The 288,358-nt window shown below is 46.8% G+C and overlaps 3 protein-coding genes and 1 pseudogene across 8 annotated transcripts in view; 3 read left to right on the forward strand and 1 right to left on the reverse strand.

Annotated features, from left to right (window-relative positions):
* The first annotated feature begins 1,675 nt into the window (after positions 1 to 1,675).
* Positions 1,676 to 11,246, forward strand: Dmap1 (DNA methyltransferase 1 associated protein 1). 2 transcript variants are annotated; one of them, XM_052718185.1, is made up of 11 exons: positions 1,676 to 1,777; positions 1,981 to 2,130; positions 2,594 to 2,685; positions 2,932 to 3,127; positions 9,156 to 9,314; positions 9,395 to 9,562; positions 9,795 to 9,980; positions 10,084 to 10,155; positions 10,422 to 10,494; positions 10,608 to 10,903; positions 11,133 to 11,246. In XM_052718185.1, exons 2-11 carry the CDS (start codon positions 2,026 to 2,028, stop codon positions 11,190 to 11,192), a joined length of 1,407 nt encoding a protein of 468 aa, XP_052574145.1. In that variant the 5' UTR covers positions 1,676 to 1,777; positions 1,981 to 2,025; the 3' UTR covers positions 11,193 to 11,246. The 2 variants fall into 2 exon arrangements, with proteins under 2 accessions (XP_052574145.1, XP_052574146.1); XM_052718186.1 differs by having other exon boundaries at positions 1,687 to 1,777; positions 2,021 to 2,130.
* A 390-nt stretch (positions 11,247 to 11,636) lies between these two features.
* On the reverse strand, positions 11,637 to 146,280 carry Eri3 (ERI1 exoribonuclease family member 3). Of its 4 annotated transcripts, none has more exons than XM_052718188.1 (9): positions 145,920 to 146,279; positions 143,536 to 143,611; positions 131,679 to 131,950; positions 113,505 to 113,621; positions 107,312 to 107,371; positions 103,007 to 103,098; positions 77,986 to 78,058; positions 38,888 to 38,987; positions 11,637 to 12,168 (listed from the first exon to the last, which is right to left on the reverse strand). In XM_052718188.1, exons 1-9 carry the CDS (start codon positions 146,052 to 146,054, stop codon positions 12,086 to 12,088), a joined length of 1,008 nt encoding a protein of 335 aa, XP_052574148.1. In that variant the 5' UTR covers positions 146,055 to 146,279; the 3' UTR covers positions 11,637 to 12,085. The 4 variants fall into 4 exon arrangements, with proteins under 4 accessions (XP_052574148.1, XP_052574147.1, XP_052574149.1 ...); XM_052718187.1 differs by having other exon boundaries at positions 131,679 to 131,956; XM_052718189.1 differs by lacking the exon at positions 38,888 to 38,987 and having other exon boundaries at positions 131,679 to 131,956; positions 145,920 to 146,280.
* Positions 146,281 to 188,141: 41,861 nt separating this feature from the next.
* Positions 188,142 to 188,622, forward strand: LOC128096964 (ubiquitin-40S ribosomal protein S27a-like; annotated as a pseudogene).
* A 25,401-nt stretch (positions 188,623 to 214,023) lies between these two features.
* The window catches only part of Rnf220 (ring finger protein 220), a 228,919-nt gene continuing 154,584 nt past the window's right edge, over positions 214,024 to 288,358 (forward strand). For both annotated transcript variants that reach the window (XM_052716267.1, XM_052716268.1), the window contains exon 1: positions 214,024 to 214,759. In XM_052716267.1, coding sequence (XP_052572227.1) covers positions 214,135 to 214,759 — 625 coding nt within the window. In that variant the 5' untranslated portion in view covers positions 214,024 to 214,134. The remainder of the gene's footprint in view (positions 214,760 to 288,358) is intronic.

Raw genomic sequence — 288,358 nt, forward strand, 5'->3', positions numbered from 1 at the left:
CATTATTGTCTGGCTTTGGTTTTAAGATATGTAAGGAGAATGTTCTGGGTGACTTTCTAGCTCTCCTCAGATTTTTACACCAGTTAACAGAACATGAAAGTCCTATGTTCTTCCAAGGCATTCTTCTCTTTTCTAACGTCTGATATTGACATTGTGTGTGCTACTTTTCTAGGTTGAAATGAGGGCACTTTCTGATTTATTTTATTATTTGAAATGTATGTACGTGTGTGCAGTGTCCTCAGGGACCAGAAGAGGGCATCAGATCCCACAGAACTGAAGTTACGGCTGTGTTGAGCAGGTTTAAGTAGATGCTAGGAACCAAACTCCAGTCCTCTGCAATAGCACTAAGTGCTCTTAACTAACGAGCCAGCCCCATTTGTCTATCGGTCATCTATCTATCTATCTATCTATCTATCTATCTGTCTGTCTGTCTGTCTGTCTGTCCGTCCATCCATCTATCCATCCATCATTTCTCCCTCCCCACTTTCTGTTGATCTTTCTGTCTTCTGTCTGTCTTTCTGTTTCATTTCTTGAGATGGAATTAAATTTTGTAGACCAGGCTCACCTGGAACTCACTGGGTAGTCCAGGCTGGCCTCAACTTTATGGTGATCCTCCTGACTTCTGATGAAGTCACAATCATGCATCATTATATCCAGTTGTGAACTGGGAAAATTTTCAATATCTCCCCACTTCCCCAAGTCAGGGTTTCTCTGTGTAACCTTGGCTGTCCTGGAACTTGCTCTGTAGACCAGGCTGGCCTCGAACTCACAGAGATACGCCTGCCTCTGCCTCCTGAATGCTGGGATTAAGGGTGTGTGCCACCACCACCCATTTTTAAATTTCAACATCTTATGGGCTCTAAAAGTTAATTTATACCAGGCAGTGGTGGCTTATGCCTTTAATCCCAGCACTCGAGAGACAAGAGGCAGGCAGATTTCTGTAAGTTCGAGGCCAGCCTGTTCTACAGAGCGAGTTCCAGGACAGCCAGGGCTACACAGAGAAATCCTGTCTTAAAAAAAAAAAAAAAACCAAAAAGAGTAAATAGGCTGATAATTGTTATGGAAGTTGAAGAATTACTTAAGACTCCCTTGTCAAAATAAAACAAGGGGCTCGGGTTACTCCTAAATATCAACAGACTAGGCACATGTATGTGTGGGCTGTGGGGAAAGAAGCGGGACAGGGAGCGGGAGAGCCAGAGAGAAAAGAGACAGAGATGTACTATCACTCTCTTTGCACCTGGAGAAGCAAGTTTAACTCTGCCCTGAAAGCTTAGCACAACGGCAATGCTTGGTATACAGAGGCACTTAATGAGCAGAAGCAATTACCATTATTAATCCAGTTAATTAAAAAAATTAATGTCCCAGACACTGTGCTAATGTTTTACATGGGTTATTGGTATTTCATTTAAGCAGGTACTGTTACAATTTCATTTCGTAAATGAAGAAATATTTTTTTGAAATAGGTTTTGAGAAATTGACTTTCCAATGTCACAGAGCTTTTCTCTTCAGCTCAGGATACAACGCAGCGAGATAGAAAGCAAATGTTTCAGAAGCAAGCAGCGCACCACCACGCGCGGACTCTTGCGAGCACAGCACGCGAACGACTCAGTGTGCCAAGTCGCTTTCACACTGGGTTGCCAGCCGGCTCCTTTTTGTCCACGCACAGACCGGAAGTGTTTCTGACGGTCGCGTTTCTACAACGCACAGCCGGAAGTTTCTATCCGTGAGTTTGCAGAGCTTGATAAATTGAGGAGTGGGTTGCCGCTGGAGTTCCCAGGTGTGTGTGGGAGCCGGGGGATGGCGAGGTAGGGAGGACGGTGCGACCGTAAGGGACACCCGCGCGGGGAGGCGGAGAACACAGGCAGAACCCAGACCTGGTTTGGACCGTTCTCCTCGCGGCCTGCCTCTTTACCCTGCCCCCGTTTGGAGCTGGAGTGACAGGGGCCCCGCCCCCCTGACGGTAGCAAGGTCTCTCCGCAGGTATTGACCCTTGATCTCGGGGTGCTTCCCCATCTCTCAGGCGTGATGGCTACGGGCGCGGATGTACGGGACATTCTAGAACTTGGTGGTCCAGAGGGAGATGCAGCTTCTGGGACCATCAGCAAGAAGGATATTATCAACCCGGACAAGGTAGCTGGGGCACTTGAGAGCATTGAGTCGGGGTGAAGGTGTTGGCGAAGGAATGGGAAGGGGTGACACCAGGAGAGATGGTGGAAGTGATAATTCCACCATCATAAAATGCGTAATAAAAGAAGTGCTACTGTGAAAAGTATGCCATTGTTAATGTGATGCAGGAGATAGGACACTGGGAGGTGGTGGACTCTCTGGGACCAAGAGAGTGTGACACTTGTAAGTTGTTGGGAAGAGAGACAAAGACATTGTGACAGTCTTCAGGGAGGGAAGGATTTTCTTCCCTGACAGGTGAAATGAGGTGGGAGAGGGATGCCTTGCTAGCACAGGGTATGCTATTTGCGTGAGTAGGTTACTATGACTTTAGCTCAGCATTTGTTTGTTCAGAGATTGTGCTGGGTCAAAAATTTTCAGGTAAGGGTAGGTCTAGGCTATCGTTTCTTCCCTGTGGTTTTATTTCCAGAAAAAGTCCAAGAAATCCTCGGAGACACTGACCTTCAAGAGGCCTGAGGGCATGCATCGGGAGGTCTATGCTTTGCTTTACTCAGACAAGAAGCAAGTATTGGAATTCCAAGTCCCCTGTGCATTACCCTAGCTCACATGGCATATCCTTACTTCCCTGTTTTCTCTTCCACTTCTTTCCCCAGCTCTTATCCCCAAACAGGGCTCCTCCTGCAGGGCAGCCCAGTGTCTTGCTCCAGGACATGACTTCCTTATTTAGGGGTGGACGGAACTTCTTGGGCTTAGTAGTTCTTCATTCGCCTGATTCTAACCTTTCACCTCCCTAACCTTCACTGCCAGGGATGCACCCCCACTACTGCCCAGCGACACTGGTCAGGGGTATCGCACCGTGAAGGCTAAATTGGGGTCCAAGAAGGTTCGGCCTTGGAAGTGGATGCCATTTACCAACCCAGCTCGAAAGGATGGTGCTATGTTTTTCCACTGGCGACGAGCAGCAGAGGAGGGCAAAGACTACCCTTTTGCCAGGTTCAATAAGGTGAGCTGCTGACAGACACAAGCCAAGCCCATCTGAGCCACTTGAATGAATTTTCTAGTCTCCCAGGGTTGACTCTAGAATGTGCTCAGTCCCAGCCATGGTTACCCACTCAGTCCTAGGTCAGGTGCTGTGGACTGACTCTTCTGCCCACTGAATTCTTTCCTTCCCTGGATCTACTGTGGGTTTTAGTGGCTTCCCCTGGCTCTTCACGTTGCTGCTCCTCAGAGCTGTGTCCAGGTGCTTTTCTCCTCCGTATGTTTCTATTGTTCTCATTTAATGCCGCTGCTTCAGTTACTCTTCAGAGGCTCCTGACCCCAGCCCACAGGTTCTGATTTGCTAGCATCCCTTTCTGAGTGTCCCACAGGTAGCTCCCATCAGCGGTACCCTGGAACAGAACAGAATGAAATCCTTCCTCTATTCCTACTCAGTGAGAGGCACCATTTTTACATTGTCTGTATTACAGACTTGGGACTCACCCTTGACTTAGCCTTTTCTCTTCGCTGTAAACAGGAGAAAGGAGGAGAGAAGAGGATGGCACACGTGTAAAGAAATAAATGAATTCTTTCAGCTGAGTGCCTCCAATATGCTAGAATTAGAATTTGAATGAACATGAAATGATATCAACGGTGCACTTATGGGTGTAGGAGAGGCCTACTTTTTATTTATTTATTTTTGTGTGTACATGCACATGCCAGTCTGTGGAAACTTTTTCTCTGTTTTAACCACATGGGCAAACTTACAGGGGTCAAACTCAGGTTGTCTGGCCCTCCTGAGCCACCTTGCCAGCCCCGAGGCCCAGTGACGTCTCATTGAGTTCTGCTAATTCTGTTGTGATTACCGGTCACAGCTCTGCCTGTGCTCTTCATCTTTGTGCTAGCACCCTAAACCAAGATCAGTTATTTGTTTGGTCTAGATTATTGAGCCCTATAGAAAGCGAGGCCTTTTCCAGTCTCACCCAGCCACTGAGAGGAAGGGCTAGAGTAGTCTAGGCTTGGATAGCCCATGGCTAAGGCACTGTACAGTGTGGCTCAGAACAGTCTAGAATTGGAGCTTAAAACAAGGGGCTCGCCGGGCGGTGGTGGCGCACGCCTTTAATCCCAGCACTCGGGAGGCAGAGCCAGGCGGATCTCTGTGAGTTCGAGGCCAGCCTGGGCTACCAAGTGAGTTCCAGGAAAAGGCGCAAAGCTACACAGAGAAACCCTGTCTCGAAAAACCAAAAAAAAACAACAACAAAAAAAAAAAAACAAGGGGCTCAAACTCAATCCTCTCAGCCCAGTGTCTCTCTGTACCTGAGTACCCTCTCCTGGGTGGCTTACAGGCTTTCTCACACTGAGCACAACCAAATGTGACTCTATTACCCCCACCCCAAACCAGAGTTTCCTCCATCCCACCATCATTCTTAGGACCTTAGGCTCAGGCTAGAGAAGCTGGAGATACAAGTTGGTAAAGCTCAGTGAAAAGGTAAGGTATTTGAGGAAGGGGTAGATGAGATAGCCTGATGTTAAGGTAAAAGAACACTCCGTGTTTACTGCCTCTAGCATGTTGAAGCCTAGACCTTGAGAATAAAAATAAGTTAGACAAAAGTGTCTGTCCTTAAAAAACTTCATGTTGTTGAGAGGGAAAGGAAGATGGGGACAATTACAGTCTGGTAGGGGATGAGCTATTGGGAAGGCTGGAAGGTTATGGGAGTTTTCTCGATGATGTCACTAGGTGGTGCAGTGATTCTTTTTTTTCTTCCCTTCATACACATGGAACATGGTGAGGAAAAAAAAATACAAAGGAATGTAAGGGCCCAGAGGTTCCTGCCTCTAGACCTATGGCCGAGTTTGATCCCTGGAACCCAAATGGTGGAAGGAGAGAACAGACCCCCAAATGTTGCCCTCTGACCTCCAAATATACCCATCCCCACACACTTGAAAACAAAAATGTAATGTAAAAATGAAAAAGAAGCAGGGTGGTGGTGGTGCATGCCTTTAATCCCAGCACTTGGGTGGCAGAGGCAGGTGGATCTCTGTGAGTTCGAGCCCAGCCTGGTCTACAGAGTGAGATCCAGGACAGCCAGGGCTGTTACATAGAGAAATCCTGTCTCAAAAAAAAAAAAAAAAACCAAAAAAAAAAACCAAAAAAAAAACCCAATAAATAAAAAAAAAAACAAAAAGGTAAAAAGAATTTTAAGGGTTCATGTATATTGGATGCTATGTGCATTCGCACACTGATAAAAGGTCCATGTAGGGTGATGTGGTGGAGCTGTGGCTCAATTGGTCAACAGCAACCATGTGGTGGCCCTTCGTAACCAGGCTTAAGAACCTGGGCTTTGCCCTCATGCCTTTGGGCCACCCACAGATTTGAAAGTAGAGTCATGTCAGGGCTGGCTGAGTTTTGGAAAGGTCTGGGTGACTACAACAAGGTAGAGAATGAGTTCACGCTCTTCCTCTCCAGCTGCTCCTTTTGAGGGGCCGTACTCTCAGTGACTCGCCCTCTGCTCTTGCTCAGGCCATTAGTCCAGGAGTCCAGTTCTTTCTTTCTTGCTACTTCAGCCTCTAGGTCTGTGCCTTCTCTGCCACTCTAGTGTGGGCTTATGGCTTCTTGTCTCTGTCTCTGCTGAGGTGGCTCTTCAGTCTCCTACTCATCTTCCACCCCAGAGTCTTCTCTGTTGCCAGATGGTCTCAGATACAAGAAACAGGACCTTTTAAAAATGATTGTATGTGTATCAGTGTTCTGCCTGCATGTGTCTGTACACCACATGGGTGCAGTGCCCATGTACGCCAGAAGAGGGAGTCAGATTCACTGGAACTGGAATTGTAAATAGTTGTAGCTGCCCTGTGGGTGCTGGGGATGGAACCCAAGTCTAGAAAGTGAGGACTTTGAATCTCTTTTAAAACTAGCTAGGCCTGGCGGTGGTGGCGCATGCCTTTAATCCCAGTGGAGGCAGAGCCAGGTGGATCTCTGTGAGTTTGAGGCCAGCCTGGTGTACAGAGCGAGATCCAGGACAGGCACCAAAACTACACAGAGAAATCCTGTCTCAAAAAACCCAAAAAACTAGCTATATTGGATCTTGTCACACCCCAGGTGGACTCTAGGCTCCCAGAAGGGTGTACTCCCTGTGCAGCTGGTTCTGCTGCTGTATCAGACTCCCTTTAGGCTCCTCTCAGCTCACTCTGCTTCCCAGCCTGGTTCCAGAAGGCAGGCCCACACATTAGGGTGTTTTATTTGTTTGTTTTTAATCTCATGTTGTACCTGTGTTGTCCCCTCTGTTCTCCCTCACTAGTTCACTTCTCCTTAACCTTAAGATTTAGCCTGGTGTGGTGGTACACACTTGTAATCCCAGCACTTAGGAGGCAGAGGCAGGAGGATCAGGAGTTCAATGTCATCCTCAGGAACATACTGAATTCAGGGCTAGCCTGGGCTACAAACAAACAAAATCCCGCACAGGGCTGGAGAGATGACTTAGTGATTAAGAGTATTTCCAGGGGACTCAAGTTTGGTTCCCAGGACCTGGAGTGGGCAGCTCATGGGCCACTTCAAACTGCAGCTTCTTCTGAACATCTAATGCCTTGTTCTGGTTTCCACCGGCACCCCACCCCCCTCCACAGACACATTAAAAACAATAGCAAAATCAATAAATAAAAAGACTATGCCTGGCCAGGCAGTGGTGTTGCACACTTTTAATCCCAGCACTCAGGAGGCAGAGGCAGATGGATCTCTGTGAGTTCGAGGCCAGCCTGGTCTACAGAGTGAGTTCCAGGACAGCTAGGTACATAGAGAAACCCTGTCTCGAAAACAAAACAAACACAAAGCAAAGGACTAGGCTTGATTTACCTTTGCTCTGACCAGCTCTGTGCCCAGCTGTACCCAGTGTCACTTGTTTATTTTTATCATCAAACTTACCACAGAGTATCAAAATTGTTTTTCTGTGTCCCCCCCCCCCCTCAGTTGGATTGCTGGTTTTGAGAGGTGACCCCGGTGAGCACTGTGTCCCCAGCACAGGCTTAGCAGGCTCATGATAAGTATTTGTTGAATGAGTTGATTTGTCTTTTGGAACTGATTTGAGATTGGCCAGAAGTTCAGGGCATTATAAAACCAAATGAAATGATCTCCTTGTAGTAGCACATGCCTTTAATCCCAGCACTCCAGAGGCAGAGCAGGCAGATCTCTGAGTTTGAGGCCAGCCTGGTCTACACAGTGAGACCCTGTCACACATACACACACAAATTAAATTACTAAGTGGGATATATAGCCAAGCCTGGGAAACCAGATAAATCCTTCAGAGATGATGCCTGAGAGGTCAAAAGGATGAGAACGTTCTGTTGGTAGAAGGAATACAGAATTCAGAATAAAGGGAAAGAGCCTGATGTGTTCCAGACTTTCAGGCTGGAGATTTGGGTCCTCAAGGGCTAGTGGCTGCAGGTCAGGGCACCTATTCTTTAATGTGCATTGGCTCTTCACTGGTTCTGTGGTGTGCTGAGCCCTAACAGTGAGAAATGAACTGGCTAAGCCTTGCTCTTGAATTTGTGAATTATCTAGAAGGCACTTTATCTTAGAGGTTAATGGAGACATGACATGTGATCGAGAGCAGTACTCTTCCCAGGAACTGGCAAAATGTTCTATTTGTAGCCTAGCAGAGACTGAGAGATACTAGGATTCTAAGGCAACACAAGTTCATATTTATATTACGTTTATGGGCACATGGTTGACATATAAAAGTGCTTCCCTGTTTCCACTCTCACTGGAGACCAGCTGTGACAAGCCCCGCTGCTCAGCCCTGTAACCAGCATGGTGCAGGTCACATCTTGTTTGCAGACGGAGAATTGACTGGACAAGGACTGAGGGAAGCCCAGATCGGGGAGGGTGGTTTTGTTTCTCTAATGCAGGCCAGTGATGGTGCTGTGCTAATCTAAGTGAGCGGACCAAGTGTGGCCATGGAGATGAAGCCACAGATTAAGAAGTAGGAATTAAAAGATACTTTCCAATGCCAGGTGAGATGGTGCATGCCTGTAATCCAGTACCGGGGAGACTGAGACAGGAGGACTGCTGTGAGTTAGAGCCAGTCTGGCCTCCAAAGAGAGTAGTGGCCAGCCAAGGCCACTTCCCAAGCCTGTGTCATCAACAACAAAACAGAAACACAGACCATCACCAAACAACACACCCAGGGTTCTGGTGCTGGGTGTTGGTGACAGTGGTTGAGGTCTGGATCGGAGATGTTTGAAGAAGAGAGATGAGTGCAGTACTGAGTATGTGAAGGTTGGACATGTGTTGTGACCTCTGGTAGGAAGTGTCCAAGAGCAGCAGGAAAGAGCCTGCTGTATTTTTTTTTTTTTTTTTTTTAAAGATTTAGCTATTTATTATAAGCGCCAGAGATGGTTGTGAGCACCATGTGGTTGCTGGGAGTTGAACTCAGGACCTCTGGAAGAGCAGTAAGTGCTCTTAACCACTGAGCCATCTCTCCAGCCCTATTTTTGAATTCTTAAGAAGCTTCCTGTTACAGCCCAACACTGACTCCTTCCTTGTCTCTGACCTACACACGCAGCTTATTGTGATGCTGATAACTCTGAGGGAGACCTGGGGTAGGGGGAGGAATGTGGGCCAGGAGAGGAAGGGGCATTGGCAGGAGGATTCCCTGGAGATGCCCAACTTTGAAGTGCTGAGATCGGCAAATCCCACTGTGACCACTGGGTGGCAGTAGTGCTTTAGACAAGTGGCGCATGGCCTGGGGGCACCGGGCCTTCCTCTGTCTGATGGGTTCTTGACTCCACAATTGACCCCTGGGTGCCATAGAAGTGCTTACAGGTCAGGTAGGAGCGTGTGGCCCGGTCCCAAAGATGGTAAGTTGTCCTGAAGTGAGCCAAGGCAGGCCACTGCCTTAGAGGCTTACAGGGAGGGGCCTCTGGCCAGTCAGACGAGGCCTTCCCTTCTACAGGCTGCCCCTACACAGGGGTTGGTAACAAACAAGAAGGGGTGTGGCCACATGGCCAGCCTGCTTGGCCATATGACAAAGGAATGCGCCCCCCCCATGTCTTTGTGCCAGTAGACGGTGCAGGTGCCCGTGTACTCAGAGCAGGAGTACCAACTCTACCTTCATGATGATGCGTGGACTAAGGCAGAGACTGACCACCTCTTTGACCTCAGCCGCCGATTTGATCTGCGCTTTGTAGTTATTCATGATCGGTATGACCACCAGCAGTTCAAGGTGAGTTGGAGTGCCCAACCTTCCTGTCGTCCCTTCCGGATGCTTCTCAGTGTTCATCCCCATGTGTCTTTGATTCTCAGAAGCGTTCTGTAGAGGATTTGAAAGAGAGGTACTACCACATTTGTGCCAAGCTTGCCAATGTGAGGGCTGTGCCAGGCACAGATCTCAAAATACCAGTATTTGATGCTGGGCATGAGAGACGGCGGAAGGAACAGTTGGAGCGGCTTTACAACCGGACCCCAGAGCAGGTCACGACCTCTTCTCCATACCTGAAACCCTTTGCCTCCCCACCCTCCATGGCCTCAACTCTCTCCCCCCAAGCCCCTTCCCCTCAGCCCATTCCCATGGTGCCCATTCTTGCCCTCCCTGCAGTTTCCTTACCTCTGGTTCCCTCATAGATACCCTGGTATCTTTGAGCTCCCTGGCCACCCTGCCTCCACACAGCCCTCACACATGCCAAAGCATTTCTTGCTTTTGCAGGTGGCAGAGGAGGAGTACTTGCTACAGGAGCTTCGTAAGATCGAGGCCCGGAAAAAAGAGCGGGAAAAACGCAGCCAAGACCTGCAGAAGCTGATCACAGCAGCAGACACCACCGCAGAGCAGCGGCGCACAGAGCGCAAGGCCCCCAAGAAAAAGCTACCCCAGAAGAGGGAGGCTGAGAAGCCGGTGTGGGGGCTGACCCAACAGGCTCAGGGTGGAAGGGGCCCAGCCTCAGTGGGTCCCTGGCTACTCTCCCGTGACACCTTAGGCTCCCTAACTCTTCCCACAGGCTGTTCCAGAGACCGCGGGCATCAAGTTTCCAGATTTTAAGTCGGCAGGTGTCACCCTGAGGAGCCAGAGGGTGAGTTCCCGCCGTCAGTGGTTAAGCCCGGGCTGCAGACGGCTTCACTGCTACAGCTGCTGAGGCGAGTGCGGTGGGCCAGGGGGCTGTGGGAAGAGGTGGCCTAGCCAGGATCTCACGACACAGCCAGGTTGAGGTTGCCTTTCCTAGTCTCCACTTCTCAGCTTGTTCCATTTTAGCCATAGCTCCTGGCAGAGGTTCCCTGGGAGCTTCGTCACTGTAAGCATTGTCCAAGGGGTGTAGGACTTAGCTGACTGTCATTGCAGATGAAGCTGCCCAGCTCTGTGGGTCAGAAGAAGATCAAGGCTCTGGAACAGATGCTGCTGGAGCTGGGTGTGGGTGAGTGACGCCGAGCCTCCTGGGCTCGATAGCCCCTTCTCCCAGGGCTGTGCAAGGGAGGGTAGTTCATCCTGCAGGCCTTCCACCCTGGTCTGGCTCTGTCTTGCCTGCAGAACTGAGCCCCACCCCCACAGAGGAGCTGGTGCACATGTTTAACGAGTTACGGAGTGACCTGGTGCTGCTCTACGAGCTCAAGCAGGCCTGTGCCAACTGTGAATATGAGCTGCAGATGCTGCGGCACCGGCACGAGGCCCTGGCTAGGGCAGGAGTGCTGGGGGGCCCTGCCACACCAGCGGCGGGGCCAGCCCCGGCCTCTGCGGAGCCGGCCGTGTCTGAATCTGGACTTGGCCTTGACCCCACCAAGGACACCATCATTGATGTAGTGGGGGCACCCCTCACTCCCAATTCGGTAAGAGCCTGGGCAGGCTTTGGGGAGCATGCCCTGGCTCTGGGAGAGAACGCATGTATGTACAGTCCCCACTCCCTCCAGACCCTTCAAGGGAATGGTTCTCACTGTGAGGGGAGAGGGTGAGGACAGGAGTGGGTTGACTATTGGGCCTCTTCTCTGAGAATGACAGGCACTAAGCCCCGAGTCACACCTCAGAGGCCACTAACCTCAACACTTTCTGTCTCTTCAGCGGAAACGACGGGAATCTGCCTCCAGCTCATCTTCTGTGAAGAAAGCCAAGAAACCATGAGGGGCCATTAGGGTTGGTGGTATGGTGTAAATAGAGCTGTTCCATTGGACTGGAGTGATTGGGCTGATTCTGTTTCCTTACTTCCTCACATCCTTGGCTGGGATGACAGGCTGTGAGATCGATCACTACAGTGAGTCCCTGAAGGCTTGCTTGCAGTACCTACATTCAGGCCCGCCCTTCACCCCCCCCCCCCCCCCCCCCCCCCCCCCCCGCTTTGTTGCCTAGACTCTGTACCTCCAACACCTGTGGTTTTGTGTTTAAGATGGCCTTGCACACAGCAGGGGACTCAGATAGCAGCAGCTTTGGCAGGTCCTTGTGCTCCGGGTCTGTGCATCTCTAGCAGAGGCACTGAAGGTACTAGAGTGCCAGCTGCTGACATGCTGATGGCTTTGTATGGAGAAGAAGCCGGGGGCATTAGCATAGCAACAGCCTTACACACAAGGACCTTGTTTCCCCGACTTTATTCAGTGGCACGTTCACAGCAGGGATGGGGGTGGACACAAGGTGGGGCCTGTTCTGTCCTGGAGCCCTGGGGGCACCACACACCATGCACTATGGATGGGAGGGGGCACAGGGGGGACTTGGTGGTCCCAGCAGAAGCCTGTGTACAAGGGAGAAGGCAGTGAGTACCTGGGTTCCCCCTAGCCCAGGCCCGTCATGGCAGGGGCTAATACTGGGCTGAGACTGAGGAGTGGGAGTGGGGTGGGGCACAAAGTGTCTGCTCCAGAGGGGCCAAGTGGCCAAGCCCGTACCCAGGGCACAAGCCCACAGGGCAGCTGGGGGACACTCTGGGCGCAGAGCTGTGCCACTCTCCCTTTCCCCTCTGGTGAGGGAGAGGATTCTGGTTTGGGCCAAGCAGCTACCCTGTCATGCCCCATCCCGTCCTCTGCCAATCAGAAGGGCTTTGATGTCTGCTTGAAGATGAAACCTCGGTATGCCAATGTCTTCATGATGTTGGCAATGTTCTTGCAGTCATCTAGAGAGAAGAGAAGACATTTAGACAGGGGCCAGATTCAGGAGCCACAGGCCTGAGGAGGTGGCTCTGGTGGCAATATCTCCAGCCTTGGGTTGGGCTGGGTGACACTGGGCCTGCAGGAAGCCTGGACTCAGTGCTTCTCAGTCCCATAATTCATGCTGGAAATTGGCCGCTGTGTCCCATCCCAGCCCCAGTGGTGATGTATGGGCGCCGTCGCAGTAAGAAAAAGGCAGAGTAAATGTGTAATTTCTCCCTTGACGGCCCCTGGCCGCTGGGCGATCCTTCTTGTTGCTGCCGCGTGGGGACGGCCTGTCCGCCACACTCCGTCTTCCCGCCACCCCGCCTTGATGTCTCCATTTCATTACTGTGTGGCCATTCATCACACCCACGGCCAGGGTGACTTTGTCGGCACTTGTGTGTGGGGAACTGTGGTCCAGGCCATCCTCAACTGGTGACAAGGCACAAGACTTGGCACGACTGTGCCAGAATCCTGGGAAACACCTGTTCTGGATATCTCTCTATGTAGCTCCCGACAGGCTGGGTAAGGCCCTGGCTTATGTGCTATCAGACCTACCAGACACGCCCACTAGTCAACCTACATCCTGCCTCTGTCCAAGTAGGCTGGCTGCTGGCCACCTTTGAGATCTTGTCGTGAGAGCTTACTCCATGCTGTAAGTAAGCAAGCTACTGTGGTAGACTGGAGGCTGCAGGGACTCTGGGGACTTGGCCAGGACAGAACTTGCTCCACTGTATCTTATGATACAGGAAGGGCAGTAACCTGGAACTTGGCTTACCAGAGCAGGGGTTCTCAACCTGTGGGTTGTGACCCCTTTAGGGTCATTTATCAGACACCCGACATCAGATATTTACATTATGATTCAGAACAGGAGCAAAATTACAGGTATGAAGTAGCAACGAAATAATTTTATGGCCGGGGGGCTCTCCACACATGAGGAACTGTATTAAAGGGTCGCAGCATTAGGAAGATTGAGAAGCACTGCTCTAGAGGAAGTCTGGTACAGAAACTATCTACCTGTTTTGCTGTTGTTCAGCTTCCCAGAGCAGTCCCCAACTGTCTCCTTTTATTCCTCTCCCACCTCCCTTCGTTGTCCACGGGCCATAGCCTGGCCTCAGCCACTACCTTACCCTCGTTAGATGGATGCTGTGATGCATAAGTACCATACACTGACGGCGTAATCAAGGGAGGGGTTGTGGTGAGGTCAGGAGAACTGATTCTTTTCCATGGAGCCTCTATGTTTACCCTCACTAAGACTGGTCTAGGAAAGGGGACCCCTGTACCCCCTGAGCTAAGAAAATCTCACTAGCCAAGGGCCTAGGGCAGGCCAATCAGATGAGATCCTGTCTTAGAAGAGTTCAATGTGTATGCACCTGCAGTGGACAGAGATGTGAGGAGGTGACACCTTGTTTCTCCAGGGACTCAGAAAGCCGAGAGGGCTGATCTGCTCTGAGGCAGAATGGGGAGAAGACAGATGGGTGGGTAGTGGCGGCCATGGCAACTCCAGACATGACCCATCCCCGTGGTTTATGGGCCGGACACGCGCCCCGCTCAGCTGAGGCCCTGTCATTTGTCTCCCTTAGTGAGTACGCCAGTCCTGTGGGGGTAGAGGGTGGAGGGAGAGCTATGACAGGAGGAGCTAGGCCGTTGACAGGGGAAGAGAACAGGAAGAGGCCTGGGAGGTATGGTGGGGCCAGATGCCGTGATGGCATTGTTGAGAGTTGGGGGAACCTGGGATAAAAAGACAGTCTTCCCAAATAAACCTCGCCCTGTCAGGGCACCTCAAATCCTTCCTGTCTCCAGTACTCTGGAGACCATGGCTGCTGTGCATATTAAGAATAAGTCCCCTCGTTATCTGCAATTACCCAGCGGCCACACACCTCATTTCTTCTAGCAGAAAAGAAAATTAGTTTTCTATTGACTTCATCTGGCTCCTCCTCATTGCTGGACAAATCACTCAATCTGCCTCCCCTGGTCCAAGTAAATGTCCTAGCCTAGACCCCCCAGGCCACCAGTGAGCAAGTGCTCATTTACCTGTGCTGGGAGGTGCCTTCATACCTCCCTCCATTAGTCTTGACCTCTCCCCATGCCATACAGGGCACTTCACCCAAGTCATGAGCTCTGGCTGCTCCTGAAGGCCACCTCCCCAACCGGGACTTCTCTCCAGTTTCTCCACAAACTCAAATGTTCAAACAGTTCTCTCCAGATAAACAGATAAAATATCCCCAAATACTGAATATTCTCCCCAAGTTTCCTCTTTCTCATCGTGCATCCTCAAATCAGCAAATAGCACCATGTATAGTCTACTCAGAACTCCCAAGGCTGACACCTCACCCACCAGCCAGATCTAACCAGGTATGAAACCTGCAGATTTGGTTTCCTTATGCTATCATCCAGTGGTTCTCAACCTGGGGGTCTTGACCAATGGAAAACACATATTTCTGATGGTCTTAGGAAACGAGACACTGTTCAGTAGCAAAATGACAGTTATGAAGTAGCAATGAAAATAATTGTATGGTTGGGGGTCGCCACACTATGAGGAACTGTACTAAAGGGTTAGGAAGGTTGAGGACCACTGCTAATCAAATGCTTCCACTCTCTAGCAGCACGTCACCTGTAATTCTGCTTAACCAGTCTAGTCTAGCCCTCAGATCCACCCTCTTGTAGCCAACATGGTCTTTTTTTCCCCCACAAACCTTATGTCCTTCCCTCTTTAAATTCCTTCAGTCATTCTTCCTGCCTTCTGCACTTTTTGTTTTTGAGATAGGGTTTCACAATGTAGTCCTGGGTGGCCTGGAACTCAAGAGATCTGTTTCTGCCTCTCAGTGCTTGGGACTGAAAGTGTGCACTTAGCATGCTTGATTAAAGTCTACACACATCAACATGTATTTTAACTGTGTGTGTGTGTGTGTGTGTGTGTGTGTAGGACATAGGACAACTTATGGAAGTTGGTTCTCTCCTGAGTGGGTCTGAGACCAAACTCAGGTCACATGGTGGCAAGCACCTTTACCCGTGAGTCATCTCACTCATCCTGCATTCCCCCTTTCCTTGAATGCTTAACCCTAGGGCTGTGGACATGCAAGGCAAGCACTTTCCACTGTGCTAGAGCCTTAGCCTCCTAGCCCAGGCAGGGTCTCAAACTTACTACAGACGAGGATAACGCTGACCTTGAACTCTTGGTCCTGCTTCTACTCTTGAGTGCTACAGTTGCAGGTATGTGCCACCATGCCTAGCTCTCAGCCCTTTTTACTTTTGACACAGGTCTCGGTAAGTCACCAAGGAAGGCTTGAACTCACTCAGTGGCCTGGCAGTTCTTGAACCACAATCTTCCTGCTTCAGCCTTGCTGTAACTGGGATGACAGGTCAGTGTGGTAAAGCCGGGCAAATCTTTAATCTAACTCAGTCTTGGCAAAAATCGATCCCTGTTGCTCCTGGCCTCACCCCTATAAACTGCCCCAAACTTCTACACTACAATCTCCAGGAGCATATACTGTTTTCTGAAAATGTCAAAGCATGCTATGGAGTCAGTCTAAACTGCAAATGCGATGTCAGGTGATGTCTGGCAGTGCTGTTTCTTTAGCCTCAGTGCCACTAGGGGTGACAACAGCCACAGCAGCACAATGAACACTGAGCAAATGCTCCCTCCTGCACCTCTGCAGAGCTTCTTCATGTGGCCAGTATGCTGGAGTTCTGATTATCCAAAGGCGAGAGTGTGTGACAGATTGTGTATGGCTTAGATGACAGACTGGCTGGTACACATGATAAAACTAACTGTCCTTCACTACATAGACTCACCTGAGGTCTAACTGTGGTGACTGGTTTCCTATTATGGAGACCCAAAGAGATGAGGAAAAATCTGCCTCAGGTCACTGTCCAAGTTGGCAGCTACAGACTGCAAGGCCAGGCAGGGTTCTTGGAGACTTCTCTGTTGTTGTTTTAATGACATTTATTTCCTGGTGTATAGGGGTGTATTCAGAGGGGTGAATGACTTGTGGGGTCATTCTCTCCTTCCACCATGTGGGTTCCTGGGACTAGGGAAGGGAGAGGTAGACTTGAGGCTCTGAGACCATTTGGGTTAGCTGGCAGCCTTGCCTTTTTAGCACCTCTTGCAGAGCTAATCAGGCCAGCCTAAGAGTGCTATGACATGGGATGGTAGGGCACTGTGTTCTGTCCATAAGGGACGCCTTTAAGCATAGGTGTTTACTTTCCAGTTCTAGAAGGCTAGCCACATCAGCTTGAGAACTTTGTTAGAAATATTTTTATATTGACCAGACTAGAATGGAAGGGTAAGAGCTCCACAAACCCTCAGAGCAGGTGGGTAGGGCAAGCACTGAGCAAGGAAGGCTAAGGCTGTTAGGTGTCCCCAGAGTCATCAGAGCTGCTTGGGAATCAGCTGCTACTGAGATGGTGGCTGAGGTCCCTCAGGACACACAGTAAGAGTCCACATAAAGGAACTCACCTGAGATGGCACGGCACGCTTGTTAGTTACACTGGTCTGGGAACTGAAGAGTAGAGGACAGGAAGTGAGTCCTAGGACAGGAAATTGGAATAGGCCAGGGAAAACCTTCATGAAGAAAGGGTCCAAGAAACCCTAGGAAAGTACACCAAGAGTTTCCACTCAGGTACTCACTTCCTTCAGCGAGTGCCAATCCATTCTGTGTGCTGGCTGTATATGGGCCATACTGGGTCTGAGGCTATCCAAGATTAGCAACCCACACTCGCAGAGCTCCAAGACAGCCCCGTAAGAGGTGCAGTGCTGTGAGAAAAAAAAAAAAAAAAGCGGGAAAGCTACCTGCTGCTTTCTGAAGCTCAGGTATGGATTCCTGGAAGAACAAAGCTCTGCAAAGGTTGGAGGGAGCTGGCCTAGAACGTGAGGATTAAGGTGAAGAGGCCATACAGACACGACTGGAAGTGATCTGTGGAGTGTCAATGTTAGTCTCACCAAGTGAGTGGGGGTGGGTGACACCCTGAGACGGTGACAAGGTATGATTGGAGCTGGTCAAGTCTGCAGTGACTGACTAGAGGAAACCCTGAGGAACCCATATGCCAATCTGAGTTCAAGAATTTGATTCTGGTGGCACTGTGGAGGCACTAATACATTTACGGAGTAGAATGACAAGACCAGACCTGGGTTTCAGAGTTGTCATTCTAAGGGCAGAATCATCAGTGAGCAGACTAAAGTACAGCTCGTGCCTGAGAGGCTAGCCCAGAACTAGGCTTGTAGTGGTGGGGGATGCTGACAGTGTGAAGAACAGACTGGAGGCAAGGGAGTTTTTAGTAAATAAAATTTGGGGCCAATGAGATGACTTGAGGGTAACTGTGCCAGCCTGACTACCTAAGTGTGAGCCCTGGAACTCATGATGGAAGGAGAAAACTGACTTTACAAGTTGTCCTCTCCCTTCCATCTCCCTGTGTGCAAATGTGTGCATACACAAATGTCTGTTGAAAAGAGGTAAGCTTTCATGAGTGTGCAAATGTGTGCATACACAAATAAAATGTCTGTTTAAAAGAGATAAGCTTCCAGGAGAAGACTGGGAGAGAAATGAATATAGGACTTAGTGCCACTCACTGAGGTAAGTAATCTCAGAGAAGGTGGATTTGGGGGCAGTGATGAATTTAGGTTTGGATGAAGGAAGTAGGAGTCTTGTGGGTCATTTAAAATTATAAGGCATTTTATTAGGATTTCAAGGCTTACTGTCTGGTTTGAGAAACACTTCTCTATCCTATCGTTAAAAAACAAAGGGCTGAAGAGATGGCTCAGCTGATAATCCTGGGTACCTATATAAAAGCCAGGCATGCTAGTCCATGCCTGCAATTCCAGCAAGAGAGAGGCAGAGATGAGAGGATCCTTGGGGCTTGCCGGCCAGCCAGTCTAGCTGAACTGGGAGAGTTCAGGGTTTGGTGAGAGACCTTGTCTCAAACAATAAGGTGGAGAATGATTGATACACCCAGTATCAAGCTCACACATGTATACCTCCCCCTACAGAACCCACAACACAAAGTTACCCCATATTTTCAGCTATATTTTATTATCATTATTACTTGTTTTTTTTAAGATTTATTTTTATTTTATGTATATGGGTATTTTGCCTTCATGTATGTCTATGTACCACATGCATGCAGTGCTTGTGAAGGCCAGAGGATTCCCTTGGGACTGAAGTTACAGACAGTTGTGTGTGCTGGGAACTGAACCCAGGTCCTTTGGAAGAGCAGTCTGGGCTTTTAACAGCTGAGCCATCTCTCTAGTCCATTATTTGGGTTTTTTGAAGCAGGGTCTCAATATGTAAACCAGGCTGGCCTTGTACTTATAGAGATCTGCCTGCCCCTACCTTCTGAGTGCTAGGACTAAAGGCGTACACCATCACCCCTGCTTAGCTATATTTCCTACTTAGCTGTTTAATCTGTCTAGAATTACACTTTGCGTGTGGTAAGAAATAGCTCTAACTTTATTATTTTTCTGATGCAGAACCCATTGCCCTATCAACATGGCCTAAACTGTCTTCTCTTTCTGTGCCTTCTGAAATAACAACTCTATCATATCTGCATAATGTGGGAACCAGTAAAGAGAACAAACATAAAATGACCAAAGGGTAAATCAAGTTGGGGAATCAGTGTGGGAAACTGCTGACGTTATTAATGAGGCTAAGAGGCAGTGTGGTCAAAGGGGCATGCAGACAGATGCCAAGGCCACCAGTGTAGCATCAGCGGCCTGTCTTCACCCTGTCTGGTAATCTCCAGAGACTGGTGAGGGATGGGGCCTGAGCCCATGGAGCAGAGGCCAGCAAAACTGAGGCGCAGGGATGGGCAGGGGGCAAACTACAAGGAGCAGGACCTGTGCATGAGAAAGAGGAGACCACAAGAAGAACTCTGAGCACTGACATTCTAGAATCTCACTGGCCTTGTGCCCACATCTGTCCAGACATCTAGCAGCAATAATGTCCCGAGCAAAAGTGCTGTGGGTTGCAGGGTGGTGGTGGCGCACGCCTTTAATCCCAGCACTCGGGAGGCAGAGGCAGGCGGATCTCTGTGAGTTCGAGGCCAGCCTGGGCTACCAAGTGAGTTCCAGGAAAGGCGCAAAGCTACACAGAGAAACCCTGTCTCGAAAAACCAAAAAAAAAAAAAAAAAAAAAAAAGTGCTGTGGGTTAACCCTAGGCCAGTATGAAAGGCCTGCCAGACCGATGTTGTCCTACCCCAACACGGGACATGCACTGAAATCTACTTGTCATCTCAAGTTCAAATCTGACTGCTCCTCTACATGTTGAGATAGGGTTTCTCTATGTAGTTTTAGCTGTCCTGGAACTCTCTATGTAGACCAGGCTGGCCTTGAACTCAGAGATCCAACTGCCTCTACCTCCTGAGTGCTGAAATTAAAGCATGTGCTCCATGCCTGGCTCTCTACGTTTTTATTCACTGGGTTTGGCACCTCTACGATGGGGGCCAGTCTAGCATTCAGCACCATAGGGTAGCTCAAAGAGGGCCCAGTGAATTTAGAATTCAAACAGTAGAGAATTCTATCTATTCTCAGATTCTGAGTTTGAGCCAAACTCAGCTACTTAATAACTGAACTTAAGCAAGTTCCCAAACTTTACCTTTTCTATTTTTGGTTTCTTGTCTAAAATGGGAATAATAATTATAGCAACTTCTTCTCTCAAAGGGTTATTTAAAAGATGCAATGAATTACCTGTGAAGTGTTTAACAATAGTGTCTGTGTTAGTTATCAGTTATCCTAACTCCTATAATATTGTTATTCTTAAATGGATATCCTGATACTCATTCTACAGCCCTAGGACCAGCCTTGGCCTACAGAGTCTCCTGTGCCCCGCCCCTATTCATGGCCACCTTGACCGGCATGACACTCTTTCCAGACATCCACTCCTTCTCCTCCCACTCAGCACACTTACAGCTTCCAACCCTCCCCTAGGTAGGGTCCTTATGGCCCGACTCTAAAGTGACCCCTTCTTTCAGCCCCTCCCCATCTCCCCCTCCACCCACAGAGGTGCCTGGAGGTGCCACAGGGCTGATGGTGAAGGATGACAGTGGCTCTACAATAAGGGAAAAGGCAATTTCATCTTGATTAGCAGGCGATTTCTCTCTCTGTAATAAGCGTGCTCCAAATAATTAGCGTGTTTTACGTAATAATGAAATTACAGAAATGCAGTCCACTTATTCAAACAACTCACCATTACCATATTTTTAAATATTAGACTTAATTAGAGTTTATCACTTCAGAGAAGTATGCGGACCGAAGATGTTTTTAAAAAAATCCTCATAAAGTGTTTATTAAGCGCTGGTAAAGCTAGGATAATGATGTGTTTGGAAATTAAGGCAATCAAACACTTACCGCCGCTCCTGGAGGCCGGGCATGGAAATGAGGCCATTACACGCCCATTACCCGCCAGCTCACAGCCACTCAGGGGGCGGGGGGGGGAGGATGTGCCTGGCCGAGAGGGCATGGTGCCCGGAAATACCTCTGCCAACCTCCCAGAGATGCCTGACCATTAAGTACAGATCAGCCGAAGTCACTTACACTGAGTTTGGCTGTCACGAGCCCAACTCAGACTTGGCCAAGCAAGTGACTGGATTGATCCCAAATGCCAAAAAAAGACAAGTATGATCTGACCAACTCTGATCCAGAGTCCCAGGCCTGGCAAGACATATCACCTCATTCAAACCCAATGCAGACTGGGGACAGAAGCCAGGTCAAGCAGCCAGAGAGGTCAGTGAGAGGAGGGGGAAGCTGGATCCCACTTGCTGGCTGCGGTCTCTGTGAGGAAGTGGCAGGTCTAGATCAAATGATCACTTCCAAGTCTAGGCCACACAAGAAGGGGTCACTAGAGAGGTGAGAGGAAGCCGATAACTGCGTTTGCGGCTAAGGAGGAAGACCTGAAAACAGAGCCGGCGTTAGGGAAAGCAAGTGCACGGGTGGAGAGTGGGGCTGTAGGCTCCAGCCCCCATTTGTCCCGGTGAATAACTAATTCCAGAATTTATAGTGCTGGGTTTTTGTTCTGTGGCCATTTATATCTGTGAGGGGAGGAAATGAAGAGGCAGCACGGACGCCACATCTTTCTGTGTTATTGCTTGTCTGCCATTTGCAAATCATTATTAATTGTGGGCCCTGGTGGCAGGCCGGGTGGGGGCCTGGCTGGGTACATCCACATAGCTCTTCATCAAGGACCCCAGCCGCTGCCCCAGAGAGCCAATTACCCCGCCCTGATTGGGATCAGATAAAGAGGGAATTTTTACAAATTAGGGAATAAATAGAATTTCCACACAGGGCGCGGGCAGGACCTGAGAGGCTATAATGAAAAACCATCCGTCACCATCAGCATGGCCTGGGCATGGAGCCCCGGCACTCCCTCCCTTGTGGGCCCTCCCTGTCGTTCAGGGACCTGAGCAGGCGGGTCTGAGAACACCCTAGCTGAGAATTCCCTGGGGGATATGTGTGTGGTGGGGTGGTGGTGGTGGTGGGATACTAAGTGTTGGAGAAGTCCAGGCCCTGGCTCAGGTGCTGTTCCTGTCTCTGCTTGCCTACCCTCAGGGGCTCAGAAAGGAGACATGCAGTCCTAGGAAAGACTAAAGTTGGGAACCACAGGGCCGAAGAATACATCGTGTCCCCACAGTCATAGCAGCCCTAAGGCAGAGCCCCAGTCCAGCCCCCAGATCCCTCAGTCTGGGCTCCCATTAGTGCTCCTCCCCTTGGATCATTAAATATGTATATCTTATTACACGCCTTGTTAGAGTATCGAGCTCTATTGACTGATGATAAATCCTGAGCCTCGTCCTAGCCGTAAATTTATCTGGAGATGATGAAGACTCAATAATCTAGTCAGGCAGATAATATCATCGGGCCTTAAAAAAGATCATTACATTATATGTCAGAATTAAAAGTGAAATACGCTGTAGTAACAGGGTGCTGCTCTGGCCATTACAACAGATGGGCCTCCCCCGACCCATTCCCAGCCCAGGTGGAGAGGCTGGGTGGCTGGGACTGCTATAGCTAGAAGTGGCAGAGGAGTCCTAGGTAACCCATGGCCAAGCTGAGGTCTGAAGGAAAGAGTTGGCTGTCCAGAACAGCTGAACAGACCTAACCTTCACAACGAAGGTCCTATTCCTAAGGACTGCACATGGATCAGTCTTTTAGGACCTTCAACAGCTCTAATAGGAAAAGGTCAGCATTTCATCACTTCAAGAGGAGCCTTGAAGACCCAGAACAGGTTTTTTCCAAAATGGAGGCACTGATATACTGAATAGTTAGGTGACTTACACTACCCTAGACACCAGCCTAGAGTCCCAGGTCCGGACACGTGTAACGGCCTAGCTGGAGCCTTCCTGTGAGTAAGTACTGTCAGTCCATCTCTGGCCACCTCCTTTCTTAGAGGTCTGCTGCCCAGCTTCCATCTTGACCTGAGAAACTGTGATGTCAGACTCTCTATTCATTGGCCTCAGTACATTTCTCTGTTGTGCCTTTTTACTACCCATTTCTATAGTAACTAACTTAACCTTGGAAATATCCCACTGTTCTTACCTTTGACACAATTCAGATATCCCTAGACTAACCACCGTATATCCATTTTCTTTCACTTAACTGGAACCTGGAACCATTTACATCTCTACCCTCTCTGTGTGCATCATCTCTCCTGAGCCTCTGACCTATGCATCACTGTGCCATACTGGCAGAGTTCATTGCTCCCTAATGTGGCAGAACCAATAATAATACATGACTAGAGCTAATTTGGTGATCTTATGATCCTTGCCAGTCACTAGGTTAGAGGTAGGCAAGTATTCTGGCTTCTGAGACACAGAGGTAAGTTTACTGGAAGGCCTTCAATGAAAATTTCACACTGATGAAGAGAAGCACGAAGGAAGATCTTGGCATACACTGTCTGGATTGCAGAAGCCACCACTCAGCATAGAGGGGAGTTAGCCGGGAAGACTATGCTGAATGTAGAACAAAAAATGGAAACATTTTTGGATCTCTGAGGACAATCCTGGGAGGCTGGATCAGTCAGCCTGACGGTTACCTCTAGATTCCTTTTGTTACATGATAAATCCCCCTTATTACTAAGTATGTTTTTAAAATAGACTTACTTAAGTATTTTATGTATGTATGAGTGTTCTATTTGCATGCATGCCTGCATGACAGAAGAGGGCATCAGGTTCCATTAGAGCTGGGTGTGAGCCACCATGTGGTTGCTGGGAATTGAACTCAGGACCTCTGGAAGAGCAGCCAGTACTTTCCAGCCCCGCTAAATATGTTTTAAAACAGATAACCCATGACCTATCTTTTCCTTGCAGCTGAAAGCATACAGACATAATTACTCTTCATTGTCAACTTGACTGGATTTGGAATCATCTAGAAGATATACCTCTGGGCATACAGTGTTTCCAGAGAAGTTTAACTGAGAAGGGAAGACCCACCCTGAATTTGGGCAGCACCATCCCATGAGCTGGGGTCCCCTACTGAGTAAAAAGGGAAAGAAAGCAAGCCACCTGAGCACTAGCATCCATGCCTGCTTCCTGACTAGAGGTGTGGTGTGACCAGCTGACTCATGATCTTGCTACCACGCCTTCCCAGCGATGATGTAGTGTATCCTCAAAGTGTGGGCCAAAACCAATGTTTCTTTCCTGCCACGTATGGTAGCACTTGAGAGGCTGAGGCAGGAGGACTGCTGTGGTCCCAAGGCCAGTCTGAGCTACAGAATGATATACTGTCTTTCAAAGCCCTAAAGGAAACAAATGCCAACTTGATTTTGGCAGCTCTTTTTATCAGAGCAATGAGAAAAATAATTACTACACTAACTGATATGAAGTAGAAAGGCAGGAAAACAATGGCAGAGGAATGCACTATGCATGGAGGAGACAGCAAAGACACTGCTACTTTAGGCTGGTTCCTTTATGTGCTCTTGAAACACCTAGTCAGATTGTTTCTTCCTGATCTTAGGACACAGGACATGCTACTAAAAAGGCCAGGGGACTCTAGCTTTGACTGAAACCCTTGTGGAAACAGAAGGTAAGAAAGTAAAAACCAACCGAGAGAAGAATTACCTCTGTGGTTTTACAGTGTCCGTTGACTAGAAACTCCCTGGCTCCACAGTCTACCGAGACTCAGGCTTCTTCCTCTTTTCTGCTCTACTCTCCCCAGACTAGAGTTCTACCACGCCATGTTCAAGACAAGAGGAGGAGGAATACAGAAAAGACAAGAACAGCATCTTTCCCTAAATGGTTTCCCTTTAAGTATCATCCTAGAGTTCCCACAAACTATATTTTTATTACACTGGCAGAGCTCAGAGACATGACCATGCCTAGCTGAATCAGAAACTAAAAAAGCAGACTTCAGTCAGGCATGGTAGCACAACTCTTGGGAGATTGAGTCTACAAAGTCTACAAAGTAGGATCCCATCTCAGAACAGACAGACAATCTGACAGACAACCAAACATGATGTCCTAGTTTCAGAAGGTTCCAGCTAGTCTGAAGATGAAGGGGGAATTGATTCCACATGTGTACCAGGTACTTTCTGTCCCAGCAACATAATGGGCATCTACCTTTACAACTTGGGACACGGTCCATCATGTCAGACTTCTTGTCAATATCCTCAACCCTGACGCCCTTTCTTTTGGCTATCCTGGCCTGGAAGAAGCCTAGCTGCTTCTCTAGGCCTACCTCTTGGCTGTGTGCAAATGGAGAAAACCACAACCTTACAGACAAGTGTCACCATGAGATGCTCACCAGTCCCTGTGGTATATAAACTGCCTAGGCAATCCCAAGACTACTGTCCAGTGTGAGCCCTTCTCTTTAGCCCTCAGGTCAACAAGCTCCTACCCTCCTCACAAACCTCAATCTACCAGTCTAGTACCCCAGCTTTCATGCCCAACTGGGCAGATACTTGATCTATTTGTGTCTGTCACAAGAGGGGACTAAACCTGCTATCTCTCCTGAAGCTGATTTGTCCACCTCACCTGGGATCTGGAGTCTAATCCAGCATATACACTTCCCAGAGGCCTGGACTTGAGTGCCCTTACCCTTGGATACAGTCCTACTGTTCTCCAGCCCTGATTCTTTCATCCAAGCTCCCAGCTGGGAGCCAGCCTCCATTTGATGGCCTCTCTCAGTTGGCTGGTACCCATACTCTGGCCCCTCTAAGAGGCAGACTACAGACTCCTGTCTGATGCTTGAGGTCTCCTTTTCCTGTCTCCCACCTTACAACCTGTTTTTTACCAAAGCTGTCTTCTCTAATGACCAGGGTTGCCCAGCAGGGGTGGGGCTTCTTAAGTTTGAGTTAAAATTTTATTTTTTATGTGTTTTTGTCTATATCTCTGTGTATCACTTGTGTACCTGGTGCCCATGGAAGCCAGAAGAGGGCATTGGATCCCCTGGGGAGCTGCAGTTACAGGTGGGTATGTACTGTCATATGGGTTCTAGGAACTGAACCAAGGTCTTCTGAAAGGGCAGACAGTGCTTTAACTGCTGTGCTACCTTCTCTCTGCAGCCTTTCTGTGTGACTCACACTCACTCTCTGGCTGTGGCTTTGGGGACATTACCACTTCTTTCTATGTCATCCTACCGGCTCCTGTGAGCACTCGATCTTCTGAACACTTCTCAGATGTGCTGCTCAAAGCTGTCACTGACCCTCTTCTCTTTTGCTCTCCTTAAGCAGAATTATCTACCTTATCCACCCTAGGAGCTTGAGTTGTCCATTTTCCAATAATCTCTAGGTCTACATTCTTACTACCATCCCTCACCGAGGTAAAAGCCACACTGCTGCCATTCTTTCTACAACGGTGTATTTTTAAATCATGACTCTGGTAATTCCACTCCATCTTGAACCCCTTCAATGATCCTGGAGCAGAAAAGGAGATAATGGGAACCAAGGTCAAACAGAGCCTTTGTTAACAGCACAGGGCCAATGCTACTGCTAATGCGGACAACTGCACTATGCTTACAGAGGTCACCAGGAAGAAAGCTAGGGAAGTGAAATATATTGCCTGCAAGGAACCTGGGGATGTAGTGCAGTAGAGTGTTTGCCTATTACACATGAGGATCTGGGCATGGAATGAACCAGGTGTGGTGGCTTACATCTAAAGTCCCAAAATACATGAGGTAGAGGCAGAAAGATCAGAATTAAAGGTGGCTGCAGAGGGAGTTTCAGGCCAGCCAGGGCTACAGAATGAGATCCTATCTCCAAAAAACAACTACCCAACCGAAAACAATTAGGAATGAAGTTCATAGCCTGGTATGATGGCACACCCCTTTAATCCCAACACTCGGGAGGCAGAGGTAGATGGATCTCTGTGAGTTCAAGGCCAGCCTGGTCTTACAGAGCAAGTTCTACGACAGCCAGAGTTCTCTATGAAGACCTTGTCTCAATCCACTCACCCCAAACAAAACAAAACAGAACAAGAATGAAGGTCAGGCATGGTGGTGCCCAGATGTAACCCCAGCATTTGGGAAGTGGAAGGAAGCCATAAATTCAAGGGCTGGCCTATATGAAACCTTGAAAGCAACTACCAGTTCCTCAGATGGCTATTGTCTCCCCTTGTTATTCCTAGGAGAGCATCAAAACTCCTTTACAGTTTTGGGGGTCTAGCCCTGTTTACTTCATCTCTTCTTGTGTGGTACAGCCCCTTTCACATGTTCTTCTTTGTCTAGAAACTAACTTCTCATCCGGCACACTGCTCATTCCCTGGACTCAGGTCTGATCATTTCCCTATGGGTTATCCTACCTGGGCCTCACATCTGTATAAGAACCTTTTCTGTATGTTCTCACAATACCTAGATGAGTCCCCTTATCATGATTGCTTCTGTCACCTCCTGCTAGATAATATACCACTTAAGGGGTTATTTCCATAGAGGCCCCTCAAGAAGATGGGTAGAGTTGACTGGAAAGATGGATAGGAAGGGCTGGAAAAGGAAGCAGGGAAGGCATGTGTCCATGATCGCAGATGAACTTCTCTGCCTCACATCTACCACCCAAAGTCTCTACATGTCAAGGCTGAGTATCAGCCATAGTCCTTGTTTCTAGCTTCTAACGTGCTGGAGGTGTTGCCTCTTGTCTGCCTCTGTTCCTTCCTAGCAGCCTGGTTTCCCCAAGACTATGCCAGGAGACTATCTAGAAGGACCTCATCAGCAGAGTGGGAGTGGTGGTGCTGGGGGTCCCCAATCCTAGGCAACAATGCCCTAGAGAACAGCTTAGCTGTGCCTAGGGACACTGGGGAGAGGGGCTGGCCTCCCTAAGCCCAGTCCCACCTGCTAAATATTTTATCCTCAAGCTGCTCAGCTAATCCTTATTAATTTCAGTACGCTGCCTCGCCTGGCTCGGCTCCCACTGCATTATTTATCCCCTTTGTTTGTTTGTCGCTAACAGGTGGGCCCCAGTGGAGGCGCTGACTGGGGACAAGCCCACTCCATCACAGTGTGGCTGTGAATTAATCATGAGGACTAATGGGAATCACCTCAGCTCCAGGCACTTCCCTAGCCACCTCTGCTTACGCTGGCACCCAGGGGTGGGCCAGGGCCATCTCAACTCCAGTTAACTCAATTCAAAACAGCACATTTTATTTATTATCTGCATACCCTTGTCAGGTGCTTCGTGCTATGCTTTGGGGATACAAGATGAAAAAACACTAGCTCTTGCCCTCAGGGAACTTCTGGTCTAGTGGGAAAGAGGCATCCACCAACTTCTGAGCCAGTGACTCTTAATTATAATGGTGATTAAATGTTGGAAAGAGCGAGTGCAGGGTGCTGTGTAAAAGTATATGGGGGAGAAGGGGATCTGGCCAAGTCTTGGGAGTTAAGGAAGGCTTCCCTCGAGGAAGTAAATCCAAACTGAGCCCTGAAGGATGGCCAACAGTCAATTAGGCCAAGAGGGTGCAGTGTAGAGCTCAGGGAAAGAAAGCATAGGTTAGAAAAATCACTCAGGTGAAGAAGACAGGTACAGGGGAGGGTCTGGAGTGTAGCAGTAAGAAAGGTCAGCAGGTACACAGCTAAGAGTCGGCAGAGTGTGTGGAGGTCCTTCCATGCACATGATCAGCCTGGATCCTGCTGGATCACCATAGTAATCCCAAACAGGATGCTCACTACCAACACCCTGATATCAACACACATTCACAACACCTGGGCTGATTTCAACAGCTTGATTCCTGACTTCGTGCTTGTCTGTGGTATGAGGCCCACTGCTCCAAAGGCTTTGATGTTTTGCTGGCGGCTGCTTGTGCACCCTGGAAGCCGTCGGGATCACTGAACTTCAACTGTATACACGTCAGGGAACACAGGTGAGCACGGCCTGGTCCTTGTGAAGTAGCTTATGTGCACCTGTCAGCTCCTTGATGGCTGGGAGTCCCCACTGATGGACTGAATGTAGTCCTTTAACCCTGGGGAGGTCCCAGGCACAGAAAAGAACACCAGAGACTCAGCCCAAAATGCTTACCTTATCTCTCAGAGAGAACTACTCTTGTCTCTGAGGCTCAGTTTGGTGTGGACCCAGTGTTCAGAAAACACTGGCAAATGTTTTCTGAATGAATTGAACAAAGTGAAAGCCAGCCATCTCCTGCAAGGACCTTTCCCCAGACACTTCCCTCAGAAACCTTTGTAGAAATCTAACCAGGGAAGGGCAGACACCTCATGGAGTCCCAGTACTTAGTCTCAGTAAGCCTGAGACCAGGGTGTCATTACCAACCCCAAGGAGGAACACACACAGGTTCTGATGGCGAGAATGACTTGCCCAGGACCACTCAACCTGGAAAAACAAGCCTCAACCGGAATGGGGTTGGCCCATTCTTCAACATTTGAGATACACCGTCTCTGTGGACATTTCCCTAGGGATCTCTCTTGATGATCAAGGGCCCTAGCTCCCGAGAACAATGCTAAAAGCCCCTGGCTTATGAAGCAAACATAGCTGTGTGAATGCATGGGCCTCACTGTGCACATGCTTAGGGTTTGTAATTCTATTCAAAGTGGCCACTTGGAAAATCCATATGTCTCCGGGCTCCCCGTACATCATGGTGTCAAGTCCTGGAGCAGAGGCATCCATCAGCAGCTCCGAATGCCATGCATGGTCTGTGTCGGCACACTCCGGATCCCACCCTGAGCTCCTTGGAGCTCACTGCGCTGGCTTACCCTGACCCGTTGGAGGGCCCATACTAGCCCTAGCCTGGTGCTTGGCCAGCCTCCTTTGCCACCTTCAGACTCAGTCCATGGCTATGGTCATCCCAGCTGCAAATGCCTCCTTTACTCTGCTTTGCCTATCTCTGCTCTCTCAGAGCTAGGCAGCCAGCTCAGAGGCAGCCAGCTCGGAGGCAGCTTCGATAACTTGCTAACGTGCTGCCCATGCTGTTCTTAAAAATTTATGACTGTGCAACATGAAAAATCCGGCTGAGGAACCGTCATTAGCAGAGCTGCCTCCCTCCCCCACCAGGGCTGCCCTCGTAAATTGAGATTTATGGCTGTGGCAGGCGGGCGGGGGCATATGCAGTGGTAAGGATGTTGTGGGGGAAATGGGGAGAGAGACCAATGAAGCAGCAGTGGGACCTGGGGCTCCCCCCTGCGGCAGCTCCAGCTCACCACAGGCTGCAGTGAGGACACCTCCAAAGCAAGTCTGGCCAGGTGTCAGCACAGTATGGATGCTGGATTCTGCTTGGCAGTGAACTGGAAGGGGAGGAGCCCAAACTAATACTGGTTTTCTTGGGTGTGCAAGACTAGATCTTGAGGTTCTAGGTGCTAAGCCCAGGTTCCTTAGCAGGATTAGGGAGGACAGGGTGGTCTAATCTAGTGATAAGCATGATCCTTGCTAGGGTCACAAGACTGGGGTCACCCTGAGTCAGCTTCCCCAACTAAGTACCCAGGTTGGGCTAGGATTGTGTAGCCCACCAAAGCAGTGGTTCTCGACCTTCCTAATGCTGTGACCCTTTAATTCAATTCCTCATGCTGTGGTGACCCGAAACCATAAAATTATCTTCAATGCTACTTCATAATTGTAGTTTTGCTACTGTTATAAATCATAATGTAAATATCTGATATGCAAGATATCTGATATGCAACCCCGTGAGGGGTCACAACCTACAGGCTGAGAACCATTGCAGTAGAGACCCGAAGGGAGGCAAACAGAAGGTTATGAGGGAGCCTTCCTCTGTCCCACTCCTTGGTAAGAATAAGACGGACAGGGAGAGACTGAAGGCCGTGTGTGCACAGGACAGGCCTCACTCCCACAGCCTCCTCCCACGGGACAGACTGGGGCAGAAAAGAGGTGATCCCACTGCACCCAACCCCCAACTCTAGGCCCTCTCTTGGCTCTCCTCCGCTACTCCTCTGCTCACTTAGCCCTGTCAGCCAGACCATTATGAAATTGGGGTTTCATTTACAGACTAATTAAACATTACAGCTTGTTCACAATTACAACGCGGGGATGAGGGAGTAACTAATTACGGAAGAAATGAGCTAACATTTATCTCTGCTCCCACCCTCCCTTTCTCCACTGGCCCCCACAATCTGGCTTCTTCTCTGTGGTCAGTACCAGGTCTCTTTATTTCCTAGGAGTGGGGAACTGGAAAAGCCTGGTTATCCGCCCCCCTCCCCATCCAACTGCTGTTTCCAATTATCCTGGGGGTGGGACTTGGCTCCTAGGGCTCTGTGCAAGAGACCCTGTGGGCATGACTAAAGCATGGAGCCTTGTGATGGCATGGGTGGCCGTGACAACTGAGGTAGAGGAGGCTCTGCTTTTGGGTTGTCAGGATGACAGTACTATTAGACTCTATGTGTCTTTATCTTACCCATGAAGGTTCTGGAGTGACTACTTAGATGTGTGTGACCACGTATGTGTATAGGTGATCCATGTTCTCACCCCCAGCCCCAGAACAGGACAGAAATAACTTAAGTGGCTATAGATGATGATGGGCAAAAACTGGCACAGGACATGGCCTTAACAGACTAGAGTCCATTTCCCACTGGGCAGCCCCATTTACTCTCCTAACTGGGAGAGAGGCTTTTCTACTCCAGGGCTCCATTGGCCTAGGCTTGGCCTCTGGCCACATGCTCCCTCTAAGGTTCAGGGAGCCTCCTGGGGGCTTAGAGTGCCCCCTGTGGGCAGGAGTCCTGGGGCCCTGCTGGCCTGACACAGGGTTTAATATAGTAACAGTGAGTGTAAGCGTTTCCATCCTGCCTGCCTTTGGGCAGAAGAAGAAAGGAAAGAGGAGGGAGAGGAGGGAGAGGAGGGAGCCGGCTGAAGGGAGGCTTTGAGGCCTCAGAACTCACATCAAACAGCCGGATCTGGGCCTAATTGTCTGACCCCTGCCCCTGCCTTCAATCAGCTCTGCAGCTCCTGCCCGCCCCTTGCCTAACTAGCAGCCATGTTCTCCTCATTAGGACAAGTTCCCCTTGCACACATGTCCTCGGACATGTCCCCAGCACTCCTAGCTCCCAACCCTGCCCGGTGGGAGGGTACAGCAGGGATCCAATTTTGGAGGGGCCTCTGTAAGAGCTATACCCTAGCTGGCCCAAGATGCATCAGCGCCCTGATCCTTGGGCTCCTGGGCTGGCTCGGTTGCTGGGGACATTCTATCCTGGTGTCCCTCTTGCACTAGTCCACTGTCTCAGACCCAGTCCCCATGGACAGGACCCATTTGGCTTTCATCCTCTTAGCCTGCAATGGGAAAGATCAGGTTGGCAGAGGTTCAGAGACTAGGTCTGAGTCTATGTGGGAGCTGAAGGAACCCATCTGCCCACTCCCCACGATGGTTAGTTCAGCGAATCCAGCTGTGGCAATATATGCAGGGTTGAAGAGGGTGGTGCCAACTTCTAAAGGTGAGGTGTGGGTTTAAAGTCTAGCTTTCTTCTTTTCTTGTTAGGCAGCCTGAGGTGAGAGACAACCTTTTTGAGACTCAGTTTCCTCACAAATATCTCTGCAGCAGGGTGAAAGCTGTCTTGAGGGTACCCAGCTAATGCCAAGGCACCCAGAGGCACCTAGGTTGTAGCCTAAATGTGGGAGCAGGGATGTCACACAGCAACTCCAAGGTGAGGGGCAGGGCCTCAGCTTAAGGAATGCCTTATGGTCCTGGGTCAGATGAGGCAAGTCAAGAGGAATGGGGTTGTCACCTGAGTACTAAGGGCTGGAGGGAGGGTGTGTAAGATGCTCTTAGGATTAATTATCAGGGTGCAGGACCCATTCAGGACTTGGAGAGGGGATTGTCTGCTCTGGGGCCCTGACATTGTCTCTCACCTTAAACCAGTGGTAATGACTTGCAAATATTGATGAAAAACACAAACTCCAGAGATTGTGTTTTTCAGGGAGTGAAGGTGGGGAGAGGGGATAAGGAGGAGAATAAACTGCAATGAAGTCCAGTTATCTCCCATCTGTAGCTGTTCCTAATCCCCTAGCCCAAAGGAATCCAATGCAGCCCCTTATCTGCCCTGTCAATCACTCAATCACCGCCCAGTGCTTGGTGGGCACCACACTCACACACACATGCTCTCACAAACACAGGCACTCCACTGACTCTTGCTCCAACATTCCCGCCCACCCCCAGCCCATTACTCTTCTGAGTAGGAGCAGCAAGCACGCACAGGTCCTGCCAGATGGATGCAATTTGCATAATATCAGCAGTGAAGGCTGCAAGATCACCAGGGGTCAGGGCGCTGACATCCCCACACAGTCTATCTGCAAGTGCTAATTTGGCCAGCATTGATCTGTCTTTCTGATTTCTTTGTCATTTACCTCTGCGATGGTCTGACAGGAGATACAGAGAGACAAGGGGAGACCACGCCAGCCTGGGGCTAAGGAGGTAGGGAACAAAGATTGTACTTTCACTGCATCACCCACACGGAAACACCTATGTGCACAGACTAGAACCTTCTTCCATCCATCAACTCACCCATCTATCTATTTTTCTGTCTGGGACTGTCATTGAAGACTACAGCCTGACCCAGTAGCAAGAACCAGTTCCAACACGCATACATCCCTAGGGGCCCCAAGGGGGTCTTGTTCAAGGAGGAAATTGCCAGTATCCCTCACTCCCAGGGACCATCCAGTAGGAAGTGTAGACCCTGTTGGCACCTGGATAACGATCCCTTATAGCCACCCACTTTCGGGATCTTCACTTTCTCAAGGCCACACCAGAAAGGAGATGGGCATGAGAAAGACACTCTAGTTCTGTTTTACTCTAAACACAAAGCTGGCCCTCCCAGCAGTAAAGGTGGCCAGAACCAAAACAGTAATGGTGGCAGCAGTGAGACATGTCTGAGGACAGATGAGAAGAGGGACATCAAAATCTACAGGGGCCTTAGGTCATCTGGAGCCTAGGTACTGACTGGGCTTTTGCCCTCTAGCTCAGCCAGAAAGCTGTGTGCATGTTGGGCCCAAATATTCCCTGCAGACTCCCATGTCACAGTCCTTACATTTTCCCGTCTCATGAGGGCTCAGGATAGGGAGAACACCGTCAGGGCAGATATGGTAGAAAGGGAGGCAAAGACTGCAGCTCTTGGAAGCAAGAGTCCTCGGGAGAGGGAACATGGTCACTGCTAAGAGATGTAGAGGGATTTGAGCATTCTCAGGGGTGCAACACCCCTCCCCCACCTTTGCCTCTCCCCTTTCCCCTTCCCATGGTAGAGCTAGGTGATCAGAAGGAACTCCCTGCTGAGCAAGAGGAGGGGCTGGTGTCCCTGTGTGCTAATCCCAGGCCTGAGGTCTTCAGAGAGACCTAGGAAACTTCAAGGAGGGGAAGCCAAAGCTGTACTGCAGCTGAGCTCATTAGCCAGCACCCCCCTCCCCACGAGGAGGAGGGCGGGAGGCCCAGTGAGCTTGGCGGCAGAGAAAAGGCTGTCACTGTCCTTTCTTCCTTTTGGTACAAGCGTCTCCCTGAGCCTACGATTCTCCTGCAGTGACACCTCTCACGGGCACTAATGAGATCCATGCCACAGAGCTAATGCATTCTGACTGGACTCTGATAGACACCCCACTCATGTGGGGGAGACCACAGGCTAGTACTTCCCCCCACAGAAGGGCACCCCCTCCCCCTTGCTACCACCTGCCAGCTCAGCTCTTGCCGAACTGCTGGGCAGCAAGCTCCTGAGAGTCCAGTTGGTCTCTGGCCATGCCACCTGTGCCATGGGCTTCAGCAGGACCCTCCCTGGTCTCAGAGCAGAGGGGCTAGGATCACAGGGCAGGACCACCCAGCTGGCTATCAGGGACTGTTGCAGTTATTCTCCCAGTCAGCGGCAACCAGCAGTCTGTGGACTGTCACAATAGCGGTTTTGACTGATATTTGCTGTGCAGATTTCAGAAAGGAAAGAAGGGAAGGAACCCAGGTTTGCTGCAGAGAGCCCAGTATGGAGGACTCAGGCTTTGTGTGTGTGTGTGTGTGTGTGTGTGTGTGTGTGTGTGTGTGTGTGTGTGTACGCGCACGTGCGCTGCTATGTGTATTGCTACAGATTGAACCCAGGGCCTTGCTCATGCTAGGGAAGTGCTCTACCACTGAGTTGCATCCCTAGCCTAAAGGACCCAGTTACTACAAATCTTATCAGGATAATCTTCTGTATACTCCTAATGTGAGGGCCTGGAAGATGAAGATGGGTGGGATTCCCTGGGCCAAGAGGTAGCGAGCAAACTGCAATTAGAGTAAGAACTTCCAGGGCCAGAGGAGGCCAGAGGTCAGCAGGTGCAGTGCCCTGGCTTCAGGGCACAGTGGTTTCAACAGGACTGATGGACGGCAGTACCTGCCTTCCTTTCTTCAGCTGTTGCTGCCCAAGCTTTGTAAAAGCCTATAAGGGTCACGTGACCTTAAGGAAACTAGGGAAAGTGAGCATGCAGGCTGGGCGGAAGAGATTATTTCAGTGGCTGAGGTGCTTTCTCTCAAGCATGAGGATCTGAGTTTGAGTTCCAGAACCCAGATTTTTTTTTTTTTTAAGTTAAAGCAATAACGAAGTTCAACATTAAAAAGCACAGCATTGGCAGGGTACAGGGATTGAGAAGCTAGGCTGTGTCTTTGGTATTTATTTAAGCCTAGCTCCTTAGTTCAACTGGCTGTGGGACCTTAAGCAAGTCATTCAACTGAGCTTCCATTCTCTAAGAAGGGAAAGTGGTGCCTCCCTTCATATGACTGTTATGACAATGAAATCAGTTTATGTAAAACAGTAGGAACACTTTGCTGGCCCTCGGATGAAGTGAAAGTAGCTGTGAGGCCGTCCTATCTTGGAGACAAGCTAACTGATGTTCCTGACAGAGCCACAGAGCCTTGGAAGTTGGCAGATCTACATTTAGCAGCTCTGCCATGTAGCCCTACCTTATACATCAGGCTTCCAAGGCCAAACCCACCTCTACTCTGCTAAAATGTCTTGCTCACAAACCTCCAGAGCCTTTCTGCCCAATGCCCTGGCATCTCTGGACCCTCCCTTAGCCACTCCTCAACTGTCATCTCCTTCAGTCTCCAGCCAAGCTCAAAAGTTTACCTGTAATTTCTGTGGGTACCAGGAACCAAGCCTGAATTTCTACCAATTCACCTGTAGCCCTGTCACAATTCTTGACACAAGCAGATGCAAGGTAAGCAGTTAAACCAAGTTTCCCCTGGTGCTTGCTCCCATTCTCAGTGCTGCCCTGGCTCTCAATGACCTTTTTGTGCCTTTTTTTTTTGGCCTCCCTGCCCCGCAGACTCTCCATCAGTCCTTTCCACACAAACCAGCAGACCACTCTCAAAGCTCTAGTCAGACCAAGTCCCTCCCCTCAAACACCTCAGGATACACAACTTCACTGGCCTTCCTTCCACCCACCCTCTCTCCCCGTCCTCTTCCTACAACACCACCCCTCTAGCAAGACTGCCTCCTTGTACTCTGAGCAACTCCCCATCATCAATGTCATATCATCATGGCACTGTGGAAGAACCAATCAGAGCCTGGAGATGGCTAAGTGGTGGGATCTGCACAATTCTTGTCCAGCATCACCCAATGCTGCTGCACCCCCACTCAACAATATACATACCATTCCCGACTCCAGCCTGGCAGCTCCTCACACAGTTAATTAGCACCATGTCACTGAGGACCAGCCTGAGTGGCCAGTGACAGGAGCTGACCCCTGACCCCAGGGCTGGGAAGCAGTCCACATCAAACTCTTACAGCGCGACCCTTTTAGCACGCACAGTAACTCGGGGCACCGCCAGCTGAAGCTCATTAAAGCTGTCTCTTTGGTGCGAGGGCCATTAACCTCACTGCTCAAAACCCACAGCTCCCCTCCCTGCTTCTCCCAGCCCAATTAATGCCCTCTATCCACCCTCCCTTCCAAACACCCTCACCCACACCTCAGAGCTAGCCAGGAGCTGGCAGGGCTGCCCTCCTCATTCAGACTGCTGAGACCAAGTGCCAAGAAGGGCCAGTGCCCTGGCAGCCTCTGACATTGGCAAAGCCACAGAGAGGGAGCTTCCTGAGCATCTACCTTGAGATGGGCCTTACACAGGCCTTTCCCTGGGCTGCTCATTGGCTCCTCCCACTGCCCCAGGAGGCTGGCAGCACTGCCCCTCAGCTGAGGTCTCAGGGTTCTGCACAGTAAAGTTAGAACTATTTCTGGCTTCATTGTTACTCAGAGCCGTGGGCTTCCCCCTGGGCCAGAGAGAAGAAAAAGTGTTCTTCTTTAAAGGAAAGGCCACCTCAGGAGTCCTAACCCAGGAGAAGACAGGGGAGGGATCACTGAGCCTCGAGAGGCAACAAAGAGTGGCGAGAGGGAGTTGTTCCCCTCACAGATATACCCTAGTTCAGACATACAGAAGCAGGACATTTGGCTCAAGGCTGTGGAGGATGCCTTCCCATAGTTCTGTTGTTCCGACCACCCACCCATCAGACTCCACTGCTGCTAGCCCTCTTGAACGAATGCAAGCCTTCTCAATGGTCCTATCTCGAACTTAGCCTCTCCCTTTCCCATCAGTCTTCCACTGACTCATTTACTTGCCAGCTTTTCATCCACCATCCGCAAGATTTTACTGAGCAGCTACTAAGAGCGCAACACCAACTGCTGCACTAACCCTGAATCAGAGCTCTGGTCATAGCATTCTTTGATCTTCCAACACCCCCTCTAGACCGTATTTCCAGAGAGGGAAGAATCGCCTTTTAACCCAGCACTCAAGGCTCTGCCTCTAGCAGTTTACTGAACTTTCTATTCTAGTCTTAGGAAACCACTTGCAGATGTCTAAACTTATCTTCTTAATATGCTTTCAGGTCTTCAGGCTTTCTTTGTACACACATTTTCCCTACCTAAATACTACTTCTTTGTTTTTCTACCTAGAAAATGTATTTATCCTTCAAGGATCCCAACTCAAGTGTTTTTATCTAGTAAATTTCCTGCTGATCCCTCAAGATTTATTGCAGGAAAGAACAGCAGTTATGGCAGGGTGTCCCAGAGCCCCAGGCTTCCTTCTCTCCCTGGTTCCTAAGCCTGATAAAGGGCATCCCAGGAATCACTACAATGGAGATGAAGTAGAAGCTACCTTGGCAACTGAGAACAGGGAAACTTCCCTGGTGGCAATCCAGATGTTTCTACCACAACAGGCAAGTACGCATTCCAGGCTCTATCCCTTCTCAGCATGCTCAGCACCCACTGGGCATTGATAGATGTGAAATGGGTAGAGGGGCTAATTTGTAGCAAGTGGCTGGGACCTTCTACCATTCTGATGTCCTAGCCCCTACAAATGACACCTTGTCAAAAGTAATCAAGTTCTAATAAGGTCATAATGCCACCCAGCATCAATCTGGCTCCATCCCCTAGAACAATGCCTAGAGCTGGTCATCTGTGTTCCTTGGAAGCGTCTTCACACACACACACACACACACACACACACACACACACACACAAAGAGACACAGGAAGAGACTTTCTTCTACAGATACACACACACAGATGGGTAGCTGTTTCCATAATCAGTCGCATGCCCTCAAATAAACATGGATGTATTGTTAGGCAGACACCTTCTTCTAACAGACATGTTCAAGGAATGGACACTTTATACTCAGACACACAGATATACAGGCAAGATGTCATACATAGACACATATTCACACTGATGCAGCGAAGCTCACAGAGCCACTAACTGGCCACTAACTATGTGGAATTGCAGCCACTCCAGTTTCTCCCAAGCAGAAATCCCCGAGTGTTACCCCACCTGTTACCCCAAGTGGCCCCTCCCAACCCAGGCACTCCTCAGTGGAGGCTGCTGCTCCTGCAGGGGAGTCAATACCCTGTGGACGAAGTCATCGGTCAGAAGGACCTAGACTAATTAAAAGCTGGTGAGGTTTAAATAATTCATCTCCTTAACTCCCATTGATCGTCCAGTTTAGTGGCCACAGACTTGAAACAATATTAAACAGCCTCCTCCAGCTCCACGGGGGGTGGGGTGGAGGGGTGGGTAAGCTGACATATGCCCATATCCCTGAAGACACTGCCCACTAGGGATGCAGGCAATGGGGACAAGGGACAGTACTTTGAATCTAAGGCCACCTGTGACTTACCCAAAGCCTGTATTCCAGTCTCCTCTGAAATGTTTTGAGAAATGCTTTCCAATTGCCCCAATCCATAATATCCTCAATCTACCCTCCCTACCCTCCTCCCTCCAGCCAATGGTGAGAACCTTCCATAGGGTTGGATACTGAATGAGACATGGAAACCCTCTGTTTGCCAGGGCACTGAGGCATGCGGGCAGGGGACTGACAGAGCTGCCAGGGGGATTTGTGGAGGGACTGACCAATGCCGCTGTGGGGCCGGCCTATGTGTTGCAGGCTGAGACCCTTGTTCATGTCTAGTAGTCCATTCTTGGGCCAGCAGCCCATGGCGAAGCTGTAAGCCTGGAAGACAGGAGGCAAGAGTTGTTAACGGAGGTCTTGACCACTGAGCAAACCCCACTCACCAAGTCTCCCCCAGTCCCCACTTCTTCCCTTCAGGTACTTGTAATACCACCTCATTAGAGTCCCTCACCACATTCCCTTTCACCAAGGCTCTCCCCACCATAAAAATCCCTTCCTTCTCCAAAGTCATCCTTCTCCTGGGCCTTCCCATTCAGCATCTGCCATCCTTCCTGGGAGTCCCTTGCAGGGCCCTTCTCTAGAAGTCTGGCTTGTAAGGTCCTCCCCTCATCAGAGCATCCCTTCACCATGCACCCCTGCACAGATTCCCATCCTGGAACACCACAGCTGTGCTGGGCTCCCTCCCTTGGTATGACTGGTCACAAAGACTGTTCTCAGGACGCAGGAAATTAGTATTTCCAAATTTCATTCCACAAACAGGAAAAATGAAACAGGAACTAGCCAGTAACATGCTTATGGTCAAGTTGCTTTTGATTCTGCACAGGCAAGGCTGTGGAAGGTTGTGAGTGCTGTGTTAGAGCTCAATGAAAGGGGAGTAAGGTCACCAGGTCAACTCAAGCATCAGTGAGGGAAGTACAGGGTGGTGTGTGTGTGTGTGTGTGTGTGTGTGTGTGTGTGTGTGTGTGTGTGTGTTCTGCTGAAGGTCAAGTGCTCACTTATGCATATTCAAAGCGGCCACCCATTGATCTGTACTTAATTGTTTTCCTGGGGTTGGGGAAGGAAGTGCTGGGGGCATCGATCTGTTCAGGGGCCCCGCAGCTCCACTGCTCCCTCCAGCCTCTATCGCACCATCTGGCCTCTAGCAACTTCCATCTGTGGGGAACACATGGCAGGACAGGATCTGCCTTCCCTCACTGGGGACAGGACCAGCAGCATCTTTCCTCACTGGCATGACAGGCCTAATGTCACTGATGAGGAAACTGAGGCCCAGAAGAAAGTGACTTTGAGTTATGTGGGTTAGACCTCTACAATGTGGCTAAGGAGGATTTCTTTCTTCTTAGTTTGCCAAAAAAGTCCTGGGCTTCTGCCAGCAGGCCTGAAGTCAAACTAAACATTTAACTATCCCTATCCCTTCACTTCAGAAGTCACTAAGCACTAAGCTGACCTTCTTCTAATGGCAGGAAGGTGACAGCATGTGGGACAGTGGCAACAGGGATGAAACCTGGGTGAGCTGGATCGGGTGAGAGAACCCAAATGTGCTAGCCATACTTAGATAAGCATTGCAGTGCCCACCTACTTCTGTGCCCAGCAGCTCCCACAGGGGAGAAGACCCAGCCCAGGGCCAGAAACAAGACGTCTCTGTGTGTGGGGGGGGGGTGGGGGGAGAGTATCTGTCAGTATGTATCTGTGCCAGGGCCCAGGGGCTAGGCAGGCAGAGGGCCAGTTTCTCTCCTTTCCAGCTTCAGGAACCCAGCCCATAGGCACTAGGAGACTAGGAGCCAATGCAATTTAAAGCTCAGCACTTCCCAAAGCCATTTTCCTTGACCACAGAGGGGGCAGCCAAAGCTCAACTCCAGCCAACCCTTCTCTACCTTCTCCCAGGTCACAGCTACAGCCGCAAATCGGAGGTGGAGTGTGGGACTCAAGGATGGGTTGGGAGAGAGCATGCTGGCAGAGCCAGGATGGGCAACAAGGGATGCACGCAGCAAAAAGATGCAGACGGAGAGGGGACAGAGTCAGTAGGTGGGCACAGCCGGGGGAACTGCTGAGCATGGCCAGCTGAGGCTGCAGTGCAGTGGGCCAGAGAGCAGTGGCGGCTGCCTTTCAAGTACTTTAAAATCACTTACAAAGGCCGGATTAAACGATCAGAAATTCCATTTAATAGGACAAATAAAGAAATAACAATCTACTCTATCAGCCTGGAGAAGGCGAGCTGGATGGGTTTTTTTCCCCCCTTGAAAAAGGAAAAAGGGAAGGAAGGGGGAAAAAAGAAGGATAATGTGTGTTTACTCAAGCAAAGAAAAAAATATTTAAGTGATGTCGGGGAGAAGATTGCAGTAACTAGTGAAGAATAACATCGTCTACTTTGCTGTCAAATCACACCCGAATTTCAGTAATAGATTCTCGGCTGACACTCAATTCAATTCGAAGGTGATCCTGCTTTATCCCAGCCCATCAAATATTAAACACTTGCATTAGCAGGTGCTGCCGCTTCCCGGCTTAAAGCGGCGGGCGGCAGGGCTGTGGCAGCCCCTCTACTCTGCTTGTGGCTCGGGGACAGGGCATCTTAACGTTATCTGCACGTCATCCCGAGCCTTATCTCAGCTAAGCGGGAAGACCACTTCAGATAACACTAGATGCTTGCCCCATACGTCACCATGATTAGATTATTACTGTAATTATGACTCCCCAAGATCTTCCCAGGCTAGGATGTGTAGAAGGGGGATGGAGAGCCAGGCTGGACCAGGGCAAGCGGGAGCCCCAGGCGGGAAAGAAGTAGCAGGCAAGGTGCAGCCTGGTCCCGCCTGACGGATGCCTTTCAGAAAGGGCAGTGTAGCTTGTCAGAGCAAGGGTGAGATGGATTGGCGTCTCCACTGTGGCTGTGGTGTCATGCTGCACAGTTTCACAGTACTAGATAAGGCATGCTAACCAATATTGCTGAGACACGGCCTCATCCAGCACTTCCTCAGGGGGTATGGGCCAGGAGGAGGGGGTGGCATGTGCACATGGGTCTGCCAAGCTCCTAATAAGAGGGATTTAATTTTTACAAATGCTGCTTCCAGCGGGGCCTTCACATACCAGCCAAAGTCCAAAATGATATTAAAAACGGTTAATTAAAACTGCTCTCCTTCAGCCTGGGATTCCTCCTGCTGCCCCTGCTGAGAACACTGGCACATCTCCCCCAGAGCTTAACCTTCTGACATGGCTACCAGTCTCACAGAAGCAGGCTAGGCACAGTACTTCAACACTTGCCCCTCCCCCCCACAAAACACACACACACACACACACACACACACACACACACACACACACACACACACAAACAAAAACCCCCAACCTCTGTCATTTTGGAATTTCTCAGGCACAGCTAGCAGTCACAGTCACAGGCAACACAGAGACACAAGAGGCTCTCAGAGCAATGCAACCTGTGTTCCCATCACTGGGTACTCTGGAAGTCACATCTGCATACCTGGGTATGCCCTTTGGAAGCCTCCCATCCTGGGCAATATATATCAGGGAGTGGCTGACTATGTAGGTGCTCACATGCCTCAGCCCCTCCCTCCAGTGACTGCCCATCCTGCTATCCTCCTAAAGAGACTGCATCTGTAAACAACCTTAGCAGAGCTCTTCCAGGAGTCTCGCTCAGGCCAAGGTGTACAAGTTATATTGTACACAAGGATTCTGACTGGAAGGTCAAGGCTGCCACCTGGCAATCAGTCAGAGCAGGAGGCTGAGCCCTGTGTGAGGCTGGAGGAGGCTAGGAAAGCCTCCTGGAGGAGTGTTACTGGAAGGCTTGAGTATAGCCAATAGGGAGCACTTAAGTCCAGACAGAAGATGTAGCCAAGACAAAAGAGAATGGAAGGAGTGGGGAGAGATTTCCTCTTCTTGCTCCCTTCCTTCAACCTGTGGGGAAGGGGCAAGGGCTTAGAGGCTTCCTAATCTTGATCAGTGTGGGATAGGAATCTGTTTTAAGAGCTCACTTCAAGCCCTTGTACATGAGCCGTTTACCAACGGTCGATGCTTCCCCATGGCACCTCTCCGCCATCAAGGCCCACCTGCCCAGATGTGCAGTTAGCACGTAACTCTTGGGGTCCCCAGCCAGAGGGTGGAGGAGGTAGGAGGATGACTACTAAGGAGAGGAAGATGACTTCTAAGTTCTGTCCATGACAGTCACTCAATGCTGAGCCAGGAGGACAGGTGGAGTTGGATTGAAAGATGCTGTACCCACTGAACCAACCCACCCTACCCTGTCAGGCAGGCACGCACACTTCCCTTCCCCTGGGCCGCTGTAATTTCCATGCGCAGGGAAGCAGGTGCCGAGCTGCTCCCGGCTGGCTTTCCCCTCTTGTGGCTCTGCCCGCCTTGGCTGCTGCCCCATTAGCTTAGTGGCCAGCCATCTGCGACGGGCCTGCTGCACAGCCCTGCTGTAGGCGCGGCGGGTGGCCCCCTGTGTAACAGGGAGCTTTGCCATTAGCGCCTTTAATATTCTGACACCTCAGCACAGCCTGCTATTACATGCAAACGCTGATCGCCCTGTGAAATTACATTGCTGGGCCCGCGAAATGGAATCGTGTATAATCAGCCTCCTCCATGCACTGTCAGTCCCATCACAAACACGGCGCCCGGCGGCTTACGGGGGCTTAGCAGCTGCGACAAGTGTATTGGGTTTAATAGATGAAGTAGCCCTCAACGACAGCAGCATCAGATCCTTCAAACAGGAGAGAAGAGGCATCAACAGCTGCTCTGGTGTCCCTGCCCACCCATACACTACCTGACAGCGGGTGGACAGGGCAGGAAGGGGGCTGGGTAAAAGGCTAGAACCTAGCTCAGACTGCAGACAAAAGTAGACTACTCAGTAACTTCCAGAACACCACAGACCAACATATCGGCTCTCTGCTGACAAGGCCTTCTGGATGACTTGTCACCCTGCAGAGCCAAGACTGGTGAGCCCTTTCCCAAGACTAGAGACCAAATCCAGCCTGTCGCTGTCTTAATGCCTACCAGAGAGGAAGGTGAAGGTGCCATTCTTTAGTGTGGGAGTTGGACAGATGCAAACACTACCTAAATATCAACATGTCTTCTTTATTTGAGGCCTAAGAGATTGAAACCGGAGCCACTGAAACAGAAAACATGCATGCTAGTCAGGTATTCTACCACTGTGATACATTGCTGGCCTTAACCAGCACTCAGCCAGTGAGCTGAGTATCCAGGCCACACACAAACACAGACTGGGTATGTGCCATGTGTGCTTAGCCATATCCAGCAGCCCATGTCTTGCAGAAAGGCAGTGCATTCTGGGCTCAAATCTGCACTCAACTCCTGGGTCTGCAAGTTAGCACTATAACCTTGAGTGACTTACTACATTTTTCTGAACCATAGTTATCTGTACTACAAAAAGAGATAATAATACTTTCTCTGGGTGTACCTGTGGCCACCTCCAGGTACTTGTGGTGTCATCACCCAAAACGTGCACCCCCTTTAAGAATACTACTCTCGCTGGGCGGTGGTGGCGCCCTTTAATCCCAGCACTCGGGAGGCAGAGGCAGGCGGATCTCTGAGTTCGAGGCCAGCCTGGTCTACAGAGCGAGATCCAGGAAAGGCGCAAAGCTACACAGAGAAACCCTGTCTCGAAAAACCAAAAAAAAAAAAAAAAAAAAAAAAAGAATACTACTCTCATCTTTTACAGGTTCAGCCTAATACCAACTGCGGAAAATGACGTTTTCCAAAGACAGTCATATTATCTCCCATTCCATCATCAAAAGTTTATGTCTCCTCCCATTCCTTGGAAACAGGATGGGTTTTGTGACTATTTCCACTATAGTGCTGAAATGCTGTTACTGCACGGCCACTACAGAAATGCATAGGCAGATTCCAATCCCGTTGCTAGAATACTTGTGCAGGCCCTGAACTGCTATCAAGTACTGAGACCATTCCAGGACAGCCACATCAAGTACTGAGACTGTCCTGGGACAGCCAATCAGTGAGGAAGTTCAAAACAACTCTCAGAGATGCCATACAGAGAAGCCATGAGACTGGATAAAAAAAGGAGGTGCCAGCCAGCCCCCAGCTGCTCCAGACACACAGTGTGCTAGATCAGAGCTAGATCACAGCCACATGAGAGCCTGTGCTTTCATAACTGAACTTTCCAGAATTTGTTGTTAGGATCATTAAATTTTGGGATGATTAGAAGTGGGGTAATAATTGAAAATCTAGTACCTACTCTTTTCTGGATATACTCTGCAGGTATCTTCAAATTCTTCTTTCCTGTAGCTTCTAGACTATTTCTTTCCCTGTGAGGCTTTATTCCAAATGATCACCACTTTGGTTAACTTCAATATCTACAGAATAACACAGTATAGAAAATTTGCCTCTCAATTTATTGACTCCTGGTTCTCAATAATGACCGTCTATAATGAGCTACTTCTGCCTCCTTCTATCTTTCCCCACAGCCACATCCGGGGCCTCGCCATCCCCAGAACTGCTTCCCTTCTGAACCCTCATCCTGCCAGACTCCCCGGACCTCAGGCAGCTTCTGTTATCCCCCTCTCCCCCTCTGCTTTTGCCTCCACTCCACCCACAGTCTGTCCATTCCTTCTGGCCTCACTCCCTTTTCTAGGAGGCCTGGAACCTTGACTCTAGGATTTCAACTACCCATCTCCTAGTCTCCAACTCCCCTAACCACTTGTCTTACACACCTTTCCCGAAAATGCCCAACAACAGCGTTTTGCCACATTGCTCTTGAACTAAGTATTTACAAAATCACACTTCTATGTAGGAAGTGGTCACCATGGATCCAAGATTGCCATCTTAGCACACACTCCATAGCACCCCAAACCCTCTTTCCTATTTTCACAAAAATAATGAAGTCACTGGCAGAATTATATGCTCCGCATTTAAAGAGGCAGGCTCTTGCCCACCTGCCCCTTCACCTCCAGATCTAATAGAGACACAGTACTTCTTGCCCACAGCCAGTCCCATGCTTGGTCTTTACTTGTCAACCCTTCCCACCCCCTCAGGTTCTTGCTCTGTTCTTTCTAAATCTGCAGCTTCAAATAATAGGAGAGTAGGAGGCGGGCTACTGGAAAGAAGAAGGGGTCCAGAGGGAGTGGGATAGGGATAAGAGACATAATGGGGGAATATGGCCAACATACATATATACATGTACAAAATTGCCAATGACTTTTTTTTCAATTAAAAAAAAGAAAATTCTTAACCTAATTGTTAATTAGCTCCTTCCCCTTTGCATTGAAGCATTTGCTTAAACCTCTACCATATTCACAGAACCTCTCTGAGTCCCACTTTGCTCTGAAGGATAACAGCTTCAATTCCATAGAGCTCTGTGAGGACTGAGTTAGTATATAAGGTGTTGAAATGATACCAAGCCCCTCAAAAACCACACTTTTTGAAAGCTCCCATTTATTCCCCATCCCTATCCATCTAGTGCCCCCCTGTTAACACACTTCTCAAAACCGTCCCCTCACTTCCAACCCCCCTGCAGTCGCTCTCCACTGCGGTCGGTCTGTAGGTCTCGTGTCACTTAGCTCCTGCTAAGGTCAACAACCCTCACCTTGCTGCCCTTGTCTGGGTAGCTGTGGGTTCCTCGCTAGCTTCGGCACTCCACAGCCTACTCCATCTCTGGAGCCCTTTCCCCGTGGCTTTCCTTGACATTGAGCCTCTCAGTTTCCCTAGCTCTGCCACGGTCCTCACACTCCCGCACAGTGTCCTCTGCATCTGGTCATCTAATACATGACAGATTCTGTTCTCCTTTCCTAGCTTTTCCTAGTTGCTATCACCCTCCTTTGGTGACTTCAACTCCTTTGTCTTCAACCTGTCTACTTTCCACATTTGTATTTCTCATTGCTACCTAAATGCCAAACACACATTACTTAGTTAGTCTTTCCATGTGGACGTCACACATGCACTTGTATATTTAGAATACAGCTCAACATCTATCTAAGCTGCTCCTTCTCCTGGGTTCTTAGAACCCAGTGTAGGCACCTCTATCACCAAACTGGTCTGCTAAGCCAGAAATGAAGAGTCAGCCTGGATCCCATTTTCTTCTTTACTGCCACCAAGTCCTGTGATTGTTGGTTAGTGTCTCATGCTTACTCAAGCAAAGGTAAGCACTAGCCTAAGATGCCCTCTGCTTTTGCCTCTCTCTCTTGTTTTTTCTATTTCAACTTGACTCAACTCCAAAGTGCCCCGCTTTGGTCTTTCCTGACTCATCCAACTCGAAATCCACCTACAGTCTGAATAGTACCTGTGACAGTAGAGGTCTTTACCAATCTGCTGCAAATCCGCTGGAGACTCCTATGAGCAATGGCTAGACTGTTATCTCGTGATGCTCCACCAAGAGAAGGGGAGGGAGAGGAGGAGGAGGATACAGTCTCTGTGTGTGCAGGAGGCTGCAACTCTCACCCAGCCAGTGCCCTTCAAGAACCATCTCTTCTTACCCAGCAGAACAGCAATCCTTCAGCCATTCTTAGAACTGACTGTGTGAAACAACAACTCCTGCCTCCCTTCTCCTTTCCTGAGCTCCTCGGCTATGGGGAGCCCCATTCCATTCACTGGGCCCAGTAGAAGCTTGGCTAGCAAGCCTACAGCGTCCATAGGCTGGGCTCCTGAGTCAGGCAACAGGAACTCAAAGCTCCCCAAGCCTAGCTGGAAGCTCTGTTGATGCATTGTGCTCTCTGGCTACCAGCACACGTCAGGGGCCTTGCAGCGGCTCCACCTCTGCCCATCAACAGAACTTAAGTAGAATAATTAGCTTCTCCATGTACTTGACCTTACACTGCCCACACCATGACAGCTGCCTCTCATGTGCTAGGCTACCACCACAGCAAAAGCAGGAGTTGTACCAAAGGTCTATCTATATTCCACAGCATTTGGTACTAGAGGTCCAAGGATGGAAAGACAGCTGCCAGCTCAGTTTGATACCATTAGGGTCCTGAGTACTTTCAGGTGGAGTAACTTGCTGAGTCAGAGGGGACTTGGGGACACCAAGGTTTATGGGAAGAAAACAGGGTAAGAGGCTCCTGAGCTATGCTGCCTGGGCCCCTGCAGATGAGGCTAGCCTGTCCAGAGCTACCTGTGCACTGTCATTGTCTAAGGCAAATAGGTCAGTAGGAGCCACCTGCCTGGAGTGAGAGCCACACTGCGAGTTTTCTTTGTTTTCATTACAATTTCCTCTCTCGCTGCTGCTTTTTAGCCAGCCCTTTCCTCCCTGGGGTGCTGGGGATTGAATGAAACACCACCCCCGGCTCCAATAAGTGTATTTCAATTACATCTGTCACTGTATAACGATATAATGATATATCATGTGATATTAAATCCATGGTAATCATATCAGGGATTTTTTTTAATCGTGCACTAATCACATTATTACATCTCTATAATTAACAACAGGAGGTATGGAAATCCAGTTAAGGCAGTAGGCTCAATGTAGTTTTCTCCCCACCCCCATCTTAGTTACCTCCAGATTAGGGCCAGATTAGGAGATGGGGACTGCAGGGCATTAACAAGCTGAACCAGTTTTACCTCCCAGTGCCAGTGCCATAGGCAGAATCTTCAGCATCCAGGGCTGACAGAGATAATCCAGACTGAGATCAGGATGTCCAGCTTGTAGCTGCTCAGAAAAGAGCCCACACAGAGAGGCAGAGCCACCCGGCTCAGCTGAGCCTTCTAGACCTCCTACCTGAACCTGTGGCACCAAGTCCTCAGCAGAGGGAGGGGGTACCTTGCCTTCAAACCAGCAAGGCCCTCCAAGGTGCTTGTAAGGCCCTGGGCAAGTCTCTGTCCCCCCCCCCCCCATGCCCCCTGCTACTGTTGGCACACACTCCCCTTGACCTGGCCTCTGACAGCTCTAAGACCACTGGGGCCAGCAACTTGGAGTCATTGCCTCTTGGCCTCATCAGCCTTGATGACCACAGAACAAACCCAACCCTCCCTGGGGCCATTCCTTCTCAGGTCTCTCTCTCTCTGAAGACTTGCCCTTCATATTACATGACAAGTGGGTCTCTGATAGCCACTGGACTGTTCTCACATCCCCTAAACAGTGTAAGTTCTTATTCTTCCCCACCCAAGCCTAGATGGAGAGAGGAAGGGCTGGGGACTGAGCTTGAACCATGTCAAATGACCGAGCCTGCTTTTCCCACCCCCTTCCTGATACTGAGCTGTTAGGGCTAATCCCCTCAGGGGTGTCAGAACCAGTCTGCAAAGCAGAATTCTGTGTTTCAAGTTCAAAGCTTTGAACCTGGCATGTAACTAGTCCTCAGTGAGGGGCAGGCATTCTGCTAAGTTTGACTCTCAGAAGTTGGACAAGCCTGAAGATAAAAGAGAAAAATCATGTCCTTTTTCCTAATAAAAAGGAGACACTAATAGCAGTCAGCACTTAGGCAAAGCACTTTAACTTTCTAAAGTGCTTTCCAAATTAAAATATAATCCTTTATTGAGCGTGTGCCACCACCATCTGCCCACCCTTCACACACAGCACACACACCTTCACTTTCTTCCTCCCTAGGAAAGCAGAAAAGGGGTGCACAACATCCATCCCATAGCTTCCTCCCTCTCTTGTCTGGACTGCTCATATAGTGTTTTGTTGTTGCTGTTTTGTTTGGTTGGTTTTAGCAAATGCTTTGTGCTAAGCCCTGTACTGGAAATATCTAAGTCCAGTAGACTAGGCCAGTGTCCTCAAAGAGCCATGAGCCAAAAGAAAAGACACTTAAAACACATTTGCAAAACAGCAGTGATGGCCAACATCCTCCAAGAACTTTAGTGAAGAGATGAAACTTGGAAAGACGTCACAGAGAAGAGCCCAGACGGCCTTCACTAGGACATACCAGGCGGGGTACCATCCAGGCAAAGAGCTGATTTGTCTAGATGAGACAAAGTCCTAAGAGAGCAGCTGATTACAGACACAACTGGGGTTGGATAGATTGCTCAAGAAGGGAAGCCTGTGGAGACAGAGGTGCGGCCCAAAGAACCTCCTCTCTAAACATATCTACCAGCCTAGCCAGCGGATCTCTCTTGTCAAATCAGTCTGTCCTCTACCTAGGTGTACCAGAAAGGAAGGATCTAGGCTTCAGAAACACTGACCTACTGTCAATGTCTACTGAGAGTGTCCATCTGCCAAGTTATATGCATGCACACAGCAACAAAGACAGCTCCAAGCTCCGAGAGATTCAAGTCTACGGGACAAGGAAGATACTAAGGACAAAGCTACACAACTAATCATTAATTTGCAGCTGTAGTACGAGCACCAAGATGAAATACAAGCTGTTGAGACAGATGAGGGCAGGAACAGCATGCCCCACACAGACTGCAGACTGCATAGGGGAGACGGTTAGGGAACACTGAGCCAAAGACCCTGGGGAGAGGCTAGAGACCAAGTAGCACAAAATCCAAGTTGGGCTCTTATGGTCATAAAGCTAAAAAGGCTGAACTGAGGATGTAGCTCAGTTGTTAGAGTACTAGCCCAGCATGGATGAGGCCCTGGGTTCAAACTCCAGCACTGCCTAAACTGGGCACAGTGGTGTACAAATGTATCTCAGGAGGACCAGAGGGTCAAGAGCATCATCTGTTCCACACTACATGAGACCTTGCGTACAGCTGGGTGTGGGGCAGGACAAGCATGGAGACGAGTCATTAGCTAAGGGGCTTGTTGCCAAGCCTGATGGCACGAATGTAATCCCCAGGACCCAGAGGTGGAAAGAGAGAGAAGAGTCCCAAAAGCTGTCCTCTGTCTCTACAAGTGTGCCACGACGTGTGCCCATCCCACCACAATTTTTCTAACGATAAAGACTGAAAGGATGTGAACAATGCCCCAGAGGAGAGGAGAGAAGAGAAAATCTCTTGTAACTCTAGCCACTCAGGATGCAGGACACAGAAGGCTAGAGTCTGAGACCAGTCTAGGCAAGACAGCAAGACTAGCTTAAAAATAGAAACTAAGAACAAGCAAGAGGGCACAGAGTAGTGTGGGGAGGTAGCTCAGCCACTGAATACTTACTTGCCTAGCATGCACAAAGCCCTGGGTTTGATCCTTAGCACTGTTTTGGAAAAAAAACAAAAACAAAAACAAAAACCCCTGCTGGACATGAGTAGAAAAAAAAATCACTTCAGGAAATGGCAACTCCAGTCTCAGGATCTTTAGTTCCTTCCTGGAAACAAGGGCCTTAATCACTGATTCCTTCAGTAATTACTAATTCCCTCGCTTCCTAATCGTTGGTCCCGCTCCTCCCTATCCCTTCTAGACTGCCCAACCAAACCTTCCCAACAGCACTTTGCTCAGCACATCCATATACATCTGATACTCTGACTTGGTTGCTAGAGTCTGTCTTGTTACCCCTTGATCTCTGACTGCTATTTTAGAGGCAGGACCTAAGCTCTACCCACAGGCTCCAGAGACAAGCGGGTACTGTTCCAGTGGGAAGTCTAGGTCCCCTTCCCTCTGCCCACAGTCTGAGGACTGCACAGGCCTCCACTTGAAAAGGGTGCTAAAAGCAATGATGTCTCCAAGTGCGATGGGAGATATTTGTGTCTGCTTTACCCTTGGCTTTTTGCTCCGGTTCAGGTAGGAGCGGGGTGGGCTGGCTGGCAGATCTGAGAGCGCGGCACGCCCCAGCGGGCAGGGCGCACAGCGCGGAGGAAGGCGCGAGTCAGTCTGGAGTGCTCCCCATTTATCAAGCTCACGCAGGCCGCCAGCCGAGCGAGTCTTTCTATCATTACACCTCTCAAAATCCGATTCATACCACTAATCCTGCCTTCATTCTCCCAGATTAATAACATCTCTTTCAACCTTCACAGTGTGATAAATAGACAAAGAGAGAACAAAAGGAGAGACAGAAGAGAGAGAAAGAGCTGGAGCAAGTCCCCATAATAGAGAGAGCCGAGAAAGAGGAGAGGGAAAAAAGGAGAGCGAGCGTGAGCAGGCAGCGGCTGGAGACTACAGCTACCTCAGAGAGCCGCTCTGAGGAGAGCTGTCGGCTGCGCCCCGCTATGCTCTGCTCTATCCCCAAAGAGAAAGAAAGGCTCGTTAACAGCTCCTTCCTGCCTGCACTTTTGTTCAAATTCTTTCCTTCCCTTCCAATCCTGCTTTAGGTCAAATCCTAGTGAAAATGAGTCTCCTGGCTTCCTGATCTCCTCCTAGCCTCCCCAACGAGGCCTAGAGAACCAGTCTGGCCCTTCTGGAAGGCTGAGTCTGGGTGCATGATGGGCCAGGAACGGCTCTGATAGGGGAAAGCAAGTTTGCCCCAAGTTTCACCAAGGCTGTTCCCTTAATCCAAACCCGAGCCCTTTCCTGCTATCTTGGCATAAAGAGAAAGGGTCAAGAGCAAGGGAGGCCTGGGATCTAATCCTTAAGGCACTGTCCTATGCATCTTGCCACCATAAGGCTCAAATGCAGGGCCCCTAGCCCCCAGCAGCCCAGCCAGATGGTAAATGTAAACGGCCCTCAGACTTGTTAAACTACAAATATGGCCACACCTCCAAATTATGGAGAAATGTGTCAGGGACAAGTCATTGGGCCCCAGTCCTGTACAACAACTTATCTGCCCCTTCTTCTCTACCTGCAGGATATCCCTTTTCTCTGCTCAGACCCCACTGAAGGGTCCTCTCCTAGATGCCATTCAAGTTCTTCAAGGGTAATCCAATCCCTCCCTCTCATGAGCTCTGTAGGGCAACACCGTTTCATCACTCTCTAGGGACAGCACTTCCCTAATTCGGGGGGGGGGGGGGGAGCTGGGGGTGTTGTCTCAATTCCTCTATTTCCAGGTCTAAACTGCCCTAAGCATTTCAATTCTTTCTTTGCTTTGTCCAAACTAGCCCTAGTCTCCTACGTCTTGACCTGCCCTCTGGGCTACACAGTATTCCTAGATTGCTGGCTGGCCTGGCTTAGAGGCAGGGGCAGAAGCACACCACACCATACAGGAAGCTCCAGGAGCACCCTACATCCTCGCCTTCACAATCCCTCAGAATTGGAGGAGGGCTGCAGCCAGCTCTTTAGACTGCTGCAGCTCTCAGAACACTCCCGGCAATGAAGGAGTAGAGCATGGGGGGTGGTGCATGCAGAACAGAGTCCTGCCCCTGCCCTGCCCAACCCAACCTTGTAGAAGCAGCCTTGTGCAACACTCAAAGGCTTCTCCAAACATAGAGAACCTGGCAGTAGCCAGGGATACCCTAAGGCAGACTGTTGTAGGAAGCTGGTGGCTGGTATACTTAGAGAACAGTGGTCCGCAGTCTTTTATAGGAATTTCTTACAGATGTTTCTCCAAGTCTTTCCTTCAGCAAGCTCTCTCTCCCCTCTCCCTGATCCTGCTACTCAAACACAACTGTCCTTTAGGACCCAAATGGCTGCTGTTCATATGCACCATTCATTTCTGGGGACCCCATCACTTCTAGCCCCAATTCTCCAGTTTTTCCAGTTAAACTGTCACTTGAAATAACTTGAAAACTCAGGGGAGAAAACAAAAGAAGGAAACCAACCCCAGCTTCGCAGGCCCCAGAAAGAAACCCTAAGGGAGGAATGCAGAAATGGGCAGAGGGAGGTTGGTGATCCCTCCACAAAGTTCGAGACGTCCCTAATGCCTTCCCACAGCCTCAGAGGACTCCCCACACTTTTCTTCTAGAGCCCTGGATCAGACACCTGCAAAGGAAGTGTGTCAGGATGATGGGACTGGTGTTCCCCTACAGGAAGAAGGGTCTGAGGAGAAACAGCAAGGGGAAGGACTATAGTCCTGGTGATGGGGATGGTCCTCTTTTTTTTTTTTTTGGTTTTTTGAGACAGGGTTTCTCTGTGTAGTTTTGGTGCCTGTCCTGGATCTTGCTCTGTAGACCAGGTTGGCCACGGACTCACCGAGATGTGCCTGGCTCTGCCTCCTGAGTGATGGGATTAAAGGCGTGTGCCACCTCCGCCCACCCAGCTAGGATCAATCCTCTATAACTAACTTAGCCTACTGGTGCCCTGGCTTCCAACTGGCCACACAGGCCCATAGTTCCTTCAAATTCAAGGTCATGGCACAGTTCTAGAAACATGGCCCTAGGCCCTTCCTTCCCTGAGTGACTAAACTGTCATCTGCCTGTAGTTAAAGCTCTCATCCACTAAGTAACTGAGTGGCTTCTCTGAGCTTGGAAAGGTCCTCCATCTCCTGGAGCCCCATCTCTGACAGGTGGACAGGCCAAGGCTCTGAGAAAGAAAAATCACACAGTCGTTTTATCCTCTGCCTCTATTGCCAATCTGTGCCCCACCCTGCTTTCTCCAAGTCCTCTAGGCTTCTTTGAGCCCTCCTTCCAAGGTAAGTCACCTAAGTCTGAAGGATGAGACCCATCTCCTAAGGGGGCTTTGCTCTTCCATAGAGAAATGGCCCAAGACGCCAGGAAATGATCTGCTGGGGACCAACAGTTATCAATCTACAGAGGGGTCTGGGAGGTGAGAAAGCAAGCCCGAACAGTATTTTCTCCTTACTCTCTTGTTCTAGAGCTGACTCCTCCGGGCAGCCAGTGACACAGAGCAGGAAAGGAGAAGTTGGGTCCTAATGTGTGAAAAGCTCCAGCAAAGCAAAATCATTTACTCTTTGGTGCGACTGCTCAGCAGAGCTAATAAATCTTGCATGAGCAGGGCCAATTCTAATTTCCTAATATGAAAAGGCATTTGGATTGAGAGAGAGGGGGAGATAAAAGTGATTGAATCTCCAATAGTCCAGGTTACTGACAAGAAACATCCTGCTCAGCCCTGAGAGAAGGATGGCAGCACCCGCCTGCTGCATACACCCATCTGTTCTGCCCCCCTCTTGGCGCGATACATCTCAGTCTCTTCTATTGACAGGACGTGGCTTTAAACACAGTTACACAAGTTATCATTTCTGCCTTCTGATCAATCTGAATTTTCAGGACAATTACCCTCTTAATCAATGATTGCTATCAGCAGCCCCGCGCCTGGACGGATTTCTCAGCAAGGTAATCATGCCGCCAGGCTGGACGGCGCGTGCATAGGCAATGAAGCTCCGGGTGGGGTCTCCTCCCTCCTTGAGCCCCTATATCCCAGCATCGCTGCCAGCGTCGAGGACAAGGACGGCAAAGTATGAAGGCCACTTCAAGGAGTGGTGGGAGGAGAAGAAAAGGGAGGGGGCCCAGCCACTCAGTCAGCGTTCTAAACCATCTGATTATGGAATAAACCTATTAAAACCCTAGATTTACTGCCCACCGCCCAGATACATCTCCACATGCCCTCCTGCCATCATTCATACCTCCTAATTAGCCTAATAAAGCCCTATTCTAATTATAGGCTCAAACTATTAGGGTGAGTAAGTACAAAGAAAAGAGAAATATTGGCTTTACTAATCTCTCAGATGCTCCATGGATCTGGTTTGCACTGGCTACTTACTGTCTGGGATGGCCAAGGCAGCCTCTTCTCCTTGGAAACCCGGACATCTGGAGCTATCATAAAGTAAGCCTGGCCTTGAGCCAGAAGGCTACCCAACCCAGCACTGTCCTTCCTGGGTTATCCCACAGACCAACCCTCTGTGCAAAAAATAATCCAGAGCCCCCCAGAAGAGGGGAGGAGAGGGGACAGGGAAATCCACTGTCCAGCTAGCTACACAGAAGCCATATCTGCCACACTGGGGACAACTCAGAAGATGTTCTCACATCACCCATTGTTGAGCAAGAGGCCAACAGTACAACAGAAATTACTTGATCTAGGACCCTAATAAGCTGATCTGAGTTCTGGCATGGGTCCATGTGCCAATACACAATTTGCTATTGTACCCTGAAGGGAGAAGATAATTAAAAAGTATGTTTTCCTTTTTTCCCAAGAGATTACAGAATATGCCACCATGCTCTGGTATGCATGTTTTTATTCATTGGCATTTACTAAGTGCTACCCATAAGTGAAGAGGGTACAGAAGTGACAATACAGAAGTGATTTCTACTCTCATGGACCTCACAATCTACAGAGAGAGAGAGAGAAAGAAAGAGGAGAGAGAGAGAGAGAGAGAGAGAGAGAGAGAGAGAGAGAGAGAGAGAGACAGAGAGAGATAAAAAAAGCATGAGAGACAGAGGGATAGAAAGAGAGATGGAGAGAGCAACAAAGTCAACTTGTACAAGACTATTCAAGGCAAAATTATTGACAGCAGCCAAAAGGTAGCAAAGACCCAAATGTCTAATAATGAATGAATGAATGAATGAATGAATGAAGAATATTTAGGCTATATAATGGCATGGGACTGTAATCCACACACTCAGAAGGCTGAGGCAGGAGGATAACTACAAATACAGTTTACATAGTGGTTTCCAGGCTAGCTTGGGCTATAGATAGAGAACCTACTTCAGAATAAATAAATAGGGCTGGAGAGTTGGCTCAGCAGTTAAGAGCACTGGCTGCTCTTGCAGAAGACCAAAATTTGGTTTCCAGCACCCAAACTAGGTAACTCACAACCACTTGTAACTCTAGTTACAGGGGATCTGACACCTTCTTCTGGCCTCTATGGGCACTAACACACGTGATGCATATACAGACAAGCAAACACACATACACATAAAGCAAAATAATAATAATAATAATAATAATAACAATAATAATAATAATAAAAAAAGGAAGGGAGGGAAGGAAATGTAGAATGTCTATACAATGGAATAATTATTTGCAGTAAAAAGAAATAGAGGACTGATTGATGCACTGTAAAATATGGATGAACCTTGAAAATTATGCTAAGTGAAAAAAGCTCATAAGGCCACATGTATGAATCTTGTAGAATTTTTGGTTTGCTCAAGGACAGGAAGTTTAGGGGAGGAGATAGTGGAATTTCTTTTGAAGACGAAAATATTCTCAAATTAAGTGTAATGATTGGCTACACAACCACGCAAAGACAGTAAAATACAAATTCTATGTCTTAAATGGGTGAATTATATAGTATATAACTTATATCTCAAATATAGCTACTTTTAAAAAACGTACAGTAGGGGGGCTGTGTGGCTCAGTGGTTAAGAGCATTGGCTGCTCTTCCAGAGGACCCAGGGTCTTGGAGGATAAACAAGAATTTACTGGGCAGGAATGCAGCAAAGGCTTCTTCAGGCAAATGGAACAGATGTAAACTTAAGGCTTGAACATACACCACACAGGCAACACTGGTGTAGTTGGAAGTTATACTGTAGGGTCTTCAAGGTCAGGCTAGAGAATTTATACTTCATTCAGTAGACATCAAGATATCTGAAGTAAAAAAGGTAGTACAGAACAGTCTGGGGTTTAGATGGCTCACGCATGAGAAACAACATGTCATAGTTGGAAGGCACGGTTTGGGGGTCACAATATCCAGAGTTTAAATGTTTAGGTTTATTTTTCTTAGAATAAACACATTTTCCCTTTTTCAGTGTATGTGTTACGCATGTGTGTATATACATATTTGCGTCTGTGTGGGAACATGTATGTGGATGCACATCACATGTTTACATGCATGTAGAAGTGGCCCAAGGTTGATGCTGGGATATCTTATTCTTTGAGGCAGAGTCTCTCAGTCATATGAAGAGTAACTGATATGGAGAGTGTCTCTGGCAAGCTTTCTCTGAGAACTCCCTGTCCACATCGTCCAAGGACTGGAAATTACAAGTGAACAACCTGGCCCACACAGCATTTACATAGGTCTTCATACTTGTGCAGAAAGCACTTTAACCACTGAACCATCTCTCTAGTTCCCCAGAATAAATTCTATTTTCTCATAATTTATTTCTTTTTACTTTATGTGCATTGGGGTTTTGCCTGCATGTGTATCATCTGTGTGAGGGTGTCAGATTTTGGGAGTCAGAGTTAGCTGTGAGCTGTCATGTGGGTGCTGGGAATTGAACTCGGGTCCTCTGGGAGAACAGCCAGTGCTCTTAACTATTGGGCCATCTCTCCAGCTCCCAGAATAAATTCTTAATAACTAGTGAGAGCTAGGATTTTGTCTATTCTGCGCATCTTTTCTCAGTGCTTGGTGGAGTGCCTAACCCAGTAGCTGCTCAATAGAATGAATGAGTGAATGAATGAATGACCAACTGACTACAGTGAACTCAATCTCATTTGGGAGACATACTAGACACCTTCCACGAACCCTGGCTCTCTAGTTATACAGCGTGAGCTCTTCAATGTAAGGTTCCTGTTTGAGTTCTGACCTATGGCCTCTGATCTCACACAGGGCTGATGCTCTATCTAGTTACATCCTCCTTCTGCTCTAGGGGGGTCTCCTTAAGGCTCAAAGAGGATATCACTGTGGCTAGAAGGAGGAGGGAGGTGAAGCTGTAGGGACGAGAGGCTTCAGTAGAGCAGAAGAGGAGGTGGCAGTGCCCACAATCTTTACCTGAAAGCAGCCGTGGTGCTCTAGGAAGCAAGCACATCAGGAGTCATAAAGCTAGAGAATAAGAGACCATCCCCAGCCTTTCAGAACCCTCTGTGGAATGCCCTGCACCACAGGCAGCAGGCCTGTGCAGGGAGGAGGCCAGCAGAGGTGAGGGAGAAACTCAACTGCAAGATTTGCAGGTGGATGCGGGGGTGGGGGAAGACTAGGTCTTGAGACCTGCCTTTTCTGTCTCTTCTCTGGTCAGTAGAGTCTTCAGAGCATGGTAGGAAGGGGCTCCTCAGTCTCCCAACCCCCAATTCCTATACCCCCCCCTCCTCATCCCTTCCCTTTCTTCCTGCAGAGCTTCCCTGGAGCCATAAAAATAAAATAAAACACAAACACCCACAGTCCAGGAGGAGGGCGTCAGACAGATAATGGGCATTTTATATCTTTTTATGACACTCCCCATAGGCAGCTCGGCAATCACAGTGCAATAAAGGCAGGCATGCAGCTTGCATAGTTAAACAACTGCCGGGTAATTAGGCACAGCAAACACACCACTGGGGAGGCCTCAGGCCTGCTCTGGGATCTGCCTGCAGCCTGCCTGCCTGCTTACAAGCAAGTAAGTGCCAAGGCCAGGGCTAACACCGAAAGAGAGGTGCTCATGGTGCTAGAGACAGAGCACTAACAGCTCCTGTCTGTACACCAGGGCACATGCCTCTGCACACTCACATATGCCTGTGCACACTCACAAGCATGCCTGCTATACCCAGGAGTGCCACTCCTGTTTTCCAAATAGGGCAACCTAGGGTCTCAAGACTCTAAGGCCTTTGAAGAAATCACAGCAGGCAACAGTAGGGGCTAGTACAGCAGGATGGCTCTTAGGACACATGAACATGCCCACAGACAGCTTTACATGGACCCTCTGTCTTTTGTAAACTCTGACTTAGTGAGGAACTTCATTAACATAAATCAGTTGTAAAAAGAAAAAAAAAAACAAATAAATTAGTTGTTAAAAACACAGGCATGGGCAGTGGTGACACACACCTTTAATCCCAGCACTTGGGAAGCAGAAGCAGGTAGATCTCTGAGTTCGAGGCCAGCCTGGTCTACAAGTGAGTTCCAGGACAGTCAGGGCTACACAGAGAAGCCCTGTCTTGAAAACCAAGAGAGGGACTACACAGGTGTGTACGTACACACGTATACACACACACACACACACACACACACACACACACACACACACACACACACACCCCTCTTCCCACTGTACCCACCACTTCCACTGCTTGCACCACCTCCCATTTTGCCTACAGCCCCACTCATCTTTCCATCTGGACCAGGAACTCTGTACAGGTGGAGATAGTCCAGATGTCCTGACACACTTCAGAGTCCCCAGTGGCTAGGGGATGACTACAAATATAGATGTCCCTGAACAGGAGGTGCATAGGCCACCAGCTACCCAAGGTTTAGGTCCAACCAAGACAGAAGTCCTCACAGAGCTAAGAACGTCAAGGTGCCCAATGCACACACATACTGCCTATTCCTGCTGTAGGGACCTAGCCTGTCAGTCCAGACTGCCAGGGAACTGGAGGCTGGCTAATGGGACAAAACACTGTTAAAATTCCACTTGAAGACAGAAAAAGCCAAAGTCCCACCTTGAGGAGTCATCTGGATCAGTTAAGCTAAAAACCACCCCCCACCCCCATAAGACACTTGCCAGAAGGCCATGAGTGTGATCAGATAGCTACCAACTTTCCTAAGTCTCTACCTGACCATCACTTAGCATCTAACAAGTCAGTCAACAGAAGGAATCCAAGGCCAGAGGAGGGCCCGATCTGCTCTCTGCATTTACAGCACTGAGTGCCTTGTCTCCATCCCTTCCACCCCTCAAAGAATACAGGTGACAACAAGCTTCTTCTAGCCCACGTTTTCCTGGCAAAGTCCAAACTAATGGCTCTCTGCTCCACTGACAGCCACCTTAAACTCTGACAGGTGCCATCTAGCCAAACTTCTATACCACCTTTGGCCCCAGCTCGACAGATATCTGGCTATATCCCTCCTCTCCTGCAGCAGTTCCAAGGTTACAGAGTAAAGTAGGAGGCTGGGTGGTGGTGGTGCATGACTTTAATCCCAGCACATGGGAGGCAGAGGCAGGTGGATCTCTGTGAATTCGAGGTCAGCCTGGGCTACAGAGTGAGTTCCAGGAAAGGTGCCAAAGCTACACAGAGAAACCCTGTCTTGAAAAACAAAAAAACAAAACAGAGTAAAGCCGGAAAGGGGAGGTAGAAGGCCTTCTCTGATCTGCCTTGTGCTGGCTGGTTCTATGTCAATGCACTGGAGAGGAGGGATCCTAAACTGAGCAAATGTCTCTTTAAGATCAGGCTGTAGGCAAGCCTGTAAGGCATTTTCCTAATTCATAATTAATGAGGGAGAGCCCAGCCCATCATGGGTGTATATCCCAGGGTTGGAGGACCTGGGTTCTATAAGCAAGTAGGCCGAGCAAGCCATAAGGAGCAAGCCAGTAAGCAGCACTCCTCCATGGCCTCTGCTTCAGCTTCTGCTTCCAGGTTCTTGTCCTATTTGAGTTCCCACCCTGACTTCCTTCAATGATGAACAGTGATATGAAAGTATAAGCAAAATAAACCCTTTGCTCCCCAACTTGCTTTTGCTCATGGTGTTCTATCTCAGCAATAGTAACCAGAACTAAGACACTGTCTCTTTGCTGGAGCAAAAGGAGGAACTCATGTTGCCATGAATATACTCACACTGGCAAGGGCAGAAGACACTATGAAAAGAGACACTTCAACACCTTTATTCGTAAGCTAAGGGAACCAAAGCGCCAAAAGCAAGGGACCCAACACCAGAGACAGTGTCTTTATTTTTCTACTTGCAGGTTTCACCCAGGTTTCTTTGTGGTGCACCATGCTGCCCTCTAGAGACAAGGGCCTCATTGCCAGTACCTGGAGCCAGACCACAAACCCTTCCTTGTGTGGGCATGTGTACACATCAGAATACAAAGAGATGTAGACATGGTGAGACATACTTCTCTAAACACAGACACACATGTATACATGGGCATACCCTCTCACATACAAAGATCCCCCTTAAACAGGTATCACTCTGCAGGGACTGGACTGTGAGGCTAATCCCTACCCTTTCCCAAGCACTGATTTTTACTGACTGTCTAACTAGTGGCTGCTGTGTGTCTGTCTCCAGCTTAAACCAGGCTAGACAGCAGAGCTGCCTTCAGGTGGTATCTGCTACTAGGCAAGGGACAAGAGGGAAACTATGGAAGGAAAGAGCCTGGATTTCCATCTTCCTGGTCATGTGGCCTTGGGCAGGCTTCTTTTTTTTTTTTTTTTGGGTTTTCGAGACAGGGTTTCTCTGTACAGCTTTGCGCCTTTCCTGGGACTCACTTGGTAGCCCAGGCTGGCCTCGAACTCACAGAGATCCGCCTGGCTCTGCCTCCCGAGTGCTGGGATTAAAGGCGTGTGCCACCACCGCCCGGCTCTTGGGCAGGCTTCTTAATCTAAGTCTTTACTTCAGCGCCATAAACTAAGGACAAGCCCTGCCTTGCTGAGTAGCCATGAGGATCCTGTATGCTGTATGTTGAACATCCAGCACCAAGGCTGGCACCAACTGGGGCCCAGTGCGTTAGTGCTGTCACTATTGACTCTGACAGACATGCTCAAGTCTGTTTTAGCAGGGTGACCTGCAGGACAGCGTGACGGACAGGAGCCTGGATTGTGCCTCCTGAAGTTCCAGCCTTGACTTTTCTACAACTCCTCCCACTTTTCAGGGTTCGGGGTAGCAACAAAGCAAAGGAAGGAAAAACAAAAGTCAAACCCGAGGAGAGGGCACTGAGGCCACTGACTAGGTGGAAGAGCACTGATCTCACCCGGGCGCTCTCCTGGAATCATGCCCCACCTCTCCCAAAAGTCCTTCACTCTGCCACAGTATGGATGCCCAAGTGGCTTCTGAGATTCCCCGCTGCCACCAGCTCTGTGAAAGGTGGAGCATATTCAGTCTGGTCCCTTTCCTCATGTGGTTCACAGTCTCTCACAGAGATGGACCAGGGCACATGAAATAACATGAAAGACAATGAATTCAGAGTTGTGCTATGCTCTGGTAGCTGGCCCTGAGGGTTAGAATATCAAAGTCTGTGTCAGAAAGGTCCCCAAATGACCAAGCAGAACTCCCCACTCTGTGCTTCAAAACAGGCCCAGAATGGACTGAAGGACACAAGGAAGAGGTCTACTGTGGGGTCAAGGCTAGGAGACTCTGTCAGTGGACAGGACACAGATTGAGCAGCAGATAGAGGCAGCCAGGCCCAGAGGTAGGCCTGGTGTGACCTGCCAGAGGACACTGCAAGAATTCTGGGGTGAGGTCCACTGCAGAGGATGCAGGGACCTTGGCAGAAGACAGACTCCTGCTGCCCTAAGCTAATTCCCTCTCCCATTCCCCTCTTGCAAGCATACCCTCCAAAGATGCAGAATGAGGTGGGCACCCAGCAGCTGGTCTGACAAGCTGCCCACTCCACTCAGGGTATGACACTCTTCTAAGAGCTTTACAGACATGCTCAAATGGACTCCTCCAACTATAACCCCCATGCTGGAGGGATGCAGTCTTTTTTCCCTAGCAATCTCAAGCTGTCCACCGCTGCTATGTCTCAAAGCAGGTGGCTTCCTCCACACACTGCTATCCCTGGCCCACAGGTTTGCTCTCCCCTTGTATGATGTGAACATGGTGATTTCCAAGAGCTACTGTCCTTGCTCATATGCTCTCTGATTTTCTTTGGTAAAAAGTACACATGATGAGTCCACATCAGTAGCTTTAACCCTGAAAATCACTGTTGTACTTCCTTGATCCAGCCAACAATTTCATACCCCACAGGATCCTTCCTGGAAGCCCCTCTTACCGCCCCATGAAAACTTACTCATCTTCAGAACTCACCCCAGGAGCCTCCTTGCTAAACCTTTCTGGACTTACCCTCCCACTACCTAGAGAGCTTGTTTGGAGGTTCTAGCAGGGGAGTCTCCTCCTATTATCCTTGCCCTCCTCCATTTGGGGAAGGTCGTCCTCTTTGACAGAGAGTGCAGCTTCAAGAGGGACACACATGGAGTGGTAAGGGAGGAAGGGGACACCCACCTAGGCAGCCAGATCAGCCGAATCAACCCTGGCCATCAATGGGGTGACGCATGTCGCAGCCAGGTCGTCCTCATGTCCTACTGTCCCACTACCTAATCACCAATAAAAACTCTTCCTCCTGCCTTTGCTCTGGAGGCAGCAAAGCTGTTTAAGAGCAAGGACTCCGGAGCACATGGCCTGCATTCCAGTGCCCGCTCCATCACTCCCTGTTGCTGACCTGGGGAAGGCATATGAGCGCTGGTGCTTCTACTTCCTCCTTCCTCTGTAGGGCAGCTGGGGACCCAAGGGGCTCAAACTAAGCATTTAGAGCCACATCTGGCTTTGTTAATTATTCATTATCTCCACTCTGTGAATAAGAAAACCAAGGTTCAGGAAACCAAGGTTCAGGGAAGGTTCCTGTCTATAGGAAGGTGACAGAGTTTTAGCAAGTACCTAAGCTGAATGTGACTCTGGTCCACTGGACAGCCAGGCCTGGGACAGCAGACTGCTCCTCCATGCACTCTGAGGGTGAGAGAGTGCAAGGGCGGTGCTGAGCCCATCTTCCCCAGCATGAGCCTGCTGGGGAGCTCTTCTCCCCAGTGCCTGCAGGCAGACTCCCACTGCATACCGAGGCTCTCGTCTCCTTGACCTCTCTCTCCCCTCCTTGGAGCCTGCTCATCTCTTCTGAGTGTGCCAAGTATGGAGGCAACACAAGTGTGCTCCTGCCTCATCCTTGGTCAACTCTAAGACTAGGATACTACGTTTCTCATTTTAGAGAGGATACTGAGGCACAACCAAGTTAAGTGATTTTCCTAAAACTCCACAACTAAAAAGTAGAGAAGCAGGATTCTGAGCCAGCCACTTTCTATTGGTTCAGGGAGGGACCGGCTCCAGCATACAAGGCTGGTTGGCAGTGACATTACAGAGCCCAGCCCGGCCCGGCACATCAGGCCCCAAAGCTCTTTCTAACATAATGGTCTCTGGCTTATGAGCTACACCCCTACACCCCTAAGATGCAGCATATGCACCAAATGAAGGAGAAGTCTCACAGAGACAGCCCAGGTCCTCTCGGTTTTGTCTGCATGGTGGACATCTCTACCACACATTCCATAAGCACTGTGGCCCAAGGCCTGCAGGCAAACCAAGGTTTGCAATGTTTTCAGACATCACTGAGATCCTGTCTATTCTGCCTGCCTAACAGTTCTCCACAGCACACTGAAGTGTCCCTCCCCAGCCACTGTCCTGACACCTGCTACGAACTCGTAGTAGAGAAGTGTCTTTTGCTTGGAATAACTGTCCAAAGGTCAACTATAGCAACATAAAGCACAGTTCCCTCAATGTCTCAAGTTCCATGAATGCTCAAAACCAGAGCCTAAGGCAAAAAGGACCCCAGTATGGGGCTCAGGGAGGATGGGGGTGAATGACTGCCTTTCTACTTTCCCACTAAGCCCTCCCTGACCACTTGTCTAAGATACACACTCGACTCAGGATTGCCTCTTCCTGGCTGTTTGCCTGGAGGAAGATGCTTAATTTCTCTAAGCCCATTTGCTTGGCAAAAATCCGACAGACACCTGTCTATAGCAGCCCGACTCAGTGTGGATTCAGTTAATACTCACCAGTGCCTACTGTTAGGGTCAAGGGCTGAGTATTGAAAAGAGATGGCTACATACAGACCTTAAGGACCTCATGGGCTAGTAGGAAAACGTGCAAGCATATGATACACTTAGTACAAAGTTCTAAGGGGAAGAGGTGACAGATTCTTTTCTATTAGAGGGTGTGTGTGTGTGTGTGTGTGTGTGTGTGTGTGTGTGTGTGTGTGAGAGAGAGAGAGAGAGAGAGAGAGAGAGAGAGAGAGAGAGAGAGAGAGAGATACAGGGACTCACATAAAAGGGTTTTGAAGGATGAACAGGAGTTTTCTACAAACACAAAAAGGAGAAAATAAAACATAAGGGAGTAGCATAAGAAACAGAGAGGTGGAACAATTAGGTATATTTAAAAAGCAGCAAGAAGTTTGCTATGTTATGGGAAGGAAAGAAGTATGGACATCAGGATATTGCAATGAGCTATATCATCCAGGACCTTGCTATAGAGCCCGAGAGAAAGACTGGGCAAAGCCTCAGTACCTACCCTCTTGGCTCCAGTGCTCTTCCTGTCAGAACAAGCACCTTGCGATCACAGTTTCCTGTGCCTTTGATTTAAGAGTTCCTCTCCTGGCCCTGACAGTAAGGCATTTCTGTCCCACAGATTATAACTCACTCTGGGCTATTATTCAGCTCCCCAGCCCTGGCCCTGCTGCAGTTAGTCCAAACATAATATCCTTCATGCATATATTATCTGTCTCCCTATTATCTGGAATCATTTCGGAATTAAATTTCAGTCCCGCAATATTGGCTTCAGGAGCGGCGCGCTTTATGGGCTAGTCAAAGGTTAGAATACCAATCAAAATAACAGTGCCGATGCAGCGAGACAGTTTAATATTCCAAAACCCGGTAATTGTAAAAGGACATAATATTTTTTCCCTGATTACCCCAAAGGCAACACATGTTAACAAGGCGAGGGAAGGAGTGAAAGAAATTTCAGAGTTCAGACAGCTGTAAGACATATTTAAAGGAAAAGCCCAGGCTGAGCCCTACAGCATGGGGGCAGGGAGGCAAGAAGAAAGGAGACATTCCCTGTGGCTCTGGCAGCTGACATTAAACACACTGCTGTCCCTCCTCTACTTCTGGACTAGACTTCAAGAGCTTTCCCCGAGGCACACACAGTGCAAAGTAGACTGAGAGGAAAGAACTCACAAACTCGAGTCCCAAGGCCTGGGTTCTAGTTTGCACCTGCAGGAAGGCAACCCCCTGCTTGAACCAGCCCAGGGGCATCCACAGCAGGCCCTAGCCACTCTTCACAGGCCAGCTTCTGGCCTGATAGACACCTGGGCACATCATGCCCTTATTACTACCTGGGGCTATGTGTCCTGCACCCTGTGCTTAGTGAGCCTGCTCCTCAAAAACGGTGAGAGGTCTTGGGCATCCAACCCAGACTGCACACTGCCCGTGGACAGTGAACTGCTTCTGGATGGTGCCGAAGACCTGGATGGTGCACAATCCTCGCCTGGTTCTGCCCACAGAGCTCAAGAGTCTCCTACCAGGCAAGCTGCCTTCTCAGAGCACTGCAGACCTTCCAGATAGTCACATCTCTTCATTTTCACTGGAGGTTTGTTCTTGTTGTGTCCAAATTAGCTTCTCATCAGTCCTACTCAAAGGGCTACGGGGCCAGTGCCACTCAGTCACTCTTCTAAAAATGGTCCAGAACAGCAACCTGATGAGCAGACTTCTAGAGCACTCCTGCCTACTGGCTTCCCAGCTGGCTCAGCACTCACTGAAGCCTCAGATCTGCATCACCAAGACCTGCTGACCTGCCGATGGCCCCCAGCAAAGAACTTCATTAAGGCCAAGAATTTATTCCTCCATAAGCCCTTAATTTATTACTGCACTGATTGGGACTCTGAATGCTCCAAGGTCAGGAAAAGTCCCACTCAATTGCAGACTCCAATGCTCCCTTCTGCTGTTTCCCCTGCTATTCCCTCCCAGAGGTTAGGGAGAGAGAATGGTTCTTGGAGAGATCCCCAAAAGCTCTCTCCTCTTCCTCTCTACTCTCCCTTGGCTATCTGGCCCCAAGCTCCCCCTTTCAGAGCACACAGAAAACATAGCAGGGCATGGAGTACAGGTGGCAATGGGAAAGCAGAGCTACATACAGTCTTTACACCCTCCTTTTATCTGACTGCTCAATTCTAAGTGCCCCTACCCCCCAACTGCCGGGCAGGACTGGAGAGCCAGCCTGCTTACCCAACTCAGAATCCTCCTAAGGCTGCCTGCTTATTTTCCCACAAAGCCCACCCAGGCAGACTGGCATGAGAGGGAACTCCTGACAGTTATGTGTACACACAGTTGCACAGCTTGGTCTGCATATACATGAAGGTTTATATATGTGTAGCATGCATTTATAGATTCATTTGTACCTATGTCCCATGCATTGAGTAAAACCCATTTTCTGTATTCATCCACACACATCTTTCCTGACGTGTCTCAACCAATCTTTCTGTTTCATAATTCCTTATTTAGGACAATTTTTTTCCTATCTAGTCTTAGCCAACACTTCTGTGGCTGTACTTTAGAAATTGCCAATATCCCATTTCTTAAATCATTAATTCAGGGCGGTGGTGGCGCACGCCTTTAATCCCAGCACTTGGGAGGCAGAGGCAGGCGGATCTCTGTGAGTTCGAGGCCAGCCTGGACTACCAAGTGAGTTCCAGGAAAGGCGCAAAGCTACACAGAGAAACCCTGTCTTGAAAAAACCAAAAAAAAGAAAATTTATTAAAAAGCCGGGCAGTGGTGGCGCACGCCTTTAATCCCAGCACTCGGGAGGCAGAGGCAGGCGGATCTCTGTGAGTTCGAGGCCAGCCTGGGCTACCAAGTGAGTTCCAGGAAAGGCGCAAAGCTACTCAGAGAAACCCTGTCTCGAAAAACCAAAAAAAAAAAAAAAAAAAAAAAAAAAAAAAAAAAAAAAAAAAAAAAAATCATTAATTCAAACATCCTACTTTTTAAAAAATGTCAGTCTAATTTGGCCTAGGCCAGCCTGAAACTTGCTATGGATTCAAGGGGTCAAGGATGATCTTCAACTCCTGATCCTCCTTGCCTTGACCTTCCTAGCACTGGAATTACAGACACCCAGTGCCATACTTGGCTTTTTACCTTGGTGCGAGGGATCTTCACACGGTGTGGCAAGCACTTTATCGACTGAGCCACCTCCCTAGTCCTTTTTATTTTTCTGAGATAGAGTCTCACTCTATAGCCCAGAATAGCCTGGAACTTGCAGCAATCCTCCTGCCTCAGCATCCAGAGAGATAAGATTACCAGCACCAGCCACTCTACATGGTTAGACATGGCACTGTTCAACGATAATCTCTTGCCCTGCCATCTGGCACACTCAGCTGTACCCACTGCTCCTCATTTCAGCAGGACTTACCTGCTTTGTCCCTAGTCATCAGATCCTTCCTCTTTTCAACATCTGTCTTAGATCCCACAGTCTATACTGTCAGCTGCTGTCTTGACAGTATCTTTTTGTCACATCTCCACCCCAGACAATCCTAAGGCTCCCTTCTTCACACCCACAGCCAGCTGCTGAGTGCTGCTAAGGGTCAGACCTCTGAACAGAGCGGCTCTGCTATGCGATGTCCTGTCTAGAACTCCTACTGTCCTCAAGTCAGCTCCTAACGCCTCCCACGGGGACAGTAGTCCTCTCCTACTTTCTGTGAGCCCTCCTAGAGCTCCCTAGTAGTTGTCAGCAAATGGTTTACCTACTTGTCACACAGGGAAAAGCAAAAGCCATCAAGCTATCAGACAGTGTGCCTTTTTTTTTTTTTTTTTTTTTTTTTGTCAGCTTGACACAAACCTAGACATTATGGAGAAGCAGGAATCTTAATTGAGAAAATGTTTCCATGAGGTTGGCCTTTAAGCAAGTCTGTGGGATATTTTCTTGATTAAAGACTGACATGGGAGGGCTCGGCCCACTGTGGGAAGTGCTGTCCCTGGGCAGGTGGTTCTGAAGTGTCTGAGAACCAGACTAAGCAAGGCATGCAAACAAATGAACAAGCATTGTTCCTCCACGATCTCTGCTTCAGTGCCTGCCTTGGCTTCACTCAATGGACTGTGGGACTTGGATATGTCAGCCAAATAAACACCTTCCTCTCCCAAGTTGCTTTTGGTCATGGTCAGCATCAAAGCCAGAGAAAGCAAACTAGGGCAGAAACTGGCACCAGGAACATGGGATACTGCTGTGATAGACCAGACCATGCTGTTTGGGGGAGGACTGTAGAAGGATTTTGGAACTTTGGGCTGGAAAAGCCTTTGAGTATTCAGAGCTCACTGACATGTTCTGTGGGAGCCTGGAAGATGTTGACAACAGCACTGACGCAGAGGCTTAGCTTGTTTCAGACAGAAACTAAGAGTTCAAAAAACTTTATTGGGGCTGTTTATGTGACACTTTAAAAATTATTTTCTTAAATTATATTTATTCACTTATTTGTGTTGTGCACATGTGTGCATTTGGGGCAGCCAGAGGACAACACATAGCATTAGTTCTTTCCTTTATCGTGTGGGTCCTGGGAATCAAACTCGGATAGTCAGGCTTGGCCAGAAGTGCCTTAACCCACTGGGCCATCTTACCAGCCCTGTTCACGTGATATTTTGAACTGAGAATATGTAGTTCTGATCATCAGGGGCTAAAGAGCCAGCTGTAGTTAAGAAGAGATAAGCATCACTGAGGTGAAATCTTCTGGGAGTATTTCCCCAGGGTTAGCACACAGAAACTGTGGCCAGAGGGGCTAAAGCTGGCAGGCGAACTTGGTCATATTTATTAAGAGTCTCCTACATGTTTTGGTGGCATGGGAGCTGAAGAACTGAAGGGGTCATGAAAAACAGCTGAGACCTGGTACTACGTGGCAAGGTTGGAGTCCCTGAAGAGAGGTCACTGGTGAAGGGAGAGCCTCACCTGCACTAAAGAGCCCAGCACATCTGAGATGCCAGAGCTGTGGGTGAACAAGGACAGGTGTGCCATCGAGCCAGCCTGAGGCTACCAGGCTGTAGGGATGGATGCCAGAGACAGACAGATGTGGCACTGCCAAGGCCCCCAGAGCCCAGAAGACCACGAATCCTGGATACAGAGTTATTACACTACTGGAGTTTGGTTTTGCTTTTATTGTGACTGTGCCCTGGTTTTTCCTTCTTGGGATAAGAAAGGTGTAACTAACTTTATATTTTATAGGATCCCACAGTTAAAAGAGACTTTGGACTTTTAAAGAAACTGTAAATATTTTAAAATGACTGAACTTTTAAAGTGTTTAAAATTTTAGAGTGGAACTTTTAAAAGACTTTCTATTATGATATTGATATTAATATGAGGGGGTGAACAAGAAAGGAAAGATCATGGTTTAATAAGTAATGTGTTTGTGTATCAAGTTGACAAGTTGTACTGGTTGGTTTTTCTCAACTTGACACAAACTCTGATGTTATCTAGGAAAAAGGAATCTGACTTGAGAAAATGCCTCCATATGGTTAGCCTGTAGGCAAGTCTCTGGAGCGTTTTCTTGATTAAAGATTGATATGGAGGGCCCAGACCACTAGCAGCAGTACCATCCCTGGGCAGGTGGTCCTGAAGTGTATAAGAAAGCTGATGGAACAAGCCAGGGAGAACATGTCTGTAAGCCATGTTCCTTCAAGGCCCCTGCTTCAGTTCCTGCCTGTAGATTCCTGCCTTGGTTTCCCTCAATGGACTGTCGTCACTCAGGATATGGGAGCCAAATAAACTCTCTCCTCCCCCAGGTTGCTTCTGATCATTGTCTTAGTCACTGTTCTATTGCAGGGAAGAGACACTATAACCAAGGCAACTCTTCCAAAAAAAAAAGTTTGTTTGTTTGTTTCTTTTTTGGTTTTTTGAGACAGGGTTTCTCTGTGTAGTTTTGGAGCCTTTCCTGGAACTCGTTCTGTAGACCAGACTGGCCTCGAACTCACAGAGCCTGGCTCTGCCTCCCGAGTGCTGGGATTCAAGGCATGCACCACCACCGCCTGGCTAAAAGAAAGTTCTTAATTGGGGCTTGTTTATAGTTTCAGAGGTTTAGTGCATCATCATTATGGTAGGGAGCATGATGGCAGGCAAGTGTGGTACTAGATAAGTAGCTAAAACCTACATCCTGATCTGTAGGCTCAGAGAGAGAGAGAGAGAGAGAGAGAGAGAGAGAGAGAGAGAGAGAGAGAGAGAGAGAGAGAGAGAGAGAGAGAGACTGAGACTGACACCGGGCCTGTCTTGGGCTTTTGAAACCTCAAAGACCACCCTAGTGACATACTTCCTCCAATAAGGCCACACCTCCTAATGCTTCTCAAATAGTGCCACTTTCTGATGTATTCAAATACATGAGCCTTTGGGGGTCATTCTTAGTCAAACCACCACAGTTATGGTCTTCATCAGCAATAGAAAGTGAACTGAGTCAGAAGAAAACTCCCTCAGCTTGTCATCAACAAATCAGCAAGCCTGTTTGACATGGATCTGCACCCATCTTTTCGTTTTCTCCTGTCACGATGAAGTAGGGAAGGGTAGTCCATATTCTCTCCCCTTCTCAGAGGTATCCCTGATGATTCCCTCTTCTCCCTGCACCTTAAGCCTGGCTGGCCTTCTTCAAATAACGCCCACCTCAAACCCACCTCAGCCCTGAATGGCCATATCACATCTCTTGCCTGTTCTTTGCCTCAGAATCCAGCTCTGAAAACATGAAATTTTCTCTTACCTTCTTGTTTTCTTACTTATGCCCAAATCACTTGGTTTATCCCCATCCTTATTTTGTACTCACAAGCTCTCACCAAGGTCAGTAGGGTCCACCTGATCACCCTGGTATTATGACTCTCTCTCTGGGCTGTAAACAGCTATCTCAGCCTCTGGAACACCACCCTCAAGGCCCCTCTGTCTCTGTGTCATGAAGACTTGGGTAGAACAAACTTCACCTCTAGTTCTGCCGCATACTGGTGTGAAAGCATTATCACTCTATGCTCAGGAGGGTTGTGAGGATTAGACGATGTAGCACAGCAGCCAAGTATCTGGCCCAGGGCTGTTCAGTACAAACACAATGCAAATATACAAGAGTTGAAGTTTTATAGTGGTCACACTGAAAGGTAAAACATGTTGGAGCTGGAGATGTTGCAGCTCAGTGGTTAAGAACACTGGCTGCTCTTTCAGAGGACCCAGGTTTGATTCTCAGCAGCCCCAGGGTGGCTCACAACTATCTGTAACTCCAGTTCCAGGGGATCTGAGGCCTTCTTCTGGCCTTTGTGGATACTGCACACACGTGGTAGACACACATACATGAAGGCAAAACACCCAAACACATAAAAAATGATGATGATAAAGATTTAAAATTGTTTTAAATAAAACATGAAATTATCTATTTAATTAATAGATCCAAATATCATTTTCAACATGATAGCAGTATAAAAATTATGAGATAATTTGGCTTTTTTTCAGACCAAGTCTGATGGGTAAATTAATAGTTGTATCACATCTCAGCTAGGAAGCAAAAGCTTTATCAGAAACAATGTTTTAGATTTTGTACAACTAACAGTTTAAAATGTAGCATCTCTAACTCAAGTGGTTTAAACATACTCAGAAGTTTCTCAAGGAAATTTTTAATTCAAATTGATTCAAGCTTAATACAAATTAAGAATTATCTCTCAATTGCTGGGCAGTGGTGGTACACATCTTTAATCCAAACACTTGGGAGGCAGGGCCAGGCGGATCTCTGTGAGTTCGAGGCCAGCCTGGTCTACAGAGTGAGTTCCAGGACAGGCTCTAAAGCTACACAGAGAAACCCTGTCCTGAAAAACCAAAAAGAATTATCTATCAATCATACTTGATATATTCCAAGTGATCTACTGCCGTATGTGCCAGTGGAGACTTTAACAGTCAGCACACATGCTAATGACTGAATGTCTGTTCTCCCCAAACTTCATGTTAAAATTCAATCGCTACTCAAACAGTACCAAGAGGTGGGGCCTTTAAGAGACCATTAGGGCATGGGAACCGCCCACATGAATGGATCAATGCCACTCCTGCAAGAAGACACTGGGTTAAGAGTGGAGCTGGACTACCCTGTCCTCTCTGTCTCCTGTACTTTCCTGTCATGTGACGTTGTCCCACAATGCAGCAAGAAGGTTCTTACCAGATGATGCCTCTGGAGATCACCTATCCCAGCCTCCACCAGAACCGTGAAATAAACTTCTACTGTTTATAACTTACCAAGTCTGTAGTATTCTGTCAAAGCAGCAGAAAACAGCAAACAATGGGTCTAGAATATAATAGAAAACCACTAAACAGTAACTATCTCTCTTAGAGACCATTCCTTCCTTCTGACTCTTCATTTTCTATCTATCTAATGAGGTATCTCAGCGTTCTGCTCTGGGCTTTCTTTTTCTCACCCTATATACTCTTCTTTGGCAATACCATGTACTTGCATGATTTCACTTGTCATTCGTATGTCAATAACTTGTTTGAATCAGGACCTCCTAATCAGAGATCATCCTTTATTTAGCCCTAGACTTACATTCAACTACCTCTTCAACAGAGTCACAGAATTGCTCAAAGACATCTAAATTAATAGCCATACACCAAGGTTGTTTTTTTTTTTTTTTTTTAAATCTTAAGCTTCTCCTTCTAATAGCAGAGAAAATTCATTCTAAGTTACCTAGGTGCTCACTCACAAACTCTAGGGCCATAATGATCGCTTCTTTGACCCCTAACTCTAACAACCAATCACCATTTCCTGTCTGTTACACAGTTGGTACTGCCATAACACTTTCAAAGAACAAATCTGTCCCAATGTAACTGATGTATTAAAGGATGACTTAGCATACTGTCATTTTTTTCCAGATGATATACTAGATGTGCCAGATACGGCAGTGTATACCTCTAATCCCAGTCCTTGGGAGGTGGAGACAAGGGAATTCATTCCAAGTGCTATGCCAGCCTGGGCTAAATAGTGGGATTCTGACTTACAAAGACAGAGGAGATAAAAGAGGCTGAACTTGGTTGAACAGAGAACTGTCAGATCATATAAAATGCACGCATACACATCTACAACACCTAACAGCCACTAAGCTCATCATGTATGTTACAGCCACATCTTTCTGCTTACAATTTCCTATTTGATTTCAGACAGCCCCCTTCCCCCAACCCCCATCACAATAACACACCAACTACGGCCCTTCTATCCATTTCTACACGCAAACTTTAGATTGTTTTTATCTAAAGTAAAGTGCTCTACTTATTACGGTATTTATATATTCCTTCATCATTTAACTCTGAGACTATCAGCCTCAGTAGATGTCTATTCTTCTTTGCTATGCTACGATGGAGTTCCTGTGTCCTGCACTCCCTGGGTCATCTCTACTGCACCACCCCACTTCGTGTAAGAGGTCCTGTTGTTTGGTTTCTGAGACTAATCCTCTGCAAGATTAGTCGTTAACTCTGCAGCTCAGGCTGGCCTTACATTAAAGGCAATTCTCTTGTCTCAGCCTTCCAAGTGCTGGGATTACAGGCCTGGACGGCCACATCCAGCTAGTATGGGCATTTTGAAGAACCTGTATGTTTGTATCCTAACAGAATTGACTACACCATTCAACATTCTCCAGCCCATCCCAATTCTCTACCTTCCACAGCGAGCCATATACACCAAGTAACCACCATGCTCCACCTGGACTATGGCGATGGTCTTATCTTACAGCTCTCAGCCAGCAACAGTGCTTTCCCAGCCACCCTCCACGAGCTACTGAAGACCTGTGTGTCTGCATATGCACATATTTGGTTGTACAATCATTAGAAGAGGATCAAAACTGATATTCAATAAACAGGCCTGAGATGCCACAAGTTCAGCAATGTTACCTAAACAATGATTTAAATGCCCCACCTACAAACACCAAATCCAACCCTGTTTAGAAAAACCAGTAGCTGATCTCTTACAGTTCTCTATACAGCAGCCACAGAATCTTTTTTAAAACTCAAATGAGAGGAGCATGGTGGCTCATGCCTATAATTCCAACGCTGTGACTACTAAGGCAGGAGGAATGTCCAAAGTTCAAGGCCACTTAAGCTACAGCATGAGGCTCTGTCTCAACACAAAACAAAAAAGCAAATGAGTGGAATTTTTCTTTTAATACCCTTTTAGTAGCTCCTCTTCATCCTAAAGATAAGGGCCAAAGTCACAACATGGTCCGTAAGCTCTGGCCTCGCCTTCCAGCTTCACCTCACGCCCCTTTTCTCTTCTCACATCTCGTACGCTTGGCAGTCACTCATTCGGTAAATGGAATTAAGTTTCTCTGTACGGTGATGGGGTAGAACAATGAACAAGAGGCAAAAATTCGCCGGGCGCGGTGGCGGCGCAAGCCTTTAATCCCAGCACTCGGGAGGCAGAGGCAGGCGGATCTCTGTGAGTTTGAGGCCAGCCTGGTCTACCGAGTGAGATCTAGGACAGGCACCAAAACCACACAGAGAAACCCTGTCTCGAAAAACAAACAAACAAACAAAAGGCAAAAATTCTGTCTTCTTGGCTTTTATAATGATGCCAGGCTTCTCACATCAGGGCTTCACCATACGCTGTTTCCTAAGATTGGCCAATTCCTCCTTCAGACTGTAATTTAGATATCCTTCCTCAGGAAACTATTCTCAGACTCTACCTCAATAAATCTAGTTCTTTATTCTATGATCCACAACTCTCAACTGTTCTAACATGTCACTGAACAGAAGTGAAGTGATTTGTTCAACCCTCACCTTTTCTGTTATAGTCCCAGAACTTAACACAGTACCTGACACAGGAAGGCGGTCCATGTGTGCTTATAGATGAGCTGTCTATGTCTTTGTGCTTTATGGATCTATGTCTATACATACTTCCACGTATTTCTACAGAAGACTATGTTTATGTGAACACACATACACACACACACACACGTATGTTCTCCTATCCCTTAGTAACATCTCTAATCTCCTGGAAACAGCTGGAAGCAGAGCTTCAAGTCTTCTTTAAGTTGACAGCTCAATAAAAACCTAAGATCATTCAACAACATCCCAAATGTCAGCCAACAGTGGCTTTTGTCGCTCTGCTACAGGGGAAGTAGGTGGAGGTAGATGTCCAGACATGGCTGTTGAAAAGTTACTCTTTTCTGAGGCAGCCCCCAGTTTCTGAAGGAGAGGAGAGCTGAAAAGATAGTATTTCATTTCTTCTCAGGGTAGAGGCCTTAGGAAATCCAGAAGCTGAGTTCATGTCTAGTGACTCACATACTCACACACCTGAAACACAATACAGATGGGAGCCGGAGAGGAAGGGATCAGACCCCTTGTTTTTCCCAAGCCTGCTTGGATTACCTCACAGGAAGAAAACGAAGGTCAACTGGGAAGAGTCCTCAGTTTCCCTTTATAGCCATTCTTTTCTTCCACATCTTGGCAGTCCAGTGGAGAACTGACTGAGGAGGCTCAAGATAGCCTGAAGCACCAAGGTGACCCTGGTGTTAATTACCATATGGGTCAGCTACTCTCCTGCCCTTCTGCCTAGGAACCTAAAGGCAGAGAGCTATCCCACACCAAAAAGTCTAGTGAACTTCACAGAGTAATTGTTCATGGTCAGTGCCTGCCTCGCCTGGCCGGGCCTTCACATTGCATTTGCTGAGGCTGGCAAGCAGCCTCAGATGAGCTTTGACAGCTGGCACACTGTTTCCTGGACAGCATGTCTATCTACACAGGCATGCCTAGCTCCACCCAAGAGGGTCTGTCGCTATGAAGCTAGTTCTTAAAGATGTGGACAGCAAGCATACACACTCTGAGTCTAGCTGACCCCCAGCCCAGCCACTGAGGACACAGGAAAGAACCAGACTCTGTCTCTGTGCTCCAGATGGACACACCTGGAAGTAAACAAGCATGGACTTATTTCTAACTGAGTTCACTGATATCCCAAGTCCAGGGAGCCTCACAGCAAGAGAAGCTCAGCAGAAGTGATATCTGAACTGCATCTTCAAGGAAAGGGAAGATGCCTGATGACAAGAGGCCAGCGGTGTGTTTCATGAAGGGAGACAGCCAGACTAAGGCTCAACGGTAGGACAGCCTAGGCTCCTCAGTCAAAGATGAGAAGTAGTGTCAGAGACTCAGCTATGTGAGTGATCATCAGGAGGTGGGGGTGGGGTGGGGGTGGGGAGCAGAGAACAAAAAAGAGTGCAAAGGATGCACATGAGGGAAAGGAACACAAAGCATGGGACCAAGTCCACAGCCACCCTGGTGTGGAGCAAAGACTCACAGAACTAGTTCCCCTACTGTTCTTCCATGTCCATGTCTAACCCTGGCCACATACACCAAAAGAAGGCTGCTCTTTCTGCCTACAAGGCAGTCCCTCCTGGCAAACCCCTCTTCCTTGGTTACCCAGTCTAAGACCCTAATCTTCACTGTATCTAATGCATCTTGCAACAGTCTTTTCCCTAAGCCTACAGGGAACTTCCATCTTGACCCTGGTGTCTTCCCTTCTTCAAGATTCCTGAGAATCACTAAGCTGACTAGTTACATCAAATAGATCCTGAGCCTGCTCCAGGGCTATTTTTCTCTAGTAGCATGACATGTGGGCATCATTCTTCTGGTGGCCTGGGCCACTAGAGCAATAATTCCTCTAGAGCAAGACACCAAAAGCCCATTCCTACATCATTTCTTCTGCTAACCTAAGAAGCACAGCAGGTGCTAGGGAAGGCTAGTTTTCCGGGTGACGCATTCTTTATCAGGGAACTAGCCTAGCTATACAGGGTACTTCTGAGGCCCACACCCCCATGCAAACTCTCCTAGGTCTACAATGCTCTATTAGTGCCAAGATATTCCTTCATGTCCCAAGGGGCCTGGCTTCCATTGTCCTCTCCTACATGAACAAGGCTCAGCTAGGGTGAGGTGAGAGCAAGCCAGTTTAGGCAAACCCTCTTCCAAACTAGAGGCACAGGGACCACACTCATGAGCATAGGAAAAAGATCAACGAGGACCATGTTTCTCCTAGTGACAGCACAGCTCAGCCCAGAGATTCGGGGAAAAAAAAAATCCCTTTAACTGGGACTTCTATGTATGTTTGGAAGACACCAATCAGACTCCACCCAGTGGTCTGACCTTCAAGCAGCTCCCCATTCCCAGAAATATCAACATTTCAGTGCATATTACCCAGGGAAGAAAAAGAAGGGATACTGAGAAAATAAAACAAAAGGAAAGACAAGAGCTGGGGTGTGATGGGGGGCATGTCTGAAGTACAGGAGAACCAAAGGTCCTAGGTGGAGCTCAGGTGGTACCTTTTTCAGATTAATCCACTGCTTGAAGTAATCCGCCACTGGCAAGCCTAAATAATGGCACTGGCCTGGAAGCCTACAAAAAAGAGGAGAGAGAACAAGTTGGAAACACACGTCCCAAGTTTGGAGTCTTAAGCTACCAAGTTTAAAAAAAAAAAAAAAAGACCAAGTTTACAGAACAGAGAGCACAGGGTCAAAACATCAGCAGGTCCCCAGCTGAGGAAGATATCCCACCTCCAGCACCATAGATACTGGGCTCAGAGCCATTCCTCAGAACCAAATATGAGTTTCAAGAGATATTACATAGAATAACATCAGCTACTACTACTTCCTAATTTGTTAAATTCTATTTTTAACATGTTAAGGTCCTTACTTGCATTTTCTCTCAAAGTGATCCCGTGAGGTAAGTACTGTTGTCTGTTGTGGTCTCCTTGCTTGCCCTAGGGGTGTTTGCTTTAGATTTATTTTTTATTTTATATTCATGAGTGTTTTGCTCGGATATATACCTGTGCATCATGTGCCTGGCGCCCTCAGAGGTCAGAAGAGGATTCAGATCCCCTGGAACTAGAGCTACAGATGATTGTGAGCTGCTATATGGATGCTGGGAACTGAACCTGGGTCCTCTGCAAGAGCAACAAGTGCTCTTAACCGCTGAGACATATCTCTAGCCCCTGTTTGATGAATTGCTTGAGACAGGAGCTCACTCTATAGCCCTGGTTGGCCTGGAACTCACTATGTAGACCAGGCTAGCTTCAAACTCAGAGATCTCCCTGCTTCTGCTCAGTGCTGGAATTAAAGGCACGTGCCACCACACTCAGCTCCTGGTATGTGTTTGTTTTGTTTTTGGAAACAGGGTCTCATGCAGCCCCCTTGACTCCAATTCCCAAACACTGGAATTAGAAACCTGTGCCACTACACTTTTTGGCAGTGTTGGGGTCGAACCCAGGGTGTCAGGCATGCTAGACAAGTATTCTACCAACCGATCTACATTCACAGTCCTCCAGAGGAGCAGCAAGTAAAGACTTTAAAAACTGGTCAGTAACAGAAAACTGACTAACACAGGGCCCAAGAAGGGAAAATGAGTCTTCAGAAATTATAGAAAACATTAAGTCTGACATGGTGGGACACGCCTTTAATCCCAGCACTTGGCAGGCAGAGAGGCAAGTGGGTCTCTGAGTTCAATGCCAGTCTGACCTACACAGTGAGTTCTAGGACAGCCAAGGCTATACAATGGAGAGACCCTGTCTCAAAAGAAAAGAAATGAAAAGAGAAAGTACAGAGAACAAAACATTCACATCTTCTTCCTAAGATCGGAGGGCTTAGAAAGCTTCCCACCTACTACCCTTCTCCAGGCCATAGGCCTTGAATCCCTGCATGGTTCCTAAGAAGACAACGCTTCACGAGTCAAGACTACCTCAACGCATCGCCCCTTTTCATGACATCAGTAATTGAGGTCACATATGCACTTCTGACCCTACTTCCTATTACTTGCAGTTAGGCTAAATTCTAGAAGCATGCATCCCTTTTCTGTAATACATTGAGCTGATATTTTTGTTTATTTTGTCTTTTTGAGATAGGGTTTCTCTGTGTAACAGCTCAGGCTGCCCTGGAATTCACTTTGTAAACCAGGCTGGCTTCAAACTCACAGAGATCCACCTGCCTCTGTCTCTCAAGTGCTGGGACTAAAGATGTGCGCCACCACGTCTAGCCTAGAGCTGATTTTTTTAAACTTAAAATCAAGTTATTAGTGTCAAATGTTAGAGTGGCCAAACAAGATGAGAGGTGAGAAAACCTTCTCCATTCCCTTGTCTCTAAGAACAGGAGTCTGTACTGGGTTCTCATAATATGGAGGTTCCCAAGTGATCTTGCTGAGTGGCATGTTAACATCAGCAGGTCAGGTAAGGAATGGCAGAGAGCGAGCCACTTAGAGACAAGGGAACGGAGAGCCAGGTACAGACTCCTGTTCTTAGAGACAAGAGAACAGAGAACCCAGTACAGACTCCTGTTCTTAGAGACAAGGGAACAGAGAACCCAGTACAGACTCCTGTTCTTAGAGACAAGGGAACGGAGAACCCAGTACAGACTCCTGTTCTTAGAGACAAGGGAACGGAGAACCCAGTACAGACTCCTGTTCTTAGAGACAAGGGAACGGAGAACCCAGTGCAGACTCCTGTTGTTAGAGACAAGGGAACGGAGAACCCAGTACAGACTCCTGTTCTTAGAGACAAGGGAACAGAGAGCCAGGTACAGACTCCTGTTCTTAGAGACAAGGGAACGGAGAACCCAGTACAGACTCCTGTTCTTAGAGACAAGGGAACGGAGAACCCGGTACAGACTCCTGTTCTTAGAGACAAGGGAACGGAGAACCCAGTACAGACTCCTGTTCTTAGAGACAAGGGAACAGAGAGCCAGGTACAGACTCCTGTTCTTAGAGACAAGGGAACGGAGAGCCCAGTACAGACTCCTGTTCTTAGAGACAAGGGAATGGAGAACCCGGTACAGACTCCTGTTCTTAGAGACAAGGGAACGGAGAGCCCGGTACAGACTCCTGTTCTTAGAGACAAGGGAACGGAGAGCCCAGTACAGACTCCTGTTCTTAGAGACAAGGGAACGGAGAGCCCAGTACAGACTCCTGTTCTTAGACACAAGGGAATGGAGAGCCAGGTACAGACTCCTGTTCTTAGAGACAAGGGAACGGAGAGCCCAGTACAGACTCCTGTTCTTAGAGACAAGGGAACGGAGAGCCCAGTACAGACTCCTGTTCTTAGAGACAAGGGAACGGAGAGCCCGGTACAGACTCCTGTTCTTAGAGACAAGGGAACGGAGAGCCCGGTACAGACTCCTGTTCTTAGAGACAAGGGAACGGAGAACCCAGTACAGACTCCTGTTCTTAGAGACAAGGGAACAGAGAGCCAGGTACAGACTCCTGTTCTTAGAGACAAGGGAATGGAGAGCCCAGTACAGACTCCTGTTCTTAGAGACAAGGGAATGGAGAACCCGGTACAGACTCCTGTTCTTAGAGACAAGGGAACGGAGAGCCCGGTACAGACTCCTGTTCTTAGAGACAAGGGAACAGAGAGCCCAGTACAGACTCCTGTTCTTAGAGACAAGGGAACGGAGAACCCAGTACAGACTCCTGTTCTTAGAGACAAGGGAATGGAGAGCCAGGTACAGACTCCTGTTCTTAGAGACAAGGGAACGGAGAGCCAGGTACAGACTCCTGTTCTTAGAGACAAGGGAACGGAGAGCCCAGTACAGACTCCTGTTCTTAGAGACAAAGGAACGGAGAACCCAGTACAGACTCCTGTTCTTAGAGACAAGGGAACGGAGAACCCAGTACAGACTCCTGTTCTTAGAGACAAGGGAACGGAGAACTCAAATACAGACTCCTGTTCTTAGGAACTTGGGCTGTGAGAACCCAGTTGAAATGACAGGTTCACCTCAGAAAGCTGAAGGGAAATCCAGCTGTCCCTTCATCACCCTTCAAATATCTGACAGATGCTAACAGCAATCTGACCTCTGAGTTTCAGGAAGTAAACTAAGATTCACTTTTACAAAATGCATCATGTTTTTCTTTTCTTTTGTGACAGGGTCTCTCTACATAGCTCTGGCTGTCCTGGAATTCTCTCTGTAGCCCAGGCTGGCCTCGAACTCACAGAGATCTGCCTGCTTCTGCTTCCTGAGTGCCGGGATTAAAGGCTGCGTCACCACACCTGGTTGTCTTTCTTGAGAAGCGGGTTCCTTTCAAACACAGGTGGCACAGTAACGTTACCTATAACTAGCTTTCTGGAGGAGAATTTCTGGCTGGTGAAGGGGTATCCAGAGGTGGTGTGCCCAAATAGGGCCAAGGACCAAGGACATGATGCCATCAAACAAGGCTTCTAAGGGTGAGAGGTAGCCTGAGCAGCTGGAATGGAATCTCCTGAAAAGCAAACTGTAATTGGACCGTTTGAATCATATCATTTCCTTCTTTTTCTTTGATGTTCCTTACCCTTTGCATAGTGATCGCTAAGCTCACTGTTTCAGAAAAATCACACTGAGGTCTGGGTGTGAAGAGGCCACTGAAGCAGGAGGAACACAGGGGCCTAATCAGAAAAGGGAAGCAGCTCCTGTCTTATTTTCCTGTAGCCAACCTCAGCCACCTTCTAATGACTTTAGATGATGTCATGAGTCCTGTTGGTTCTGGCTAGCTCTGGAGAACAAGGGATTCCCTTTTCTGTGGGATTTCAATGGTACATGACAGCTATAGACATCACCTCCAGTTAGGAAGGGTCCAGACCAGTGGGATCCCGCCTGCTCCTCTTCCATAGGAGCCACAGTGAGAACAGACTGGAAAGAAAGATTGTCTAAACAGTCATTCATACTGAACATAGCTCACGTCTTCATTATGGTTTTTATTGCTGTGAAGAAACACCATGACCATGACAACTCTTATAAAGGAAAACATTTAATTGTGGGGGCTCACTTGCAGTTTCAGAGGTTTGTTCAGTCTATTATCATCAAGGTGGGGCGCATGGTGGTGTCCAGGCAGACATGGTACTACATGAGTAGCTGAAGAGTCCTACATCTTTCAGGCAACAGGAAGTCGACTGAAACACTGGGTGGTATTCCAAGCATAGGAAACCTCAAAGCCCGACCCCACAGTGACACACTTCCTCCAACAAGGCCATACCCACTCCAACAAAGCCACACCTCCTAACAGTACCACCCCTTATGAGATTATGGGGGCCAATTACATTCAAAGCACCACAGCCCAACAGTAATCCTGAGTGCCTCTCTGTACTCTATATCTGTTTGAGGTATGAAGGGGGAATATCAATCTTATTCAGGAGCTCCATGCATGAAATTTGCAGATCCAAGGAGAGGAGTAGGGTTGCTAGTGCTCCTCTGACTATTCTAGCCCTGTGACTCCCAGCATAAGCAGTACAAATATAGCAGGGCTCAGACTCAACTTCATGAAAGATACAACCAAGAGCTGGAACTTGAACTTCCAGGTATCTCATGGGAAGATAGCTAAACATCTTTATCATTCAATCCTACTCCAGCATAGAGAACACAAAGCAGGTTAGAGTGGTCACCATCCCCTACACAAACGAGGAAACAGATTCATCGAAGAAAAAGGATTTGCTCAATCATGCAACAAGCCAAGAACAGAACTAGAAATGGACTCTGAGGCTTCTAAATACATGGGTGTCAACTGCACATATTTTCCTAGAGACCTTGACTCATCCCTGAGAAGGCAAAGCTTGGAGCCTTGTAGAGGTGGGTAGGATGGTAGTTACTGCTCAAGGCCACATGTTTATTCAACATTCTTAGGAGCCCAAGGTTAGTGGCTATCAGTAGATACATGGATCCACTAATCTGGCAAAGAAAAGGGCAAAGGCTCCTGGCACAAAAGGTCCAAATACTGAGTTTCTACCAGATACAGATCCCAAGGAAAAGAGCCACTGGCAGTGGGCCCTGAACTAGCCTGCGGGCATAAACGTGCAGGCAAGTTTATGGTGCCCAGGTCTCCATGCAGCTGGATTCACTGGGCACAAAGCTCCCCAACTGCCCAAACATCATCTGGTCATGCTTATTACTGTTGCCCAATGAAATTTTATGCACCGAGTCCACAGGTGTGATTTCCCCTTCTTTATGAGGGGTCGGAATGACATCACTGATGGCCAATAGAAAAGACCCAATTATGTCCAGGCCATAAAAAGGAATGGGATTTTTTTCCCCACCAAATCAAAACTTCCTTCAGTTTCATGAATACAAGGGGCCCCTTTTAAGGACACCCTCCACCCCCCACATGTGCACACCAGTCCTGCCTGTGGGCTCTAAAGCAAGGTACATGATCACTCTTCAAATGCTGTGGGCCTAGAGCCAGAAAGGGCCTCTACCTTGGCATTTACCATGTGGTCTTACTCTTATCACACTGGCACTTCAAGTCACCAGAACAGAACTTCAAACCCTCCCTATCATCAGATGCTTGCCAGGCTCTTCTCTTCTCTAACTTCCCCAGAAGTTCCCTAACTGGGGAAATTAGAGAAGATGGGGTACTTCTTAAGTTTCCTACTGGTACTTTTAAACAACAAAACGAGAGCTTTTGCTTAGAAAGAAGAGAATACAGGAGGGTAGGACCATGAGAAAATGTCTCTCCCCACAGACCACAAAGCAAAGGGAGCCCCACCTTCCCCACCCCAGCCCTCATTCAGGCCTACCACCTGCAACTGAGCTGTTCAGCTTGGCCCAGACAGCCTTGATAGCAAACAGGTGTGGCTAGCTTGGCGCCAGCCAAAGCAGGGGAGTAGCTCATTAAGGGAGCCCCCACACCCCACCCTTTGCTAATGGGTATGACCAAGGTAGAACCATTGTAAGCAGGAACTCAGCTTTGAAGATTTGGTGAACGGAGCTTGGGAGAGTGCCTCTAGGTTTGAGTTGAGGAGACCACAGAGGTTTGACAGACAGACTGGCAGGCAGATACCAAAAGGCAGGTCCAGCCAGAGAGCAGGCACCTGTGCTGGAAGAGGTTGTGGACATTATTCCTTAAAGGTTTTGCTCTTTTCAAATTTTAACCAATAAACCCACCTTGAGAGCAGACTCAAGACCTTATAGAGGAGGGACCAGCCGGCTGGAGTCATCATCTACTCCTTTCTGTTTCATGGGAAAGGCCATGGCACCTGGATCTCAGAATGACTTGGATTGTCAGTCCTAATGGCCAATAGCACTGAAATGTGTACACATCACTCATCTGTAGAAACCACTGTGTTCCTGTGACATGTAGACAAGGAATGTCTCGAAGTCATCAGTGGACCATGAAGACACAGAAGCCCAGCTTTGGAAAGGAGTGGGTCAAGAGAAGCCAGAGCAAAGACCCTGCAAAGGGGCACCTCGGAGGTACATGCAGCTTCCTCATTTGCCCATTCCGATACAAACACTCAGAGTGTTGTCACCAGCTGTCCTACATTTCAGAGCCGCCACAATTTTCTACACTACTCTGTTAGTGAAGAGGCTGAGCTCCAGGAAGGACACCACACCCCTGGAGCCCTGTCTAGTGTACCACCTAGTCAGAGTGCCACAGTCTACATGACCTAAGTCTGCAGCCAGCGCATGCCAGCCACACCAACCTTAGCTGGGGACGTGGCTCTTTGTCTCTCCTGCTTCCATTCCCCACGCACAGGAGATAAACAGAGCTCGAGTGATGAACAGCCCCGCCTTTCACGATCACTTTTCCTCAAGTTGAGGAGAGTGGCTAGTGATGGATGGGCTAGAATTTGGTTATCAGGAAGAGCTGTCAGCCAGAGGTGCCTATCTCCTCCCCCACTACGCAGGGCATCATTACACTGTGGCATAGAGGTAAAATATGACCAAGGGGAGGGAAGGAAGAAAGAGGGAAGGCTGGGCTTCCAGACGGAGCAAATTGAGCAACAATGAGAGCAGGCATGAGGCTGGGACGTTAGTTATCTGCCTGTGACACCTTTTATCTCTGCACAAATTGGTCCTTCCTCCCCCACTGCATCCTCTTATACAAACAGAGGCAGACACAATGTGTCACCACTGCAATAGCACAGCAATTTAACCTGAATTAGTAAGGGGGTCAAGCTAGGAAATAGGGGTTTCTCATTTCAACAGGTTCCTTGTCTCAACTCTGAACCACCACATCGTAGGGAGGAGAGTGGAGAAAAAGCAGACTCATAATTGAATTCACTCACTTGGCCACTGTTGATGTATAAAAAATTAATGTTCAAGCCTCCTACTTACCAAAGCTAGTTATTCTCCATCTCACTTGCGTGACATGCCATGTCAAAAGACAAAACTGGCCGGCCCCAACCAGGTCTAGCACTCAGGGCTAGGAATCAGCAAGAACAGGGAGTAAGGGAAAGGCACGCTAGCCAGAAACTGAGGGCTAGATGCCTATAGGACAGGTTGCAGGAGAGTGCTGGATGCACAAAGAGTGGGAACTGTAGGATTACAGGTGCTGATCACATCAGAAGTGGTCCTTGACAGCTCAAGAACAGACTTATGAGCACACCTTTAATCCCCCAGCACTTGGGAGGCAGAGGCAGGTAGATCTCTGAGTTCAAGGTCAACCTAATCTACAGAGCAAGTTCCAGGACAGCCAGGGCTACACAGAGAAATCTTGTCTTGAAAAACAAACAAACAAACCAAACAACAACAAAAGAATCCATTCCCACCCCCCAAAAAACCTTCTTGGTCCAGCCTACAATGGAAGATGTGTAGTACGTCTTAGAGTAACCCCTCTCTGACAGAGAGCCCGGTCTATTGCATCGGGAATGGCTGCACTGCTGACATTGACTAGACTTGAGGAGGCAAGAGAGGAGCCTGGCCTGTTCTTCAGTGACCTCCACCATGGAGAGACCTGGAGCTGGAGAGGCCCTTGATGGGCAGGCAGTGCACCATACCACCATACCCCACCCCAATCCTGCTCTAGGGCTCTGTTGCACTAATTGGCAACTTGATCAAGTGGCCATTGTCCTTGAGCAAGGACATCACCTCTATTACCTCCTACTCTATGAGAATTAAAGGAGCCAGTCAAGGGAGACAGACTTTGAAACCAGGGGCTCAGAGGAGAGTTTTGGATAGAAGGTCAGCAGACATCAAACTTGCAATTTAGAGATGCTTCTGGGCCAGATGAGGCGAGGTGAGGAAAGATACTAGAAAAGTGATCTGGGGGTAAATGGCAAAGGGAAAGTTTCAGAATCACTCCGTAGCTTCAAAAAATGGACTGAAGGGAGGAGTTATGGATAAAGGAGGAAGCCAGGGACTCCTCTTTCATGTCTAAAAGCAAAGCACACAAATAACAGGTAGAAAAGCCAAGGGTTCACTCCAGACACAAAAACCACCACAGTTTTATGAGCACTGATGAGACCCAGGATGCTCAACTCAGGAGCTACTCAAACCAGGTTCCTATATTCAGAGGCTTCCAGGTCCATCTGGAAGACAGGTACAGCAGAAACACAGTAGTCTCGAAGTAACTGCTGAGGAAGGACCTCCTTGTTCCTGGTGATGGAGGGCAATACCCTGCAGCATTTGACAGAGAATCAGCTTCAAGTCCCTGTTCAACAAGCATGCGCACTGCCCCTCCACTGGCCTCTGCCAGCCCACAGCCCTGGGAGGATGCACTGCTGACTTACTGGCCCACTTTGCCTGCACACTTGCTCCCATCCTCTGGGATATCTGCAGGTTACAATTCCAACCACAGGCTTCAGAAAAGACGACATACTTGCTAGGGCCTGCTAAGGGTCAGGAGAGAGTACTCTTTGAAATACCAGCATGACAGCTGGCTCCTTGTCTGCCTCGTGCTCCCCAACCCCCTCCCCAAACTTGTCATGGTACAAGAAGTCTATAAGCAGCCCATCAGATTTAAATATCAGTGTGCGTGAAGCAGCAGCGAGAGAGCAAGGAAGTGGGGAGCAGACAGTGAGCGCCTCTGTCGCCACTGCTGTCAGAGAACACTAATGAATTTCACCACCAGCAGCCATGCTTCAGCTGGGGGCTGGGGGTGAGGTGACGGGTGGGGAGTTTCCTTGGGAGAACTCTGTCAGTACTAAAACATCTTTTCCCAAGGCCTTGCTAATATATGTTATTGAGGAACTGAGAACTATGGACCACCCAGGACTTCAAGAGGAGGAGAGACTGGGGCAAATCCTGATGTCCTCTAAAATAGGAAGGGACATACAACTGGGAGGCTGGAGGGAGCCAGCTAAGCCCCATTAGATGGGTGACCTCTGGCATGTCTCACCCCCTGCCGTCCCACCATCACCCAGGCTTATCTCAGAGGCCTTGGGCTGCTCCACTGGAAGGACAAGGAAAGGAAGGGCCCCAGGCAGCAAGAGGCAGCCTGGCCAACTTCCTGCCCACCCCGCTTCACAGCAACTGTAGCTAACTCCACAAGGAGGCCCAAGGAACATGTTACACACCATCCTTCTGGACCTGAGGAAGATGGGATGAGAAGACTCTACACCTGTTCCATAGGCAGCTAATTCTCTCTGTCCAGGAGACAGAGAGATGCTTACCTTCCAGAGACTTTCCCAAGATCCTAAGCAACAGATCCATGACTTGACTTCAGGTATATTTGCTGTCTCCTGTGTATCTTCTTCTGCCAGACCCTGCCCTTCTCACTCCTTCCCACTGGTGTACATGGCCCTTTGGCACGGCATAGTCCACAGCTGCCATATAGCACTAGGCTGGGCTCCAGGCCAGGGTGAACCCAGCCAGGAAGAGAAAGCTGTGGGACTGAGCCAGGTCATCACCTGGGAGTCGCCACAGCTCAGAGGACATGGATGCAGCAGAAGCCTTCCCTCGGGTGCCCTCTGCACAACTCTGATCAACAGTGTCTGATCTGGCAGCAACCTGCTGTGCAGGGGGCAGATGACATTTAATTTCCTCTTGGTTTCCCTACAGTACAGACGAAAGGCCGTCACCTGCGTCTGGGTCTGGCAGCACAGCTGGAACTGTTCCCAGACATGCTGCTAGGGAGAGTTCCCAAACAGAACCAGAATGTAGGCGGGTGCACTGGGATACCCCTCAGGCCAGGCTGCTAGTCCTCCCATGGAAAGCAAACCTCAAATCCCTAGAGCCAAACCATTGCTTGAAGGCTTGAAAGGAACTACACGCAGAGTATTTCCCATTTCCTTTCTTTTTATTAAAAAGATGAATGTATTATTTTATGTGTCTGAGTGTTTGGCCTGCATATATGTATATGCGCCACATGCATGTAATGCCTGAGGAGGCCAGAAGGGAGCATAGGATGCCCTGGGACTGGAGTTATAGAAGGTTGTGAGCCACCATGTGGGTGCTAGGAACTGAACCCAGGTTCTCTGGAAGAACAGCTAGTGCTCTCAACCACTGAGCCATCTCCCCAGCAGTTAGTACTCTTAACTAACAAAACATTTCTTCAGTCCCAGTAATTTATATTTTTTACGGGTATGGGTGTTTTGCTTGCATGTATGTCAGATACCCTAGGAATAGAGTTACAGAAGACTGTGAGCTACCAAGTCGGTGCTGGGAACCAAAACCGAATCTTCTGGAAGAGCAGCAGTGCTCTTAAGCGCTGAGCCATCTCTCCAGCTCTTTAGCTCCTAGCTTTTACAGCCCACCTACCGACTAGCTCTACTGCCAGTTCTCCCTCTGAACCCACCGGAAGCACTGACTGCCGCAGACACCTTGTGGAAAGTGTAACACACACCTCTCCGGTGCTGGAAATGCCCTGGAATCCTATCACCTGTACCTCCCAGTGCCTGTCTAGGCAAACAATAAGATAAGTACCTCTCCAGTGTCCATCCCATGGCACAGTGCTCACTTGTGTGGAAAGCGCTAGAGCTGCTACCAAGACCTGGACAGAGATCCTTACTATACAGAGTATCAGGGAATAGGGTAGGGAAGGAGGCTGAGCACCAGATAGGAGGCTTCCAGGGTACTTTGGCCAGTATCTTTGCTAATGGCCTGATTTCTTTTTGGCTAGGGAAACAACGAGCTCCCCAGCAGTTCAAGCTGTCTCCAAGATACCCCACACATCCTAGTGCAGTTTCTACCCGGCCTGTGGCTCTCTTGACCCTATGCCTGGACTGTGTTTGTATGGCCTACAATGCCCCCTGGAGGCTCTGAAGAGAGACATCCTCCTGGTACTCAGGGTCTGGAATATAGTCCAGCCGCTGCTTCATATAAGTGGACAAGGACACAGCTGTTGCCTTTAACCTCTGGCTGGTCCCCTGCCCTGACTCCAGCTCTCCTGCTCCTTTCAAGACGTGCAAGCACTCAGTCTGCACAGAGTACTGCTCCTGGCACAACAGCACTGGAACAAGCTTAGGGAGTCTAAAACCACGCTCTAGGAAGTTCTAGGCCTAGGGCTTTCAAGAGAGAGCTCAGGCAGGCTACCTTATGGACTAGGGAAGACTCGGGCCTGTTCTACCCTCCAGTGCCTCTCACTGTGTTTGTCGTCTTCTTTACTGTGTTTTCAGTCTACTTTGCCCGTCATTAGTTCTGATTACTTGTGCTCCCCACAGTCCCCTGCACACTAACTACTTCCTTGGCCTAGAATAGGTTTCAGTGGGCTAATTTCAGGCCTTCCATGGCAGTTTCCTACAGTATTCTTAGGGGGAAGCACTACAGTGGAAGGAATTGACATTTACAGGAACATGGATACAGTTGACACATGCCACTCTGAAATCAACATTTGGGGCACACCTGCTCCTATGATCAATCATCTAAAATTGATATCCAAAGAACCAAACAGACTGCATTTGACCAATCTTTGAGCCAAATGCAGCATATTACAACAGGAAATACTACTTCCTAGATGTTTCCAAATTCCGTATGTGGGAACATGGAGGCACAGAATAATCTCACCCCTGTCAAGAGTCTGTCCCCTAGCCAGCCAGCCTAGAAAGGAGCCATGAGCCCCACAGTTCTGGTTACACAACTGGAAATGAAAGAAGGTTCTTGGCTCCAGCCACCAAGCACACCACCTGAAACTCCTCCAGCCAGGTTTGCAAGGGGTAGAGAGGAAGCAAGAGATGATGTCCTTCTGGCTAAAGCCACTTGTTAACAGGCCCGAGATTCCTTTATCTCCAGGGAAAGGAAGGTAGCACTGAGCACTGCCCCCTCCCATGCCTCCCAGCAGGGCCAGGGAGGACAGCCATTAGTGTGTACCTCAGCAGACAATGGGGAGGAGAAGTCTCCAGAGCAAAGGACAACTGCAGCAATTAGAATGCAGGGAGGTTCAGAAGCTATTTAACTGGGTGACCCCTGAGGTCACTGCATCTGACTCCCATCCCTAGATAAATATTGTATGAGAGAGGAGGGGGCGAGCAAGGGAGCCGAGGCATCGCAGCTCCTCCTTCCCCTCCTTTCCAGGCGATTGATGCGATGTGCTGCCTCCAGCCACACACAACAGGAACATTATTTACAGCCCTGACAGTCAGAGCAATCACTCTGCTAACCAAGAGGGAATGGACAAAGTCGACTTACCCAAAATTGACTATGGCAATTGAGGAAGAAACCAGGTAGGTGGGGGAAGGGTGCTGAACTAACACAAGACACAAGGCTTCCCTTGCCCCCTGGGTCCTGCTGGAGCAGGCACGGTCACCCTTAAACCCTCATGTGTCGCAGGGGAAGCAGGTCTTGACTAGCAGAGTGAATTAGAGAAATGGGACATCCTTCCATCTCTCATCACTACCCGGGTGCTCTTGGCAAAGATGGAGCCCTGGCTACCTGCCCAAAGGAATCCAGACCGGCCACAAGGCACCTGCAGAGCCAGCTGGCCCTTAGCTGACCTGACAGGCGGAGGCCAAGACCATGGAAGTGAGATAGAGCGGACCGAGGCCAGGGTGGGGGGAGGACAGGAGCCCGAGAGCCACTCCTGCAGTCCTGCTCTAATGCACCCTGACACGCCTCTGAAGGCAGAGAGCTGTTTGCAGTCAGCACCGTGATTTGTTAGTAATTATTTCCATGGTGTCACATTGCTGTCACTCTGTTAACAAAGAGACAGGCTGCCTCGGGCTGCCTGCAAGAAAGAATCGCAGAGAAAAAGGCCTGTCAGACTCCCGGGATTCTCTGGGTTGGCTTTCTTCCCCAAGCCAACATCTTCGCCGGCTTTGGAAGAGTCAGTTTTACAGAACTATCAAGTCTGAGCTGTGTCACCCTTTAGCCAGGGACACTGAGAATTTATCCAACCTACTCACAGCTGCCCTTCCCAAACCTCTACAAAGCTAAGCCCCTTTACAAAACACAGGCCACCATGCCAACTGGAACACAAGGCTCCCCGGCCTTCAACCCCCAAACTCCATGCTCCTTGACTTTTCTGCCCCACAGCTGTGTCTGTCCTTTGCAGGTGCTCTGAGAAGCCTCACAAAAGAAACCCATTCTGACCAGACTGATACAGCTACGCTTTCAGCATGGTGGGGTAGGGAAAAACAGGACAGCTGAGAATCTTCCCTTTACTAATCCACCACCTGCATTCAAGAGCAAAGCTGTTCAGGTACCACGCCCTTCTAGCTTCCACAAGCCAGAGCCTCTGAGGAGCAACTGCAAGCTGACCTGCCTTCCCCAGGCCTGGACCAGCTTAGGTCTGCGAGGGAGAACTGGTAATGTCTCCATTACCCTGGCTGGGAATTAGAGGACAGATTGGCAAGCACTGACAAACAGAGGTCACTAGCCTTTCCAGGCACGGAAAGTTGGAGATGAATTCCCTCCTCTCACAGGGGGAATCAAGCTTCAGGAGAGTGGAGGGAAGCGCCACTACTGAGCAACTCATGTCACGCAACGGTAGCAGAGGTGGTGGCAGCAGCTAATGCCACCTCTAGCATCATGAACAGACAAGGAAGAGGGTCACAAGAGCCAGAGCTCTGTTAAAGCCGCTGCCACCAAGAACCCCACTAGACAGAAGAACCTGGACAGGATCAAAAGTGTTTTGGCATGAGAGTCTAAATGGCAGAGGGCGGGCCAGTTACATACAGGAGACTGCACCTCGATGAGGGCAGGCTGCTTGAGAAGGTCTCATGGCTTGTTTACCACCGTGCCCTTAATTCCTGAAACAGTGCAGGGCACACTGTGGGCACCTAACACTCATCTGCTGAAAGCAGAAATAAATGAGCCAGAATGGGCTCCAGAATAAAGAAGGAAGGCCACAAGGCCAAAGGACTGGAAATGGGTTTTAAAGGACGAGGGGAATTGAAACAAGTTGATAGGCAGAGATATTTTTATACCAAAATGAACATTCATGTACTCATTCAGCAAACATATGCTAAATATCCAAAGAAGGTAGATATCCCAACAACAAGAAAATAAAAGTGCACTATTACAAAAACAATAAAATATTAAACAACAAAAAAGGCCAAGCTGATTTATACAACCACATGAATTAAACTGTCATTACATTGTACAAAATAAGTCAAACACAGCAGTGTACAAATTTGTATGACTTAATTTCTATGAGGTCTTGTCAAGAATAGGTGACGCTAACCATGAGTAATTTAAGTCACAACAACGGTTAGTGGCAGGGGTAGGCGTGACTGACTGGGAGGGGCACACAGGGACCTTCTGAGATGATGGAAAAGAGTCTTGATTGGGATGATGGTGACACAAGTGTATACTTGTATACAAACTTATCATGTTATAAATGACATGTGCTTATATTTACATACTATACTATACTTATTTTATGCCTTGATTTGAGGGTGTGGAATACCAGGAACTGAACCTAGGTTTTCAGGCACGCTAAGCGAGCAATCTGCTATTGAACTACACATCCAGGCCTTTTTCTACTCTTTTGACATGAGGTTTCACAAAGTTGCCCAGGTTGATCTTGAACTGCTCTGTAGCCCACCCAGGTAAGCCTTGACCTTGTGATTTCCTTACCTTAACCTCCTAAGTGGCTGGGATTACAGGCCTGGACTATAAGGGCCTGTAGGCTCATATCATGTTTGTTTGTTTAAGACCAAAAACAAAAATTGATATTCAAGAGTCACAAAAATAATAGGTGAAGCCTTAGAAACACTGGTTTCAATATCTCATACAAAAGAAAATACTAATGTTTTCTGGGAGCAACAGTAGTTCCTTCTTAGGAGACAAGCCCTCCAGCCTTCATTCTGACAGAGAACACACATGCCTGTGAAATATCAAGACTCAAGAAGACTAAAAATGTTCCACACAAAGAGGAGCAGGGCCCAAGTCTTGGTCTAGGGGTGGTAGCTGGGAGGGAGGTTGCAATCCATGTCAGGTGAGCTCAGGAGGACAGGCAGAGAGAACCACATGCCCCAGCCATGTCCCAGATGGCTTCAAGGCCTCTAAAGCACCCTATCTGTCAGACTTTGCCACTGAGAATAAAGCCAGACTTCAAGAGTCTGATCTGGAGCCACAGACATAGGACCCAATTTGTCTTCCTGACAATCCAGGCATAGACTTGCTGGGCTAGCCCAACTCTGGGCTAAGAGGAAGGTCTCAGAGGGTCCAAGCCTGCTGCCAGCAAAGGAGGTGCTAAGATGCTCACAGATGGTCCCTGAGAGCTCTACAGATCAAATTCTAGGGCTAGAATTTGGGCAGCAACACTTGCTTCTGGACCACTTTTAAATAGTAAAAAACGATTCAGTCACCAATTCTGCAGCAGGCCAATGAGGACACTATTGCTTTCAATGTCTCAGAGCCTGATCAGTCATTAAGCAAACATCTTTTTTTTTTACTGGAGCTGAGGACCGAACCTAGGGCCTAAGCACTCTACCACTGAGCTAAATCCCCACCCAAGCAAACATCTTTATCTTTAACCAGTTTTAACTGGGCAAAACTTCCATTCAGGGGTTCCTATAATTCCTACAGTGATTTAAACCCTCTTGCACCTTCCCAGGGGTGAGAAGATGAGGCTGCCAACGGAGTTTTACTGTCACCCTAGCCAGAGTACCCAGAAAGGAGCAGCAGAGGCTCTGTCTACCAGACAGCAGATCTTCTCCTCCAGAGCCCCTCCACTCATGAACTCCTTCCAACGCAGATGACTACCCCAATGAAAGCTCCAAGGGAAGGTGGCATGGTAAGAGGCCTGTTAACCTGCAGTTCTAGGATGTCATGAAGAGTGCAAAAGGAGCAAAGACTGGGAACCAGGAGTTGTTCTGGCTACATTTCAGAAATGGATAATCCCTTTAACGCTGGTTCTAGGCCCAGACCTACAGGAGGGACCTTCAGATGTTTCTGAGTAGGCCAGCTCCAGGGGTGTCTGTGCTCACAGGCCGGGAGAGGGGGGAGCACCCTTCACTCCTCCAAGCCCAAGAACTCTCAGCCCAAGGAGCTGTCAGGCTAACGAGGCTACCCCACCACCACTCCATCTGAGCGTGGCAGGCTGCGCCGCACGACTGGCTTCAGGTGGCTCTTCTTTAATTAATGGCATCCCGGGCTCTGCAGGGACCTTCACCCCACAATGAATGGCCCTCTCTCATTAGAGGCAAGCCTGCCATGATGTATTCAGGGTGAGGGCCAGGATTCATTTCCCTGTCTGTGGGTTGGGGATGGGAGGGAGGAAGAGGCAGCAGGGAGATTTATATCGAGTGACTTGGATTAGCTGCAGCTGAAACATGACCCCATCAACTCAAGCTGCCTTCTTGAGGCTAACCCAATGCACCTCTGCTGACGAGAGTGCTCTAGGGAAACTGAAAGAAGGGCAGAAGGTCTGGATGCCATTCTCTCCGAGCTTCAACTCCAACTCCAAGGTCCAGAATTCCTCTACAACCTCTGAGACATCCTCTCCCCTGCCCCCACACATCTCATGTGCTCGGAAGCCTGTGCTGACTCGGAACAATCTTTCCCATCAAGAGCCTTGTCATGGCTGGGAGGCTGACCCACTAGACCCCTATGAAAAAGATGGAGGCTCTACCCTATGGCTTTCAGTTGGCTCTTCTGACTTCTGTAGTAAGCAATACACAGATCCCTTACTTCACAAAAGGGGTCTACAACATGGCTTTCCCCTTAACTGTTATCTGGATAGGACTCAGGTATGTTGCACCACACGGCATCTCAGACATCAGACCAGTTGGTACTAGAAAAAGGCAGGCATGAATTTGTCATAAAAACATGCCAACAGCTATCATTTCACTATGGTGATCCACTGGGCTGAATCCCGTTTCCAGGGTGGGAAGACTCTGGGCAACTCTGTTCTCTGCAAACATCTATCTTTACCTGTTGAGTCACCTTACTGGCCCAGCAACTCTATTTTCCTTCCTTCCACCTCTCCCTGGTACTATCTTACAGGATCACAGAAGAACTGACCTCCCAGGTAAAAGACAAAAAATTTGGGCTTTGAGATGTTACTGTTTACAAGATTGTCACACATTTTAAAAGAAGGCCACGCTGCTTGTAGGTACTCTGCTTGTACTTGACTGGTAGGATCTAGAAGCAAGGTAGATTAAGGCTACACAACACACAGCCCTGTCCACTGTTTATAAAGATCCCACTAAACTTGACTTTCAGTTTTGCTTGTGCATGGAGAAACAGCACGCTTCAGAATTCATGTGCTTTCCACTATATCCCCTTAGAATAGCAATTCACTAAGAGTTCTAGAAGGTGTGCCTTCACGTGCACCTGTGAGCTAATCCAAAGACTGCTTTGAAGGCCTGCTGTAACCTTAGGAGAGCCAGGGCAGGTGTCCATCATCTGCACACACACTCGGTGACTGTCAGCCATGCTTCTCCCTGGTCCATGAAGCAAGTGTTCATATACCTTTGCTTCCCTACTCAGAAAGAGATGTAACTCAGTTCCGCTTTGCTAAGCCCTATTTGGCAATGTGTCTAAACACATGCAAACTTAATTAGTTCAGGAGGGGAGCCCAAGTGCTTGCAGTGACAGATAAAAGTAACAGGGAAAGAGACAAGTCAGGACTGGCAGGGAGTTCTTACTCGGGTCCATTTCCCCAGCAGGCTGCTAATCAAAGGTGATGCAGCTCAGTTCTGGGGACTAACTGGCACTCTCATGAGTAAGGGGCAAGGCTTATAAGCTCAGTGGCATGATGAGATGCCATGAGTGCTTCTAAACATAAACCTAAGAATGAGGTGTCCAAAACGGTATTGCCTACAGCAGGCTCCTTCTAATAGACCAGAGGACCCAGGTATAGTGGCACCTGCAATTCTAATATTTGAGAGGCTGAGTCAGGAGGACAGTGAGTTCAAGACCATCTTGGCCTACAACAGTGAGACTCTGTCTCAAACTAAAAGCAACACAACAAAACAAACAAAACACAGTTCTGAGGATTCATTTATTTGTGGCCTTGCAAGAAAGCTCTCTGGCATCCCCAAATCATCCCCTATCCACGTCTGCTGCCCAACTACGCCTCCACACCAAAATGAACATAAAAGTCTACAGCTCCAATACCAGGTAAGATCACAGCCCAGGCTCTGACCCTCAGGGCAAACACGGGACAAGGAAGATGGATGTCCTACCAGATCACACAGTGTGGATCATGAAAATGAGAACTGCAACAGGTGGTCAATGACCATGGTTCAACACATGGTTCTAGAGCCAGAAGCTTAGACTCAAATCCCTGCTCTGCCAACAAACAGGTTATGTGTCCTTGACAGAATAATTATCCCTCTGAGCCTCAGTGTCTCAACTTATTTTTAAAATTAAAAAAAAAAAGTGTTACAAAAAGAAATATTTCAGGATTGCAGGATGGCTGAGCAAGTAAAGAACAGCTCTTGCTGCATGCCTTACTGAGTTTGATTCCCAGAATCCACATGAAGGAGAGAACAGCTCTTGCTGCATGCCTTACTGAGCTTGCTTCCCAGAATCCACATGAAGGAGAGAACAGCTCTTGCTGCCATGCCTTACTGAGTTTGATTCCCAGAATCCACATGAAGGAGAGAACTCATTCCCCTGAGTGTTCTCCTCTGACTCTTGGCTCCATGGCAGTGCATACAGACCCACATGTGCACTTGCAGGCACATGTACACACAAAATAACTTCATTGATAGGACTGTGGTGAGAGTTAAATGTGTAAGCAGCACAAAAGATCACTGATACACAGGACGTGCTCATAAACAAAGGCTGTGTTTACTCTTTGCTTTTAACTCTTTCAGGAGCCCCAGCCTGCAGTCCCAGAGGCACAGACCTCTTTGATAGAGTACTTCATACTGGGCCCAGGAACAAGCTCCTTCTCCCCAGCCCAGCACCAACCCAACACCCAGCACCCTTCCAGAGCAGATATTCTACAGGACCACTTAGTTGTCCTTTGTTCAACAAACTAATGGGCTAGGTGGCATAGTTCAGTGACCAACTGTATGCTTAGCATGTGAGTTCTTGGGTACAGTCCCCAGCACCCCCCCCCCAAAAAAAAACCCAACTATTTACCAAACTACTGTCATACATCAAGCTTTGTCTGATGATTGTAAGTGTTTGCAATCTAGTGAAAGAAACAGACAAGTAGAGGCAGCTGTAATAAAATGTCGTGAAGGCATCAGTAAACAGTAAAAAAAAAGTAAACACAAAAGTGAGAGGAGGTAGAGCACTAAGGGAAGGAAGCAAGATCCTTGCTGATACCTTGAAGGTACCAGCAGTATGGACTGGACCTGGAGGGTACAGTGAAGCAGAGGTGTGACCTGACCAGAGCCAGAGCCTACAACAGATTCTCTGGAGGAACCTCTGGGAAGTGTGGGCAACAGGATTTGCAGACTAACTGGCCGTGGCAAGGCAAGGGTGGTTCTCAGGTTTCTGACAAGGCAGCTGAGTGATGACACCATGGGAGGGTGTGAGGGGAGGAGCACAGACAGTTCTCCTGGCCTGTGGAGGGATAGGAGGCATCTGTGTACAAGGCTTGGCCACTCGAGGAGCTGATGGAGCAGATCTCTTGTCTCCAGCAGGATCATATTGGTTCTAATTTATCTTGGAAAAAAGACTGGAAACCTCAGTGCATAGACAGGTGAAGACCCAGCAAAAGCCCAGACCACTCTGATGAGAGCAAGAACGAAGGTAAATGAAAGCTAGGACAGGATCAAAGCAACACCAACACGTGTGGAGTGTTTAATCCCAGCACTGGGTGGATGGGGGGAGGGCAGAAACAGGCAGATCGCTGTGAGTTCAAGACCAGCCTGGTCTACATAGCTAAGTTCCAGGACAGCCAGGGCTACACAGAGAGATCCTGTCTCAAGGACAAAAATACCAAACTTAGGAAAAAACTAAGAAAAAGTGAACTGCAAAAGTGTGTAAGGAGGAGCCAAAGACTCAGAAGACACAGTTAAAGACTATCATGTCAAGATGACATGATTAGCTCTACTGAATGAGCCTAGAGGACCCAGCCTGACCCACCGCCAGCACCCTCAAGAGAACTCCTAGCCCACAGTGCTCTCCAACTGTATGGGTCTATCACTGAGTCCCTTCACTCCAGGTACCAGCAGCAGTCTTGCTCTTCAACTTGACTATAACCACTCAGGGCACACTCTCCACACCAGCAGTGGGTGGCATACAGTCAGCAAAGTCCCTCACTCTGCAGACTTTCTGAAAACCTCAGGTTCTCTAGGTCCATCTCTGCAGAGTACAGGCACAGGGCATAGCATGGACATCCTAGATGTCATGGAGAGAAACTAAGACCAATCAATGCCAGCCCTGCACTTACATGTAGTGGGAGAGCTTCCTGTACTAAAGGTGAGCTGAGTCTCCACGAAGGTCCCCTGAACCAACTCTAAACAGACCTCAGCCCCTCCTGAACTCAGGATAGTGCTTGATTATCCAAAACGGGGCCTCTTTGCAAACTGCACCGAGGCCTGTGCCTCCCTCCAGCCAGCTTTGCCTCCAGTCTTGTCCTCCCTCATTTGCCCCTTTTCTTAGATCAAAAGCCCACCTAGGAAGCCTCTGGTCTACTTCTCAAACATATGCTGTTCAGCTGGTAAGCCTGGAGCTTCAGGCCAGAGGCTAGAACTCAAGTTATTTCAAATGGCTGCCTGTGCAGGTCTCACTCCTCACCATCCACAAACGCTACCTCTCCACCACCCCAAGGTTGGACATTCTCCAACTGGCTAAGCAAAGGAACAAGAAACCCCTTGGGGGAGCTTCAAGGAACAACAGGTAAAATGAGGAGAGGTCAGTCAGGGAAGGGCAGGGAGTTAAACTAAACCCTAATAAATATCTTTTCTATAAAAAGTATAGAAGAAAATTAAAGCCAGGTGGTGGTGGTGCACACCTTTTATACCAGCACTCGGAAGGCAGAGGCAGGTGGATCTCTGAGTTTGAGGCCAGCCTGGTCTACAGAGCAAGTTCCAGGACAGCCAGAGAAACCCTGTCTCAAAAAAACAAAACAAAACAAAAAAGTATAAAAGAAAATTAAATCCACCCCCACTAACTAAAACTCACCATAACAGTACCTGTGGCTACAGCATCAAGCCCTACAAACCCAGAGCAACACCTCATCCAGCTCTGAGGAAAGGCGGACACAAAGCGATTTGTCAGGATGAGAGCAGATCTCTTTGCTCCGGTGGGATTTTTACCGCCACTTCAGCTCCCGTCTCAGTGCTGCACTAATCAGGCCTTTCCCAACAACACTGATGTGAAGCAGCTTTGGGGGCTAGAGGAACAACAGCAAGGAGAAGGAGCCGTGGCTTCCGGAAACTAGAGTGGGAAATGAAAACATTGGCTGAATTCCTTCGACTTAGTTAAATCTGGAAATGGATGTCAAAATACGAAGTCAGCCACATACTAAGAAGTTATGAGTGTCAATTTCACACAGCCTTGTCAGGCTCAGCAGCAGCCTTTGCCAGGCGCATAGTACAGGGCAGCTCTGCTGAGAGCCACTGACAGCCCCTACCAAGGCTCCAGAACACAAATAAGCAGTGCACAGTCACGCTGCACTGCTTACCTTTTCTCTCTGGCTGCTTTTATTTTGTTACACATTTAATTAAGAGCTTTCCCAGCAGTTACGCCAGTCCTGCTTCTAAAAGGCAGTCACAAGCCCCTCCTCCCCCACTCTGCCACCCAGCAGCTGCTGCCTCTGGCATACCCTTCTCCAACGTCAAACTCAAGTAAGTGCAAACTGTGAAGTCTTAGAATTCCTTTCGAAGTGGTTGAGTCTTTACCTCTGTGAGCCCCAAAGTGTTCTGCTTTGCCTTATTTGTTTGCTGTGTTTATAAAAGGGAGACATCGCCTCCTACCAGAGACAGTGGTTAAGACCAAATGACATACACACTTGGATTCTGCAACCCAATCCAGGCATCACAGAATGGCAGTGCAGCACAGAACCCAAAGGCTGGACTGGTGCTGCAGGCCAGAAGAGGCTAGACCAAGGACAGCGCCCTCTGAACCCTGCCTCTCCATCTCCAAACTGAGGAGGCCCAGCAGCAAGGTCTCGAGTCCCATGTACATCAAGTTGTCTGCACGCGTGCTTGCACACACCACTCCCAAATGATAGCAGCAGATTCAGAAGCACCAGCACTGAGACAATGAAGATACCAGGAGGAGAACACAGGAAGAGGAGAAGTCCTGCCTGGAGAGGCTACCTGGAGGAACTGGGGCCCTGGACCAGGTCAAAGCATCTTCCATTTGGGCCATGTGACCCCCCAAAATCTGGGGTATTAGCCTGAGCCTGCCCCATCTGAATGGTTTCTCCTGGGTCAGAGCCTCCACGTAAGACTCTCTAGGCTTCAAAGCTACATAGGATACACAAATGAGAAGAGCTTTCCTAGGCTGGGGTACAGCTCAGTTGGTAGGGTGTTTGCATGCACAAAGCCCTGGGTTCAGTAGCCAGCACCACAAATACCAGGTGTGGTGGAACACACCTACAATCCCAGTACTTGAAAAGTGGAGGCAGGACGATCAGTAGTCATCATATGTAGTGAGTTCAAGGCCAGCCTGGGTTAATTATATACAAGATCCTGTCTCAAAAAACAAAAAAACAGGGCCGGGCGGTGGTGGTGCACGCCTTTAATCCCAGCACTTGGGAGGCAGAGGCAGGCGGATCTCTGTGAGTTCGAGGCCAGCCTGGGCTACCAAGTGAGTCCCAGGAAAGGCGCAAAGCTACACAGAGAAACCCTGTCTCAAAAAACCAAAAAACAAAAAACAAAAAGGGAATACCCTTGCCCTCTCAATTTCTCCATCAATGCCTCTGATTCAGATCTGCTTCCAGACTTCCAGACCCAGTCCGCACCATTCGTCTGTCATGTGGGAGGCCAGAGACTCTGGAGCAAACCTAGAGGTGTACAGCTAGTGTATGTACACACACTTGAGTGCTGTGTGCCCATGTGCTCTGCAGATCATTCTTCCTGACTCCCCCACAAATCCAGCTAAGGTTCAAAAGCAGATGTGACACCCACCGGGGGCCTAAGCTCACCTCAATGACCAGGGTCTAAAACACACACAAGGGACCCTGGTGAGAATGTATTACCTGATTTGGTAGGAATAGCCACTGCAGTCACTATACCTCACTCCTACCAACATCCCCCCACAACCCCCCCCCCCACAGAGGGCGGGGGGGGAGGGAGAGGGAGAGGGAGGGAGGGAGAGAGAGAGAGAGAGAGAGAGAGAGAGAGAGAGAGAGAGAGACTCTGCCTGCTGCTGCTTTAGTCACAAAGAACACAGTGATATTGATTCTCTCCACCCTCAGCAAACAGTGCCCCCACCCCTTTGGTCCCCCAGGGGCTGTCTGAAGCCAGGTGTCCATGAGGACAGACAAGAAGCACAAGTGTCAGCCTAGCAGAGGAGCCTGTCCTGTTTTCCACACCCAGATAGAACAGGATCAGAAGACAAAGGAGAAGCAGTGGGGACAAAGGGAGAGAGAGAGGAGGGTGACTTGGGCAGCTTCCCAGAAGCAGCCCTCTCGAATCAGACCACCAGGCTCTCAGCTAGATAACCAGGTCTCACAATGCAAATAATAGGGCAGCACAGTAACAGTTAGGAGAAAGGACCTTGGAGCCAACTGCTGTGTCTGAATGCTGGCTGTGTGGTTCTGGGAAAGTTACTTAACTTCTCTGTGCCTTAATTTCTTTAACTATAAAACAGAAGTAAAAACAGTACCTACTTCACAGTACTGATGAATGAGTTCTTATTTCAGAGCACTCCAAATAGTAAATACTATGTATTCTGTTTAAAAGTTTTGTTTTGTTTTGTTTTGTTTTAAATAAAATGAAGAACAGCCGGGTGGTGGCCACACACACCTTTAATCACACTACTCGGAAGGCAGAGGCAGGTGGATCTCTGTGAGTTTGAGGTTAGTCTGGTCTACAAAATGAGTTCTAGGACACCTGGGACTGTTACACACAGAAACCCTATCTCGAAAAACCAAATATATGTGCCCCCCCCCCAAATCCTCTTTTAATGCTCTTCTCTGGGTCAGTAACATGCAGGCCAGCAATTAGAAGGGCTGTTGTGAGCAGCAAGACTTGTCAAAGGCCCCTAGCTGGTCCCTGCCCTGTTGCAGAGATGCCTAGTAGTCACAGCTCCCAGCCTTTCTCAAAGACCCAGGGACCCCTGCTGCCCAGCAAGCTTGAACATTTAAGCCCTAAAAGACAATGCCTGGTCCCTTAGATGCCAAGCCCTGCAGCAAAGAAGCCCTCTACATACTCACATGACTTTCAAGTCCCAGTCTCCGCAGGTGACAAAAATTGACTTGACGTTGGGATCTAAGAGGCCTTCCTTCGCCATCCACTCATCGACCCTCTGGAAAGTACACAAGAACAGATGAGATTGTCCTTTTTCTGAGCCTATGAATAGCCCCAACAGTGACACGTAGATAAGCCATTTGTAATCAGAGCAGAAGGAATGGTAATCTCACCCAGCTGTGCTGAGCTGTGTGCTCTTAGCCCTGGCCTGGCTCTGGACTACAGAGGTTCTTAAAGGATGATCCCTTTGAGAAGACATCACAAGTCTGTGTGTGGTGGGAGAGGGAGCCCCTCTACCCTTCAATGTATGACAGCCTACCCATGATCCCAACTGGCAGTCCAAACACCTTTCTCTGACTTGACTGTCTCTTTCCCTGACTGTTATACTAAGGCACAGCCCAGCACAAACACAGGCTGTCCTGGGCCATAAGAACAGGGCAGTAAGAAGCCACAAGCAGTACCTTACCTATAGTCTTGTTCACACTCATGCTATTTCACACTAACAGTAAGTGCTTACTAACTGTGTTTATGAACCTAGCTATTCATCAAGCAAAGATGGAGTCCCTTTCCCTTCAAAGGAGGTCCCAATGATGGGCTGGAAAACAGGCTCTATTTTGCATTTCTCCTTTTCTTAGCCAAGGGTTCAAATTCAGCAGAGTATTTTGAAGATTGAGCTCAAGTGCTGCACAGGGAAAGAAAGCATTCCTAAGCACACCTAAGTCCTTCTCTTCATGCCTCCAGCTGATTTTACTGTTTGCACTCACACTGGAGTACAAACACAAGCATCGGTATATAACAAGAGAATTATCATAAAGAATTCATGAAGCATTGCCTATTTTTCAGAAGATCCCAGGCACAGGGAGGGAGTGCAGCCAATAAGACCATGGATTCTACTTGCATGGGATGATTATTTCTTAAGTCTCTATCATACAGTAGTTAGAAACACAGAATTGAAAGCAACACACATCTAGGTTCCAATCCTTGGCTCTTCCTTATCCTGGTTATGTTGTTGACTGGAAGTAATTTAAAAGTCATTTAATACCACTGTACCTCAGTTTCCTTCATCTATAAAACGGGGTAAGATGACAATCCTTCCTGAGTTGTTCTGAGAATTAACTGTGATGATGTGTCAACACCTCCCCTACAATAGACAGGAGGCTGAGAGAAGAGGAAGGGAGTTGGAAAAGTGATTGGACTGCTGCAGGACCAAGAGGAAGAACACTCCTGGCAACAGTACAGACATGGTGGAATGACTACGTAAGAAGTGACTTCCAGTCTGTCTTCCCTAGCAGACTGTAAGAATGCAAGGGGCATCTGTGTGTGTGTGTGTGTGTGTGTGTGTGTGTGTGTGTGTGTGTGTGTGTGTGTGTGTGTGCGCGCGCGCTGGCAACAGTACAGACATGGTGGAATGACTACGTAAGAAGTGACTTCCAGTCTGTCTTCCCTAGCAGACTGTAAGAATGCAAGGGGCATCTGTGTGTGTGTGTGTGTGTGTGTGTGTGTGTGTGTGTGTGTGTGCGCGCGCGCGCGCGCTGCTTCATTCACTGTCCTAATCCCAAACCCAGACCTGGATTTAATTCCAAACAAATGTGTTGCCAGGCATGATGGCACACATCTGTAATCTCAGCAGTTTGGAAGCTGTGGTGTTGAGGATCACAAGTGTGAGGCAGTCTGAGCTACAAAGACAGTTCAAAACCAGCCTGAGCTATACAGTAGACCCTGTCTCAAAACAACAGATACTTGATGACTAGAACATTAACAGACAGAAGTTTAGTGAGCCAAGCCTAAAGTGCAGAAAAAGCTGGAAATGCAGTCAGACCAGACTGCAGAGGGGCTGTGTGCTCAGCAGTAATGGAGAGCACATGTGGGCTGCAATGAAGAATCCTCCATCTAGCAGGTGTAGCTAGCTCCCTTGGCACTTCTGAGATGCTAGAGGCACCCATAAGAAGACCAAGAACCCACTCAAGTTCCATGGGAGGCTAGTTCCCAGAGTGTCAGAGCTGCTCCCTGGTTCAACTGTGTAGACCACAGTCTCTAAACCCTCTTCATAGTCTGCATCTATCTATGCCTACGAATCTTCCCCAGCCCAGGAACCTCCTAAGCAGTGAGGCTGGGTACTCCACTGCTGATTGTCTTCTCAGTTCTCTGGCTTAATCCCTTATACACATGTACACACATGTGCAGACACACACCATCACATCTTTACCCAAGGTCATCTAAAGAAAAGACAGACTTCATTCAAGAGAAGTGATAAGATCAACCCAGAGCTTCCTAAATCCCTAAAACCTTGTGTTAGTTGGCTGACTCTATACACTCAAGTAAGTGTCCCACATGATAGGATGCTAACCTCCCAATTCACAGTGGGAAAGGAGATGAGGACAGGACAGGCCGACAGAAGGACTCAGCCAGCATGACCATCTTTGTCCCAAGAGGCACTTACACTCCACCATGTGGCAGAAACTTAGTGAGCATCTTTCCGTGTGAGTCTGCCCAGACACTCAGGCCTGACCTCCCTTGCTCTGCCTAAATGAAGAAAAGCAACAGGAGGCACAAGACAACTGTCTGTTCAGTAGTCCCTCCCATCCCCGGCAGGGTAGTGGGCCCAGCCTGAGCTCTACTCCGAATAGACGAGTCAGGTAAGCATCTTGCTGGCTGCTTTGATTGGGACAAGAAATTCACATTTTAGTTCTGTAACTGACTCAGGACTAACAGGACTGATATGGTGTCCTTGTTCTCCAGAAACTACTCAGATTGATGCTTGAAATCTTCCCTCCTCACCTACAAAGTCTAGGAGTGGATGACATTCAGAACATCCTAAGCACCCTACTCCAGGAAGGTATCTTTTGAACACCACATCTCCCCTCAATTCAACCATTACTTTAATGACCCTGGTTTGGAGCTGACCTAGAACATTCTGCCAGGACTCCAGCAACAGACATTCCTGGGAAACGCTGTCAGTCCTCTATTCTCCCTTCTTAGAGCAAGGCTGGTTGGGGATACTGTTGGCAAAGAGCAACCATACTGAGGGGATCCCTCAGTCCTAGCATGGACTACCTCTCTACAGGACAGTAGGGAAGGGAGGCAAATAGAAGTTCCCTTCTTTGCCTTCTGCCATCTATTGCAAGTGCCCTCACCATGGCCAAAACTGAGCTGACATGCCTGGACCTCTAGACTCCAGGAATACAGAGTACTCATTGCCACTGAGGTAAACCGAGTCTGCCTTTCAGACCTGCTCTATCCCAATGGTTCCAGGATGTTCAGGCCACAATGCTCCCCCAGAGGACAGGATTCATGGCTAAGGGGAGATGTCTCCCTTTTGATCCCACAACTCCGCTTCTTCGCTGTCCACTTCCCATGCCAACATGCCTTGCTATTCCTCCTAAACACTGATAAGGTCTAAGCTTTGGATTTACAAGTCTTACAAACAAAGCGTCCAACGAAATCCACAGGCTTGCTCTTGTCTGCCTCCTCTACAGAGCAGGGCTGGGAAGGAACCTTTTTTCTTAGAAAACCCTGAGGCTGGAGGGGTAGAGGGGAGGGAGGCTGAGACCAAGCATAGCCTCTTCCTTACTCCCGCAAGCCAGAGCATAGGAAGCAGCGCCTTAACCTTTCCCAGTTCCCTGAGGAGAATATCTAAGAAGTGTGGTCTCTGCCAAGAGTTCTAAAGTCTTTAATTTGATTTCCCTCACATAGGCAATTGTTGTAATTATTCTGATTAGGAATCATTACCCAGTGCAGCCTCTGCACCCGACAGGCACATGGCAGCATCCTGCAGCAAGCTGCGGTGGGGCCGGCAGCCGGCTGCAGCTCCTGGAGGAGCTGACAGCAAACAAAAGCCATCGATGGGAGTTCTGGGTGAGTTAATGAAGTGCTCACATGCCACAAGAAGCCAACACCAAAGCTAAACAAAAACACCTCCAGTCCCTGGGGCTAATCCCCGCAAGGCTGCAAAGCAGCTAGCTCCCCTGCCCCAGCCCACCCAGTGCAGGCCGACAGACAGCACAGGGCTGTCCCCAGGCCAGGCAAGGAGGGGGCTCTGCCTGACTCCTGGCAGCACTTGGACATCCTGTCAGTAACCCTGACGGGAACAGCTGGAGATGACAGATCAATGGTTCAATACTCTCAACGGCATGTCACTGATGTGACAGCAAATGTTATTCTAATCAAGCCATAATCATAGTCAAATTATACGGCTACATTCTCTGGAGGGGTGGGGGAAAAAGGCAGCAGGAAGAGGTCAGAGGTCAGGAATTAAAGGTCATTCAGCCTACCTCCAGCACTTGCTGCAGCCTTGGCTGGCCATCCACCATGGCTTGAATAATCCCGGTGAGCTGTAAGAAAAGAAAAACAGCCTTTGGGTGGAAAACCAAGGTGCAAGGGACTCATGCTGGATGGTCCATTCTGTTCCCTCTTCCTCCTCCCAGTGCGAGGGCTAGGGCCTCACTGCTTTAAGCTCAGAGCCAGGCCAGACGCTTGGGAATCATATCCTAGGATGCGGTATGAACATCCTCAACAGCAGGTAGCCTGAGACGGGCCTGCACACCCATGCTAACAACAGGGCAGGCTCCATGTTTGTTCATTTGGGGGATTTTTTCTTTTAATTTTACATGTCTTTTGTATTCAACAGGTTCAATAAGCTCCCACAAATTAGTCTTAAGGCACATTAGACTCTGACTTCACAGAAGTTCCCGTGGAGCCTAGCACACTTGGGTTTGAGCCTTCCCTTTCTGTCAATCCAGCACTTCCTCAAACCTAGTGAATCTCCTCAGAAATCTGCACACCTCAGTTCTCAACACCGCCTAGGCAAGCTGGAAGGCCACCTACGAGCAATGGGGAGACAGACAAGAAAGTCTGAAGGATAGACTCTGGCCTAGGGACTGACTCACAGGCATAGGCCACGCCCAGGTCAGGCCTAGCTTTAAGCAAGTTTGTTTTGCTTTGCTTTTTCTAGAGTAAAAATATCACTCAAGCACAGTGTGGGCACAGACTTCCTATTGGTATTTGAAGCGCACAGACTTCCTATCGGTATTTGAAGCCCGAGGCCCTGTCCCAGACACTAGCTAGAACTCACAATGCTATCATGTCCCTGGCTATTCTCACAAAGAGTACTATGTCGAGCTGGCTTGGAAACAACTTTTTTGTTGAAGTGGGGGAAGGGGTTTAAAACTCCAATTAAACTATAATTACATTTAATGACTACCAAATACCCAACTCACAGAAAGTGCTGGCTCTAAGAGGGAAGGTTATTTTCTCATAGTGACTTACATGGAATGGTAATACACACCTTTTAGGGAAGAAATTTTCATTTTAAGAATGCTGAGTTCCTCTAGGTGGGTTTCTGTAGTTCATCAAGTCATTATTAGGTGGTATTTTAAGGAAGTGTAAGGACACAGCCACTCTATTTTATATTCCAGAAACTGTTTTTATATTAATCTGTATTTTAATTGGGTAACAGCTGCTGCCTACAGACTTCCCATGGTCTAAAAGGAAAATAAATTAGAAAGATTAACTACACTGTTGTTTCGCAAGGCTTTAACCCACAGCATGCCCACCCGGCTGGCACCTCCACACCCTTTCCTTGCTTGGGAGACCAAAGAACTGCCCAGCAGAGGGAGGGCCTGAGTCAAAAGAAGAAAAGACTGCTCTCCTGCTACAGCCTAGAGGGACGGGGAGGCACCCTGCACGGGAGGGAGGTTTACATTTGAGAACAGAGCACTCCTCTTCTTCATTCTCCTGGCACCTACTATGTGCCAGAGAAGCAGGGGCCTGCACAGGAACACTGAAGCTCTACCTTCTTGGAATTTGCCCTCTTCATCACAGTGCCCTCCTGTGTCTAGTCTGGTTAGCACCCAGAGCCTACCCAAGCTCAGAACCACACCCCAAGCAGACAAGAAGTTGTCCTGCATTTTCTGTCAGGCACACAGGGACCAAGACTCAGGGAGAGACTCTCATTTTCAACTCCAGGTCCACCTTCCAGAAGACAGACTGACAGCCAGGGACTGCAGCTACTCCCCGCAGCCTTGCTCATTCCCACTAAATTCTCCAGGTTGGAGGGATGAGTTAGGGTCAGGGCTGTGGTGGGAAAGGCTCACATTCACTCTCCCTTCTGGAAAGCTCCAGGGTCCAAGCACCAGTCTGCATCTAGTATGAGCCCTAGGGATGGCCAGGCGCCCTTCTCTGGCTCCACCCAGGGGAGTTCAGAGCAGCTCAACACTGAAAGGCTTCAGAAAGTCTTACATGTGCAGACAAAGGCACAGAGCAAGAACCTAGGCCCTGGGGAAAACAGACGCAGATAAGAAACACACGACACCTGTAGATTAGTAGCACAGCACTTGCCGAGCAGACTCAAAGCCCTGGCTTTTAACTTTAGCACCACACACACACAATAAAAAAAGTCACCGAAAAAGAAAACTAGGGGTCACAGAGGTGTCCTGCTGGAAAGCTGTAGGACTCCTCACTGTAGGCCAGGCCCACCTCTCCCCACATGTCGGTCAACTGTGATGCCATGCTTTCTAGAGGGCAAGCGTTTCCACTGGTGGCCAGCCAGTGTGGCTCACCACTGAGTTCATTTGGGATTGAAGTCAGTCTCAGAGACAAAGGCTTGAACAGTAAGTAGTTCAACTAGACACAGTCTCCTAAGGGAAGTCTCCAAGCCCTTAAGGGACTGAGAAAGTTCTTGAAGGGTTAGATTCATCACTCAAAGAATGAGCCACCTCTTACTAGCTCTGCCAGTGCACACTCGATGAAGAGGGCTAAAACTGGGGCAGCTAGTCCCCGTACTTGATATACTACCAATCTGTGAATGGTGAGGGAGAGAGACAACTGTATAAAATTAACTGGGAAGTTCTATCTTAGGCCTAACTTAAATCCTTCATACTGTAGTTTTAAGCTCATCCCTGCTTAGATTAGTGTATGTTTGCAAAAGGCTTTCTTTTCCTTACAATGAACGGTACTAGAGCAAAGCCAAGCATTTGCTAAGCTGAAAACCAGGGCTCACAGGCTAAACGGGCTCAGAGGCCTTAACCACTTAAGGTAGGAGAGGTGAGAGGAAGAATTAATGTGTGTTCTCTGGCTCCTTCCACCAAGGAATTAACAGATTAACTCCCACTTCTCCAGATGGAAAGCACAGGCGGGGACTTTGGACATGACTGGTCGGTCACACTGCTGGTTCCCAAGGACCCTACCAACATGAGGGCTCTGTCCAGGGATGAGCTGGCGTCATCAGAAACAGTAGCAACTCCAGGAAGCAGCCCAGGAAACTCAGTGCCAGCAGCATGTCAGTGGCCAGGCGCTCTCCTTTCACAGTTTATCTCCAACACAATCGTATTCCGACACCACGACAGTGTGCTGATTACATAAGCACTTGTCTCTGGTGTGCAATCTGATAACCAGACCCACTCTTTCTCCTCACACAAAGAGACCAATAAATCTCACCCTTTCTAAGTACAGGTGCAAGACAAAGCCCTTTACTGGCATTTAGCAAAATGGGCATTTCTCTGTTGGTTGTTTTTTTTTTTTTCATGACAACAACAACAAAAGACTGTACATGGCCAAGGACTGCAGCTGCCCAGCTGCTGGAGCGCGAGCTCACAAGCTGGGTCAGATTCCAGAGGCCACAGGAGAGGAACATCCAGCCCTGTCTCCACTAGAGCCATGCTCAGGAAGGCTGTCAATGAACTGAAGCAGTACCTCAGGAGGCTGAGACTTTCTTCACAAAGCAGCATAAGCATTTGTGAAACTACAGATCTGTTTAGGCCAAAGCCTTTTCTCTGTGGCCCAGCATTATACAAGCATGTGCTCACACATACATGCACATATACAGGTTAGAGGTTTTGTTTGGGTGTTTTTTGAGACCAGGTCTCATTATCTAGCCCTGGGTCTTGGTATTTCAGCCTTGAACTCAATAGGTTAATCCAGACTGCCCTCCAACTCCCAGCCTCCTGTCTTAGCCTCTAGGTACAAAGATTACAGGCATGAGTCATCATGCATACCTATTTGTCTATCTGAGACAGTCTCATGTCGTCCAGACCAGCACTGAACTCCTCCTCATCCTGTTTCTGACTACAGAGTGCTGAGATTATAGGCACATGCCTATGCACCTTACCACACTAGGGTTCTTAAGAACTTCTTGTGCATTTGAGAAAGAAGCTATGCTAGAAGAGCTGCTTGGGTCCAGTCTAGAGGTGTGAGAGCACTGCTCACACATTTATTAATGAGAGGCTCCAGGTAGGTTAACTCCACCCACCCACCGCTATCTCAACAGTGGCTTACTGCCAGGGCAGGTGAGGCCTCACCCTGTACCCAGAATTCTCTTCAAGACCTAGTTACAACTGATATGGGCTCAGGGCAACACTGAGGTAATGTGAGGTTTTCCAGAGACTTTACTCACTCAAAAGGACAAGTCAGAGGTCACCAAGATGGCTCATCCATAGGGCATTTGCCACCAAGCCTAAGGACCTGAATTCAATTCCTGGGCGGCACAGTGTAAGGAGAACTGACTCCCACAAGCTGTCCTCTGCCCAACGTGCATCACAGCATGTGTGCACTCCCTGCCAAACACAGATTTTTTTTTTTAAAGACCAAGTCCACAGTATAGTAGCTTTGGAGGAGACACAGACACCTCCTTGGCAACAGTCCCTTGTTTATGGAGCACACATGGTACTAACTCTCATAATGGGACAGAAATGGATCTGTACTCTGGGAACACATCACTGAGTAGCAAAACAGATAAACAATCAAAATATAAGCTATCTGATCAATGTGATTTTGGGGTAAGCACAATCCAGGCTGTGCACCAAGGAAGGATTGCAACCCTAAGCAGGCCTGGAGCACAAGAAAGCACAGGGCACACCGCAGCAGGTGGGGACAGAGCAGGAGCTAGGAGTCTGGAGAGCACTGAGTTCTCAACCCAGTGCCTCACAACCAGACCTTTGTCTTCAGAACCGCTGTGCCGCCCGGATCCCAACACCACTCCCACCATCCTCCAACTGTGGATGTTCCTGGGTAAAACTGTCAAGAAGAAAAAAACCATGCTTTCCTTGTAGTCTCACAAAGCTGCACCAGAAACTCTGTGCTGGAGGATGCTCCTGGGTGCCTCCCATCCCCACTTTCTGGAGCACCTACCCTTGCCAAAGGCCGGCCCCAGAAGCATTCTGCCATTCCTGAACAGGCAGCAACCACTCCAAGATCTGGGCCTCTGGTCCACACCAGGCAGTGTGACCACACTAGTTTAAATGTCCCCATTCCATTTGTTCCCCAAAGCTAAACTAACCAGGTTGGCCTGGTTAGTACCTGGATGGGAAGAGGGCATGGCATGGGTTCCAGGCCATTGGGTGTCTTAGGTGGTAGCTAGTATAACCTTCCTTCCACTGTTGAATGATGGCTTTCTAAAAGAGAGCAAAGGGCAAATTAGCCACTCACCCTAGCGGGAGAGGCCATTTCCAGGGGAAGGGGGAAAATGAGGGACAGCTTCAACATCATGAGCTGGAATGAAAGGCTTGCAAGACTGGAAACCTGGACAGAGGGGTGCGTGCCATAAAAGGCTTACCTGGGCCAAATGGCAAACACTGACTATGAGTTCAGGAGCAGCTCTGGAGACCCCATATCTAGGCTAGTTAGCCTCAGGGCCCACCAAACCACCCACTGCATCTAGCAGGCCGTTCCCCAGCCTCTTCCACAACAACAACAAAATGTGTGGGATCCCTCAAGGACTTCTTTCCCCTATTTCACTTATGTATAGAAAATAGGTCTTTGCATGAAGGCACAAAGGCTCACCTCTGCTCCCATGCATGCCTGACCAGTGATTCCACCACAGAACGCATGGCATGCATGGCACATTACAGTGAGAGCAGCCACAGAAAACTTCTCTACACCCTTCTGGGAGTCAACCCCCCAGGAGCTCCTCTCTTCTAAACCTCAGGCAATCATCAAAATCTCAGCTCCATTTTTGCAGTCTGTAAAACGGAGACTGCTAATCTGCAGACAAGGTAGCCAAGTACAGTGTGAGCCTAGATAAAAACACCTAAGCCTTGGCCAGCCTTTCTTCTCTGTCCTTGGTGGGAGAGTCCTGCTTTACTTTGTAGAAGGACAGAGTAACATCAGCATCTTAGGAAGCTAAGAAAGCCTGAACGTAACAATTCTCTCTAAGTGGCTAAAATCTTCACCTCTTCCCAGCAGGCACTATACTATTGAAAATGGAACAAGACAGAACCTGAGTCCCATACTATTCAGAGACTGACTCCAAGTGTACAGTTGTTAGGAATATGGAGGGCAAGAAGGAAAGGGAAATGTTGGAAAATCTGGGGCAAACAGTATTGCTGCTGTTCCTGGGGACAGGTACTCAAGCAGTCACAGACTAAAGAAGCCATTGCTGCACTCTTGCCTTAACCACTGATCAGGTCTAGTTTTCTCTAAGTGGTCTGCATGAACCAACAATCCCAAAGCTCCTCTCCCAGCAGCTCTTACCTCTGTACAGAAGGGGGTAAGCTGTGGGTGGACTACAGGCTGGACATACATGTGAAAGGTAGACTCGATTTCCATGGTCCGGCCATTTAACTTCAGGATGGGAAACTCAATGATTTCCTAGAATGCCAAAGAAACAGAAGAGAAGGTAAGTCATTCTTATGATCAACCATTTCAAATAACTATGCCAGGCTGAGAAAAAATGGCTCATTCCTCCTGCAGCCCAAACCTAAGACTAGAAGAGGGGATGTCAACAAGCCTCCCCATGGTTTTTAGGAAGGAAGATAGTAGCGCCCGCACTCTGCCTGCCAGTTTCCCTGACAGGAGCCCATCAGTTGAACCTCTAAGAGAAAGAAAGGCCTTCCTTCTCTTGCCCAGGCTGCTGTCCTGAAAGGTCTGGATCTCTAGGTAAGCAAGCAGCCACCAGCACAGGCACAGTGGGGGCGGGGTGGCAGTGGGGTCTTCACTAGTTTTTGAAAGAAAGGAAAAAAAAGATAACAAACAATCCCCCCAAATAAAGCCAAAAGGGATATCAGAGAGAAGGAGGAAAGAGAACACCAGTTAATAGAGGCCAGTGCCTCCCACCTTTCCTTCCAGCTCTGCACACTCCCCTTTGCCTGCCCTATCCGCCCAACTGCTTAGCAAGCCCTTCCCAGTCTGTCGGAAGGTAATGGAAGAGAAGGAGGAGGAGTGACAATTTGTTTGGTGTCTCTAAGATTAATTTGTCTCCGTTATTTAATAGAGATGCACAGCACCAAGGTCCTGGTGTGCAAACAGGCTTGCAGAACGCTGGCTGTGCAGCACGCCTCATACATCGTTCCTGGAAAGGGAGGGATGCACCAGAGGGGGGAGAGGGCAGGAGAGAGCACGCGTACCACGAAGAAGAGGGAAACCAAGGGGAGAAAATAAAAAAATATATTGCTTTTTAATATTCAAAAACAGTTTGCAAAATTTAATCAAAGCAGAGGAAAAGCTAACATTTTTACCACTTTGACATTTTTATTAGCGCTTTCATAAATTTTTAAAACATGAATGGAATTAGTTTACAACACCCACACACACACACACACAAAAAAACTGCCCTGAAAACATCTGGAAAAGACAAATAGGAAATAATAAAAAAATAAATAAAAGTAAAATCTTCCAAGTAAAATTAGCATGTGAAAACAGCCTCCACTGCAGAGACAAACAGGAGTTTTGCCCACACAAGGGCCCCAACAATCAGCTCCAGGGGCATACCTACCCCAGAACCCTCACTCCAGAGAAGATCCTTCTGGCATCATCAAAACCAAGGCAAACTCGTTCTCTGCAGAGAGATCCTGGAGAAGCAATACAGATCTCACCACTGCTGACCACTGACCCCACTCAGGGAATCAGTGGGTGGAAGGAAGGCAGAAAGCTGTTGATTGCCTTCACGTCCCAAGGGATACAACTGCCATCCTTGAGAAATATATCCACTAATATTATGGGCTTCTGTGTAACCTGGACTGTCCTGGAACTCACTCTGTAGACTAGGCTGGCCTTGAACTCAGATTTGCCTGCCTCTCCCTCCTGAGTGCTGGGATTAAAGGCATGGGCCACCACATCTGGGGCTAGACTTATTTTATTTTTAAGTATTTATTTCAATCCAAAGCATAACAATAAGGCTGAAAAACAAATCAAGGCAGTTAGATTTCAGATCAGAGAAATTTTAAAGGCTCTGACTGCCTGGAACCCCTAGGCCAGTAGTTCTCAACCTCCTAAGGCTGTGACCTCTCAATACAGTTCCTCATGTTGTGGTGACCCCCAACTATAAAATTATTTCATTGCTACTTCATAATTTTAATTTTGCTACTGTTATGAATCGTAACGTAAATATTTGTGTTTTCCAATGGTGTTAGGTGACTCCTACGAAAGGGTTATTTGACCCCTGAGGGGTCACGACCCACAGGTTGTGACTCACTGCCCTAGGCTGGGGAAATGCCCAAAGATGGGGAAGCTGATGGAAGCTTGCCTGGTCCTCCTGGGCTGATCCCAGAGATGAAGAAACTGAACTTATTACCAGACACAGCAAGGGCTAATGGCTTCAGGGCAAGGGCAAGAAGGCCTGAACTGTTTGTTGCTTAGGTCAGGGGACAGACACTTCTCCTCCCAGTGGAGTGAAAGACTCACTCTCCAACTGGCTAGGCCTTGGTTCCCACAAAGGACTACAAAGTAGGCCAAGCAGAGGAGAGTTTTGCCCCAGAAACTAAGTTGAGCACATGCACATACACCATAGACGCTGCTGTTCCTAAAAATTCTCATATCCACGATTCCCAAGAGTCAGCTCTGAGCTGTGGCTCATGAGTCAGGCCCCCTTGTGACCCCTGGATTTATAGTAAATTCTTCTTCTCCTACTGAGTAGGAAAAATACTCCCCCAATAGAAAGAGCTCCACAGCCTGGTGAGTTTGGCTGCCCTGGTGTCTAAGGAAACAGAGAGAGCCAGCTCCTCACTAACAATGTTAGCTAGGCCCGCAATGAGATTTAACCTGCGACACAACTGTACTTTTCATTTAAACTTTCATTTGGAAAGAAACAGTGTTTGGAGACCTGCAGTTTGTCCTGCTAATAAAGACAAGTGTTGGGACCTTTAAGGATGCCATTCATCTTTGGCTTTTATTAAATTCAATTTTCTTAAGCCTGTGATACATTATGAAATTAGGAGTTGACATTCCTCTGGAAACAAAAATATCTATCAAACATAAATAGGGGAAAAACCTCTATTACCAAGAATGTATGGCTTAAAGTTGATCTCCTTCCACTTTTTTACAAGCACCCGGTTTGTTTTAGATATCTGAAATGCTATTACAGATCTGGAATTTCATTAGTATTATAAAACACAATGTGTGGAGCTCTTGCTCTGACCAGAACTGAATCAGCTTTCTCAGCAGGCTCTGAAAATTCAGCCGAGTCTCCCTGGAGCTCGGCATTCCAACTCTCTTGTTGCTGGTTCCTGCACTCAGAGGGACATGGAGCTAGTGACCAAGTTCAGTGACACCCTCCTGAGACCTGTCTCAGCTCCATGGGGGAAAAGAAAGAAAAGAAAGCAAACGCCTCAGGACACATGAGATCGGCCCATCAGCCAGGCTTATTCCTCAAAAATCAAGGAGGATTCCTAAGAGCCAGATCCACAATATGGCTACTCTGGAGTCTTTCCTCAGCAGCAGCAAGAGCTGTGACAACCATGTGACTGCACATGACCTATTCTTTTGAACCATTGAAATGCAAAGAGGAGCTTGTGACAGAAGACTCAAGAATCTTAAAAAACAAAAAGAAAAAATGTTTTAAATGGAGTTCGAGAGAGGACTGAGCTGTTAGAGCATATATTACTCCTGCAGAAAACCTGAGTTCAGTTCCCAGCACTCATGTCAAGTGGCTCACAGCCACCTATAACTAACTCCAGGGGATCCAAAGCCTCTGACCTATCAGGGCACCTGTACTTACCTGTATACACCCAGACACACTCGCACATAATTACAGTAAAATTTAGAAGACTCTCTGAGAGAATCAGAACAGACCACACTTAGATACTTCTTTCCTTCCCATACTGTCCAGCAAGTCCACCCCCAGAGCACCAGCCCAAACAGCCCAGTCATGGAGAGGAGCCCTATGCTGCACCAAGCTGGTCCACTATGCAGCAGATGTGCCTAAGCTGTGCCAAACATTTCCTTGATGGATGATGGTCAAAGACACTACTCTAATACTACAAGCAGATGGTATCAATTCCCACCCAAGAATTGGTGAAGATGTGCCTTAGTGCTAGCTTCTAGCTCTAGCTGCTCTTAGATAATACAACATTATCCCTGCCCCTCTTCCTTTTCCTCTGCCCAACTTCATTATTCCCCCAGAAAGAAGAGAGTTGTTTGTTTTATTTTTCTTTTCGGGGACAGATGAGTGCTTCTGTCCTAGAGGAAGAAGCCCCAGTCTGTATTTATAAGCCCTCTTTCTAGCCCCTAAGAATAGCTCCATAATTCTTTTGTTTTCCTATGCCACTCACATTCAATTAATCTACTAGGGGCTACTGTGTTAGATAGAGTGGGACTTAAGAGATACGTAATTTGTGCCTTGGAGAAGTGCTTGAACTCGTTAGTAAGTAGAAACAAACGATACCTGAGCAAACAATGGACAGTGGAGGGACATACCAAGTGTTAGGCTTTTGTCCTCTTCATTCATTTTCTTATTTTATGCTTACTAATCCCAGGAGACAGGTGACGCCATCAGCACCATCAGCAGATCACAAGCCAATACTGTTAAAGCACCTACTACTTAGCAGACAGCCCAAGCACAGGCACAGCAGTGAAGTGTGGACCTCTCTCTAGCATGCTCAAGACTCTGGGGAAAGGAACAAAGGAGATGGTCTCCAACACTCTCTGCCATGTGGAGAATGGAATCGTCCTGTTCCCTCCACTTCTTGTTTCCACTATGGTAGATACTCGGCTATGTGCTAACAGAAATGATCTCAAGCCTCTAAACAACTTATTAATTAGAGGTCATTACTGTTGCTACTTCACAATAAATTAAGACCCAGAGATATTATGGTCACTAGCAACTATGCTGCTAGTAAGGGATGGAGCTGGGACTTCCAAAAGGGAGTGGGGAAAGAGACTAGTACAACTGGCTGTTCTGTAGGGAACTCAGTACTCTCTCCTCAACATCCCAACAGCAGCATCCCAGGCAGAAGTCCTAGAGAAATGTTCCTAAAGAGCCTCCTCCATGCTGTAGCCAGAGAGATGGCACCAGGCTGAGCTCAGGAAGGGACGGAGCCTGAGCCTTCAGTCAGCATCTCTGCACCTGGCCCTGGTCCTGGCACTTGGCCCTCCCTTTCTCAACTTCAGTTTCGTGCAGACAGGAAGGGGCTAACAAGCAGGAGACAGAGCCAGTATCTGTTAAACAGAAAACACTCTGCTTTCTGGAATTTTCCACAGGATCTGGGAGGTGATCTGCCTAAGGTGACAATGTAGGTGGTGGAGCCAGAATCAAGCCCAGACACAGAGCACTCCAAAGCAATGTCTACTGGATTCATCCATCCTTACATCTCTAAATGGTTTCCTTCCTCAAATGATACCAATCACTTAACCCCAGATTTACCTAAACTGTCTAGTTAGCCTGGGACCAGTGGTTTCTAGAACACAGGACTGTTAGTGCCAAAACTGAACAGGGAGTTATCCTACACCATGCACAAAGTGCCTACACTACTCGATTGTCTGAGGGCAGAGTAAAGTAATTCAGCTGGTCTGCTGATGGTGGTTGGAAACTGGTCATAATTGGCAACTATGGACAAACACCTCAAAATCTGGATTTTCCAAAGTCCCCAAGTTTCTAAAGCTGCTGCATTTATTTACTATCCCTCACAGTAAAACACTAGCTGCAATTTCTCCCCTGAAGGGAGAGAAAACAAAAAGGAAGCACCAAGTAAACATTCATTTGCTTTTACCAACGTAAGTGAGCTGGAACGCAGGTTTTAAGACCATTTGATTTAAAACTGATCAACTAAGAACCCCAGTGTTTCCCTTAATAAACTGAGGACAAAACTGGAATGCATTTCAAGTAAAAGTTCATGCCCACTTTTGAAGACTACAGGAAATAAATTTGTAGGTTTTGTTTTTGGGGTATGAAAACCTCCTTCAACTAAATTATCTGTAGAGATTAGGTTATACCGGAAGAGAATAAGCAACAACAAAAGACATTAAGCAGAAAGGGCTCAGGTGACTGCTGGAATTGGTGGCAAGGGTTAATACAGTAGTAGTCTGGCCCATTTTCCCAAAGCACAGATTCTTCTCTGCCTCAGCTGATGCTTCTGCGGTCCCATCTGAAATAAAGGACTGAGAAGATCATTTTCGTGTCTTGCCCGAATTAATCTGAGAAGAACAAACAGGCATTTCCTCAACTTAGAGACAGGAAACGGAATCTATCCCTGTTGTAGTTGTTTGTTGTAGGAATACTAACAATCCCTTCCTTCTATCCCCTGTACCGAAGGGTCTGATAAAAACCCAAAGGCCATCTAACCACGAATGACAAGCATGAGGCTTAGCCAAATGCTTGGATCTGAACTGATATAAAGGTAACCAACCCTTTCTCAAGAGGAAAAAAAGCCTCCTGGTCATTGGGAAGAGGGGAAGAGGGCTGGGAGGAGCAAGGGTTGCATTGGGTATGATTTGCTTAACAGTTGGGGGGGGCATTTATGCACAAGGAGCTTATTTCTTAAACAAACACTCGTGGTTTTGATTTACACCACAGCCGGCTCCTAAATAATTTATGGCGGGTTAAATTTATTGCCGAGCCCTGGCTGGCTGCAAATTCGAATTGCCAAATAATTAGATTTTAGGGCAAAGCTTATAAATTACCCGTCGATTTGTCCGGACTTGTTTGTCAGTTGCTTTGTGCTTCGGGTCATCTTTGGCATTTGGCTGTTTGGGTTTTAATTGCTGATTTACACTTTGACAGATGAGAGCTGATGCGCGAAGTTTCAGGACAACGAAGGGGAAAAAAAAACCCAGAGCTTTACAAGGCTGATTTTTCACCTACATGTCCCCCTCCACCGATCTCCACAGACCCCCCAAAGCCATTCAAATGTAGAAAAAAGGCTGAAAGTAGAAATTGCTATTCTTTAAGGAGTGGGAGAACAGACCGAGTTATAATTTACCTTTACTAAAATCTGAAATCAAAAAACAAAATTGAACCCACAGTATCAGTAAGTAAAGGAGATCAAAGGTGTTAAAAACCACATCTTCACCCTGGAGTATGCACACCTGTGTCTCTCTACATATGCACACAACTCGGAAACAGCCTCAGTTGGAATATTTTTACATACTCTCAGTAACTTCAAGTATGAGGACCTTGTAAAGCTAACCGTTAGGGCAGCAAACCACCCAAACACTCCTTTGAATCTTCATACATACATACATACATACATACATACATACATACATACATACATACATCTGTCGTGTAATTAATAAAAACCAATCTCAGTTATGTAAAGAAGGAGTCCCTTGAAGTAGTTTTAAGTCTGTCATGGCAGTAGAACAGGGTGCCAATCCCCACTTACCACTCCAGTAAGGGGAATAGCAAATCTCTCTAAGTAGAGCCCAGCCACTACCCACTACTTGGACAGAAGGCCTGAAGACTCTCCACAGAACCAGAGAAGTAAGGCTGGCCTCCCAGTCACCTGTTATACTCCAACAGCTTCCTATACAGCCATGGGTCAGAGGAACACTAGAATTAATTCTACTAAGTGCTGACATGTACAGCCATTGCATGCTAAGCCCTGTCTGGAGCACTTAGTGTATTTTTAGTTCATCGTACCTCCCACAGGTCCTATAAAATGGGAACTACGACTAACTGCACTTTGCCAATAAGGCAACTGAAAACTGAAGGACAAGGGGTGTGAGTCACTTAGCCCAGGTCATACTGTTCACAGGTGGTGGAGAGAAAACTCAAATCCAGACAGTTCAGTTCTGAAGCCTACGCTCTCAGCCACCATGCTACTGTGTCCCTGCTCAGAACAGCCTCTACCTCAGCTCTCTTCATTCTAGAGGCCCAGAGTCCTCACTTGGGGACTTGGACACATGCAGCCAAATCCTGTTCAGTTAGTCTGATAAACTGGGGGAAAGTCATGTAACTTGTTCAGAATTACAAGATATATTAGAGTTTGGTTACACAAAGACTCACTTTTTCCAATCAATCATAAACTGCCCTAAAGACTCACTAGTTGGGGGTGAAGAAATGAAGGGCAATAGGTAATTGAGACAGAATCAGGCCCACTCAGGCAGCGTGGCTCAGAAATGCCATCCACAGCCCCAGGCACCACTGAAGTCTACTAGAAGACTTCATCCCTAAGGAGTGCTCATGGGTTCCTTGCCCTCTGTCCACACATGACAGGGTGGCAGTTGTGCTAGCACAACAGACCTAAAACCTGAGACAACTAGCAGGCAATATGTAGCCTGCCATCCCACCATCATGCCCTGAAGCCTTTCTCCCTGGATAGCTGATGATGCTACATCTCCCTAAGCTGGTAGGAATTACTCCCTAGTACCTCAGACAGTTCCCATCACTTGAGCAATGTAGCTTGGTGCTAGAGCGCTCATCTGGCTGAGGCCCTGCATTCAAGTCCAGCACTACAAACAAACAGAAATCATCAAGAGCACTTCACTGTGCCTGGTAAAGAGTCAGTCCCTTACCCAAGAGCAGGGTGTTGTTCTCAGTCTTGCTTTGTTCTCCACCTTGCTTCATTAGAGTTGTGGGTTTTTTCTGTTATTTCTTCAAGGGAAACAAAATGATTCAGAGCAATGGTTCTCAACCTTCCTAATGCTGGGACCCTTTAATACAGTTCCTCATGTTGTGGTGATCCCCAACCATAAAATTATTTTCATTGCTGCTTCATAAATATAATTTTGCTACCGTTATGAATTGTAACAGAAATATCTGTGTTTCTTGATGGTCTTAGGTGACCCCTGAAAAAGGGTTATTTGACACGCCCCCCAAGGGGTTGCAACCCACAGGTTCAGAACCACCGATTTAGAAGAACAAAACAAATTTGTGAGCCCAAAGCTCTGGTGTTGAGGCCAGTGATCGTGGCTTTCAGCAGCTACTGAACTGATTCCAACCCTCACTAAAGTTTGAAAACCTTTAGTCCAGACTACAGTGGTACTTCTCAGACAGAATTGTCTGAAGATCTGTCAAACTGCAGAATCTACTTAGCTCTGGTGTGGCCTGACACACTATTTCTAACAAGCCCATGGGTGATGGGGATGCTGCTGGTTCTCAGACCACTAGTTACACTACTTTCCCAGTGAAAGACCTTGCCCAAATAGCACATGTGATTTCATGAGACCCTTGCCCGCCTCTATCTACATCATCAATCCCTTTCAGTTGACCAGTTGCCCTATCAATGCCACTGGTGCTCAGAGAAGTACCTGGGAATAAACAAAACTTGTCCCTGAACTAAGGAGGGATGAGCTCAAGTCAGAGTGCTAAGTGTTATAGTGATTTTGAGGAGCAGGATTCCCAGCTCACTTGCCGGTTATCATCACTAGCTATCTCTTCTAGTTCAATGACAAACAGCACCTCAAATACATCTCAGAGGGACAGCTTGTCTACAGCTGTTGTCCCTGTATGTTCTCCTTGGTGTGGATCTTTAACTCACAGTTAAGCCCATTTATGACACCTAAGATTGAATACTCTGTTCCTTACCAAATCACTTAGCACTATGACTTGGAGGGAACTAGAATCCAATGGAGCTGGGAGCTATGAAAGAGCATGGTTCTCAGGCTTGTGTCTTAGTCAGCACACCTACGGGCTATAACACATAACCTCTCTTCATTTCTAACACTACCACCTTAACCCCGGCCACTAACACCCCTCTTAAGTAATGTACCTAACATGTTTCTCCACATCTACTTTTGGACCCTTGGAACACTTTTCTTTTGTTCCCACGGACTGCAGTTGCTCATTCTGTTTATTCACTAACTAACTTTGCTTCAACCTCCCCATGCACACTGCACTATGGGCTTTTTGTTTTGTTGTATTTCACTCCTTTGAGATGGGGTCTCACTATGTAGCTCTAGCTGTCCTGGCTGGCCTTGAACTCACAGAGATCTGCCTGCCTCTGCCTCCTGAGTGCTGGGATTAAAGTTTTATGCTATAATCTCAGCTTGCACTGTAGACTCTTTACTTGTAGCAATTTGGGTATTTCCAAATAAAAGTCCCTGCCCCAATTTAGCCTTCAGATGGACGCTTGGCTGGCACGGTTCCCCAGGACTAGACACTGACCACAGCCCCAGAAGAAAAGTAGAGCCACCCATGTGATGGTGCTGTTGTTCTGCTAACCAAAAATCTGCATACCTCCCATTGACTAACTATATCATCTGGGGATAGACCCAAACAGCAGACTATTCCACAATAACTCTTCTTCACTATCAAAGAGTCCTTGGTGTTTGTCTCTCAGAGGCTGGTCGTCATTTTGCTGTAGGCTGCCAGCCTTGGGGGAAGGGAAGCCCTAATGTCAATCTAGGAACACTCTTGTCATAGCTTTTAGGCTATGGCTCAATTTTTACAGCTGAAGCTCAGAACTCATCACGTAAATGTAATGCTGTGGGGGCTTTTTAGTATTGTGAACACCCAGGATAAGAGGATAAAAAATAATCATCCCAATGGCATCTTAATCAAAATGATGCAGAATCCTTTTCCCAACAAGACACAGTGATGAAGAAAGCATCACCTAGTATCAGTTTCCTCATGTCAAACCACTGAGATGAGTCTGTAGAAGCAATGTAATCAATACAGGGGAGAAGAAAACATGACAGGCTAGAGCAAGGGGATGAAAAGCATGCATGCTCATTCTCAACATTCCCCTAGCTGACATTCTCGTCCCGACCCTTTCTCCGTGTGCTTGCCGGTCTTCTAGTCACCCTGGCTCCCCTGCCTCTTCATCAATCCTTCTTTTACATTCTTTTACATTCCTCTCAATGTTAACCAAACAGCCATTTTTCTGTTTGAAGTGTCAAAACCTTCCAGGTCTGTTTAAGGTGTGTACTAGCAGATCCAGATCCAAATTCCCAGAATTTTAAGTAGAAGATGTCCTGTCAGTCTCCAGAGACTGCCTTTCCCTTGAGATCTGGCACCCCACCAAATGCTACCTTCGTTCGGCAACAGCTAACATACCAGCTTGGCCTCCCCAATAATGCCTCAGAGTCTCAGCCTGAGCTCCCACCACCTCATCACCACCATTCCTTTGCTGACTTAGTTGATTTTGTCATATCCAACAAAAACTCTTACCCTCTTATCTTACCACTTTGACCCTCACCCTTTGTGTCCAGACCTTACTGGTTCATATTCCGAAACCTCTTCTACACTTCATATTCTCTCTTACAAGCATCCCAATAGGATCTTCTAACTTGAATGTGAGAAATAATATGTAACTGATACAAATAATCCAACTAACTCAATAGTGAACTATTCATTGGACTCAAATTTATCACCTGTTCTCACTCATTTTTAACATTCTGACAAATTAGCCCAAAAACCAGACCCGGCCCCCCAGAACTAAGCCAAGTCACCCAACTTTCCTCTGTTAAACCCCTCTGATTGCTTTGTTTTGTTTTAAATCCCTGCTGTAACAGTTGTGAGGCCTCAGGCCTATATGGCCCTGCGGGCCTCCTAAATTTCTCATAACATGAAGCCTGTTTGCCCCTCCTGCACAGTGTGAGTGTGCAGATGGCTCCCACCCGTTCCTTGTTCCCACTACACCATGCTTTCTGTAATGACAGTGTACTGCCTGTACGTATGGTCACACATCCACTCACTCCCCTTGACTCTGAGCTCCTTGAGGGTAGGGACTAGTTCTCATTCCAGCAGTTGCTATCCAAAGAGCGGCTTTTTCATTGCCTTCAAGGTGGTTAAATGAGCTCCTCCTCCCCATTCCTTCTCTGACTTAGTTGGATTTGTCACATCCAACAAAAACTCTAAAAGGCAGTTCAGTGTCACTGTTATTTACAGACCCTGATTTCATTCAGCATGTATCAATGCTCCTATTCTTTGGAGCTCTTTCCTACCACCAAACTTAGCCCAGTGCCTAACAAACCTGCATTCCAACAGCTGTCTCAGCCCTGGGGAGACCACCAGGATAATAAGAGGCTAGGGGGGATGTTTCCTGATTTGTACTAAATTATGTGGTGATTTTGTTACCAATGACCCAGTGCTCCCCAAGGAAAATTCCTGGCTCCACCCCCAGGCAACTCCACAGCCTAACTACACATCATGGCAGCTTAAAGGTATAAACCCTGGGGAAGGTAGAGAAGCAATCTGAATAGAGCAAATAAACCCATTTCGATCTTGTCTCTGCTATGCCAAACACACAAGGCAGCAGCAGCACCATCCACCAGTGCTTCATTCCTGAAATGTATATTTTACTTCTGCATTGCTTTAAATAAAAAGGGGCCCCTTGGCTCTCACATGGAGTTACAGACACAGTGAAGCTTGTTCCTATTCAGGGAGCACTAGTGAGGAGCCAAAGGGAGTCAGGATGAGGCCCATCCCTGTAAGGCGGGGGTGTGTGTGTGTGTGCCACTTTTATGGAAGCAGGGACAAAGGACAAAAGGGTCTAGTGGACCACCCCATTCTCCCTACAATTACTGGCCACCAAGAATTCACTCATAGTGACCCTGGAAAAGGAGCTGTGTTAAAGCAGAGATATAACTGAAAAGAAAGGCAATAACTGGTCTGATGGGCAGGAAAAAAAAATTATTCTAGGAGTCAGGAGCCTGCACGAGAACACTTACAGCTCACATGGTCATCATAACTCAGCCCCCTCAAGCATTTTGTGCTCTGCTTATGGTGTTAACTTTAATGTCTTAACATATAACACCATCCACACTCACACAAAATACTACACACGCCAGATGAGGCTGAGTTATAGTTGCTGGGGGAAGCATAACTTTGAATTTCCTGATTTTGGTGCATTTAATCTCAACCATAATGTTACATTAACGTCGGTTTTGCATTTCATTTCCCAGTTTAGAATAGCATCAGCGCCTTCGCCTGTTTGTATAGAAAAAAATGCAGGCTGACTGAAGCAGAAGATAGAGGGAACAAGATCTAACAACTGAGCCCTGCTAGGAAACGGGGAAGAGAGAGGGTCTTTATCTATAGCGTACTTTCTTTCTAACCACTTAGAGACTGCAGGAACCAAAAACAGAAAACAAGAAGGCAGTTATGGAGCAAAGAGCAATACTTGGGGGGAGGGGGGGCATCGTTCAGTTTTGAAGGGAGGAGAAAGGGAATCAGTATAGTTTGATTTTACAATGATCATAACCAAATTCCTGTAAACTTTTCCAAAACATCTTTCACCAAAACAAACAAACAAATAAAAAACAAAAAACAAAAAACCAGTAATGGTGCCAGTTCTAGGTCACATTGAAATCCTCCAAATGCTGCTCCTGTATTAATTAGTTCTAGTCTAGTCTTCTGTCACTATCAACCCTGTCCCCCACCCTGCCCTCCAAATTTAACCCAGCACCTGCACAATTTTCTATAGAAGAGACTCCTTTAGTTATAATTCTAACTCACAATGCCGATGGAATCTCTCCAAGGATTCTGAAAGGGGGACAGCGGGGGGGGGGGGAGACACAGCAATTGGCAAAGACCAAAGCGTAGAAAACCTCAATCCCTAACGTTATGGGCACCTGAATATAGATGAGAAGGAAACAGTAGGCAGGACTGCTTGGAGCAGTGAGAAAGACTACCCAGAAGACCAAGGGAAGTATGGAGGCGGCAGCCAGGACTTCCACTCCCCACACAGAGAGCTGGACCACCCTCCCGCCCAAGCCATGCAGACAGCTGAGGTTACTTCATCCTCCCTACAAGCTGTGGCCTCCACCTCATTTCCCTCACTTACATTTGCTTTGGTCTCCTCTGAACACTGAGGTGGTGAGAGAACTTGCCCTGAGGTTAAAGATGTACAATTAAAGAGCCACCAAAGCTTTCAGGCTGCTCTCTGGGCCCCAGGGTCACAACAACTATCACATCATGCACAGTCACACCAAAATGAGCAAAGCAAACTCCTGCTAGTGAGGACAAAGGAGCCACCGTGCCCTTAAACAGATAAAAATCTACTTCTGTATCAGAAAACAATCCCTAGGACAGAAAGGAACCACACTGCTGAAATTTAGAGCTTCTAAAATACTTTAAATCATCTAAATTAACATTTAAGTGAAAAAATGCTTTTCAATGAAAAAGTCTCAAGTTAAATGAATACCTATCACGTTAATCTGAATAGAAACAAGTAAAACAAATCAAATGAGCACAAAAATCAGAACATGCAAGCCTACTGCTAGCAAGCCAACCACTCCAGTTTCACGTAGCTGAACGAAGTACAAAAATAAACAGCAAAAGGGTGACGACAGATGAAAAATAGCAGATGTTTTACTGTATTTATAACCAATATTGTTACGCACCCAAGTACAACAGAGCCTACACCTGTTAGTTTCTCACGGAGACATTCCTTTAGGATAGTCTCAGGAAGCTAACTCCGAGACTTTTGAAATGAGACCAGTGAGAGAAATGAGCTCCACAGCAAGCCTCCAAACAACAAGGCTTTCCTCGGCCAAAACTTGTCTCTGTCTCACACACCTGGAAGGTATGGCATGTTCTAAATTTAAAGTCTAAAAGATCTAGAAGTCAGTTGGGCAGAGACTGCAAGCAAAAGAGCCAATCAGGAGACTGGAAAGGAGCTGGGGTAGTTCTCTCTCCTTGTAGCCCCAGCGGGGCCCAGGCAACACACAGGGTTTCCTCATAAACAGCTTGTCATAGAACAGCTATCTCCCACTCTGAAAGAAGGCACATTGTATTCTAATGCTTTCCCTCTTTCTTCTGGAAGGTCCTTCCTACTACAATCTCAAGCTTTCTTCCTTCCACTTAAATCTGTATGGGTTTATTGGGCTTTTGTTTTTTTTGGTCCTTTTTAAAATATAAAGCAAGATATTATTGCATTTAATAAGAACAAGAATTCAGTGGCCCGAACTACCTTCCATTCATTTTCTTTCTTATTAGGCTTGCTGTTTGCCTGTGGTCATTTTGTTTCGGTTTCCTCCCTTCCTTTTCTGACTGGAATACCGAGACCGCAGGGCCTCTGATGAGAACCTGACCCACAGAATCTCACTACAAGTACTATCCTATCTGGGACTGAAATTGTCTCTCATCCATCTTCCAAGTTTCCTCTGAATTCTATTAGGATATTGGTACCTAGAAACCTTTAAGATTCTCCTCCCTCCCAAAAGGAGCTTTAAGGTGCAATTAATAGCAGGTCTTGGGCTCTCCATCCTTTTCTTGAGGGTCATCTAAGGAGTGGTCCAGAGGACACGGATGTGTGGCCTTAAACGTGCCTTCTCACCTGTTGATGGCAGCCTTGCAGAAGCCTAATGAAGTTGAGATGCATTACATTTATCACTTTCCCTAGATCCATTCAAATCCATCACTATGTCACAGCAAGAAGTTAGATTGATCTGACAGGATTTGCTCTTCTTCACAAACCCATGTAAGTTATTACTGAGAATCCCACATTCTTCCAGCTGTTTGCTGATTGATTATCTGACGATCAGGTCAAGTATCTTCTCTGGAATCACAGTAAACCAACAGGTCTATAATTTCCAAGATCATTCGTATTCCCCTCTTAAAAGATAAGCTAGACAGCAATGCCGCCTCTCTCCAAGATCGCTAAAGCAACAGCTAATGCTTAGCTAATAATGCACCTTAAGTGCCCTGGAATCACAGCACTAGGGTTCATTGATTCTGGAGATAGTCTTTACTCAGATGCAAATCCTGGAAAACAGCATCAAGCTCTAACTCAGTATGGGTCATGAAAACCATGCAAGACCAGCCGTGGTGTGCACCTTTAATCCCAGCATTCAGGAGGCAGAGGCAAGCAAATCTCTGAGTTTGAGGCCAGCCTGGTCTATAAAAATCAAGTCCCAGGACTGCCAGAGCTACACAGAGAAACCCTTTCTGGAAGAAAAAAAAAAAAAAAAAGGAAAAGAAGGGAAAGAAAACCTTTGAGCCTAAGTCTGGGAAGCAAGTTGGTAGCATAGGTGATTTAAATGCCTACTGTAGTATCTTCAGCGTGATGCTAGACAGACAGGTAGGCAGACCGACAGATGAACATGCCCTTGAAAGAGAGGTAAAAGATGACACTAAGCCAACTGAGACATAAATCAGGTTCCACCTGGAAGAATGCTGGCAAGATCTTCTGCAGGACAAGTGAACAGCGCTTTGTAACTATCTGAGCTTATAATCCAAGTGAAAGGCTGAGAAGTCCACACACAGAAGCATGTATGTCCCCGGAAGCAGCAGCAAACGCAAGGATGAAGTGCCAAGCAATTACAGATTCCAAAGAGAGAGATGGATCACATGCAGTAGAGGTGTGCTGGGTTAGAGTCATGCTCCACTAGGGCTTACTCGGGGACTGAAAATTTGTAAGAAAAATAATATGAAGCATTAGAATGTGGATCCTGGAGTCTCAACTCAGAAGACTCCACAACCAGAATTCCCAGCCCACCACCTACACCCAATGGTAAGACCAGGAGGCAGAAAGAAAGTGTAGGTTGGGCAGCTCCCAAGCAACATTCCCTTTCATCTAAAGTTTTTTCCCTTAGGACACAGTCCTTGTCTAATCTAAGCTGGCCTGATTCTAATGATCCAAAGGGGAGAGGAAAGGAAAGAGGTGTAGTGTCTTCAACAGGCAAAACCACCTACCATTCTACAGACAAACCCCTCTAGAAAAAGCTGACCATAAGAAATGAAGCAAGTTTATCTTTCTGTGGCTCCCAGTGGTCCCGCCTCCCAAGTCCCAATGGTGAGGTCTCCTCCCCTCTGGCCTCCTAATGAAAGCTACTCTAACCAAAGCAACAGGGCTGTATATTCCAAAATTACACATTGTAGCCTAAGCACTGCAGGAGGAGCTGCCACACAAGAGCCATCCACTCGAGCCTCCACCCCATGCCTGAGCCTCCACACTACAATGAACTATCACACTGGCATCCAACCATTCCATCATACACCCAGCACAGGTACCTCTCTACTGCTAATCTAAGCTTCCTGGTAACACTGCCTTAAAAGATAAAAGGTCTTTGTGTACAGTTGGTAACTAAGAAAGAAAAGCAAACAAATTTCCCTTTACAACAGACTAGCAATGGTACCTGTCCAGGTTATCTAATGCTACATAACAAATTATACTAAAGCAGGTATGGAAGTATATACCTGTAATCCCACCACTTGGTGGGCCAAGACAAAAGGATACCAAGTTCAAAGCAGCCTGGGCTACAAAATGAGTTCAAGGACACCCTAGACAACACAGTGAGATACTTTATAATGGAAAAGCAAACAAAAAATTTGTGGCCGCCGGGCGGTGGTGGCGCACGCCTTTAATCCCAGCACTCGGGAGGCAGAGCCAGGCGAATCTCTGTGAGTTCGAGGCCAGTCTGGGCTACAGAGTGAGTTCCAGGAGAGGCGCAAAGCTACACAGAGAAACCCTGTCTCGAAAAACCAAAAAAAAAAAAAAAAAATTTGTGGCCTAAAGCATTAAGAATCAATTGATCAAGCCAGGCAGTAGTAGTGGCACACACCTTTAGTCTCAGCACTCAGGAGACAGAGGCAGGTGGATCTCCAAGTTTGAGGCCTGGTCTATACAGTAAGTTCCAGGATAGCCAGAGCTACACAGAGAAACCCTGTCTTGAAAAACAAGAAAACAAAAAGAAAGAAAGAAAGAGAGAGAGAGAGAGAGAGAGAGAGAGAGAGAGAGAGAGAGAGAGAGAGAGAGAGAGAGAAGGAAGGAAGGAAGGAAGGAAGGAAGGAAGGAAGGAAGGAAGAAAGAAAGAGAGAAAGAGAGAGAAAGAGAGAGAAAGAGGAAGGAAGGAAGGAAGGAAGGTAGGAAGGAAGGAAGGAAGGAAGGTAGGAAGGAAGGAAGGTAGGAAGGAAGGAAAGAAGGAAGGCAGGCGAACAGACAAGAATCAATTGTTCTCTGTCACAGTTATTGAGTCAGGAATGTGGTGGGTGCTGGACCGGCAAATTCACTTCCAGGATAGCTTACTACTGGCAAGCTAGTGATGGCTGTTGGATTCCAGCCTCAGTTTCTATCCAAGTGTGTCTCTGCAATTGTTTGAGTGTCCTCATAGTGTGGTAGCTGGCTTCTGCCAGAGCAAAAGATCCAAAGGAACAAAACAGACTGTAGTGTGTCTTCTAACCTAGCCTGTGACCTTAGTTACACACTGTCTTTTCTACTACATTCCATACTACATAGACGGGGTTATCTATGACTCCGTGTACAAGTGTTAACACCAGGAGGTCACCTCAGGAGTGACTACCACAGCACTCTTTCAAAAGACCACACATCAGTGGCAGGAAACGGGGCCACAGAACCCAAAGAGAAGAGGAAGGCTAGGAAAGATTTTGATTCCCAAAAGCTGAGACTACGGAGAAAAAATGTATCCAGTTCTCCATTCACAGTTTAGTCTTGCACACTTGTAACCAACCTGCCTCAGAAGGCAAGTATTTTTAAAGAGTAACTAAAAGCCAGTAGATAGGAGAAAACTCTGGATTCCAGGAAGCAAGACTCTCCTCCCTCCCTTTTGCCCACCCAACCTTTTCTGAAGCAATGATACAACAGTTACCTGAGGATGAATCTGTGGCTTGTCGCACGTGGCCTCAAAGTCCAGCACTAAAAAGTAGTGATACCTCTGGGGAGGGAAGGGCACCATTGCCGCCATTGATGCGCCAAAGCCGTGGGCCGCCAGCTTTCTGGTGGATATGGAACAGAACTCCGGAACAGCACAGGGAGAAAAGAAGTGGGAGCCCAGCACTTTTCTTGCTCTTGAAAGTAAATACGAAGAAAATCGAGCTGCTCCAGTCTGTAAAGGTGCTAGCATTGAGCATCCAGAGGCATCTAAAACTTAGGGGAGGAAAGTTAAAAGAAAAAGAAAACAAAAAGCAAACAAAACAAAAACAGAGAGCCTGGGTTACTCCCCTCCCACTGTGCCGGGTCATCAGGAATATCCATGCAAGCTGAGCCACACCCACGGTTTCCAGGCCCATTTTCTGAATCGTGTTTTTGTTACTAAAGTTTGAGACCCTAATACCGGCACCTGCAGTGTTATTACTACAATTCTGTCTCCCAGACCTTTCTCAAAGCAACACACAAAAATGGCTTCATTTGTAAATGGAGCTAGTTCAAAATAAAGCAGAGAGGACTTCTGCAGTCACTCCTCAGGTGGCAATAGTTAACTTTAAAGGATTCCAAAGCAATTTGAGATGAGCAACTGCACAATGAGTCCTAGAAGTGGACTCACTTTCCTGGACGCGCTCTTCAGCTCTCTTACATACCATTTGCCCCTGGCTCATCTACCTGTAACTCGACAGCTCCACATACCCTCTACCTTCTCCCAGCAACAAAGTATGAAATGCTGTGGGATGGTCTGTATGTCAAATTGCTCTGATTGGTCAATAAATAAAACACTGATTGGCCAGTGGCTAGGCAGGAAGTATAGGCGGGACTAACAGGAGAAAAGAAAGAACAGGAAGGCGGAAGGAGTCACTGCCAGCTGCTGCCATGACAAGCAGCATGTGAAGATGCCGGTAAGCCACGAGCCATGTGGCAAGGTATAGATTTATGGAAATGGATTAATTTAAGATATAAGAACAGTTAGCAAGAAGCCTGCCACGGCCATACAGTTTGTAAGCAATATAAGTCTCTGTGTTTACTTGGTTGGGTCTGAGTGGCTGTGGGACTGGCAGGTGACAAAGATTTGTCCTGACTGTGGGCAAGGCAGGAAAACTCTAGCTATAATGAAAGCCAACACAGCCAATCCCAGAGGACTTTGCTCATCACATTCTGATGATTCCCAACCTCCACACTAGTAAGTAGCACCCTGGGAGAACTGGAGAGCACAGCTGGCAACAGTCTCAGGCCTCCTCATTTGCTGCCGTGGGCCTCACTCTCTCCTAGAGGCCCACGATAACTGTGAGGCCTTTTAAATAGGAAAGGGGAAGAGAAAACCCAGATGTGGCAGTAATGGGAGCATTTCTAAAAGTCTAGTAAAACTTTCTGAGGGAACATGTGCAAGGAAAAAAAAAGTCTGAATCATTTTTCCTTTAAATTCACACAATAGCTGCTCTCCTCTAAGGGCTAACTAAATATAAAAATCAAAGCCTAAGTTTTACTCACAAATAACCTGATCTGAGAGAGGGAAACAAGGCAGAAATATAGGAACGCGTCCTTCCTCACATTAGAACCCCTCAACTTTAATTCTCAAACAAGAAATCTTACCATTTAATACACAAATTGCCATCGGTTTATGCTTCCTGACGCCAAATCCCAAGAGAAGCAAAGGCTTGCCTCTGACTAGCTGTAAGGAGCCACTGTCTCTCTCCATGCAGGGGAGGAGGACAGCACCCTGGGAAGTGTGGAGCACACTCGGGTACCATGAGGTCACTACCACCTGAACAAAAAAGTACAATGCCAAGGATGACTTCTCCTAGCTCTCTTCTGACTCACTGAAAAGCTACAGTCACTTGCCTGTGTATCTATTAGGATGCACACTAGTGTGGGGCCTCGGTTTCTGTATCTAAACATGAACTATCATGAGGATTGCGTGAAGACTAAAAAAAGTCTTCCTGGATCCTAACACAAGCATGGTGCTTGTTTGTATCATTGCTTTACAGCCTCCCTCAGAACTCCTTAGTCCAGAGAGACAAAGGCAAGCTTGAGTTTCACTATGTAATCTCTAGGAGAGGCACAAGCACCAGCATCCCTTTGAAAGCCAGAATCCAAACAACCCCATTCTCACTCACTCACCAGTACTGAGAAAACAAGTGACGGGGTGATAACGGCTCCACTGCCCATTCTAGTTTAGATGCCAAGTCCTGCAGGACCTTAGACCTCTTCTAACCACCTGAGCCATGTAGAAAGACGTGAGAAACTCTTAATGTGTCTATAGTGTACACAGTATAGAAATCAACCAGACTCTGTCTGCCAATACCACAGGCAACAGTCTCGACTAACAAGGATTTCCTGTTTCTGTCTTCTGACTTCAGCACTTACTAGCCATGGCACCATGGGCACTCTGTTCTTCAATTCCCTGCCTATCAAATGACAATAATAGTTTCTACTTCTAAAGTGAGAATGGAATGAGAACAGAGGTACAACATCAAGAGCAGTGTCTAGCATACAATGGCTCAGAAAGTGTTAGTTTACTATCGTTACTACAACTATGAAACTGGCTCTTCCTCAGTTGTCCCCTACATCCCTATAATTCTCTAGGCCTCCCAAAGGGCACAGTATACATGCCCTCCCTACCCAGCCCCGCTTGGGCAACACACTAACAGCTAGAGGGCCTCCTATCTTACAGGCTTTGTTTTCTCATTTGATTTCATCCACATCAAGAAGGACCACTTGAAAGAAGTCTTAAAAAAAAGATTGGAGAGACGGCTCAGCATTTGAGTACAGGCTACTCGTCCAGAGCTCTCAGCATTTGAGTACAGGCTAATATTCCAGAGTTTGATTCCCAGTACCCACATGGTGGCTCACAATCATCTGTTGCTCCAGTCCCAGGGCATTGGATGCCCTCTTCTGGTCTCTGCAGACACTGTATGCACATGGGGTACAGATATACTTGTAGGCAGGCAAAACACCCATATATGTAAAAATAATAGATCTTAGGAAGTCAGGCTTCCACATGTCAACACTAACAGGGTTCCAAACTGCCCTCCTAACAACCAAATTCAGATCAAGTCAAAGAACAGAGGGTAATTCTTCCTCTTCCTTTGTAAAAATTTCAATTTAAAACCATTAAATGCAATAAAGAAATATCAGTTGGAGTTGGAAGAACCAGAGAGGTCTAAATGAAGGATAAGGGCCAAGGCAGGTGAGACAGGCATCCATGCAGAGGTGGCAAGGTATACTGTATCATGTCAGAGCCAAGGGCATTCATGCCAAAAGGAACTTAATGAGATTCTCAGACAAGGAAAAAAAAAAGTCACTCCCAAGGGAGGGGTAAAGGGCCAGTAACAACAGAATATATACAAATTACAATTACACACAAAATGGATACGCAGAGTGCATATATTAAGAATAATGGAAACCAGGTTTCTCACTACTATAAAAACAAACAAACAAACAAAACCTGTGGTACTGTTTTGGAATTGGCAGTAAGAATTTGAATTCATGATTTCTGGAATAGATGTGGTGGACATGGATATATAAATAAAAGTATGCTAACAGCCAGATAGTGGTGGTATAGATGTGGTGTACAAGGATATTGAAATGTAGATATAAATAAAAGTATAAAAGTATGATAACAGTCAGGCGATGGTGGCGCATGCCTTTAATCCTAGCACTCGGGAAGCAGAGGCAGGTGAATCTCTGTGAGTTCGAGGATAGCCAGGACTATACAGAGAAACCCTGTCTCAACAAAACAAAACAAAAGTATAATTATACATACACAAAAAGATAGAAATTCACACTCTAGCACTGACTAAGGATGGGTTAACAGCAATGAGCACACCTAGCACACCAGTGCCTTCCAAATACCACTGTCCACTAAATGAACCAGAGCTCCTTGGAGAAACGGCAAGAAAACTACAAGATGAGCCTAAGCTAGGCTACAAGAAAGGAAGGGAATGCTCAAAGAATAGAAACATATCAAAGGGACTCAAAAGCCACCTTGAGGGGATCCTGCTGGTCAAATAGGAGGGATGGAGATGGATTATAATGCAATGAATAAGCCAAGAAACCATGAGTCCATAAAGATTTAATAAACACAACTAAAGTCTATGGAGGAATATAAACACGGTATCAATGTATTTCTCCACAGAACCCTTATTAGTTACAATAAGAAGTAATGGAAAAAGATGAGCAGACATCATCTTACACAACCAGTCAAAAATAAGCATCAATGCTAGATGTGGTGGCACGAACCTTTAATCCCAGCACTTGGGAGGCCGAGACAGGAATACAAGACCAACTTTGTACACAGTCAGATCCAGGTCAGTCAGGGTTAGTCACACACCACACACACACACACCACACACACACACACACACACACACGGCATCGATAATGGGATAAATCAAAATCACATGCGCCACTTGACAAGATGTAATGAGAACAAAGGATCATTTCTGATATCCTGCTGAAAAGGCACAATATGAGCCTAACTGTAAAAAAGTATCAGACAAACCATAAAAGAGGAACAATCCACACAATAACCAGCCCATAATCTTCAAAAGTATCAAAGTCATGATCGTCAAGGAAAATGTACTGAGGAAAATCTAAAGGAGACTACAGACTTGATAACTAAATGCAAACCAGTTATCAACCACACCCTTTTGCTACAAAGAACAAAACTTGAATGGGATTCTGGACTAGATAGAGGTTAACATATCTGACCTTGATAGCTGTATTGTAGTTGGGTAAGAAAAGGGCCTGCTTGTAGAAAATACACATCAAGTATCCTTAATAATGGGACATCAGTTCAGGACCTTAATTCTCAAATGGTTCTGAAAAAAAATCTTTGTATTGCACTTCCAATGTTTATGTAAATTTGGGTTGTTTCAAACTTTTGTTTTTTTAAATACTTTTAAAAATCCAGGTATAGGCCAGTTCAGGCCAGCCTAGCCTACAAAATGAGTCCCAGGACAGTCAGGGCTACACAGAGAAAACTTGTCTTGAAAAACCAAATAAATAAATAATAAAAAATCCAGGTATAAGGCTGAGAGTGTAGCTCTGTGGTACAGTACTGGCCACCCATGCATGAGGCCCTGGGTTCAATCCTCACAGTAAGTTAAATAAATAAAATCCACGTGCAATGTAATTTTAAAAACAAAATAGAGCCAGGGCGCAGGACTTTAATCCCAGCACTCGGGAGGCAGAGCCAGACAGATCTCTGTGAGTTCGAGGCCAACCTGGTCTACAGAGCAAGATCCAGGACAGGCACCAAAACGACAGAGAGAAACCCTGTCTCAAAAAACCAAACAAAAGCATATGAGGGAGAGATCTTCTCACAGTGCCTACAGAAGGAGGCTTTACACAGCCTCCTCTAGCAGTGAGACCAGAGGGTGGGGTGGGGGGAAGACAGCTCTCACAGCATCACATTTTGGTCCTCAACGCCACTGGAAAGCTACCACCAACTCAGTGTCCTTTTTAACTATCACTCTGGCCTTACACAGCACTCTCAGAAACACCCCCATAATTCCTGCAATGGCATCCCACCTGCTCTTGCATGTGCTAACAGCTTGGGAATTTCTTTTCCATTGATGTCTTTATACTTTAGTTACAAGTGTACAGAATTTAACTCTACAGCTCCAACATCAACTGGGGCTTTGGTATCTGGCTGAGGAGAACTCAAACATGATTCTCTGTATTCTGCATAACATATTTTTTTATCAGAGAACAAGATTTAGTCACATTTATTCTCAAACATCCTTTCCTTATAGCAAATTAAAGTAGTAAGCAGGCTATAGCAAAAGAAAAAAGGAATGACTTTCATCTCAAAATGAAGGGATCAGCTCCCCAATGGGGACAGGAAGGGGTAAATAGGGACTGCCCCGTGGCCAGCCCGATTTGGAGAAACAGGCCTGTGCCACAGCCCCTGGAGGATGGTCTCTGTGCAGAGTATTTACACAACAGACACCAATGGTTCCTCTGCAGCCATTACTGTCTATCAGGTAAATAACACATGTGCCAAGACACACATTTAATGAGGGAAATAATATGCCTTTATAAAAAGACTCAATCTGTATTTACCTGAGAGACCAAAGAAGCACCAAATCACCAGATTAGTGGAACCACAGAGGAGTCGTTCTGGTGTCTTGGGTAAATAGACATTTTATAGCCTCCATTACTGGAAAGGGAAGGGAGGGAGGGGGTCATCCTTCAGCATCCACACACGCTGGCTGGGGGAGCTTCAGACAGGACAAGCTGAGGAGTCCATCAGGAAACATGTGGTCTCCTGACACTCCACCTCCTCAGCCACACACACTTGAAATCTCTGAGAGCACACAGGTCTATGCCATCCCTGGATCCAATGCACACCATTAAAAACCAGAGACAGAACTACATTCCAAAGAAACTCCACAGGATTAAGTCCACCTGACTCAAAAGCCTGGACCACCATGCTTTAGCTTCCCAGTCCTGGAGAAAGACCCTGTCCTAGGATGACTCAGCAATTATACTCAAGTACCCCAGTCATAGAAACAACAAAGATACCTGTCTAGAACCTATTTGGTTCCAGGTTTTGACTTAGGCAGCTAAAAATAGCCCAAGAAATATGTAAATAAACTTCATGCCTTCAAAAGTCATAGTATTTGGGGTGGTGGCACACACCTTTAATCTCAGCACTAAGAGAAAGAGAGGTGTCTATTTTATTTTTAAAAAATACACTTTAGTCGGGTGGTGGCGGTGCACACCTTTAATCCCAGCCCTTAGGAGGCAAACTCTTTCTGGAGGCCAAAGCTGAACAATGTCTCTTCACTAAGTCCTACAAATCAGATGCCTCTCAATGACAAACTTTCTTTCCTAAAACAACAAAGATAAAGCCAGAGATGAGGAAGTCACAGTATGGCCATCCTCTAAGTATGCCCCACCCTTGCAGAGGGCATATCTACAACGTGTGTGTGTGTGTGTGTGTGTGTGTGTGTGTGTGTGTGTGTGTGTGTGTGTGTGTATAGAGAGAGGGAGAGAGAAAGAGAGGTGTCTATTTTATTTTTAAAAAATACACTTTAGTCGGGTGGTGGCGGTGCACACCTTTAATCCCAGCCCTTAGGAGGCAGAGGCAGGTAGATCTCTAAAGGCCAGCCTGGTCTACAGAGTGAGCTCCAGGACAGCCAGAGTTACATGGAGAAACTCTGTCTCAAAAAACTAAACAAGCAACAAATAAAATACACTTTAGCTTGAGCACACCGCAGCAGCAATAGTTAGGGGTATCTTGGATTAAAATAACTGCAGTGCAGTACAAGGATCTCCAAGCCTCTTCCATACACACACACAATTCCAGAGGTGTGGTTCTTCTCATCTTACAGAGTGAGAAACTCGAAGGAGGCAGAGGCACAGGCCCAGTTAGCTCTTGCTCAAGTCCCCAAATGTGGCATTTCCTTCTACAAATCTGGGCCTTGACAAATGCTGCTCCCTCTGCTTTGGAAAGCACTGCTATTTTTCACCAGCAAATTAACACTTTCTTTGACCAGATAAATCCCACCCTTTTTGTAGATTTCTCTGATACTTCATGATAAAGTTAATGGCTTCAATGTGACCCAGTAGTACAGTGTCTTCTCATTCTATGGTGACACACTAAGTACCTGTCTCTTCTGCTACTAACAGTTTTCAAAGACTCCATGAGGAAGGATGGAGGGCAGCAGCAGAGCTCTGCATACATGTGTATGTAAAAACAAGCATTGTGTGTGCATAAAAAGCATATTTTGTAACTATTTTCTTGTTAGGCATTTTCATGCATTTCAAATTTTCACACAGCTTGAAAGAGGAGCACCGAGTTTTAATCTAAATGGTACATGAGTTTTAGAAATCTGGAAACAGAGTTTCTTAAAAACAGCAACTACATTTTATTCATTTCTTTACTCCCAGCACATAATCAGGCACAATTAAGAAAGTAAAGACTTGCTAAATGAATTAATATGCCAAAGCCACAATGCCAACTACTCTAGAAGTAGAACATGCTAGACAGAGCACAGCCAAAGCACAACAAACAAAGCTAGTCAGCTTCCTTCCATCCCTTCTTTCCCTTTCTGCCATTTCTCAAAGAGAGAGAGAAAGAGAGAAGGAGAGAGAGGGAGAGAGAGAGAGAGAGAGAGAGAGAATGAGTGAATGAATATTGCCTTGGTGTAGGAATACTATTAAAAGGATTAATTTAGGGTCCGGTGTTTGGACTGTCACATCCAATCACTGCACACAGATCTACAGCTTCCCAAATCAGACTCATGCAAAAAGGAATCAATCGCAAGGACACAGAGGGTCTGAACAGGCATACTAATGGCCTTCTGAGGTGCCAGCGGCCAGCTCTGACACTCCCATAAATTATCTGCCTTTTGATTTTACCTGTAGCTGTGGGGCACAAGGCACAATTTTGAACATATCAAAGCAATCCCTCCTAACCCAAGGTTCCCCAAGGAATGTCCCCCAAAGGAGGAAGAAGCTAAAAACAACAACCCAAAGGGAATCTGCTTCCCAACAGATCTAGTCCTCAAAATCATCAATTAAAACCCAACAGAACCAAATAAATAAAGCAGGATTCAAACAAAGTCCAGCAGAATGGATGGGGCATCATCAACTGTACAACAACTATGCATCTCTCACTCAAGGGAAGAGAAATCAAAACAGTCAACTAGCACAATTTCATCTGGAGGCAAGTCTGCACTAGCTTTAACAGTACCTTACACTGTGATCTTAGGCAACTCAATTCAACCTTCTTTTGCCTGGGTTTCCTCACATGGTAGCAAGAAAACCAAAACATACCACTCATGACTCATTTCCCTGAGTGGGAAGGGAAAGTAACAAAAACATTCAAGAGGCACTTTACAAAGATGCAGGGCTAGTAATGTGACAACACTAATAAATGACCCCAAACAGGGAGGAAGGCTAGTAACATGGGTAAGTCTTGGGAAGCTGCTTAATCCATTCACTCTACTGATGGTTTGGACTATGGAACTCCTACTATGTGCAAATTTTCCAGGGTGTAAAATCATGCCTTGCTTTAGTTATAACTGACTCCTGTAGGCTAACTAAGCTTTTACCACATGGACACAATGAAAATTGTGTGGACTCAAAGCTTAAGAAGCCACAACTCCCGGGGCTGGAGAGATGGCTCAGAGGTTAAGAGCACTGACTGTTCTTCCAGAGGTCCTGAGTTCAATTCCCAGCAACCACATGGTGGCTCACAACCATCTAGAATGAGATCTGGTGCCCTCTTCTGGCCTGCAGGCTGAACACTCACTGCATACATAATAAATAAATAAATCTTTAAAAAAAAAAAAAAAAAAAAAAAAAAAAAAAAAAAAGAAGCCACAACTCCCATCACCCAACTATCTCCTGACTTTGTGCAGAACATTAGTAGTGGCTCCCACCTTTAGTCCTGGCACTTGGGAGGCAAAGGCAAACAGATCTCTATGAGATCAAGGCTAGCCTGGTCTACGTACAGAGTTTCAGAGCAGCTACAGTGGGAGCCTATCTAAAAATTAAAACAAACAAACCAGTATCAATACACTACTAAGAGCTTCCTCTACATTATCAAAGCCTTTCAACAATGCTATTAAATCCCACAATCTCCATTTTAAACAGCAAAATGAAACTCAAAAGAGGTAAGTCAACTTGTCCAAGGTCCCAGAAACACAACTCTCAGAAATTTGTGCTTCCCTCCATCACTGCAAGTACACTGGGGCTCACAGAGGAAGAGGAAGAAAGGGAAGGAACAGAGTGGAATTCTGGCTGTCAACTTCTCACACTCAAACAAATTTATTGGCCACCTGCCTGAGACACACCATCACACCTGATCTGACAGACATTTCCAAAATCAGGCATGGGTTATCAGTCTACTACAGGCAAGGAAAGAAGAGACCAAGTAGGACATACAGAATAAGGACAACTGCCTAGAAAGTTTAGGAACGCAGGTCAGTTTCTATATATATAACTTAAACAGTTCCGAGCTATTAAGCTGGGAACTCTAAAATGAAGAAATACTTCCTTCAACAGAATATAGGTTTCAAAACATTTTAATTCACTGTATGCTGACTCTCTTCCTTTATCTTTCCCAATCTGTGAAACACTAGCTGGCTGGCATTTCCAAGAAATTGTCTGATAGACACCTTTTAAGTGCCATTAGACAGACATAAAATCAGTAAAGAGAATTAATACTAACACACACACACACACACACACACACACACACTTCAATTATATTTAGTTTGATCCTTAAGGACCACAAAACTGCCACATAAGGGGAATATTAAACTGCTACCCCAGACTCTTTACTATTCTCTTTGCTTCCAGTTTTATCTGCCCCTTCAATCCATTCTTCACACTAATATCAAAACAAGCTTTCTACAACATAAACCTCACAATTATAATCTTCATATTTTTCCTTTTTCTTTCTGTTTTGATATGGATTACAGGCTAGCCTTGAATCAGTGATCCTCCTGACTGAGCCTCCTGATTACAGGAGTATACCACCACCCTGAGCTTCTTACAATCTTTCAGTGGCTTCTTAATGTTCTGATCTAGAGATCGGCAAACTATGGTCCATGGGGCAAATCCAGCTGCCACCTTTATAAATAAATTTTTACTAGAACACAGTCATGTTCACTTTCACACCATTTCCATAGCTGCTGAAATGCTCACTACAAGCTGTACAGTTGTAAAAGAGTCACAAAGCCTAAGTATCTACTCCTGACCTTTCTAGAAAAGCTTGCTAACCTTTAGTCTTTTTTATGCCCCGCTTCTGCTCACCCTCACACCATCTAACTAGAGTTTGTAAGGCCCTAGCCTCTGCTCACCTTTTCTGCTTCATTTCCCACCGGCCTTTTAATTACACTGAACTTCCTCAAACTCAACAAAGCTCTGATACTCGGTCCCTCGTGTGTTTCTTTAATTCTAGGAAAGGAGGTTGATTCCTCTGGGAAGCCACCCCAGAGTCTACAAATCCAGGGTAAGGTCACTCCTGTAATCCCAGAGAACTTAGGTCCCTTACTTTAGTTATTGGGTATATCATAACTGCTGCATTCCTAGTGGTCTCTCCGATGAAAGAAACTTTTGGAACTGAAAGCTTTTGGATATCACGGACAGTCTTGTTGACTACTGTATCCCAGCAACTAGCAAAATGTTTGGGCCTTAGTTATTGAACAAATGACTCCCAAATCCCTGGGTAGCAATCATCAAAAGTTCGCTTTTTTAGTCAGTCCAGGTAGAAGTAGGTGGGGACTAGCCAACCATTCACTCAAAGGTGACACAAATATATCAAACCAAAATAAATCACAAAAGCCATATGTGAGGTGGTCTTACTGTTGAATTAAGATGAGTATTTCTCAGAATATAGGGCTATTCTAGCTCTACTCAATTACCCTAAAGGCAAGGTACTCATGAGGTGTCTATTAAAGAAATCATGGTTGGGCATGGTAGTCCATGCTTATAATCCCAGCTACTAGGTAGAGTCTGAAGCAGGAGCATTACAAGTCTGAGGCCAGTCTGGTCAATTAGTAAAGATCAAATATAAGTTTAAAAAGAGAAGAAAGAGTGGGGGAGAGAGAGGGAGAGAGAGGAAAGACTAGGAATTTTGTTCAATGGCGGCATGCTTGCCTAGCATGTTGCAAAGTCCTGGGTTCATTCCCCAGTACTGAGGAGATTAAAAAAAAGCAAATCATGACAGAACTGGAAAAAGCTATAGAAAAATGCAATCTGCACCAGCCCCCATCACATACCCACCAAACCCAAACCGTCAGACACCAAACGAGATCATGCAACAGGATTCTCACCTCTCCTTACTTCGAAGATGCCAAGACTGGCAGCTGGAGTCGCTGAAGGGTCTGTGAGAGCTGGAAAGCCCCAATGCTGTGGACAAACACACATCTCTGCAACAGGTATATTTCAATTCAAAGGTTTAAATCCTCATTAAGGGTCACTCTTAGCTCAAACTCATAAATTCAAATTTTGGGATATGGCTATCTCTGTAGAAGACAATGGCCCTAAAGACCATTCAGATGCCATTGACTGATACATACATACATATATATATGGGTGTGTTGTATATATATGAATTAAGGATTTCATGTTCTCTGATATATTGTTCTCCCTAAGGAAGTTTATCTTCTAGAAATACCAAATACTCATAATATCTGAGCCTCAACTAAGAAAGATGGTCATGAAGTGGTGGCTCACTGGATAACTTCAGAATCCTATCAGACAAGGACACAAGGCTAGCAATATTCAGAATTCAAGAACTGGGGATGAGACAGGACTGAAGAGAAGGGTTCATTGCCACAAACTTATAGGTGGTAACTGGAATGGAAACACAGATCAGGAAACACTTTCAAAATACTTCCAAGTCTGCCTCAAATTCTAGGAAAGTCAAGCTAGCCAAATCCCAAATCAACACATCAAGGGAGTCAAGCATGGATGGCACATGCAAGAAAGGCCAGTCAGGGCTACACATCAAGACCATCTAAAAAATAACAATATTTTAAAAGCATCAAGGAGGGGTTAGGGATTTAGCTCAGTGGTAGAGCGCTTGCCTAGCAAGCACAAGGCCCTGGGTTCGGTCCTCAGCTCCGGAAAAAAAAAAAATTGTTACAAAAGTCATAAAACCCTGTGCTGGGCGGTGGTGGCGCACACCTTTAATCCCAGCACTTGGGAGGCAGAGCCAGGCGGATCTCTGTGAGTTCCAGGAAAGGTGCAAAGCTACACAGAGAAACCCTGTCTCGGGGGGGAAAAAAAAAAAAAAAAAAAAAAAAAAAGCATCAAGGAATATCTATCATATTTATCACCTACTTCAGATATTCTAAAGGAGCAGAAATCACAGACATGATCTTTTAGGATAGTGAATCCCTGTGCACAAACATCTACACCTGGAACCAATATATTCCTGTCTGCCATTCCACACATAAGACTTTATTCTATCCTGATTCCCAACTTATCCCACCATAGAGTAAACTTTCCAAAATGAAATGGAATGAAAGCACTTCTATTTGGAAATTTCAAGTAGGAGGGAGAGCTCTTAGCCAAGCTCCAAGACCTAGCTAGCTGATTATTTACAGGATCTTTGGGCAGGAATTGTTAATGAGCTTTTAATTTGGAGTGCTTAAGTTGCCAAAGTGCTCTGAGCTCCAGTGAAGCACCACAGAATCCATAAAGGAAACCTTATCAATCACTTCCCGGCAGCTCCCTTCCCCCACTCAGCACCTGCAGACAGTCAGCCAAGTGGGTTTCTAACCAAGATCACAGGCACACATTAGTGGAGTCACACTCCAAGTCACTGTTTATAAATTGGCCTTTAAATGGTAGGGGATTCAAGTATAATATACTTAAGGTCCAAGAACGAACCCACTAAAACAAGGTCTACGGTGCATGATAAAGTCACAATAAAACTGAATTTGATGAAGCCAGTTTCTGGTACAAACTCTACAGACAAAAATCATTCAGCCAATCACAACCTACTATAGTCAATTAGAGTATGGTCTTTAGTCAAAGGGATTCATGTTTTGCTGCCCTTACACTGGGAAACCAATGAAAAGCACTAGCAAATGCATGCCATAAAAATGGCCAAAGACAATTGTTGGCCCTAGTCATTGCAAAATCCTCATCTCCAGATGAGGGGCCCCATACCCAGCATCTTCCAAGTCAACATCCAGCAGCTGACATTTTGCAAGAACTCAATCCAAGTCATGGTTTCTTTGTTTAAAGAAAACACCTGTTGTTGGGCCATTTGCAATAAAGGCATATAAAAAGCTACCTGGGTTAAGGCCCTTTCTTCACTCTGTCCACCATCATTATTACCCACGGCTTGTAACTCACAAGGAAGTAAAGTGCTAACGTGTGTGCTGTGTGCGTGTGCCGGGATGCAGAGGGGGTACTCTATATAATCTACTAATTCCTTAATCTGTTTCTATTTTCTCTGGTCATATCTCTCTCTTCTTCAGTAATCTCAAATCAGGGCCTTTCATCAACTCATCCAATCTATCTTGCAAAGCCCAGCTCCACCCCCACCCCCACCCCCAGCTCCCCCTTCGCCAAGAGTTAGAACATGCATCCAGGGTGAGCACACGGGCCAGTATCCCAGGCTGCATTAAGTGTGCGCGCCACGACCCACACCCCGCATGCATTAACCAGGGCCCAAGCGGGGGGCCCTCTCAATCTCACCCACCCCAGGGTGTTGCCCCCAGCTCGGGCCCATCCAGGTCCAAGGGAGCGTAAGGGGAGGGGCAGGGGGCCAGGAGACTAGCCCTCCTTCCCAGGGCCGCCCCCGCCCCCCGTCAGCTGCCGGAGAGGCTGTCGCCATGGCAACGCCCCCTCCTCCGGGCCAGCGCGGCAGGCTCTCTCCAGGTGCAGGCCCCGACGTCTCCCTCGGCCTCAGCAGGCGCTTGGGGCAGTTGACGGCAGCGGGCACGGCCCGCGCCGCCTGCGGCGCTGACCAGGCAGAAGCAGGGCCAGCTCCGCCCGCTCCCCACAGCCCGTTCCAGGCCGCCTCAACAGCGGCAGCCAGCACCACGAGTCCACAACACACCGACTCACCTCCGCGCACTCTGACCCCGACCGACGCGGTGGACGGGCGGGCGCAGTAGCCAACCGCTGAGCCCGCCGCTGGCGCCTTTAGCCAATGAACTACAATGAGGCGGGGCTTCTTCTCCCCAAACGCTCTCTCTCCCGCCGACATGCGCGCTAAGGTGTGTCAAGATGGTGACCGTTGGCGCTGGGCCTTGTGGGACTTGTAGTTTGGAGGAGACACGTATTCAGAAGAGAAGGGGAGGGTCACTTCTGAACAGTGAAAGGGATTTTCTTAAAAATAAATAAATGATACTAATAATAAAATAAACCGAAAACTTCGTCAGGCTTAGAATAACTCAGATTCTCTACTTCTTTCCCCCACGAGTATGGGCTTAGGGGATGTTCTCTTCAGGCGACACCTTCTGTGATTCATTCGTCAACAAGTAATCATTACTTTCTGATACGGGCCTGAGGGAGATCTGGAAAGAAGAGAGGCGAATTCGGCTAAGAAAAAAAAAAGTGCTTAGATTTCTGAAGGGCCTCTCTAAGGACGAAGCTACTGGCTTGTTCAGGCCCCCTCAGAGGAAATGTCAGGGTTAAAAGGATTCTGATCACAGCTGTAGAGGGACTTCCCTGGTCTCTCCAGGCAGCTGGGATGAATTGACGCCTAAAGCGATGGGTGAGTGTCTCCATCTTAGCTACGCTTCTCTGGGAAGTCATTATACCACGTTATGAAATGGAAAGCAGCTTCTTCGGTCTTAACCAAGCCACTGATGATTTTGACATCCTCTCAGCCAGTCAGATCCATCTTGTGAGCCATCTTGAGTTACCAAGCTCCTCAGTCTGCCACCTGCTATTTCCTCTTAAGACCGTTGGTATCAGTCCTGGACCCCGCCACCTCTGAGATCTTAACATAATGGTCCCTGCCTGAGCTGGAAATGCCTGTAATCCCCGTATCAAGGAATGCCTTCTTTAATCTCATTCACATAATGGGTTAGGTGGTTCTCTTGTGAACCTACAGAACTGATCACAGTGCTTTACAATTGTCGTCTCCTTGCCATCTGTCTCCCGGGAATTTAAACTCATTTAAGATAGGTATTATTTCCACATTGTTCATACTGCATCAGATATACCCAGCATGGTGTCAGGCACAGAGCAGCTATGTAATAAAATGTTTGTGACAAATGAGGGAACAAACAGAAGCAGAGACAGATATCACTCATCCCAGTCAGGAAAGTGGAGGCATGCTTGCCTATCCCCCAATTCTTGGAACTGAAACCGGGGCTTCTTCCTTCTGTTGTTACATAAACATTAACCTAGGTTAGCCCAGTGGTCAACATGTGTTCATAATTCAGTACGAGGCACTGTCTGTTGCTGATGATTAAAATAGTAAGACATACAAAACCTGTATCCTCAAGGTGATTTTCTGTTGGAGAGGGAACGGGGAGGGATGGACAATGAACAAATAAATATATACAAATAAACATAAAAATTAAGTAAGACAAATACAAGGCCATTAGATGGTGTCTTCTTTTGGGTTTCAAAACACCATGACCAAAGCGCAACTCGGGGAGGAAAGAGTTGATTTTACTTGTACTTATACACCATAGTTTATCGTTGAAGGAAGTCAGGGCAGGAACTCAAGGAAAGAACCTGGAGACAGCTGAAGAGAGGTCACTGAGGAACACTGCTTACTGGGATTTCTTTGTCACTTGAGCTCAGCCTGCTTTCTTTCTTTCCTTTTTTCCGACACAGTTTCTCTGTGTAACAATTCTGACTACAATCCTAACAATCCTGGATCTGGCTCTGTAGACCAGGCTGGCCTCAAACTCACAGAGATCTGCCTGCTTCTGCCTCCCAAGTGCTGGGATTAAAGGTGTGTGCCATTGCCACCACCACCAAGCTCAACCTGCTTTCTAACAGCTCCCAGGATCACTAGCCCAGAGGTGGCACCACTCACGGTGAGCTGGGCACTCCTCTACCAATCATCAATCAAGAAAATATACGACAGGCCAATCTGGCTTGTGACAAGTTGCAATAAAACTATCCAGAACAGATGGCCTTTCCTGTCTCTGGCCTGTCCTGAAAACAAAGCAGAGAAAATTTTCTTGGCTATAAGGATAAAGTAGCACCAGGGGGAGAGCTCAGTGGGTTTGGGGTATCTTGTGGCACTTGCTACCACCAAACCTGGCAACTTGAGTTCAGTTCACCAAGATTTGCATGACTGAAGGAGAGAACACACACACACACACGCACACGCGCACACACACACACACACACACACACACACACACAATTTTTTTTTCCAAAAAGAACAAAGTAAGCAAAGCCAGGTGTGGTAGTACTCTCAGCACATAGGCTGAGGCCCGAGGTTCCTGAGTTCACGGGCAGCCTGGGCCTCATAGTAAGTTCCAAGCCAGCTAGGGCACAGAAAGAGAAAGGCAAGAGTTTCTTCAGAAGTGGGGGCACACACCTTTAATCTTAGCACTTGGGAGGCAGAAGCAGGTGGATTTCTGTGAGTTTGAGGCCAGCCTGGTCTAAATAGCAAGTTCCAGACAGTCTGAGCTACATAGTGAGACCCTGTCGAAAGAAAGAAAGAAAGAAAGAAAGAAAGAAAGGAAGGAAGGAAGGAAGGAAGGAAGGAAGGAAGGAAGGAAGGAAGGAAGGAAAGTCATTCACCAATTTAGCAGACAAGACTGCAGGAGGGAAAACCAAGACAGAGAGAGAGAGAGAGAGAGAGAGAGAGAGAGAGAGAGAGAGAGAGAGAGAGAGAGAGAGATTGATCAGAGGCCTTATTTTAAGATTTAGCCTGAACAGCACCCTCCATACAGCCTTCCATATGTCCTCTGACTGCCACCCAGGGTGCACTCTTTGTGGTCTTCCAGGACTCAAATGTACAGCTTCCGGGGCAGCTCCAGGCCATGAATTGGAGCTTGGACAAAGACCATGAAACTATATTCAAATAACAGAGCACTGTAAGGACTTGGTATTATATTTAGTGTTTTACAAAGCTACCCAATGCAGCCTTTGGCTCTCTCAAGTCTTGGTTCTTCAGTACAGCTCTAGAACAGGGCTTCTTAAACTTTTTCCACTCGTGACCCCTTTTTACTGGAGGGATTTTGTTTTGTTTTATTTTTCAGTGTAGTCCTGGGCACCCTGGAACTCACTCTGTAGACCAGGCTGGCCTCAAACTCACAGAGCTCCCAAGTGCTGGAATTAAAGGTATATGCCACCACCACCCATCACTGGAGGGATTTTTATATGACCATGGGTATCTAGGTATACAGCCATGTCTGGTGGTGAAACCTGTAATTCCAGCTCTGTGGAAGTCAGGAGAATTGAAAGTTCAAGGCCTGTCTAGGCTACAGAGCTAGTTCAAGGCCAGCCTGGACTTTGTCTCAAAATAACAAAGTAGTAAGAGGCCTCAAGGGTAAATCATTTCCCTAACATGTGTGAGGGCCAAGATTCAACCTCCAATAATGAAAAACTAAAATGAAAATAGGTATACAAGTCAACATTTGCTGATAATAAGTCATACAAAAATTTATTTAAAAATTTTTTTATTATAAAAATAAAATTATATATATATATATATATAATTTTACCATCTATTAAGAACAAAAACCAGTTTCTAGGCCAGACTTGATGGTGCATGACTTTAATCCCAGCACTTGAGAGGCAGAGATAGGAGAATCTCTATGAATTCTAGGCCTGGTCTACACAGTTCCAGGACAGTCAGGGGTCTTTAGAGAGAACCTGTCTGAAAAAAAAAAACTCAAAACAGAAAAGAAAAAACAAAAACCCACAAACCTAGTTTGCATACTACTAATTAGATAGGTGCTGTTTTTATTTTTACCCAAAGAATTAATTTTTTTCTTTGTTCTTTGTTTTGTTTTGTTTTGTTTTTTAGTTTTTTGAGACATGGTTTCTCTGTATATCTCTGGATGTCTTGGAAGTTGCTCTGTAAACCAGGCTGGCCTCAAACTCATAGAGATCCACCTGCCTCTGCCTCCTAAGTATTGGGATTAAATTAAATCTGAAGATGTGATACTACAGGACAGAGCATCTTCACCATTTTTGGTTGATGGATATTTTGATTTTATAATCACCAGTGCTATGAACTCCTTTCTGCATAAATATGTAGCACAAATGGCAGAAATATGTTGTTCTAGTTGCTTTCTATTGCTGTGATGAAACATCGTGACCAAAAGCAACTTGGGGAGAAAATGACTTATTTCGTTTACATATCCCAATCACAGTCCATCCTGAAGGGAATTCAGGGAAGGAACTCAAGACAGAAACCTCAAGGCAGAAACTGACGTAGAGAACATGGACAAATGTTGCTTACTGACCTGCTTACCATGGCCTGCTCAGCTACTGTGGAGGTTTGAATAGATATAGCCCCCATAAACCCATGTATTTGAAGCCGGGCAGTGGTGCTGCATGCCTTTAATCCCAGCACTCAGGAGGGAGAGCCAGGCAAATCTCTGTGAGTTCGAGGCGAGCCTGGTCTGCAAAGTGAGTTCCAGGACAGGCTCCAAGCTATACAGAGAAACCCTGTCTTAAAAAAACAAAAACAAACAAACCTCATGTATCTCATGTATTTGAATGCTCAGCCATAGGAAATGACACTATTGGAAGTTGTGGCCTTGTTGGAGTAGGTGTGGTCTTGTTGGAGGAAGTGTGTCACTGTGGAGGCGGGCTTTGAGGTCTCATATATGCTCAAGTCATGCCCAGTGACCAAGTTGCTACTGTTGCCTTCGGATCAAGATATAGGACTCTCTGCTTCTTCTTCAGCACCGTGTCTGCCTGCATGCCACCATGTCTCACCATGATGATAATGGACTAACCCTCTGAAACTGTCAGCCACCCCAATTAAATAAATGTTTTCCTTTATAAGAGTTGCCGTGGTCATGGTGTCTTTTCACAGCAATAGAAATCCTAATTAGCCCAGGACCACCAATCCAGGGTGACACTATTCCCAGTGGGCTGGGCCTTCCCACATCAACCATCAACCAAGAAAATGCCCCCAAAGATTTCCCCACAGACTATCCAATAGAGGCATCTTCTCTACTGAGGTTCCTTTCCTGGATGATCTGGCTTGTATCAGGTTGAGAGAAAAGTCAACCAGGACATAATGCTTAGCACCATTTCAGAGATTGTTGAAAATTCATTTTTTTTTCTATATACACATAAAATTCAAGTCAGCAACTCAAACAGCAATTTTGAAAAATCAAACATTCTAACACAATCCAATTCAAAGATAGACTATTTTGACACTTCCATGGACTAGGGAATGATGATAGGAAAACCGTAAACGATTTTTTTTCCATAATTAAAGCATTCTGTTTCTTTAAGAGCAGCATACTTTACAAGTACAGAAGAGCACTGCGGTTCATAACGAACAGTAGGCTTGAAGCTGAGCCGAGGTGTTTCACACAGCGCTGGTTGCTGTTGAGTGGGGTGACAGCCCCCACAGTGCAAAGTTGTACAGTGTGTGTTTAAGGCCACAGCTGCAGTGGAGTCCTATGACACAACGTGAATGGGCATGTCCAGAAACACCTCGGACTCTTCACATAGTGGATTTTCAATTAATTTTTTTGGCCATTTCACATTCAGAAACTTTTTTGCTGTTGCCATTTTGTGTATGTATCCCCCAACTCCCAGCAATCTGTGGTGTACAGACATGCATGCAGGCAAAACACCCATACACATTTAGAAGAAGGGGGAAGGAGGGAGGAGGGAGGAGGGAGGAGGAAGAAGGGGAGGAGCTGGAGGAGGAGGAAGAGGAGGAGCTGGAGGAGGAGGAAGAGGAGGAGGAAGCACAAGCCAGGCCCTAGAAAATAGAGCCAGCCTGGCGGTGGTGGCGCACGCCTTTAATCCCAGCACTTGGGAGGCAGAGCCAGGCGGATCTCTGTGAGTTCGAGGCCAGCCTGGTCTACAAAGCGAGTTCCAGGAAAGGCACAAAGCTACACAGAGAAACCCTGTCTCAAAAAACAAAAACAAAAACAAAAAACCTTTTAAAAAAAAAAGAAAATAGAGCCGAGCAGGTGACAAGCTTATATACTTAGATTTAACTGGGAAGTCTTAGCCTAGGGAAGAGAGAGTAAGGAAGAAAGAAGTAATGGAAGGGAGGGATGAAAAAAGCAGGTAGTGCATTACCAAGTTTGCCAGGGTAGCAAAGAAAACAGTTTCTCTTATCAGATTGTATCCAAAATGGATAATATAGAATGATCACATTAGAAGCAGAGAAAAAAAGCTGGGTGGTGGTGGCACATACCCTTAATCCCAGCACTTGAGAGGCAGAGGCAGGCAGATTTCTGAGTTTGAGGCCAGCCTGGTCTACAGAGTGAGTTCCAGGACAGCCAGGGCTATACAGAAAAACCCTGTCTCTAAAAACCAAAAAAAAGAAAGCAACAGGGAAAAAGGAAAAGGTTGTAGTCTCCACCGTTCCAGCAGTACATGGAATGGCAGATCTCACACCATGGAGAGCAGCTGCTCCTCTGAGACAAAAGACTGTGTTAAAGCCTCCGGTTTGATCACCTGGGCCCACTGCAACCCCAACACAGTGGGCACAGGGGGCACAGGGGACACAGCGGACACAGCGGGCACAGCAGGCACAGCAGGCACAGCGGGCACAGTGGGCACAGCGGGCACAGCGGGCACAACGGACACAGTGGGCACAGTGGACACGGTGGGCACAGTGGGCACGGGCACAGTGGACACAGCGGGCACAGTGGGCACGGTGGACACAGCGAACATGGCGGGCACAGCGGGCACGGCGGACACAGCGGGCACAGCGGACACAGCGGACACAGTGGGCACAGTGGGCATGGCGGGCACAGTGGGCACAGTGGGCACAGCGGGCACAGTGGAAGCTGTGTCAAACCTAACCCTCACTCCCAAAGGAAGGTCAAATAGCCAGATGCGGTGGTAAGAACGGCATATGGGCTCTCTAATAACAAGTGACCAAGGCCCTGGCTGGGGTCGAGGTTTAGCTGGGGTGGCAGATGAACTCAGTTGGGTACATCCTAGATAGTCTAAAGTGACCAATGAAAACAAGACCCCAAGACAGGACAAGGCAGCAGCCAAGTGGCCATCCAGGCTGAGACTTTGTGTGGTCGTTGCCTCCAGATGGGATGTGACTATTTGCTTCTTGAATCACGGCTGCTGGGATCACCTGCCCGAGGCACTCACAGGATCCAGCTTGCTAACATTCCCACTGGAGAGATGGGGGAGGTCTCACCTGGGTCTGCCCCTTCCCAGGGCTATAAGAGGGGGGAGCCATTGTTGAGAAGAGTCCAGTCTGGCTGTGTAGCTGCCCCTAAGTTGCCTGAGGGGCACTAGAGTGACATAGCTTTCCTAAGTCGTTACCCAAGCTGGGGCAGGGTGTTTGGTGAGGCAGCTGCCCAAGTCGTCCATATTACTCCAGGCTAACCCTGCCTTCATGCTCTTGTGTGTGACCCAATAAGCTCATTGGTGCACCAAGCGGGACTTGGATAGAATTGCTTCTTTGGTGTGTCCTTGCCCTCCATATCTGGGGTGAACAGAGATAGACTCTTCAGGAAAAGTCACACGATAGACTTCAACCAACCACTGGAACGGTAGGAAATGCTGACCCCAAGGGCAGTGCATGGTAGCCCCCACCTTGGTACAGCTAAGAGAACCCAGGCCAGATCTGAACTTTTATCCAGAGGCTGTAAAAACTGCTGCCTTCTAGTCCAAGTGGTTCTCGACCTGTGGATCATGACCCCTTTGGGGGGGTTGCATATCAGATATTTACATTATGATTCATAGCAGTAGCAAAATTACAGCTATGAAGTAGCAACGAAATAATTTTATGGTTGGGGTCACCACAACATGAGGGACTGTATTAAAGGGTCGCAGCATTAGGAAGGTTGAGAGCCACTGCTCTAGTCCCTATAATCTGCACAGGACAGCATGGTACAGTTATAAGGACGATGGGTTCCTAGAGAGCCAGAGTTTGAGTCCTGACTGTGGCTTTGACCTTAGACAAATCAAATACCTCTCCAAGTTTCCCTATATTCATCTCCAGAGTGGAGCTAGCACTAATGTCTGTTGTTAGAATTAAATCCAAGATGCACAGTTCGTGGCATTGAAAAGTCCGGGAAATGTCAGTACTATTCTTGCCTCTCCCACCACTTTCTCCAACGCCTCTTCCCACTCTGACCACGCCCCCTTGCCGCTGCCTCTTTCCTGACAGCTGCCTTGGACAGAATCATCAGTGGGGCCTGAACCTGGCCGTTCCCTCTTCTCCCTGCTCTCCCCAGGCTTGTTCCCCATGAGCCTGAGTCATTCGTCTCCCTGGTGACCTGAATGTGAACTAAGAGATGGATGTGGGGTGGTGGAGGCCAGGGTGGTAATGTGCTCCCTTATCTTTGTGCCCCTCGCTGGGGCCCAGTTAATTTTCTCTTTGATTTTAATATAGATTTATTGAAAGTTTCAGTTATCAAAACAAACTGCAGCAGCAAATTGGTGTTCTTTGCAGGCCTACAAGTGCCTATAAAGCTGCCATGCTTGGGAACGAATGGCGCTCTCCAGGAGGTCAGTCATGGCAACAGGAAGTCCCCGGGGACACACACACTGCAGTTTAATATTTTTCTTATTAGTCTTTTTCTTCTTGGCTATCTAAGCCTCCCTCTTTAAATGGGAAGCCAAATGGAGCCACCAGCCTAGGGAGACTCTGTTTCCTGAGCTGCCCACTCTCCATGCACTCTCTGCCCTAGCCTCCTTGTTGTGGCTCCCCTGATCTCCCCCTCCTTCCCCACTGACCTAGGAAGTCATGATGCGCATGCTCCACAGATGTGGCTCCCCAGTGTCATGCTTTTCACAGCCATGCCCCACCTGTCCTATGCCTGGACTACCAAGTTACCGGTCAGAAGCAGAGGACCCCTAGAAAAGATTGGGGTCCCAAGCTCCTTTCGGATCTGGCATTCTAGGGGGAAAAGAGCAAAGTTTTGGAAGCAAAGGAGATACTTCCAAACAGGAATCCTGCCCTGCCAACATCTACTGGACTGAACTGAAACAAGGGAGATGATGGAGCCGGAGAAACGGCTTGGTCAATAAATGCTCGCTGTGTCAATTTGAGGACCCGCGTTCCAGTTGCCAGCAACCACCTAAAAAGCTGGGGTTGGTGGTACACAACTGTAATCCTAGAGCTGAGGAGGCAGAGACAGGAGGGTTGCTGGGCCTCACTTGTCAGTTAATCCAATCAAATTGATGAGCTCCAGGTTTGGTCAGAGACCCTGTCTCAAAAAAGTAATGTGGAGCCGGGCGGTGGTGGCGCACGCCTTTAATCCCAGCACTCGGGAGGCAGAGCCAGGCGGATCTCTGTGAGTTCGAGGCCAGCCTGGTCTCCAAAGCGAGTTCCAGGAAAGGCGCAAAGCTACAGAGAAACCCTGTCTTGAAAAACCAAAAAAAAAAAAAAAAAAAAAAAAAAAAAAAAGTAATGTGGAGATGCTATTGAAGACGACACCCAGTGTTGACCTCTGGCCTTCGTACCCACACACACATACCTGCACAAACACACACAACCCCAGACATGCACACACAGGAGTCGGTAGATTCTAGAAAGTAGGCAAATGTTGTGGAATGTTACTTTAACTAGACAAAGGTGCGTTACATTTGTTTATGCTGTATTTGTTTAACAATGTAAAGATGTGTTGCTTTGCCTGCCTAGGTACCTAACTGGTCGAATGAAAAACCGAATGTCCACTAGTTAGGCAGTAGGGGGGATAGATGGGGCTCATAGGCAGAAAGAATAAGTAGGAGAAGGAATCTAGGCTCCAGAACGAGAGGAGGGAATGAGGGAGAAAGAGAGGGAGACGCCTGGGGCCAGCTGGCTAGGCAGTCTCCAGTCAGCCGAACACAAAGCCGGACATACCTAGAGAAAGTAAGGTAAAAAGCCCAGAGGCAAGATGTAGATGAAGAGAAACGGGTTACTTTAAGTTAAAAGAGCTAGTGGGGCAGGCATAAGATGAGGCCGAGCATTCATAACTTATAGTAAGTCTCTGAGTCATGATTTGGGAGCTGGTTGGTGGCCCAAGAGAAAACCTGCTACAGGCAAGTTCTGATATCAGCAATGGATCCTATGATTTCACTCTAATGAACCCACTGCCATTTTCGACATGACCTCATCTCTCAGTCCCAATTTGATTTTTGCTCTCTGTTCTCAATCCATCCCTAAAGAGCAACCTGGATTTTCCTACCTCTCGTGGCTTGGTGACCCACACCATAGCGCAAATCACTTACTGGTCTCTAGGCTGTGGAATCAGTTGTGTCCCAGGGCTGGGTCTTCATGGCCCAATCAGCTTGAGAGTGCCAGCATTCATCGCCTATAGGTTTGTGGCCCTGATAAGTTGCCATACCACATCCCAGTTCTCAGTGTTCTTTCCTTGTTCCAGAACAGCACCTGCCAGCATGCCCTTCCTCAGAACTATGACTATGGCTAAGGCTCCTGGCCACTACAGTGATGCAGGCTTGAATCCTGGCTCCAGTGCTTATCGATCTGTGTCTTTGGGGAACCTCTTTGTGGTCTCATGGTACCTTGTGTTTATATGTCCTCTCGTGTAAGTTTCTCTCTGAAATAAATGACAAATATTCTGAGATCCTCAAGGAAAAGGCCTGTGTCTTCATCCTCTTCATATTCTCTGTGTGTATATAGTTGGTGACTAGCTAGACAAGGACAGCCCCCCTGAGCCTGCTTCCTCAGCTTGAAGATGGAGATAATGCCTGCATCACCAATAGAGTGAAGGAAGTACCTCTCACAGTACCAATCAATGTGGTGTAGGGACTTAGTGAATGGAGTAGCTCCCACAGTGCCAGTCAACATGGTGTAGGGAATTAATGAATGAAGCACCTCTCATACAACTAGTCAACGTGGTGTAGGGACTTAATGAATGAAGTACCTCTCATACAACCAGTCAACGTGGTGTAGGGACTTAGTGAGTGAAGTACCTCTCACAGTGCCAATCAACATGGTGTAGGGCCTGTGTGAATGGAGCAGCCATCACCTGCTTTCCTTTGTCGGTGGTCACCAGCCACCATGCTTCCATTTTCACTTCCTCCTGTCTCGGCTTCAAGTTCAGCTCTCTCCAGCTACCTACCCGGGATTTCCCCTCACTGGTCACACACCAGTATTCAGCCTGGCCTCTTTAGAGAGATGCTAACTTCATGCTTCCTCCAGGCCAACCTCCCTTGTCTTTCCAAACCCATTCGTGAATGGCTGCCTCCTATGGCTCTGTTTCATGTTGAAGTCCAATTCCCTGGCTCCCTTGTAGTTCATCTTCAGGGCAAATGTTCCCAGGTGGCGCTAGCTCACAATACAAGTGAGTTAATGTTCACAATCTTTCTAATTCTAGGCTCCCACCTGCTCCTGGAGTAATACCAATCCCTGGTGAGGTCCTTCCACCCCCAAACCTCAGTTGTGCCCATCAGCCCAAGCTACCATGTGCCCCTGATGTCTATCACCTAGGCTATCACAGAATTGACCTTGAATACTTGTGCTTGGTGTGCTCGGTCTGTACACTGCCATGAGGGCATGGCATCTTCCTGGAAAGTGAGAGAATGATTCCCTCCACTTCCCACTTAGTAGGGCGATGTGGCACCCACAGCAATGTCATTCGAGCTTTTTCTACTTATTCAAACAATGCTTTTTCTCTTCACTGTGCCCATCCACTACCAGCAGAATAGCCAGGATAGGATGTTTACTCAAGAGTCATCTACTGAACCAGAGACATGATCCTCCTTCAGCCCACCCTCTCCATCCCAGAAGGGCTCACTCTGCCAAACTCCGCCTTCCTCTGTCTTCAGTCAGATATCAGACAGAGGTCAGATTCTCAAGCTGTGCCGGCCTTCTGCAACACAGTGTCCATTGGGTTGTCACTCACCTTTCTTCCGGCCATGCTAGACTCCACCTGCCAGTTACAGCTTTGTTACACATTGTCACACCTCATCTTCACAAAACAGCCTCAAGATACAGACTGGATTGTATCCCATGTAAATAGATTCACATAGACATTTGGGTCAGGAGCTGCTGCCCAGGTCTCCACACTGGATGTGGCTAGGCAAGTATGAGCTCCAGACTCACTGAGACCCTCATGGCATCACACAGTCCCTCAGGATGCCGTGAATGGGTCCTCTTGCTGCTAATGCCTTCCCCTGGCCTCCCAGAGTAGAGGGGCTTCATCCATACCCTGGACCCTTGGTGATTTCCAAGTGCCTTCTGTTGGGTCCTCTATATTCAAGTTTACCTGGGCTTCCAGACGACTTTCTTTTCATTTCTTTCTTCAGTGCTAAGAATCAGATCCAGGCTGTCACTCATGCTAGTCAAGCACTGGACCACTGAACTCTGACCCTCTTTCCCCTTTTCACTTTTTTTTTTTTTTTTTTTTTTTTTTTTTTTGGCATTTTGAGTCTAGGATAGGGTCTAACTAAGTTACCTAAACTAGCCTTGAACTCTCCATAACCTAGACAGGCATTGAACTTGTGATCCTCCTGCCTCAGCCTCTTGAGTAGGGGCTTATAGTACTGTTACCATGCAGGCTCCTCCTTGCTTCTTTTAACTTCTCTTTTAGCTGAAGGACTAGGTATTGTTCACGAAGGTACTTCACGTGCTGTGCCTCCGAGCCCTTAGTGGCAGTGGTCTCTCTCTGGGAGTGCTTTCCCCGTGCAGGAAACCTACCTGCCGGCCCCACCCCAAGCAGCATTCACTACTCCATAGGGCAGGAGCTTGCTCAGCAGCAGTCTTACCTCTGAGCAGTGAGACCAGAGGAAGGATTTTTAGGAGGACATCCTAAAATGTCTCCTCCAGGAACTCCAGCTAAGTGTATATTCCAAACAATTTTTCAAGATTCAACAAGCATTTTTTTTTAATCTGCTTTACGTTAAGCTCTTTGAAAGCACAGGACAAAGACATGAACAACAGACACAGCTTCTACCTTCACAAGGTTTAAATGTAACAAGGAAAACTGCTATATTGAGGGTTTTAAGTTGAGGTACCTAGTGAAGCCTGGAAAGGCTTTCCAGGGCAGATGGTATCTAAGTCCATTTTTTGTATTGTTCTGTTTTTCAAGACAGGGTTTCTTTGTGTAACCCTAGTTTTCCTGGGTACTTGCTCTGTAGACCAGGCTGGCCTCGAACTCTAACTCACAGAGATCTGCCTACCTCAGCCTCCCAAGGGCTGGGATTAAAGGCATGTGCAGGCATGTGCTTCCACCCAGCTTCTCTGAAGGGTTGAAATGGAATTTCCCAGAGCAGTGAGGGGAGAAGACAGGAGGGAAGAGGCTGAGGCATTCTAAGCAAGGAGAATAACGTGAGCTAAGTGCAGCAGAGGATACCTGTAATCCTAGCACTTGGGAGATTGAGGCAGGAGGATCACAAGTTCAAGTCCAGCCTAGCCAACACAGCAAGTTCAAGGACAGTCTATTCAACTTAGCAAGACCCTGACTGGGAATAAAAATTTAAAGGAACTGGGGGTGCCCATCAGTTGATCTGGGATAACAGCCAGAGCACTCGATCAGCACATTCAAGCCTTTGGGTTCCATTCCCAGTGCTGCAAAACATAAGAAGGTAAAAGCCAGGTTTGGTGGTACACACTGGTGATCCCAGCACTTAGGCTAAAGCGGGAAGACGGCCATGAATTGAGGCCTGCCGAAGCTATCTATGTATGAAGCTACATACACAGGGAGGTCTGGCCAATGTGGGCTACAGCGTGAGGCCAGAAAACTAACAAACAAATAAAATAACGTAAGCGAAGGCATTAGGCAAAAATATGGCTAATGTGGGGTTGACAAGAGCAGTACACCTGGAGCAGAGAGTGTGACAGAGCACGAGATGACGGGATTCGAACTGTTGGCAAGAGTTAGACAGCATCTTATAAAGCCTTCTTTATAATTTTTAAAAATTTGAGCTAGGGTTTCGCTCTATGACCCAAGCTGGTCTTCAATTCCCGACTCCTGGGCACAAGCGATCCTCCTACCTCCAGCCTCCCCTGTCGCTGGGACACATAAAACGTCCTTAAAGTTTTTGGATTTGATCTTGAGAGTACCAGCCCCGGAGGGCCAAAAGTCAGTCCTATGGTAGACTTGATTGGGCATTCATTCCAATCACTTTGTTAAAATGTCAATTGTGACCGGTGAGTCTGCATTTCTAACAAGTTCCCTGGTGAAGCCAGTGTGGGTGCCCCTCAGCCCACACCTGGAGGAGCAGGCCGTGGCTCTCAACCTTCCTGATGCTGTGACCCTTTAATACAGTTCCTCATGTTGTGGCGACCACCCACCATAAAAGCATTTCATTGCTGCTCCATGACTGTAATTTTGCTACTGTTCGGAATCCTAATGCAAGTATCTGATATGCAGGATATCTGATAGCAGCACCTGCAAAAGGGTCATTCGACCCCAAGGGGGTTGTGACCCACAGATTGAGAACCCCTGCTTTAGATGGTGCTGTGGCTCTGGTCCACTCACATCAAAGGGCATGGGACCTTTTCGTTTCTGTGCAGTCTGATCTAATGCTGCTGTGGAGCTTTGGTTTGATTTAGCATCTCTAGCTCATAAGCCTTTTATTAAATACTTTTCACCGCCAGTGAAGTGCCAGGTAAGGGCTGGGAGGAACACAAAACTACATTTTCCTGCCCAACAGCGTTTGGTGTCATCTCACGAGGCGCTGCTTCTCCTGGGCTGCCCTCCGCCAGGCCTGCCATAAACACGCTAAATGAGGCCTGTCTCAGCCAGGCTCCCTGGGGTCCAGTGGCCTCTGCAGCCCTATCCAGAGATGAGCCTGTTTATCCCTAACTGTTGTCTCTGACCTCTAAATCAATCCCCTGACTCAGAACCTCGGTCTGCCCCTACCCTCCTCCCAATTCCCGGCTAGGTCAATTTGTAACCCTGGAGGCAGTGAGCTGTGACCGCGTGATGAGCCCCGGTTCTGAGACCAGACCACCTGGGTTCATAGCCCAACTCCATGGCTTCCTAGCGGGGCCACCCTGGGCCAGCGGCTTCACTTCCCCAACCTTCAGTTTTCTCATCTGGAACTTGGCCAGTAACTTGGGCCTGTTCTGAGGATCAAATACGACCACGCATACGGTACTTTTATTTTAATTTGACTTAATTTAATTTTTTTTTTTTGAGACTGTTCTTAAACCCATGACCTTCCTGCTCCTTGACCTCACAAGTATGTGCCACCACACCCAACTTACAGGTAGTACTGAACACTCTTTGAGACAACTGAACACTGAATTATGATTATCTGTTGTTGTTTGTTTGTTTGTGACAGGGTCTCACCATGTAGCCCTAGATGGCCTGAAATATGCCATGTAGACCAGGTGGACCTCCAGTGTACAGACATCTGCCTGGCTCTGCCTCCTGAGTACCGGGATTAAAGGTGTGCACCACTATGACCGGCTGGCTATACATTGGTTTTATGAATAGGAAAATCTGTGAGCAGCAAAGCTCTGGGAAACCTTGTTCCAGTCAAATGTATGTTGTCCCTTATATAACCACCATATATCCTGCTTGATGGTCCCTCCCCTGATGCTTGGGAGGCAGCATGAGGCTGAGATGCTCAGCAGAGGACCCTGCTGGAAGAGGCAGCAGTCGGGGAGCACTTCGGGAGCAGGTTTCAGCCTTCCAGGGCTGAGACTCAGTGTGGGAGGGGGGGTGCTTCCCCTCCTACCTTAATCCGCCCCCTCCCCTGCACTGTGTCCCCTCGGGCCCAGGGTCACCCAGGCTGCCCCCCCTTCCGGCTGCAGTGAGAGGCAGCTTCAATCATTCATCTTAATGTCTCTATTTAAGCAGGGTTATGACCAGGACGAGACAAGAAACAAGGTCTTTTAGTGTAAAAAACACGGCTCCAAGGGCTTGGCCCCAGGGGGACTCCTCCTTAGCTTTCCACTTACACCAGGGCTACTGCTTGCGGGAGGGGACTCGGGACCATATTGGGCAGGATGATTCTGCCCTGATTCCCTCTCTTCTCTCTTTCTCCAAGCCTTATAAGGCACATTGGCTTTTATTTCCAGTGAGAAGAGCAGAGGCTTGGCATCTAGGAACAGAGTCCTTAAGGGCTGTCCCGGTGTTAGACTGGTACCCAGACTGGGCATCACTGGCCTCATCACACCCAGCAATGTGTAGGCAGCTACAGGTTTGTGTTCTCATCTCTGAAGGGTCTACTCATAACTGAGGGGTGAGAAGAGTATCTCTAGTAAGCCTCACCTCCTAAGCATAGTGTAGTCCATGCACAATTAGACCAGACCGGCCCTCTCAGTCAGTAGCCCTTGGTTCAGAGGCCCGTATCAACTGATGCCTGTATCCCTATGTGACGAGGGTCTCTGAGTGGCAGCAGGGGCAAGCCCCCTCACCTGGAGAAAAGGGCTGAGGTTTCTGGGGAACCATTCTTAAAAGGCAACAACTCAGAACGTATTAGGAAGGCATTCAAAGGGAGTCATGTACACAGGCTTGTCCTTCAGAGGCCTGGAAAGGCTGCCAAGATAACTGCCCTTACATATCTGTAATGTCACCGTTAAATAGACCTTTAAGTAATGGCTTGGGAGGATAAGGGGTGTGGGACACAGGGTACAGATATTGAAGGTCACTCAACAGTTAGCTGCTCACTCCTGCTAATCCCCAGGTCACTTCTATTCTCATTGTGCTGCGGCGTTCTTATGGATCCTGGTTCCCCTCTGTCTCAAGAGTCATCCTAGTGGCCAGGCAAGGTGGTCCATGCCAGTAGTTCCTAGCACTTGGCAAGAAGCTAAGGCTGAAGGGTAGTGAGTGCCAGGCTAGCAGGACCATATAGCAAAACCTTGTCTCAAAACTATATCCCCATCCTAGTACCTGGGGTGGGCTGGCATGGAGGAATGCCTAAGCTGTGGAGCCAGGGAAAATGGGGTTCATATCCTGGATATTCCTCTTCTAGTCAAAGGGACCTCAGGCAAAATCATTGCTGTTTCCTGAACCTCGGTTTCCCTGAGGTCTAAAGGAATGAATGAAACTACATGTGTCAGCTAAATGTTAAGACTAAAGACACCAGAAGGAGGAGAGAGAGACCTGGGGAAGGAAGTTGCTAGGCCAAGAGTATATGAGGAGCTCTCTACTACTCTCTTTGTAGGTTGTGAATGGAGGAGCCTTGACCAAGAAGAGCTTTAAGAGCAGGGGGCCATGGGACAGGGTGATGGGGGTGGGAGGAGACCAGAGCCGCTGAGGGCAGCATAAAGTCAGAGTGAGTTAGCACTGGTCCCAGGGGCTGCATGAGCAAGACAGGGTTTTACATAGATATCCAGGGAACAAAAAATACCAGCAAGGAAGTTGCCCCCATTAATAAATAAGAAGGCAGAAAATTAATGATGGTCTGAAAATGGCTGAGCTACTGAACTTATTTCTTTAAATTTGTCTTTAACAAGAGAAATAAAGAGAAGAGATCTGGCCAATTAGGAGGTAATGAAGACACTGTAGAAATAATACCTGACAAAAATGCACGGTGGGGGTGAGTAGCTGAATGAGCCTCCCATGGCCTTGACCTCCTTGAGACAGAAGAAGGGTGCCCAAGGAAGGAGGCCTCCCAAGCTGGGTGAGTGGAGGGTCATCCTGGTCCTGGGAATGGATAGGGACAAAATAAGCATAGGGAAATTCCTAATGGTGCCTAAGTGATGTTTTAAATGGTGTGTGTGTGTGTGTGTGTGTGTGTGTGTGTGTGTGTGTGTGTGTGTGTGTGTGTGTGTGAGAGAGAGAGAGAGAGAGAGAGAGAGATGAGAGAGAGAGAGAGAGAGAGGACAACCTACTTCTCTTCTTCCACCACACGGATGGTAAGGATTAAACTCAGGTCCATCCAGCTTGGCACCAAGCGCTTTACCTGCTGAGCCATCTTGCTGGCCATGGCTGATGCTTTTCAAAGCCTTTTGTGAACCAGGCAGGGGTGACGCCAACACTGTCTCTGATGAAGGTTGAGTATGAAGGTGAGGGAGAGGAGTATAAAAACCCTAGTGTGTGAGGAGACAAAGGTGATGGACCAGGGCCAGCAAGGTGATAGGGGAAACAGCAAGGAACCTGCTGGACTACAAAAGGTTAAACTTCTAATGCATTTGATGTTGTCCATTCTAGGGATTTATGCCTTTAATCCCAGCACTCAGGAGGCAGAGGCAAGGGATCTCTGAGTCTGTGGCCAGCCTGGTCTACAGAGTGAGTTCCAAGACAGCCAGGGCTACTCAGAGAAACCTGTCTTGAAAAACCAAAAAAAAGAAAAAAAGAAGAAGAAGGAGAAGGAGGAGGAGGAGGAGAGGAGGAGGAGGAGGAGGAGGAGGAGGAGGAGGAGAAGGAGAAGGAGAAGGAGAAGGAGAAGGAGAAGGAGAAGGAGAAGGAGAAGAGAGAAGAAGAAGAAGAAGAAGAAGAAGAAGAAGAAGAAGAAGAAGAAGAAGAAGAAGAAGAAGAAGAAGAAGAAGAAGAAAAGAGCAGGAGAGGAAACAGGACTGAGAAGGAAAACGAAGTTAAGAGGAGGGACCTCAGGCTTACAGACGTGGGAGACAGGAAAGAAAGAAAATACAGAGGGAAGACAGTTAGGTGATCTTCGGGTAGACTTAGAAGTGGAGCAGGAGCAGAAGATGGGGGGAAGAACCATGGTGCAAAGCCCCCGGGAAAGCCGCGCTGCCTACCACCCTGGCTTAGCTCTGGCACACTACGGAGGCCCAGAAGATCCAAAAAGGCAACAGAAGAGAGGCCTTGGGGAGATCTTGAGGAGAATCGCAAAGGAGTGAGAATACAGGTCCAGTTGAAGCCTAGCCCTGTACCCGCTTACACACAAGTATACTTGACCTGCTGGCTAGCTAGGAAGGAACTCTGTACTCCATTAGCTTTCTTTATTCTTTCCCAGGCCATAGCTAATCATCATCCACAGCCCCTAGCACTGTCTTTGGGCTAGCCCCACTATGAGGGAAAGCCAAGGCCCACAGCCTGCCAGGGTCAAAGAGGACTGGCCCAGGAAGCTTATCAGCTCTAAGCACTGTCTCCAAATAGGGTTCCAGCTTCAGTCCAAAGTGGTTGAGCCATGCTGACACCGACAGTGTCTGTGGGGGGGCCTGGCGGTGCAGGAGAGGGAAAGGGCAGCCAGTGATGAATAGGGGCAGCCAGAGCCTTGTTAGAGGGGGATCTGGAGAAGAGGGCTGCTGCAGGGACTGGCCCAGGGTCTGATTTATCATCTTCAGAGCTGAGCTGAGTGAGAGGGGTTAAGTAGCAAGTTAATGAAATCTGCAGATACTGCTAAATGGGAAAGAGCTGGGAGCAACCGAGACCAGAGGGACTAGCCGACGGGGGACAGGTGGCAGGTGGAGCGCTGAAGAGGGACAGTTCATCCTGTCCTCTAGCTGAGGGGAAATCCAGTTCAGGCACGCAGGGGAAGGACTGAGTTCTTCTATCTCGTGGAGGACATCCATGGCCAAACCTCTCGGCCCCCCTACTCTAACCTCCATGGGCTTTCTCAATCACTAGGCTCCTGAACCCCAAAGACAAGGAGAAAAAGGAGACCAGGGCCCCGGCACCTCTCCTCTCCCAGACTGAGCAGCCAAATGACTAAGTACAGCTCCATGCGATGAGTGCTGTTGAGCAGCACAAAGGAGGAGCAATCAGTTCTGACAGGGAAGGGCAAGGGAGGTCAGCATGACTTAAAGCGAGGCTTGAAAAGAGGAAGTGTGGACTCTGGCTAGAAGGAGCAGTGGTGTGCTAAGGTTGCGGAAGGCTCAGCGGAAGTGGAGGGAGAGGGAGCAGAGCTGGCGGCGGCGGGGACACGACAGTGGATAAGTAGACACCAGGCAAAAGCCAGCGGCCAGCCAGAGCAGCAGGTTCAGGTCCACAGAGCACTGGAGGCTGAGGATGGGAAAGGGAGGCCACAAATCCTCACCAGGCCTGCTTCTCCTTGCCAACCGTATCCTCTGCCTCCAGCATTAGCTCAGGACTCAATGAGAGGGTTGCCACGAGAAGGAAAGAAAATCATTCCTGCGCTGCGCTGTATTTGACACTTGGTCTGGCACATAGTAGGTGCTTCCAAGACGCAAATTATTGATCATTCCAGGATGAGCTGAAAATCATAAACCAGTGCTGGAGAAATGATTCAGTGGGTCATGGCGCCTGCCTCGAAAGCATGATGGCCTGAGTTCAATCCCCAGAACTCCCAGTAGAAGGAGAGAACCGACTCTCGGAAGTTGTCATCCGACCTCCACAAGTGCGCTGCGGCATAGGCACACTGGCACACCCACCCACACAGAATCATAATTAATAATAATAATGATAATAATACATTTAATTTAATCTAAAAAAAATCCTAGGCCATAGCCAACTACACATGGCTGGAGTGGTCACAGACCTGACCCTAGAGAAGAACCTGCAACTGTCATTTTCCTAAACCAATATAATTTCTAACTATATTCTAAATGTGTATCCTCAGACCCACAGATAAGCGTCTCTCTCACCCTTCATCTTGCAGCAAACAAAGGCTACCATAGTAGAGGTGCCCATCTTGTCAAAAGGCAGAGACCACCGGGTGTCCAGTCCTAATTGGTACATCTAATGTGACATCTACACTGGGAACTCGGGGGACATTGAAAAAGAACAGACCGAAAGACTGTAAGAGCCAGAGGACCAGGATGCTTGTGTTAAATAGTGTCTTCTAGACCTGACTAGGAAGCCGCATCCATGAAATCTCAACCGTATGGTTGCCTAAATAAGACCCTTAAGGACAACACCACGTAACCTGTCAATGCTAGTAGGTGAAATTTCCAAAGCCCACCCCAAGGTGAAGAGCTACAGGCAACCAATGGCTGCTGAGAGAGAAGATCATCTTTTTCAGAGGTGAGTCCCCTGATAGCTTACCCAGCCCCAAGTGGGGAGCATTAAATATGTGTACATATTGTGCAATACTGAATGGGTTCAGTTAGTCTTATACACACACATGTACACTGTGTAACAGTAATTATTATAAAAGAGGTCATGAATATGAGAGGGTGGACATAGGAGGAGTTGAACAGGGGGAGGGAAGGGTGGACATGATATGAATATGAGTATGAATTCTCCAAACTTTTTTTTTTTTTTTAATTAAAAAGAGCCTTAAGGCCAGGGTCTGATGACTTCAGTTCCACATGTAGCCAGCGGATGGCGAGGGGTCAAGTGTGCAGGTGCAACCTCGTAAGCAGAAACTTGGGTTCATGAGGCAGGAAGGAATCATGGTGCTGGGACCAGAGACCTCTGAGAAGGAAGACCAGACAAGCCACACCTCCGCCCAGACCCCACAGGGGGGCAGCTCTAGAAAGCAAGGAAGGAAAGCAGTTTGCCTCTAAGCGTCCAGCAGCAGCGGCACCTTCTTCTAGGTCTCAGGGCTGTTCTAGACAGACATATGCATTCCCCTCTACGAAGCACCCTGTCTTCTCGAAATCTGAGCAGCAACCTCCCCTTTCCAGGAGAATCTTCCCTAAGGTAAGGTATAAAGGTAAAGTGGGAAGACACGCTCCTTTTTAGTCTGTGTCAACTAGATATTTAGTAAATGTTTGTGGAGGGGGGGATTGACTAAAAAAAGGCCTGATGCTCCTTAGCCCAGCACAACACGCCACAGCCCAAGAAGTCACCTCCACTAGCTGTCCTAGACATATCTGTCTCCTCTCTAGTTCTCGGAAAGTTGGCGTGAAGAAAATGGCTAACAGTGTGGCTATGGAAGCCGGGAGCCCCAGGATGAAGTCTTGTGCTTCAACACTTCCCAAGTCCACGCTCCCCAGGGTGTTGCCTCTCCCCCCTCTCTGCTTTCTCCTTCTGTTTGATGGCTACAGTAGTAATTCGTACTTAGTGGCTCCGTGGATTAAATCAATACACGTGTAAAAGGATTAGAGTAGTGCTGTGCAGATTGAAAAGGATTTCATACAATTAGAAGAGAAGCATATGAATTCTCCCCAACTCTGCTGTGCTCCCTCAACCTGTACTTTCCCTGCTCCTACACAATTTTATTTTTTAGATTTATCGGCTTTATCTGTATGAGTGTTTTTGCTCACATGTATATCTGTGTACCATATGCGTGCCTGGTGCCTGAGGAGGTCAGAAGAGGGTGTCAGATCCCCTGGAACTGGAGTTATGGACATTGTGAGCTGCCATGTGGATGCTGGGAATTGAACCCAGAACCTGTACAAGAACAAGTGCTCTTAACCACTGAGCCGTCTTTCCGGGTCTCTATATGATTTTTAAAGACAGATTCTTTATTTACATTTATGTATTTATTTATTTGTATGGGGTGGAGCTTGAAGGCACCATGTGCTCACATGCAGGTCAGAGAACAACTTCAAGGATTCAGTTTTCTCTTTCTACCATGTGGGTCTCAGGGATTGAACTCGGGTCATCCGACTTCAACGCCTTTACCCACTGAGCCACCTCACCAGCCTCGAAGACAGATTCTTTACATTTGTTCTTCAATTAAAGACTAAGTTCTTGCTGAGTGGTGGTAGTGCATGCCTTTAATCCCAGCACTCAGGAGGCAGAGTCAGGCGGATCTCTGTGAGTTCGAGGCCAGCCTGGTCTACAGAGCTAGTTCCAGGACAGTTAAGGCTGCTACACAGAGAAACCCTATCTCAAAAAACAAAAACAAAACAAACAACAAAAAAAAACTAAGTTCTTGTCAGACGGTGGTGGCACACACCTTTAAGCCTGGAACTAGGGAGGCAGAGGCAGGTGGATCTCTGAGTTCAAGGTCAGCCTGGTCTACAGAGTGAGTTCCAGGACAGCCAGGACTACACAGAAAAACCCTGTCTAAAACAAAAACAAACAAACAAACAAAACTGAGTTTTTTTTTAACCATGTTAGAAGATGGCAAGAGTGGGTAGGCCCAGTAACTCCCACCTTAAGATGGGAGAGATGCAGGACAGACTGAAGGTGCAGGACCAGAGGGCAAAGCAAGCTGCAAGGAAGGTTAGAGGCACCCGGCACCAGCACCTCTTCTCTGCTCACACACAGGTTATGTGGAGGCATCCCTTGGGGTCAGCAGAGGAGGCAAAAGCCATACTTTGGTTCTCGGGTGGGCTGACTCAATGTGGCACACATTGAACATGGATAGAGGTCTCAGTGAAAGACAGCAGCAAAGGGAAATCCTCCCAATAAGCAGAGCATGGATCATCGGCTTTGCCTGCTTAGAATATATATATACATAGACCAACGAGCAGTGGTTAACGACTGAGCTAACTGGCCAGGTGCCTGAAAGGAGCAAGATTAGAAGGTCACAGACAAGGAGTTCAGGGTAGTGATAGGTGAATGGATCAAAGAACATGAACACAAAGTATGAGGGTCTCTGTAGACCATGTTAATGCCCATCAGACAGCAGTCAGTATGGAAGAGGATCTAGACCACTACGCAGGCAAAATGAGTTATCCAGTTGACGTAACTTTGCCATTGTTGGTAAAATGAATGCATAGATGAAGCAACCATTATGGTAGGGAAAGATGGATAGAAGGAAGCTATTCAGGGGCACATCTGCACAAGTTCCATTCACCAGAGTTGATTCCACTTCTGCAAAATGTTGTGTCTATCAGTAACACCCCCAGGGTGGCATCACGCTCTTGTAAGGCAAGTTGATTGTTTGGGGCTCTATCCATTCTGGAAGGAATAGAAACATTGATAAGAATAGACATATTCTTATTCTGGTTATTTGGGTTGCCTTTTCTCCTACAGTGCATTAGTTAGCACCATTGATTAGAGGCTTACACAAAGTATCTGATTCACCAATGTGGAATTTTATATAGTGTTCATCATGTCCCACCAATGGACCTGATCTACGGCAAAGGAGATGCAAGAGTGAGCCCATGACATGGAACTCATTGATTAGGTCACACCACCAGGAACTGCCAGTCTAGTAACACAATAGATGACCTGTGGTAGGCACAACTGAATCACTAGTGAGGAGGTGATATTTTATGAGAATGAGGCATCATGTTCTTCGATATGAATTCTTAACTGAAGGCAGTTTTGTCCCCTAGGTTATATGTAGCATTGTCCAGGAAGTGGCAGAGAGAATGGTGTGTTTTTTTTTTTCCCCCCGAGGCAGAATTTCATTGTGTAGCTCTGGTTGTCCTGGAACTCACTCTGTAGATCAGGCTGGCCTCGAACTCACAGAGATCTGCCTGAGAGTGCTGGGATTAAAGGCATGCACCACCATGCCCAGCTGTTAGCTTTGACTTTGAGTAAAGTAATATTGTAATTTTGGGGTCTGAAATGTCCCCTAAATCATAACACTAGAATTATTACATGTTTGAACACTTGCTCCTCAGCTGATAGTGCTGTTTTTGGAAAGTTGCAGAACCATTGGAGGGGAATAGCTGGAATAAGTGGGTCACTGTGGGGCAAGGGCCTTGAGGGATAGAACCAGGCTTTGCTTTGGGCCTGATCTTTGTATTTCCTGATTTGCTGAGATGTAACGAACTATAATCCCCAAGTTCCCTGCACCATGGACAGAGCCAGTCACCATGCCTTACTGGGCTCCTTAAACTGTATGCCCAAATGAATCTTGCATTCCTTGCTTTGTTTTCTGTTAAGTGTTTTGTTAAAGTGGTGAAGAAAGAAATGAATACAAATAATGATTTTTCTCACCTCTTGACTCTCTGGTGCCTCCTCTTGCCTGAGAATACTGTACTGGAATTGCTATAGAGCTATCTTTGTCCCTACTTTATTGTTAGCACCATGTGGATACTTTGCTGTGGCATGTTCTGTATATTAAATGTATTGCTCTGATTGGTTAATAAATAAAACACTGACTGGCCAGTAGCCAGGCAGGAAGTATAGGCGGGACAAGGAGAGAGGAGAATTCTGGGAAGTGGAAGGCTGAGGCAAGAAGACGCTGCCAGCCGCCAAGATGAGAAGCAGATGTTAAGATACTGGTAAGCCACAAGCCACGTGGCAACTTATAGATGAATAGAAATGGGTTAATTTAAGATGTAAGAACTAGATAACAAGAAGCCTGCTATTGGTGAAATTATTAAGGCCACTCCATGTAGTTAAAAGGGAGATTTATTTAGTGGCGAAACTTACAAATGAAGGGATAGGTAGGTTGTGGGTTCCGGGAAAGACGCAGCGCAGTCCGGCAGTGTTCTCTGGAGAACTAACTCTCCTCAGTCCACCTCTAGTGTCCAGGGTCCAGCAAACAAGAGAGGGTGGCGCATCCAGATCTCAGGTCTTCAGGGCCCTCTCTTGGCCCTGCCTTGTAGGCGTGATAGTTACTGAAGCCTCAATAGGGGTTGGAACTTCCAGACCAAAGCTGGAATGGCTACCCACTACAGCCTGCCATGGCCATACAGTTTATAAGTAATATAAGTCTCTGTGTGGTAACTTGGTTGGGTCTGAGTGGCTTCGGGACTGGCCTGTGAGAGAGATTTGTCCTGACTGTGGGTCAGGCAGGACCAGAAAAACTCTAGCTACAATACTTACGATGGTTTTGACACTAGGAGGTCATCGTGAAGAGAGATAAAAATAAGGAAGTCAAGACATTTGGTCAGCCATTCAGCCAGACTTCACCCAGGCCATAGCAAACTTTTGGAACTGGACATTGTCCAGGATACAGCCCAGTTCTTCCTCTGCCTCCTCTTTTTCCTCCTCCTCTTCTTCCTCTTCTTCTTTTTTCCAAGACAGGGTTTCTCTGTGTAGTTCTGGCTGTTCTGGAACTCACTCTGTAGCCCAGGCTGGCCTCTCAGAGATCTGCCTGCCTCTGCCTCCGAGTGCTGGGATTAAAGACGTGTGCCACCACCACCCAGCCATAGTCCAGTTCTCTAAAGTAGGTGGTTTCCTGGCTGCCTTTTCTGTTTCCACCATTATAATCACTTAGTGTCTCGCCCTTGCTTCTTAAAGGTTTATTTATTTTTATATAATGTGTGTAAGTGTTTGCCCTGCACACATGTATGTGCACCATATACATGTCTGGTACCTGTGGTTGCCAGAAGAAGACATGGAATCTCCTGGAACTTGAATTATGGATGGTTATGAGCTGCCATGCAGGTGCTGGAAACAGAACCCAGGTCCTCAGCAGAAGCAAGAAGTGCTCTTACCCACAAAGCCACCCTCAGTCCTTACCATAGAATATGGCATCTAAGACTTTCGTGGACTCTTGGGTGAGCCAAAAGATTGGCTATTTTGGGTCAGGTCAGGTGCCCATCCCTGATCCAGTTAGATGTGGCTGGGGTGGTAAAGTTACTTGATACTAAACTTAGTCCTTTATGCATAAGAAAGCACTCAGGCCCCTTCTCTTGGCAGGGAGCTGTAGTTGTTGCAATTATTCAGGGGCTAATAGATTCCTCTTTAGTACAGTTTAGTACAGTGATTGGCAAGTGGGAAATATCAATCGATCTTGTCTAAAGCACAGAGCCTGGCACAGAGCAGACAAAGTGCTTATTTTGGGATAGAAAGCCATTATATTCAGCAGCATGGCACAAGAGGAAGCAGTCTAGAACGAGCAGTGACTGTGTATGCCAATTCTTGCATTTGACTGCCTGAGTTCAAGTTCCAGCTCTGCTACCTAGCAACCGTGTGACCCAAGATACTTACCTATGAGGCTTAGTTCCAGCACCTGTAAAATGAGGCCACAGATGCAGCCGATGTCTGAAGAATGATAGGTATGTTAAATGGGACAATAGACACTAAGTGCTTTGCTTCAGCCCCTGGCACAGTGATGTCCCAATAGATAGAAGTGCTGTTATTGTCACTCTGAGACGCAAGCTGATGAGTAGAAAGCTCTCCATATCAAGCATTGCTCTGGAAGACGGAAGTTGTGTGTCACCTCAACTGAGTGAAGAATGGTCCTACTGTCAACGAGCTTCTTAAGGACACACTAATTCTGAGACTGGCAGGGTCATGATCAGCTAGCTGGGTTGGCTGTCAAAAGATTGGCTGTCTGTCTTTGGGTCAGGTCAGGTGCCCATTCCTGATCCAGTTAGCTGTGGTCGGGGTGCTCCTACCAGATGACAAGTAGCCTGGAGTTGATGGGTCATCCAGAAGACTGTTGCTGACTTTAGTAAAGGAAATACTGTGAGGGGGATATATTGAAAAGCTTTCTGTTCTCCAGACTGGTGATAAACGTGTTAGTTATTGGATGCTATTCCTTCCATCTCCTGAAATGAAGGGGCATCCAGGCAAAATGAGAGTGAGGCAGACAGACAGACAGACAGACAGACAGACAGACAGACTGTGGGGCATGGGCCTTGAGGGATAGAGCCAGGCTTTACTTTGGGCCTGATCTTTGTATTTCTTGGTCTGCTGAGATGTAACAACTATATCCCAAGTTCCCTGCACCATGGACAGAGCCAGTCACCATGCCTTACTGGGCTCCTTAAACTGTATGCCCAAATGCATCTTGCCTTTCTGACTTTGCTTTCTGTTAAGTGTTTTGTTAAAGCGGTGAAGAAAGAAATGAATACAAATAATGATTTTTCTCACCTCTTGACTCTCTGGTGCCTCCTCTTGCCCGAGAATACTGTACTGGAATTGCTATAGAGCTATCTGTGTCCCCACTTTATTGTTAGCACCATGTGGATACTTATGAGTCAGACAGACAGACAGACAGACAGACAGACACACACACACACACACACACACACACACACACAGAGAGAGAGAGAGAGAGAGAGAGAGAGAGAGAGAGAGAGAGAGTAAGGGGAGGCAGAGAGGAGGGAAAGCATCAATCACAGTTGAGGATTCTGTAAGATATGTACCTCAGTGTGTATCACAGCCAATCAATATACCCAGCACAGCGAAGCCATCTGGTCACCGCCTGTAAGCACACAGGAGTCAGCAAAGAGGGTGGAGATGGGGACAGATGTCCACCACGCATTTGTGTGGATTCAGACAGGTATAAAGTTGAGGGACTTGGGACTTGTTCAGGACGGGAGCAAGGCCTAGCCCTGTCTCCCGAGCTTCTCTCTGTAAACAGCTTGTGACTGAGGGCAGGTGGAAGATGATGCTCTTCTTTGGGACCCACTTAAAAAGAAAGAGTTCCTAACCGAGAAGATGATGGAACAGTTTGGGGAAAGGAGTAAGAAAGCCCACCTTGGTTTGGAGTGTGTTGGGGAGGGAGGCAGGGGGGTGGTGGGCAGGGGGAAGGAACAGAGAGGGCCAAGGGAAGATGGTGTTCTGCTTACAGCACAATCTTCAACAGACAGGGCAAAGGGCAGGGACAATGCTATGGTATTCTGTGCTGGGGGCAGGAGCCTGGAGAGCTTTCCCTTGGGGCTTTCTGGGGCAAGATGGCTCAGCCTCTGGGTCCCTCCCAGTCCCTCCCTCACCCCCAGGGTGCTCTCTCCTACAAAGCCTTGCCCCCTGCTTGGTGATCTCAGATCCCATGGCAGCACCAGCTCCCTTGCTTTGCCTAGCTTGTACAGTTTGAGATACTCTCGTCAAAGAAAATGTTTGTGTCCAGGAGACTAGGCTTCTTTTTGCCTCTCATGGGACTGTGAATTTCCTTGGAGGAAATGTAGTGTCTCAGGCACCACCAGGGGGGCACCAGGACCTGTAGGCACCAGGGGCCAAGGAAGAAGAAACCTTCCAGCCTACCGTCTAGGTGGAGGTTCTGGGGCTGAGTGAGTCCCCTGCAGCAGCTCCCTCAAGCAAGGCCTTGGTGCCACGGAGAGGGAGAACATACTGCTTGCTGGCTTATCTAATGAGAAATGAGTGGACTGGGCCAAAGAGCCCTATTTCTGTCCAGCCCTACACTACCTGCCATAAAATTAAATGATCACAATGAGTACATTAATTACCTGACACGAATGCTTTAACATAACAAAATTATTAGCCATTCTAGATTTAGTGTTTTGTACAGCACTTTATATTTGTAAGGGCATTGCAATAACTTACCCTGCTGAGGGCGCATTTCGGGGCCTGAATGACATCCAGAAGGGTTTCTTCTGGCCAGCCAGCTGTCTGGCCCCAGCCACAGCTGGCTCCCCCACCCCCTCTTGCGTGCACTGACTGCTTTTCTTCTACTCCAGCTACTGCCTGCCATCCCCTCATGGAAGACCTTCATCTGCTCGCCAATCCCTTTTCTTCCAGAGAGCCATAGGCCCAGGTTATCTCCCCGGTCCTGAATCAGAACACAAAAACTCAAGGATGCAGGATGCAGCCCTGGATGGGGCTTGGGGGCTGATGTTGGGGCCCATCAAGTCCCTCTCTGCCCCCGCCATCTGTGGTTCCTGGTATGAATGTATAATGGGCAGTACTCCTAAGTCTGGGACCCAGTACTGCTCAGGAACGGACTGTGTTCTGCAGAGTGTTCACTGCTTCCACAGCAGAGCAAGGCCGGGCCCTTGACGAGCATGGCATTGAGTCTCACCACTGTGCAGATTCCATTCCAGACTGGATGGGGTAGCATAGGAGACCTCACTAGTAAAACATGTTGCAGTTGGCTTGGATGTGAAATCTGCTTCCCGGGCAGAGAGATCAAAAGCTCAAGTTGATGGATGTGTGTGTACCCAGCTCTCCTTGCTTGCTTTCATCTTCCCGCCAGAAAGAGGAGTAAACATTCGGCTAGTGAGCACTGCAGGTGTTCCCTTAAGGAGTGTGAAGGAATATCATTGAAAGCAGACAGGACCACCAATGAAGGTGTCCATGGGGATCCCAGGGGCCTTGAGGAGGATCAAAACGAAGGGCACGTGAGGCAGCAGTTCAGAGTTTCTGTGTAAGAAGGTCTTTAGGGGAGAAGCAATTTGGCTAAAAGGCAGCTGGGGAGAAGACAGTATTTGTATCGCCTGTAGGACACAGATCAGTAAGGTTCTCTACTGGGCTCAGAGACGAGCTTTACTGAGGAAGCATCGGTTGTCTACGAAAAGCTGATTGCCATGCCCAGTGCGGTGGTGGAGAGCAGAGCTCTGAAGGAGGACTGCTTGGGTTCAAATGCCAGTTCACTGTCAACCAGGTGACCTCCCTACGAAGGTGCCTCAGACTGACTTCAGGCAAAGATGGACGTCTCATGACTCAGTTTCCCCATTTATATGTAAGATGTGAAAATGATAGTGCCTGCCTCTCCAGCTTGCTGTATTAAATGAATTGTGGGAGTCTGGGGGGGAGGGGTTACTTTTCTGTGCTCACTTCGGGCATTTGGGAGTAAATTCCCAAGGTATTCAAAAGAAGGAAGGCAGAGTGAGGGAATCAAGCTTTATTTAGGCTAAGAGTGGTGTGTTTAGTTTGGTGTTGAGATTTCTGGCCAAGTTCAGACAATTCTATCTCAAAAGGGGTCATGGAAGGGAATGGTTGACTTCCAGGTCATCAAAGACCCTGAGTCTTAGCTAGATGTGGTGGTACACTCCTAGGAAAAGGGGGCCAGAGAGAGAATCAGGACTTCAAGGCCATCAGCTACATAGTGAATTCCGGGCCAGCAGGAGCTACACCCTGTCTCAAGACATACAACAAAATGACTCTTAGTCTTTTGGTGTGCAGGGACATAGAGATGGGGCTGCCTAACATGTCCTTTGTCAGGAGCAGATGTTGTATCAATGAGTGGCATGGTAGATGAACCAACTCTGAGTGTGATAACATAGTGTGGTCTTTCTCAGTTTTAAGGCTGAGAAAGGTATGACTACTTCTTTTGCCTTTCCAAGCAGAGTCTGGCCACCTGTGGAAGGGATCAGTCACCTGCAGAAGAGGCAGGAAGGACAAGTTATCGGTATGGTGGGAGGGTGGCACTGTACCCCTGTACCTACTTGGGCATAAGGCTTCAGCAACATTCCTTGTAACCAAGACACTACTCCATAGTCAAAATCTGACCCCTGGGATGGTGGGACCTGCCCCCTCCCACCTTCCTGCCTAACACCTCCTAGATGTTCCATGCAGTGGCCACACTGGTGAAGAAGAGACAACCAGGCACTTGGCCCTGACCCTGAAGGGTGATAGTGTGGTCATGTATCAGGCATGGGAGGGAAGCCAGCCCTTAATTGGGTCTGGGTAAGTCCCAGGGCCACAGGCTCTCACTTCAGTGACACAAGGTCTCTTCTGAAAGTTTCTTCCACGAACAAGTCCATTTGAGATTCCACCTCTTCTTATGGTTGCCAACAGAAAAATGTGAATAAGCGGGGTTGAGTTCTAGGGCCTTAAAACTGAGAAAGACCACACTATGCTATCACACTCAGAGTTGGTTCATCTACCATGCCAGTGGGCAGGAAGATCCAGAGAACACATGGTCAGCTTTCTATTGCTGTAATAAACACCATGGACAAAAACATCTTGGGGAGAAGAGGGTTTACTTGGCTTATATGTCCTGATCACAGTCCATTAGAGGGAAGCCAAGACAGGACTCAAGGGAGGAACCTGGAGGCAGGAGCTGATGCAGAGGCCATGGAGGAGTGCTGCTAACTAGCTTACTCCCCACAGCTTGCTCAGCCTGCCTTCTTCCAGAGCCCAGGAACTCCTGCCCAGGGGTGGCACCACCCTAGTGGACTGAGGCCTCCCCAGGTCCATCATTAATCAAGAATAATTCCCTATAGACTTGTCTATATTACTAATGGAGGTATTTTCTTTTTAAGATTTATTTATTTCATGTGCATTGGTGTTTTGCCTGCATGCATGTCTGTGTGAGGGTGTCAGATCCCCTAGAACTGGAGTTACAGACAATTGTGAGCTGCCATGTGGGTGCTGGGAATTGAACCTCGGTCCTCTGGAAGGACAGTCAGTGTTCTTAACCACTGAGCCAACTCTCCAGTCCCCTGGAGACATTTTCTTAATTGAGGTCCCTCTTCCCAGATAACTCTCTAGCTGTGTCAATCTGGAAAAAAAACAAAACAACAATAACAAAAACCAGCCAGGACCATATGTCTAGGCATGGATGAACACACGTCTTCCTCAGTACAGCTTCCTTAGGAAGACTCTGAATTAGGAAGGATGGCACCATCTTGAAGACTTCTGACCATATAGTGATATATTGTGTACCCCAATAAAACTTGCCTGGGGATCAGAGGACAAAGCCAGCCACCATATTAAACATAGAGGTCAGCCAGTGGTAGCACATGCCTTTAATCCTAGCCTTCAGGAGGCAGAGAACCATCTGGATCTCTGTGAGTTCAAGTTCACACTGAGAACAGAGCCAGGCATGGTGGCACATGCCTTTAATCCCAGCACTAGGAAGGAAGGAAGATGGCAGGGCACAGAAAGGTATATAAGGCATGAGTAAACAGGAAGTCTCTCTCTTGAGGCTGAGGATTTCGCAGAGGTAAGAACATGCCTGGCTTGTTCTGTTTCTCTGATCTTTCAGCTTTCACCCCAATATCTGGCTCCATTTTTTTTTATCAAGACCTTTTAAGATTCGTGTTATATGATCATATATCTGAAGCAATCCTGTTGGCAAGGCGTTCTTCAAAGATGATTCCTTAGGTAAGAAAAAGAAATCCTAGCTAGAACTACAATTTATATGCATTCCTAATGTAAAGAAGAAGAAAGGAGGAGGAGGAGAAGAAGAAACTGGGTCTTGTCGATTGAAACATATGTTGAGACAAGCACCTTCGCACCTTCACTTAGTAAGTCATTCGGTTGCTTGTTGGGGTAGAGATCTGCACTCTGAAGGGAGATGGGGATGCAGAGAAATGCAGCTTTGCCCAATCAAGTTTCCTTATCTGTTGAAACAAACAGGCAGAGGTAGATTAACAGGAGGGAACACCTGTATGCCTAGGTGCACACAAGAAACTTACAGAGGGGTCAGATGACTGAGGCTTAAATCCCTTCTTCAGAGCAGAGTGCAAAGGGAAGGGGCTGTAGGCAGTTTCAGGGGGATAGCAGGAGAGAGAAGGAGCCCAGAACACAGATAAGGGTCTGGGGTAAAGCTTGTTCGGGCTCCCGCTTCCAGGCTCTTCCCCTATGATATAAGTCACGGCGCTCCTTGGTTCGAGACATTTCAGTAAGACATCTGAAAGCCACTGTGCTCCTCTTGGTGGATCTGGTCTTTAGGAAGGCTTCTGGGGAAGCCTCTTCCTGCTGGCCCTCAAGTGCTCTCAACCAGAGGTACAAGGGGGCATATTTTGGAGTATTTGTCTTTCTAAGCTCCCAAGGACCTCAACAACATAAGGGCTCACGATGACGCTGTTCACTTGCGCCCAGGGGAGTGATTTGCTGATAGTGCCAACCAACTGCAGCTAAACATCTTCCTAGAATAAACATGATTTACAAAGATTCCTGCAAGAAATATGAGTTGAGATAGAAACAAAATGAACAAGCAAATGTGAGCATAAATAATCATCTCGACTCTTAGGAGCGCCTAGGTAGATAAGTAGATGAAAACACCTTCAAGCTAACTGGACCCAAGAAGTCCACAATCTTTCTGAAATTATTAATTTTTCTGAAATAATTAGTTATTGGCTGAATGGACTTCTGTTGCTGCTGTATGTAGTATACTGAATAAACCTATTTGCTTTCTTTTAAAAGTGGAAGGGGAGGGAGCAGCCTTTAATCCTAGCACTTGAGAGGAAGAGGCAGGCAGACCTCTGTGAGTTTAAAGCCAGCCTGGTTTATATAGCAGAGCTAGTTTTAGGCCAACCAGCCAAGGCTGCATAGTGAGACCCAGTCTCGAAAGAAATTAATAAATAAATTCAAAAGTATGGATTTAGATCTATCATGATGACTCTTCCTATGAATGTATTTATTGTACCTTAAGTTATTAACTGATTATGGCATTTTATAAATTAATCTACATATATAGGAGGAAACAATATGTGTATCATTTTAACTGATAGGTAGACATGCTCAAGAAATTCAAAGACCACTATTGTAACTTATCTGTGGCTCGAGTTTTGTCATCATAAAAGTGAAAATAATTATTATTTTTCAGAAAAATGATACGACAAATTTTATTTCTCTCTATTTTTTTCCTTGGAGACAAGGTCTCATATAGCACAGGCCTGCCTCAAATTCAATACGTAGCTGCTGATGGCTTTGAACTCCTGGTCATTCTGCCTCTGCTTCCGCAGTACTGGGATTCCGGGCATATGATGCTGGACCTGGACCACACCTCAGAATTTGTGTTATGTTCTTTAATGTCTGGATTGTCATTTTCTGTCCTTGAAAAGTCTCTGTATCTCTATGCTTACTTGTAGGTCAGTCCCAAGTAACCATCAGGATTATATTACAGTGTGGATCTTCAATGAACGGTTGTAGGAGTACCAAGGAAAATTCCAATAAACCAAGGTAATAGCGTTGGCAAATTAACAAGATAAGCAATATTTGGGCCTCCAAACTTTAAGTCCCTGAAAGTACCACTTCACTTGAAAAGTATTACGCTGATTGAAATGAGCCACTTAGCATTCATTGGACACAAGCCCGCCAGGGGTTAGACTGCACGCTGAGGACAGAGAGAATCCGTTACAGGTCTAGAATTTAGAGTTTTCCTTGCCGAGATGACTGTGGCCACTTCCTACCTAGTCTATACTATTCCTGGGCTGCAGCCCTCGCCAGCATGTGACTGACAAGCCCATCCTCCTCCTTCCGTTCGTTCATCACTCATTCCCAGCCCTCAAAGCCTTCAGTGGCTCTCTTGTCCCGTCAGGGTTTCATCTGTTACACACTGTCATGTATTATTCACCCCCCCACTCTGTCCTAAGTTATTGTGCATAACTCACCAGTCTAGGTGTCCTTGAGAGAACTGAACTCAGTCATCAGGTGACGAAAGGAGCTCCGAGTCCCCTGGGCCCTTGGGAATTGCTCTCTGACTCGAGGGGATGACACCTCTGAGGCAAGGATGCTTCAGCCTGATCTATAGTGCAACTTGGAAGAGTGAAAGGCAAAGAACTAGCCATTAGCTGGCTGCATTCTGCCCATAGGAGAAAAGCACTAGAAATACGGACCGTGAAGATTTCAGTCATAAGTCTCAGGGCCACTCATTTCCTCTGGCTGATGAGATGCCCTGACCCATTTAGGTTACACAGATCTAGTTTGGATTCCAGCATTCTTCTCATTTTGGATATGGATAAAATATTCTTCTCTTTTTATTACTCATTCTTAAATCCTATGAGGGTACCAGTTCACTAATCTTTTTCATTATTATTTTTAACGTTTTAAAGGTTTATTTATTTTATTATGTGTAGTAGTGTTTTTGCCTGCATGTGTTTATGTGTACTACTTCCATGTCTGGTGTCCATGGAGGCCAGATCTCTTGGGACTGGAGTTACAGATGGTTGTGAGCTGTCGAGAAGGTGCTGAGAATCAAAGCTGGGTCCTCTGCAAGAGCAACAAGTGTTCTTAGCTACTGAGCCAACTCTCTAGCCCCCGTCCATTTTGCTAATTTTATTTTATAGGTATCTATAGACTGAGGATGTCTTTGACAAGGTCTCAAACATCCTGTTTTTAAAAAGTTCTCTTTACTGTGGTGTGTATTTTCACTGTGTATCAGCTGGCATTCCGGTTTGCACCTCACCTTTGTTCACTGTGAGTCTGATCATCTTACTACATTTAACTTTTTTTTTTTTTTTTTTTTTTTTTGGTTTTTCGAGACAGGGTTTCTCTGTGTAGCTTTTCGCCTTTCCTGGAACTCACTTGGTAGCCCAGGCTGGCCTCGAACTCACAGAGATCCGCCTGGCTCTGGCCTCCCGAGTGCTGGGATTAAAGGCGTGCGCCGCCGCCGCCGCCGCCGCCACCACCACCACCACCCGGCTACATTTAACTTTTATTTGTGTGTGTGTGTGTGTGTGTGTGTGTGTGTGTGTGTGTGTCTAAGTGTGCAGGTGTCCGTGGAAGACAGAAGAGGGCATCAGATTGCCTGCTGCTGAAGGAATAGGTGGTTGTGAGCTGCTCAACATAGGTGCTCTTAACTGTTGAGCCTTGGCTCCAGCCGCTACCCCAGCCCTCTCATCTAAATCTTATAATCTTGGTTTATAGGAATCTGATAACTTAAAAGGTAATCAAAAGATGAAAATGTGAGGTAAGAGAAAATATAGGAGAGTATGCTTTAAATCTTGTGGTTGAAATTCTCCTCTTTTTTTTTTTTTTTAAATTGTTTTTGTTTTTCAAGACAGATTTCTCTATGTAGCCCTGGCTGTACTGGAACTCACTCTGTAGACGAGGCTGGCCTCAAACTCACAGAGATCCCCCTGCCTCTGCCTCTGCCTCCCAAGTACTGGGATTAAAGATATATGACAACACCACCTAGTGAAATTCTCCTTTTATAATATCTAAAAATCTAAAAGTTTAGCAAAACAATTTTAAAATTAAATTATAGAGTTAAAAACACAATAAACAAAATTGAAAGACATGATAGAATGGAGTGACATATTTGCAATGTCTGTAATGATTAAAGGGTTAATAATTACAAATACCAAAAGAATCCAAAAATGAATAAAGAAATAACCTCTCCACCATGATCAAAACATAGGAATTAGGAAAGTCACAGACAATAAACATTTGAAAATTTACCCATGTTCACTTTTTTTTGTTTTTTTTTTTTGTTGTTTTTTTTTTTTTGTTTTTCGAGACAGGATTTCTCTGTGTAGCTTTGTGCCTTTCCTGGATCTCACTCTGTAGACCAGGCTGGCCTCGAACTCACAAAGATCCACCTTCCTCTGCCTCCCGAGTACTGGGATTAAAGGCGTGCGCCACCACCACCACCAAGCGCAATATACACTTTCTATAAGACTAAGACAGCTTTAACAATTTATATGAATGAAAGTCCAAATTTGAGCTGTTATTACAAAGTGCTAGAGAAGTTGAACATGGCAGCCCTTGCCTGTAACCCTAGCACTCACAGAGCTAAAGCAAAAGAACCAGTAATTCAAAGCCAGCCGAAGACACATGGAGTTCAAGACTAACCCGGGACCTGGGCTACACAGCAAGATCTTGCCTCAACAAATGAACAAGACCCCACACTGCACCACACATACGCCGTCACCACAGAAACAAGCACCGTCAGTTGAGTGACTCATAAATGATAAAAAATTATTTCTCACCGTCTGGGAGGCTGAGGTCAGGGCGTGGAGTTGGTTGGGTTTTGGTGACGGTCCATAGAGAACAGAGCTGCAGTCGCCAATCCTGCAGACAGTTGACTTCTCACTCTGTCCTCCCCTGGTGGAGAGCTAAGGTTTTTCGTAAGTGGCTTAATTAGCCCCCAAAGGTAATTGTACAGCATTAGCTAACTAATTGAGAGTTTGATTTCAGTGTGTGATAGAGGAAGGGGGAGGAACCGCTTACACAGGCATCCAGTCTGCAATAGAAAACTACGCCACTGCTAGTTAGCTGCAAAACTTCAGTACAAGTGATAAGGAGTGTCCACCAGCTAAGCTTCCTTTGGAAAACATTTGCAAGCATTTCCAGTTATGTCCCTTACTATTGGACTGGAAGGACAACCGGGCCGAGAATACAATTCATGAGTTTCATTTTCTTCCCCTCAGAACCTTGAAGTCACTGTGCCATTGTGTTTCTGATGCTGAACGCTCCCTTAGCCCCAGAATCTTTATTCCTCTCTTAGCTGACTTGATTTCATCTTAAGTACCCCTCCCACAGAGAAGTGATCATATACTTTGATTTTTCTAAACTCTTACTTGTTTAGAAATGTCTCCTTTGGCTTGTGTGTGTAGTTGACATCTTAATCAGATGTAGTATTCTTTATGTTTGTTTTTGTTTTTTTCCAGACAGAGTGTCTCTGTGTAGTCCTGGCTGTCCTGGCACCCACTCTGTAGACCAGGCTGGCCTTGAACTCACAGAGATCTGCCTGCACTAAAGGCGTGTCCCACCACTGCCTGGCCTAAGTATAGTATTCTTGACTCAGTACTGTCAGAAGTCTGTTTAGTTTAATCCTGGGTTAACAGTCTTTGTAGCTAAGCACACACTCACCCTTAGCATACATGTGTGGGGAGACACATGCCCCCCCTCCAAAGGTTTTAGGTTTAGCTTACCAAAGATACCTCTGCTCTGGTTACTATTTTATAGTATCTCAAAGGAAAGTCTCCTCTAAGGGGATATTTTATGTCTTCAGAACATTTGCCATTTCAGAGTTTTTGTTTTGTTTTGTTTTGTTTTGTTTTGTTTTGAGACAGGTTTTCTCTGTGTAGCTTTGGAGCCTGTCCTGGATCTTGCTCTGTAGACCAGGCTGGCCTCGAACTCACAGAGATCCACCTGCCTCTGCTTCCTGAGTACTGGAATTAAAGGCATGTGCCACCACTGCCCAGCTTCTTTCTGACTCTTAAAACATAACCTGTGAGAGAAGGGGCCACATCTTGGTCTCTTTAATTTTCCTTCATCCCCAGCATCAATGATAGGGTTGTGGATCTAGAGATGGTCCGCAGTTACAATCGTCTGCTGCTCTTGCAGACGACCTGAGTTTGGTTCCCAGAATCTACATGAGCCAGCTCACAATCATCTGTAACTCTCGCTCCAGGGGAACCCAGTGCATCCATCTTAGAGTACCCGTACTCTTGTGCACATAGCAGCACACACATAATTAAAATCGTAAAATTTAATCTTTTTAAAAAAAACATCAGATCACCTTTCAAAAAACACCAGAGTTGTTTGGTAAATTCTGTTTTTTATTTATTCATATTTTTGAGACAGAGTCTCATGTAATTCATGAGACCTGCAAGTCACTATATGGATGACCTTGAATTCTTAATTCTCCTGACTCCACCTCCAAAGTTCTGGGTTACAGGCACGAGCTGTGTTTTGGTAAGTATTTATTTCTAATCTTATTATAAATTATGCAGTGAACATTCTTGGTACACGTCTATCTTGAATTATTTAAATCTTCAAGTGTCTGGGAGTGAGATTACTATACTAAGAGGCATACACATTTGATATTGTGCTAACCCATTGCCAAACTATTTCCAAATTTATATTATTATCCAAAGTACTCTATTTCCTTACCTATGAGCAGAGTCAGTTTTCCTAATTTTGCCAACATATAATACCTCATTATTTTGCTCATATTTTCCTTCTATGGTTAATGATTTTCCTATGATCACTTGTAGTTCATATTTTGTAAATTGTCTCTTTGTGCAATTTGAACCTCCCCTGGTCTTTATTGGCAGTTTCTCTGTTGGTTATTAGCACTTCCCAATTAAAAAGTAAAAAGATCTCTGTTTGTTGTCCTTTGGTATAGATTATGGTATACAAGATATTTACACCTGTCTGTGCCTAGTATTTGATATATCCTGGCTTTGGGGACATGTCTTGAAAAACGTACTTCACCTCCAAGAGTATATAGTATTTCCACATAGTTTCTCCAAGTGTTTTTGTGGTTTTCTTTTCTTGAGTCTAAGGAATAAGGTGAGTCTTTCTTCCTTCTTTCCTTCCTTCCTTCCTTTCTTTCTCTCTCTCTTTCTCTTTTTTCTCTCTCTTCCTTTCTTTCTCTCTTTCTTTCTTTCCTTCCTTCTTTCATGACTGGCCAGTTATTCCAAAATCATTTGCTAAATTAGACAATGTATCTCCACTACTTACATTTAGTGACTATTGTATGCCTGGCACTTTCTAAATCCTTTATATACTTAATCTAGTTTGGTCCTTACATCAAGTGGTGAAAAAAAAATCAGGTTTGCATTTTAACATACAGCAGGGGTGAGGGAGAACAAGAGAAAAGGAGAGAGACTGTCTCCCATGAGGAAAGTAGATTGGCAGGGTGTATTAAATTCCCCAGAGAACCAGAACCAATAGAATATATGTATATGCATAAGGGGGAATTTATTATGGGAATTGATTTACATGATTATGGATGTTGAGAAGTTCCCTCCTTTACCCTCTGCAAGCTGGAAAACCAGGATACCTACTGGCGTTTCAATCTGAGAACTGGAAGACCAGTGTTGTGTGTTCTCAAATGCTATATGTGAGGACCTGGAATTCTGATGTCTAAAGGCAAGAGATGATAGATGTCTTACATCGAGTAAAGAGAGAAAATTGACGTTTCTTCCACGTTTTTGTTCCATCCAGACTGTCTGTGGATTGTCTGGTGCCCCCCCCCCCCCCCCCCCCCCCCCGCTTTACTGGCTAGTCTCCATTATCATAGCAGATATCTGAGATAAATTTATGAGTTTTTTTTTTTAGTTTTTGATTTTTGGAGACAGAGTTTCTCTGTGTAGCTTTGCACCTTTCCTGGAACTCACTCTGTAGCCCAGGCTGGCCTCGAACTCACAGAGATCCGCCTGAATCTGCCTCCTGAGTGCTGGGATTAAAGGCATGCACCACCACCACCTGGCTGGCTTACAGTTTTTTAAAAATTCCAGCTGTGTGGTGATGGCACATGCCTTTAATACCAGCACTCGGGAGGCAGAGGTAGGCGGATCTCTGTGAGTTCGAGGCCAGCCTGGTCTACAGAGCGAGTTCCAGGACAGGCTCCAAAACTACACAGAGAAACCCTGTCTTGAAAATAATAAAATAAAAATTCCAGTATATTGTTGATGCCTGTAGTTTGGGGGCCAGCATCCAAAAATACATCCTGATGAGAGAGCGTGAAAGGCAAAACTGATCACCTTACGGCAGCGGAAGCAAGAGCAAGTCTGGGCTGAGATCCCAGCATCTTCTCCATGGGCAATCTCCCAAACCTCTTCCCATCAGACGCCCTCTTAAAAGCTCTACAACCTTCAGTAACTCCAAGCTGAGGACTCAACCTTTAACACCTGAACCAACACTGGGGGGGGGACCCTCAAGTTTGTATAAAACCATAGCACTCCATCTACTCATTCTGATGTTAGTCTTGTCCAGAAACGTCCTCACCAACACACTTCCAGAGACAGTGCTTTGCCAACTGAGCATCCTTTAAGCCAGGCCAGTCAGACTGATATATAAAATTATCTATCACAGATAGAAGAATGACTATAAGAAAACTATTTGTCTGTCTGTCTATCTCTCTGTCTGTCTTCTATTCATCATCTATCTGTCTGTCTAGCTATGTATCTATCTGTCTGTCTTCTATCTATCTATCTATCTATATCTATCTGTCACCTATCTATCATCTATCTATCTATCTATCTATCTATCTATCTATCTATCTATCTATCTATATCTATCTGTCACCTATCTATCATATATCTATCTATCTATCTATCTATCTATCTATCTATCTATCTATCTATCTATCTATCAGTTTTTGTCATGTAGTATCTGGTGGCCTTGAACTCGTTCTGTAGCCAAAAATGACCTGGGTTCAGTTCCCAGCACCCGTATAGTGGCTCACAACCTTCTGTAACTCCAGTTCCAAGGGATCCATGCCTTCTTCTGGCCTCCTCCAATACTAGGCACAAACATGGTGCACAGACATACAGGCGAACACTCACAAGCATAAAAATTCGAGAGAGAGAGAGAGAGAGAGAGAGAGAGAGAGAGAGAGAGAGAGAGAGAGAGAAAGGCAGAAAGGAAGAAAGAAAGACAGACAGACAGACTATATTCTAGAACAGTGGTGCTCAACCTGTGAGTCGAGACAACTTTGGGGATGGAAAGACCCTTTACAGGGGTCAAATATCAGTATTCTGCATATCAGATACTAACATTATAATTCATAACAGTAGCAAAATTACAGTAGCAACAAAAATAATTTTATGGTTGGGGGGTCACCACAGCATGAGGAACTGGATTGAAGGCATTAGGAAGGCTGAGGACCTTAGAGTGCATGGCTCGTGGTAATATTGGACGGAATGAAACCTCTTAGTCGGTTGGGGTGGGGAACTGGATGAAGGTGATTAGTAATGACTTGGCCCAGGGTGGTGGCAGCAGAGATGGAGAAAGTACGATAGTAAGTCGTGGTGGTTATTTAAATATGAAGAGAAGCCAGTATGATACTTAGGAGCTGGAGGCAGGAAGAATATCATGAGTTTGACCCCAGCATGGGCTACATAGTGAGTTCTAGACTAGCCAGGTATACATAGCAGGACCTTGTCTCAAAAGAAATAATAACTTTCCGATCTACCAATGGCAGTGGAACAGCCACCAGAATGCAGATTTTCATAAAGACCCTTCCAGGAAGACCATCACACTTGGGATTGAACACTCAGACACTGCAGAAAGTGTCAAGACCACCATCCAGGACAAGGAAGAAATCCCTGCTGATCAGCAAAGGCTCTTTGCTGGTAAGTGGCTGGGAGATGCCAGACTTTGACCATAGCATTTAAAAAGAGTCCCCCCTTCATTCTGTGTTGAGACTCCGTGGTGGTGCTGAGGAGAGGATGAAGTCCTACAACATTCCCAAAAAGAATGGACAAAAGAGGAAGAAGCTTAAGTTGACGGTGCTGAAATACTATAAGGTGGATGGAAATGGCACCATTAGCTCCCTTCGCCGGGAGTGCCCTTCGTGCCCTTCTGATGAACGTGTGTGCATGAAAACATGCACTGCCATTTGACAGACATTCCTGTGGCATGTGTTGTCTGACTTACTGCTTCTCCAAACCAGAAGACAAGGAGTTGTGTATGAGTTAATAAAAAGGCAGGAACTAATAAAAAAAATAAGATGAGCAAATAAATCAACAAGAAGATATTTATGGATAAATGCATAAAATATATTCAATACTGAAAGGGTAAATTTTAATGTGACGCCTCATAGCTTCCGTCTCAAATGCCAATTCTAACTGTATATATGTTCATTAAGTTATATAAATTGGCGGTCTGGTTAATTTTGGTGTGTGATGTTTTCATTTATGTGCAAGGTTTTTTTTATAATAAAGTTTATAAAGTAAAATAAAAATCAAGAGAGCTGGGCATGGTAGCACATGCCTTTAAATCCTAGCACTTGAGAAGTTGAGGCAAGAGGATTGCCATGAGTTTGGTCTACATATCAAGTTCCAGGCTGCCCACAGCTACATAGCAAAATCCTATCTCAAGCAAATTAATAAGAAGAGAGGAGAGGGACATTTCCAAGATAGCTTAGATTTGGGGAAGACGTGGTTTTAGTGGGTAATGACAACTTTACTCCTGGACTCACGGAATTGAAGGTAACTTAGAGAGAACCATCTGAAGAGGCCAGGGGAGCAGTTAGAGCTACCCGGAACTCCAACAGTGTGACTATGAGGCGCATGCGCATGCTTATTGGAACTGAAGCCACGAAAAGAGTTGCACCACGTAAGGAGAGGTTGTTGAATAAACAAACAGAGATGAGCTCTTAGAACAGATCCCTAGAAAACTCCCATGTTGAAAGGTTTGCTGGAAGAAGGGTCACCAAAATGCCTGCGAAAGGGCTTAGGGCGCAGACCAAGAAAGAGACATAACGGAATGATGGGCTGGGAACGTTATGCTAGATAAGCAGGGGAAGGAGACAGAAAAGGGTGAGAAGAAGAAAACCAAGGTGCCGAAGAACTGATTGATAATCAGATAAAATGGAAGAACAAGTGCAGGGAAACAAGCTTACTTGTTAGGCTGGAGGGTAGATGACTGACTGGCCGGAAAGTGGAATTCCTGATTTTAGAAGCAGAAAATGTAGAGTAGCTTTTGGTCCTAACAAGATCCTGGAGGTGACTCCAGGGGGAGGTGGTCGAGTACCACCGTGGGAAGATGATGGAAACAGGTCTTCAGGCTGACTCTGAAGTCAGTTCAGAGAGTGGCAGGATTTATAGTGTAAGAGAAGACGGTAAGGCAAACGGTGGTGTCTTCTGTGAGCAATAGAAATCAGAGTCCGGCGGTGGTGGCGCACGCCTTTAATCCCAGCACTTGGGAGGCAGAGGCAGGCGGATCTCTGTGAGTTCGAGGCCAGCCTGGGCTAGAGAGTGAGTTTCAGGAAAGGCACAAAGCTACATAGAGAAACCCTGTCTCAAAAAATAAATAAATAAATAAATAAATAAATAAATAATCACAGGGAAGTAGTGAGAGCCTGGAACAGAGGGAGTTACAAAAGGGTAGAGGGGCAGTGGATCTAAGCAATACTGAGGTGTATCCTCAAGTTCTGACTCCACGGAGGTATAGGAGGAACATGAACAGACTTCTTTTGAGCCAGCTAAGGGACAGTGGTGGAAACAGAGCCAGGTTTTTTGTAGACAAGCCCAGAAGTGGAAGTAACATTCAAAGGCCTGTTTGAAGACATGGGGAAGGCCGGGCGGTGGTGGCGCACGCCTTTAATCCCAGCACTCGGGAGGCAGAGCCAGGCGGATCTCTGTGAGTTCGAGGCCAGCCTGGTCTACAGAGCAAGATCTAGGACAGGCACCAAAACTATAAACAGAGGAACCCTGTCTCAACAAACAAACAAAAAACCCCAAACAAACAAATAAACAACAACAACAAAAAAGTAGATGGAGGCTGTGGGCTGAGAAAGAAAACGGAAACTGGCTTGGACCTAAGGCAATCCTTAGCAATGTTAAGAAGGCCAGTCCTGCTGCAGAAGACAAACATGGAAATCAGACTCACCTGGTTTAATGCTGAGCCTAGAAGATAGATGGACATAAGAACTTAAGAACTCAGCTGTGCTCTGGAAAGTCTTGCAAACATTCCTTCCCCTGTGGAGTATGATCAGCCATAGGCAATGCCGGAGGACACAGTCAGGGGCAGCAGGAGGGTTGAAGTTCAAGGTTCAAGGAGAGAGGTGAACATCGGTCCGAAGCAAATCAGGCTAGGCTCCGGATCCACTGGTGTGCAACTAACTAGGAGTGTTAAGTCTTGATATTTGTAGCCTGGAATGGATTGTATGTGAAAGGAGGAAATTAAGTGGCCAGGAGGTTCCTTGGCTAAGCCAACCTGGCCTAATGGGCAAGATCTATGGCTTAGTGACTGTCTCAAAAAACAAAATAAAGTAACCAAGGAAGACGGTGCCTTGGGAGGCATGAAGCCTGAAGCTGTCTTCTAGGCCACACACACACACACACACACGCACACACACACACACACACGCACACGCACACGCACACGCACATATACACTGTTACACACACATAAACACTGTCACACACACACATCTCACTGGCCCAGAAATCTTGAGACAAGATCTATAGACACAGAAATCATTTAGAATTTCTTTTTTTTTTTTTTTTTTTTTTTTTTTTTTTTGGTTTTTTCGAGACAGGGTTTCTCTGTGTAGCTTTGCGCCTTTCCTGGAATTCGCTTTGGAGACCAGGCTGGCCTCGAACTCACAGAGATCCACCTGCCTCTGCCTCCCGAGTGCTGGGATTAAAGGTGTGCGCCACCACCGCCCGGCATGAATTTCTTGTTTCCATTATGGCACAATTTTTACTTTTTCCAAGTATAGAAGTAGCACCTAACTACCATTTTCAAAATATTTTACTAGGTTAAAAATTTAAACAATTTGGCCACTTCCTCCAGATTTTATTTTTATTTATTTTGGTAGTTTGTTTGTTTTTGCTTTTCAAGACAGCATTTCTCCGTGTAGTTTTGGTGCCTGTCCTGAATCTTGCTCTGTAGACCAGGCTGGCCTTGAACTCATAAAGATCCGCCTGGCCCTGCCTCTCGAATGCTGGGATTAAAGACCTGCGCCAACACCACCCAGCTCTTATTTTTGTTTTTTTTAACACATTATATATTTGCTTAATTATTAAATCAGCTAATTAAACAAATGTACACACACGCACATCATAACAAAACTGAAGGTTTTTACACGTAAGAAGGAAAAGTATAAAGCATAGTTGTTAATTTGTGTTTCCTGTGAATGCCTTGTAGAATCGATAGAAAATGCATTAACGGGACTGGGTCAGCATCGCACACTGCAGCTTTCCTTCACTACCGCTGCTCCTTGTAACTTCTTGCTCCACTGAGCTTCTGAGAACCTTTTCATCTCAAACATTCACTTGGTACTGTTTGTGGATATATTCCATTATGTTGTTGTTGTTTTACTGTGAAAGCTATTTTTAACCTATATGTAATCTATTATAAGGTATATATTTTTTCACATTTTAGTAGCTCTAAAATTGAGAAGCTTTTTATAATCTGAATTGCCTTTGATTTGACAAAATACTTTGTTTTATTCCCTTAAACAGCCTAGTTTAATCCTGATGGAGTAAACTATGAACAAGTGACTTTTTTTTTATTGTTTAGTTAATATGCAAAGAAGAGGTCTTATAATTATGACTTAAATGCAATTTTTTGTTTGTTTTGGGTTTTTATTTTTTTGGTTTTTTTTGAGACAGGGTTTCTCTGTGTAGCTTTGGTGCCTTTACTGGAACTCACTCTGTAGCCCAGGCTGGCCTCAAACTCACAGAGATCTGCCTGCCTCTGCCTCTCAAGTGCTAGGACTAAAGGCATGCACCCAGCTATTTTTTTTGTTGTTTTTAAATTATATTTATTAGTGTGTGTGGTAGTTTGAATGTAATTGGCCCCCATAATCTCATAGGGAGTGGCACTATTAGGAGGTGTGGCTTTGTTGAAGTAGGTATGGCCTTGTTGGAGGAAGTATGTCACTGTGAGGGCGGGCTTTGAGGTTTCCTGTGGTCTGGATACTGCCCAGTGTCTCAATTAACTTCCTGCTGCCTGCACGATGTAGGACTCTCAGCTGCTCCTCCAGCACCATGTCTTGCTGTTACGCTCTCTGCCATAATGATAATGGACTGAACCTCTGAAACTGCAATTTTCAGAGCCACCCCAATTAAATGTTTTTCTTTATAAGAGTTGCTGTGGTCACGGTGTCTCTTCACAGCAATGAAAGCCCTAAGTAAGACAGTGTGTGTGTATGTGTGTGCATGTATATGTGTGTGCATGTATGTACCACAGCACAGTTGTCAATGGACAACCTATAGGAGTCAATTCTCTCCTTCTATGTGGGTCTGGGGATTGAACTCAGGTCATCAGGCTTGGCAGCAAGTGCTTTCACCAGATGAGCCATTTCCCTGGTTTTTGTTGGAGTTAGAATCTCACTGTAGCTCAGGTTAGCCTTAAACTCATTAGGTAGCTTAGGGTACCTTGAAGCCCTGCCTCCACCATGCAAGTGTTGAGGTTACAGGTGTGTGCCACCATGCTTAGTTTCAAACTTTATTCTGATATTACTGCTTCAAACTCTTACATTTCCTTCAATGAAATGCTAGGGGTATGATCTTCCAAGAAGGGAAAAGGAACTGTGAATGGTGGCACCTGAGTGTATTTTCATCACTCTGGAGGCCAAAGCAGAAGCTCTTGAATTCAAGTTCAGTGACTTAGTTAGGGTTTCTATTGCTGTGAAGAAACACCATGACCATGACAGTTCTTTTAAAGGAAAACACTTAATCAGGGGTGGCTTGCAGTTTCAGAGGTTTAGTCCATTATCATCATGGCAGGACATGGAAGTGTGGAGGCAGACATGGTGCTGGAGAAGGAGCCGAGAGTCCTACATCTTGATCCACAGGCAACAGGAAGTGAACTGTAACCCTGGGCATGAATAAAGCATGTATGAGACCTCAAAGCCCATCTTCACAGTGACACACTTCCTCCAACAAGGCCACACCTACTCCAACAAGGCCACACCTCCTAATAGTGCCACTCCCTATAGGCCAAGCATTCAAACACATGCACATGAGTCTATATGGACCATACCTATTCACACCACCACAGCCAGCAAGACCCTGTTGCAAACAAAACAAAATTTTTAAAAAGGAAATGAATAAGAAAAATTTAATTAGTTAGCTACATCTATGACTCAGAAATAGATTTGAGGCTAGGAATGCTGCTCAATGGTAGCATATATCTTAGCATGTGCAGGTCCTCAGTACTGCAAAAAGAAAAAAATTAATACTCAAAAGGTCTTTTTCATTAATACCTACCTTACTTACTTTTTTGTTTTGTTTTGTTTTTTCGAGACAGGGTTTCTCAGTGTAGTTTTGGTGCCTGTCTTGGATCTCGCTCTGTAGACCAGGCTGGCCTCGAACTCACAGAGATCCACCTGGCTCTGCCTCCTGAGCGCTGGGATTAAAGGCGTGCACCACCACCGCCCCACTTATTTATTTTTGTGTAGTGGAATGTGTCACACACACACCCAAAAAACACCCTCCCAACAACAAGCAAACAAAACCAAAAAAACCTGCAATATAAGTGAAAAACTTAAAACAATAAAGTATCTGATTTGCCCAAGACTCACATAATCCATGTCTTCATTTCTTGATGATAGAATTTGTTCTTTTAACTGGGTTACGTTGCCCAGAGCTGTGTCAGAGCCATTCTTAAATGTGGCCCGGGGTTGCAAAGGCCTTCTTAAACCCAGTCACCACGAAAGGGAGGCATGTGTGCCCCTGCACTCATCTCTTGCTAGTCTTCCAAAGAAAAAGAGGAGAGATGCAGCCGTGCCGAAGTGTAACTGCTTATTAGGCCACCCTCAGTGAGGGAGGCAGCAAAGAGTGAGACGACTGTTACTGCAGAGTAAAGAGTCTTTATTTAGCTCTTGGGAAAGATTGAAGGATATTTACTGCTAAAATGCAATTTTCACTCATTTTGAAGGAATCATCGCAAGCATCAACCCGTTTTCCAGCTCTCAACCTTTATTTTTTTAATTTATTTATTTTTAGTTGATGTGGTGTTTTGCCTGCCTACATGCATGTCTGCGTGAGAGTTACCGGGTCCCCTGGAACTGAAGTCGCAGACAGCTCTGAGCCACCATGTGGGTGCTGGGAATTGAACCCGGGTCCTCTGAAAGAGCAGTTAGTGCTCTTAACCACTGAGCCATCTCTCCAGCTCCCCCTCAGCTCTCAACCTTTGAGTTGCTCTCTCAAAATGCTCATGCTCCTGCCTGGTGGGGGCTCCTTCTACACATCCCCATGCCTGCCTCAATGTTTGGAATAATTTTCACTCCTGCACATACATCTTGGGGTTTCCCTCACATTAGCCTTTTCTAACTTCTCCTTTATGGCAAGCTCATCTCATCTCACACTCACTACAACCAAGATGGACTTCCTTTGGCCCTGAATATCTTCTTTTCTCTACTGTAAGCTTGTTTTGAAGCCCAGCATCCTAGTATGGAATTTCGGATTTTCCATCTCACTGAGGTTACTTCTCTCTTGGGAAGAGAAAGGCGGCCGACAATGAAGCTCACTGGCCCAGAAAGCAGTGGGCACTTCCTTCCCGAGTCACAGTGAAAGATCTGCGTGGTTCTGCAGGGTTCGCTCTGCGTTGAAAGAAAGGTGCCATACTGTCACTTCAGTTTCATTCCCCACTGAAAATGCTTTGCAAGTTCCAGAGAAAGGATCTCGTGGTGACTTCCCGATGCCCCTCCTGCGGATGTTTCTCTTCAGTTATCTGTTTATGTGCAGATAATTGGCTTTACTTTTCCTTTCCGTTGTTATTTTCGTCTTAGCTGTCTTGACTCTTTCAGGAGTCCGTGCTTTGAGCTTCTCTTGCTGTATCTGTAAACTGTGGATGAAAATGCTTGCCAGGGCTGCCCTTCTCGCCAGCCCCCTCTTTCTCTTTGTAAGGACTAAGTGATGTCACTCTCTTACAAGGGGCTAGCATCGTGCTTTCATTTCATAGCTAGCTCCTCCCACACTGTCTTCAGTTCAGCCTTTTCCTTCAGCTTGAGTCATTCCCATTCCTTGTCACATTCTTGTCCCCATTTCCCCTTTTTCTCCCCCCGCCCCCATATCATCCAACATTTCCAGATTCATGCGATCTTCTGGTAGGCTGGCCAGGTAACTTGCTTCGGACACTTTTAAGAGCATAAAGGAGGAAGCACACTCCGTTATTAGGCTAAAACTTACAGATGTTGACAGCAGCGGACCAGGCTAATTAGCATGCATCCTGGCCGTCATCCCCTCCTAGCTATGCACTCTAATCGTGGGACTGACTGTCACCACGTCCATGTCAGGACTCCATTCTCGCCTATGTTGCCACTACTATCGATATCTATACTTAGAACTGCGTATATTTGCTTTCTAGATCATCTCATTGCTATTCGAGGCTAGACCACACTTCAGATGGTATCTTCTGACTTCTCATGCTCCTTCTGGTTATGTATCTGGTCAGTTGACAGAATCTGACAACTCTACTGTCTCTACCTTTCTTGAGTACTAACATTGTCCCAGATCCCTGGTGAAGTGCTTGGGAGAAGAAAAAATAAAAGGGAAGGCCTGATAGCCCAGAAGATCATATTTTAGAAGGGGATTTAAACATGTTAAACACATCATCACAACACAGTGTGTTAAGCACAAAAACAGAGCTGGAAGTTGGCGGGTGGCGGCGCACGCCTTTAATCACAGAACTAAGGAAGCAGAGTCAGAAGGATCTCTGAGTTCGAGGCCAGCCTGGTCTACAGAGTAAGTTCCAGGACAGTCAGGGCTGGACAAAGAAACCCTATCTTGAAAAACAAAACAAACAACAACAACAACAAAAACCAGTGCAAAACAGAGGTGGAGTCTTTGGTATATCGGTGACATGGACAAGGAAGTGTCACCTCTGCTTGGGTACCTTAGGAAGCTTCAGAGAAAGAAAGATGAAGTCAACTTGCAGCTGACTATATAAATTAATCCAAAAATACTTTATCACCTACTATTCGCCAGATACTAAGCTGTGCCCTGGGAATGCACCGATTAGTAAGACAGGAGCGGCCCTGGCCCTCGGATTTTGCAGACTATTGGAGAAGGCAGGCGGTATAAAAGCAATGAGGGTTTTGAAGGAGAAGAATTGTATCAATGGGAATCGAACTCTACTTCTAGTCCAGAATAGTGAAGCTGAAGCCGGAAACGGTGAGTAAGAGTAGCTAGCTGGTGGGTAGAGAGTGACAAGAGAGGGGACGAGAGGAAGACCTGGAGGTGAGAGAGAACGTGAGACACAGCGAAAGGCTAAGAGGAGAAAAAACATGGCTGGAGAGGGGAGAGGAGAAGGCATACAGAGGGAATGTAGGAACGGTGACAGCGTGCAAGACCTCAGAGGCCAGGTTAAGGATTTGGGACTTTAATAATTTAGTCTTGTGAAGTGGATGTAAACATCTGCTCTTTTTATTATTTTTATTTTTGGTTGTTGTTGTTTTTGAAATCTACTATTGTTAAAAGAAGTCTGTTGCAGCTGGATTAGTGGCGCATGCCTTTAATCACAGCCCTTGGGAAGCAGAGGCTGGAGGACTTCTGGGAGGTCAGCCTGGTCTACAGAGCCAGATCTTGACTCAAAAGAAGAAAAAGAGGAGGAGGGAGGAGACAGCAACAGCTGGACGGATATCAGGCTTGAGGCAGAAGGTGAAAACAGAGGCAGAGTCTATAAGCAACACTTCACACAGGTGAGGCTGAATCAATGAATGAAGAAATGCAAAGAAAACCTGAAATCCACACAGCTTTTCTTCTCCCCCGCCCCCACCCCCAGAAGCATTCTACTGTCAACAAAATAAAACAAACAAAATTCGAGGATGGGATCAGCAGACTCAGTGGGTAAAGGCACTTTCTGCCAAGACGGATGACCCGAGTTCAATCCCTGGAAACCACATGGCAGAAAAAGAAAAAACAACTCCTCCAAATTGTCCTCCGACATCTGAATGAGTGCTGGGGTAGGTGTGAGCACATACACAAAATAAGTAAGTGTGAAGTTCAAGACACATGAAAGTGAGTAGGACTCAGAGTACTTTTAGAAATAGAGAGGAATGATTCAAAATCAAACAACAAGGTCTGGCATGATGGTGAAGGCCTTTAATTCTAGCACATGGGAGGCAGACCTTTGTGAGTTCAAGGCCAGCCAGGGATAAATAGTGAGACCTTGTCTCTAAACAAATAAGCAAACACAACAGCCAGAATGCTAAAATCCTGTTCTGCACAGCCGTCAGGAGAGAAATTTGCTTTGCTGGTTAGAGAGAACGCAGGAGGGCTGTCTGTTCTGCAGGCAGGACTGTTCCATTCTGTACTTTGAAAATAACCATTCTTTTCCATTCCCTAAATGTTTCAAGCCACAGAGTTGCACATGGAAGGGATAGCACAGAGCCATTGCTGATGCAATGCTATTATTTACCAAGAACCACAATGGACATCATATCCTTTGCTCCTCATCACCTTTACTAAGCAGGTGTGCTGACACTTAAGTGTCTCTGTTTTGAGGTTGTGGAAAGTGAGCTTCAGAGAAGATAAATGTGTGTAGGTCACCCAACCCATAAGCGGTAGAGACAAGATTCACACCCAGGCTTGCCTTCAGGTACTGTTGACTGCGGGCTGTAATCCATCTCAGATTTTAACAACTCTCTTCATGATGCTATCCCTAGTCAATCCCTCCCTGGATACTCTTTTTGCAATATTTTCCATCTTTTAGTGTTAAAATCATATCTTCATTAGTGCCTTACTTCTAAGTCTCACCTTGTTCCAAAGCAATTGAAGGACTTGAAACCATGTAGCTCTCTCTCTCTCTCTCTCTGGCCTCCAAAACCTTCAACTGTTTGTTTCTGTTGCTCCCTGGATACATTTTATCTGCATTATAGTTGAGTTGGGGGACAGGCTAGAGAGATGATGGCCCAGCTGTCAAGAGCCCTGGCTGCTCTTGCAGAGAACCCAGGTTCAGTTCTCAGCACCCACATGGTGCCTCACACCTTCTGTAACTTCAGTTCAAGAGGATCCAACAACCTCTTTGGACCTCTGGAAGGCACACTATGTACATATGTACGTATAGGCAAATAAATACTCACAAAATGAAAAGATAAATAGATAAATAGATGAATTGAATCTTATTTAACTTCTTGTGATTATGAATTGCCATCATCGATCCACAAGCTCCTTAGCACAGGGAGAAGCTCATCTTGTTTCTTTGGGGGGCAGGTGTGGGGTGAGCATTGCCTATAGCTTCTTCCTGGTGCCTCTCGCATGAAGTCGGCAGACACTTGTTGGATTCCCCGGATCACCAATCTAAGTGGTTTACATTAGCAGAATGTCCTGATAGCTGTCTGCAGACAGTTTCTTATTGATGCCGAGCTGCGAACCAGGGCATTTCTAATTTGTGCTGTAAATTTATTTTTTTTACTTTTCAGAAATCTAAAATTACAGTGGGTTGGGAGTGGTCAGCAAGGCTATGGGCTTGTATGTGTGTGGCGGAGAGGGATTTATTTTGAAAGACAATGTGAAAAGCAGACTTTTTATCTTGTTAAAGAGTCTTTTTTTTTTTTTTGAAAGCTTACAAATTCTTATGAAAAGGAAAAAAAATTCCAAATTGGTTGAACTTGAAGTTCCCTGCTGTCTTTCGTCTCCTTCAGGGCCTTTTTCTAAACCTACTTCCCTTAAAATGACTTTTATTGATTTTCACTCAATGAGGGTTATTCTTCAGAATGAGGATGGAGGGGTCAGAGAGAGAAATTTACCCGGTGTTACCCGAGGAATAGGTGTGCCTCCGGATCCAGTCTTCCTTTATTTGTTCTGTCTCCTGTATCCAGAAACCTGTACACTGGGGATCAGTAGGGTCCTCTGTGTCTTGGTCAGAGCTCGAGTACAGTATACTAATAGATCAATTTATGTGTTCATTCATTCAGCAAACATTTATTGAGCAGTAGTGTCCTAGGCATTGGAGATACAAAGATGAATAAGACGTAGCCACTGCCCTCTGTGACCTCCAAATGTACAGGAAGGCACCAGTCTGATGGGGGTTCAGGACAGGGAAGGCTTCCAGAATGAGCTAGCTGCATGTCCTCTATCAGGGACTCCCTAGAGAATAGCATCAGCCCTGAAAAAGAAATACAAACGTCTGGTCATATTGGCCAGGAACAGGTGCTCTTTTACTTACTTTCATTTTGCTGAGTAATTTTTCCCCTGTTATTTTCCCCCTCCGGGCTTGTCCATTCTTTGGTCTATATTTAACATTGTCTTCAAAGCTATTTTTCTAAATCCCGGTCTGATCATGTCATTTCTGTCTTGAGAATTTTTTCCCTCGCTGTTCACTTATTCATGGTACATATTTCTCAATCACCCACTGTGATATTTCAGTGATTGTCAGTGTGTGGGATGCTGTGATAGTCAAGCGGCCCCTCCCTTCAAGAACCTTAGCATCTAGACCGTGGAGTGATTCTTGAATCCTGACCTCTTATTTAAATACATTCATCCCATCACATCCTAGAATCTGTACTACTAAGTGTGTTTCACACAATTGAATGAAGACAGATTTCTACTTTAAGAAAATCAAGTCTACTAGTGGAGTTGGAAAGTTTAATTCAATGTTCCAAAACCATGTGGTAACTGGATGGATAAATTCGCTGGATGCTAGGAGGGCAGGCTTGAGAAGAAAGGGCTGCTGGGCAAGGTGGCTTCCTGAAAGAGATCATGCCTAAGCAAAGTCCTGGAGTACCAAGAGGGGTGAGTTGGATGTTGGGACATGTGACAGATGAGACCTGTATTAGTGAGGATTCTCTAGAGGAGCAGAATGGATAGAATGAGTATATAGCACAAAGGAGATTTGTTAGATTGTCTTGAGTAGTCTGACAATGACTATCTTTGAACTGGAGAGATGGAGACCTGGGTGGCAATTTAATTCACGTGACTGGAAACCTCAGCAGTACCAATCCGGCACTGAAGGCCTGGAGGGTTTCTGGAGAGATACCTAGCCCACCTTGGGAACCTGAGGAGGCTGGGTTCTGATATCAGAAAGGCTATGTGGTGGCCCAGTGGTGGCAGCAGCAGTGAGTGAGGTCGGCAGTAAGCTATGGAGTCAATGAAATAAAAAACAAAGCTTCCCTCTTGGACCTCCTTTATCTGGCTGCCACCCAAAGGTGCCACTCACATTTCGGGTTGATCTTCCCACTTATAAAATTCTTCACAGATGTGGCCAGCAGCTTAGTTGATTCCAGATCCAGTCAAGCTGACAGCCAAGATCAGCCATCCATCAACGACTCTTCACCATCCAGTCTACCTTTGTAACTCCTATTCCTTTGTTTTCCAAATTAATGTCAAGTTTCCCTGGATTATCTGACATTACACATGAGAAATAAGAAAGCGCTGGCTTGATGTCCCTCAGGTTTCTGGGGTTTACTGAAAGCGTAGCTGTATTTTTCTTTTTTTTTTAATTTTTTTTGGTTTTTCTTTTTCTTTTTTCTTAATGATTTATTTTTATTTTAGGTGCATTTGATTTTGTCAGCAGGTATGTCTGTGTGGGGGTCAGATCCACTGGAGACGCAGTTACAGGCAGTTGTGAGCTGCCATGTGGGTGCTGGGAATTGAACCCAGATCTCCTGGAAGAACAGCCAGTGCTCTTAACCTCTGAGCCATCTCTCCAGCCCCTATATTTTTCAAGATTAAAAAAAGATACATTGCCGGGCGGTGGTGGCGCACGCCTTTAATCCCAGCACTCGGGAGGCAGAGCCAGGCGGATCTCTGTGAGTTTGAGGCCAGCCTGGGCTACCAAGTGAGTTCCAGGAAAAGGCGCAAAGCTACACAGAGAAACCCTGTCTGGAAAAACCAAAAAAAAAAAAAAAAAAAAAAGATACATAATTTCCAAGTGTGAAGTGGCTTAGATACCACCTTACACACCAACACTCATCACACCTCTGTTTGCTAGAACAGTTTTAGATATACTATCTAAAAGCACTAAGAAATGTTACGTCTCTGTGATTTGCATATACTGTTTCTTGTCCTGAAGTGCACTTCCCATTCAAAGTCTATTTAAAATGCCATCCCATTCGATAGTCATTTTTGGCTTCCTTTTTTTTTTTTTTTTTTTTAAGTTTCATTTATCGTCATTTTTAATGGGACTAAGTCTGTATGTAGGTTTGTGCACATGCATGAGATGCCCACAGAGGCCAGAAGAGGGCATCAGATCCTTTGGAGTTAGAGTTGCAAGCGGTCGTCAGCTACCAGATATGGGTGCTTGGAACCAAATGCAAGCCTTCTACAAGAGCAATATGTGCTCTCAACCGCTGAGCCATCTCTCCAGCCCCACAGAATGGTTATGTTTAATCAAGCATAAATATTGGCTCATACAATAGTTACTTTTCCAATATCCATGGCTGTTGACAACTCCTTATGCAAGGTCTCCAGGCTGAGTTAACGGCTTCCCCCTGTGTATTTCAGAATTTCATGACAGCTCTGCTCACACTGTACCCCAGCTCTGCTCACACTGTACCCCACGTACGCATTTTCAAATCCATCTCCACTGTTGGAGCTCCTCTAGCAGGGGCTATCTGATTTACTTCTGTGTTCTTAGGGACTGGCAGTTGGCAGACACTCAATAGGCAATTACTGAATGTTGACTTTGAGGACCATCCCATGCTCTGTATCACTTCTGCTCTTACACAAAGCTGGGAGTGATGGTACACACCTCTAACCCCAGTCTTTAAGAGGCTGAGGCAGGAGGTTTGTACTTGCAAGGCCAACCTAGCCTATGGAGAGAAAAATTTCCTCAAAAGCAAAACCAATCAGAAACAATGGAAGCTCTTGACTTCCCATCATTAGGGACTGACATGATGTGTGCATGTGCATATGTGTGCTGTGGGATGGTCTGTATGGTAAATGTGTTGCTGATTGGTCAATAAATAAAACACTGATTGGCCATTGGCTAGGCAGGAAGTGTGGGCAGGACAAGGAGGAGAATAAAGCTGGGAAGTGGAAGGCTGAGTCAGAGAGACACTGCCAGCCGCCATGATGACAAACAGCATGTGAAGATGCCGGTAAGCCACGAGCCATGTGGCAAGGTATAGATTAATGGAAATGGATTAATTTAAGCTATAAGAACAGTTAGCAAGAAGCCTGCCATGGCCATACAGTTTGTAAGCAATGTAAGTCTCTGTGTTTACTTGGTCCGGTCTGAGCTGCTGTGGGACTGGCGGGTGACAGAGATTTGTCCTGACTGTGGGCCAGGCAGGAAAACTCAAGCTACATATGTGTGTGTGTGTATGTGTGTACATGTGTGTGCATGCTTGCATGTGCATGTGTGTGTGTGACTCTATTTTTTTTCTTTTTCTTTTCTTTTTTTTTGAGACAGGGTTTCTCTGTGTAGCCCTGGCTGTCCTGGAACTCACTCTGTAGACCAGGCTGTCCTCGAACTCAGAGATCTGCCTGCCTCTACCTCCGAGTGCTGGGATTAAAGGCATGCTCCACCATCGCCAGGCTCTCTGCTGGCTTTTATATTGTTTGTTCTCAATGTTCTTGCTCTGGTACTACCTTTTGCATACTTTGTAATGGATATTCAAACTACCAAACTAGTATATTTGCATTGGAAAGAAAGAGGAATGTGTGAAGCATGAAGCCATGGGGCTGGGGAGATGGTCAGTAAAATACCTGACACACAAGCAAAAGGACCTGAATTTCACCCTCAGCACCTGCATAAAATACCCAGTGTGGTGATGGAAGCCCAGCATGGGAGATGCTGAGACAGGAGGATCCCTGTGATCAGCCAGCATACCCTAATCATTGAGTTCCAGGTCCTAGTGAGAGACTTCCTCAAAAATTAGGTGAGTGGTGGGGGCTGCTGGAGAGTTGGCTCAGTGGTTAAGAGCACTTGTTGCTCTTTTGGAGGACCTGGGTTTCAGTGCCATCACTCCCATGGTGGCTCACAGCCATCCATGCTCTAGTTCCAAGAGATCTGATGCTCTCTTCTGACCTCCACAGGCACCAGGCATGCACACATACACACATGCATGTAGGCAGAACATTCATACACATAAAATAATAAATGGAAGCCAGGCATGGTAGCACATGACTTTAATCCCAGCACTTGTATGTGTGGGGGGTGGAGGCAGGTAGATCTCTGAGTTTGAGACCAGGCTGGACTACATAGTGTGTTCCAGGACAGTCAATAGAGAAACCCTGTCTCAAAAACAAAAGAAGATAAAAAAGAAATATGGTAGATGGTGCCTGAGAAAGAACCCTGGAGGTTGTCCACATACATACAGGCCTTTACAGGCCTGCATATATCATACACTCTTATTTACCCAAACATATACTTGTACAAACACATACATGCATTTGAATTCACACACACATATACACAGAGAGCCGGTCTTCTCTTTATTCCTGTGTCCTTGGATATACACTTTCCCATTGCCTGGACATAATTGATGTTAGCTGCTTAGTATATTTCATCTCGAGCCTTTGTCTGTGGAGGGATGTGCATGCATTGTACATACAAATACCACGTCATGTTATGTACACTGTTCGTTAACCTCTGTCTTCTTACTTGACGGTATATCATAGGCCTCCTTCCATGTCAGTCCATCCAAGTCTATCTCATTCTCTTTAATGGCTGCCCCCTTTTAATTCGACAATCTTAATCGTCTGTAAATGGGAAAGCCAAATAATCAAGCTTATTAGAATTGTACCTAAGAAAGAGTAAATCAGCTCTGAGTGAAGGCCTGTGGAGTTCTCCTAGGAGTAAAATGTATTAACTTTAGTGCATAGACTTTGTAATGTTTATTTTGGCTATTCTGGGACTCTTTTTGCTTATTTCCTGCCTCATTGTGTTTTGGATAGCCAAGGTTGCCAAACACGTGACCTGAGAATTAGCGTGGTATTACATGTTCAGTTTTGCATTGTATGTTTTTGCTATTGTTTTGCGTTTAAGCTTTTCATTATACTGTCCTTATAGAGAGCGACTACTCTACTTTCTAAATATTTGCATCTCAGTGCAGAACACTGCAGATGATAGTTGCTAAAACATCTACCTTGATGGTTGAGCTGACATAGGGCTTTTTACGAGCTGTAAATAAGATTGTGACCTGGATTTTAGGGGAACTCTGCAAGCTGATCTGAAGGAGCCTTTTTACCATTTCTGAATGTTAAAATACAAAGAACCAAGTTGGATGTGGTGGCACATGTCTACAACCCAGAATTTGGAGGCTGAAGCAGGAGGATCGGGAATTTGATCAGGCCAACCTGGGCTACAGTGTGAAATCCTACCTCAATAAACAAAAACAAACAGGACGAACAGCATCTTGTAAGTACTAGAACCCGTATAAAGATTTCTGCTGTCATCTCCTGAGGTAAAATGGCTTGATTTGGCTGATTCGCCTTTAGATTCCTCTCCGATATTTCCTGTCTCTCCTTTGCTTACTGGCCCAGAAGCTTGGTTCAGGGACTTCTCAACTGTCACCTGCAGCAGAGTTTTTAATTAGTCTCCTTGTCTCTTGTTTTACTTCCATTCTGCCGTTCCTTTGACTAGCAATTGTTTTAAAATAGAAAGTCTACCATGTCATACCCTTTAGGGGTTCTCCTCATCTCTGGGATAAAGTCTACTTTCCTTACTTTAGTACACAAAGCCTGTTGTGATGGGACCCACTTCTGCCTATCTCTTGAGGCTGAATGCCTTGTATTTCCATTTCCAGGGACCACAAGTGCCTCATGATTCCTTCAATACACTGCAGAGGAAGGCTCAGCAAATACTTGCTAAATTAATGAGTGAGATAGTTTGTGTTCCTAGGGTGGCCATTCGACATGCTCAGCCCAGGATGGTCTCTGTTCACTTGTCACCCCGACATAATTAGTGATAGTGGCCCTTTGATGATAAACTTTTCTCTGGCCAACAGATATGCGGTCACCCTAATTACAGCAGTGGTCACACTGATCATAACTCGTTCTTTGGTCCTCTTCTAGATGGTAAGGTATTTATGGACAGGAGTTCTCTCTCTCTCTCTCTCTCTCTCTCTCTCTCTCTCTCTCTCTGTGTGTGTGTATAGGTGTGTTTAATCTGATCCATGGTCTTGCACATGCTAGGCATATTTGTTCATTTTTAATAATCTCCGTATCCTGACATTGTTAGGTACTGAGGAGATAGTCTTGAATAAAACAGACATAGTTCTCGCCCACGTGACGTTTATAATCCGACAGGAAAGAGCAGTCTAGTAAAACACTAGTACCAGTACATTACTGATGTGGATAAAGACTTAGAAGTTCCTAAGCAAACTGAATCCCATGAATGGAGATGGTTATGGACACCGAATTCTAGGTGAGCCTATTGGCTACTCATTTAAAGAGTTGCTAATTAATTTTTTTTTTTTTGAGACAGGGTTTCTCTGTGTAGCTTTGGAGCCTTTCCTGGAACTCATTCTGTAGCCCAGGCTGGCCTCGAACTCACAGAGATCTGCCTGGCTCTGCCTTCTGAGTGCTGGGATTAAAGGCGAGCGCCACCACCGCCCAGCACTAATTAAATATTTTAAATGCAGTCACGACATAGAAACTTAGTTATTATTGTTGTTTGCTTGGGACAGGGTCTCATTTCTAGACCTGGCTGGCCTGGAACTCCCAGTGTAGACCAGGCTGGCCTGGAACTTGCAACAGTCCTCCTGCATCTGCTGCTTTGGTGCTGGGATTACAGGCATCAACCATGGAGCCCAGCTCTACACAAAACGTGAACATGGACCATTTAGACACATGCTAAACATGAGAAAAAAGGATGATAAAGTCATAAAGAACAGAACATTAGTTTCATTCTGTTTTAGACTATTTGTAATCCTGTGAGGTTCTTGGCAGGATGGGTTATCCTCTTGTATCCTAGGGGAAGAGAATTTTTTTCCAGATGAGAAGTCTGACTTTTCAGAAACCAAGGCACAAAACAAAGGAATTACTCCTAAAACCAGGATTAGCTTTGGGTTGGGCTTTACTCTCTGAGCTAGGACTACCTGCTCTAATTGTAAAACCCTCTCAGCCTCAATTCCTTCTTTTTATAAACTAGTAATATTAGCTCCAGAAATAAAGGGTTAAATGAGATTATGTAAAGGCATTTAGTCTCATAGCCTGGCTCCAAGAAGGTTCATTAATTCTTTGTCCATTTCCCCAATATATCTTTCGTACTTGATGAATTAAACAATTTGAAGAGAAAGCTATAGTATAAACATCAGTGACAGCGGTGAAAATTTTTATTCACAAACCTGGATGTTAAACGAGGCCCTTTCCTCTTTCTCTAAAAGTCGGTTTTATTCATATTCACTTATAATTTTATTTTTACAGGCGAAGACCCAAAGTAGCATTCGAAGCACTAAAGAGCAGGTAGATCTTACAGGAAAAGGGTAGAGTTTTATAATGGAGCCAAGGTTTGGGGGTCAGTGAGCAGCACTGACGTCAGTCTTAAAAGATTTACCCATTTCCTTTTGGTCACTTTGGTTCAAGAAAGAATCGCGCACCAACCACTTCTTCAGAAATCTCCGGAGGGTATGGAGGAGAGATGTAAACAAAGGCAAAAGACCTCTGTAGTTTCCACTGGGGCGGGCCACCTAACACCATCCAGCCCTCTAGTAAGGGCAGATAGGTCTGTTCTCCCGGAGTGCCCGGGGTCTGGACTCCATTTCCCAGAGTCCCTTAGTACCCTAATGTATTCAGTGCTCAGAGTGCCTGTATGTGTGTGAGTGTGAGAGAATGTGTGTGTGCATGTGTGTGTGAGTGTGGTGTGTGTGTGTGTGCGCGCGCGCGTGTGTGTGCGCCTCCGAGTCCCTGGGAGAGTGGAGGCTCATTCACTGATTAGAGCCAGCGCTGAGAGGCAGCACTGCTCTTCTCTCACACCAACCGAGTCTCTTGATCTGTACATGCAATCCCAGGCAGCTCGCGAGCACAAACCCGGGGCCAGCCGCCTGCTGCTGCTGCTGCTGCCGCTGCCGCCGCCACCGCCGCCGCTGCCTCCGCCGGCTCTGCGCACCCGGGACTTTTCATGCACCACACTCTCCGTCTGCTTACCACGGTGTCCTGAAAAGTGCGACCGTTCTCCCCAGGAATTTCCACGGCAAGTATGGAGCCTAGAAAGGGGTGTGGATGCGTGTGCGTACACAAGAGGGGTGGGCGCGAGGGCGGCCGGGTTGCTGAGGAACCTGGCTAACTTTCCGGGTTGGTCTCCCAGGGATTCGGGCGGCTCCCCTGCGACAGGGGCAGGGACTGGGACCTGCACTGCCGTGTCTTAGATCTTGGCGACCGAGCCCCTTGGCTGTCGGTGCCCGGCGCGCTCTGTGCGCTGCCTCACTCAAACTTTCCGTCTTGAGTTTTCCTTAATGTGTTTTATTTGGGGGGTGCAAGGGGGAGGGACCAGACGCTGGAATTGGACAAGTAGGGAGGGCGAGGGGGATAGCCAGGGGAAGGGAGCAGGACTTCTCCATCTTTTTATAAGCCCCATTTCCACTTTGTTTGGGTCGACCGCGAGTAAGCCCTCTTGCCTGGCTCCCCGGTGCACCCTGCTGTGATTTCCAGCGGGGCCCGGGCTAGGTGGTACTCAGTGGGGAATGTGAGGCGGCGGGCGGGATAGGAAAAGGGGCGATCCGTTGAGAAACGATCACAGCCGCACAACACACTGCCGACCTGGTGGGGTATCCGGGGGACTCCGGAGCCTTGGGGTCCCCGGAGGCTCGGTTTACTTTTTCCTGGCGGGGGAGGGTGTGAAGGATGTGGAAGGAGAGCGTGGGGGTGGGATGGGGGAATCCTCCGCCCTCAGGAAGAAGGCAGGTGCTGCCACTGAGGTGAACCGTGCTCCATATAACCGGTAAACACCCTGCTCCGCTGGTATGGACTGGCCAGGCCTTGGAGCAGCGCGATCCGTGCTGGTCTCCTGGGATTTGGGGGGTCGGGATCCCCTCTTCCAGCGATTCTAAGGAGCGAGGCGGGAGGACGATTTGTAAAACCGGGCGTCTTGCTCTTTTTGTAGCTTTTTTTTTTTTTTTTTTTTTTTAAATCTTCGACCTGCCTTAAACTGAGTAACAATTTCTCTTCTCCCGACTTGAGAGCAAAACTTTTCAGCGAGCACGCCGGTTGCTGCAGTCCTGCGGCCACCGCCGCCGCGCTCGTCACCCCGGGCCGAGCGACCTTCTCCGCCCGGAGCCCGGCCCAGCCACCGCGCTCCGGAGCCTCCGGCCGCCCCCCACCCCCAACCCGGGGCTTTTCAGGGCTCGGCCTGGGCGTTTCGCCTTTGTGCTTTGTAAGAGAAAGGCTTTTCTTCCAGGGCACAACAAACTTGGGCGGAGAGCTTCCGTATGGCCCCCCGGGCGAGGCCGCCCACGGTGGTGAGGCCATCTAGGGATGCGAGGTTCGTCCTGCGCTACAGTATCCCCTGCGAGAGCTCGAGGCCCGGGTGACCGTGGCCGGCGAGGGCGTTTTGGAGCCCCGAGGTGACGGGGGCTCGGGGTGTTGGAAAGCAGAGGACACATTCTCCTTTCCCACTAAGAACGCACTGGTCCGGGTCACCGCTCCAGTCAAGGCCCGGGGCCTGGGCCGGGAGCCGGACGCACATCGGGTGGCTGGAGTGCTTAGGGCCAGGGCCACCCGGATGGGGCGCGGCCCTGTCTGGGTGGCCTGAGTCGTCCCAGGTCTCGCGCCTGTGTCCTATCGCTGCTCCAGAAACAGCTGAAAGGGAAAGCACCCGCGCTCTCCGCTCACGATGTCCTGCAGCCACGACCTACCTCCCGCCTCCGCTGTGGCCTCGGCTTGAAGAGGCAATTGGGGGTTCGGTGGGGGGGCGGGCGGGATAAAAAGAGAAGGGGGCGAGCAGGGAGGAAGCAGCGAGTAAGACTGAGAGGAACCAAGCAGGCTGGGGCCCTGCACCCCCCCCCCACTCCACCCCCGGCTTTTCTTGCAAAGGGAAAAATGAGCGAAGGGGTAAAGACAGAAAGAGCGTCGAGAAAAAGCGAGGCGGGCGTTTCCCGTTCGGATCCCTCCCGGTCGGCCGAGCCCGGGGCTAAGTGGTGTGAGTTCTCTCGCAGCGCTCCGGGCGAGGAGGGGGAAGGCCGAGGACTTGGTGGCGGCGCTCTACCGGGGCCGCGGCGCGGAGCGAGCCGGGACACACCTGTTCTCCAGCCGTGCGGGGCTTTTGCGGCCGGGCAGTGGCTGGGGGAACCGCCGAGCCCCTACCTGCTACACCCCACGCCCGCAGTCCGGGAACCGCCAGGGCCTTGCGGCTCCGCACTCGCCCTCATTCGGAGCGGCGTGGAGGAGCCCCGGGGCTGCCGGCTAAAGGGGCGCGCGGTCACCGTGTCCGGGTGACCCGCGAGGCGGGGCGGTTCAGGGGCTCCGGGTCCTTGGACTTTGGTCCAAAACAGACTGCTTCCAGCGCCTGCCCCCAGGCAGTGTGCGCCTTCAGACCCGGGTCCCCGGGTTTGTGTTTCTTCCGGGACTGGCGCCTTGGTTCCCCAAAGTTAAACTGTTTCGAGCGGAGGTTGTTGGGGTCTTTGCACAAAGACAAGCGAGAGGGGTCAGGCCACCGAGTGGTGGGTTTGGCTCAGCGTTGACCCCGAGTTTATAGAGGTTTCTCCTTCTCCTCTTGTTCCCTCGTTTTCCCTAAAAGAGTTATTTTTCACCCCTGAGTTGAGACTCTTGGTGGCTGAAATCTGCACCCGCACGCTCAGCATCCCCTCTTCCGCGTGCTCTCAGATGGGTCAGGCTGTCGCGGATTCGCATCCGATGGCCAAGCAGGACCTGGTTCTAGATCCAAATGTGCCACGGGTTACCCGGCCGGGTCTGAATCGCAGGCGTCGGCCCTAGCCTGGGAGTCGCATTAGCCTTATGCTCCCTGAGCCCTCGCACATGGTGGTAAAATTTGTTAGGGCGGTGTTTCCACATACCCGCTGGGCATTCGGTGTGCGGGGGAATTCTCTTCAAGCGAAGTCTGTGAACTTAAAAAAAAAATTCTTTCCTCCATTCTTCACAACCCCCCGCTATTCTGGCCTCATTTCCCATTGTTCTTTGCTTTTTAAGTTGCCCGTTAATTTTTTAAAAGTTTATTTATGCAAAGGAAAAATATCGTTTAATTTGTTCTATTATTTTAAGTCATGGCTTTTGGAAACGGTTCAGAGACCACAAAAATGTCACCTGTTGTAATAAGCAGAGGAGCGTTGCGTGTGCATTTTAATTGCCAGCAGAGTCCTAGTTTGGTGGGCGCCCTGAGCTCGGCTCTGGGAAAGAGCTTGCTTGCTTTGTGGCAGTCATTTCCAAGTGGGTTTGGCTCTCAACAGCCAGCAGCAGCAGCGACACGGCTTCCTTGCACTACCATCCCCGGAGCGGGTGAAGAGGCCCCGACCCTAGCTAGGCAGGGGTGGGAGACAGCTCACTGGCTGGGACTTTCTGTCTGGCTTTCGGTTTTTCCACACGAAAGTGGCTAGTTTGCATCCGAGAGCGCGGACCGCTACGCACCAGCCCCGTCTCAGATAATTGCACATTCTAAAAGCCAGCTTCTTCATTTGTCTTGGTTCTGGCATGTTTAACCACGCAATTAGTAATCCCACTAATTATTCAGTTAGCCGACGTTTTGTATCCACTTTAAACCAAGGTCGGGTGTACGGAACAAACAAACTCCCATACATACAGATCTGAACCAAACCCATCACGTCAAGGATTTGAAATTTTAAAAACTCGATATTTGTTGGTCCCTCTGTCCAACCTCACTGCCTGCCGGACAATTTATTTAGCTTCGTGGATTGATCCCTCCTCCTTGTTTAGTTAATTCAACAAAGACTTTTTGCAATCTGTTTGGAGTTTGTCTGATGCCGTGGAAAAGTAGCTGATGATTTATTTGGTTGCTTTTCGATTTCTGTCTTCAGCCCTTCTTTCTCCTCCTTTCAGAGGGGATGTCAGCTGTTATTACTTCCTATTGATCCCTTTGCAAAGTGAGAAGTGAACTAAAATTAATGTCAATTCCACTGCTCGGATCAATAGCTGGAGTTATTTTAATCTGGATTTGCACGAAGTGCTAAATTAAAAAAAATCAGCATAGAGGCAGAAAAGTACCCGTTACTTACTTTCTCTCTGCCCAGGTCTTCACGGCCACCCAAATGCACCATCAAGCTGATTATCTTACAATCCATATTTTTTTAATTAAGAGGGTCAGTTAGTTTTCTTATTTTGGGTTCTGTGTTTAAACCCATGACATTTTGACATTGGGAGTGTATTAACTATAGATTTTCATAATGACTGTGGTCTGCCGAAGCCTCATCTATACTGTTGTATGTGAGGTATGTGAGGAGGGGGAAAGAAAGAAAGAAAGAAAGAGAGAAAGGGAAAAGAAAAAAATGCCCCTCCTCCCTTGCAGAGACCAACGCCCACACAGTGGAGGAGAGGAGATGTGGCCTGGAAAAATAGTGTTGATTTATTTTCAGTATAATGAAGTTTTCAAATGAATACCCAGGTTTGAGTGATTCACCACATTCTATTGGAGTGTCCGGTGCTGTCGCCAGATCACTAATTTATGAAACTCATTTAACATAATGAGGTGATCTAGGAAGTAAAAAATGGAAAATGAATCCTGGGGGGGATGGAGTTATTTTTGGGGAAGAAGCATTCCTGCCCTCACCCCTGGGGCATTAGGTCTGTCCTTTCCTCCAGCCAGCCTCAAGTACTATGTGTGGCTTCATAGACACACAGTTACTCATTTCTGTTGTGAAGAGCGGTGTGGACCCCTTGGAACAGCCTTAGACCCACTTTCAGAGCGTGCATGTTGTGGGACCATTAATCTGACTTGAAAACGGCCAAGAACCGAATTCCCAGACTTGTCAGGCTAACTGGCTGTCCTTGGCAGACCATTCCCTACCCTGCTATAACTTGACAGGAAAGTTATTTAAAATTTGGAAGAGAGAAAATCCGTTAATGTGAGATACATAATCTGGTAATTTAGCAATGATGTCTATAAGGAGAGATGCCAAATGAGGAAGCAGTCTGATGGTGTCCGCTCATCTTCCCAATTAATAACAGTCATTGACATGTCTGCTACAGGATGGGAGGGGGACATACTCTCCTTTCACTGCATTAAGTAAGGGGGATTCAGCGACAGTTTAACTGAGGTTTTCTGCTTGAGGGAATACCAAAGATGTTCCACTACAGAGGTGGGCTTTTTAAAGGGAGGGAATCAGTTTTATTTTTGACATGACTCTCAATTTATAATTTGTAACAGATGGTAGTTTGGATTATACTTTTAAGTTCTATTCAGTTTCCACTGAGAATATAGATTTGAAGCTAGCGAGCCCTGCTATTCATCTGATATTACCCTGCCTTTTGATATACAGTTCTTCTCCCTCAACCCCTACTTAGTATATTAGAAACTGAATCGGTGGCTATGAAAATGTACAACCTAATTTTATAAGGGAAGCTGAAAGAGGTCTCTCTGAAATCCAGTTTGTTCTGGGGGGCCTTTATTGGACATCAACTCTGCCTGGGCCAATAAACTGAACAAAATAAGTCAGAAATTTTGTTAACATTTTGTTCTAAATGTTAATGGTAAATCCAAGGCAGTTTACAAATTTCCTTAAGCGTGACTGCCTTAGTAACCAAAATTACTAATCCAGTTTTTTCTGCCCTGGAAAAGAGCATGTGCCAAAGGCACCAGTTATGGTTTTAAAAAAATCGTCAGAGGTGCCAGGCATTTTGTTGATGATGGTGTTGTTTCTTCTTAGAAGAACGAAATAGGAAGACTCTGTGATTAGAGGAGGTTGTGCATCGAAAATAATATATCAGCTATTTGTCCACATGGCACTGATTTCTAGAGACAGTCTCGGGTGATGCATGAAGATGTATGTGTATGTATTGGTCAATGTGTGTGATTTAGCCACACGTACAATCTGTACCAACTAATATGTACAGATATCCATGGTATAGATGTGCGTGACATAGGGATCTGTCAGTATAAGGATGAAGAAAGATATTAATATGGGGCATCGTATAGGTGGAGCCTGGTCTCTGAACTCAAGCCTGCCATGAGTCGTGCTTGCAGGTGGAAGCCTTTAAGATAGAGACCCCCCCCCCACCACCACCTAATCTACCGGGTGACTTGGCCTTCCAAAGCTCATTTGCTCAGGGAATATTGTATTTGGAGGTTTTATGATTTTTTTTTCTTTGCTGGGCTCAGGCGCATTTCACCCGGAACGTGTAGGGACCAAAGTCAGCTACGCGTACATCACAGTAAGTTGTCTATTGATTTTCCTGAATGAAAACGGTCTGCTGCTGCTGCCCACTGGCTCCTAAAGCCTGTGGTATCTCTTGCCCGAGCATCTGTAAGCCAGAAGGATGGTGTTTCAATCACTTGGGGGTTCCCTTTTCTACCTCCCTCTGACTTTCCTCCCCCCTCTTTTTTCCCTCTTTGCTGTTTCTGCAGGTCTTCGAAGGGCATGATTCCCCAGTAATAATCCTCGCCCTGATCCAAGGTGCAGGTCGGCCTCCCTCCCAGGGAAGACTGCTTCTTGTGTGACACCGGCCATCCAAAGAGACTCCGATGGACTTACACCGGGCAGCCTTCAAGATGGAGAACTCATCCTACCTTCCCAACCCTCTGGCATCCCCAGCACTGATGGTCTTGGCGTCCACTGCCGAGGCCAGCCGGGATGCCTCCATCCCTTGCCAGCAGCCACGACCCTTTGGTGTACCTGTCTCAGTAGACAAGGACGTTCATATTCCCTTCACTAATGGCTCCTACACCTTTGCCTCTATGTACCATCGGCAAGGTGGGGTGCCGGGTACTTTTGCCAATCGTGATTTCCCCCCTTCTTTACTACACCTACACCCTCAGTTTGCTCCCCCAAATCTAGATTGCACCCCAATCAGTATGCTCAATCACAGTGGTGTGGGGGCATTCCGTCCTTTCGCTTCCACGGAGGACCGGGAGAGCTATCAGTCAGCCTTCACGCCAGCCAAGAGACTCAAGAACTGCCATGACACAGAGTCTCCCCACCTGCGCTTCTCAGATGCAGATGGCAAGGAGTATGACTTTGGGACACAGCTGCCATCCAGCTCCCCCGGTTCACTCAAGGTTGATGACACTGGGAAGAAGATCTTTGCCGTGTCTGGCCTCATCTCTGACCGGGAAACATCCTCGAGCCCAGAGGATCGGAATGACAGATGTAAGTACTTTGGTTGGAGCCCCCTCTCCACCCCCAATAAGCCCTGCCTCGCAGAAGTGTTCAACAGGTGGGCAGCATTGCGCATGCTCCTAGTGCCGGGAAAGGCCAACCGCGTCCCTTGTGATATAGTTGTGATGGCTAATGCTTCCTTATCTCTCCTCAATGACCAATGATACAATTCTTTCAGGTTTTCTGATGGTAGCTAGAGGCAAGCTGGTCTCAGTACCAGGCCTGGCTGGCTTCTCTGGAGACTGGAGAGAAGAGGGTGTCATAGACACATAGGTTCCCAGGGAATTGGGGGCCCCAGGAAACTTGTCTGCCCTGCCTGTTTGCTGTCTTCGTGTGGTTCCCCGATGATAGTGTTATTCTTTTCATTTTTTCCACCGTATCGTAGCCAGCAGACCCCACGTGATTATATTTCCTCAACTCTCAGCTCTTGTCTGCATCAGGTTATTTTTCACAGAAGGACAAAGGTGTCGTCAGCCACCATAAAGCATTTCAAACAGCTGTGTTTTCCTTGCGATCACAAGGCTGGAAAGCTGGCTTCTCTTGGGAGTTGACAGGTTTGCTGGATGCTTACCCTGGGGCTAGCTTTTAGGACTAGACATAGCTGACCCGTGTGACTGTCCCATGGTTGATGTTCACAACTGTTATTAATTTCTGCTTATGAAATGGCTTTTCTCATGTTCTCCCATGCCTTGGTAGGTTCTGGCTACGTTCACTAATTGTTGGGACTTAACCTTTCTTGGGAACTTGTGGACTAAAAGGGCAGAACCCTGCAATCTTCTGCTCTGATATAATCAAAAAATAATTGTGTTTTGAAGCTCTGGGGCTGTGGGTAGACAGAGCAGTTTTCTTCAAGCCTGGAGAGAATTTATGAACTCAGGGTGTTTTTCCATCCAACCTTTTGTTCTAAGATGTGCTGCATTTTATTTTCTTAAGAGAACTACATCTGAGCCTTGCCTCCCCTTTCTGTTTCTTTTTTTTTTTTTTTTTTTTTGCTCCTGTCCTCTCTATATCCACCAACAGGAACACCGTTTCTTTCTTTCTCTTCTCTTTATGATGCCGAGGAGAGTAATAGAGACATTGCCGCTTTCTCCCCTGTTGGCCGTGCTTCCTCAGGCTGTCTCCTTGAATTAGGCACTGTGTTAACTTTCCTGTGCTAAAAGGCATCTGCCTACACCCAGCGTACCTTTTCAATAAAAGTCACCATAAAATCAACCTGCCTTGTAAATCCATCGCTCTTTGGTTTTGAAATATGTTGGGAGTGTGTCTTTTTATGTCAGTGTCTGTAAGCCAGAGACCTCCCCACTTCAGGGAGAAGGCTGCGGCTGCGTGGCGGGGCTGCCGCGAAGCCCTGGCGCGCTCTGGCTGCCACCTTTTCACTTTCTGTTGACGACTGTGTGCTATGATCCTGCTTCCCGGGTGTACCTGCTGGACAGGTGTTGGGCCTTGTGTTGGCCTGGTTTTCTATTTTGTTTCAGTTTTCATTGGTTGAGTGGTGAAGGCTCCTGGAAACTGGCCCCTGGTAAAGCTGGCCTGAGTTAGGGCTTGACCAGTTCTGCCCCACTTTTCCCTCCAAGTACAAGTTGAAAATGAAATCCTCTCAAAACCAGTATGCGGTACACATCTGGAGATTAAGACTCCTTTCTTCTCACCCCACGCGCCCAGCTTGTCTCTGTTTTGTTATCATTTTAGCCCAAACCAGTGTCAGACTCCCAGAGCAGGAGGCAGCTTGTTAGCCAAGTCAGAGCCCATAGATGTGGCTATCCATTCCCCCTCCGAGTGTCAAAGCCATAACTCTTCTGTTTGCCTGGGTTGAATTGTGTGGTGGTGCCATCCCCCGTGGAGATGGATCCCTCACACAGGAATACGCCTGGGTGGAGAAACATTAAATGAGTCTGTCTCCCAAAGTGAAATGGAATTCTGACCTTGAAATTAATGGGATTCTGATCAGAAGGATGGGGAAACTTCTTTATTTCAAATTGTCATATGAATTGAATCCTCTTTGCTTTTGTTTAAAATATCCTTCCTTTATAGAGTACTTGGTGTTCTTTTTCTCATACACAGGCAGCAAGCTTGTAGGAAGGTCTGGGAGTACAGGAGTACTGTACACACCCAGATTAGTAGGGTTGCATTTGTGACTAACCTTTAACCAGAAACAAAGGCGCCAAGTGAAGAGGAGACTGTCCCCCAGTGGTGGCCCTGGACTCCCTCGCCCTTCCTTGCCTTCAATGGGATAGTTGCCCTTGCAGAGGTTGGACTGGACCACACCTATGCTTTTGATTCTGAGCTTTGGAAGGAAGGAGAGACATTTTCTTCAAGGAAGGCTAGAAGAGCAGCATCACGACAAAGTGGGTAGCAGCTTTCTTGGCTCCTGTCACACACTGATGTGTGTCAGAATATTTATGGTCTGTTTTATGTAAATACATATTTAAGGGCCGTTAGAAGGCCTGTTATCCCCACTAGATGCCTTTCGGGTCCTCCCTACAGAACCGTTTTGAAATAAGTAATATTTCTCAGATAATCGAGTGACAGTATCCAAGACTGCTTCCAAAGGGAGAGAGAGCTCAGGGGCAGATGGGGCAGTGGTGGGGGTGGGGAGGACAGAGGAGAGCGGAGAGCTCAGGAGAGCATAGGCACAGGATGCCATGCGTGGGCCCACATTGCCAGATTGAGCCATGTATATTTTAGGCTTGTCAATTATTAAAATTTAGAATTAATTTCTGAGAGGATTGACTGCTTTTTTTTTTTTTAGTTCTCGTCAGACAGATTTTTATTTTCATAGAATGTTTTTTAAAAAGTTTCAATTAAGCATAATAGTAAAAGTCCTAAATGAGAGTTTAGCCTCATAATATTTATAGTTTTGTTGGTAGGTGGGGTGGGGGTGAGCATGGGTGTGCATGTTCCTGGCTGAGTGTAGAAGTTTTCTGACTGCATTTTAGGTCGTTGGAAATGGGTTTTATAATGGAAACACTGACGGTTTTTACTGTGGTGGCCACCCCCCTGCTCATGCGCTGCATCCATATGCAGATATGTCCACATGCCTTTCAAAAAGAGGCCTGCAGACATGCTGTAACGCACACGTGTTCGGCCCTTAACTGGAATGCTGATAGGCAGGATTTCTTTTGTGATTAAATGTGTTCAGGAAAAAAAGAAAGAAAGAAAAAAAAAGAAAGATAGAGTATAGCTGTTTGGGTAAAGTATCCTCTCTTCTAGTGGGTGATTCCAGTTTGCCTGTCTGTCTACCCACCTGGCTTCACAGGTGATGCCAAGGTAGGTGTTGGGCCCTGTGGAACAAGGAGACCTTTGCTCTGCAAGACTGACTCACTTGCCCTGGAAAATGGGAGAAGTGTTTTTGTGAGAAGCTGTTCGTGGAGGATTCATAATTCCCCAGGAAGGGGACTGAGGTAACTCCCGTTTATTGTCATTCCCTGAACCAGTCCCCAAGGCACCCTGTCCAGGGAAATGACGCGAAAATTTATGGGCCAATTACGTATAGCCCATGTTGTGTCTTACATATGAAGTATCTATGGATGTGTTTCCCAGGGCCTTTAAAATAAACATTCCTCATTAAGGAAACTTTGCAGCCAAAGGGAAGGTAAGTCCTGCGGGCTGCCTGGCATTAGAATCCGTGCATCTCTCACTGTGTGCCCTAGGCCCTATCACACGCGGCTCCTGATGGCTTTCTTCAGGCCATCCCTTTGCCCAGATTCCTACCTCCTGGACAGTCTTTGACCTTATCTTCTCTAATCCCAAGTTGGACTTGGTCAGCATGTATGCTTACCTAGGCCTGAGAGAACTCAGAACTGCACACGTAGAGCTGTGACTGGCCCTGCCTTTTGGTTCACCCCAGGAAAGGGCACTGGACACTGCTCATCAGTGGTTTTGCTTGGTCCTCTCCCCTTGGACCTTCCCTGCGGCCGGGTACTTTCACCCGTAGGCAGGAAACCTGAGATCTCCCAGAAACTCCTCTCTGTTTTGTTTGATGCTCATTTCTGATACATTTGAAAAGTCAGCCCCAGGTCCCAAAGGCCGCGATTGGAGATAGTATTTTGCACTCTAGATGTGTCTATATTGAGGCACGTGTCATTGAAAACCTTATGTCCTAAGAATCAGCCTGGCCCACCTAGGCCAAAGGCAGCTTGGAAAGCTAGCTGACATCAGAAGGGTGAGATAACGGAGATACTCTCCAAGGGTTCTGGGACTGGAGTGGGCAGGGAAAATTAATTCCCAGGCTCCACCTCTGGACTACAGCTGGAGCAGATGACCAGTGTGAAGGGTCAGCCATTGACCAGAAAGAGGGGTCAGAGGGTTGCCTGTATCTTGACTGCTCAGGTCCTGACTGCCCAGATCTAGCCCCACAATGATGCGCTCAGCAGCTTTGGGTTTTCCTCCCCCCCCACTTCTCCCGCGGGGCAAGAACTCCTGTGATGTGTGTGGTTGTTGCCGTTCGTTCACTCCCAACACAGTCACGGATACTCCCTTTCATGCTGCTGGGTTTAATTGTCTTGTTGGGATAAAGAAATGTTTGCACAGCTAAAGTGGGGCCGGGCTGGACGGGAGCGGTCCCCGATGGCTGCAGAGCCATCTGGCCTGGCTTGGCTCTGCTCTGCGAGCCGCTCGCCCAGCGCCTGGGCTGGCTCTGGCGGCCGCTCTCCCCGGCCCTCGCCCGCGGTCGCCTCTCACGGCGGGAATGCCTCATCACCATGGTGAGACGCGGGCCCCGGGGCCGTCCTCCCTCCTCGTCGAGCGCCCTCCCTCATGTCAATTGTCATGCAGAAGCGATCCGGGCTGCCGCTTCCTCGCGGCCGCCAGCTAGCCAGCGCCTTGCCGCCCGCACCGGGGTGGCTGGTAATTGACCGTGGGGGAGGGCACGGGGACGCGCGGGGACGCGCCCGCAGGCCGGGCCACCCAGTGGGCAGCGCCCGCCGCCCAGGCGGGTCCGCAAACGCTTTCAGGGACGCGGGTGACTTCGCCGTCGCTCATCAGGAAGAAGTCGGTGCGCGGTCCCCAGGGTGCCGGGAAGGTCCGCGCAGCACCCCCCTCCACTCCCCGCCCTCCACGTCCCCACGCGCCCACGTCGCTCTAAGAAATCAGTTCCTCTCAACAGACTTGGGAAACGACAGCGACCGGGCGGGAGGTGCAGGCCGGTGTCCCGGAGTGATGGGGACGCCACGCGCGCGTGCGGGCTGGCCATGGGGCGGGCGGGGCAGCAGAGACCAGGGCTTAGGCGGTGCGCTGAGCCAGGAGGGGGGCCGAGGGCAGGGGGACCCGAGATGGACTTGTGCACACACACGCATGTGGCCCCAGCTTTCCCTCGGGCAGCAAGGCTTTGAGGCTTTTCCTTTCAGTTTCAAAAAGATTTTTTTTGCCCCTTCGTCCTGCTTTTCACATCTGTGAAATATGCCAGGGAGTGCTTCCCAAGCCCGGGCTTGGTGAATCTGCAGGATTGCTGGTATTCGGGCGAGGCAGCCGCGGTCGCCTCTGACGCTGGGAGGCTCGCAGCCAGCACAGCGGGACTCGTTAAAGTCAGGGCAATTTCTGGAACTCTTCCCACGGGAAGTTGTCCGGAACTGCCTTCCGGTCAGCGGCCCCAGGTTGATTATTTGGTAGCCCCCCCCCTTTTTTTTTACTGTTTGAAAACAAAACCAAACCGTACAATCAAAACAAAACCTCACACTGAATCCAAAGTTGCTCTCCTTCCCCACCCTCTGTCCTCTTTAGGCAGGAAGGAGAGAACTGAAAATAAAATTATAGCTTCATATTGTTTTTTTTTAATTTTTAACCCTTATTAACTACCTCCATCCGGTTAATAAGTATTAGCACAAGATAAAGTGTAACCTTTGTAAATACTCCGGATTTAAAGTGACAATGCATTTAATCGAGCTGAAATTCTTAATGCTTTTTCCCCTTGGTTTTAACCCATAAACCACATGCATCTGGTTAATGAATATCAGACCGCACATTGAAATTATTCTTTATAAATACTTGAGATTTGGGGTGATGATACATGTTATCATAAAACCCACACGATTTTAACACCAAAATAACCATAACTTTTGGAGTTGAATATTCCCACGAGTTAGCAATATTTCTCGGCACCATTTTTATCCCTCTCAAAGATCAGCTGCAAATTTCAGGATAACGTATTGCTATTCAGCCGCGAACAGGCCTTACAAATTTTAAAAGTGTCACTTCAATTGTGCATTTGTGACTGAACAGAATGTGTTTTTATCTTCAAAGTGTGCTCCAGGTGGGGGATTGCTAAATATCTTTCTTTGGAGGAAAGAAGAATTTTCTGGGGGAAAAAAAAAGAACTTTATGCCAGGCAAGGTGGCACATGTCTTTAATCCCTGCCCTAGAGAGACAGAGGCAGGCAGATCTCTGTGAGTTCAAGGCCAGCCTCGTCTACATAGAAAGACTTTGTCTCAAAAATTAATTAATTAATTAATTAATTAATTAAATAGAGATTTATTAGGCCTTTTCCCAGGCTAAGGCCTGGAATGGGTAAGCCTGGTAGATGCTAGGTAAACAGCAGGAATTTATCCCATTCCAGCCCTACTCAAAGGATTAAGCTTTCTTTTTTTTTTTTTAATCTTAGTTACATTTTAGTTTTGATGTTAAGAAAGGTGTGTATGGCTGGGCAGTGGTGGCACAGCTGGGCGGTGGTGGCAACACGCCTTTAATCCCAGCACTTGGGAGGCAGAGCCAGGCGGATCTCTATTAGTTCAAGGCAGATCTCTGTGAGTTCGAGGCCAGCCTGTGCTACAGAGAGAGTTCCAGGACAGGCTCCAAAGCTACACAGAGAAACCTTGTCTTAAAAAAAAAAAGAAAGAAAGAAAGAAAAGAAAAAAAGAAAGGTGTGTGTGTGTATGTATGTGTGTGTGTGTTTCTTGCATTGGTGCTGAGCACTTCAAAGGGCTAAGTAGATTTTAGATGAGGGTCTAATATATGGATGGTGGTAGTTATGATCTAGACTTGGAAGTTCCCATGAGCATGCTACTCATGTGCTGTAGGACTAAGCTAATTCCAAAAGCATGGAGGCTCAAACCAAGACAGGAGGGAGGCCTTACTTAGGCCTCAAGTTTGACGACCACAGAGGTTGGGAGATTTTTTGAAATCTTTTCCTTAAATACAGACTTACTTTACTGATGACTTGGGGTGGTAAAGCTCTCCCATAACTTAAAAATAATTGAAATTTACTTTTTTTCTCCTAACCTTCTAGGAACTCCAAACTGGAGTCTCTTCCTCTCCACACCCGTGTTTGCACAGTACACTCCTGTGGGGAAGCCCGTAGACTGCTTTTAACCTGCTGTAGGTGTCTGTTTAGAGCGAAGTTCCTGTCTAGATCCTGGTGCAAGCTGGAAGTCAGTCTCACAGTATGGGAGCTCTGTAGACACACAGGACCTCCTGGCAATTCAGATATTTCAAAGTCAGTCTGGAGCCAGGGGGAAATGACGAGACCTTGTAACACCTTGTCAGGAGACAACCAGCTCAGTGAGCCTCGTGTGGCTCACCTCATGAGAGTTGTCTCCATTTTGTGGCTGAGACTTCCAGCTTTGCATCTGTCTCAGAGCAGCAGGGACAGAGCTCTGGAGGGAGGGGGCAGGAGCAGCCCTGGAAAGGCCTTCGCTTTATTTTCAGGTATATGATTCCCATTTAGGGGCCGGCTAATCCTATATTACTCTCATTCGACCTTGCTTTTTTGGAGTTTGATTTAAATCAAGTCAGAGCAGCCTAGCATAATAAATACCTGTTAGAGGAATAAAAGCTGTGTGGGGCCCTTTGAGCTTCAACTTGAGCGTGTCTCCCGTGAGAGGTGCAGAGGCATTAGAATAGAGTGGTAAATGAATGCAGCCTCCAGAGCTGAGTTACGACCCGTTAGCTTACTTGCTAGGCAAATTACTTAACCTGTCCAGGCCTCAGTATTCCCACCTGCAAACTGGGAATTACACAACCTAACAGAGTTGTTGTGAAGGACCAAGCGATCATAAATACATAGATAAGCATTAAGTGTTCAATATGTAATGATGGTTATCATTCCCAGGACAATGTGGTACATTATTCTTCCTTGCTAGAAACTCTGATAGAGCCAAACACAGGGTCATTAACAGCGGCGTGTGCAGAGGACCCTCTCTCACCCACTCAGGCCGGATGGCTGTGCACAAAGGGGGAGGGAGAGAGGTTGGTGAGCCCTTGTCTGTGACGGCCAGCTGCTTCACCTCCCTTTATTATGGTCCAGCCACCAAGATTAACCCAGGGTTTATTCACAAGCAAGCTAATATAAGAGTTTGAGAAACTGGGTGTACCGGTCCAGAGGGACTTGACTAGGTGAGAGATGTAGGCAGCGGTGGCTCAGGCCAAAGGACCTCAGCCTCGTGATGTTTTCTTATTCTAGGTTTTTGTATGATCAGACAGTATTGGAAACAGATAGCAAATTAGAATCCGTGAGGGATGGAGGTCTGGAACATGCCTAATGAGATTTGCCATTGTGGTGTCTAACTAGTATCAGAATGCGAAGTTCCAGAATTTCAGTACGTCCTTAGATTTTTAAGTTACGCAGACACTCTCCGCCTCTTGTCTATGTGAGACAAATCTGTGGCCTTCCCCCATCTGTGTGTGTCACAGTCCTACAGCATGATGGATCGTTTGTGCTTGGGGGAGGCTTAGGATGGGGCTTGGAGGGGCCTTGCAGGTCAGGAGAGAAATACAGCCACAGCTCTGCGGGAGGGGGGCTGCCAGGGAGGGATTAGCAGGGCGAGGGAGGGCAGCGCTAGGCGGGAGGGGGGAACAGGCCTCCTATGCATGTAGTGCCTGGATTCATTCTCTGGGGAGTAAAAGAGGGCTGGCTGGCCATTACTCAGAGCCACAAATAAAGTCAATGCTTTTCTCTTTGTCAAAAGCAAGCCCCGTGGGGCTAGGGCCATGCCAGAGAATGACTCTGCATGTCTGTGAGGAAAGGACAAGATCAACTCTCTACCGAAGAGCCTTGTGTCCATGGCTGTGGTTCCAGAGGGTAGTTCATATTTGGAAGGCCTCATGGTCACATGGGTGTGTATCAGTACCAGCCATCAGAGGCCATGGTCAGCTGTCTCCACAACCCTCTTTGTGGCTCCCTTGAAAGAAGAGGTTCAGCTCCCTGTTGGGGGCCACAGAACCCCACAGATCAAGGACCACCAAATTCTGCCGCCTCCCTGTCACCAGGTCCTCTCCAGACATAGACACAGAGGTATGTGGCTGGTGAGAAAGGAAATACTGAACATGCTTGATTTTAAGTATTTGGTTTTCGGTTCACTCTGTAGCCCAGGCTAGTCTGAAACTCACTGTGCTGCAGAGACTAGTCTGGAACTTGCTATGTAGCTTAGGCTACCCTGCAACTTGTAATGACCCTCCTGCCTCAGCCTCCCCTATGCTGGAATTACCGCACACCACCATATCCCGCTCGTTTTCAGTTTTGGAGAAGGGGGGGTTATTCTGAGACTGAAGTCCAAATGCCAGAATGTTGGTTAGGAATAGTTGGAAAGGAGAAAGGGGTGTCTAGGTGACTTCAGAAGTGGAGTCGGTGGTACATGCTGGGGGAAGGAATCAGCAGGACTGCAGTTAGGGAATAGGCTTTGGCTTCCTTCCTGAGCAGTAAAATTAAAAAAAAAATCCTTAGAACAACAGAAGTCTGGATGCGTGAGCTTCCTTCCTGACAGGCCAACCTGGTGGGGCTTCATTCACCCCAGCAGCAGTCAAGGTTGATTTACAGGGTGGGGTGGGGGTGGGAACCTAGACATGTGGGGTTAACCCTTTCCTGACCACAGGCTTCTTTCTCCCTTCCCACTGTGGCGTGGACAGCTTTTTACTGTCATCCCTGCATAAGAGAGTGCTCAGACCAGGAGAAGCCGAGTCACTTGAAGGAGATCTTCAGGTCTGTGACAGCCGGCATTGTGGCTGACGGCTGGCAAGCACTCTCGGGCTTTTGGTGACATTCTATTGACTTTTGGAGCATCACGCTTGGTCGTGAGCTCTGCATTGGGGTGGTCCTAGGAAGCACCGTTTTGTTACTGTGAGATATTGGTACTGCCTGGGGCACGGGGCTTCTTCCTCTTGGCTGTTTGGTGGTGGTGGTGGTGGTGGTGGTAAAAACATCACCAGCAGAAAGTGGAATACATCCACTGATGTATTTCATCATTCAGTCAGATTTCCCAGGTATCTCCGTTCTTCCCAGAACCAGGCTCTGTGCTGGGGAGGGAATGGTGAGCAGAAGAATCATAGCTTGTGCTTTCCTGGAGCCTAAAGTTTAGTCAGCATCTGAAGGGGGCTGGGAAAAGTGTTATTACTGGAGAAGTCTCAACCACCATGGGATTAGAATCAGGAGTGTCTGATCTTGTCTGCGATTCAGGGTCTCTCTGAAGCAGGCCACTTTTAAGTTGATATCTTAAAATCAAGCCATTATTTAATCAAAGCAGTTTGGTGCAACAGTTTTTAGATGGAATATTGCATCTGAGAATGGAAGAAAGACCCCCAGAGCTGGCATGGATTGCCTGTGATAAGTTGTGGATACCACTTCTCCATGCTAAGATCCGAGATGTGACCTCTGATAGCGACAGTACCTTATTCAGGTTTTCTTGACAGTAACCATTTGGTGCTTAGATGATTCTGAGTCCCAACATCAGAGAGAACCCTGCTTTTAAAGTAGCTTTATAAGCCAGGCATAGTGACACACACCTTAAATTCCAGCACTCTGGAGGCAGAGGCAGGTAGACCTTTATGAGTTTGAGACCAGTCTGGTTCTATATAGTGAGCCCTAGACCAGCCAAGGCTATGTAGCAAGACCCTGTCTCAAAAAAAAAAAAAAAAAAAAGTTTTTAAAGGATATCACTTTAAAATAGTACTTAGTGACATGTATCTTAATATCAGAAGACCCAGGAGAAGCCAGAACCAAAAATAAAGACTCAACAATTGTTTGCTGGGAAGGAAGACCTTACCCTGCTGATGTTTAGCCAGGTAGGTGAGGGTCCTTGTCTTTTTACTGAAGTTCATGGTGTGGTCTATACTTGGTACCTCCCAGAGATGTGCTAGGTCTCATGGCTCAGAGCGCTCGCTCCATTGACCTTCACTAAGCACCTGGATTCCTGGCACCATCTCCTGGCCAAGCTTCCAATGGGAGGAACATTGCTTAGACTTTCACACAGGGAAGGTTAGCGCCATGAGTATTGAAGAAGTGAAAAAGCAAGTCAAGCGGACTGTTGCTGCAGCCGGGCACACACAGGCAGGGCCTCTACCAGCCCGGCTGTGGTTTTCCCTGCCCCTTATCTCCACCGTCTCTCTCCATCCACCGCATTTCCTGCGCTTCTGTGTGCAGAGCGCTTTTTTTGCCCAGTGCGATCTGCATGGGAGCCAGAGAACTCCGTCACACTTCCTCTTCTTGAGGGCCCCGTGGACAAGGTGAACAGTGAGGATGTGCACGTGGGAAAAAGTGGCCCTTGAACAGGCGTCTCGAGCTTATGGATGTCAGGACAGGGAGTCAGCCCCATGACTGGGGTTCACAAATGTGCTCTCAAGACTGCCCCTTCAGCTGTGGTGCTGGGAGAAAGATGGAAGAGAGGGTCAGGGCTGGTCGAGACTGTCCCCCGTAATGCAGATTCTCAGGGCCCACACTGGACTGGCTCTTCTGAGTCTTTGAGCCACTGTGAGTTCAGAAGGAGCCTCCCCAGATGATTTCTGTGAAAGATGGAAGGGAAGGTTTTGCAAAGGAGTTTGGTCTTAAAGGGAGGTGAGCCAGGACCAGACAGAACGGATAGGCTGTAATCTACCCAGGAATTTCAGAGATTAAGGATGAAGATGTAGGCCCTGGGGACCAACAGTACCTTCTTTCAGCCTCCTGTCATGGGGACCATCTGTCCAGCTGCCTTTGGTCCTGCCATCCCCAAATCTGCCTTGGTCCCTCTTCCAGTCATTTCCCGCTTTGCCTCTCTTATTGCTGATCAGCTGACTGTGTGTGCTCAGACCTCCCCTTCGGGGTGCAATATTGTCATTATGAGGCGGCCCAGCAGAGGGGCATGAGGTGCTTAGCCAGATGTGCAGGAGTCCAGCATGCCTTGATGCTCCTTGGGCTCCAGCCAACAGCTGTCTGCTGGTGGCTGCTGCGTTGCCAGAAGGGGCTGCAGAGGGTTCCTGTGCTCACGGCTGCTGTCTTGCTTTTGGTGGGTTTTTGTCCAGCCTCCTTCCCTCTTCTCCAGCCCTGGAGCTTTCAAATGCTTATTTGTACAGAAAGAAGTAAGACTTGGAGGTTAGGGGGATGAGTCACCACTGTCTGGCTTTTTACTTTTTTGCTGGAACCCCTGGGGTAAAGCTGCCAGAGGGTAGAGGTTAAATGGAACACTAACAGGGTTCAGCCTGAGGCTCAGGAACTTCAGATACTTGTGGGTGAGGAATACCTTTGTTGAGTTTGCATCTAGATTTGGGGGGGGGTGTTTCGTCTCAAAATAGCCCCCCATTTATTTATTTATTTATGTTTTTCCAGACAGGGTTTCACTGTGTAGCTTTGGAGCTTGTCCTGGAACTCACTCTGTAGCCCAGGCTGGCCTCAAACTCACAGAGATCCACCTGCCTCTGCCTCCCGAGTGCTGGGATTAATGGCATGGGCCACCACCACCCAGCTAACAGCCCCCCCCTTTAAACATCACATTATAGTACAATTATTTGCTCGACTATCCCTCTGTCATGAACCCACATCTGTGTCCTGATATCCTTCCATCCAGTATGTCCCCTCATGTAGCACCTGGCTCCCTAGAGACTGGGTATAGTTAGCAAATGACTGCAGAAACACTGCTGGGTCCTGCTGAGACTGCTAGCCAACACTACAGCTGTCCCACTTGATGCAGCCAAAAGGACCCACACAGGGGCCAGCACAGGGCTGGGCGCCCCTTGGTAATTTGGGAAGGGTGTATGGGAAGGGTGGCTGGAAAGTAAAGGTGAATTCAGCAAGGTGGGTGGCTCGTGATGAATTACCTTTTGTCTCTCTGAACCTCATCTTCTCATCTATGAACTAGGAGGTGGTGAATAACCCTTGTCCTGTCCAGGGTCTCTGAGTCTGAAAAAGTAACATGGTGGCTTCTCTCATCTAAATACACACACACACACACACACACACACACACACACACACACACACACACACGGCCTTTCAAGACTCTGTGTCTAAAATGCTAAGTGGCCATAGGAAGCCCAAATAGTTAATGAAGTGGTCAAGTGTCCAACCGTGAGGGAGCCTCTCACAGTCCAGCCTTGAAGCTGGGCTTAGGGAATCCATTCCCTAAAGTTTATGTGTGATTTTCCCCAGTAGTTTGGGACAAAAGTTCCCTATCCTATGTAGACTTTCTCTAAAGGCAGGTTCATCGTAGGCCACTCTAGCTACACAAAAGCATGATGTCTCTGCTGAAATTGCATCTTGCCAGATCCCCCATGAAAGAAATTCACCCTTTGTCTTGCTTCTTGGCAAAGTTTTGGGGAGTCTTTTATGTTTTTTCCTCTTCTGTGGGGGGCAAATTTAGCTCAGAAGTGTGGCATCTTGGCTTGAGGAATGATGGGCAGAACGGAGATGAAGAAGGCTTTCTGCCCTTGCTTAGCCTTGATGAACGGGGCAGTGTGACCATAGCAAGAGGGCTGGGTCGAATTGGGAAGGACTGGGAAGGGCCTGACTCAGTCAGAGCTGGACAGGGAGGGTTGGAAAGAGCGAGCGTTTGGAAGAGACTTGACTCCTGAGGTAAACTTCATTGTGCGATTATTTAATAGACCATTAACAAGCAGATTCATTAACAAGATCTTAATTAACAAGTTCCAGGGTTATTCCTCCTACTTCCCAGGGGAACTGTTCTCCTTCTATTTAGTCCCAGAGACTTCCTACCCCCTTAAACTAACCGCAGCAGATGCGTTTAAATCCAGTGTTTTTATTGCAAGCGAAACGACTGTGGGCAGAACGGCAGGGGATAGTGTTCTTCCTAACGGTGCTCACTCTTTTTGAGCACTTTCTGCATGTCAGTCACTATTTGGAGTGCTTTTCAGGCACAAGTTCATTTCCCTGTAATAACCTAACACTCATAAAACCCCTATGAGATGGGCATTGTTGATACCCACTTACAAGTGGGGAAATCGAGGCACAGAGTGCTTAAGTAACATTCTCTTTGCCACAGAAAAAGAGAAGCAGCAAAAAGTGAGATTTGAACCCAGGGCCTCTGATTTCAGAGTCAACTGGGAAGAGGGAGGCCTGTGGGTCGGGCTTAAGAGGCAATAGAGTAAGAGGGCTGTGAGGGTACAGCCCAGTTCTGAAGTGCATGCTTAGCATGCATGAGACCCTGGGATCAATCCCCCGGGATCCTAAGTAAATAAAAATAAACAAATAAAAGTGCGCAGCCGCTCACTGGGGCCTGAGGCAGGCGGTGCTTTGATGCGTCCTGCTTTGTACTTGAAGAGCTTGTAAGGGTCTTTGATAGGGTGGCATTCCTCACACAGGGCCTCTTTTGACCCACTCACGGCCCTTGTCGTCCTTACTGTGCTGTGAGTTGCTCGCGGTAGACACCATGTTTTATTTGCACCTATTTCCAGTACTACTGCCCGGCCTGAAGATTATTAGTTATGATCTAAAAAGCAAGGCTTGTCAGAGGCGCTGGGGATGGGGTTGGGGGTAGGTAGTTAGAGTCGGCTAACTCCTGACGCCCTTAGCACTCCAGTGTCTGCCTCTGAGCTGCAGAAAGCCCTTTACAGGTCTGCTGCTATGAGAGGCGGCTCTGAACTGTGGAAGGTGCAGCTGCATTTCCTGGATCTCTACTCCTCAAGGTGAAGGGGACCAACAGTCGCTCAGGGCTGTTATGTGTTAAATGAGTTAATATAAAATAAATACAAACTCATAGGAATGATATTTGGCATAAAGTAAACCTGCAATAGATGTTAGCTCCAGTTACTATTACAAGGGCTTCGGTAGGTTTAAAGTACCTTGAACTGTGCTCCCCCGCTCCCTTACTCTCCATCACATGACAGTGAGAGGGACTCTGGCAAGCTCTGGCATCTTAGGTGTTCTGCAGGTGGTGACAGCATTGGGTGTAGCAGTTAGGTCTTTTTAATTAGTTTGGTTGACGTCCTGTGCCCGACCAGCCACTCAGAGAGCAAGCAACTGTGAGCCTCTTTGGAAGACCAGGAAGTGCCAAACACCTAGTCATGCAGGGGGTGGGGCTAGGGTGAGGGTGGAGCTGGGCCTGAGCTGTCCCAGGTTGTTTTATTCCTTTTCTAATTCCTGCGCTTACACACAGCTTAGGCTGTGTCTACCCCATTATTTTAAAGATGCATCGCTTTTATCCTATCCAGATTTTATCCCATTTGTACATTCTAGAGAAGCCTCTAGCTTCTCCGAGCCTCGATGGGAAGACTCAATGGGAGCACTCACTCCAGCAGCTTGCTCCTCTCCAGCATCCACCCCACCCTGTCCCTGTCAGTTACCCATAGGTGTTTCCAAGTCCTCCAACTGGCCTCCCTCTCCCTGATTTTGTGTCCTTGTGTTCCTTCTGAGTAGCTGGGCCATGGCATCACTTTCTTCAGCAGCATTCTAACTTCTAAGAGGCTTAATAGGCAAGGAGATTGTGGGGCCTTTGACTCTCCCTGAGCCTTAGCCCTAAGTGGTTTATTCTAGTAAGCTGATTCTTGGAGGTGCAGAGAGCTTTGCTGTATAAGAAGTTGGGGTGGGGGGGGGAGTGGCAGTTAGAGGAACAGGAAGTGGTCACTCCCTTTTTCGCTACACCCCGCCCTTCAGCCCAACCCTGCCCCAGTAAGTCTGTTTCCAGAGCTATGGGATGGAGGGAGTGGTGATGAAACTAAGCCGAGGACTTAGAAACTGAGACATTGGCCTATGTCTCACCCTGCGCTGCCCACCATGCTGTCCTCCCCTTCCTCACAGTCATCCTTCTGGACCGTTTGGTCCTAGTCTTCAGTCTCACCACTTCTGGATTTTTCCTTCCACCCTCCTTCTGACTTCCACTGTAGCTCAAAAGGTGGGGCCATGAAGGAGTAAGGCAGAGAAATCACCAACTATTGATTCAAAGAGATGAGCCCTATCCAGTCACGGAAAGTAGAAAAACACGAACAGGGTCTAGTTCAACAAAGACGAGTGCAGAGTTTTCCCTGTTCCATCTAGGCGAGCCTGCCCCTCCAACAATCTGACCCACAGTAAGGATTTCTCAGGCTCTTCATTTACTGTCTTGGTGGTTCCAGGAGGCTACAGGTTTGGAAAGCAGCGGCCAGTGTCTGATTTTCATTCGGTGTGCTGAGCTGCAGGGAAACTGAGGGAATTTTGTAGGCGGGAAAGCTGAAGCAGTGGGAGAAATGAGGAAGGGAATCAGGGCTGTGAGGATAGGAAAAACCTTGGTACATTCTTCAGCCAGAATCGAGGAGCAAAACCTGGGTCTAAACCGAAGGAGAGAGAACTCTGAGCTGGAGGTGGAAGAAGACAGTTGGAAGCTGTTCTACTTTGGGTTTTTATTGCTGTGAAGGGACTCCATGACCACAGCAACTTTTATAAAATAAAACATTTTTTAAAAATAAATATTTATTTATTTTCATTTTATGTGCATTGGTGTTTTGCCTGCATGTCTGTCAGTGTGAGGGTGTCAGGTCCCCTGGAACTGGAGCTACAGACAGCCATGAGCTGCCATGTGCATGCTGGGAATTGAAACCAGGTCCCCTGGAAGAGCAACCAGTACTCTTACCCACTGAGCCATCTCTCCAGCCCCTAAAGTAAAACATTCAATTGAGGTGGTGGCTTACAGTTTCAGAGGTTCAGTCCTTATTATCATGGTGGGGAGCATGGCGGCATGCAGGCAGATGTGGTGCTGGAGGAGTAGCTAAGAGTCCTACATCTTGCAGGCAACAGGAAGTAGACTGAGACACTGGGTGGTATCCTGAGAATAGGAAACCTCAAAGCCCACCCCCACAGTGACACACTTCCTCCAACAAGAGCATACCCACACCAACAAAGCCACACCTCCCAATAGTACCACTCCCTTTGAGATTATGGGGGCTAATTACATGAAAACTACCACAGAAGCATTCCTGGGAATCCTGAGTGGCTTGTTTGAAAGCATGCCTCTATCCATGAAAGTGTGGGGAAGCAGGGACTTCACATAGTTGGTAAGAGTATAAAGAAATGGGGTCTCTTTAGGGGGTGATTTAGAAATATCTAGCTACAAAAACTTAAATGCAGATATCTTTTGATGGGATTCAAACTTTAAGAATGTATTGTATGTTCACCTGGTCAAGTACATGAAGATAAATGTTCTTTATAGTGTTGTTTATGATGTGAAAAATAAATTAATTATGATATATCTATAATATACTGGTATAAAAAAACTGAGCTAGGACCTTAAATACTTTTTTGTTTGTTTGTTTGTTTTGTTTTGTTTTGTTCCAGACAGGGTTTCTCTGTGTAGTTTTGGTGCCTGTCCTGGATCTTGCTCTGTAGACCAGGCTGGCCTCGAACTCACAGAGATCTGCATGGCTTTGCCTCCCAAGTGCTGGGATTAAAGGTGTGCACCACCACCACCCAACCTTAAGTCTTCTAGTCTCTGTGGGCATCAGGTACACATGTAACACACACACACACACACACACACACACACACACACACACACACACACGCGCGCGCGCGCGCGCACACACACACACACACGCACACGCACGCAGGCAAAACCTCATACTCATAAAATAAGAATAAATAAATCTTTCAAAAAGAAATGTAATAAAAAATTTTAAGGATTGCTTGCAAAGAAAAATACATGTCTATCTTTATGTATGTATATAAAACATTCAGAAGGATATTAAAAAAAAAAGCTAACAGTAGTTTCTCTGGGAACTATTACTAGTGTGGAAAGAAGAGAAGAATACTGTTCACCCTGTGCACTTGTGAATAGTATCTGAATAGATTGTATGTGCAAGTGTTATTTTTATAATTAAAATATCGAGTTTATGATTTTAGGAAGATAATTTGGAGATGCTGGCAAGGCAAGAACATCAAGCGAACCCCCAGGGAAATCTGGATAAAATATGGATTTTAATTCCTAAAACTGTTACCAATATTGACTCATTGATTTTGACAAATATACCATATTAATACTGGGTGTTAATAATAAGGGAAAGTAGGGGAGTAAATAGAAATTCTGTAATCCCAGCACTTGGGAGGCAGAGGCAGGTGGATCTCTGTGAGTTCAAGGCCAGCCTGGTCTGTAGAGTGAGTTCCAGGACAGACAGGGCTACACAGAGAAATCCTGTCTCAAAAAAACAAAAAATAAACAATGTGTACTAATTTTGCAATTTTTATTTATGTCTAAGGCTACCCTAAAATAAAATTTTATTTTTAAAACATAATTGGAAAAGTTACAGAATGAGACAGCCTTATTCTAGGAGGTGGGAACAATATGGAAAATGTTTAAAGATTAAACCTTAAAAACCTGAATTGATAACATGAGTGATTCCTTTGGTTCTAAATTAATTACTAATTGTCTTGTCTCTTCTGTGGCCAGGTGGATGGGATTACAGACATAAACACTGGGAAATATACAACTTCTTTGTTATTTTGTTTGTTTGGTTGGATGGTGTTTTGAGACAGCTTTGTTTTGGTTGGTTTTCTGCTTAACAGCTGACTTTGTTTTTTTATATATATAAAATTAACTTTTTTCTGAATTAGTTTATTAAAAATAAAGAAAGAGCTAATCAATGGTTCTTTCCATTCTACCATCCACAAAAGCAGGCTGGCCAGGAATCTACAGCGTGGAGGGAGCTTTGAAAAGAATGAAGAGACTTAGCAGTGGCCATTGCTTATGGCTCTCACCACGCAAGCAAGAGAGCAGGTGTGAGGAGTGAATGGGATCCCGTTTAACCAACCCCTCCAGCCACCATTTCTGACACTGTCCCCCATAATTTAGCACAGCAACCAAGTAGAAGCGATCAGGAAGGCCGCATCTAAGCCATGGCCTCTGTGGGTCTTCTGCCTCATGCACCATGGGGCCTGTATTCTTTGCAGACATAGGGTCTGGAGACCACACTCTTGCCATTGGCTCAATGGGGTAGATGCGTGTTTATCTTCCAGCCTCAGACTCTAGGACCCAGTTAAGACCACAGATGAGAAAATTTCCCTTTAAGCTACTTAATTTCCCCAGGGGAGGAAGGTGTGCTGGCTTTACCCTTCTATGCAGTGGCAGGAGTTCCTGTTCCCAGTTGTCCCCAGTCTGGGAGGGAGGGTCTTGTGCAGTTGGTCACAGTTAACTACGTCATCCTTGAGCTTCTGTCCCTGCTTCTGGCACACTGTGCTTTCATCTCCTAACTTCTCTGACCTGGTTTTGTTTCCATGATACTCAGTTTCCCCACATCGAATTGTGTGTCTGTTTTCAGTTGTGATAAGAGTGTGCATGGGACAGAGGAAAGAGTATTTCAGTCTACATAGGAGTTTTAAAACAAGCCATTAGCGAGACGGCACACACCTTTAATCCCAGTACTCCCGAGGCAGAGGCTGTCGTCCGCATTCTTTGAGATCACCCGGTCTACAAAGTGTCTAACTCAAAACAAGAATAAGCAATTAAAAGCTGGTTTGCTTTTTAGTCATGCTGGTGGTTTTGAACAATGTCGGTTGTAAAATATTTCTCCCTTCAGAAAAATTTTCTTGGTCTAACTTGGAAAAAAATTTCTATGGCTGTTTTTAATTTTTGATTTGTACGTTTTAAATTAGCACATTCTAAAAGTACTCTTTAATAAGTATTGTTAGCCGGGCGGTGGTGGCGCACACCTTTAATCCCAGCACTCGGGAGGCAGAGCCAGGCGGATCTCTGTGAGTTCAAGGCCAGCCTGGGCTACAAAGTGAGTTCCAGGAAAAGGCGCAAAGCTACACAGAGAAACCCTGTCTCAAAACAAACAAACAAACAAACAAACAAAAAATAAGTATTGTTAGAGGTAGTGGTGCAGTTCAGTTGGTAGAATGCTTGTCTAGGATACACAAGGCCCTCAATGTGATCCTTGGCACAGTATAAACTGGGCAAGATGATGCGCATCTGTGATCCCAGCACTGGAGATAGTAGCAGGGGGGTTCCAAGTTCAAGGACATCCTCAGCTGCATAGAAAGAGCGAGGCCAGCCTAGGCTACTTGAGACACTGTCTCTAACACCACAAAAAGAAAAGCTAGGTTTGGTGGCGCATGCCTGTGATCGTAGCACTCAGGGAGTGAAAGCAGAAGGACTAGAGGTTTAAGGTCCTCCTTGGTAATATAGGGAGTTTAAGGCTAGCCTGAGCTAAAGACCCTTATTTTGACCTAGACTCAAAATAAGCTATATGGGTGCCTTTCTGCATGGGTGCTAGGGCTTGAACTCAGGACCTCAGGCTCATGCTACATGTTACTGACTGAGCTCTTCCTGGCTCCCCAAAGAGGCTTGTTTTCCAGTGTTGGAGGTTGAACGCAGGGCCTTGGGCACGCTATGTGAGTCAGACCCTCTGGAATTCTTATTTGTGCTTAAATTTTAAAACAGGCAAGTAAACTGTTCGCTCTAGCATAGAAGGTTTTTGTTTGGTATTTGTAAACTTTAATTTGCCTAATTGCTGCATTTGAATATTTTGTAAAAATAAATCACATTATTTTAAAATTATTAATTGCTTATATTGAGACTAACAAATTACTCAAGAAAGAAGTTATGACTGATTATTACGTGATTATTTGTCATTTAAAACACATGTCCCAGTTGAGCGTGGTGTGGTGGCCCATGCCTTTAATCTCAGTGCTCAGGAGGCAAAGGCAGGCAGATTTCTGCGAGTGAGGCTAGCCTGATCTACACAATGAGTTACAGGACAGCCAGTGCTATGTGAAACAACAAAAACAAAGCCCACTGTCAACCTACCTGATTTGTCTTTAGAAATGGCATTTGACTTGTGATGGGAAGCATGAGGAAGAGGCAGCTGTGTTAGGATTTGGGGATAGGGATCAGGTTCATTTAGAGGCAGAGAAAAGACCTGGGGACTGGCATTGTTTGGGGGACAATGGTAGCAGATGAGCTGGGGAGGGGTTAGTGTTTCCAGCCGCAGGAAGTGGATTTTATTCTTGGTGCACAGGAAGCCTCAAGTATGCTAAATAGAGGAGTCACATTGTGATGAATAGTGGGTCGAAGCATAGAAAAAAGTCCGGAACAAAAACCTTGTACAATCACCATTGTTAACCGGGCTGCGGTGGCCCACGCCTTCAATTCCAACACTTGGGAGGCAGAGACAGGCAAATCTCTGAGTTTGAGGCCAGCCTGGTCTACAGAGCGAGTTTCAGGACAACCAGGGCTACACAGAGAAACTCTGTCTCAAAAAACAAAACAAACAAACAAAAAACCATAGTGCCTTTTCCATAGTAGGTACTTAATAAATAATATTAATCAAACACAAAGTGCAAACAAACTACCTCCAAATAAACAACGCACTAATAGCAACAAACCAGCAAAGATGAGGTGCTGAGTGACACAGGTGGTGAGTCATGAATTTGACTTTGGAGTTCCTGGGATGCCGGCTTTAACTGGTCTTAGCACTTCTGAGCTGTGTTAGTTGCTATGGAGCCAGTGATTTAAAAATCTTCAAAATTTCTTAAGTTTATTTTGTGTGTGTGTGTGTGTGTGTGTGTGTGTGTGTGTGTGTGTGTGTGTCTGTGCCTGTGTCTGTGTGGTGTATGTGTTCTCATGTGCATGTGTAGCTGTGTGCACTTCCATGTAGAAGTCAGGGACCAGCCCTGGCTGTCTTCCTCCATAGCTCACCATTTCATTTTTTGAGACAGGGGGAGCTCACTGCGGCCTGGAGTTGTTGACTGGCTAGAGTAGCTGGCCGACAAATCCCAAAGATCCTTCGATCTCCACCTTCCCACCCAGCACTGGGATGGCAGGTGCCACCATGAGTGGCTTTTTACGTGGATGCTACAGACTCATGCAGAGGTTCCTCATGCTTGCACAACAAGCCATTTACCAGCAGATCTAGCTCCCCAGTCTGTGATTTCAACGTGTGACTTAAGCAGAGAAGCTCACCTTGCTTGACCAGCACATCTCTTGGTCTCGTTAAACCGATTAAGTGAGAGAATGGGTTTGCCACATGAGGTCCCCTCGAGCCAGTGCTCAGGGAGACTTCAGTGTGATCTCAGCCCTGGGGCAGGTGCGAGAGCCTTCCATAGCAGGAACACAGTGGACCAGCTGATACTTGGGAGTCTGCCTCCTGAATCTCAACTTCTGCTGACATTTAAGGAACTGAATTTTCAAATACGAAAGAAAAAAAAACTGTAAGAGGAGAGCTTTGGAATTCAAGAATTCAGACGAGAACCTTCGGTGGCAGCTGAGTGATTCCACCTGACTTTAGGAGTTAGATCCCTGCCCCTTCACTCTCAAACTGAAGACTTGCATCCTGAGGTCTGTGCTCCCCCTTCAGCATCCACTTTTCTCTGAAAATGCGCTTTGGATCCCAGGGAAGCTCTCATCCTGTACCTAGTTAAACGCCTTGATTAAGATATAATCATAGTTGTTTGGTCCCGTAAATTATTGTTTCTCACCTAATCTAGCTGGGCCAGGGCCTCTGGGGGCTTCAGCAGTGACCATTCTGATTCTGTGAGGAGAGGGTAGGGCTGGAGACAGCTTTTTCTTAGTGAAGACATAGACTTTCTTTGGGGTGATAATTCTTCTCTTTCTCCTTCTCCTTCCTAGGTTCTCTCTCTCTCTCTCTCTCTCTCTCTGTCAAATATGAGAAAACAGGTCCAATAGTATACAGAAACTGTTAGCACAAATGTCAGGGGAGGGGGCTTGCAGACAAACAAGGCGGTAATTTACCAAGTTTAAATCCCACTTGAACCGTGTGATTTCTGAGTCCTGACCCTTTGGAGGTTCAAGTTGAGTGCACTCGTGACAAAAAAACGTGGTTTTTCTGGTTCACATCAAAAAGGCTTTGAAAGACTTCGAAGTCTTTCCTTGGGACATCAAACAGTCCTTAACAAAGCAGGGTGCTGATGAGATGTGTGCAAATGAACAGATTAGAGTCTCCATAAGAAGACATGGGATTGGAAACACAGGGGACAGGACTGCTCCAGCACACACTCGCCCTTGGAACCCAGAGGGCCCTCATACCCGTGTGTGCCCTCAGTACTTCCCGGGCCTGCAGGGTGACCTTATCTGTCAGTAGGGCCACCTCGAAGTACCCAGGGAATTGGACACTCAAAACAAACTCTTCAATATTCTCTGTCTTGCCTGAGGCAACACTTCTGTCCCCCCAATGAAAGGTGTAAATTAACTTAGAAAAGATAGGCCATCCCTTTGAAAAATTGTCAGTTGTTTGGATGGCTTAGAGCACAACTTCGCTTATTGAACCAGCCTCAGTCTTTGCTCCGTTGGCTGTGCCTGAGTATTCCGTATTGGTGTGGCGGGCCAGACAGGGCAAGGGAACCTCTATTGCTAAGCCAGTGGCTAAAACTGCCATCGACTGTGGGGATGGCAGTGCAGCTGGGTCAGTTACAGGAGCATGGCGTTGGAGCCATGCAGCTAAAATATTAACGATCAGCTTGAAGGAGGGACCACTCCGAGGGAGCCTCCCTCCCCTGTTAGAAACCATAATTAGCAATTAAAATATATTTAACACTGTTCCAACCAGCACCTTCTAAATAAATAATTATCCCTGCTGATTGAACGTCTTTTATTTCTGTGGATTTTTCCCCCCTTTTTATCTTTTTTCTCCTGCATAACTTACAGCCCTGTAAATGCTCAGTAGCTGTTAATATGATTCTGTCAATACGTTTACCATGGTGACTTGGGCTGTATTTGGAGAACATTTGAAGAAATCAGTCACCGGTTGGAGGGAGGAAAGACAAGCTGTCGATATCCAGGGAGAAATGCTAATAACCCTGGTGACAAATTGTCCCCTGGATTCTCCAAGGGTTAAAAAAAAAGCACCTCTCAGACCTGGGAGCTCTGGGCCAAGGGACAGTGACTTGTTAGGAGGCACAGACAGCTGTCAGGGCTCTGCTGTGTCCTTTTCATTGTCTTGCTTTGGACCTCTCAAAGCTGCCCTTGAGTTTTGGAGACAGACAGGCCTGGGTTTGAATCCTGATTCCCTCTCCTCGTAAAGTGTTTGAACTTGAGTGGGCGCTGAACCGTCTTCCCACCTGCGCGGTGCAGATTGTGATCGCTGGCCCCAGGAGAGGTGAGGAAGGCCTTCCACAAGAGCACTGTTCACCGCTGCTCATCCTTTTCTGACGGCACACACGGTTTCCCGATGGCAACAGTGGGTAGAAGCACATAGAAGTCTGGTAGTGTCTTACACGTTTGTGGATTTTGCACTTGAGATTTCCTTTATCAAAATACACTTGTCATAAGTAAAATTGGTGCACCAATGGGCTCCATTCATCAAACAGCTGTTTGGTACATGCCTACTGTGTGTTTGGCAGTTCTAGGTAGGAAGGCTACAGAAATAAGACATGAGTGGTCTGGGCTCCCAGTGAATTTACAGCTGTCATCATCTAGGAAGCCTGGTATTAGATGTTTCCTGGGTTCTCTGGGACCCATGTTGGGCGACAAACACCAGCAGCCCAGAACGCCTGTGAAGAACCTGCTTCTGGCTATCTGCTGTAATTTTAAATGGAAAGAGAATAAAATACCTACACAGACAGCGTAATTAATACTTTGGTGTGTACTGCTCCAGATTCCTTCTGAGGAGTGGATAGATAGGTAGATTGGCCTATAGCTGTAGAAGAAGAATCATACTAACATTCTACCTCAGTGGTGCTCAACATGTGGGTCGTGACCCCTTTGGATTCAAACAACCCCCTTTGCAGGGGTTGCCTAAGACCATCAGAAAACACAGATGTTTATATTATGATTCATAATAGTAGCAAAATTACAGTTATGAAGTAGCAATGAAAATAATTTTATGGTTGAAGGGGTCACCACAACATGAGGAACTGGATTAAAGGGTCAAAGCCTTAAGAAGTTTCAGAACCACTGTTCTAGCTTGTGACTTTTTAATTATTCATTTATTATAGACACTACTCAGTGTCAGTAAGTATAGATCTGTTGTTATGAGATATTTGTACACTGTGTGAAGATGTATTGCTGTGATTGGTGTAATAAAAAGCTGAACAGCCAATAGCTAGGCAGGAGGTATAGGCGAGACTTCTGGGCAGAGAGAGAGAGATCTCAGGGAAGAAGAAAGGTTGTCACCAGCCAGATTCAGAGGACGCAGGATGGGTAGTACAGAGTAAAGATAACCAAGCCACATAAAAGAACATAGATTAAAAGATATGGGTTAATTTAAGTTATAAGAACTAGTTGGGAACCAGCCTAAGCTGAGGCCAAACTTCCATAATTAATAATAAGTCTCTGTGTCATTATTTGTGAGCTGGTGGCCCAAAGAAAAATCTGTCTACAATCTGTATCACCACTCTTTGTAAAAAATAATTTATTTATTTTTATTTATGTTTATGAGTGCTTTGCCTGCATGTATGTATATGTACCACATGTGTGTGTTGTCTTTGGAGACCAGAAGATGGCATCAGATCCTCCCAGAACTGGAGTTACAGACAGTTTTGAGAAGCCACTGCCTCCTGAGTGCTGGGATTAAAAGCTTGAGCCACTGCCCCCAGCCTCTTATTGATTTTAAGACTTCTTTTTATAAGGACGTCATCCTTTTGTATGTTACACCTGGCGAAGAGGGCAGACAGCTTGAGGACTGCCGTCAGAAGCCCGTCAGGAATCTCACAGGTGCCGGAATATCTGCTTCGATTCACCCACTCCACAGAGTCAGCTATGCCGGCCACTGCCAAGATAGCCTGGTTGAAAAGAGAGTTCTGATCTCGGGTTTAAGAGGAAGTCATTGCCCTAGGGCAATCCCATTCTGTTTGATGGTGGAGTTGTTTTAGGCCGTGCCTGCTCCAGCCCTAAGAAGTCTTAAGCTTCAAGCTTTTAGTTTGCTGTTGCTACAGGCACTTCTCTGAGCCAGTGAAAATCATACCTGGTAGAATATATATGTTTTCTAAGGTGAATAAATGTTTTCCTATTTCCTGAGGCTGGGAAGAAAGAAGGAATGATAGAGTGGGGAGATAAGATGAATGGGGACGTAGGACAGGGACAAGAAAGGATGCATCTGGAGTCTTCCATGCCTATGACAAAATACTTGAGACAGTTTAAGAGGAGGAAAACTGTCAGTCCACAGTTGCTTGGCCGTGTTTCTTTCGGGCCTGCGGCAAGGCATCATTGGAGGAGGGTGGAACAGAGGAAACTGCTCACCTCGTGAGAGTTTGGAGTGAAAGAGAAAGGAAGGGCCCCCGATCCTAGAACCCCCTTCAAAGGCATGCCCTAATACTCACCTCCAAATGACACCAAAGGCAGGTGAGCAGCCTTTAACACATGGCCTTCAGGGGATATTTAAGATCCGAACCAAAACAATACACATCTAAGAAGGAAACGAAATACAGTCAAGGTGATACATGGAAGGGTTAGCCTTGGAGATAGCAAAGATGCTCGGAAGACTGACAGCAGCTTGTACTTCTTGGGGAGGATACAAGTATGTAAAGAGCCAAAACGTAACACCGAGGTACATAAGAGAGCACAGTGTAGTTTACACAGATAATGTCCAACTGGAGTTAGGTCCGGAAGCTTAAATGCTATTGTTACAATAGTGGAACTCCACTAGATGTGGTGATGCAGATCTTTAATCCCAGCAATTGGGAGGCAGAGGCAGACGGATCCTGAGTTCAAGGCCAGCCTGGTCTCCAGAGCAAGTTCCAGACCAGTCAGGGATGCATAGTGAGAGCCTGTCTTAAAAAAAAAAAAAAAATCGAAAATCAATTTTGTTTCTTGTGATGGTTTGAGTGAGAATGGTCCCCATAGGCTCATATATTTGAATAACTTGGTTCTCCAGTTGGTTGAACTGTCTGGGAAGAATTCGGAGGTGTGGCCTTGCTGAAGGAGGTGTGTCATTCCCTGAGGGGTGGGCTTTCCAATTTCAAAAGACTCCACCATTCCCAGTTAGCTCTCTGTCTCTGTCTCCAACTTGTGGATCAGGGTGTAAGCTCTCAGTTGCTCCATCATCGTGGACTGTAAGCCCCTGCAACCATAAGCCCCACATTAAATGCTTCCTTTTTTTTTTTTTTTTTTTTTCCGGTTTTTTGAGACAGGGTTTCTCTGTGTAGCTTTGCGCCTTTCCTGGAACTCACTTGGTAGTCCATAAATGCTTCCTTTTATAAGTTGCCTTGGTCATGGTGTTTTATCACGGCCACAGAAAAAAACTACAATACTAGTTCTTTCATCCCAGATAAGGACAACACCAATTACCCAGTTATTTTGTCCAAAACATTATGAGTCATCCATGCCTGACTCTGCTCTTCCCTTCAAACCCAAGTATCCTCTTACCATGTTCTCACACCTCATAGAAGTGAGACGTCTTGAGTTGTGGTCCAAACTACATTGACAGAATTTAACAATTCTGGGACAAAAATTTTGAACTCAGGATCCACACTGGATATCTATGTGGCTGAATCTCCCACGTGTGCACGGCACTTCTGGGTACTGACTATGGGATGCCGTAAACTCTGCACCTGTGCACGGCACTTCTGGGTACTGACTACGGGATGCCCTAAACTCTGCATGGCCAGCCTGAGCTTGTATCTTCTCCCGCTGACCCTGCTGTGCCCTGTGTGCCTTGCTTTCGCTTGTGGTGCTGCTGTGGCTTGGGTGGGAAATGTCCTTGATTGGCACATGTGTTTGAATACTCCCTTCCCAGCTAGTACTGTCTTGGAAGGCTGTGGGATCCTCTTGACTTTCATGATTATTTTCTTGTTTTCCTTCTTACATTTTAGTACCCATGTTTGCATTCCTGCATGATATAGCTTCGTTGGACAGTTCAGACATTTATATGAGGGAAAATGATAGGTGTTGTATTATTTGTGTTTAATTTCTTCTGTTCATCATTAAGTCTGGGGAAATATTGCATGTAGCTAGAGTTGTTTCATTTTTGTTACTGTGTATATACTGATTCATAGACACACATAGGTGTGTGTGTGTGTGTGTGTGTGTGTGTGTGTGAGAGAGAGAGAGAGAGAGAGAGAGAGAGAGAGAGAGAGAGAGAGAGAGAGTCTCACTACATAGCCCTGGCTTGTCTAAAACTCACTGTGTAGACCAGGCTCTCCTTGGACTCACAGAGTCCTCCTGCTTCTGCCTCCCAAGTGCTGGGATTAAAGGCGTGTGCAACCATGCCTGGCAACATATTTAGTATTTGCAAATTTGGGTTCCTATGGAAAACACTGGTGTTAACATTTTTTAATCTATCCTGATATATAAGACAACTTTCTGTATGGCCAGGACAAGGATTAAGGTTTCTTCAACTTTACTGAACTAATGTTCAATTGCATTAGAAAGAAGTTTTATCAATTTTTCCTTTTATTTCTTTTAACTTTATGTAACAGAATACCTGATGGAGATTACAGATTTCCAATGTTATTTGTTGCTTTTCCTCTAATACTTAACCCCATTCATTTTACTAGTATATATTAATTGTACAAAATCATGGATTTCTTCATGACATTTTCATACAATGAGTATATGATGTAGTGAGATCATATTCATATCCCCTTCCTACCCCTTCCCATTGCCCCTCTTGACCTCTTCCTTCTTCTTCTCAAGTGGTCCTCTTCATATCTGTCTGTCTTTCTCTCTCTCCTAAAATTCTTGGTTCTGTACATGAGACAAAACATTTCTTTTTCTAGGAACAGCTTATTGCACTTAACATGATGACCTCTGGTCCATTTGTTTTCTTGCAAATGGCTGTTCTCCCACACGACTGGGTAAAGCTCCATTGTGAATGAGCAAATGCTCTTTATCCTCTGTTGGTGGGCACCTAGGTTGATTCCATAACTTGGCTGCTTGGCTATGGTTGGTGTTAGAGTTTTTTTTTCCCCCAGCTTTGTGGCTATAGAATTCCTCAATATAGTTTTTCTCGCCGGGCAGTGGTGGCGCACTCCTTTAATCCCAGCACTCGGGAGGCAGAGCCAGGTGGATCTCTGTGAGTTCAAAGCTAGCCTGGGCTACCAAGTGAGTTCCAGGAAAGGCGCAAAGCTACACAGAGAAACCCTGTCTCGAAAAACCAAAATATATATATATATATATATAGTTTTTTCTCTACGTATCCCTGGTTACATTATTGGCCATTTGAATTTTCTTTTTTTGTGAAGGATTTATTCAGGATTTTGCTTGGTTTGCCTGATGAATATGTCATAAATACATCTCATATATTCTGTCTATCTTTGTTCCCATAGACAGTTTCACTTCTATTTTTATGTCTCTCTCTCTCTCTCTCTCTCTCTCTCTCTCTCTCACACACACACACACACACACACACACACACACACACACACACACACACACACGGTTCTATGTATCTATATAAAATCTAGGAGCTACAAATGAGAAAAAACATGTATTTGTTTGTCTGAAACTGACTTTGTTCACCTAATAAGATTGCCCCTGGTTGCACCTATTTTCCCTGAAAATGACAGAATTTCATTCTTTTGTTTTTGTTTTTGTTTTTTTGTTTTTCAAGACAGGGTTTCTCTGAGTAGTCTTTGTTTTTTGTTTGTTTTTTTTTTTTTTTTTTTTTTTTTGGTTTTTCGAGACAGAGTTTCTCTGTGTAGCTTTGCGCCTTTCCTGGAACTCGCTTTGGAGACCAGGCTGGCCTCGAACTCACAGAGATCCGCCTGGCTCTGCCTCCCGAGTGCTGGGATTAAAGGCGTGCGCCACCACCACCCGGCTTCTCTGAGTAGTCTTACCTGTCCTGGAACTCACTCTGTAGATGAGGCTGGCCTCGAACTCAGAGAGATCCGCCTGCCTCTGCCTCCTGAGTGCTGGGATCAGAGATGTGCGCCACCACTGCCTGGCTCATAATTTCATTATTTATGACCAAAATAAAATTCCACTGTGTATCAACAGCACATTTCCTTCATCCACACCTATGTTGTTGTACACCTAGGTTGGATTCATAACTAAACTATTGTGAATAACGCTACAACATTGCTGTCAAGTATCCCTGTGATATGTTGCCTTAGAGTTCTCCAGGTGAATACCCGGAAAGGGTGAGGCTGGGTCATGAGGTAGGTCTGTTTAGTTTTCTGATCTCCATACCGACTTCCATGGTGGTTGGACTGTTACATTCCCACCAGCACTGCATAAAGACTCCTTTCTGTCCACATCCTGGCCAGCATCTGTTGTTACTTGTTTTCTCAGCAGCTGCCATTCTGACGTGGGTGAGGCAGGCTCTTAATGTAGTCTTCGTTTGCCCTTCTCTGATGGCTAGTGAGGCTGGGCGTGTTCCCATAGGTTTTGTTTCTTTGGCTACTTGTACTTCATCTTTTGACACTTCATTAGCCCATTTATCAAAGGAGTTGTTTGAATTCTTGTTTGGGTTTTTGAGTTCTCTGTATATTCTAGTTATTAATCCTCTGCCAATAAACAGATGGCAAAAATTTCCTCCCATTCTGTAGTCTGTCCCTTCACTTCATTAACTGTTTCCTTTGTGGAACAGAAACTTTGTAATTTCACGAAGTCCTATTTGTTAACTGTTGACATTGTTCCTTGAGCAATGAAGTCCTATTCAGAAGACCTTTGTCTTATGCCTATAATCTTCAAGTGTTTTCCCTACTCTTTCCTCTGACAGTTTCCAAATTTCAGGTCTAAAATTAAGTTTTTCGATCTGTTTGTGGTTGATTTTTGTAAAAGATGAGAGATAGGGATCTAGTTCCAATTTTTCTACATGTGGATATCCAGTTTTCCCAGCAACATCTGCTGAAAAGGCTGTCTTTTCTCCAATGTATGCATATATGTGTATGTGTGTGTATATGTATATATATATTTTTTTTTCATCTATGTCAAAAAATCATGTGACTGTGGTTTCATGGGCTTGTATCTCTTTTCTGTTCCACTGATCAAGTCTGGTTTTGTGCCATGCTGCTTTTGTTACTATGTCTCTATAGCGTAACCTGAAATCAGGGATGGTGTTGCTTAGGATTGCTTTGGCTAGCTGGAGTCTTTTGTGCTTTCATACATATTTTAAAAAATGTTTTCTCTATTTCTGTGAAGAATAATGTTGGAATTTTGGTGGGGATTGCATTGAATCAGTTGACAACTGTTGGTAATAGGATTCTGTCTCCAGAGTAGCATGTACCTCCAGATCCAGCTTCAGGTATTAAATCTGAAGATAAACAAAACTGATTAAATTTTTCTTATGATGGTAAAACTGTACAATCAAACCAATTCAAAACAAAAGTTTAAAAGAACGAATGTAGGGCTGGAGAGATGGTTCAGTGGTTAAGAGCACTTACTGCTCTTGTAGAGGACCCGGGTTCAGTTCCCAGCACGTACATGGCACTCACAACCAACCACTTGTAAGCCTAATTCCAGCAGTTCCAACGCTGTCTTCTGGCCTCCTCATCACTCCACACACATGATGTACATAATCACATCCACAAAACACTCATACACACAAAGCAAAAAGTAAAATAAATCTTTTTTTTTTGGGGGGGGGAGCTGAGGATCAAACCCAGGGCCTTGCACTTGCTAGGCAAACACTCTACCACTGAGCTTAATCCCCAACCTAAAGTCGTTATTTAGAAAGAAAAAAAAATTTAAGGTTTTCTGTTTGTGTTCAGCAGTAAGATTTGGCAAAGATAGAGAGGCCTAACTAACCAGTTCGTATAGGAAATAAGGCCAGGTCTCATGTATGGTTCCATTTTTCATCTAAAACACTACATTTTTGTAGAGATTGTTTGTATGTGATTGTGGACAGGAAAGTGAAAATCTAAAGGACACAATGTTGCTGGCCCGATGCCTGCCAGGATTGTCACTCACCCCTCAACCCTCAGATTGTCTATGTACTAAGTAACCACTCTTAAATTATCTTCAACAAGACTCTCCGGGTGAAGTTCATGTGTTTAGGGAGTGTGGTGATTCACACCACGATCCCAGCATTGGAGGCTGAGGTAGGAAGATTGCCACAAGTTCAAAGCCATACTGGCCTACCAAAAAAGAAGTCCACGTGCTTGATGTCCTCTCACAGACAAACTTACAGTGATATGGAACCTCTGAGCTATACCTCCATGGTCCTCGCCCCGTTAAGACAAGGTATCACCATAGAAGTGGGAAACGGTGATGGTGATGGCGTTCATTAGAGCGATAGCTTTGACCTGCTCTGGGTTCTAGTTCCTGAAAGCAAATTATCTCTCTAAACCACAATGCTTTACTAGTGGTAATAGATTACTGTGAGCCTCACCACTGACATCTTGATTGAGAACCAAGATAGACACCATGGTAGATGCTTACAGAAAGAAAGTGGCTTTGGAGTCATACCAGCTGTATGATGACTCACATTACAGTTTGGTTATTTCCCCATTACCCTGATCTACTTGCTTAATGTGTAACTTTCAACTGAAAGAGGGTGGGTTCCCTACTTTACAAGTTGCCATTGGTGGTGCCAGGGATGGAGCTCAGTGATTGATCACTTGCCTAGCATGTCCAAGGCCTTGGATCTGACCCCCATGACCACACAGACACACACAGACACACATGCACACACAGTTGGGATTAGAAATAGGCCTGAAAATAGTGTATCACATTCCTCCTAAACAGCCTGCAGTCAGCATAAGTTCAGTCTTATTCCCTTTCCACAGCTGGAGCTTAGCGTCTGTGTTCTGGATCATTCCACAGCCCTTCTAATTGACTTTTGGCCTTCAGTCCTTTTGCTGTATTGTTAACAGCAAGGGACAGTCTCAAAGGCCAGCTTGAGCCCTTAACAGGTGTGTCCCTGGTATGGAGATGGATTTGTAACTGCCATTTACCCAGTGGCTCATATGACAGGGACTGGCTTAGCATGTTTTATGTGTTTTCTTGTCTAGTCCTCATAGTAAGCCGGTGAGGTATCACCGTCCTATGATTTAGTAGTTCTATTAATAGTTTTGGGGTTTTGTTGTTGTTTTGTTTTATTTTAGACAGGATTTTATGTAGCCCGGGATTGCCTCAAACTTTATATGTAACTACATGACCTTGAACATCTCTGGCCTCTTCATCTTTCAAGTGTTAAGATTACAAGTGAGCACAGCCATATCTGGTTTTTATGCTGTGCTGGGATCAAACCCAGGGTATCTCGAATGCTAGGCAAGCACTCTACCAAACAGAGGTATATCCCCAGTTCCATTATAGAAACATTAAGCAGCTTTGCCAATAGCAACTCTGTTAGGACACAAAGGGCTGAGTGTGTCTGGTTCGGGAGCCTCTGCTCTGCCCCCACATTATGCTGCTACCAGTGCACTGAGTTGCCAGAACCTGGTGCTGCTCAACATTCTAAGTCTCTAGTCCACTGGCTGGGTGTGGATGCGGACTTGCCACACAGTCTCCTGCTAATGTGGCTCTCCATCACTTACTTAGCTGCTGGGAAATGAGAATGGATTTGAATATCTGATCTGCCTTTGTGTGTATCAGGAGACAGACACTCTAGCTGCATACTCCTGTTTTTATGATAATGTGAGCATGGTAGGTCCTTCCTGGGCTCAGGTCTGACTGGACTGAGTTTCTGGACCGGCAAGGCTGGGGTCCAACTCTGGGTGTTGTTCAGTGCCTTCAGGGAAATGCCACTGGGATGAGCTTTTGACTGCCAATCTGCTGCACCCAATCACAGCTTTCTGATACCAGCAATCAACCCTAACGACAGCAATGAAAACTCTGTCATTTGATGTGAAACCTGGCTACTTTCATAAACTTTCAGGTCATAACAAAAACAGAAACCTGTTTTCCTGAGACCTGGGCTAGTCTTTGCTTATGGCTGTTCATTTCTTGGTTTCATGAGTATTCAATCAACAAACACATTTTGAGCCATCCAACAGGAAGAATACAAAACAACTTTGGCCTTGCTTTAAAGATGCTTACAATGGGTAGGACGGTGTTGGCACACACCTTTAATTCCAGCACTGGGGAGGCAGAGGCAGGAGGATCTCTGAGTTTGAGGCCAGCCTGGTCTATAGAGTGAGTTTCAGGACAGCCAAGGCTACACAGAAAGATCATGTCTCAAAAAAAACAGAAAACAAAACAAAAAAAGATGCTTACAATGTAATTGGAAAGGTTGGATATTTTCAAAAGACCAATAATTAAAAAATACCAATTCACAGTACTTCACATAAGCACCCTCTGAGTCTCAGAAAGTGAATATTTGATATAACATGTGCCTGGCTTTCATGTGAGAGCTTGATAAATATTTGATGGCTGATCTTAGTTACTTTTCTATTACCATGACAAAACACCATGACCAAGGGAACTTATAGAAGAGTTTATTGGCGAGTTGCTTACAGTTTCAGAGAGTTAGAGTCCATGGCCATCATGAAAGGGAGCATGATAATAGGCAGACAGGCATGGTGCTGGAGCAGTAGTTAAGTGTTTACATCTGGTCCAGAAGCAGAGATGATAGCTAGCTAGATAGATAGATAGATAGATAGATAGATATACACTAACTGGGAATGGTGGTATGGGCTCTTTAAATCTCAAAGACCATTCCAAGTGACACACCTCCTCCAATAAGGCCACACCTCTGAATTCTTCCCAAACAGTTCCACCAGCTGGCACCAAGCATTCAAATGGATGAGCTGTGGGTGTTATTCTCTTTCAAACCGCAGACACCTCTCTCGCATGGACAGCAGCTCATCCATGTCAAACTCAGACTACTCTCAGAAGCTGCAGACTCATGGTATCCAGGCACCCACTGGAAAGCCCCACCCCAATGACTGTCTCATGAGAACCTTGAACTCAGTGTGTCCAGGTGTATCCTATGAGATCTCCCTGTTTGGAAAAAGAATATGACCTCAGAGTTAGAGCAGAGGCTGGCTGGGCTTAGTCGACCTGAGTTCAGATGTTCACTGTAGGCACGGTGGCCTGCAGTGGCCTGGCTGTAATTCTAGCCTTGGAAAGCTAAGCTAAGCTGGCTAGCAAGACTAGCCATATGGAAGAGCTCCTCTGGGTTCGACTGAGAGACCCTGTCTCAAAGAATAAAATGAAGAGCCATGGAGGAAGAATCCTGATATCAACCTTGGGCTTCTATATGCACACATGTTCATAAATACACACATGCAAACACAAATACACACGCATCAGCACATACACACACACACACACACACACACACACACACACACACACACACACGAAAAGAAGGGGAAAAAGAAGCAGAGGGTCGGGATGAAGATGTGGAAGAGCTTCTGCTGAACAGCCCGGGAACAGTCTCTTCCTCCTCTTTCTTTGTGTGAGGGAATTTAAACTTGTTTTCAGGGCTAGATGAAATCATGAGTTCAAAACATTCAATTCACTCCCTACACAGAGGAATCATTAAACATTAGCTGATATCTGAAATTTCCCCCTAAATGCTCTTTTGTTTATTTGGCAACAAAGCTCCTGTCTACTTCGGCCCTCTCCACCACATTTCATTACTTTCCCAAAAGTCTTCTATTGTTCTTCATTAGCCATAAGTACGATTCATTCCCCGTCTGCATAAGCAGCATTTACTAAATGCCGTGCTTTCATGGCAAGCGCCATACTGACTAAGTCATCTCTCCGGCCCTTTACTATTTGGTTTTTGTTTTTGTTTGTTTGTTTTTAAGATTTATTTTATTTTATGTGTATGAGTATTTAGCTTGCATGTATGTCTGTACACCAAGCGTGTGTCTGGTGCCAGAGGAGGTCAGAAGAGGATGATGGATCCCCTGGCCCTAGAGTTGTGAGTTGTTGTAAGCCATTATGTAGGTGCCATATAGACCCTGGGTCCTCTGGAAGAGCAGCCAGTGCCATTGACTGCTGAGCATCTCTCCAGCCCACCTCCGTTATGCTTTTTTAGCCTTGTCTTTCTGTGTTTACTACTGACTGCTTTCATGTATTTATCAATCAGTTCTTCTTACATGAGTGTTAATATTATTTATCTATTTTTCTATTAGAGTGTCTTTTTTTCTTTTGATATGAAAGTCTTTACCATTATATTATAATATTAATTAATTTTTTTTGAGACAGAATTTCTCTATGTAACAGCCCTGGCTGTCCTGGAACTAGCTCTGTAGACCAAGCTGGCCTCGAACTCATAGAGATCTGTCTGCCTTTGCCTCCCTTGTGCTGGGATTAAAGGCGTGCACCACCATGCCTGGCTCAGGATTAATTCTTTATCTATTATATGAGCTGCAATTTTTCTCCAGTTAGTGCCTTGTCCTTATTTACATTGTCACATTGCCAGAAGGTTTTAATTCGTATATAACAAACATTTTTGAGACAAAGTCTTGCTAAGTAGCCCTAGCTGGCCTGAAATTCACTATGTAGATTAAGCTGATATAGAACTCAGTTCTATCTGCCTTTGCCTTCCAAGTGCAAGGCTGTATCTTTCTTCTTTTTAAAATATTTTTAAGTTATTTTATTTTGTGTGTGTGTGTGTATGTACAAAGGCACTTATGAGGAGACCAGAGGACAGCCCGTGGTGGGTGATACCATCGCTGGAATGGTGGTCCGTGGTTCTGTAAGAAAGCAGGCTGAGTAAGCCACATGGAGCAAGCTAGTTATCGGTGCCTTCCATGGCCTCTGCTTCAGCTCCTGCTTCCAGGTTCCAGGTCTGTTTGAGTTCCTGTTCTGACTTCCTTTAGTGATGGACTGTTTCCTGGAACTGTAAGCCAAATACTCCCCCCCCTTTTTTTGTCACAGCAATAGAAACCCTAACTAAGACAGAAATTGGTACCATCATAGTGGGGTATTATTGTGACAGACATGACCATGTTTTGGGGAGGGCTTTGGAAAGCCTTGAGAACTTTGGGCTGGAAGAGCCATTGAGTGTTAAAAGCTCTGTGGGATGTTCTGTGGGAGCTTAGAAGATAAGAATGTTGAGAGCAGTGAAGAAGATGGAGGCCTGACTTGTAAAGTTTCAGAGGAAGTTTAAAGACTGTCAGGACCATTTGCTATTTTGAATTACCATTCTGGTTAGCTGGAGCTGAAGAATCAGCTGTGATTAACAAGATACCAGAACCACTGCCGTGAAAACTTTGTTACTGGGACAACTAACTGATGCCGGTCCGCTGGACCTAAGAAATCAGTGGTGATTAAGAAGAGGACAGCATCGCTGAGGTGAAATCTTCTGGGAAGTGTTTTTTGAGAGCACAGGGGAACTGTGTTCCAGAGGTGGCTATGGTTGTACCTTGTGTTAGCAGCCGGGACTTGGTAATGTATAAGTGCCACCCGAGTGGTACTGGTTTTGAAGGCATGAAGGGATCATGGAGAGCAGTTGAGATTTGGCACTGTAAGGCCAGAAGAGGCCATTGGTGAAGGGGCAGCCTCAGTGGCAGTTGAAGGCCCAAGACTGAAGGGGTCATGCAAAGAAGTTGAGGCTTGGCACCATGAAGAGAGCCTATGAGAGACTATTGGTGAAAGTGCAGCCCAGCTGCAGTGAGGGACCCCAGCATTTTGGAGATGCCAGTATCATGGGATGACCACTAAGAACAGCAGCAGCGGTGGAGTGGAGCCAGCTGGAGCCTAGAAGACAGGCTGTGTGTGCTGCAGAGGGCAGAGCCGGGAAAGTGACCCAAGCCCTTTGCAGGAGTCCAGAAGATCGTGAGTGAATCCCAGATAATTGGACACTGAGTTACGTGTACTATTGGAGTTCGGTTTTGCTTGGTTCAGATTGTGATGGTGCCCTGGTTCTTCCCTCTTGAAGAAGGTATTTAATTTTGAGTTGAAAGACTTGAACTTTTTTTTTTTTTTTTTTTTTTTGGTTTTTCGAGACAGGGTTTCTCTGTGTAGCTTTGTGCCTTTCCCGGATCTCGCGCTGTAGACCAGGCTGGCCTTGAACTCACAGAGATCCGCCTGGCTCTGCCTCCCAAGTGCTGGGATTAAAGGCGTGCGCCACCACGGCCCGGCTAAGACTTGAACTTTTAAAACAGACTGGATATTTTAAAGAGACTGACATTTTAATGCGTTTGAATTTGTAAAGACTGGGATTTCTTAAATTATTTATGGTTTTAATGTGAGATCTTGGGGATGAATAAGAAAGGAAGGATTGCCGCTTAATAATGCTGTAGTGTGTCAAGTTGACAAGCGGTCAGTTGTACTGGCTGCTTTTGTGTGTCAATTTGACACAAGCTAAAGTCATCAGAGAGGAAGGAGCCTCAGTTGAGGAAATGCCTCCATGAGATCCAGCTGTAAGGCATTTTCTCAATTAGTGATCAATGCAGTGGGTCCAGCCCATGGTGGGTGGTGCCATCCCTGGACTGGTGGTCCGTGGTTCTGTAAGAAAGGAGGCTGAGCAAGCCATGGGGAGCAAGCTAGTAATCAGCGCCTTCCATGGCCTCTGCATTGGATCCTGCCTCCAGGTTCCTGCCCTGTTTGAGTTCCTGTCCTGACGTCCTTCAGAGACGGACTACAATATAGAAGTGTGAGCCAGATCAACCCTCCTCTCCCCAACTCGCTGCTTTTTTTTTTTTTTTTGTCTTTTTTGTCACAATGGCATTAACCTCTGGGGGCATGGGTTCAGGGGGAGTGCAGAATTTGTGGAGTGATGTGGGCTATCCAAGGCCCGAGGCTTCCATATTGAGGAAGGGTAGGCACACATGCAGGAGACATGCCAGGGCAGAGTCTCCTCCCACTGGAAGACAGGTGTTTTGTTCCTAGCTGTGACATTGCATCAACTGTGACTCCCGCCCTCCCCTCATATGAAGGGCCATGCCCAGCACAGAGAGGAGCTGCTAGAGAATGAAATGGCGCGTAAGAAGTGGCGTGATAAAGGCACACTGCTGAGGTAGCATGTATTGGGGAGGGGTTATTTCTGTTTGTCAAGATAGGATCTCACCCTGTAGCAGATTGGCCTGGAACTCACCATGTAGCTGAGGCTGGCATTGAACTCCTGGTAACCCACTTGCCTCAGTCTCCCAAATGCTGGTATTACACCTGGCCTATAATGTTTCTCAGGAACTACTAAATGCTAGGAGTTGTTTTAGAAACTGAGGATATAGCTGTGAGGAAGACAGACCATGCTCCTGCCTTTTAAGAACTTGCAAAACTTGGGTGGGAACACGAGGAGGAAGTCTGGGTGGGAGGAGTGAGTCTCTCCATGCTGCGTGGCAGTGGAAAGGTGTGTGTGTGTGTGCACAGATGTAGAAGCCAGAGGTCAACTTTGGGTGTCATTCCTCAGGAGCCATTCACCTTGAGGGTGGGTGGGTTGGTTGGTTGGTTATTTTTGAGACAGGGTCTCTTAGTTAGGGTTTCTATTGCTGTGAAGAGACACCATGACCATGGCAACTTTTATAAAGGAAAACATTTAATTGTGGGTGGCTGACAGTTTCAGAGGTTTAGTCCATTATCATCATTGTGGGGCATAGTGGTACACAGGCAGACGTGGTGCTGGAGCCGAGAGTCCTACATCTTGATCTGCAGGCAACAGGATGTGAATGATCTCACTGGGTGTGGCTTGAGCATATATGAGACCTCAAAACCCACCTCCACAGTGACATACTTCCTCCAACAAGGCCACACCTCCTAATAATGCCACTCCCTATGAGCTTATGTGGGTCAACTACATCCAAACTACCTCACAGGGTATCTCACGGGCCTGAGGGTCGTGGGCCAGCAAGCCCCAATTTGTTCTTTCCTCCCTCCCCAGAGCTGGGATCACAAGCACATGTCACCATGCCTCGTTTTTTTTACTTGGGTTCTGGAAATCAGGTCCTCGTGCCTGCGTGGGAGCACTTTACTGACCCAGCTATCTCCCCGGCCCTGAAAGGGTTTTTGTTTTAAATCATATCATCTGAAAACTACTCCCTTGCTTCAAGTTTCACTCTTTGCTTTTCCAATAAAGATGAAGGCTTTATTCTCATGGCCTGTGAAGCTGAAGGGTCTGGCCTGTTTCCCTGCATGGCCTCATCCTGTATCAACCTCCTCCATGCTGGAAAGAATACTCAGCTGTCCCTCCACGCTGAATCTCTTCCCTCCCTTGGCCTCAGCATCTTGGCACCAACTGTCCCCTCGTCTCAGACAGGTCTTTCCATCCCAGCCCTGCCCCACTGGTTCCTGCCCCCTCCTGCTTAGTCCAGGCAAGCCCACTTATCTTACAGGATAGACCACAGAATTCTTCAATGCCCCTGACCATTTTCCTTTCCCAGCAAAGAGCATACACCCTCATAACACCCTGAGCCTGGGCTAGACTCCCTCTCATAACACCCTGAGCCTGGGCTAGACTCCCCCTCTTAACACCCTGAGCCTGGGCTAGACTTCCCCTCTTAACACCCTGAGCCTGGGCTAGACTCCCTCTCATAACACCCTGAGCCTGGGCTAGACTCCCCCTCTTAACACCCTGAGCCTGGGCTAGACTCCCCCTCTTAACACCCTGAGCCTGGGCTAGACTCCCCCTCTTAACACCCTGAGCCTGGGCTAGACTCCCCCTCTTAACACCCTGAGCCTGGGCTAGACTCCCCCTCTGCTTCTCTTCTCCCCACCAATGTTCAAGAAACAAACACAACATAAAACAGCTATAAGTGCTGTGAAGGAATAGATTATTGTAACACTTCAGTAAGGACACTGCATGTATCCACCCATCCGTGTGTGTGTGTGTGTGTGTGTGTGTGTGTGTGTGTGTGTGTGTGTGTGTGTGTATTCACATAAATAGGTGCTAGAATCATCTCCTAATGAATTGATGAATGTTGTATGATATTGTGTTTGTGTTCTGACAAATAAAGCCTGCCTGGAGATCAGAGGGCGGAGCTAGGCACTAGTTAATCATAGAGGCCAGGCGGTGGTGACACACACCTTTAATCCCGGCACTCCAGAAGTAGAGACAGGAATATAAGGCAGGTGGAGACAGGATCTGGCCCCCCTTTTTCAGTCTGAGGATTCGGTAGAGGTGAGAAGTCTCTCCAGTGGCTGCTCCTTGACTTCTCTGATCTTTCAGCATTTACTCTGATATCTGACTCCAGCTATCAAGACCAGTTAGAATTAGTGCTACAGATGAAGAAAAATTATGAGTAAGAATTGTTTAGTGCTGAGCAGTGGTGGTGCATACCTTTAATCCCAGCCTTTGGGAGGCAGAGGCAGGCAGATCTCTGAGGTTCGAAGCCAGCCTGGTCTACAGAGCAAGTTCCAGGACAGCCAGGGATACATGGAGAAACCCTGTGTAGCCTGGAAATCCCCTTACCCCCCCCCCCCCCCCAAAAAAAGAAATTCTTTAGTACAAGGAAGGAATAAAGAATTCAGGCAAAGAAAATGACATGCAGAAATGCCGAGTGTGGGGCTGGGTTTGTGGCTCAGCTGGTGGAGTACTTGTCCTGAATGCCAGAGGGCCTAGATTCCATCACCAGCACCACATAAATGGCCTGGTGGTACACACCTGTGATCCCGGCATTGCATGTGGATGGGAGGGTGGGGGGACATGGAAGAGGAGGGTAAGTTCAAAGTCACCCTCACCTGCAGAGCACACTTGAGGCCAGCTTTGGCTGCATCAGGCCCTGTCTCAAAAAAATAAAATAAAATAAAAAGCCCATGAATACATGAATGGAAAGTAACAGTCAATGTCCTGAAATAGGAACAAGAGAGACTGTCATGAGATTGTGAACGTAGGCAGGACCCCACCTGTAATTTTGGACTTCTTCGTGGCTGGGAGTGGGTGGCAGATTCAAAGGTTGTTAGGCCAGGAGCCTTACTCATCCAGCATTGTGCTAGGTTGGTTAGTCTGTCAGTTAAAGCAGGAAATCATAAAGAGTTCCTTTTAACATTTTTCTGGCTTAGAATCTACACATGGGCACTTGCTAATCTTTGGGTAATGGGCCAGGGCCTTTTCTTAAGAGTGGGATCCTTCACTCCTGAGTGAGCACATATTGAATTGTGTATGGAGTTCAGCTTCAGCTTCCTTAAAATTAAAAAGAAATCTGAGGCTGGGAGATGGCTCAGTTGATAGTGCTTGCCACCTAGGCATGAGGATCCGGGTGCAGAGTCCTTGCACCTGTCTAAAGAGCTGGGTGGACCATGCATCTGTAAACCCAGTGCTAGGGGATGGAGACAGGGGTGGACCATGCATCTGTAAACCCAGTGCTGGGGTGGATGGAGACAGGGGTGGACCATGCATCTGTAAACCCAGCACTGGGGGGATGGAGACAGGGGTGAACCATGCATCTGTGAACCCAGCACTGGGGTGGATGGAGACAGGGGTGGACCATGCATCTGTAAACCCAGCACTGGGGGGATGGAGACAGGGGTGAACCATGCATCTGTGAACCCAGCACTGGGGTGGATGGAGACAGGGGTGGACCATGCATCTGTAAACCCAGCGCTGGGGTGGATGGAGACGGGGTGGACCATGCATCTGTAAACCCAGCACTGGGGGGATGGAGACAGGTGAACTCCTGGAGCTCATTAGTCACCTAGCCTAGCCCAGTCAGCAAACTTCAAGTCATGAGAGAGCCTGTCTTAGAAAGAGAGGAGAGTGATTGAGGAAGACACTCACCATCAACCTCTGACCTCTACATGTAGACAGGCCCACATATATGCATGTCCATCCACAGGCACAGACAAGAGCAAACACACACACACAAACACACACACACACACACACACACACACACACACACACACACACACACACACGACACTTCAGTGTTCTTGTAAAGCAACATCCCCATCAACTCCATTGTTAATGGATTTTCAGGTTTGTGACATGATCACACATAACAGTTCAGAGCACTATCTCTCAGGGAAGAACGATTGGCTTTGGATTCTGGGTGCACTGTTATTCTAATGTGGGCAAGTTTCATAGCTTCTTTGTGCCTTGGTTCTCTCAGTGTCCACATCAGAGCATTTTGGCAAAGATCAAACAGCCTGTGTAAGGCTAGCATAGAGCCTAACATGTTGTGAACATTCAGTGTGCTGTTTCCCGTTTATCCTACCCATCCCGAATTCAATAGCACTTTACAAGGGGGTTACCTCTATTGAGCTTTCTCAAAGCATTTGAGTAGCTTTCTCAGAAATGACAGTTCCTTTCCTTTTTTGCATTGGTATAGTTTATGCAATAAGTTGTGTAAGCACAGTGCTGCTATGGAAATACACAAATTTTGGAACGATTACAATGACTGCCACTCAGCTTGTGAGCGTGGGTGGTTATACAGGAGAGTGGTCCTGCAGCCACTAGCTAGTAAGGCTTACAGTGGGAATGGGAAGTTTCAGTTAGCCCAGGAGGTCAGCACAGATGAGGTGGGTTAGGGAAGCGTCTACTCTTGGATGTCAACCTCTGTCCTTGCAGCTGGACTCTCCCTTACTCCTATTACAGCGATGCTTTAATCTCATCAACTCCCAAGCCCAGGTAAGACCTTTAATCTCCCTGAGCATCAAAAAGGAGAATGTTCTCTTATGTAACTTAAAATAAAAATAATACCAACCTGTAAAATAAGCCTAAAAGGAAGTACAAGAAAGTTCTGCCTTTCCCCAGGGTGATTATTCAAGTGTTAAAATTTTTTTTTCAAATTCTCTTTTAAAAATGTTGGGGTGGGGGTCCCTTTGCTCTGCTGACACCCTGAGGATGTTATCTACTGAGTAACCATGGATTGCCTTTGGCTTCCATTTCTTCTCACCCTCTCAGCCTTCTAGAGCTGCTTCCTTCCCTGCTGGGCCCATACCTCATGGTCTACCACTTTAAATGGCTCCCGTGCTTTTCCTTCCCATTTCTTTACATACTCATCTTCATCCAGAACCCAGCCAACAAACCCTCAAACATCCATATTTTGAACTTTGCATGTTCCATGTAGAAGTGTTCATTAGGTCCTTGGAGACAGTATCTGAAACCCGGTTTTCTAGTTCCATTTTTCTGATGCTGTGATAAAATATCCTGATTGGCAGCAATTGAGGGAAGGAAGGGTTTATTTGTCTTATAATTCCAGGCCATTGTCCATTACTTCAGGGAAGTTGAGGCAGAAACCGAAAGCATCATAGTCAAGAGCAGAAGGAATGAATGTGTGGATGCTTGCTTGCTCTCTCTCAGTTTGCTTGCTCTTAGCTTATACTACTCAGGACCCCTACCTAGGGAAGGGTGCTGCCCACACTTGATCTTCCTATATCAGTTAACAATCAAGACAATTCTCCCACAGACAGGCCCACAGGCCAACATGAGCAAGTTAATTAATTCTTCATTAAGAGTCTCTTCTCAGGTGACTCTAGGTTGGGCCCAGTTGACAGTTAAAACTAATTGGCACACCAAGAAACTTGAATCATCAACAAATAAGTAAGGTTGCATCCCATGCACATAAGTCCTGTCACCACAGAAGGGCATGTAGGATGGGAAAATCAATGGCTGCCCTGACATGGCGCTGTATAAGGGATGGTGAAATGGGACCCGAAGAAGAGCCCAACAAGAAGTTTTGATGAGGAGGATTTTATTGTCACATGGAACACAGAGAAGGGTTAATGGATGGCAGTGGCTGGAACCTGAGGTCCTGAACTAGTGCCTCCTGCTGACGAGCTGCTTTACTAGTAAGAGGCACTGGTGATCTTGGTGGCTCCGAGACAAGGATTAGTTTGTTTGAAAGATGGAAGAACACAGATATATGTTAGGATGGGAGGTGAAATGGGGAGAGGCCGAGTAGGCAATAATGAATGAGTCCAGCCAGAAGCCACAGTGGGCAATGACAGCTTACTCCCGAAACAGAAACCTGGAAGCCAGCATGGAAACCTCCCCTCACAGTTCCCCGTCCCAAGGGGTGACGGGGCCGTGTAGTTACATAGCAGTTCTCTCAGGTCATTGTCGAGGGCTCCTCACAGAAGGCATGAATTCATTGACATTTCCACCCACTCCTTGATCAGCAAAGCCTACGAGGCTGCAAGAAAAAGCCTCAGGGCCAATGCGTGCAGGTACCGGCAGCTGGAAGTACAGTGTCCCGGAAGTAGGAAGGGCAGGGGCAGCAGCTGCCGCCACACTTGGTACCCGCGGTTTTAGTGGCAGAAGCTAGGAGCTACCGATGGATAGTAAATTGGAAGTGAGAAGTGGAGAAAATGAGTGTAGACAACTGTCTCAAGATGCCTGGCTGAAGAGAAGAGATTGCATGTGTCAGTAGGCTGCTGTGTAGGATAGGAGAGAAGGGACCTCGCCCTCCCGGTGACATTCACTGAGGGACTCCACATCTCCCAAACTGTTTCTTACCGCAGGCTCTTACTTCAGCCTCCCTCAGCCAGCGTCCGATGTTTCCCTTTGCTGGACTTGGGGAGCACAGTTCTCCGCCTTTTCCAGTCTACCATGCCCAGCAAGTCAAAAGCAGGGAAAGAAACAGCGGAGCGTGCCAAGGGAGATGTGAGGCACGGTGACGAGGACTGCACTCTGGGAGAGGCAAAGGTTACGAGGCCCGAGGACTTTCCACCTGGGGCTCTCGGGCATCCCTAGCCCACGCTTTTGTGTGAGCAAATCTCAATAATTGGTTTGGTTTGGGTATGGCAGGAACAACCCCCAAAGAAACCTTCCTGTGACATTCATCTGAAGTGTAGCTCTTAATTTGATTAATGTGTATCTTTTAGCTGAAGCGTAAGCTCCTGAGGCCGGGGATTGCATTCATTTAGCACTCTCCCTAGCACCCAGGGCCTCGTCAGTAATCAACAAATATTTGCTTATGTAGAAAAAAAACCCAAACAGGTAATGTGCTCTATTGATGGTCCTTAAGCCAAGAAACATGAAACTAGAAAATTTTATCCCCCTAGAAGTGGATTTTATATGATGCTAATGACTTAAATGTATGGATCCCTTACCGCATAGACTCCTTTCAAGACCTTGGGATAGGCCTTAGCAATTTTTATTAATTTGTTTGTTTTTTGAGACATGTTCTCACTCTATAGCTCATGCTGGCCCAGAATTCTCTGTATAGCCCAGGTTGGCTTCAAACAATTCTCCTGCCTCAACTTCCCAAGTGCTAGAATTATGGGAGTGAGTCACAATATCTGACTTAGCAGTATTTTTACATGATCACTTTTCTTTTAATTTGTAAAACATAAAATACTTTAATAATCAAAATCGAGACCACTGTTTTTCCTCTGTCGTCACACTTGCCCATTCTGGAGTGGCTTTGAAGGAGTTGTGGGGGTCTAGGGCTATGCTTTGGGGGATGCTGATTTGAGAATGGACTTTAAGTTTAGTGGGATCCATTTATATGGCTCACAGTGTTTTCTGTGCAGAGCAGACAGCTGTCTATCTATATCAGGACAGCTGCCCACTCTGTTAACTGTGTATCAGGACACGTGGTTCATGGCCCAGGCATCTAAGGAGACATGCATTGGTCCTGTGGCCCCGACAGTAGAAGGGAAACAAGGCCTAAAAACCGATGGCTCCACAGCTGTGTCTATAGCCTGGACAGTTAAGAACATACACTGCTGTTCCAGAGGACCTGGATTTGATTCCCAGCAACTGTCTGTATCCTTGCAACTGTCTGTATCCAGTTCCAGGGAATTCAACACCCTCTTCTGACCTCCATGGACACCAGGCACACATGTGATGCACAGGCATACATACCAGCAAAGCACCCACGTACTAAATAAAAGAATACTTAATTTTTAAAAATCTGCGGGTGCTGTGAGGCCTACTTACATCTGTAATCTTAGTACTTGGGAAACCGAGTCAGGAGGATTATGAATTTCTGGAGGGCAGAGTCTCAAAACAACAAGATGTAACCAGTGTTACATCGCACATGTAAAACTGTAAGTGGAAATTCTGGTCACTGATGTCCCGTCAAAATGAAACCTCGCATCCATAGAAATCCACTTCTCATGCACTATGTGCCTCTATAAATGTGTCCTGTGTTCTCCTCTCTGTTAAGGGAATCACCTGAAATAGGATACTCTAAATTCCTGGGTTTATTTGGCACAAATGAGTAGTTCTACCCCAGTATTGAATATATTAAGTACAGTGATGCATTTTACATATCCCCAATATTCACATCACCAGCGACAACACAAAGGGCATACTATGTGACTATGTCCAGGGCACCAACCATCATGGCTGGGGATACAATACAGTGGCAAAGTTTAAGACTGTGGGTTCAGTTCCCCAACAGCACACACAAATAAATTGAGTGTGAAAATGTTTTCTTAAAAAACTAATAAATCCAGTAAAAGAGTGCCAATAAGGCCCAAGAGCTTTCAGAAAAACTTGAAATGCCCTGAAATCTTGTAATTTTTAAACAAAAGAAACCTGATGGATTTCCCCAAATTTTATAATAAACCCAAAAGTTTATATAGTAGTAGCTAGAGAGAGTTTTAAAGCTGAAATTTTTTCTCTTAAAAAAAAATCAACAATAAATGGGACAGCAATGAAAAACTGAATTATCTTTCTATTTTTCTATATACAAAACGGCATTTCAAAATAATTGTTCACATAAAGAGTCAGTGCTTAGAGCCCCCGAAGTATAATAAATAAACACTGAGACGTGTATCAAATAATTCATTGAAAAAAGGTTATTAAAAAGCTTTTATTTTAGTCTGGCATGGTGAAGAGACACGAAAAGTGTAGAGTAAGTGGGAGCCCCTGGCACCAGCACCCACCCCACACCCCATCTCCCATTTCTCAGAAGAGGTTGGGGTGGGATCTGCCGGGCCCCCTCTCCCCAAAAGAAGCTTTTATGGTTTTCCTCAGCTTTTAAATTTTTGTAATTTATTGTGATATCGTGTGTCATCCTAATAAGTATTCGCTATGGGGACTGGGGATGTGGCTCAGTTGGAGAATGCTGACTAGGATGAATAAAATCCTGGGTTCTGTCCCAGCAATGTAGAAGCCAGGCCTGGTGTGGTGCACACCTCTGTAGTCCCAGAAAGTGGGAGTTAGAGTTAGAAGAATCAGAAGTTCAAGGCCATCCTCAGCTATATAGCAAGTTCAAGGCCAGTTTGAGATACATGAGACTTTGTCTCAAAACAAACAAATACATTGAACCATTTGAATTTGTCATTTTGTTTTGAAGGGCTCACAAAGTTGTACATGCTAAACTCTAGATGCCACAGAACATGGATCAGACCCATGTCCTCCCTTCCTTGCCTAGGTGATGTCTTAGTTTCCTTTCCCATCACTCTGGTAAAATATCACAACGAAAGCAACTTCTAGAAGATGGGTTTATTTAGTCTAGAAGATGGGTTTATTTATGGTGTGGCCAGGGAAGCCACACCAGTCGGAACCTGAGGGAGCTGGGCACACAGTATCAGCCGTCAAGAAGTTCAGTGTTTGAGTCCATATCTACTAGTCTCTGGCTGTCTTCCTCCATGGTCTACAGTCCAGGATCCCCTGCCTAGGGAGCGCTCCTCTCCACAATTAAGATGGGTTTCTCCACATCAATTAACATAATCAAGATAGTCTTTCACAGGCATGCCAGGAAGGCCCACCTCTTAGGTGATTCTAGATTCTGTCAAGCTGACAGACACTAGCCATCACACCACATTTTGGAATGTAGAGTACCTTTGTCTTTGGAGTCCCAACCATAGTCAGCTGGTGTCCGGCTGACTTTTAGATGGGCCTTCTTTGGTTTACAGGGTGAGTTTCTAGTTTCCCCTCAAATTTGGGATCACACGGTTCTGAGTGACTCGTGGAACCTGAGTTTTTTTTTTTTTTTGGTTTTTCGAGACAGGGTTTCTCTGTGTAGCTTTGCGCCCCTGGAACTCGCTTTGGAGACCAGGCTGGCCTCGAACTCACAGAGATCCGCCTGGCTCTGCCTCCCGAGTGCTGGGATTGGAACCTGAGTTTTAATCTTACTTAATTCCTGAGTCACTGAGCACAGGCTCCAGGGACAGAGCCCTGCTTTTGCCTCCAGGATGGAGGCAGTGTTGAAGAGGACCAGATGTGCACAACTGGAATGTGATGGCTCTTTGAGCCTTCAAGCCTCTTCCAGATGAGATATCACAGTCTTGCAGAAAGGAAAAAGAAGCTGCGTCGTGAACAGCTGAAGAAGTAGGGGTACATAGAGAAGCGATCTCACCACTGGAGACCTGTTCAGTGGTATTGGCCACAACGTTGCATTAAGAACCCTACTCAAAACCATTGGGTGGTAGGCTTTTTGTTTCTTGGATGCAGAGATCTACGGATCACCTTCGATGCAGCTAATCTTAAGCTGGCCTCAGATGGCTGCTAGTTGGCCCCATGTGCCCTCTGTGCTAGAACCAGTGCTGTTCCTCCTGATAGAGGAGCCCAGAGGAGCCCGGCCTTGCAGCCACATCTCAAGCCTTCCAACGTTACATTGGTTTCACTGTCAAACCCAAAGTCAAGGTGTAGAAACGTCCCTACCTACTCGGAAGTAAAGGCATGGCATCGTGGGGGCGGGGCAGTGAAGGAGGAGGAGAAGGTGTTTCATGAGCAACCGTCCAGTGTGCTACACGACTGTCCTCACCCACCTCCCCCAGCCATCCCCTCGGCCCACTGTAGTTACCCTTCCCTGCTCTCACCCAAACCACTGCCTTGCTCCGCCTCGCTATGGCTACAGATTCTGCTTGGTCCTCTGAGCAACTTGCCCAACATGCTGCCACAGTCTGTTAACCGCTCTTCTCGTCCTGGTCTTGTCGTTTCCCGATCCATCACACAGAGAGCCACCAGCTGTCACCATAATCTCATCAGCCTCTCATCATCATTATTGTTATCTGTCTTGTATTGCTGCGTCTGTGTTATGTGCCTGGCTTTTTCCTGGCACAGAGAGCTGGTGGGTGGCAGGAACCACACACTGTTGCAGCTTTGACCCGCCTGCCTCCTGTCTGGCACATAGTAAAACTTCAGTAAGTTAACATGGAGTGCCGCAAAGAAGGAGGGTGGTGTTCAGCGGAAATATGCATGATGTTAGAGCCATACTCTTTATACTCTCCCAGTCTATCCTGGAAGGCACCACAACAGTCGCCACAATGTCTCCAGTCACCGGGGTGTGGCTGGCAAAAATAGATGAAGGTTCACACCATCCCTCATACTGCTACACCAGTGGAAAGCTGGGTTACTCCATCTAAAGGTTCTTTCTCCCTAAGTCACAATAACCTGTCTTAATTTGAATTAAGACAATTAATAAATTGCCTTAATTCTTCTGAAATGGAAAGGTGCAGAAGCGATAGAACATTTCAAAGGGGCACCGTACGTCTCTTACGATAGGAGCCTCTCAACTCCAGTCTTCGAGAACTGTCTATGCCTTGTTTTCCTCTTTAAGGTCAGTAGAAATCAAAAGGTTTAATGTTGAACCAGGGGAGGGTTCGGCTGGTGGGAGTGTGAGATGGGTTCAGCCTCAGTGGAGGGCAAGCTCTCTGTCAACTCTGGTGGTACCCATGCAAAGTTCTCCAATGTATCCTGTGCTGTAAGTGAAGAGGCCAGGGCAGAAAAAGACCACAGTATTACTTTGTGTGTGTGTGTGTGTATGTGTGTGTGTGTGTGTGTGTGTGTGTGTGTGTGTGTGTGTTGTGGAAAGAAAACTAGACATGCATATGAGTTATGGTTGCTTTAAACAGCTGGAGAGAGAAACACACACACACACAAAGTTAATAACGTCTGCTTTGTGGAGAAGAATTGAGCCAGAGAGCAGGGGTGAAAGGGAGAACTTTTTTCCTTCTATATTCTTTTTATATTTAAATTTTTTCCTTATATGCAGAATGGAATTTTATATATATTTTGTTCCCAAGTGCTGTAAATTAAAAAAATTGATTTGATGCCATAAATAATATCAAAAGATCATCAACAAACTGGAAGACATTTGTAATATAATATGACAAAGGACTGTTTTCCTTAATCTCTACAAAGAGTGTATAAATCAGTTTATCTTTTTTAATTGAGAGGCGTAATAATAAGCCAAGTGTGGTGGCCCTCTCTTATAAACCCAGCGCTCAGCAGAGGTGGATCTCTGTGAGTTCAAGACCAGGCTGGTCCATGTTGGGAACCAAATAGTGAGACCCTGTCTCAAAAAAATAAAACAAAACAAAAATTAAGCCAGGAAGTGGGAAGAGCAATATAAGCATTATTTTCAGGATAAATACAAATGGTCAGTGTAGTAAAGAAGAGACTTAACACCACCACCCCTTCTTTTTCCTTTTGAGATAGCATCTCAGAATGTGGTGCTGGCTGGCCTAGAACTTGTGTGAATTTGTAATCCTCCTGCCTCTGCCTCTTAAGTGCTGTGATTATCAGAGTGTGCCACCATGTCTGGGTTAAAATGTTTAAAAATCCCTTTATATTTTGTATATGGGTGTTTTGCCTGTCTGGCTGCCTATGCACCAAATTGTGTCCTTGGTGTTCCCAGAGGACAGACGAGGGCATTGGGTCCCCAAAGACTGGAGTTAAGGATGGTTGGGAGCCACCATGTGGGTGATGGGAATCAAACCCAAGTCCTCCAGAAGAGCAGCCAGTGCTCTCAACTGCTGAGCCATCTCTCCAGCCCCACCCCCACCCCCACCCCCCATGCCTGAGTTTAACATGTTTTTTAAAAGCAGGAACTCAGAAGGAATCTTTTGGCGAAGAATTGAACCCCAATATTAGATGTGTTCAAGCAGAGAATAAATGGACTGAGTATTAAGGTTGATGAAGGGTTTCTTTCAATCATCTTGATAAAAAACAGGTTCCTAGCACCTGAAGCTTTATAAAGATTCCTTTGAATCCTTGGGGTTTTTAGTTCTTTATGATGCTGGTGGAGGTATATTGACAAGGTACAGCAGCCCAGGTCAGGCCTAACAGGGGGAGGGTGATAGGAAGTTTCCCCAAAAAACCTCAAATACTCAGCAGTGGAGGGGAACCCGGAGTTCATTTCTCAAACCTCATACCTCCTCTCTAGGGACAGTCTCCCAGATCTGCCTCTTAATGACAGTGAGTAAGTTTATTAATATGCCATTCTTTCAATCAATCAGTATTTAAGGAGTTCCCCTGTGTCAGGCACAGCCCCGTCCTCGTGGCTGCACACATTAATCAAACATTTTCCAGACAAATGTAAAATTATAATGGTGGCAGGCACTCTAGAGCAAGATTATGCAGATTATGTATGAGAGCCTAAGAGTATGTGGCCAGTGGGGTGGCAATGTGGCTCATCTGCTAATGTGCTTGCCTGGCATGTACAAAGCAGTGGTCTCCACCCACAGCACTTCCTGTAGTGGGGCATGCCTGGAATTCCAGCACTGGGGAGGTGGAGACAGGAGGATCAGAAGTTCAGGGTCATCTAAGCTACCCAAGGAGTTTGACGCCAGCCTGGATTACATGAGAGGTTACCTCAGTAAAAAATAAACAAATAATTAAATAAATAAATGATCGATAAATAAATGTGTGAATGAATAGATAAAGTGACTGGATGAGAATTTTAGAAGAGTTTCACCAATGAGGATGACTAAGAGCTAGACTACGAGGAAGAACGTACCAGGGAGAAGCCGCCGCAATGGCCCCATCTGGATTTTTTTTTGTCTTTTTGAAATGATGTTCAATTTCCTTCTTATAGTGCTGCGTATGGCACGGATCATGATGAGGACTTTGGGTGGAAAGGGGATAGAGAAGAATAATAGTGATGAGAGCCCCGCATGCAGTAAAGCTAAGGCGTACTCTGACCTTAAAGGATGCTGTCGAGGACCAGCAATGTGGCTCAGCCAGTGCTTGCCGTGCACACCTGGTGACCTGAGGTCAATCCTTGGAATGCACATAAAGGTGGAAGCGGGGGACCGACTCCACAAAGTTGTCCTCTACATGCATCACACACACAAATAACAACAACAATAATTAAAAAAAAAAATCCATCAACTACCCTAAGAACAATGAAGAAGCCTTAAAAGTTCGGGGAGGGTGGGGAAAGGAGTCTTGGTGAGATGCTGGTTTTGAACCCCTTGCTCCGGCTGCAAAGGGCAGGCAGGAGGGACGGAGGCAAGAAGCAGATGCGCACAGGGATGGAGGGGAGGGTGTGACCTCGATGTGGTGGTGCCAGCAGAGTGGAGCCATGTGGACACCTGTGGGGTGTGCTTAGGAATGGCAGCAGACAGAGCTTGCAGGATTTGATCTTGAGTGGCGGCGGGCGAGGAAGGAACAGGCTGATAATGGCTTAAGCTTCTGGCATTCACAGTCGGGAAGGGGATGAGACCATTCACTGAGACGGGTGACAATGGGAGATAAATAAGTGTGGAAGGGAATATCAAAGCACAGTTTAGAAGGTGCCAGATTTGAGAGCCTTGTAGGAGGGTGCGTGCGTGCGCGCGTGCGCTCTCCGGAAGGCTGCCCGGTTATTGGAGTACTTACAACACAGCTGGTGGGGAAATGCAGACTTATTTATCAGAGGGGGGAAAAAGACTAGGAGGGGTGGAGGAGAAGAAAAGAAAAGATAAGCACCACCCCCCCTTCTCTGGGGACCTTGCTCCTTCGGTCTGCTGTCATTTGTCTTTCTGACTCTCTCCACACGTCCTGCTCCTCCTCATTCGCTGGGTGGAATGATCCGGTACCTGCCATTGATAGTTTCTTGGCCTTTTAATTTCTAAATCCATTATCGCCACTCTAGTACTCTATATAGTCTCATGACCCCACCATGAACTTGATCACTAAGAGCACACCAGCCTTGTGCTGGGGATGGAGCTCAGGGTAGAGCATTTGCCCGGCACAGACAAGGCCCCTAGTTCAAGCCCCAGCTCCCTAAAACAAAAGGTCAGGTCTGCTGCAACTTTTCTCTTCTGTTGTGCCTTCCGTCCTCTCGTTCTCCCCTGCACCGGACGATGTCTCTGACGGGTTCTTCCCTATCTCCTGACACGACGGACATCCGGGAAGCGTGTGGCAGGCGCAGGCGCGTCCAACCTTCTGAAACCGCAACTGGAATTGTCATCTACAAAGTTTCAGCTTAAGAGTTAATGGGGTCTAGTTTATATTTTATTTTTATTTTTATTTGTTTTTTTTTTTTGTTTTTTAGGCAAAATTCTCATGTTGTAAGTAGATTTATGATTTACTGTGTACCTAGCTAGCCTCAGCTCTAAGCAGCTGGATGCAGCCCAATCCCAGAGAGCGAGAGTGGCCCACTCCATTCATGCCCAGCCCCCAGTGCGGTGCCTGGGCCACAACCCCTGAGGCCAGCTGCCACCACCATACTGTGACCTTGCAGTCACCTTCCCAGGCCTCTCTTTAATGTTGCCGGCACTGTGGTCTGTTCCTTCCTTTCCAAACTGTATTTCGTTGAATTCTGAATTTTGTCTCTAACTCCCTTTTCTTAGTCACTTTCGAGGGCTCACAGCCCTCCAGGACTGCCTTCAGCCTTCCGTACTCCTCTGCCCAAACAATCGCACCCAGTCTCTGCTGTCACTCCCTCATAGTCTGTATCCAGCTTGGAACCCTCCAGAAATTTATCTCCAAGTGCGTGCTAGATAATTCCATCAGGCACCTAGTAAGTATTCATTAAGTATTTGTCGAACAAATGATTGAAAATCCTGTAAGCGTCCCAGAGCTATCCTATCCCCCAAACTCTCATCCTGGGCTGTCGGGATGGCCCACTGGGCAAAGGCACCGGCTACAAAGCCTGACGACCCACATGGCAGAAGGGGGAACTGACTCCCACAGTTTATCCCCTGACCTCCACTCGTGTGCCCACGCACTTACAGACATATGTGCCATGTGCCCACACACTCACATGCACACACCCGTGTGCCCATGCACTTACATATGTGCCATGTGCCCACACACTCACATGCACACACCCATGTGCTCATGCACTTACATATGTGCCATGTGCCCACACACTCACATACACACACCCATGTGCCCATGCACTTACAGACATATGTGCCATGTGCCCACACACTCACATGCACACACCCATGTGCCCATGCACTTACATATGTGCCATATGCCCACACACTCACATACACACACCCATGTGCCCATGCACTTACATATGTGCCATGTGCCCACACACTCACACACACACACCCATGTGCCCATGCACTTACATATGTGCCCACACACTCACATACACACACCCGTGTGCCCATGCACTTACATACATATGTGCCATGTGCCCACACACTCACATGCACACACTCGTGTGCCCATGCACTTACATATGTGCCCACACACTCATATACACACACCCGTGTGCCCATGCACTTACATATGTGCCCACACACTCACATACACACACCCATGTGCCCATGCACTTACATACATATGTGCCATGTGCCCACACACTCACATACATACACCCATGTGCCCATGCTCTTACATACATATGTGCCATGTGCCCACACACTTACATACATACACCCATGTGCTCATTCACTTACATACATATGTGCCATGTGCCCACACACTTACCTACATACACCCATGTGCCCATGCACTTACAGACATATGTGCCATGTGCCCACACACTCACATACACACACCCGTGTGCCCTTCACTTACAGACAGGCACACAAATATAAAGTGTATGTGTTTGAAAAAGCCCTCACCTCCTTTCCTTCTACACCACTTCCTGTTTCCTCTTCTCTATTCTAATGAATGGCAGCTTGTCCATCTGGTCATCACATTAAATGCTGAGATCTAATTTATTTTCCTCAAATATGTTTCCGTCTATCTCTTCTTCTATAACCCTGGTTTAGGTACTGATACAGATTTTTTTCTTATTGTGGTGTGCGTGTGTGTGTGTGTGTGTGTGTGTGTGTGTGTGTGTCTGTCTGTCTGTCTGTCTGTCTGCCTGTCTGTGAGTCTGTGTCTGTGTGTGTGTGTCCTCAGATGTTATTTACCAATTTTTTTTTTGAGACTGCATCTCTTACTGGCCTCAGACTCTCAAAGTAGCCAGGCCAGCTAGCCAGTAGGAATCCTCCTGCCTCCACCTCCTCAGCGCTGGGATTACACATGTGCCACCATGCCAGGCTTTCCTTTCCTTTTTAGGGGACATGAGTCTGGGGGATCAAACTTGGGTACTTGTGCTTATATGGCAAGCTTGTACTGGCCGAGCATCAGCAGCCTTCCTTTCTTGTTCATATCGTAGTTCACCTTTGTCATTACAGTGGGCTTCCAACCTTAGCCTTTCTTCTTGGTCCTCTCTCACAGGTGTGAATATGTATATTCGTATGTATGCATATGTGCGTGCATATGTATGAATGTGTGTATGTACGTTAAGATTCACATGAAAATCGCCATTTAATAACTTTGAAGTTTACATACATATACACAGGTCATTTTTGAAATACTTTAGTGTTTGCCATACAAATATCAACTCATTTCCATCTATACTTCCCAACCCCCCACTTTCCCATCTCCTGGCACCTCCTGCTTCCATGGATTCATCCAGTCAGATGTCACTCATAAGGAAAATCCTGTTGTGGCTCTCTCTATTCACTGATCATAATATTTTCAAGTCTCACTATTGATTTAGCATACTCCAATACTTCATTCCTTCTTATGGCTGAATAATATTCCATTATATAAATGAATATCTAAATTATTCATATATGAATTATTCAAATATATTATCAATTATATGAATTATATATGTTGGTTATCCATTCATAAGTAGATGGATATTTAAGCTGTTTCTGCTTTTCACCTATGGTGAATGATGCTACTGTGTAGATTAATGTGCAAGTTTTTGTGTGAATGTATGTTCTGAGTCCTAGAAAGTAAAAGTGCTGGGCCATAGGTCACTCTGTTTAACCTTGGGGAGGACTGTAAATGTTTTCTGTCCATGCTGCAGTGTTAAAGCAGTCCCATCAGTGGTGTGTGAGCATCCTGGCTTCTCCACTTCCTCAGCCTTACTAGCCAGCCTGTGAAGCGGCATCCAGCTGTGCTTTTGACTTCCATCCCTGCTGACTAGTGATGTTGAGTATTGTCCTAGTGTGTTTCTGTTGATGTGATAAAACACTGACCAAAACTAACTTGGAGAAGAGAGGATTTATTTGGCTTATAGGTTGAGGGAAGCCAAGGAAGACAGGTGAAGCAGGACCCTGGAGGCAGGAACTGAGGCAGAGGCCATGGAGGCACACAGCTTACTGGTTTGCTTCCCATGGCTTGCTCAATCTGTTTTCTTATACAACTCAGGACCACCTGCCCAGAGATGGCACTGCCACCCTAGGCTGGGCCCTTCCACCACATCAATCAGCAATCACAGACTTGCCTATAGGCCAGTCTGATGGAGGCATTTTCTCCATTGAGGGTCCCTCTTCCCAGAGGACCCTAGCTTGTGTCAAGCTGAGGAAAACCCAACCAGCCCACCGGTCTTTCAGTGTTGTTCATTTGCATACATTTGCATATCTTCCTTGGGACACATTCCAGAAGGAAAGCAGTCTCATTGAGTTGCTTTGGTATTCGAACTTTTAAATTGCCTCCAGTTGCTGAAAGAATAAAACAGAAATTTTCCTAGTGTGGCACACAAGGCCCTTGGGGACCTGGCCTCAGCCTTCCCGTGGGACATCTTCATTGTCACCCTTTTCCCCCACCTGTGTGACAGTCACATCGAGCCGGGGATGGTCAGGAGGCTCAGTCTCCAAACACAGAGGTTCTGACGGGAGTGAAGAGGTGAGGCGGGCCTCTAATCCTGCCGGTTTTCCTCCTTGACTCACTTCGTTCCTACTCTGCCCTCACCAGGCCACAAAAACCCTGGATTGAACGTGGCTCAAGGACTCACTGAAAGGGCCTAACCTTTGGGTCTTCCTGGCTGTGAGTTCTGTGTTTCCTCATGTCCCTTTGCCCCCTTGGGACTGACTACTGCAAGGGAGCTCCCAGGCCGGGAGGGCCAGTGGGCAGAGGTATAGCAGGCAATTTGTTCTGTGGGCCCGGTCCCTCTTAAGTCTTGACTGCAAAGGGCTGGAAAGTCAGCTTCTATTGTGATTAAGTTATAATTTAAGGCAGCGAACATGTGCTCTGCTGGCGGCTATAAAGATTCAAATCATAAAGTTTTACAGTGGAACGGTTTCTGTAAAAGCATCGTTAGGAAGTGGGAGCCATGCCTTTAATTCTTATGACATATGGGGCTGCCTGGTTTGTTTTGGTTTCAGTGAAGTTTAGTAGGGTGATGGGCTGGCTAATTAAAGTCAGCCTTCTTCCTTCCCGTGAGCTGTGCCCCAGCAGAGGACAATGGTAGAGAGTGGAAAGTGTTTCCTAGCTTCTGTTCCTATGTCAGCTTCTCAGGGGCAAGGAGTGCTTAGAAATCAAGAGGTCTCTTCCAACTAAGTAAGTGTCGGTTTTTGGACAGTTGACATCTTCCTCTGTCCCTCACTGGCTGGTGGCAAGCTTAGGCAATGAAACAAGACGGACTGGAAGACAGCTTCACTCAGAGGCTCAACCGAGGAGAACAGGGCCCTGTAACTAGGCCAGTCGTAGAAATAAAGAGAATCTAAGTGCAGCGGTTCTCTTAACCGGCTTCCATTTAACCTTACTTGCTGGGCTAACTGGCACGCCCCATGCCCTGTACAAAGCAGATGAACTAACACCTCCAGCAAAGTCTTGGCTCACTGTCCCTCCTGATTTTGCTGTTACACAGGATGGGCAACTCCCTGCCGCTCCTATCAGTCATCTTATGTACTTATCAGAGCCCACCTAAACTTGTTCCTAGCCCTCTGTAGACCCTGAGTAGTTGTTCCTGTAATTGCCTAATTTCATTATGTATTTTGTAAATTCAACTACAGAACATTGGGACGATTTTTTTTCCGATGAAAGTCAAGTTGAAACCTAGGGTGAATGTTTAAAATAGTTGCTGTTGAACATCATTCAACATGATGCAAGAGTGATTGAGGCAAAAACATCACAGTCTGGCAACCTAGCAACTCTAATTGCTTTAAGTCCTGATTCGGCTAAATCTTAAACTGGAGTCAGTGGATTAGGGGTATGATTTATGCAGGAGAGATCTGGAAAGCTAGTCAGTAGGCACATGCCTTGACCTTCCATCAAAAACTATGAATGCATCTATATTCATATATCTGAAGGTAAAATCACATGTTCAAGGTAATTATATGACCCTTTTTCTTGATATTCTGCTTCCTGGAACTTTCCAGATTAACTAACCAATTCATTGAATAATAAGAGTTTCCATGTAATAGGATTTATCACTTATTGAGTGTCATTATGAGTGCATTAAATCTTCACAGAGGAAGGCATTGCTCGTCTTATCTTACAGGAAAGGAAACTGAGGTACAGAGTGGCTAAATTTGCCCCAGTTCACACAAAGACTGTGACCATCCCATTTCCTCCAGTAAGAAGAAAAGGCCAAATGTTGAATTCAGTGCAAGCTGTGTTCGTGTTTGACTTTTGGTGGTGGTGGTGGTTTGATTTTTGTTTTTAGTTTTTGACACGGGGTCTCACTATGTAGCCTTGACTGTTCTAGAACTCACTATGCCAACAAGGACTGTCCTCAAACTCACAGAGATCCACCTGCCTTTGTCTCCCAAGTGCTTGGATTAAAGGTGTGCACCACCACTCCCATTTGAATTTAACAGTAATGTTAAGTAGGACCCCCTAGGTTTCTGAGCTGAATTTGTGTTGTCTGGGCCTGTGAGAAGGTTCAGTAGGTAAGGGCACTTGCCACCAAGCCTGGTGATCTGGGTTTGGTCCCTGAGTTACATGACGGAGGGAGAGAACCCACAAATTGTCCTTTGGCCTCCACACGTGCGCCATGCCACAGGTGCACACCCACACACATACAAATGAATTTCACACTTACATAGACTAAATAAATATATATAAATAAATTGTAATGAAATTCAAAATTGCACCATCCTTTCAAAAACAGCATTACCTCTGTCTAATCAATTGATAAACAATTAGATCACCTACTCCGTGCCCAGTACCAATTTTGATTCTGGGACTATGGCAACGAGTCAAGTAGACTTCAAAGAAATCTTTGGTCTCATGCATTGTAGCTGACATTCTTGTGTAGCTGACTGTGTATATCAGGTGACTTAGCAGCTCTGTCTTCAGATGTGTCCCCTAAAGAAACCCGTGCTCATATACGCTCAGAAATGTATGCACAAGGATGACCACAGTAGCACTGTTCACAGTGAGCAAGCAAGGCACCACAAGTGGAGGGTGAGGGATAAACAGATTTTGGTCTATCCTTATAATTGAATACTATACTGCGATGGAAATGAAAGCGCTATAGCCATCTGAATGAGCATACAGGACTCTTAGAATCAAAGTTGAGTAAAATAGCCAGTTCCAGAAGAATACACATATAGTGATGTACATGCTTATACAGTTCCGAAGCAAAGTAAGCAATGTATTGCATATAGGCATACATATTCAGTAACTTATAAAGAAAAGAAAGATGGAGGAGGAAGTCGAATGTGGTCATTGTAGGTATGAGGTAGGGAGGTAAGGATCTGAGATCTAGATGGAGCACATAGGAGATGCCAACTGTGAGAGGGTAGTCATGTTTTGGCCTAAAGAAGGTGTCTGTGGCTTGGAATCCTCAGCAGAAGACACCTTTGGGCTTCAGGCTCCTGCCATAGCCTTGAGTCAAGCGCTGTGTGTATGCATACGCATTTGTGAGTATGTGTGAGTTTGGGGACTAGACAGAATACACCAACTCTGCTTAATGGAAAAGTTTGCTCTGGCCGTGGCAGAAATAGCAGATGGCTTGAGCTGCGTCTTTGACCCAGAGCCATAATGTCCTTCCAGAAGCAATCAGACACAGTGTAAGCAAGTGTTTCTCACTCACTCACTTTAAAAATGCCTTTACTCAATAGCTCTTTCCTGGTAGTCTACTATGCACAAGTCTCAAACCTAGGCTTTGGGAATGACTTGGTAAGTAAATGAACACGAGTCCTTCCTTATAAAGTTTAGTCCAGTGGGGAAAACAAACAAGTCAACAGAAAAACCTTCGTTATTACAAATAGGGATGAATGCCACAAAATAAATGGCTCTGCTATATAAAACAATGCCGTGATCTAAGGGTGGTCTCTGAAGTAATGTATTTAAATTAAAATTGGAGGTGAAAACCTGCAATGCACAAGGACATGCTCAAAAAGAAGGGTCAGGTACTTTTAACACTCCTGGGTCAGTCAAGTGCTCACTGCATTGGAAGGATGAGAAGGAACCAGTTAGCTCATGCTGCGGTACGGACAGTTACAGGCATCTCAGCTGCATACCACAGGGGCACCTGTTTCTTAAGAATCAGTAGGCAGACTAGTCCAAGCTCAGCTTGGCCAGTCATCTCTCTCTGCATCTTGTCCTTGGCTAGCTGTGAGCCCACTCCACAGATGCACATTCTGCAGCTTGGGCTGAAAAGACAGTGGATTCAGGAGAGCTAGCCACACAAAGTACATTTCAAGGCCATGCTTAGGCCACCTTTGCTAATCCACCTTTGGCCAGAACAATTGGCTAGGCACACACTATCAAGGCGAGCTTCCTTCTCCTCTCCTAAAATGAGTTCTGGGATTTGAACTCAAGTCTTTGTGTTTGCAAGGCAAGCACATTACTGACTAAACTATCTCCCCAGCCTCAAAAAAGCCATTTTAAAAAAGAGAAGAGAATGCTGGGCGGTGGTGGCGCACGCCTTTAATCCCAGCACTCGGGAGGCAGAGCCAGGCGGATCTCTGTGAGTTTGAGGCCAGATCCAGGACAGGCACCAAGACTACACAGAGAAACCCTGTCTGGGGGGCGTGGGGGGAAGGTGGGATCCAGAGCACTGTGGAAGTCTCCTCGAGAGGAAGAGGGTTATTTTATCAGATGAAATGAGAGAAGAAAGAGAGGATGAGTGTTAAATCAGACAAGAAGCTAGCGAGGGCTGACATTCCTTCTTCCCACTGTATGCCAAGCATTGTCCCAAGGGCTCGCACACTTCAGCCCTGCATTTCATCCCCACTTTACAGATGAGAAAACAGAAGCTTCGGGAGGTTGAATAAGCATCCTAGGGCTTCTCAGCTAGAAGTATAAAAACCTGGGACTGGGCAGTGGTGGTGCACACCTTTAATCCCAGCACTCAGGAGGCAGAGGCAGGTGGGTCTCTTGTGAGTTCGAGGCCAGCCTGGTCTACAGAGCAAGTTCCAGGACAGCCAGGGCTGTTACACAGAGTAAACCTTGTCTTAAAAAACCACACACACACACACACACACACACACACACACACACACACACACCCCAAACAACTGGGATTTGAACCCAGTCAGCCTGACCCTTAACCCATACACTTAACATCTACCCCAAACTGGCCCTGCTCATTTTCTGTAGGGAAGTAATGCTAAAAAAAGAAACAAGACGGAGGTGGGGGTGGGGTGGGGCTGAAGAGATGGCTTAGGGGTTAAGAGAACTCACTGCTCTTCCAAAGGACCAGGGTTCAAGTCCCAGCACCCACGTGGCAGCTCACAACTGTCTATAGCTCCAATACCAAGAGACCCGAAACCTTCACACAGACATACACGCAGGCAAAACATCAATGCACATAAAACAAAAATGAATTAAAAAAAGAAAAGAAACAAGACAGAACTAAGAAGACATTGCATGCAGAGCAGAGTGAATCTAATCTCGATCCTTCTCAAGTGAGAGGAAAAGAAGCTTGCTGTAAAGACAGAGGACAGACAGACAAGATTAACACTAAGACTCTCTCGTCCCCCTCACTGTGCACCACTGGGCATTTTTCAGGGTATCTGCATATTCCTTCTCTCAGGGAGTCATGAAGACCTTAAGTGGGGATAGAAATCTTTTTTCCAGGACGAAAAGGACCTATTTTCTGTTTATCATGAAATATTTGAGTTCTAGGGAGATGAGATTCTTCACATTTGCCCTTGAGCCTAGCCTGTAGCTAATGCAAGCACCCCATTAATACAGACCTTTGGAGGATATGCCTTACATCTGCCTGTGGCCAGCTAGCTCTGCTGTGCTCAATTCCAGAAGCCCAGCTTTCAAGCCTGCTTTTCCTGAAGGGGGCAAGGGGTGCTGAATGGAAGCATGGTGTGTGTGTGTTGGGGGGCTAGTTCCAGGCTAAGAGTACTATTTTAAAAGCATCTCAACATAGAGAAGGAGCAGCAGGAGTGTTGTGTTGAGGAATGCCTAGTTTATAACTGGTATGGTGTCCTCGTTAGAGCCTGTACAGTGCCCCTGACTGTAACTGTACAGTGTACTCGCTATAGCCTGTACAATGTCCTCGACTGTAACTGTATAGTGCCCTTGACTGTAACTGTAAGGTACCCCCCGACTGTAAATGTACAGTGCCCTCGACTGTAACTGTACGGTGCCCTCGACTATAACTGTACAGTGCCCCCGACTGTAACTGCACAGTGCCCCTGACTGTAACTGCACAGTGCCCCCGACTGTAACTGCACAGTGCCCTTGACTGTAACTGTACAGTGTCCTCGACTGTAACTGTACAGTGCCCTTGACTATGACTGTACAGTGCCCCAACTGTAACTGTACAGTGCCCTCCACTGTAACTGTACAGTGCCCTCGACTGTAACTGTACAGTGCCCCTGACTGTAACTGTACGGTGCCCTCCACTGTAACTGTACAGTGCCCCCCGACTGTAACTGTACAGTGCTATATTCAGCAAGTGCTCCTGGCCTTGAGCTGGCTAACAGGGTGCAGAGATGTGGGAGGGTCTTCTGAACATAAAGAATTCCAGAGCTAGTGGGCAAGCTCACTCCCAACCCCAAAAGGGCATTCAGGGAAGATTTGTCCCAGGAGTCATGAGAACACGGAGTAGTGGGGTTGAGAAGGGGCAGATCTGAGATGGCTGAAGAGTACAAGCAGTGAGGCCATTGCATCTACTGTGGGGTTTTAGCTTGCTTTTCGCATACCCATTTGTTTTGTTGAATCAAATGCTCATGGCCTTCCCTTGTTACCTTTCTAGCCTTGAACCTTCTGAAAGCCTTGCAGAATGATAATTGTCAAGTCTGCCAGGAACCCACAATGTGAGTGCCATTTCTAGGAGTTAGGTACACAGTTAGCCTTGGCGCTCCTGATTGGCTCTCCTGCCCTCGTCATACTTGCTTATCCTATACAAGCAGTGGAAAAGCTCTGAAAAACAATCCCTGCCTCTCAGGCCCAGCCTTGGGCTCTGCTGGCCTTCTGTCCATGTCCTTCACAAGCTATAGAGACTCCCGAGGGAGGAGTTGGCCCTCTCATGCTCAGGGTTTAGTTATCAGTCAATGGAAACTTATTACTGTGCCATCTAAGTTGTGTTTATGAGGCAGCCTCATCATGGTAACTTTGGACTCCAGGGCGTTAGCTATCCTAAAGTTTGAGATATTTTGCTGGATATGATAGCTGGCATGTAAAAGGGAAAAAAAATGAAGGACCCAGTAGATCTGTTTGAACCCTAGAGAAAAGGACTCTATCAACTCTACCTACAATCCAGGAACCAGAATTTACCCCTATCTACTTCTCAGCAAGAAAGGTTGGGAAATTCGGTCCAACCATGTACCCAGGAAGAAAAAGAGGAAGGTTTCAGTGAGCATGTAACAGACCCTGCACACAATAGATAGAAGGAGTAGAAAGGGTAGACCTCTGTGCTCCAGGGAGGGTGCCCTTGAGGATGGCAGAATCCCCTCATATTTAAGTATCAAAATCTAGACTTTCTACCTAGGGTCTGAGAGTGATGGCTGAGACGTGCTCTCCCCAGACGTGAGTGGACAGCCAATGGAATGGGCGCTGACCATGTCTAGAGGAGGCTCTCCGACCGCGCCTGCTGCTGAGCCACTCACATACATGGTGGTCCCTCTTCAAGCCTTTCCCAACTAGGGGAAGCAGGAGTGCTCTAAGGCATCCCATGGGTCTAATGAATGGACCTCTCTCCAATGCATCTAAAACACATCATCCTGTTCCGCCATCCTTTGGAGGATTAAGAAAATAGTTACTTGGGTGAAGTCTCTGCCAGTGTGATCCAACAGAGGCGAGAGACTTCTACAGAGAGACAAACCGCATCTCCTATTTGAGGCAAACCTCTGTGCTTTCTCCTTCCACCAGCCCCCACCCCCAAAAGAAAGCAAACTGATGTCATGAGAAATTCCTTTCTGATAACAAAAACAAATGGGAGCTCCCGGGGGCCTGCTCCCGTGGAGAGACAGCCGTTGGTGGCTTAAGAATGAGGAAATGGTGACTTCTGCTCAGCGTTCCGGCTAGGTATCAGGTAGAATCTTTCCAACATCATTTTGAATCAAGAGAGGCACCGAAATGACTTCAGTAAAATGTTCTGGTGGGAGAAATGTAAAGAAAACAAAAATCCAACTCCGGCTGCTCTCCCCAGGCAAGGCATTAGTCAGGCAGCCGCTGGAGCCAGGCACTTCTCAAGAGCCTGTTTTTCAATGTCGCCGCCACGGTGGCTCTCCATGCTCTGGGTTTTAATTCTAGCCTCTAATCTCGGTCACTTCTGTGATAAATTAATTGTAATGATAGAGGCCCCAGTTACGAGGTCTGCACCGTTTGCTTGTAATGTGAGCGACAGGTTTAGGGCCTGCTTTATTTAAGATGCCCGGGTAATTACATGGGAGTTAGCATATGCAGGCAGAGATATGATTCATTCCTCCAGCCGCAAGCATGACACAGCTGTTTGCGGGATAAAATAGGGGAACCGTGTTGTTACAAAATGTTCCCCTTATTATACCTCATTAAAAACAAGGCTGTGATAAGTCAGGACTGGCAATGAAGAAAATCTATTGCCTCTCTGTAAAACCTGATAGGAGAGGAGCTTAGAGCGGTGCTGTGTCATTTTAGGTTTTATTTATTTCCATTTGTTTTTTTATTTTTTTTGTCCTTTCGCTGACTCTCTGCTCCCTGTTATTCAGCAACTCACTGGATTCTTGGGGGAAAGAACAGCCTCCCAGACGCTCTGCCTTTCTTCTCGGGAGCAGGGGCTGCCCCTCTCTTGCTTAGCTGGGGCTGAGGGGTTTCAGAAAGAGAGAGCATTCAGTGAGAACAAAGCAAAGAGAGCTTTTTGGTGACCTGTCCCAATTTGGTCCTCATCACTTCCAACGGGAACACATAGGCTTAGAGAGCTCAGAGGCTCCAGCAGGGGCCAGAGCTTCAAAGTCAGAGAAAATCACAGGAGACAGGACCATTCCTTTCAAGAGATAGACATGTGCTCTCTGCCCCCATCATCTTTCTTTTTAAAAATAACTTTCAAAATGGAAATGAATTTTGGCCTCATTTCCTTTCTTCTCTCTCTCTCTGTCCAAGGGAACCAGTAAGACTTTTAAACCAACACGCACATTAACATTGAAATACAGAGCCAGGGCCAAATCCATCCGGCTGTTCATGATGCAAACGGATGGTGAGGAAAGACAAAAGCCACGGTATGGAGAATGGTGTTCAGGTGACAGCTGTGGAGGACCACGGACAAAAGCTATTCCATGAGAGGTACCTGGGTCTGTCAAACAATGCCCACTTGGGAAACCATTGTTCTTTATAGTCACAAGCTTGGGCTCCAGGAGTTCGAGTCCGTGTGCTACCACCTGCCAGCTGTGCAGCCTTGGGCAAGTGGGGTCCGTATCTCCAGGTCTCCATCTTCACAACCTATAAAATGAAATGGGTGGTAATATTAGCTACCTCTAGGTTACTACAAGGAACAAATGAGATAATCCATATAAAGGCGTTTAGAACAATGCCTGGCAAAAAGCAAGTGTTCAATAAATGTTATCTATTATTGTAAGTGACACGATTAACAGCGGCTCACTGTAGTGAGGTGGGTGGCAGATTTGAAAGGAGCATGTTAAAAATTGTAATTACATGCTAGGGATGGAGCTAGTACGTGTAAGACCCTGGGTTTGGGGATGGTGGGATGGCTCAGAGGTTAAGAGCACTGGCTGTTCTTCTAGAGGACCTGGGTTCAATTCCCAGCACCCACATAGCAGCTCATGGCTGTGTATTACTCCAGTTCCAGGAGATCTGGCACCTTTCTTCACACAAATATACATGTAGGCAAAATGCCAATGCACATAAAAATAAGTCATTAAAAAAAATGACCCTGGGTTCAATCCTTGGTACAAAACAAAAACAAAGACTCTAGTTGCTGTAACAGAAATAAGGACTATAGCCTGATTATTGTTCTTCATCAGCTTGGGCTTTGGGGATAAAATTTTAGATTTAAGTTGAAGAGACAGTGACGTGTACGGCACAAGTGACGAGGTACTTGGTTACATCCCTGTAAGTACTTCCTGAACTGAGCTGGAGTGTTCTGGAATTCTGGAGGAGAGAGTAGCCCAAAGAAAGTGAATGTGAACAGCCCAACAGTGGTGGCACACGCCTTTAATCCCAGCACTCGGAAGGCAGAGGCAGCCGGGATTTCTGAGTTCAAGACCAGCCTGGTCTATAAAATGAATTCCAGGCTCAGCAAGTTTTAAAATACTGCTGGTAAACTGAGTGATGGTGGAGTCTGAGGCTAGCATCTACATAGGCGAGTTCCAGGCTAACCAGGGCTACATAGTGAGACCTTATCTCAAAAAACAAAATGCTGTTGGAGTTATAAAAGTCAAAGCTTTAGAAGTAGGTGAGAGGCCATATGATATAAAGTCTTTTATATAAAACAAATAGGTGAGATAAGGCAAGTGTTAGATACTAAGAAAAGAGATAATGCAGATTACAGATAGCTCCACTGTAAATTCAGGAGGCATAAATGCTGTAAGACGATTCTGATAAGTGTGGGTGCTCAGAGCATGGGGAGACGGCTTTCAGCCGGAAGCCCTTGGTGCTTCCTGGACTCTGTTCTCCACATTGCTCGTACATTCATTTATTCAATGAGTATTTGTAAATTTCCACTATGTCCTGGGCACGCCCCCTGGACTCCCACCCATGTCCTGTTTTTAGCTACGTGAGGATGAGTTATTTTTCATTGTCCTGTTGGGTACTGTCAGCCTGAAGAAGCAAAAGTGTTTTTCTCAGAATCCCAGTCCTCTAAGTTCTCCTTCGGTCTGGCAAGATGGCTCAGTGGGTAAAGGTGCTTGCTGCCAAGCCTGACGACCCGAGTTCAATCCCAGGGATTCTCACGGTGAAAGACAAGAACTGACTGAAGCGAGTTGTTCTCTGACCTTCACATTCCGGGCCAGGCAAGCGTGTGCTGTCCCTGCTCGAAATAAATAAATAAAACATAATTTTTAAAAAGGCCCCCGTACCACCTTGGCTTTGATATGCTCCATTCTGAGCCAACCATTAAGAACTGAGAAAGAATGCTTCAGTGACATATGCCTGGGCCGCATTCGCTGCCCTGTAACGTGGGGCACAGCTGAACCAGTGCTCTAGGGAATGTCCAGCTGGAGATGCCCACCCTATAAAAGGGGCAAGGACCTTGAATTGCTCTCCTGACCTTCCAGATTAAGGAGCTGGAGGGAAGAAAGGAACAAAGGACTCGGTGCAAACAGAAAAAAGAAAGTAATTCAGATTCGAGTACAAATTAATGAAACGGAGACTAGAAAAACAGAGGAGAAACAGCAAGAAAAGCAAAGGTTAGTTCTTTGGAAGATCAACACCCTGGACAAACCAGATGCGTGTCCGTGACCCTGAGTCCGAGGAGGAAGCCAGAGGATCGGAAGTTCAAGGCCACTCTTAGCTACATAGAAAGTTGAAGGCCAGCCTTCAGGTACATGAGATGGTCAGGGAGGACACACACACACACACACACACACACACACACACACACACACACACACACACGGACTTATCTGTAGTTAAACTGAATAACCAAAATTACCAAAGTCAGGATTAAAAGAAGAGATAATCACCACTATTACAGAACTACAAGAAAAATTTATGAAGGAAGGTTACTGTGCTGTTTAGGTTTTTTGGTTTTGTTTTGTTTCTTGTTTTGTTTTTTCTTTGGGTTTTTTTTTTTTTTTTTTTTTTTTTTTTGTCAACTTGGCATAAGCCAGGATTATCTTGAAAGAGGGAACCCGAATTGAGAAAATGCCTCCATCAAATTGGCCTGTAGGCAAGTCTGTGGGGAATTTTCTTTTCTTAATATTGTATTTATTTATTTACTTATTTGTTTGCTTGATTTTTTGAGATAGGGTCTCACTATGTAGATCTGGCTGTCCTGAAACTCACCACGTAGACCAGGCTGGCCTCAAACTCACAGAGATCCACCTGCCTCTGCCTCCCAAGTGCTGGTTAAAGACGTGTACCACTACATCCAGCTGGTGGCATATTTTCTTGATTAATGATTGATGTGAGAGGGCCTCTAGAGTTTTATTAAAGACCCGCCTTAATAATATTCTTCCCAGGGGCCCAAAAGAGAAGCTATGAACAGTGAGAATTATTTTCAGGAAACGAATCTAAGTACACCAAGCTCTTTGTCCATCTACTTTATTCCTCTGGGATAGAATCCTATCTACACAGCTTCAGTTCTGTTCTCGTGCCTAGCTCCTTTCTTGCCTGATTTCTCTCTACATTTATCTGCTGTCTCCTCTAAGTTCTATCTTAATTCTCTCATCTTAATTCTGCCTCATCTAGGTTCTCTCACCTTGTTCTTACCCATCTAATACTTTCCCATCTGGCTCTTCCTCATCTTCCATCTCATCCTCAAGTTCTCTCTAGTCAAAATCCTCCTTATCCCTCTCAGTTCTCCGTCCTCAAGTTCTCTAGGGTATTCAGTTATAAACCCAAGCAATAGCAACCCTCCCCCTCCAGCCAGGTCACCAGGCTTGAATTCTTACAAGGTCACAGGCAGCTAAGAGTTTTCCTCTGGCAGTGACCACCAGGCTTTCTTTTACAACCTGAAAAGGGAGTGGTTAAAGGAGGAGGTCAACTGAGAGCTAATATCAGTTAGTATAGCGAGAAGGCAATTTATGTGCTCAGTCTACCTTCCTAGAAGTGGTTGGGTAAGAAGTTAGGAACCTATAATGTTAGTAAGGCTATCTTAGCTAAAGGAGGGTCTCAGCCAAAACTGCACAAGAAATAAAGCTACCCGCCTGACCTAGGTAGGAGACAGGCATTGTTTCCGTAAGGGTGTTACCTTAGTTCAGGAGATTGTTTGGCCTTGGATGCTTGATAGGTATTTTAGATAAATACCCTGTTAAGAGTTCTTGGAAGTACATAGCAGACAAGAAAATCATTGTAGGAACCAGCTAATAATACATATACAAAAGCTAAACTATCACCAAGACTTCTTAAGCCATGGCTTGACCTTCGGAAAAGTCCTTGACTTTTCCAAGTAGTAGCTTTTGTGATATTCCATTACATTTTCCTGCGGCTTGAAGCAAGGGCCTGGCCCAGGAAGTACTACCCCTGGGCAGTGTGAGCGAGCAGGCTGAGCAAGCCAAGGGGAGCAAGCCAGTAAGCAGTGTTCCTCCACATCCTCTGCTTCAGTTACTGCCTCTGGGTTCCTCCTTGAGTCCCTGCCCTCCCCTGTCCATAAGCTGTAAGATGAAATGAACCCTTTCCTCCCCAAGTTGCTTTTGAGCATAGTGTTTATCACAGCAATAGGAAGTAAACGGGCGGTGGGTGGCGCACGCCTTCAATCCCAGCACTTGGGAGGCAAAGCCAGGCGGCTCTCGCAAAGCTACACAGAGAAACCCTGTCTTGAAAAACCAAAAAAAAAAAAAAGTAAACTAATAAATTTTGAACAACAGGATCACCGCACCCCCACCCCACCCCCACCATTAGATAACTTAAAGCCAGGCATGGTGGGGCATGCCTATAACTCCAGCACTTGAACTGGGAGCAAGAGGACTGGAAGTTCAAGGCCAGCCTCAACTACACAGCTAATATGAGACCAGCCTTGGCCACTTGACACCCTGCTTCAAAAATACACACATACATACATATATACATATTATATAATTTAGACAAGGTACACAAATTTCTATGAAAACACAAAGCATCAATATAATAAAGAAAATCTAAATAGGTCAGTTAGTAAGTTACGAAATTGAACTAGTAATTTGGTGGTTCACACCTATAACATCAGCACTTGGGAGGCAGAGACAGGCGGATCTCTGAATTTGAGGCTAGCCTGGTCTACAGAGCTATTATACTTATATTCCAGGACTACACAGAGAAACCCTGTTTTGAAAAAAATCTAAGTAAATAAATAAATTGCTCACGCTACCAAATACCTACAGAACAAATACTGATCTTGTACAAACCCTGCCTGAAAATTAAAGGAGGGGCTGTTTCTCAAATCATTGCAGCCAGTGTTTTTCTGATGTAAAAATACCACAAAAATTGAATAAATAAGTAACCCTTATAATTTTATATATATATATATATATATATATATATATATACACACACACAACCCCCCAATTCAGCATATAGAAAAGATTATGCAGCAAGATTGAATGGAATTCACTCCAGGATGCAAAATTAGTTTAACATGCAAAATAAATCAATGCAATGCCATTGGCTAAGGCAAGAGGGTTATGAGTTCAAGGATAGCCTTGGCTACATAGCAAGACTTTGTCTCTAAATAAATAAATAAACATGTAATATATGCAGTAAAGTATACTATATTAATAAAAGGACAGGAGAAAACTATAAAATTGCCTCAATAGACATAATTTTTTAAAGCATTTGATAAAATTCAGTATCACTTCACAGCAAAAACAAGTCACCCAACTAGGACTAGTAGGGGACTTTTTTAAAATGTGGAGGTGCTAGATGCTTTCTCCCTATGGTCAGGAGCAAGACCAGAAAGCTCGCTCTCACTACCTATTTATGTTATGATGGAAGTTCTAGTAATTAAATGATGAAATATTAAAATAAAAGGCATTAGATGGGAAAGAAAGATAAAAACTCAGTCATTAAAAAAAAATCTCAATTTAAAAATGATCACAGGCTCTGAATATACATTTCTGTCCAGTCTCCTGGGAAGTGCAAATCAGATCCACAATGAGATTCCCTTCACACCCACCGGGATGGATATGATAAAAAAAAAAAAAAGTCAGAAACAGAGCGTTGGCAAAGATGTGGGCAAGATGGGATGCTGGCGCGGGCGCGGGCGGCACTGTGGGAATGGAGGATGGTGCCACCACTTTGGAAAGAGTCTGGTGGTTTCTCAAAAAGCCAAACAGAGTTTCCATTTAGCACAGCAATTCCACTCTAGGGCCCAGTACTCACCCTCCTGTGGGCAGAGGGTACAGTGCCTCTGTTACACATGGAAATGAGGTGATTGGCATTGGCATTGTGATTCAGCGTGGGGCTCCTAGTGACCTTCCCAGAGAAGAATCATTAAGCCATGGCAGTGTCCACTAATGCAGGTAACTAAAGGAAGAAAGCCTTGGGATGGTGATCGACAACTATACACCTCCAAACTGGAAACACATATCCATTAAAAAGTTCACACATTTATATTCAGAGCAACATTACTAAAAATAGCCAGAGTGAGACCAATCCAAGCATTCACCAGCTGACCCAGGGAGGAGGAGAAATGTGATTTATTCATACAATGGTGTGTTTTCAGCCTTGAAAAGAATGAGGTACTGATAAATGCTATAACATGTATGAACCTTGAACACATGCTGGTAATTAAAAGATATCAGACATTAAAAAAAATTTTTTTTAAAAAGCCAAGTGGTGGTGGTGCACACCTTTAACCCCAGGTCTCTGTAGGCAGAGGCAGGCAGATTTCTGTGAGTTCAAGGACAGCCAGGGCTACACAGAGAAACCCTGTCTCAAAAAGCAAAACAAACAACAACAACAAAGATATCAGACATAAGAAGCTATGTATTGTGTGATCACATTTATACAAAATGTCCAAAATAGGAAAATCTCATGGAAGAAAGTAGACTGGTATCTGCCTGGGTCTACCAGGGGCAGGATTAGGAGTTTCAGCTGAAAGGTATTTGGGATAAAGGAACTAAATGAAGTGTCCCAAAATGCATTGTGGTGACAGCTGAGCTGCTCTCTTAACAGTACTGAAATCATTGGGTTTTATGTCTTAAGTGAGTCTGTTGTATGATATGTGAATTATGTCTTGATAAATATATCCTTTTAAAAGGAAAAGAAATTAGGAAGCCTTGAGCTTGGACATTAATAGTGGGACAGAGAAAGGGGGAACTAAAGAGTGATTATAAAACTAGGTTCTACTGGACTTGGCTGAAAGTTTGATTTATGTACAAATTCGAAGAAGAAATCAATTCATGATGAAATTTCTGAATCAGGCACCTGGGGTAAGGAGTAACACTAACAGAAACAGGAAAATAATAGAGTCGGAGAAGAAAGTTTGGATGGAAAGATATTCTCAGACTACCGAAGTGCTTGGCACACAGCAGGTGATAATTAGAAACCTAATTAGAGATGGCTAATTGAGAACGTAATTAGGGTCTGGAGAGATGGCTCAGTACGTAAGAGCATTGGCTGTTCTTCCAGAGGACCTGGGTTTAATTTCCATCACCGACATGGTGTAACTCTAGTCCTAGGGAATCTGACGCCATCTTCTGGCCTCCATGGGCACTGCACACACATACGTGGTCTACAGATATGTGTGTGTATGTGTATATATATATATATATACACACACATATATATATATATACACATATATATATTCATGCAAAATATTCATGCACATTTTTTTTTTTTTTTTTTTTTTTTTTTTTTTTTGTTTTTCGAGACAGGGTTTCTCTGTGTAGCTTTGCGCCTTTCCTGGTACTCGCTTTGGAGACCAGGCTGGCCTCGAACTCACAGAGATCCGCCTGCCTCTGCCTCCCGAGTGCTGGGATTA

Source organism: Peromyscus californicus, unplaced genomic scaffold (genome assembly GCF_007827085.1).
Source record: "Peromyscus californicus insignis strain IS unplaced genomic scaffold, ASM782708v3 Scaffold_5__1_contigs__length_169319896, whole genome shotgun sequence".
NCBI lineage: Eukaryota > Metazoa > Chordata > Mammalia > Rodentia > Cricetidae > Peromyscus > Peromyscus californicus.

Coding starts and splice junctions, on each gene's coding strand:
- Dmap1 (XM_052718185.1), top strand. CDS start 2,026: ATGGCTACGGGCGCGGATGTACGGGACATTCTAGAACTTGGTGGTCCA. Junction 2,686..2,931: donor TTGCTTTACTCAGACAAGAA/GCAAGTATTGGA, acceptor CTTCACTGCCAG/GGATGCACCCCCACTACTGC. Junction 9,563..9,794: donor ACAACCGGACCCCAGAGCAG/GTCACGACCTCT, acceptor TTGCTTTTGCAG/GTGGCAGAGGAGGAGTACTT.
- Eri3 (XM_052718187.1), bottom strand. CDS start 146,054: ATGGCGACAGCCTCTCCGGCAGCTGACGGGGGGCGGGGGCGGCCCTGG. Junction 103,099..107,311: donor GGCTGCAGCAAGTGCTGGAG/GTAGGCTGAATG, acceptor TGTACTTTCCAG/AGGGTCGATGAGTGGATGGC. Junction 38,988..77,985: donor AGTGGATTAATCTGAAAAAG/GTACCACCTGAG, acceptor CCTGTCTTCCAG/GCTTACAGCTTCGCCATGGG.